The sequence below is a fragment of the Ciconia boyciana genome, chromosome 1 (genome assembly GCF_034638445.1).
Source record: "Ciconia boyciana chromosome 1, ASM3463844v1, whole genome shotgun sequence".
Classification (NCBI taxonomy): Eukaryota; Metazoa; Chordata; class Aves; order Ciconiiformes; family Ciconiidae; genus Ciconia; species Ciconia boyciana.
Window position 1 is genome coordinate 4387433 of NC_132934.1, and position 237888 is coordinate 4625320.

At 42.8% G+C, this 237888-nt stretch overlaps 3 protein-coding genes and 2 long non-coding RNA genes across 12 annotated transcripts; 2 read left to right on the forward strand and 3 right to left on the reverse strand.

Moving 5' to 3' along the window:
• Positions 1-974: 974 nt before the first annotated feature.
• Positions 975-10348, reverse strand: LOC140649740 (uncharacterized). The gene is made up of 4 exons (XR_012041741.1): positions 9960-10348; positions 8520-8631; positions 7149-7367; positions 975-1114 (listed from the first exon to the last, which is right to left on the reverse strand). It is a non-coding gene; the product is annotated as an uncharacterized lncRNA (long non-coding RNA).
• Positions 9268-143141, forward strand: LOC140649723 (uncharacterized). Of its 7 annotated transcripts, none has more exons than XR_012041733.1 (11): positions 9285-9586; positions 47910-48166; positions 73918-73967; positions 108355-108536; positions 108735-109258; positions 109543-109696; positions 113415-118707; positions 131772-131862; positions 132829-132927; positions 133561-133808; positions 134178-134542. XR_012041733.1 is itself a non-coding variant. In XM_072857362.1 (6 exons), the coding sequence occupies exons 3-6, from the start codon at positions 73926-73928 to the stop codon at positions 140755-140757; spliced, it is 324 nt and encodes a 107-aa protein (XP_072713463.1). In that variant the 5' UTR covers positions 9274-9586; positions 47910-48166; positions 73918-73925; the 3' UTR covers positions 140758-142154. The 7 variants fall into 7 exon arrangements, 4 of the variants coding, with proteins under 4 accessions (XP_072713447.1, XP_072713433.1, XP_072713453.1 ...); XR_012041739.1 differs by having other exon boundaries at positions 9291-9586; positions 118585-118707; XR_012041726.1 differs by lacking the exons at positions 47910-48166; positions 108355-108536; positions 108735-109258; ... (3 more) ...; positions 132829-132927; positions 133561-133808 and adding exons at positions 137609-137717; positions 139975-140064; positions 140669-142154 and having other exon boundaries at positions 9268-9586; positions 134178-134261.
• On the reverse strand, positions 25784-36264 carry LOC140653337 (uncharacterized). The gene is made up of 3 exons (XR_012043095.1): positions 36176-36264; positions 34737-34927; positions 25784-27603 (listed from the first exon to the last, which is right to left on the reverse strand). It is a non-coding gene; the product is annotated as an uncharacterized lncRNA (long non-coding RNA).
• A 5334-nt stretch (positions 143142-148475) lies between the features above and the next one.
• LOC140649714 (endonuclease domain-containing 1 protein-like) lies at positions 148476-187624 on the forward strand. Of its 2 annotated transcripts, none has more exons than XM_072857320.1 (4): positions 148476-148573; positions 180429-180516; positions 183729-184049; positions 186123-187624. In XM_072857320.1, exons 3-4 carry the CDS (start codon positions 183765-183767, stop codon positions 186666-186668), a joined length of 831 nt encoding a protein of 276 aa, XP_072713421.1. In that variant the 5' UTR covers positions 148476-148573; positions 180429-180516; positions 183729-183764; the 3' UTR covers positions 186669-187624. The 2 variants fall into 2 exon arrangements, with proteins under 2 accessions (XP_072713421.1, XP_072713411.1); XM_072857310.1 differs by lacking the exon at positions 148476-148573 and adding an exon at positions 174046-174211.
• A 9714-nt stretch (positions 187625-197338) lies between these two features.
• Positions 197339-214670, reverse strand: LOC140653371 (interleukin-2 receptor subunit alpha-like). Its single transcript, XM_072865452.1, has 6 exons — positions 214468-214670; positions 201816-202001; positions 201471-201593; positions 200926-201162; positions 198391-198438; positions 197339-197472 (listed from the first exon to the last, which is right to left on the reverse strand). The coding sequence occupies exons 1-6, from the start codon at positions 214526-214528 to the stop codon at positions 197429-197431; spliced, it is 699 nt and encodes a 232-aa protein (XP_072721553.1). The 5' UTR covers positions 214529-214670; the 3' UTR covers positions 197339-197428.
• Between the last annotated feature and the right edge of the window lie 23218 nt (positions 214671-237888).

Here is a 237888-nt window from a genome sequence, read left to right on the forward strand (position 1 = left end):
TCCATCTTTGAACCCAACAACTGTGTCGTGGAATAAGGGAGAGGGAGTATATGTCACATACTTTGAAATAAGCAAGGTTTTTAGCACTGTTTCACATGACATTGCCATAAGCTGACCGGGAACTATGATCTCTGTGAAATCATCTTAAGACATACTTGACGGAAAAAAAAGTGTACTCACACAAAAATTACTAATTCCTTTCCTTGGGATTTAGAGGGTTTTCCAAATGGGCTCCCGCAGGGTTCATTCCTGGACCCGATTCTAATATTTTGATTAGTTATTTGGATGATGAAATAAAGAATATATAATTACTTTGGAGAATGTGTTCCAAAATGTTGCTGGGAAATTAGAGTAATAGTATAAAATCAACCAGATTTGGTTCAGTGAAGTCAGAAGCAACAAAATATGTCAATGCAAAGCGGCAAATCACTGGTCAAGCAGCCATTCAAATGAAAAGAGCTGTGAACAAGACACTGAACAGTACACAGCTGTTGCAGAAAAAGGCAAATCTTATTCTGGGATGTATGAACAAAGGTGTAATATGTGAAACATCAGAAGCAATTATTCCAGTCTAATGAGGACTCAGTTGGAATACCAGGTGTGGGTTTGGATGCCGTGCTAGGAGAAAGTAGAAGAATGATGGAGACAAATTGTAGAGGGGCTAGAGGAAAGCAACAAGGATTACAAATGGTTCAAAAACTTGGAGGATTTTCTTTGCTTTTTCCAGAAGGGAAAAAAAAACACACCTGAGAAGATGAAAACTATCTTCTAAGACATAAGAGACTTGCAAAAAGGATATTGACAATTGTTCTGGGTACAACAGAACTAAATTGGCTTGATTTCCTGCAAAGATCATTGTTACTGGATATCTGGGAAAGAGAAAAACCCACAAATCAAACCTAAAAGCTTTCTAATTCAAAGCAAATTTATTTGAATTAAAATTAAAATTTCTAAATTAAGTCCTAAGTCTTCCTCTCTGGAAGTCGATTAGCCTCTCTCAGGGATGGCTGGATTCTGCTCAGGGCAGAGGGGGATTCACAGTCTCTCTCCAGCTCTCCTTTTCCATGACTGTCTTCTCTAGGTGTGCCAACGCTTCCATCTTCCCCATGCCCGCCTAGAATACAAAATATTGATGCAAATCTTGTGTTTGCGCTTTAGCATAGCTTCAAACACACTGTTGGTGTTAATTAATTAAACAACAGGAGGAAGCCAGTGGCGCCAAATGAAGCATGGAGCTTTCCCTGACCAATAACAAAATCAATCCTTCCTCCTGTGTGTTGCATAGCTTCACCAATTTTCTTTTCTAATGTACTAATGAAGAGCCTCCTTTTCTGCAGATCTCCAACAGACAGCATGTGGTTGGCAGGGGGATGGATGCGGTGCTGCGGTCCTCACTTCCAAGGGCTAGGAAAATTAGTGAGTGTGCTGGAGTGCAAAGCAGTTGTGCAAAAACACACATTGCATGACAGGGAAACAGAGCGTTTCTTACTTTTCCCTAGCAAGGAACTCCTAATTTGCAAATAAAGGAATAATACATGGATAAAGTTTGCCAGAACTGTTGTTCAGGAAGGGCAGGTGATGAGGACAAAGAAGGAGGGAGTTCACAGGCTGTCTGGAAGGAATATACCTGCTCTGAACTCTAGGAAGATTATGAAACAATCTGCTGGATGTCTCTGGGTAGAGATAAAGGAAGAGAGAAAAACAAAACCAGAAGCAGTCTCAAGGTACAGTCTATTGTACATCAACTAATGAAAAAAGGAGATTGAGGAAGGGTTTTTTTGAAAAATAAAGGAGTCATGTAACGAACCTGGTGGACTTGAAGGAAAATGATACACCAAGGTCAAGGACATTGTGAATTTTAAAGTCGGAAGGATGAGAAAAATAAGGAGAGGATGAAGGAATTTAAGACTTTGACTGTTGTTCACCATAGCCCTTAGGGCCTTTGGGAATTTGCTGGTGCTCTTAAAGGTATTACCTCCTCCCTTCTTAGATTAGCACCAAGTTCTGAATGATCAGACAGCATGGACAGGTTTCTATGGGCATCTTTCTTCTTGTAAAACACTTTGTTTATTCTGTACAAGTAACGTGACCATAGACTGAGGTTCTTAATGTAGATAGAATCACAGAATGGTTTGGGTTGGAAGGGACCTTTAAAGGTCATCTAGTCCAACCTCCCTGCAATGAGCAGGGACATCTTCAACGCGATCAGGTTGCTCAGAGCCCCGGCCAACCTGACCTTGAGTGTTTCCAGGGATGGGGCATCTACAACCTCCCTGAGCAACCTGTTCCAATGTTTCACCACCCTCATGGTAAAAAATTTCTCCCTTATATATAGTCTGAATCTACCCTCCTTTAAGACCATTAAGTTTTAGTTTGAGTTTAAGACCATTACCCCTTGTCCTGTCGCTACAGGCCCTATTAAAAAGTCTGTCCCCATCTTTCTCATAAGCCCCTGCAGCAGATCTGCAGCACGGTTTTGGGGAGGGAACGATGTGTGCCCTTACTTTTGGAAAAGGAGCAACGGAGCGCTGGTCAGCCCTAAACGTTCTTGACAGGCAGCATGGAGAGTCACTAGTACCTATGAATCTGTTGCTATATTTTACCTTGAATATTTACCAAAAGTGTGATACTAAAGGTTTTCAACTTTAAAATCACTTTATGGACCTTGTATGATGCTCATAGCATCCCCACTCAGCAAATAAATCTTTCCTGTTCTCAAAAGGATGAAACAGAGGCAAAGAGCTCAATAATTTATATTTGGCAAATTTTGATAAGCCTTAGGGGTGAGACCCCTTTGTTCACGGAGAAATGAGGTGTAAAATCAATGTTTGTACGGTCTCTGCACCTCTCCGCTTGGTTGCCTGTGGGACGCTGGGGTGGCTGTAGCTAGCGCACTTCACATGTTGCAGAAAAGGTGCATGAGGAAATGATCAGAGAGGGTAGGATGTGGTTAAAGCCTCGGTTTGCAAACTGGAGCTAATGTGAGGGAAGCATATTATGTCTCACATCCATTAAGACCTCCAGCAATCACCTCCCACTAACACCGAGGAGCAGCAGAGAAGGAATTGTGACTTCCTGAGTCCCAGTAGCTCCTGGAGCTCTTCCTGTTAATATTCAATTATGTGCTGCCCTGGACTTAGAGCACTGAACTACGTCTCACTCTAGCCCCGAGGCTCAGCTGCAACAAACGCAGCTGCAGAAGGCTGAGCCACAGAGAGAAACAACCCCCAAAACAGGGTTATCACACCTCCAGCCGCCTGTGCGGAACCAGCACGTAGGAGGAACCGTGCTATCCACCCCCTACCTTTTCCATCTCCCCTCTCCAGGCTGCATGGCTTTGGGGAAGAGGCTATAGGTAGGAGCTGGTTATACTGTGAGCTGTGGGCAGGATCATCAGACTCTTTCCCCCACCTGTTTTTTTTATCCTGGATGTGCTGGTTGACCATATAATGCTCTGCATGCACTTCCTCTCCATCTCATAACATGCAGCTTCTGCTATGGCTTGTCCTTCTCCTCGCTCTCCAACCCTGAGTGCTCCCATCCCTGTTGACCTATCTGCCTTCTGATAAACCCCTTCCACTTCCAGATCATGGTATTAACTTGACATTTCCAAAAGGTCACCGTGTTTGTTCTGCCTCAGAGTTATATTGCTCACTCTTTTGTCTTTTTGCTTCGTAAGCCCTTCAAGGCAGAGGTTATCTCCTAGGGTATGACTATATAGTGTCCAGGAAAAAGAGGCCCCTGATCTCATTTGGTGTCTAGCAGCTGTAACAGAGATAATAGCGTGCTCCTTGATAGAGAGGCTGGCTCCAATTTTATAGATTAATCATCAGAGGTTAATGAATCTTAGGTTATATGTAAAAGTCTTCCTTCCAGAAGAGGTCCATACGCAGCGTCTCATGGTAGAACAACTAATGCCTTAATTTCAAAGAGTACCAGATCACTCCTGTATTTCCAGGAGTCCATTCGGATCGTGTGGTACTGCTGGAGCATATGCCATTTGTGACTGCTGCAAGAACAAATATGGGACACAAGGGAGGTGGCACACAATACATATTTTGTGCATCCAGTTTATGCATATGAATGCATGGCTTTTTTTAGCTTGCAGTTTGTCATGCTGAACCTGTTTGTTGCATCAAACTAATTGCAATTGAGATGAGAGCGTACGTTATGTGTAGCGTTAGGATAACTATCCTGCAGTGGCTGGTCCAAGCAAGGTGCAGCTGGTAGAGAAAGGACATACAAGATAAGCCTTTGCTCTCAGGTGAGAATAGGTCTGACCCTGTGCTCCAGTCCTGACCTGACCATCATCCCTGTGTTTGCCTCCCAGCACACGCTGAGGCAGAGATGCAGGGCTAGAGCTCTCCCATGCCATAATCTCAGTTAGGCAGTCGGGAGGGCTCCAGCCTAGGTAGGAACTCAGCACGTTTCCTTTCCATCTGTGAGAAGACACCCCAGGCTTGGCTCTTCTCAAGCATAAGCCAACTCTGAGCCTCAGCTACAGTGAGGCTACACCAGAAAGGTAGATCAGGAGAGTGGGTTTGTAGGGCTCAGCAGGCTCAAGCCTGTAGTTGACACTGCTCTTCACTTAGTTATGAAGGCATCTCAGTGGCAACACATCTACTGATCACGTTTAGAAGAGGAGCGGATGGGGGATCTTTGCCTGTAGCTTTAGTGCCAAGACCAACAGAGCACTAGACTGACAAGCCGTGCTAGCTCTAAGAACAGCCCGACTTAGCTCCTCTACCATGGTTTGCTTTGGGAGTGACACAAAAGCTAGATCGTTCCCCAAAACTACAGAGAGGCATTCCCAGATATTAACTTTTCCCTTTCCTATAATGATATTCCTTCAACTCCCCTACTGTTTTGCTTTGAAAACAACTTGATCCCTGAACTACTCTGGTTCCTCTGCTTTTCCATGATATCCCTTGCCTGCCAGTGAAAGCTATACTAGGCAGGATACGGCAGCGCTGTGGCTCAGCGCGGCTACATATAAATTAATTGGCTGGTACGTATAGGTTGAGTGGCCGGAAGGTGGCTGCCAGCCCTGATGCGTTATGGCTAAGTTCTGCTTCAATTTCTGATCCAGGTCTCTCCCTCCTGCCTGAGTGCTGATTTTCATGCAACTTGCAGGAATATAACTGTCTTTGAAATATCTGCTTTCTCCCAAGTTCATCTGAAACTCATTAATGGGTTCAGAAGCTTTGGAGAGAGGGGGATGGACACATACGTGAACAGAAAAGCAGCACAGCAGAACCTTTATTTCCTTAGGGAGGCAGCCTAAAGAAATATAAGCATTTATTCTCATCTGTTGCTGGGCTTACGACCCACACAAATAACAGGGAAAAGCGAGCAAGCAGCCGACTGCAGAATGGGAACAGGGAAAATGACTCAGCAAGCTTGGCACCGATCTGGAGAAAACGCAGGTACATTATAACCTTGCTCGAGCATCAATCTCGTCTGTGACAGGACGTAGAAACAGCAGTAGGTATTTGCATCCGACAGAAACATTCCTTCTGATAAATGATTTAGCTCTGCTGTTGCAAATAGTTATATACAGGAGCAGAGCAGGTGAGAGGCTCCCTTTCTATTTGCCAGCAAGAGAGAGAAAAAGTTCAATGAAAACCCCTCATTGCTTTTTAAATATCCTTTTTTTTTCTATTATCAGTTGACAAATAGCTGCTGAATTATAGTTCCATGCTTTGTTCGTGTCATTTTTCCTAAGAACAGTATTTCCTGCTACATCACCTTAGAAACTTGATCAACAAACACTCTGCTCTACATGTAAACAAAGCTTTATTTTACCCTATTTTTGACAGCAGCCAGTGTTTTAGAAACCAGAACATTTCAGGTTCTCTGGGCTATTTGCCTCAATTTCACAATTTGGTTTTGTTTTTGAGGGCCTGTCAGCATTGTTTATACCTAGATCTGTTTGAGTAGTAATGTTTTCATATGAGTGGCAAAGAAAATATATTACTGCAAATTGCGTTCTGGAATCAGGCTTTCTTCTCTTTTGTTGAGAGTCTAAATGAAACTGCACTTTCTAACACATGGGAACTAAAGAGTGAAATGAATTAGAAACAGAAGTGAAACGAGAAGATTCAGTTTCAGTGGCAAAAATGAACAAAAAAAGAAGCAAAGACAACATTGATAAGTAAGCAGGACCGTCTCCAAAGCTCAAGCTCTAATAAACCCCAAGAGTGTTATCTCTAATGGAGGAATTGAAGAGCTCTGCTGAGCCCTTTAACTATTTCCTTGTGGAATAGCATCAGATCTTGTCCTGACCCCATGCCAAGGGTCTTTTTTTTATTGTGGAAAAATAGGACTGGAGCCCTATAAAGTTTTCTTACTTGCTTTCACAAGATGAGCATTTCCCAGGTAGCTGCTGTGAAAACACAAATTAATCCAACAGCAAAAGGGGGATTTTATTTGACAGTTTTAAAAACCTGCACAGGAACCCCAGCTATTGAGCCTCCTGTGATCTGCCACAACACAAAGACAGGGTCCATCAGTTAGGGATTAATTTTGAGGCAGCTATTAAAGCCTATCACATGATGAAGGATTTTCCTATATGTGCACTTCAATGGGATGCTTTAAATCCTGTGCGTGCGCGTGTATATGCACATGTATGTGCACGTCGGTGTTTATTCAAACCTTTTTCATTCACAGGCAGACATAGCCTTAGGCTTCTTCAGGCCTTTCCAAGGAACATAAACTTGGGAGGGGAAAGAGAGAGAGAAGAGTCATCTTTAAACCTCACATTTTTGAAAGTAAGTTTTTGAAGGAAACAGGCTCAGGTGGAAGGAGCCAAGATCGTAAAGATTTTATAACTAACAATATTTTTAAGAGGAGGCAGAATCCCTGCTCTTTCTTAGTGCAAGACCTCATTGCAAGAATTTAAAGCTAATTCAGGAAAAAACGCCCTTTTTACAGAAATGCATTGTTTTGCTTTTCTGCTCGGCTATAACCTAAAGCCTCCTGGCTTGACAAAATGAAATAAAGCTGTGTGATGATGTGCTGTCACTGCTGCTGCCGCCACTCCGCCTCCTGCAAATCTCCCAACATCGTGCACCGATCTCCCCGTCAGAGCCCAGTAAGGGAGTGATGCCTTCTCCTTCCAGCCTAAATACTGCACCAAACAAACTTACCCTTCGGCTTTGTAAAACACGGCTCGGGTTTGCAGCAAGCAGCTCTGCCTGAGGTGCCGTTTCCAAGGGTTGGTGTGGCTAGGTAACTCTCTTCCCATGACACAGCAGAACAGCAGCAGCAGCAGCAGCACCAGCAGGGTAAAACAGATCGGTTCTGGCAGTACTCCTAGAAGAATACTTTCTATCCCAGCTCCAGCCTCTTTCTCCTTTAAGGATGATCTGAAGAAGGGAATATGGAATAAAAAGAGACTTGGTGAGGTAGGGAAATAAGCCCCAGGGAGATGGAAAGTGAGGCACGCTGGAGCTAGAATCCACGGCAGTGGGACAATCTGGATAAAATGGCAGAAAGGAACCCAGAGGTAGAAACCCCCCCAAAATTGGATGAGAAAGGACAGATAAGGAAAGATGAAGTGTAGGGTGGATAGAGGGAAGACTCTGAGAAGGAGGAAGGAAAGGAGGATGAACTGTTCCTCAATCAGTTAACTCTTTTCAGCTAAAAGCGTTAACAAATTCTACGAATCTCCTGCTTACATACTGAAAAATAGGAATAGAAGTATCTGAAACATTGATCTGTTACATATACAGCTCATTGCACGGGCACTCGGAAATGAGTGGGGTAGAGCACAGGTACTTCAACTCCAAAAGCATTAACGGGAGAGCGAAGGGAGATTATCTGCTGTCATTGCCAGGATTGGGCCTGCGCTCTCTCGCCGTCTGACCGGGCGGCTCCGGTCCCCTCCCATGGCTGACAGTACGTGTGACGGGCATCAGCGTCAACCCCGCAGATGGGAAAAAGGTCGCTTATATGGCTCCCTTCAAGAAAACTTGGTGGGACACTGAAGAAATTAAATTCCAAACTTAAAATTTATTGCATCTGTGGGTCGTGCTTTAATCTGCCGGGGGGCTGCGATTTCCAGTGGCAGCCGTAAGGAAGAAACGAACGTGGCACGCTTTTCCTCCTTCAGTTTTTAACAGCAAATCCATCCCCCCCGCTACAAGCTAGCCCCTTGGATCTTGTACTTGACCGCCAATAACGACGTGATGCCACCGGTTCGGGCGCAGAACTTGGGGAGCTCCCGTGGGAAGCGTGCACCACCTTCCACGGAGAAAACCCCGAAAGCCCCCCGCCCATCGCCAGCCTGGCAGAGGTTTGGCGGTGGGACCACAGAGCAGGTGGGCTTTAGCTCCCTTATCCCAAATCCTGGGGGCTGGAGGAGAGCTGGGAAAAACCAAAACCACTTCAGCACCGCAGGCAGAACAGCAGCCTGAGGAACGCTGCGCTGCCCGCCCGGCCTGCCCGCACCTCCGGCCGCAGGCAGGCGGCTGAGACCGGGGACCGAGGTCTTCTCAAACGACGGAAAACGTCTTCACCTTTCCTTTGCTCTTCTGTAAGGGCTGGCTGCTTGTATACGCGGCTTGCATTATTGCAGTGGCAAGGGTACATGCCTAGAAACGGTTCCTTCCAGCATCTCGGTATTACAACCTGCCGTAGAAAACCGACGGTGTGACAGGTTAGACCGGTAAATCGTTTCCCTACCGACTGGCAGAGTTAAACACCACGTTCGCGACCACCGCATCAACCCCGCACAGCCACACCGACGGCATCGCTCACATCTCCAGCCTCCTTAGTCTGACACAAACAAGGGGTTTTTTTCTTTTTTTTTTTTTTTTTTCTTTTTTTTTTTGCTGTCGCTTCCAGCACCGGAGACCCACCGTGGCCGCAGACGAGGACCGGATCGCGCACCCTCCAGGACCGGGGTGCATCCCCGCTCTGCAAGGCGCCTGGCCGGTCGGGGAGCGCAGCGAGCGGTTATTTCCCTCAGCGATCGGCAGCACAGGCGGTGCAAAGAGGGGAAGGGGAAAAAAAAAAACCAACAAACCCAACCCAACCTTAATTAATAATAATAATAATAGAACAGGCAAGCGCAGCAACTTGCTTTGACTAGCAAAACCGAGGGCGCTAGGTGTGAAGAGGGCAGCCCCCCGGGGGAGGGCAGCGGGGCTGCGGAGGGCGGCAGCGGGGCTGGCAGCCCCCCGGGTCGGCCGGGGGTACCGGCGGGTCCGGCGGCGGCGGCGGCGGCGGCGGCGGCGTCACGTGAAAGTCCCCTTTAAGTTTCCATAGAGAGGCCTCCGGGTGTCACATGATGGACATGATATAATGAAACAACATTGTGGGGAGGGAAGCATTAGGGGAGCCCGGGGCGGCTGGGAGGCGGCGGGGCAGCGGTGCCCCCCGCCCCGCCCCGGCCCGCCCTGCCCGACGCTCCGCTCCGCGCCGCGCCGCTCCGCGCCGCCCGCCGCGCCTGCACCTGTCTCAGCGCCGGGGAGCGCGGCGGGAGCGCGGCAGATGTGGCAGCCCCGCTGCTGGGGCTGCGTGTGGCACCCTCCCCCGGGGAGGGGAGGAGGAGAGCCGGCGGGAGCAGCGGCCGCTCTCGGAGGTAAGTTACCGGCGGGACTGGGGCGGGGGGCTGCCCGCCCGCCCGGGGGCGCGGGGTGCGGGCGGGGCGGGCGTGCGCGGCGGTCGCGCCATGTTTGCGCGGTGGCGGTGTGAGGGGGTGTGCGCGGTGGGGGGGGCCGGGGGCGCCGCGTGTCCCCGCGGAGCGGCGGGCGTGTGCGCGCCCTCCCGCCCTCCATGTCCGCATTCCAGCTCATGTTGCGCAGATAAAATTCAAACTTGAGGTAAACACAAGCGGCGGGGGGGTGCTGGGGGGGCGGGGAGGGAGGGCGGGAGGAGGCTCGCTCCATCCCGGCTCCCACCGCTCCCCCTTCCCCGCTGCTCCCCCACACCCCACCCGCGGAGCCCCCACGCACCTGGCTGCCAGCGATGAGCCCCCGGCCGGCCGCTTCGCAGGGGCTGCCGGCGCCGCTCTCCGTTCCCCCCCGGGAGAGAGAAGCGGGCGTGCCCCCCCCTCCCCACACCGCGCACCCCCTCGTAGGAGACGGCAAGTGTGTGTGTGTGTGGGGACGGTGCGCGGCAGGTGCGCGGGCCGCTGTCGCGACATGGGTGGGGGGGTGCCTCTCGCGACGTGGGGGAAGGAGCCAAGTGACAGCCGAGCTGCGGCGGGGGGGGGGAAGGACGGGACTGCGCCGTGTTGTTTTCCTCACTGCGTGGGTATCCCGAATCGAGCAAAAATAACAACAATCCCCCCCAAAATACCTCCCCCGCCCCAGCGCCCCGACGCCGGCCGGGGGGGCCGGTCCGCATTTCCAAGTGCGTATGGAGAAAACAAGATGCGGCCGCGGGGAGGGGGACGGGGGGGCGGGAGGGCCGGGCCGCGCCGCCGCTCGCCAGCCCGGGTCCGTGACACAGGCGGTGCCGCCGGCAGCGGGTATATTTAGCACTTCCCCACACCCCCAGCCCTCCGCATGCTCCGCGCCCGGTGCGAGCGAGCGCTCGCTAGTTGATCGAAGCGGGCCGGCCGGCGAGTGGCCGAAGGCACGGCCTGCCGCCCCACAGGTGGGTGCGTGAGGAGAGAGGGGCCCGGGGCGAAGCGTTCGCCTTGAGGGGAGCGTTGGAGCGGTCCCCCATTCCCGGGGAAGGGCGGCGGGGAGGCTCCTGAGAGGGAGCGGTGAGGCGAGGCGCTGCCAGGGCCGGGGACCGAGGGGCACGCGGTGGAGAAGCGGGGTCCGGGTCGGGCAGAGCGGCCGTGCGGGGAGAGGAGACGGCTGCCGCGGGCAGAGGCGCTTCCTGCGTGGCGCAACTCGGGGCTGTTGCGGGAGGGCGGGTGGCCCGCGGCCTGCGGAGCTCCGGGCGGAGTGGCGGGGTGGGGGGGCGGCTGTGGAGGCATCGCTGTTACGGGCTGAGGGCGCGGGGCCCTCGGGCCGCGGCGGGAGGCGGGTGTGAGGGCGCGGCGCGCTGCCGGCTGTGAGGGGGGTCTTCGGGCCGGCGGCCTCGCTGAGGGCGGGAAGCGCGCGCGACCCCTCGACGCGCGGCAGCGGCCCCCGCCTGGCGCCTCCTCAGCACTGCACCAAGGCGGTGGGACCGGCGGCCACGCCCACCGCGCCCGGCGGCCAATCGCCGCGCCGCTGGCGGCCGCCCCCTCCTCCTCACCCCCCCCCCCCATCCCTCCGCCCGCCCTTGGCAGGGCGCGAGCGCGGCCCGCTCCCGCCCACCCGCCTGTTTGTTATGGTCGGGGCCACGTGCCGCCGGCTCAGGCGGTCACGCGGCCCGGCCTCGCGCCGCCCCCGGCCGTCGCCCGCCGCTGCCGGGGGAGCCGCGGGGCGAGGGCGCCCGCGGGGGGCTCGTCCCGTCCCGTCGGCGGGGGTGTGACAGGGACGGGGCCCGGCTGCCGTTCCCGGGGGGTCCTGAAGCCCTCCTGCCCGAGGGCAGGTGGCCGGGACCCTCCTGCCGCTGGCCGCGGGGCCGTGCCCGCCGTGCCGCTGAAGGGAGCGGCCGTTCGGGCCCTGCCCCATTAAACCTCCTGAAGGGCCTGTCCCTGGCTAGCGAGTGTGTCCATGGCCGAGCCGTGACAGCCTATCTGCGGCCGGGTCTAGCCTCTGGAGAGGGAGATTTTTCTCTCTGGAAGAGAGCTGTTTATGCCCAGTGGTTTTTTATTTTATTTTAAATTTTTTTTCCCTCTCCCCTCCCTCCGTGCTGTCCTGCATAAGCTACAGCCGTAGCTACGTATCTGCCTAGCCTGGCGTTGTTAAGGCATGCCGCTTTATGTAGGTAACACAGGGGAATGCTGCGAGGATTGTGTTTAGCTATTGGTCTCCTGAGCCTGAAGCCTCGAGCCTATTTATAGGTAGATTGGGCAGTCTTTAGCGTGAAGGACTTGTGCCATGTCCGAATCTGTGGCAAAGCGAGGTATCTTAAATGATGGCATTTTGTTTTTGACAGTTCTTCCTTTCTGGAAATAGGATTTTATGGAAAGCTCTGGAGGAATGGTTGTTAATAGGCTATATGGAGAAGTCGGTTTGGAGTTGAGGAATGTAATGCCATTTTAATGTAACTTCTCAGATAGCAGAACAAACAGTAAGAGGATACTCAGTTCTAGATCAGTGGCTTTCAGCTTGCAGGCAGTGGACCCCGGCCGTCTGCAAACAACTTACGCGGGGTCAGTAGGAAGCAACAGAGGAAAGGATGTCTGTTTTCTGTAGGCTTATGTTCATTATACAGTTTTCTGCACCACTAAAGATTCCGGGGCTGACTGCTATTCTAGATCACTAAAACACTTTGGTTTAGGGTAAGTGGAGGAGGGGTGTGCTTTGTCGTGTATGTTCCTCTTGTACTGTTTAAAGATTTAAAATTCAATATATTTTTAAGAATTACATAACCATTAATAACATCGTGACTCTCAAATAGCCTTAAAGAGTTAAATAACAGCAGATGAACGAGAATAGGTCAGGAAGAGGAGAGATGGTTTTATAACTAACAGTGAGGACTGTGCACAGATATTTAAAACTGTTTCGGAGTTGCACTAGAAAGGAGTCTTCTGTTAGTAGTAGGAGGATTTTAATGCCCTATAAATACAGAACATGAGAAGGAGGACGGAAAGATAAGGTTCGCAGTTTTATGCTGTTCTAGTCCAGTAAATGGACCAGGAACGGTTTATGATGCTTTACGTGCTTTTGCTTCTCTTCCATCGTACCTTTATCGGTACATTTTTTTGTATCTGAAATGTTGACAGTTCCCAGATATTGACTGGTGTTGATGAGGAGGGAATCTGGCCTTAAAATAACAAGAAGGGTAATGGCTCTGAAACGAGTGAGGACCAGTGGAACGGTGAAAGGGCTGGGGTGGTAATCGGCCATACTTGGCATATGCTGTGGAAAGCTGATGTTTTTGTGTTGGTTACAGGGGTCATTTGAAATGGTGTTACCGACAGAAATATGTTTATTCAACCCGGGTAGTATTTACTTGCTTTATATGGGCATATCTGCATATCTCTATATTTTTCCGGGGGGAAAAAAAAGATCTACTTTAAAGTAGGAAATTAATAGGGAGCAGTTGGTTTGTTAGAGATTTGAGAATACTGGAAGGTGTGCAGTAACAGAGTGTGCCAGCTTCTCTGATTTTTGAGTGTACGTGGAATTGCTGGTGGAATTGATGCACCAGGAAATTGCTTTCTCTATTTTTGTTGTTGAGACGCAGTTAATGTAAAATGAGCCCTTTGGATCCCATATCCCATTTCTCTTTAATATAACTAAGATCATTTATCTTCTCAGATGGCTAGAGGAAAAAATACTTCATTTTGTAACTTAGTTCACCTTCTCTTCAGTTGCTGTCAGTTCGTGACAAGGCACAGTGTGTGCTGTACACTGTGTTCTACAGAGCTGTTTTGGTGACGAATACAATGTATATGAAAAAAGGGCTACAAAAAATAGGTATTTTGCCAGTTCTCTCCACTTTTTATATAAACAATACTGATTTATCTCTTAAAAGGGTACTCAAAGTTTCATTTTAGGATCTAATGCCTTGCCAAATTTCAGTGGCAAAAGGTAACTATTTTACTGTCCGTAAGTACTTAAGCATCTGAAAAGGAAATATCTAAATTGGTGTTCGTATTGGTTTTGCGATAGGAAGTAGTGAAACCTTTTTTTTCTGTTTTAATAAAAAGGGAAATTGTGAACTTATTTTAAAAATGTTTGTTTATGCTACTAGTAGGCTATTATATGGTTAAAGTTAAGAGGATGTCTTTAATCCAGGCTAGATTTTTTTTTCAATTGCTGTAATCACGTGTTTACTATATTTATTTTATATTTAAAAATGAAAACATGGGAGTCGTTTTTTGTCCTCTCGTTTTTGTGTAGTATGACTAGCTGTAGTCGATCATGCCATATTTGCATGGTGTTTTTCCATAAACATCTTCCTGGAATTATTGGTAGTACCAGAATATGAGCTTGAAAATACTGTAACATAAAGGGTAAGAGTACCTGCAAACATGAACACTGAAATACAAAGTAAAAAAAAAAAAAAAAATCTTTCCCCAGCAGTTCTTTCAAGTCAGTTTGATAATTTTGGATCCTGTCTCGTGGCTTTCTAAATTACTAGAGATGGAATTAATGGGGCTGCAACTGTTTGTCATGAATTTAAGCATAGGTATTTTACTTTTGCCTTTGGATTTTATGAAAATACAGTATAAAATCCACCATCCTTTTTCAGTCCTTCAGGATGCTGCACTTCAGTCAGCAGATACGGCATTGTTGTCTAACAGCGAGGCTGGAAATCAGAGTTGTTTTTCTGGGTTTTACCCTTACCAAGGTCGGAGGTTTCATCCTTCCGTAGATTCCTGATCTGGGCACTTAATGCTTGCAGAGGGTCCTAATTCATGAGTTTTCATGAACTGTCTTGAGCTCTAGAAAGAACGCGTTACATGTCCCCTGTATTGTGCTTTTTCACAGACGTAAGTTTGGATATCTCTGAAAGACTGACATCTATATAGCAAAAACATTAATTATGCTAGTAAAGCAGTCAAGCTGAAAATGTTTTACAAGTTTCTTATGTAAAGTGATGTATTTGGCAGGACAATAAAAAAATGCTAATTGTAATAATATGCTTGTTTTAAACAGTTTTAATCAATATGGACGTTGAAGTTTTGCTATTGACAATGGCTTGTTTTATGAACGCTGTAGTCTAAACGTGGAAAGTTTTATGGACAAGGGGAGATAGTACTACTCTGGAATTGGGTTTCACAGTAAGCTGAATTTCAGTGCACTGTTACTTGAGTACTATTTTTTCATAATTGTTATGAAGCATTAATGAGGCACTGCTGATGGTGAAGGTTTGTTTTTTTTAATTCTTGCTAGGCTAGAAATTTGTTCCTGAAGTATAAACAAAAGAAATTAAGAAACAAATGGTTTAAAGGGCATTTATAACAGCATTTGTAAGCCATGATTTTACAAACACTCCTCTGAATATGTTTTATTTAAGGAGTAGGTCCTATGGAAGAATGTAAATTGTGCGATTACGTAGCAAGTAGGCAGAGTTGGTAAATACCAAGATACTAAGGCAGTTATAATATGTTTTCTGTCCTGTATTTCAAATTGTTAATCTCTTGCAACCAAACCCATGATGTGCTTACATGTAAAGAGTGCTGCACCGTAGTCTAATCTTAACAGAAGAGTTGCAAAGTCAGCATGCTAGTTAATATTGAGGGTTTTTTTTTTCCCCCCGTTCGTGTCATCTCACAAACTGTCAGAAGCAGCAGTTAGTTGCCCAGGTGGGAAGCTGGGGTGAACAGAATGGGGAGAGGGAAGCCTGGTAAGCATCACACTCTACTATTACAAAATTTAGATATTTCTGACCCCATTCTTTGCATACAGGAACATGCTGATTTGCCTGTATGCTACACCAAAATGTAGCAGTCTCAGTGCAGCTACTGTAGTGCTGAGCCTGAAGTAGTCCTTATTTTTTTATAGTGCTTATTAGCTTGCATTGAATGTTGTCCTCAGAACTTCTCCCAATACAGGCGGAGTGAGTTTGGATCTCCCTGGAAAACATACCGGCAAATTTTTTTTCATCTCTGTTGTTATCAGGTGTGATTTTGATAGCGTATACATTTTCAGAAAAGAAAGATGACTTTTCTATTTATTTAGTAACACTGTGTATGGAATACCCAGAAAATGTGGTAATTTGAATAATACCTATGTTATGTTCAGGTTACTGAATTTTAGCATAACTGTAGTAGCTACTTTAGGAGCTTCTACAAAAATAGACTTGTAAAAAGAAGGCAGATGCTGCCTTTATAAATTCCAGCGTGCAGAGGAAATAAGGTAGAACCGAACTGATATTCACATTTTAGCCTACTCAGGAAAAAAAACAAGCATTGTCTCGGTTTTATCTTGGTTACTATTTAAATCGGCAAACTAAGATGTTTTCCAGTGGCCACATACAGGATGCTTGGTGACAGTTCATCCAGAAGATGTGTTTGAAGTTGAACATACCTTTGTGTTTGATTATTGAGACTTGGGAGATTTCTTGCTACCCAGCTAGTGTCAGCAGCTGTGAAGGCTCCTGGGAGGGAGGAGCTGCATCTAGCCGCGGTGTTTACTTTTAGCAGGAGGAGAAATGGGAGGTTTCTGGCTATTGTCTGGATGTGTTTTGTAAACTGAAAGCACTGTTAAGGCTTTTAACAAGGTGTAGTTGCTGTATCATTGTGAGTTCTGCAGTTCGGCATTTTTAGTGTCGTCGTGCCCCCCCCCCCCCCCCCCCCCCGCTTTTTTTTTAACATTACTTCAGATGTTAATCTGTTAACATTTGCTGTGAATTGCTGTATCATCTCTAGTTCTTGGAAGATCTTTATATCCTCATTTCTGTGACTTCGTGGCAGTGCCCCAGGGTCCTGGAGCAATCAGGATTACGTTTATCCCATTGCTAAAGAACAGGAATCCAAATCTGTGAGAAGCAATAGATATATTTTCTTGCTGAGATGTATGTATAGAAAAGACATATGTAAGAAAAGCCTGAACGGAGAAGCCGTGTTAAAAATCCTGCAGTATTAAATACTGCTTGTGTTCCGAGGCAGATGTCGGTGATGTTTTGATGGCATGAAATGTTACGCTCATTTCTCAAAGGCTTTTAAGCGCGGCTCCGGGATGTGCGAGTGTCATTGCCCTCTGCCGGAGGACGTCAGCAGGACAGCGCTGCGTGGTGGGCCCGAACTGCCAGCGCCACCAGAAACTGCTGCGTGGGCTCTGGGACGGGGTTCCCCTCCTCACTTCTCACTTCAGCTTCCTTGTCAGCTCAAGTTCAAAGATACAGTCTTTTTCTAGAGCTGTAGCAGTGGTCCCTATTCAGACCAGATAGTCCGATTCCTCCTGTTTCCTTCTTAGCTGTGTCCATGGGCATCTGTTCAGTGAAGCCTGTAGTTGTTCGTACAAACAGAAAGCCGAACTGTGGATCCAGCATTACAGGCCCGCTACTTCTCCAAAGATTGTTGTCCTGGAGCTGCAGCTAATTCTGGTAGCTTCGACAGAGAATTGCACACCCTTCCCATAAAAAAGGAAATAAAACAGCTTTAATCTTTGGATTGTTAGCCCTGTCAGTTTTTGGTAATCCAGAGATAACCGTAAAACAATACTGACCTAGAAATCAGTATTTTGAATGTAAAAGACACTTAAATTTGAATAGTGTTCACACAATATGGAACAGGAATGAGGTCGGACCGACTTAATATATGTGGTTTCACTAACACCAAATGTATGTGCTGTTTTGATAAGCCTGTAGCATAGTACAGCTATTTGGGTGTTTTGGGGTTTGGTTTTGTTTTTGTTTCTTGTTTTTTTTGTGGCTTAGGAAAATGCTTTCTTTTTGGTTTTCAAGAAACTTCAGTTTTCGTATATTACTGGTGTTGAGGTTAAAGGGAGTTAACAAGGGCAGGGTTCAGCTGTACTACTGCAGTGGGAGTTCAGTGGGAACCTCTGTTCTCCTTGTTAATGGAATTGGTGACATTCGTGAGGAAGTCCTTGCTGAATATTGGAGAGAAAAAAGTCAGAGATGCTGACTGGGGAGAAGTAACCATGAGTTGTGAATTGAAATGTTATTTACTGAATAAAGCTGAATTACACAGAAGCAGTATTACTTCAGTAATGAATGAGTGACACCTATAACCAGCGATAATTTGTGCTGGAGACCAAAATTCCATAATATAGCAGGGAAAAAATGCTGGTAGAGATGTTTGATGGGTTAACCCAGGCCCCTAGCATTGTGATGAGAGAGAAGCATCTTTTAGAGCACTCTTTCAATTACAGAAGCATGGAAAATAGATTCTCAAGGGGCGGCCTGGATGGCAGGATCTAGTCCTCCACTACTGCAAGCAAACGTGCAGTGCGATTCCTGCAACAGTTTTCAGGCTCCAAATTGAAATCCTCATTGCTCTTCTCAAAAGGCTGTTCCACTGTCTGATTTCACTCATTTTTAGAAATGTAGTTTTCAGTTCTAGCACAAATGTAGCTCACAGCCAGCTTACATTCATTTGTTGTACAAACAGCGTCCTTTAGTGTAAACGCCTCTTTTTTTTCTCCCTTGTGTTTTGCACATGCTGCATCTGCAGATAGCAGTTACGTTCATTTATAGCCCTTACTTTGTTCTAAACCAGCAGTTCTTAACTTTTTCATGCCCTTCCCCCTTTTCAGGATGTATTGCATGCCCCTGTAGTTTAAAGACCACTGGTTTAAAAAGCAAGCCCTTCTAGTCTTTTCCTGTAAAGCAAACTTCATGTTCCTGTGGGTGAAGTTACTTTTGAGAAGATTTATGTAATATTATTCTCCTAGCTGCTGGATCAGGTAAATATTATAAATACAGTTTGTCATGTCTAATGTTATCCTGGTCATAGTCTGTGGAGGATATGACTGGTTGTATTTATCCCTTCTGTTGATGTTTTCCTTTGAAATTACAAAATGCTCCTATTATCATGAACAGGTTTAATTCTGTTCCAGATGCTATGGGCTGATAAAGTAGTAATGCATCTTCTGGCAGTTTCTTACAAGATCAGTTACCATGAAAAAACTGTATTTACCCGAAGTATATGAGGTCTGCTTTGATGAACAGGTTTGTGATGTGCATGCAATTCCTAATAGACAAAGACTGTAATTTATTTTTTTCTTATTCTGCTACTTTAGAAAAATCTTCCTGGCTAGATTAAAACTGGAAGTAAGCTCCGAGATGTTCAGATGCAGTCTCTTTGGTAGCTATGTCAACATTAATTATTGTATACCTCTAATGTTACCGTACAAACTGGCATCTATTCTGGCCTGCAAAGTTTATCCTGGGTAAACTATGCTTGGCTTATTTAATTTTGATATTTGATCTGTAAATCTTTGCAAAGACCTTAACCAATGTTGTTAACTGTTCATTGTTCTTCTTAGTAATGTGGGCAGAAATGCATACAGCTTTTGAAAGAGGTTGCAGTGATTCTTCCTCACTTCAGGATTTTTCCATTTGTCCGATTTTTGAAATGTTCCTTTATGGTTGTGCCTGCTATCGGTGTCCGTAGTAGGTGTTGTCTTCAGTCGGCTGCTGCCTTGCAGGAAACAAAAATAGGGGTAAGTCCATCCTCTTCCTGCAGGTGGCATACATGATTCCTCTGTTTTCTTCTGTTGTTTTTCTACCTTTCCTGCAGCAGAAGGAGACTTTGCTTATTTGCTTTATGCCAGGTTATCTTTGTAGTTTGGTGGTTCTGGAAATTTAAGGAAAGACTCTGTAAGAGAGTAGAAATTTAAGCAAGGAAGGGCAGCAATAGGTATGTCCTCTTCATCCACTCTGTCGTTGCTGTGGGTGGTGGGCCTTACATGGTGTCCTGTTCTGTTAGTATTACAACGTTTAGCTGCGATCGGATGTGAGGATTGGCTTTCAGTCATAATGCGTGTTTTCTGTTCTTCCTGCCCCTCACTGCCACCAGGTATTCAAAGCATGAAGAGGAATGCAAAATCCATTTCATGCTCTTAGTAGTATTTAAGGAAATCCTCCTGCGGATTGCTGCTGTATGGTTCATAACTTAAAGATTTCTTGAGTGAGGAATGGGATAGTCGTATCTGTTTTTTTTCTGTAGACCAGGGCCTGTAAGTAAATGACTTCACATCCTGTGGTTGTAAGGTATGTTTCCCTGGCATCTCTACTGTGTGCACTAGGTGGATGGAGCTTCTCAGGATACTTGCTTTTAAGACTGTCTTTGTAGCAGCATCTCTTGCAGATTTGACTTCAGAATCTAATTTTCCCTGCTAGCATTATCTTAGTTTAAAATGGATGAAAATCATAAAGATGTGGGTTTTTTTTCAGCTAATCGGTACACGGCTGACCCATCTACTTTGACACTCAGTGCCTCTCAAGGGTTCTGTTAAATAATATTTATATTAATAGTACCATCTACTGCTCAATCCCTCCTGTGGCTTATAAGAGCATATTTAAGTATTACGTTATGTTAACCAGTTTCACTGATAGCTCAGGATTCAAGCTGTTTGTATTTGCAGTTCTGCTGCTAAGTTCTTCATCTCCTGTGAGTGTTGTAAATAACAGAGGTTGGGACTGCAGAGAAGGAGTCTTCTAACAGCCTGGGCAGCAGGGGCTGGGATTCCCCAGCACTGCAGGGGAAGGGGCTAGCTCGAACTGTCTTGAGATACATCCATAGTCAGCTTGCCTTACTGGGGTGTTTGATATGTGTGGATCAGCATCACCAGCAAAGAGGGCACAGCAGAGGAGGCAGCGAGTGAAGTACTGTCTGTGGGTGGCAGTTCCTGAAAGAGGGCTGAAAGCATAGAAGCGCAGAAACCCAGACTAGATAAGATTAAAAATCAGAGACTGTGAAGAAGAGACAGATGACCGACACAGGGAGACCAGAATAGGTGAGGTTCTCTTTTAGCAAAGCTTAATATAAAAAGTTAAACAAAAATGTTTACTCTGTACACAAAAACTCAAATTTGAACAATTCATAGAACTTTTCTATATTTCATCTGGTTATTAGTAATTCATGTTCCTAGTACATATTATTATGCACTTCTGCTAACTTAAGAGGCCTAACAATTGAATTTCATAAGCTGTTTATTATATTACCTACTTCTTGGGTGGGGAAGATAGCAGTGTATCCGCATAGGAAGGTGTGCCATCCCATACTCGGCTACATGACAAGATAGCACTATCTGAGGCTCTCACTTTTGCTAGCCCATCTTCCTACATTTTGAACTCCTGCTTGGATCTTCCATAATCCTAATGACTGGCCATGCTTCCTGTTCATTTGCTTACTGCCCTTTCTTACAAGCGTTTGACCCAATTGTGTAAATACAGAAGGGGTTATGCCTTTTCTTGAAAGAACCATTGAATTGATGGAGGAATTAACCTCGGAGATGTCAAATGCCTGAAGCTCTGGTGCAGAAGTTAGTTCAGGAATAAAGCAGGAATCTGAAATTTAGATTTCATGGTAAGATATGTCATTGTGCCACCACTAGATTAATGTGTTGGCCCAGGATAGTGCTGGCTTTTGAAGAGCTTATCTTCAAATGTTTAAAAATCTGTGCTTGTGTTTTACCATAAACTGATGTGGTCCAGCAGTCGTCTGTCTCACATGCTGGAAATATTTTGTTTTTCTTTTTACATGACTCATTACCATGCATTTGTAACTATGGTTATTTTCTCTTAAAGGATTCATTCAGCCCTTTAATTATCATGACTTGGGGCATTCAGGTTTGACTTATTAGCAATGTAGGAACTCCTTCATGACTGCTAGCTTCTAAATAAATCTTCTAGGTTGTGTGCCCATAAAATTAGCAGTTGTCTTATTACTTCTGCATTAGTCTAAATCAGGACTTCAATGAGGTTACGTTGCCCTACTGCATGTATGAATCTTAAAACTTGTTTTAGGTGTCGAAGTGTTGCTTGTAACATGTTTGGGGCTTAGCTACTAGAGGTGCTCTGACTTGCTCAGTAGCAGTGCTGTGTACTTAGACTGATGAAATAATGAGTGAACTACCATAGCAGATGTTATTACTGCTAATTTGGACTCCACATAGCTTGAAAAGATCCTGAAGAATCATTGCCCATGCATGCTTGTTCTCACTAAGGTATTCCATTAATAGGTAGCGATCGTTTCCCTTTCTTCTTGCATTAAGTATGTTTTTCTATTTTCTGTAAGACATTTCTTTACAATCAGAAAGTTAGAATATCTGTTTTTGTTTAGGAGAAGATGAAACTGATGCTTTCTAAAGGATCGCGTTGCAGTTTTTGTGCATTGTTTTATTGCTGAAGGGGTCATTTTAGGTAGCAGAACTTTCAGTTGGGTCAGTTTTGTTCATTATTTCTTCAGTATTTGATAATGCTTTTTTCTTACCTTGGTTTTCTGGTCTAAGATACTTACTGCTGATGCTGTTTGTGATACTACTGCAGAATTACTGGTAACTTCTAGTAAGAACATTGAATTGGAAATGGCTTCCCAGGTTTCTCAGGCTTGTCACTTGGTATAGGAAACCTGATGTTGTATGATTACTGTATAATTTGTACTTTAAAGTAATCAAACTCTATCTTAAGGACAGGGGTTTTTTTTACTTCCATTATTAGAGGTAGAAGAAAGATTCTAGCTATCAGAGCGTCCAGGGTCTTGAAAGTCTTTGAATTGCCAGCCTAACATTTTGAAGGGCCATTTCATACCTGCTTTTTAAATTATAATTGCAGGTTTTGCCTTATGCAGCTCTCTTTGCTCATGTTTATTCCTCGAATGCTTTTATGACGAGGAATTATATCCCTTCCTACCCCTTCAGTCACGTAAGCAAAGAAAACTTCTAGTCTGTGTTCACAGTATTGATTTTTTCCATTCTTCTGATCATCCTAAACTGTGTCTGCTCTGCATACTTGGCTCAGATCTGAGCTGGATTTGCACCTTAGTTTGCCTGCTGCCCACACTGTTAAAACAGCATGGGACATGATGTCCCTTAGCATCTCTTAATATCCTCCAGAACGTCTGAAGTCTGTGGTGAGTTAGCTTGCTGTGCTGGGCTTTGATGTGTAGTGCAGTTGGAATTGTTCATCAAAGCAGAAACATGGTTTAAGAAATTATTCTTCATCATCTTGCCGTTGTTAGCTGCTGCTCTGCAGCTGAGACTGCATGAAATGAGTGCTTGAATCGTCCTCCATTTCCTGCCTTAGAAACTTCATGGTCCTGCCTTTCATTTTGGAACTGGTGCTGTTGTGTCATTTCCCAGCTGAGACCAGTGTGGAGGCTGCAGGTGCTGCTTCTCTTCGCTTCATTCAGCTGATTCCTGCAGTTGATCAGTTTGGCATAGACCACTGATGGAGCAGAGAATAACAAAGCAGGAGCTCGTTCAGGCAGGCATCCATCGTTGCTGGGAGGCAGCAGGAACAAGCAACAACTTTCTCTCCATTTATACCGGTGCTCCTCTTTTGCTCTTTTCTACTCATGGTCTGGAGTGAATCCTTTGGCTGCCATCACTGGTCTTGGCTGAGAAATCGTAGTTCTTCGTCTAAGACCACTGCTAGTGATCAGACTATGGCCTTTTTTCTTTTTTTCCCTTTTTTTTTTTTTTTCTTTTTTGGACTTCTGGTGTAGTGGACCAGGTCCATGCATTCTGGCAAGCACTGAACTCTCAGTCAAAAGGTAGAGGTTACCATCTGTTGCCATTTCTGCTGCCTAAAAGTGCCTCTCTTTTCATGCTCGAGTCTGAATCCATCTTTCTTAAACAGAGTACACACAATAATTAGATGAAGTTTCCAGGCAGCCGTAAACTGGGGTCACAATTGCTTTATTTCACAGATACGTCACTCTGATGACCCATGGTCACTTTGTAATGGGGTAGACTTTTTCCTCCTTCGTAGTTTCCAAATCTGGCGGGAATATGTATTATACCCAGGTACATGACTATGTATCCTCTGCTGTTGAAATTCATCCCACTTCTATTATTCAAGTCTGCGAGGTTATCCAGTTTGTCAACACAAGCCAGGATTACTAATGAAAAAACCCACCAAAACTAATCCCCAGATATAACTGATAAATTTATAATTCTAAGCATTTACACCTATCCATCAACAAAGACCATGAATAGTTGCATGTGGACGTCTTTAGAAAAGAGTAGTACAGTCCATGTATTGAAAAAAAGTTGCTTTTTTGTGTGTTCGCTTTTATCAAGATCAAAAACATGTCCCAGAATATATTGGTGGATTTAGAAAAAGCAGATGGTGAGGTCCAGTTCTTCCTGAAAGCATTTCAGCTCACTCTGAGCTAGTGAACTCGGTGAAGTAAAGCGGAGAACATGCAGATTTGAGCGTAGAGAAAGGCAGGAATTTCTTTCAATCAGTGGTATAAGAGCTGATGTAAGAGTGGTTAGATTTTTGTGTTGGGTAGAAATTGCGAGGGCTTCAGATCCAAATGTGTGGATAAGTACATTAAAGAAGAAACAATAAAAGGAATGGAGAAAGGACTGAGCTGCAAAGAAAAACACACTTTAAAAGATGAGAAGATAAACAGAACCTACAAGCCACGTTAAGACATGTCAAACAACAACAAAATATCAAAAGGTTCTTCAGTCATTCAAATAAAAAAACAGAAGGGAGAGGCAGAGCTGTCATTGCAGGTGATACATTGACATGAACATTGGTTCAGCCCTTTCTAAGGATGTGGGGAAAAGGCAGGATGATTAATGGACCTGACAGTTCAGAAACTGAGGCAGATGTAAAAGAGAATGATGCTGAAGCACTGAAGTCCAGGTGAACTGATAAGGTCCAAAAAAGACTTGGACAGATATATAATCTTAGTATGGCTTCAGTAGACTTCTGAAATCTTTGAAGAGAGTGAGACATTGAGTACATGATAAAATAAAATACAATTAGCTTATAAAAAGTAAGTTACGCTAGAGTAACTTGACACCTTCTCTGGTAAGACCTGCTTTTTCAGAAGTCAGTGTTTCCCCTGTCTTTGGTAAGGTGCCTGATAGGAATCTACATAGAAAAATTTCAGGAATCTACATAGAAAAATTTAGTTTAAGCTGTACAAGAAAAATATGTTTTATAGGACGAGTTGTAATGGCGGTGACCAGATGGACAATAAATAATGACATTTTGGAAATTGAAGGAAAGAGGGGCGGGGCAGTTGTTAGTACAAGGTTTTTTGATGATGGGCTTAGATGTGAGGGGTGACTAATCATCTGCCTGTTAGGGCTTTACACAATAGACTTAAGATTCAAAATAAAAAAAACCAAACCCACAAAACATTGAAGAGTTATGATACTACAGAGATTTAATGGTGTTTCACTGCTTGGAATGGCACAAGTGTTGCATCGATGCGTATTTTAAACCTGTAAAAACCCTGTTCCTTTCATGTAGAGTTTGGTTTTCGTCATTGGGAAGCATTGAGTTAATAGTTAACATGTGAACGTTAAAAGAAAGTGGTAGCAAGAAATACTGCTCTCTTTCATTTTGTAGTTGTGTGGTATTTATAAGAAGCTGTGAGGTCATTGGCTTCCGGTACGAGCCACTTCCTGAAAACCTTGTTTTACATGGTAAATCTAAAAATGTATTTCTTAGAAAAACTCAGCTGTGCTTTGTTTTCTCTTCTCTTGCTTCTGACTGTCCACTTTACTTTTGTTTCTACTCCAGAGCTTATATACCACTGCAGAATAGTGATACCTTCTGATGGAGGGTAATGCTGCACAGGGCACAAGCTGTATTGGGGAAGGTACCGCAGAGAAACACAGTTCACAAAACCCAGTGCAGTCAGTGGTAGCGTGGAAACAACTTACACACAGTCTGACATGTAGAACGTATTGACAGTCTCAAGCTTTAGTAAACCGTGAGTCATACATGGACAAATGATCTGATTATGTTTAAAATAATGAGGTAAAACCAGCATCAGAAAAAGTATATTGTGTTCTTATTTTCCTGTTGAGTTCCAAATATGTAAAAGACAATTAGTTTCTTGCAAAGCTTGTTAAAATTAATTTTTTTGGTTTTTTGAATGCAAAGTTCTTGTGCTGCCAGTGGCTTCTAAACTTGTAGGCTTTAGAAGTAGCCATCAAATTTTGTAAGACATCAAGGATTTGACAGAAAAAAGAAACAAGCGTATATGTGTGTGTGAAAAAGGAAACAAGCAACCATACTTTATTACTTGTTTGATCAACATAAAACATATTTTTGGATTGTATAACATTATTATTTATAATGTAAAAGAGATTATTTCAACCAAAATGTGTTCTTTAAAATGAGGAAATATATTCATACTGGAGCAGCATAAATTAATTAAACTGTGGAAGGTCAGTGTGTGTGTGTGGGAACCAGGGAAGATGAAGAGCACATCTGAAGGAAAAATTAGAATTCCAAGGTAGTTTAAAAGTTATGGCTGTTTATTTATTTATTTATTTTTAACCATGTTGGATAAATGGAAATAACTAAAAAATGTATGTATTTTTAAAATCACAGTGCAATCCTAAAATGTGTGGATTACATTTTGGGGTTGATTTTTCTGGGTTTTTTTGGTGTTTTTTTTTAATTTGTATTAATTGGCTGAAATACTAGTTAAGGCTGACATCTAGACTAGCGGAGTAAAGGCTGACTAGAACAGCTTTGTAAAGGCGTGCTTTGATTTATAAGTTATCTGAGTTTTGCAATATACGAAGACACAGAGCTTCTGCTGTGAAAATGGGTGTTTGAATATCGTGTCAATTTGAAGGTTGAAGATAAACATGAATATTGGGGGTTAATAATATACTCCTTTGTTTCAAATCAGGTTATTTTCGTTTGATGACCATGGAAGATATATTGAAACTTGCTAGACTTCACAGAAATAATAACAATGAGAGATTCTTAAAAATACAAATCGTTCTTAAATTTACAGTTTTAAAATAATGTGGTTTTAGCCAGCCAGCATGCTGTTTTATAATAGTTATAAACTCATTCTCTCTATCTTCAGAAAGACATGCTGCTTGTCAGCCTATAGTTGGCAACATTCCTATAAATTTCCATGGTAATTTTATTGGTAATTAGCATTTGTCAATAGCTTGTCTGTCGTAACCCTTGCATGTCTCAAACCTTTTCTGCCCCTACAGGAATCAGTTTGCAGATTTCTAAAACTACAGTTCAGACCTTGGCTTTGTGGCTTTTATCACCTCTGTATGAGGAATACAGGTTTTAAACTTAATTGAGATGCCTTTGTTTGCTGTTCTGTTGATACTTCCCCCCCATTTTTCTTGTCCTTGTTTCAAACTTGTGGCAACATCCTCATCAGTGTGTTCTTACTTCTGGTGTTTATTATTTAAAATATTGTCTCTTCTTACGAATTGGAAAATAAAAAGTATGTACTAAAGTTACTGGGAACTATGGGAGTGTGCTTTTGTTGGGGATCAGGCTCTAACTTTACAATAGCAGGTTCAGTTCATGTGTCTTAATATGAGGCATTAATGTACTTGTCCCAGTATCATAATGCAATTGCTGTGTTGCCATGGCTGTCACCATGTGATTTGGTTTTAACTATGTGTGCTTTGATCTGTTAGTTCTGAGACACTAGTAACTGATACAAGTTACCACTTTAAAGCACTGACAGCTTTGGGACTTTAGGGGGGGAAGAAACCCTAAACTTGATAGCCCTTTTTGCTATAATGCTTCACTTGCTGATGTTCATAGTGCACGTCTGAGGATCTTGAGATACTGGGTTGAATTGAACACTGTGCTTCTGGTATCTGAGCCTCTTGTTTGGCGGTAACTAGGTAGCTTGTCATGGCACTGCGTTATAATCACAGCGCTCTGTGTATTTCCTTTTTATCACAGGTCTTTAGGAGAATACAGTAGCTTTCATTGCCTTCAGTGTGGTAGTAAGAATTGTAGATATGAAGACAGTACTTATGCTGAAAAGTCATACTGATTGTCAGAGTTGAGGTCCAGGTGGACTTTCCTTTTGGCTCAGTCTGGTAGAGCTCTTGATGGTTTTTGCATTCCCCTGTAGCTTGGTATTGTTGTTCACCTGAGATAATCTGGAATATCTCATTGAATCAGTTTTCACCAGTTCTCGGTGCGTGGTCTAGTCACCTGCCAGGTGAAAAAAAAATCGGGTAAAGTTCTTCTGAGGGAGCATGCAGATGAAATGCAATAATCTGTGATAGAAAAGGATTCAGATTAAGTGACCTAAAAGCCTTTGGGCTACAGAGTTGTAGTACAGCTACTTTGTAGAAATGGATTTGGCGTTGAAGTTCATGAATCTTAGGTAATTATCACATTGAAAGAACACTGCGTGTTTATTTGTATTTAAAATATCTTGTCTTTGGGTGGAACTTTGGCACATAAACTTAGCTGAAAATTGTGTTGGAGTCTGTTTGTTAGTTTTCTATGTTGCTTAAAAACCTAAACCTTGAAGTACTCTGCAAAAATCCATTTAGTCTCTGTATGCTCTTCTGAAATGTTAAATTGCTTTATTGGTTTTACATTTGATTTGCAATAGTTACAAGCTATCTTTACATCCTTATTATATTCCCAACTGCATAGCTAGTGTTGAGCTTGTGGAGATTTTATTTACATGAGTGAGGGTGAGCAGTATATGGCTTGACAGCTGCAATTTCCATAAATAAAAGTAAAATGAAGTAAATAAGGAGTTAAACAAAGAACAGGAGCTCTTAACAGCATATCACTGCAGTTTCAGATACTTAGCACTAGGAGGACACATAGACCATGATATTAAGGAACAAGTTGTTTACCTTTTCGTATTAACTGGTTTGGTACTAGAAAATTATGTGTTAAAAGGTTGCCATATAATTGGTAATTAAGATATTTTGTTTTACTTAAAATTAAAAAAGAGAGTGGTGTAATGGACTAAAAATTAGTATGATAACATTTGGAAATCTCACGGTGATTACTTTGTCAGTGAATCAGAAGAACGCTTATTCTCAAGGGCGTACGCCAGCCAGTAATAGATGACATTTAGGTAGAAGTAATCCCTTTTTTTATCATTTATTTTACAGTTTGGTATTGCAGGAATTCCTTACACCTTTTTCTGAAATGTTTATGGTGGCTTCTGCTGGTGAGGACACTATGTGAGATGGGTTACTGACTGGGATTTGGTACGGCATTTGCTGTCATCTTGATTCATGTTTAATCTGTTTGATCTCTTACAGTGTTTGCAAATAGCTTTTCTTTTAGTTGTCTATATGTGTTTATTTAGGTTCTGATATACAGTGTCTGTATCGGGTTGAGTAATATGGAAATTAGTCTAATTGATTTAAATAGTTTGTAGACTGCCCATGTTGCTGAGGCAAGCTGTTACCTAATAAAGATTTCAGAATCTGACTCTTTCTGTATAGAATCATTATTGATATCACACATGCAGACAAAGATGATAACTGAAGCATATGCTTTAAATAAAATGACATGAGAAAATGAAAAATGGTTTCAAATTTAAAGTTAGTGAAGGATGCACGAAAATAACACCAGATGGAGAGAAAGAGAAACTAAGACACGGATTATTATTAAGTGTGATGTGTTACTGTTGTGTAGAATAGAATCTTACAGGCTTCCAGTGTGTAAAATTCATTGCAACTTCTGTAAGAGTTGCTGTGTCGTGTAAAAGTGAAAATGTATCGTCTGACTCTTTCAGAGTAATGATCCCTGAGGCTACCAAAAAGAGCACTACCCAGTTTTAAGTGATTTTTGAAAATTTAGTGATTGTCTTGCCCTGGTAGATCTGGGGAAGACTGAGTGGTATCTTAACAAAAAATACTATTTGTGAAATTAATACGGTTTTACATCTCTAGATTGATAAACTTACTTCACTGCGAGACATTTTCCACAATATTGAAGCTTGTTTCTGTAGTTTCATTTTGTTAGACTCAACAACAAACAACCAAATCCCCCTTTGATACAACTTGCGGTCTGGAATTGTTGCATGGATGCTTTATTCAGATTTCTGTGTTTTAACACACTTGTTCACCTTCCCTTCATTATCTGTGTCTAACACAGTTTAATTTTTCACACATTTGCTGGTACTCACTGTGTTGCTTTCATCCTTACAGCAAAACCTGTTGTTTAATTTTATTGCGGACTATAGTTCCTGTCCATCCATTTGTATTCTCGCAGTTCAGTTGACTGTATTATTATTTGTCATGGGAATCAGTCTTTGCTTTATAACAAAAACTTGGTGTTCTGCATGAAGCCCTTAGTGTTGAAAAATGAGGATCCAGCCCGGTTCCAGATGCTGTCAATCAATTATCTGTGCTGACTCTGTGGACAAGACTGGGCATTCTGCAGATCTCGGGCCTTAGCCCCCTGGATCATTTAATTCTTCACGATTTGAGTTGAATTACAAGTTTGTCAAGGCAACCTTTTTTTCTGAACCGTTGCTGCTAGGGACTCTGCAGAGATTTTTCTGTATGTTGCAGAACTTTCTAGAAGTCTGGAGTAGGACCTGACTCAGCAAAGTACTTAAAGTTATTTTTTTGCTACGTAAGTGTTAATTTGCGATTTTTTTAAAAGACCTACTAATCATTCATCCTAAAAATAGGGTGGAATAATCTAAACAATGATTGAAGTATGAGCAGAAACACTGTATAATACTACTTGTTATGTCATTAGAGGTCTGCACTGTTTTTGTAAATGATCTAGTTACAATTTGGAAAGTTTTGAGTGTAGAAGGTAAAGATGGGACCCCCTGTTATTACCAGAGAAAAGACTATGGTCCTTTTTACTTCAATAGGGAGAATCAGGGTGAGACTGCAACGCTTAATGTTACCTGTGGCATGTTCAAAAGGAGGGTTGTTTTTTGTTGGTTTTTTCTTCTTTTTTCCCCAAAGTTGGATGAAATGCTGTGTACTGAAGAGTTGCGCTGGATTAACGGAATGAGAGAAGCTGCTTTCAGAATGAATAAATTCTGAAGTATAGCTCTTGTCCATACTAGAGAATGGCTGGTGGTACTATCAGAGTATTAACGCAGAGAGTAATTATGGTATCACAGAATATTTGCGGTGTTCTCAACAGGCAGTACTGCGTTGGTAGTGTAGTAAGTTTTTGATTATTCAGACTGTTTAAATTATAAAATTGCTTGCTACTTTATACTGAATTATACAAATTAATTTGATTAGGTTTTTGTTTTACAATGTAGAAATTTTTAACCTTTGGCTAAAAGTGAGTCTTCTGGAAGTCATTCAAGGCGTCACATTAAAATAATGATTTAGATTTTGAGAGAGTTACCAAAACAGATCAATACTGAGATCTTGTTTTGTGAGTAAAATCAAATTAAATAATGTCTCATAAATTCAGCTGTGAGACTCACAGATTGACAGCTGGTACAGACTTGGAAGAACGATCAGGGCAGGGGAAGATGGAGGAAGGCAGGAGGTTAAAGCAGGCGACCATCTGATGGGCAGACACTTTAAAAGGAAGCAGTACAGATGGCAGTACTACTGTGAGTATTAGTATTTGTAGCGCAGCACATTAGGATACTGTATGCATTTACCACCAGGAGTGTAGTCATATGTGAAATCCTGATTTTTGCAGCGTTTAGACTCCATTACAACAGATTTGCTAGACTTGCATTTTGCAGCCTATGAGGTGTTACAAAGAGCAAATCAAGTATGAAGCAGCCCTCTTCCTTCAGCTTCGGAGCTGTATAATATGAGCTGGAGAAAAGCATTCTTGGTTGAAATGAGGCATAGGCTGAGGGAGTCTAGATGTGCTGAAACAGAGGGTCGTTGTATATCAGCTTTTCTCAGCTGGTTGCCGAAACTGAAATGCTTCTCCGAAGTAGATGCAGGTTTATTTCCAGAATATACTGAGGATGAAACATTCATTCTTCTATAATCAGAAGACCAAAAAAAAAAAAAAGGCAGGCTTTCTTTGTCTCCACAAATATAAGGGTTTTTATGGTATAATTTCAGTGAGTAATCAGTTAGGTTTGGTACTCATTTGCCTTGGTGTAGAACTACAGAACTCTGTCAGCACTGGTGGAAAACACTGTCTTTGCAGCAGTATGTTGCCGAAGTTAGCATCTTTTATGTGGTAAAGGCAAACAGAATCAGATCATGGTATTGTGGAGCGGTGCAGGATTTGATATAGCTTTTCTTATTGCCAATTTCTGCTAGTATAACCCTAAAAATAAGAAACCAGTTCTGTGTAATTCTAACAAAATTTCTAAGAAGTAGTCTTCATTTATTTTTCAAAGATTCTAAGGATAAAGCAGAAATCCTGGAATTTTTTTTACAATCATAACAAACACTTCATTAAAGGGATATTTCAGCTTTTTTCCAGAAGTAAATCTATCTTCATATTGCTGTACTCACTAGTTGATAATTTTTTTTTCCTTGTACTTGACAGTAAAACCTTTTTTGTCTTTTTTTTCCCCTTTAGTCTTTTTAACTAAAAAAAGGTTTTTGTTGCTAAATGGATTTTCTGATTTTAAGTGCCACAAGTGGCATTGGGATAATGGATGAGTTTGGGAATGACAATTAACTGTATGTTGTGTCATTGTCAACGTTAGAACATACTCTTTTGCTTTGACAAAAAAGGTTTGTTAGAACAGGAAAGCAATTTCAACACGGACCAATGTCTGTCATGTCTACAAAGTCATGTAAATAGTTCTGAGAGCTGGAGCAAAGAAATTAATGTTCTGCTCTAGGACACAAGCTTTACCTGAATCAATCTGCTGTTCAATTTTGATAGAGAACCAGGGTACAGGAGTTGCACAGAGCGCCTTGGGTTGCAGAGGAGTGTTTTTATACTTGGTTTTCATATGTCACAGGAAATGTTAGATGCTGTAGTCCAGTGTAGTTGGTTTTTTGAAGATGAAAGGTAATTGAACCAACATGGGATTAAAGAAGGCTTTCCGATCTGTTCATGTGACCCATTTTAACAGCTTTTAACCAAACAGTGGAAAAGTACATGAGTGTGTCTGTAGACACTTAGCAGTCATTATCTCCAGAAGCCATTTCCAGGGCCTTCATTTGTTTCTGTTAATTTGCATTAGCTGGTATCAGTCTCTTGAATTTGGTAACAGTCTTGACGTATTCCTCAATTTTAAATTGAAACAGAGTGGCAGAAAAGAGAGGGAGAACGAAGGAAAGGCCAGAGTATTCATCCCTGTATATTGTAAATAGAATAGAATGCTTGTGTAGAAATAAATAGAGTAAATGCATGTGTAGAAATGGCGGCTAGAGTCTGTTCAGTGCATGAAGGCTGATCAAGTGTTTTTTCCAACAGAAACAGTGCAAATTGATGCACAGCGAGAGTTTTCAAACTCCATTTATTATCAGTTATCTCAGAGCCGTGGGCCACTCAGGGTGAAGTTTGCACGGCTTACTTCTAACCACAGTACTGATAAGTCTTAATGGAATTATGTCTCCGTATTTCAAAAGATGCGTTGAAATTTCTTGGAAGAGGAAGGTGACTGACATAAGTGTGCCCGAATAGGAAAGCAAAGTTGTTATTCCTGGTATTGTTCCGGGTATTTTTCTCTTCTGCAGAATACTTGAGAAGCAGTTGAATCACTAAGAGGAATGGCAAGCTAGGAAGTTTTGAAGAGAGTGCAATGATCAGACTTGATAGCGCATACTTAAGAAGTCAAACCCCTTGCTGACACCAGATCAAAGTTAGTGAAGTGCATGTTAAAACAGCACAGGATCTTTTCTGTATCTTCATGTTTCAAATGTTCAGTGATACATAACTTTCATATCTGTTCAGTTAAGAAAACTTTGGAGTTGATTTGCATTTGGGGTTTTTTTGAGTAGAAAGCACTACTTTGACTGGTTGGTTTTTGTTTTTTTGTGTTTTTTGGTTTTGTGTCTTTTTTTTAAGCAAATGCTGAATAAAGTCTTTGGAAACTGATCATGAGTAGTGAAATATTTACAAGAGTAGTATTAGATGTTTTAATCTTGCACATTGTGTTACATGGGTAACAATATAGTCTAATTATAAGAAGAAAATACAAAAACGTAAAAAAAGATCTGAGGAGGTAGAATTTTGAACTAGATTGATCTAGAGTATAATTCCTTATTTGTAAAGATGGGCCATATAATTTCAGAATGCTTTAGGCTGACCTGCCCCCCACCTGTATACTGTAGTGTGAGAGGTCACAGATAGCTTGGTTTTGAACCCCTGACATCCCGTTATGCTGTCTGTACAGTTTCGCTGGTCGTATGTCACTGAGCTGTCAAGGATGTAAAGATTAAGTGAGGCAAACTGCTGTATATTGTGCATAAAAGAAATTGTACTTTTCTACCTGCATTTCATTACTTCTTTCTTCTGTATAAGGTTCTTGCCTATCTGTTCTTTCCTGATTAGGTATAAAAGACTCAGCAGTTTAAGGAAATAAAATCAGATGTGATGGTTCGTTTATCTCGTGGAATGATGAAATACCATCTTTTCAAGAGAGAGAGGTTGTGGTCAGGCTAGGAGGGCAGAATGTCTTTGTCCTCGGCATCATTTCCTTGGCTGACAACCATGGGGTCAGCATGTCTTTAATAGTCTGGGCTTGTGTATATCATTTTTGATACCAGAAGTACAAATCAAATCTTCCTTTTGCCAAGGTTTTCATGTTTTGGACAAGAGCATGCCTTGAAACTGCCTAGGAGAAGCCTACGGTTGCCAATGAGATTGATCCCTCCAGACTCCAGGAACAGCAGTGTAGGTGGATGACTGCATCTGAGCAGGTCACTATAGACTCTTTACTGTCAGTGAAGGGCTGCCTTAAGAAGTTGAGGATGTGATTCCTCATTTTCTCATGCAGAGACTGGATTTAGTGGAAGGAACCATACTGAAAGCTCCACTATTTTAACTAGATCTCCTTTACCTACAGTGGGTACCTAGACAGCTGGTTTAGATGTGGACACCTACGTTACAGAAGTCAAGTGCGGAAAATCCCAATCCCAATATTATGTGATTCGGTTACTGTGCTTGTAAGAAATAAGGGTTTACACAGGTGTGCTGTGGTGTTTTTCTGCAGAAATCTCTAGAATCCAGGGTCTTTTGTCTTCCAAAATGAAATCAATATAAGCCAAAATAGGCTTTTGCTGGCAGAATGGAGAATTATTAATATTGCACTTCTCCTTTTTTTTACATGTGCATTGATCTAGGATCTTTCTTGGTTTGTATGAATTGAGCAGTTACAGCGGAATGTAGTGGGCTAGAGTAAAATCAGTCTGTACTGTTAAACTCTAAATACGTAATAGCACTGTGCTATCTACCTTGGTCACTCTGCCATTAAAATCTCAAAGATAATCTTGAGGAGTTTTATTCTGTTCTTGTCATCAGACTCTGCAATGCAATTGATGGCTAGTCGTAAAAGACTCGTATGGATTGATGAAAGAGATGCTGAATTACAGGGCTGTGTTCTGATGTTCCCAAATGACTTCGCCATCTCTGAAAATGCCGCCTGCTGTTGAAATAATGGGAAGAAAGTTACAACTGAGTCATACTGGCAAAATTAGTGCACGTCTAAAGCTTCCTATAAAATCTATAAGTGCACTGTTGCAATGATTAAGTGGGATCTTTCCCACTTAGTGCTTGCACCTAGGTGTAAATGTTAGAATAGAATAGACTATTTCAGTTGGAAGGGACCTAAAAAGATCATCTAGTCCAACTGCCTGACCACTTCAGGGCTGACCAAAAGTTAAAGCATGTTGTTAAGGGCATTGTCCTAATGCCTCTTAAACACTGCCAGGCATGGGGCATCTACCACCTCTCTAGGAAGCCTCTTCTCGTGTTTGACCACCCTCTCAGTAAAGAAGTGCTTCCTAATGTCCAGTCTAAACCTCCCGACAGAGCTTTGAACCATTCCTACACATCCTGTCACTGGATCCCAGGGAGAAAAGATCAGCACCTCCCTCCTCAGGAAGCTGTAGAGAGCAATGAGGTCACCCCTCAGCCTCCTTTTCTCCAAACTAGACAAGCCCGAAGTCCTCAGCTGCTCCTCATAGGACATTCCTTTGAGTCCTTTCACCAGCTTTTGTTGCCCTCCTCTGGATGCTTCCAAGGACCTTAACATCTTTCCTAAATGGTGGGACCAGAACTGCATGCCAGTACTCAAGGTGAGGCCGCACCAATACAGCAGGATAGTCCCCTCTCTTGACCGGCTGGTTGTGCTGTGTTTGATGCACCCCAGGATGCAGTTTGCCCTCTTGGCTGCCAGGGCACACTGCTGACTTATATTGAGCCTGCTGTCACCCAGCACCCCCAGATCCCTTTCTACAGGGCTGCTCTCCAGACGCTCCTCTCCCAGTTTATACCTTGCCTGGTGTTACTCCATGTCGCGGATGGAGTGAGAGTGCACTTCACTTGTTAGAAGTAAAAAATATAGTTTATTGATACAGAATAGGGAGTTAACAAAGTTCAGTGCGACAGTGTTTTAACAAGATTCGATGGTGAGGTACACTTGATTATTTACTGCATAGAGGACAGGGTCAGACAGAACTGTCAGGGAGACCCTCCCATTGAGTCATGAGGTTCGGAAGGATCCCCTTGCTTTCTAAACTCCTTCTCAGAGAGGAGTCTAGGTGCGGCTAGATCCAGTCCTAGTCCCAGACTTGGTCAACGGTTTATGTCTAAAGGATTATATGTGTGCGCAATCAATCCTTTATATCACTTAGCTAAGATTTCAAAGTTTAGCGTACTATTAGTCACTTACCGAGGATCTGTTGCGGCAAGGAATCTCCCAACCTCGAGGAGTAACCTTGAGAGGCGTCCCGGCTCAAGGGGAGATCCTGGCGTGCAGCCCGCTGCCGTGCAGGAGAGCTCAAAGGGCTTTTGGGCTGCTCACTATTTATGGGGATAAGATAATTGACCCATAGTCATATTTGCATGCCGACCACAGGTTTTAGTTTCTTCGGTGGGTGCATTGCACAATAGCCCTAGGCTATTGTGTTGTTATCTGTCTCCTGAATCTACTTTGAGCTGATGCAGCCATCGTGACCAGATGCATCCATTACAATCACCACTGGTGGTTATCACCTAAGCAGGGTTACAGGAGATAAAGGTCGGGGGTGGGGGAAGCACACTGTCACACTCCATCCGAGGTGCAGAATACAGCATTTGGTCTTCTAAGTTTAATGCCATTAATCATAGCACAGTGCTCCAGTCTGTCTAGGTCCCTTTGCAAGGCCTCTTGTCCCTCAAGAGGGTCAACAGCACCTCCCAGTTTGACATGGTCAGCACACTTGCTAATGGTGCATTCAACTCCTGCATCCGGATTGTTGATAAACATACTGAACTGAACAGAACTGGCCCTAGAAATGAACCCTGAGGAACACCACTGGTGACCGGTCGCCAGCCAGATGTAGCCCCATTCACTACAACCCTTTGAGTTCTGCCCTTCAGCCAGCTCTTCACCCAACGCACAGTGAACCCATTCATTCCACAGTTGGACAGCTTGGCCAGAAGGAAGCTGTGAGGGACAGCATCAAAAGCCTTACTAAAATCCAGAAAAACTACATCCACTGCCTTCCCTTCGTCCACTGGGCGGGTGACCTTATCATAGAAAGATATCAAATTAGTTAAACAGGACTTTCCCTTGGTGAACCCGTGTTGACCATGCCTGATGATGGCATTGTTCTTTAAATGCCTTTCAGTGGTACCCAGTACGATCTTCTCCGTAATTTTTCCAGGAACTGAGGTTAGATTAACAGGTCTGTAGTTTTCTGGGTCTTCCCTCACACCCTTCTTGTAAATTAGAATAACATTGGCTAGCTTCGAGTCAGCAGGGACCTCCCCAGAGTCCCAAGATCTTTGGTAGATGATCAAGAGGTGTTGATGCAGCTATACAGTGCAAGGTGTGATTCCTCGTATCTTTTCACAGCAGAATTGATGTAGTTCTGCTGATTGGATGGTGGGGCTTGTGCAAAGGGTCTGCTTCAGTTGTTACCAAGAAGCGAGTGCCACTTTGCTGCATGGTCCATCTCTGACACATGCTGATATTTCTCCTTGGTTGTTGGTGTTGGTTCTTCTAGAATTGTTCTCTGCATAAGTAGATGTCTCTTGCTGATAGTTTAATTACTGTGGATTATTTTAGGTATCATATTGATGACATAGGTGAGCAGAAGGAAACGGAATGAGGTTGTCATGACTACTGTGTGGGGGGGGTTGTTTTGTTTTATTTTTTTTTTAATCTTTTTACTTCCATTTAAAAATATTTTTCTCTAAATTTTTAGAGATAAAAAAAGTGCTTTGCCGATTGTAAATTACCAGTCATACTTCAGACTCCCCCAGTTCTAGCAGAGACAGTTTTTGAAGACATGTTTTCTGCAAATCACAAAGGGTGAAAAGAAAGAGCATTCTTTTGGCAACTTATATAAAGGAAAATTGGGTTAGTTTAATACTTATAATAGTTGGGTACAATTTATTTCGGTGCTTACACAAGGGCATGATTTGTGTCAAATCAGGTGGTTTTGCATAGAATTTCTCTACAAATTTTAAAAATGCTGATAGTTTTTGCTTTAACTAGTAAATTTCTGTGAGCTTGCAGCTAGTACTAGCAATGATTTAATTGTTTTATTTAAATGAGTGTAATTCCTTATTTTTCCACGAGTAGATCTTGCAATACTCGTGCCTTAGTTGTGGTTAGATATGAGTTTCTCTTGTGGAACTGATTCAGGCCTGTAATTATTGTGTAGCAAAGAGAGGACTGAAGTAATTTTAAGGTATTTTCAGTCATTCAGGGGGCAGATTAATTTCTTTATGACTAATTGAGTAAACATACTACTCTAATGCATAAGAGTGGGTGTCTTTTGTTTTCTGGGTACATTCATTCTTGACCTTTGCATTACTTGGACCATAAACACGGTAGTGCAGGGACGGATGTGGTTCAGAATTCCTATACCATCAGTACGTTGTCAGCATTGATCAAACAGGAATTGTTTTACAGTGAACAACTTGGGTCTGGCTTTTAAAACAGAAGAGGAATTTTCTGTTTTTTTAAATATGTCCATTTGCAAAGATTTCTTACTTCTATTTATATATATATATATGTTCAGGGATAAACTATGTTATTAGTACCTCCATAGTTCCCTACTGGATTTAAGTTGATGTATGTCTCTGGCCTCTTTTTTATATGCTTACTGAGCAGTGACAGCAGTGTCCGCAGCACTCTGCTTTGATTCCCAAGCTAGTTTTAGCTTGTGTTGATCATATAACCAAATCAGCCCAAGCTGAAAATGGTTTAATTGGTCCTGTTTCTCAGCCTAACAAATTAGCCCTTGCTGAATTGCCTGTTACACAAGTAGACTGCCACTTGTCCCTTAGCTAGCTCAAGCTTGTTCTTAAACTGTCTGGCAATCAGTGTTGGAACTGAACAGTAGAAAAATTATTCCTCTGTTGTCCTTTGGTTGCTGGTGTCCTTAATATTTTCTGTACATTTACTGGAGGTTGATAATTCCAGGTATCCATTTTCTAAAAGTGTGAAATGTCTTTTCTTGTTCTGGATTGTTAAAAACAATGCTGAAAGAATTTTTCTATGTGAAACCTAGTTAATATTATTGAACAATATAAACAATAGGAGGAGTTTTGTGTAGCATTGGATTTTGGTGCTGTTCTAGTTTACCTCCAGTGTAAGCTACATGCACTTCATTCTGCTGAGGAGCTTGTGTCTGAAGTCCCACAACTGAGCCACTTAAAAGAGCAAACCTACAACAGAGGATGTGAATTTGTAGAAAGTGTAATAGGACTTTAAAGACTCCTGATGGTTAAGATGTTTCTGTGTGGTGTCTTCATTTACAGTACGTGCTTACAGTTGGTTTTCAAGGTATATAATGCCAAACAGCAGTTAGGTGTGATAAGTGATGATCTTGTATCTCCCAGCACTTCTTTCGCATCCTGTATATTGATGACTGTTCTCCCCACTACCTGACCACACTTCTCCAATCCATATTCTGTCTCTGCATGTTGGATTTAAAAGTGCAGTTTGCCAGCGGTGTTGATTAATTCCACTTTGCTGAAAGGTACTGGTGACACAGAAAGCAGGAGGAAAGAATTTAAAAGAATCCTGATTCCCTGCACTATACCTGCTTGCTCCATTTCTACTTCTTGGACAGATGTTGCTGCATAAGTTAACTATCTTGTGGCTAAACGAGCATAATAGTTATTTGAAAATGAAAACAGAATTTTGGCAGAAGTTGGCAGCACTAGAAGAATGCTCCTACTTGTCCTGAGTGGATTGATTTTTTTTTTTCCAGGGGGTGTGTGTATATGACAGAGGCTGAAAAAGAGAGAGAATAAGTAAGTGTGTGCGCTGGCAGCAGGCCACACTCTTCAGGCCATGCACTGTATCATCTCTTCCTCTTCCTTCTTTCATTGCCTTGCAAAATGTATAGGCTTAGATATATAAAACAATACATTTATTTCAAACTTGTGTTAAATGAGCTCATCTTAGTCACTCAGCAGTTATGAAATGCTGCCAAGTGCTACATGTTTTGTAAATTTATAGTTTGTTGGTTTTTTGGGTTTTTTTTGCAAAGGATGAAATACTATACAGTTACTGAGGCAGAGAGAAAGCATCTTCCTTCACCCATAACATACTGAAGCATGAAGAAAGATGCTGAAAGCCAAGATTCCTAATTTGATCCTCCTGCTTAGTGCTTCTGAACGTGAAGATTCCTTGTCACTGAGGCTGTAGCAGGCAAAATTATCATTCACCGTGTTCACAGCTGAGAGTTTTGACGAGGTCGGGAACCAGCTCTAGTTCATGGCTCCTTCTTCCTTACCGCCAGCTGGGTAGCAGGAACAAGTGAGGCTTCTGCTTCTTCCCTTCTAACGAGGTACGAATTCCAGATCAAATGTTAGAGCTCCTTGTTTCTACATGAAGAAATCGGTTTCAACCCCTGGACGTGTTCCAAGCAGGGATATCATAAAATTTGACTCTGTTGCTTCCAACTGCTAAAGCATGCTGATCTGACACAACTAGGGAGAGAACTAAAATACGTATACATTTCAAAGATAGAAGGCAGAAGGAACTGTTAGATAATTTAGTCTGACTTTTAGGGTATTGCAGGTCACTATGTGTAAATGTTACTCGCTGTTTTGAGCTTAGTAGCTCATGTTCGAAAAATTAACAGGCATTTGTTGAAAATGTTTTTCAGGAAGGCATGCTGTCTTATTTTGAAGTTACTTAGAAACGAAGTTTTCAACATCTCTTTTGGTAATTTGGTCTATTGGTTAAACAGTCTGTGCTTTCTTTGTTTTTGTTGTGTTTTACTGCATTTCTAACTTGAATATGTCTAGTTTCTAGTTTTCTGTAGTCTCAGGGGAATTTTAAGCTGGCATAAACTGGCAGAGCTGCTGAAAGAAGCAATCAGCTTCCCCCAGTCACTTGTTCCTGCTTCAATACCAGCTGGTGTGGCCAGAGCACTGGCCCCTGGTCCTGGCCTGATCTTTCTACAACTGTGTAGTGAACCCACTGCAGAAACAGCAACAAACAGCAGCAAAATCAGATTTGCCCAGGGTCAGTACCAAGATCCAGTTCATAGCACAGCTGCGTGAAGGATGCTGTTACAAACGAGGAGGTGGAACAAGGACAGGAATGAACAGTCAGGGATGAGAAACAGGTGAAGGTGGCTGTCCCAACAGCACATGGTGAAACCATGGAGTTACTTTCAGCTGTTAGTTCTTGGCCATTTTCTGCTGGAAATAGTCATGTTCTAACGGTGGCTTGTGTTCTGCAGCCAGCAGTGTGTCTCTGCGTCTGTGGGTTGGTCCTCATGATGTTAACATCATGACTTCATAACCAGGTGTACATCAGAACACTGGAACAAAAAATGCAGTTATTTGATATGTCAAAAGCTGTTCAGAAGCAAATATTGTCAAGGTATTAACATTTATTTTATTGACAAATTTTTAGTATCTGTGTTGTAGTAATTGGCAACTAATACTCAAGGGAAAAAGTCTTTGAACTGTTTTACTAGAGGGCTTACATGTCTCAGTGTTAGCAGGTTGAAAGTGGAAATTCCCAGTATGTGAGGACTGTGTTTAGTAAACATTTTTTAAGAAATAAACTCAGTCTTAAAGATACGAATTGGTATTTATTAGATAATGGGATGTCTTAAGACCTAGCTGTTGAACAATGTCTAATACTAAACCAGGTGAACTTCACGGTAAATAAAATGTTGTTTTCTCTCTACTTAATGTTTGTGTCTCTCTTATGAGGGCATTTGGTAGGCAATCTCTGTGCCAGCTCTCATGTTTTGAATATTCTGGCATGCTTTTTAGTAAGAGGGGAGTATCATCAACCTTTACAAATCTGAGGAGGGGGGAGATGTACATTATGCTAGTTGTCTAGTCTTCCTCTGCAGTCTGAGGGAAGGGTGCTGTTTTCTGAGATACAGAAGGAAAGGGATGGAGCTCTGAAGAGCGAGATCCCAGAGACAAGTCAAGCCCAGCAATACAAGATTATCCAGTCTGGGCAAGGGAATGGCTCCAGACCTACGCTATCACCACAAAACACTCTGACGTTTGTCCCTGTGCATGCATGTGTAGCTATGAACTAGAAAGTCAGAATATGTACCAGTCTTCTAGGGCATCACATACTGATGTTGTTCTCTATATAAGGAAAAAAAAATCTTCCAGATACTGCTGAAAGTGTTGACTGATTTTTAGTGTTGTCAAAATACATTTTTTTTTTTCCTTTTCCCTGCTTGCATTTAAGTTTACCAGTGACTCTTACTACTGTGAAAGTTGTTATATAAAACTGTGCTATATTTTCTTCCCAAAAGATCCCAGTATTGTTTAGGCAACAGTGCTGCTGAACGGATGAAGCGTATAGTCACTATTTCTTACTATTCAGCATGCTTCATGTCTCTTTTGGCAGCACAGTGCAAAACCTATGTTTACTTAAGACTAGGAATTATTCCCTCTTCTTTTGAGATGGATTTGGTTTTGGATACTCTGATGGTGTATTATTTCATCAAGAGTTCATCTTCACAGGTTCTAGCTGGTACAGATCTCATTTTACACATGGGAACTCATAAACATAGTTTAGAGGCCTGTTTTGCAAGAGGACTCCGTTCTTTATCCTTCCATTTTTGCTTAGGAGCTCCTAACAGCCTAATTCATCAGAGCTATTGTCACCACTTAGGCGGAGAGTGAAGAAACCACTTCACTTGAGATCTGACCGATTGCCAGTGTATATTCAACTCATAAACTTCTTTAAAGTGACCATCTGAGTTTGGGCTATCTTAAATGAAGCTCGTCAAAGCTGCCCAGCTGCAATTGTCCTAAGGATGTTCTACTGCTGCACCTCTTCTTCGGTGGTTTTTGTTTCTACTTGATTGAGCCTCCCAGCTTTGTTACCTGTCTTCTTGTTTCCTGTGATACGGTTGCTAGTTGGCATGTGTTCTTGAGCAGTCATGTCCCAGGCAAAGTGTGTTATGTCCTCATCATTCTTTTTACATCTATTTTGTATAATTTTTCTTTGCTGAATCTGTGAAAAACTTTATTGGCTGAAAATTTTCTGGCCACCTGTGATTTTATAGGGGAAATTCACAAATTTCTCATTTAAAACTCTCACTTTAGGTTTTTATTGAAGACAGAAAAGGATATCTTTTCCGTTCTTTTTCATCTTTGTTTCAGTGTTCATTGTGCAGATATGTATTAGCCTGGTAAAGCTGTAAAACAGCAAAGCTGTGATGATCTTCACTGGAGGTGGAATAGTTTAAAGAAGGCTTTGCAGTCTGATTTACATGTCTGTACTTCAAAATAATTTAAGAGGAAGACACCTTTTTATTTACCAAACACTTGCAAGTAAACTTTGAAGTCCTACCACAGTAAGGAGCAAATAATTTTATTCACAACATAGGGTCTTTTCTTTCTTCAGAAGTCTGTGTGGAAAAGATGGGATTCTTGCCAGCCATAAACGTTTTCAGGAGATTGCTGCTATTTTTCCCTTATTATATTTCAAATAGTAAAACATAAAAAATTAGTGACAAGCTTTCTCAAAAAAGGATTCCAGGTTTGACACATCTTGCTAAAATACCATTTAACTTGTTTTCAGATGGAAAATAAAGGATGTAAGAAGGGATGATCAGTAAACAGTGCTGAAATAGACTTTTTTTGTTAAGAAAGAATCTCAAATGACGAATTGTTTCTGGAACCTTACTCAACTGCCTTTAGAGTCAGTGGGAGGCTTTAAGTTTATTTTCACAAGAGGGCAGTGAGGCTCGCTCTCACTACAGTGCCTTTCTGCTATTGAATGTTTTTAAAATACATATATTGTAGTTCATGTATACAAAACATAAAATTAAAAGGAAGTCTTGTACTTGGTGAAAGCTGTCTGTGTGCCTCCTTCAGATGCTAAAAGTACAGGTATCAAGAAAACAGCAGCTTTCTAGTTCACTAAGGAGTTTGGTTGTGGCTGTGTATCAGTTTCATGCATAGCAAATTTTGAAGACTTTTTTTTAAGAGAAAAGAAATTGTAACTAGAGAAACTACAATTTTAAAAGTAATGGTCTTGAAGTTCTTCCAAACCTGTTAATTCAGCTATGGGGGAAACCAAGAACAGAACAAAGGACTTTGCACTAAGAAGCATGGTTGTAGCTTGAACATACCTTACTGACATAAACTAAAGAGGCATTTCCACAGAGGAAAAAGGAATTTGAGAACTCTGATCTTGTTAATTAAGGTTTTGGCAATCTGACTTTCCTTTGTCCTTTTTGAAAACCCCCATGTAGGATACATCATGAATGGCATTTGAATTACTTGCATCTTTGCTGCTACAATGGGAGGAAGGTTCCCTGTGGTGCTGTCCTGGTTGCTGTATTCTCCATCAGGTGCAAGTCGCTGGTAGGAGGGAAATGGTTCCCTGAGAGCATCTGAGCATGCTTCTGAGGGGCAGCTTTTCTGACGATGGGGTAGAGACTGGTCAAAGGAGCCTGCGTCAGGAATGGAGACTGGGGAGGAGAAAACTAAGAGCTCAAACACAGAAACTAAGACTTTCCTTCAGGGGTGCATAGGTATTATGCAAAATTAGGTTATTAATGGATTGAGAACCTGAAACCTGAAAAAAAAAAAATGAAACCACAGTGGACTAGTGGAGTTACTTAGAAGTCTTTTATTCATCTTGCTTTTAGTGTTACTGTTCAAGAGTTTGTGTTTTATGTATTTTTCTAGTAACACCGAGCTCTGGAGTTTACAGTGCTTTTAGTGCTTTGATGATGCTCGTTTTAAAGAAGAGTGCAGGCAGCTCCTCCAAGCACTGGGTGACTCAGGGTCTCATAACAGTTGTGTTAGAAACAATGTGAATCTGAATGCAGCCCTGGGCTCAGGGCTTAAGCTGGAAGTGAGCAAAGACATATGTCCTCTCAAGACTGAGACAGAAGATTTTATTTTGTTTATATGTTGAAGAGACCGTAGCACAGAAACATCCCCTCAAGTCTAGAAAAGAGCTACAGAGAGTGTGACATCTCTTTCTTCAAAGGGATGGCCAGAAACTCAGCTGGTGGAGCTCCTTGTTGATCCAGGTGTCTTCGTAGCACCTGAGAGGGACAAACGTTATAGAACCTAAAAGAAATCGAAGTTGGGCACTGGCTTAATCTCATGGCTCTGATGCATGACTTTTAGCTAGAGGGAGCAGCAAGACAGTCCAGGAGCCCAAGAACCAAGTTAGATCACTAGATAGGCAGCGACTGAACTGGGATTAAGAAGCTTGAGCAGGAGGAACATGGCAAATACAAGCCACTGCACAGGTGGGGTTGCTCAAAGAAACAGAATATCTGAAGAGTATGTGTTAAAATGCATATGTTTAACATAAATGCATCTTACAAAGGTTTCCAAAACACATAGAAAAAAGCTAGCAAGGCCTCTTACAGCCTTTGAAATTATTTACTTTTTATGGGATGATGAGGATAGGAAAAAGATGCGGTAGCTCCATCACCTGCTACAAGTGAAAACTCCAGAAGTCAGCTTATTGAGAGATGTCTTCAGAAGAGTGTAGGATTTAAATCAAGGTAGAAGCAGCCTTGCAACACAATTTGGAAATAATCTCAGGAAATAAACTTTGAAATAATCTCAGGATGATACTGCTCTGAGAACAACGCAAATGAAAATGGGAGGCATTAGCGCCTGTTGAGAACTGGATGCTCTGTTTTTGGAAACATCTCAACGGGTTAAAAGAACTAACACTGGGGAATTGGTCATGTACCAGATTTGGTCTGGAACAATGACAGATTAAGATTCTGAGTTGATGCTGTAGATAAAGTTCTTCTGTCTGCCCTATGAGAAGCAACAAAATAAGATGATGAGTACAGAGTGAGATGTGCTTGAGAGTATTGTCAAGATACCTGAGGCAGGGAAGGAAAAGCTACCTTTGCTCAAAAGAAACATAGCCATTTGTGATAAAAGGGTCATCTTGAGGCTTTGGAGACTCAGTCTGCCAGAGACATTCGAGTGAACTGGGAAAGAAAGGGCTTTCTTCTGCATTAACAGGACATGCAGGAGATTGTATCTGTAATTGTGCAGAGGAGGAACAGAGAAAATGCTCTCAATATTCCACAGTATTTTGGCATGCCACTTCTGCAGGGAGAATCCCTACAAGATGCAAACCAAACCAAACCTGATGGACTGAAAGGGAGGCAGGTTGTGTCTCCTGGAGAATTGAGGTAGATGGCAAGTGTACCCTGGGCTGGTGGGACTGGGGAGTTGAGAAAACTCTTGTTCGTCCTAAGTTGCATCCAGAAATGATTAAACAGGTCTCACTTCTGGAACTGCTGGGGAACAAGGGAAAGAAAATGCCTGTTCTTATCAGCTCATCTTTTAGAAAACTTGCTCATAAAGGGGCAAGTTATGTTACTGAAAAGGATGCGCCAGAGGAAGCAAGGAGAAACTACAGAACCCACCAGGAAGGAGGCAACCTGTGTAGGACTAACATGCACCTGACAACAAACATGCTTTGTCCTTGGGATTGGATGAGGGGGGCAAGAAGGGAGAGAAGGAAAATTGTTTCTTATTCTCATTTTCAATCAAGAAAGTGATTCAAGAAGGCAAGAAAGAGGGAAGGCGGCGATACAATTTGATGATTATTCAGTAAGTTTGAAAGATGAGTTTTAAGTAGTTCTGAGGTTTGCTGTGACTTCGGAAGTGCCTATCAGGAGCAGAGTGCTAGAAGGGAAGACTGGGAGGGGCAGAGGAGGGAGGACTGTGAAATGGATAGGGATAGACACAAAGCCTTTTTTTCTCTTTTTTTTGTCCCCTTGGGACCAAAGCAGGCTATGTGGTGTTTTCTGCAAGTCAGAAATGTACTGACTTGCCAAGCTGGGAGCAAGCCTGAAGGAGAGGACCTGCCCTGGAAGGACAAAGTGGGCACTGGGAGGATTGTTCATAAACCCTTTCATTTCTGTTACCTCACTTTAATTTTTTTTTTTCTGTGAAATAAATACATAATTACTTTAGTTCTAGTAAAACTTAGCTCTAGAATTAACAAGCATATTCTTAACGGATTTAGGTGTCTTGTTATGAAAAGGTGCAGGCAAATCCACCTCCGTGGTGCTGTCTTACTTGGGGTTCTGCCAGGCAATTTGTTAATACTGGAAATCAAAGTACATACATCTTGAGTTGAGGTCTTGAGAAATGATTGTTAGCTTGGACATATTAGTAGATTCTCCCTGTCTTTCATGAGACAGCCTCTGGGTGCAGGAGTGACCATTTGCATGATTGGTAGTTTTAGTGCAAATTATTTTTCTAAGGCTTACTGTTAACTTATTTTTTGTTAACAAAGAAAAAGATTTTTTGAAAAATTGAAATTCATAACTTTGACTAGTGACAAAAAACGTAATTAGGTTTTGGTTTGGTTTTGTGGGGATTTTTTTTGGTTTGGGGTTTTTCTTTGGGTTTTTTTTAAGAGCAAATGGTCAGTTGTTGAAATACTGAGAAATCAGAGTGGGAAAGGAAAATTTTCTGTACTTTTAGACAAGCTAGAGAATTGGATGGTGTGCTAGACTTTTAATTGTGTTTTAAGCAAACAAAACTTCCCTAGTTTTAAAGGCTAAATGAAGTTTGAAGCAATTTGCTGTATGATACAAAATACAGTGATTCAGCATTCGTGATGAGAGCTATTTATAGTTACTCTATTTTTATTCAAAGAAAAACAATAGCACTGAATTTCAGGCAGTGTGACCAGACACTTGGGAAGATCTCTACTGAAGCTGAGGAAAATCTCATATTGCTTGATCTTAAGAGCTGAACTTGTGAGCTCCTTCAGCATCAACATTTTAGTGCTGCCCTCCCGAAGGGGAAATTCAGTGCTGTGCTGGAAAGCTACATGAGCAGTGTTTCTCTGAAGCGTAGTTTGTATCCACTGTTAAAGGGCTGTCAGCATTCATTGTATTTTATTTTTGAAGAACTAAGCGATATAATTCATCTCTGTTAATTTTAATCCTCTCTTTCAGGTTTTCACGACCGTTCTGTTACTCTGTTGCTGCAGCCAACACGGATCCAAATGCCGTGGCTACAAAGGCTTTTTACTTTCTCATGCTGGATCCCTCAAATCCAAGAGCTACTTGGCAGTTTCCAAGGCAACCACCTGTGGAATAATTAAAAAGGATGAAGTGTTAGTGTGCCAGATATAAAGAAATCTTGCCTGGAGAGAGCACTTCATTTTCATCTGTCTTGAAGAATCAAACGTGTTTCTGCCAGCAAAGTTAAGGTAGTACAGTTAAAAAGTACTGATTTATTTTCTGGAGGTACTGAAAGTTTGAATAGGAGCAGCAATTGTAATATGACTGTATACTATTCACTTAAGAAAATGACCATGGATCCTTCTAGGTTAATTTTTTGGGTATATTTAAACAGAAAATCCCGGAGAAAGATAATGATGATGGAAGGGCAATGTGGGTGAACAGTATTCCATATCAGTAAAACAGTTGCATGAACTGTTTTGCGCTTTATGCCATCTTTCCTCACAGATGATTTTAAGCTGGTAAGGACTAAAATGGAGCATACATTAGTGGGAGCATAAATATAGGAAGTGCAGCCTTCATGCCAAGTACACTGAGATTTCTTTGGCATTCAGTGAAGTGATAGATATAAAAGGAATGTAGGAGTGGGCTCATTGCAAAATGACAGAATCAAGGATCGATCTTTATCCTATAGCTTTAAGGGTATGCAGTGATTAAGTTGATGTTGAACTAAACTGATAATCAGGTTTAGCTTCTTTGGTGAAGCAGCACCTAAAATGGTTTTGAAGATTGCATTCCCAGATTCAGAGCTGAAATTGCATAGTGGAGAAACCTAAAGGTAAGCAAAAGAACTCTGTTAAAATAACAAAGAATAACAAAAATAGCGAATTTGGTTCTGAAAGTTTGAAACATTGCTACAAGAGTTTATGGTAAAGCTGTTAGGCTCTAGATAGCTGGAAAAGTTCTTCTCGATGTATAATATGTTACTGGATGTATCTGCTTATTATATCTTCCTTCTCTGCCAGTCATTCAAATATATTTGAATAGAAAAATATTATTCATTTCTGACAATGAAGTTAAATGGAGAAAGCCACATTCACGTTCTTCTCATAGTCCAAATAACTGTTCAGTTAAGTCTGGTTACCTAGCTTGATGCTTTTGTATAGTTAATTTTAGGCCTGATGCTTTTGTGTAGTTTATTTTAAGCAAAAAAATTATTTCTGAATTTTGAAGTAGAAATATTTGGGATGCCATCTGGGCTTTACATAATAAATTTTTACTGCCAAAATGTTTGTGGGATTCTGTTGGGATGTGGATGGGATTTCACATTCCATCCCTTCCACAGCACAAGAGAATCATCGTTTTTAGATACGGTGGGTCCAAGAAGAAATAAGAATTGTGTGATGGCAGCTTTGTGATTGGAAGGAATACGAACAGAACCTATCCAGTAACGACTGTTACCTTTTACAGCCGTTACAGAATTTCAGAAGCTAAAACTTGTAGGTACCAACTGAGTACAATTGCAATTTTCAACCCTAATACTTGATTTCCAGTTCATTGGTTTATTGTCATCACAGCTTAACTGCCAGATTGCTTTTCTTTTTGAAGTAATTCCTTAGGCTGTTCAGTTCTTTCAGTATAAAGCTGAGGAAAAGGTTTTTTGGAGACAAATACTGTTTTCACATGTGGAAGGAGTATGCTGGCGAAGTATCTGCGCCAAGCCCAGTGAAGATGATACAAAATTGAGACACAGTGCAAGTAAGGGTGGTCGGAGTGTGTGTGTGTATCCAAATCTTCTGCTTTCCGAGAAGCATAAGGAACTCTCAAAGATGGAAGTGGATAGTTGTGAAAGAGCGTATATGTGTATTGGTGTAAGACTAATAGCTAGGTAGCAATTGTGAAGTAGCGCGGGATTCCCAAGAGTGTACACAGAGGAGAAGTTTCGTCTTGGACAGCCCTACAAAACATACTAAACACATGCAGTTACCTCAGTTTTTCCATTTTACCTCCAATACTGTGGGTGACATTCTTCTCATGAAACTTAGATTTGCAGGCACTGCAGAAGCAGGTGGTGAAAGTCGGGTAGGATGAACACCTCCTTGAAGGTACCTGTTCCAGACCCCCTTGAAGGGGGTGACTTGCCTCTAAAAAGGAACCTCTTGCTTTCCGTTGAGGGTTCAGCCTGGACCACTAATTTAGCCTAGGTGTCTAACATTTCAGAAACTTTAGTTGTGTAATTAGATGTATTTATATGTTGAACTCATGTATGCTTTTTTCTCCATATTTCATTCCCAATCCACAGCTTCCCATGCTGAGTGGAGTTGCACTTGATTACTGGTACAACCCACTTACTCATCCTCCTTCTCCTAACTTGGACTTTTGACCCTGGCAGTTTTTCCAGACTTCATATACAAGCCTGTGGTTCAGTATCAAGGATACTAGAGAGCCACATGGAGTTTGTTAACATAGTTTCTAATAGAGATAAAAAACATGCCTGCTAAATTTAGGCAGCTGGACTGTGTGAAAGAAAAGACAGCGGCTAGGCAGAATTGATTTCTAATGTTCTGTATATAGCTTCTGTTTAAATAATCTTTATGCCTGAGATGTTTTACAGGACTGAAGGGTAGTAGAAACTTAGGAGCAGTGATTTGTTCAATAACTAATTTCTTAAAGTGATTCAGTACATGGTAACATAGAAGTTGTTTTTGCAGCCTTGGCTATTAAGAATTAGAACTCTGTGTGCCCATAAAAAGTAAGATTTTCTTTGTACTCCTCTTTCTGTAACAGAAGATTTAAGTTATGCTCCATGTTGGAGTAATTTCATGTCCTTTTGAAAGGAAAAAAAAGGGAAATAGTGATACGGTAATTCTCTCAAAGATTATTTTGATACAGTGGTTCCATTTTCCCCCTATTTCTATACCATCAGAACAACTGTATCAAAAGAGTCAATTACAGTATGGTAGTCTAAAAGTGTCATTACAGTATACATTAATTTTGTTAAGTAAATAGGAGTGTTTCCTAGAATAGATAACATTTTCCTCTTGTTGCTTGGAAATCCAGGTAATTTTTCAGGTTGGGATTTTTCAAAGGGACTTTTTCCACCAAGCAAGAGGAGTCTAGAGAAAAAATATAGGGGAAATGTAGGTAAAAGAATTATAAGCAGCAAGTCACCTTCCAGGTAGTGGAAGAGGGAACTCGAATAACAAATGGACCCTTTTGCCTAGGCTTTATTTTGGAGACCTGATCCCTGCATCGCTGGAGGTTTCAGGGTATATCAGGCTTGGCAGACACGTTGAGCGTCTCGGTAAGATGTAGAAAAGATTTTCACCTTCTCAGAGAACAAGAATAATAATATCTGGGAATAATAATAATAACCTCTGGGAATATCAATCACCAGGACGCTATGTAATGTCGTGTATCTGAAGGTTTTTAGGACCATCTCTTTGTCCTCTGGCTCCTTGGAGATCAGAAGAGAGTTAAAATCAGCTGGCCAAAAGTGATGATGATGAATGTTTTCCACGTGCATCAATACAGGATGCTATTTTTGCCTATCAGTACCACTATAAGAATGTGAAACTCCAGTAAGATATGTTGTGTTCTGCTGTATTGTGCATAGCCTTCTGAGTGACTAGCCACTGCTCTAAGAGCAGTTACAGTAACAACAATCACAACACCCTTTCAGAATGAGAGAACTATTTTGATGTACTTAGGTGGATGAATGGTTTATGGGAATCAAATCAGCATTGCAGTTTTAATGGTTTTGCAAATAGCATTATCTACTAGATGATAGACCTTATGCTTAATCATGAGATCCCTTTCTCCCCGCCAGCTATTAGTGCTGTGCGTTTTTGAAACGCTTTTTCAGCGTAGTTCAGAGGACTTTCCCTGACAAATTATGCAAACAGTCCAGAATAGAATAGAAAGGTCAGTTCACTTTGTCGTCATTCTAGGACCAGTTTAGCTCTCTTCAGAATCAATTAAATAACTAATAAAATATTTTTATAGCAGTAGAGTTGTTTGCATTAATATATATTTCCAACTCCCCCTTTGTGATTTGAATTCCTCATGTTAGGTTATTTATCTTTTCCTCTTGCTGCTACTGAAAAAATAAAAGAAAGACTTTAGAATTACAGAATCATAATTGGTAGGGAGGTGGAATATGGCTTTAAATTGCTATCCACAGTGAACATTTGGGCATTTGTAACAGGCAAGGAAGAGGTGCTAACGCTTGACAGTTCTTTGGGCCATTATACCTGTGCTAGACAAAATTACTTCTGGAGAGGTAATGAATGTGAGACTAGAAGAACGACTGTTCTCGTACACCCATCTAGAGCAGTATTTTGTCTCCAGCAATAGCCAAAGGTGGGTAACTGAGGAGCACAAGAACAGAATGAGAATATAGGATCCTCCTTCTGCATGCTCTTCGATCTCCAGACATCTGTAGTACAGGGATTTACTGAGTTGGATGTCTTTTTTTTTTTTTTTTACAATGTTTACTGGACTCGTCTTCGGAATTTGTTAAATCTCCCTTTCAAGCCACAAGAAGTATTACAAAGTGTATTACTCTCTGGTTCCACAGCTTAACTAACATGGTAGCCTGTTGAGTGAAGAATCGTATTCTTTTGTTAAGTTTTGAACCTGAACTCCATTTAAAATCCACTTCTTGCACTGGAAGAGATGTAAATAATTCATCCCTATCTACTAGCTCCATGACAATCATAATTTTCTAGACCTCAGCCTGCTCCAAGTGTTAATAGTCAATTCAGAGCCTGTTGACCTATACATGAAGTTAGGACCACGTTCCCACCCCCAGTTATCCTACTGCACACTAAAGTTCATTGAGATAACTTTATGAATTTCACTACTGAATTTCATTGGTGTATTTTGTTGTCCAGTCAGTAATTGGCGCGCAGGCTTTTTTCAGTTTTTCCTACTCATTTACTGCCTTTGCTACTGTGAATAACTTAGTATCATCAACAGATGTTGTCATCTCACTGTTGAGCCCTTTTCATGTCATTTATGAATTCCTTGAAGAGTGCTGGGAACAGATCCCAGCACAGATCTCCGTGGAAAGAAGAGCTGAAATTGCACCAAGTCCTGCCAAAAGCAAAAGTGGGTATGCCCGCTTTTGCACGTGGCACAGTTGAATTTGTAGTAATATCACTGTGGTGTTTTGGTACACTTGTCAATATGGAATCATTGTAAAAAATTTTGTAGGAATGGATAATTTTGTATGTAAGATACAGTGTCATTCTTCATCAGCTGCATATTTGTAATTTCACCTTTGAAAAAGATATGGCGGGGAAGGGATTCACATTTTTGGATGATTGAGGATGATTGCCTTAATATTTAAAAGGGCCAGACCTCCTTTGTTCACAGCATAGCATTTTTCGTTTTCTGAGTTTTTATTCTTGAAAGCAACTTGGTTTGAACTTGCTGGTTTATCACTCTATGCATTACCAGTATATAGAAAATAATGTTGAATAAGGGAAATTAAGCAATTGAATGAATCTTCACAATCATAAATATACAGTGGTTTTAGATGATTAAGTGTAGGAAACTACCTTAGCAATAGAACTGTTACTTGTTCTTGTTTTCTAATGTTAACATAGCAAAGATCTAATGCAGTAATAAGAAAACTGAGTCAGATCAAAAGAACCTGTAGCATAAAATAATTTTTCTGCTGGTAGCCTGTAGCTGCAGCTTAGGGAGGTGTGCAAGAACAGGGAACGTAGTTCTGCTTCCCATGGCATAGTCATACATCCTTCCAGCAACCTGCAGTTAGGGAGCCCTGAGCTGTATCACAGCTCCATGTTTGCTTCCGTGAATTTGTCTAATGTGAACCCATTTTGTGGTCCTTCATGTCCTAGAGCTATGAATTACATAGGTTATGTATTCACCTTGTGAAAATGGCAGCTTCTTGTGTCAAAGTGTTTGTGTGATACCGCTGTCTCTTGCTTGTGTAGTGCTTCCTTATACCCCTAACCGATCTATCTTCAGTCCTTTCTTTTGCAGGCTAAGGAATCTTGCTCGATTTCGTCTCTCCTTGTGTGCAAGCTGCTCCCTAAGTCTCATCTTTGCTGTTCTGTACACTGGTGTGTTTCCCCCTTTCTAAGATGAGGGGACCAAAACAGCGTGCCAAGTTCAGGATACAAACGTACTGCAGACGAATGCAGTGTCGCAGTGTTACACTGCTGCTTTCTGTTATGGTCTCTGTTCCCTTCCTAATTACTCCTGAAGTTCTGTTTGCTTTTGCACTGCTCCTGTTATCAAACCCTGTGAAAACTGTATTTTCATAAAGCTATCTACAGTGACTTCAAGGTCTTTCCTAATCCGGAAAAACTAATTTAGAACCTGTCATTTTGTATGTGTAGTTAGCTATTTTTTTTCCAAATGCAGGGCCTTGCATTAATCTACTTGAATTTCATCTTTGGTTTTCTCTCCCAGTCACACTGTATAATAACTAGTTGGAAGAAAGGACTGAGGATAACTGCTTTGATTCACGTAATGTTTTATCTTTAATAGAGCTGTGATCTCACATTGTATCCTTTTAAGAAAAATTAATTGTTAAGTTAAATGAGAGAGGTCTAACTACAGATCTGAATAGGAGTCCACTTTGTGTGTGTGTGTATGAACGGATATGTTCTTAGCATGTTAATCAACTCTTAATTAATAAGACCTTCCTCCTTACTGCACTACAGCTGAGGTTTTTCTTTAATAGCTTTTAGAGAAGTTGGTAGTTTTCGGGGTCTCCCAGTATCCAAGTAATCAGAGCTCCTTCAGAGCCCTCATGTGTTTGACCTGCATATTGCAGTCCATCAGTTGGCATTTTTAGTATTTTGTTTTCCTTAAAAATCTGGCTGAGTACACGTGCTCCTGGCTATTTTAATACTGGTAGGCTTTGTCAGTTACCAGTGCTCAACTGATGGGAGAGGATTCTCTTTCCTTGTCTGCTCTGCAGGCAAACTCCAGTGCTGGGAGTTCCCTCAGCTGTTACGTACTGAGCGGTGAATTCATTTGGGTTTTCATATGGCAAAGAAGTAATTCTGAGGTTTTTCCCCCTCCCCAGGGCTTTGTCTTGTTGAGCATACCTTTTACCTTTTTATCACTTCTTGGCCCAGCAGACTTTCTGATAAGCTTCATCCTTCTGGTGTGTTTCATAAAATTTTCTCCTAGCACATCAGTTCTCAATATTACTTTTTTAGCTTGAAATACAATGAATTAGCATTTAGTTTGCTAAAGCTTTTATCTTTTCCTGGCATCCTAGTATGACTTCACTTTTTGAAGGGCATGCTTTTGCATGCTTTCTTAATGGTGTTTTGTTTTGTTTTTAAGTTAAACTTACTCTGTTCTTCGGTATGCAATGTGGGGTCTTTAGCAAGCTGTCGGCCCCTAAAAACATTCACGTTTTTGCCTGTTGTTTTTAGCTTTCTTTAAAGAAGCTTCCTTTTTTCTTAATCACAGAATACTTGAGGTTAGAAGGGACCTAACAAAGGTCATCTGGTCCAACTCTCTGCTCAAGCAGGGTTTATTTTAGTTGGATAACTAAATAGAGAAAACTAATGCTTCAAATACTGAACTTGAGTGCATTGTAATCAGTAGTGCAGTTACTCTTCAGCAGTGAAGATCCTGTACACAGTAAAGGACTGGGTCAAGTCTTGCTTCTCTTGTGGGTTTTCAGAGTTGTTGAAGAAACGGTAATTAATGATGTCTTAAAAATGCAGTGTTTATATCATATTGACAATACTGAGAATTTATCTGCCTCTCTGAGATCCTACAATTCGGCCACCTTAATCTCAAGAGGTGATGTTTGTCACTGATAACTGTCAGCTTACTTTCATGGGGCCATGATTATGTCATCTTCCCCTTCAGGCTGGAACTGGGAAGCCTGTCTGTCCTGCTGAACTTGTTTTTGTATCTTTTCTTTCTTACTGTGCTTTTGTTGGAGGGAAGAGGGTTTGAACTCCATGAACTTACACGCACTTTGAAATACTGAAGTCAGTCAGATGACGTCATGGGGTTCCTACTGGAAAATTTCTCTGTATGGGGTTGTGGCTCTAATTCTGCTGGAATATTCTACGCTATCCAGAATGGCACCAGACTAAAGTTAAATGGTGAATGCTGCTCCCAGCCAGTGAAGTTGAAAGAGGAGTTTGATTCATCCTACTGTAAGCCTCTCCATGTGGTCATAAGAGTTGCTGGTGTCTCTTTGGGTGAAATGAAGGTGTAGTTTAGTGGGTGACCTAAAATGGTAAAATGAGAGTGGAATTTAAAATTAAATTTAAAGGTAATGTAAAGGTAACGCTGATTGTGAGGAACAGCTTGGTGTGACTTGAGTGGTTGGTAGTTTTGCCTATTTTTCCTCACTCATAAAAGTACATAAGTGAAAAGTCTGCAACCTAGAGGTGTAATCAGGTATTGCTAGAAATGCAAGCAATATATATTCCATTTCAGTATTGACACTGTAAGGTCTCTGGGAGGTCTGGAGAAAGTAGTAATAATGATACTTCTGAGTTTGAATTGTGTGGCTGAGGTGTTAGATGGCAGTATTGCCCACAGCTGTCAGATCCATTGATGACCAGCCAGTGCCCTGTGTAAACTCTGATTTTTGCAGTGCTTAACTATAGCCCTCTACAAACCAGACATTTTCTTTCAAGTTGTGGAGAGACAAGTATTGGCAGTATAAGATAGCCATGACAGGATGGGATCAGTGGGCCTAGTTGTTCTTTGGAAGTGCCCATCTCCATGGCGGTTGTAGAAAGAGCTTAAATGAATGAGGAAACCCCTGACATTTTCAGCAGAAGAAATAGGGTGAGGTGAATCTATCCTTAAAGGTCAGATTTAATTCGTGTGTTACCACTTTCTGATTGTTCCATATGGTCAGTGGCAATATATCAATTGAGCTGTTTTTGAGTTTTTAAGATGAGTTTGTGTCAGTCTGGAGTTATTCATACGCTACTAAAAAGAGGGGGGAAAAAAAAAAACCAAACCCTTTTGAGTGTATCTTTTAGCATATTAGTTGTTAGTGATTGTTCATCCAAATGACTGATCTGACTCGCTGGAAATTTTGTGGTGCTTTACCTTCAACATTATGAGGATGCATGCTCAGGTTTGTGTGGGTGAATGGACAATACTGCGTAAGTGTGCAAATACAGACTTGTAAGCAGCCTTTGGGCTGAGGGTAATGAACTTTTTCTGTTCCTTTTTGTTCTGTCTGTAGCTTCCTCAGTTTTGGGCTCTGCAAGAATGCAGACTGGTCTAAAAACTATGTAGATTACATAATGTAGTGCTGGGTTTTATTTCAGCTGAACGGTAGCTGATCTCAGTTTCTAGAAGGTTTGAAATGCTCTTCTGCCCTATGCCAAGGCTAGGGCTGAAAGCAGGTGGTTGCTTCAACAGGGATGTTCACTGAACTCTTGTTATTATGTTAATTTGGGGAAAGCTAGTATTTTCTGGAGGACTGTAGGATGCTGAGAGCACGCTAAGTGTAGATTGAATACAAATGCTCAGGAATGGTGTCAGGACAGAGAAGATGAGGGGTGTTTTCAGTTAATGCCTGCCAAGAATTAAGAAAAATTAATGCAAAATTTTTGTGGTTTGGGAGAATACTCACTCGGAGTTGTCTGTTCCACAGATGAGGGCTGTACAGAGTACTTGAGTTAACTGTTTTGAAACGAGGGTTAACATACAATTTGCAGGGGGATGTTTCAACTTTTTTGGGATATAGTAACTTGGTAGTTCAGTTGTTGAGCACTTCTCAAGATTCTCAAGGAAATGACCCCATAGTCCTTGCTCAGGCAGAAATCTTACTGAAATTAATGGTAAGGATTTGTTGTTGTTACTGAGGCCTGGAAAAAAAAAGAGGTTTACTCTGCACTGTCTTAAGTATGAGGCAGGACTACTCAGCAATCAGTGAATAATCAGGTTTGTGTTTATTCAGAGAGTTTATTTCCTTCAGATTGTCTATTTTCACCTTCTGTAGGGTCCTAAGGTTTTTTTCAGGAATGATTTTTCTAGTATTTTCTATTTTAGATACTTGATGCAGAATTTCAAATTCTGCTGATGTGTTGGCAGTGATACAATATGTGTCTTGTTTACAGTAATTCCTTTTCAGATTTGTAATGCAAATACCATCTCTGCAGATCTTCAGAGCTCTGGTTCCTCTGGAGTTGAGGGTTTCATCTCACCTAACCTGCATTGTGAAAGGTGGTATCCATCTAATCCAACTGGATTAAGGTTAATCTCATCAGGATATCTGATTTTCAGAGAGCTAAAGTGAGATGAGATTTATCCAGAGTCTCTTAATTGCTGGAATAATTTCAAATGGCAAGAAGTAAAATCATCTTCTTTTTATCATCGACGTTCTAAACAGAGAACTTCGGCTTCCTTCATAGTTGTTATTTCTTGGTGTTCTGCCATAAAAAGCAGTCTAAAGATAATTGTGCAAAGGGAATTTTGTGCTCCATGTGAAGGGGTATTTGTGTTGGTAGAAGACAATTAGCATCCTAAAGTCTTAGGTGTAACTCACTTGAAAAAAGCTTGCTTTGATATATAAGCAATTTTTTAGAATGGTACTGCTTCTCTCCCTTGAAGCTCTTCCAGCTTAAAAAAATACATACTGCCATATGCTACTGTAATACCAGCACACAAACTGTATTAAAATATAAATGAACAGAACTGCAGTTTGAAGTTTTAATTTTGCAGAGGGATCCATTTTGGAGCCCTTTTTAACTCTACAAAAGACCTAAGTTTAGTTGTACTGCATGCCTATGCAAAACATTTTGGAGGCTTTGGGTCTGAAATCGGGATGAAGAGGCTGAGAAGGAGAGAAATTTCTGCAATTCCAGTGCCTGGGAAAGTATTTGATAAGTAGACAATGAAACTGCTGTTGCAGAAGATGCTTCATTGAGGTTTAAAGGCTACCTGTGTGCCGTGCACTCCACTGTGGGTATCATCTTGGACTTCATGGCAGAATCAGCCTTTCTTTGGTCATTTACCCTTTTTGTTAGGTTGTAGATTGCTGTTAGGTTGTTGGTGCTCAATGTGGAAACAAGCTGTGCCTGTGCTAGTAAATGAAGCAGGGTTTAGTGGGTTTGAAGTGTCCTGTGGTGATCCACACTATTAATCTTTAGCATGCTCATTGACACTGCTTGGCCAACTAATGTTTTCCTAAGCAACACAGAGTTTGAGGACAGCAGGAGGCCGGGTCTGTTCCTGGTGGGGATGTGGGTAACACCCTGTGCTTCAGGCAAAGACAGCTCAGCTGTGTGGATGCAGGTTACGCAGTGACACTTGTCCTCAGTGCCAGAAACGGGGCCTTCTCCAATTTTTTTGTCCTAATATAGGGGTAGGCACAGGTGACTTGGTGCTCAGTGTTTCACCTATAGCAAATAGAGTCATAAGGCAAACATTTGTAAGCAGCTCAAGAAGTTTGGATACTGAATTGGTCATCCAGCTTATCTGGTAGCTTTCAGAATTGTAGACGTAGGTTCAGAGTAATCTTCTGCTGTTTACTTACAATAACTTTAAGACACAAATATTTAAGTGTTACATAGGATTTGGACTTTTTAATGTGTGTGTGTTAATCTTTTAAAATCTACTTGTGTATTTGAACAAACTTGGTGGAGTATCTAAACAAGTTCTTTAGTTGTGAACAGATAGTTAAGATGCCTCCTTTTTGTTTTACATAGACATTTGCTAAGCAAAAATGTTAGGTCTCCCAGCTACTTCTCTCCTGAAAGTTGTTTTGGGCCAGAGTTGTAATGAAGTTGAAGCAATACATTGACAGAGCTGTATGTTGCTATCATTCGTGAGGAAGTGCTCCTGCTGATTTTATTCTGTCTGCTGATCTGATAGTGGTTGATGCAGTGATCTCAGAAGGAAATGTCTTAGTTTAATTCATGTGTTTCATTAAAGCCATAGATATTTATTTTAGTAATAACATCAGGTACTTGTAATCTTGAAAAGGCTGGAAAACTGTGATGCAAAACAGAGGGGGTTTTGTGTGGTTTTTTTTTTTCCTTTTTTTCCCCTTTCCCTCAGTAAAGATGACCTGACAGGAATGCGTGGAAACTGTCGGCAACATTCCTGACCAAGTATTCAGGCACAATTAGACCACTAGTATTTCAATAATTGATAATTAATGAGACTTCATAAATAACACTTGAGTTCTTCTTACATGCCTTCTGGGTTTTTTTGGAGCGGGGAGGAATGTCAGCCAAATTGCAGGCATTTCTGTGCTACCTTGGAGACTAGAAAATGTTTCATTATTGGCATCTGAGATTCTTACGTAACCTGGTAATTCTGGGAACAAGAATTTTAAGAAAAATGCTGAGCAGTTCGAGCCTTCTCATAAAATTACAAGATTCAGAAACACTGTGCTAAATACTTCTGTGATAATTTCCCCAAAAATACTAGTATGCCAGGCTCCTAGAATACATTTATTTTGCTAGGACTGCATCCTTAAGGAGTTAAACTCCAGTCCCATGGAGTAAATGACATACTGGCAATTATTACATAAAACCAATGTACTTGGTTTTGCAGACGATTAAAACGGAATAAAATGGAGCAGAACTGGTACATATTTAGGATGTGGTTTCTATGTTGTTGTATACGCAGCCCCCAGCACAGGCCTGTGTGAATGAGTTTGCCCTAATCTCTTACTGCTGTCAAGAAGATTTTTGTTTTCTCCAAGTTCAAGGTCTGTAGTTCTAACGGGATAAGCCAGGAAGGGACTTTCCCTGCTTTTATCTCATGTGAAACAGTGTGGCTTATCTTACCCGCTCTGTTTGTTCAAAACTCTTTACTATATTCCATAGAGAGGGCTTGATTAATTTTTTTCAGCATAAAATGAAAATGGTGACCAGTTACTGTTGCCTAATTTGTGAATTTCGTGATTCTTAAGTTGGTTAGAAATTGCCGTATTCTGATACCTTGTTCAGAGTACAGATAGTCTGACACAGGAATCCGCAGGTTCAGGATGACTCAGAATTAAAAATGAGTCAGTTATGCCTTATTCGGTTTAATTTTATTTTTTAAAATACAGAATTACAAGCAAGTAAAACGGGTAGCTTATGGTGCCTTGTCCAGTACTGTGTAAATACACTTGCTATATAAGGTAGGGAAGAGTGACAGTTTCAGAGGGATATGATTTAATATCCCTGTAGCAAGAGCAGCAGAGTGAGTAAAACAGAGGAACAACCTGCACTCCTGAGCAGAGTATCACAGCAAGCAGAGTCTCTTTTTTGTGGAAGAGATTTTGAAGATTTAAGACCTGGCATGAAATAATAAATATTTAAGATTGAATACCTGAAAGACATGACTTTCTCGTTAGTTTCTGAAGAACAACTTGTGAGTTTTCAATAAATACTATTAGACATGCAGTTTACAGTGCAGTTTCTAGAGTAAGATTTTTCAGTATAGATCAAGGGTCAAATATAAGCCAGTGGTTGCTTTTCGTTTGATTTTCTTGTTTCTTGGCTTCAGAGTTCAGAATCTATATCCTTTATTTTCTTTTTTGTGTCAAGAAACAATCTTCCTTTCCTACAGTATTTATTCTAGTGTTACTCATTTGTCAGGACACATTTGTGATGTTGATCAGTTTGTTCTTTTTGTTCCCTTTTCCTCTCGGTATGCTCCATGCAAAGTGTTACTGATGGGCTCTGTGCACACTGGCACAACCAGCCATGGAGGTAGAGTATGTGCTTCTAAAAGTCTTATCTCTTACTGAATTACTGAACTGTGTGTACTGTCCACTTTCATTCCTCCAAGTACTATCTCAACTTTAGTCAAAAATTCAGATTCTGGAGTGACAGAAGGGATGGCAATAAAAAGTGTTTGGATGACAGGAGGGCTGGAAAGACAGAGCTGTGTCCTGAAAGCGGCAAGCATGTCTTTATTCACTTCTGTTAATTGCTTTTTTGGCTAAACTAATGTCCTCTTCTTACATAAATTCTCATCATATTTTAATGATATGCAATTTAAGTTACCATCTATTTCTCCCGTAAATTAAGGTCTTGTATTTTCTTTCTTTTCTGTCTTTAGCTTCCATGTTACTTTTTGAAGTAATGAGGTGGAAAAAAAAAGTAAATAGGGTATTTTCCATGCTTGTATTTTTGCAGATAAGTTTACTGAGGGGAAAACCATCTTTAAAATGCTTCTTTCAAGTCAAAAGAGCACAGTTCATCTTTAGGCAGCATACAGCAGTAAGCATTACATAGCTGTAACAATAAAATTAAACATTAAAATTAACTTCAATACTAGTTTTAGGATTTCATAGCTAGCTTTTAATAGATTTTTAGATTAATGACTGTATACCAAGCCTGTGATCTAGTCTGGCTTTGTATGTAAGAAGATGAGAACTTTTCCACAGAAGTGCATCTTAGAGTGCTGTTAGAAAGCTCTCTAGTCCTAACATACCAAGTAGCGGTAAATATTTAACAATCCTATTGCTAAAAAGTGACAAGTTATTTCAAATGTGAGCTTGTTTGGCTGCCAGCTGTAGTATCTTGCTGTGCCTTTCTCTCCAAGGATTGCAGGGTTGTTTGTTATTCGTCATATTTACAAAGTACCTATAAAAACAAGGTCATATACTCATCTTCTCCTTAAAGGAGACATTTGACCTAGCATCATGAAGTCTGTATCCCAGCCAGACCGACTGTTTTCTGAGGTCTTCCTTTGATTGCTTGCCAGTACTTCAGCATCTTTGCACTGTGGATATCAAAACTGGACAACAAGTTCTAGCTTAGAATTTAGCTTGATTTGTTTCATAAGCACTGAAAGATGATGTAATCAGCCAAGCCCTTAATATGGCTTTGCCCTGCACTGGCAGTCCATACCAGGGTGATTCAGTACAATTGCTTCAGAGCCCTTTTCTGGGTAGAAAGTGTCCAAGTCGCAGAGGAGTAGCCTGTGTTCCTTCTTCAAACATGGGTGACACTGATTTGTTAGGATTAAAATCAGTTGTCTTCACCAGGTTACTATGGAGTCTTACTGTTTCCTCTGCCAATACCTTGGTTATCTATGAACTTACTCTCAAGTATTTTTATTATTATCTAGATTGTTTATAAAATTACCAGGGCCCTGTCCCTTTTCTGTTGTTCCTTCATGTCACCCATGCCATAGTAGGAAAGCCTGCTATCCACTTGGTTTGCGTAAGAAAGTTACCAGCTCTGGAAAAGATGAGGGGACTTTGGTATCCCAGGTGATTATTCTTACGGACAGAATGAGTCATTTTCGTGTGGACTTCTAACATGTGGGTGAGTGAATCATCAGGTGTTGAACAGATTAATCTTTTCAATGGTACATGCACAACATAATGTTTTCGCACTGAGACAATTCGTACCTGTCTAAAGAAAATATTATGGAGGCTGAAATACAGTGACATCGTGTGCCTTTGAACATGTTACCTTGGGAGAAGATCCATGAAAGAGCCCAGTGTTGCTTTTCATATTTCTTGGTATGTGTGTGGGGTAGTGGCCTTTAAACTATTGTTAAGAGTAGAAGTTTGGGGGATGAGGGGAGGGAATATAAAAAGTTGACCAATAGTTGCATAAGAAATTGAGTATGAGTTTGACTTTCTTGTGTACTCGTGTTATAAAACAGTTGTAGGTAGGTTATGTCAGTCTGTTCTCCCATGTAACAAGTGATGGGACAAGAGGAAATGGCCTCACGTTGCGCCAGGGGAAGTTTAGATTGGACCTTAGGAAGAATGCCTTCACTGAAAGGGTTGTCAAGCACTGGAACAGGCTGCCCAGGGAAGTGGTGGAGTCACCATCCCTGGAGGTATTTAAAAGACATGTAGATGTGGTGCTTAGGGACATGGTGTAGTGGTGGACTTGGCAGTGCTAGGTTAGTGGTTGGACTGGATGGTCTTAAAGGTCTTTTTCCACCTAAATGATTCTGTGGTTCTGTGTAAATTTGCAGACCACATGATGACGATCTAACATGTGTCAAGAGCACATGAACCGATAAAACATGACTGCATGCATTTGCTTCTGTCGGATGAAGGGCTGTGCCCGATGCCCATTTAGGTAGTAAAAGCAGACTAAATTTCATAGATTGTCTCAATGGTTTTTTTCTTTTTTCAGTCCACAGCCAAGTTCCACCATCCAAAATTATGCTTAGTGTTGGGTTTGACTGAGATCTGAAATTATAGAGCAAAACCATCTTGCTGTTGCAACTGATTTGGGATAGGAAATGAAGTACAAAATTTAGGTATGGGTAGGTAGGGTTGAGGGCTTCAGTCAAAACTTGCCACAGGTTTACGTGAAAAAGTGGTGATCCTTTCCTAGAACTTCATTTAACATTTAATTTTGTAGTAGTACTGTGAGCTCAGGTAATTTCCTTTACTGGTTTCATCATAAAGCATTTCTCAATAGGTGTCTTTTAAAGGCTTTTGAAGAGTTAAAAATTATTATAGAGAGGTGTACATGGACAAAACAATTTTCTGAGCAGCGCAACTTTTTATCTTACTCAGGGCTACAGGCTGGAAATATATATCTATATTTCAGTCACCAAAGTAAATTTGAAGGGAGATGAATTCATTCATTGCAAATGAAAGTGCAGATGCTTTTAGAATCTGACCAGATATCGGTAAGTAAAAGCATCTTCTTCATCCTCACAGACTTCCGAATATGGATTTCATAGAGTGGAAGGGTTGAACACTAAAAGTGTAATAATAATAAAAAAAACCAACACTACCCCCACTCTTCACACCCACCCCTTCCCAGCTGTCTAGCTCAGAAAATTTCACACCATGGTTGCAAGGCCAGAATGATTATGAATTAGGGTTAGCACAAAATCTAGTTATTTGAAAATTTTATAGCATTTTCCTGTAATATAGAAGCTAGAATTTCTCAAAAAAACAAATCTGAAAAATACACGAGGGCAGGGATGTCGTGCTTTCAAAACCCAATTCATTGCAACAGAAAATGGGATTTCTTAACCTTGTCTTTCAAGCAAAGTGAATCATGCCTTGCCCCCTTGCACTTTGCCATTTCAATTGTCTTCTATTATGCACTCCTTCATGCTAAGATCTGCGTCCTTTTCTGATATTCCATAGGTTGCAGTACATTAAAACTGTTCCATATAATCAACATTTTTGACTACTGGATAATTTTTGACCTTTATTCTGAGAGTCCTTGGGCAAGGCCCCAGGTGGTCGTGACCAAATTCACAGGAGATGCAGAATATGGTAAGCTTTTGTAAAATCTTACACTGTGCAGGGGCTCTCTGAGGGAATATCTTTATTGTGGTGGAAGTAATGTGCCTAGTTTTCACTCTGATTTCAGCTTCGACAGAGATCACTCTAATTTAGTTACCCCAAGGCAATCACATACTGCTTTTTAGGATTGCAGAGTAGCCACTAATGGAAATTTCTTGAGAGTGGGCGTGTAGGCATGAAGGAAAGTGTGCATTAAAAAAAAAGATGAGCCTCTGGCTTATAACGTACTTCATATGTACTGTTTCCTTGATCTAGGTGGTACAGGTGAGAGCTGCACAGCAGTTCTCTAAATAACAGTCACTTCAGCCTTGAAGTCTGTATTTGGTAAGCTTTTGTTGGGCTCAGTAGTGGGCAGCTAGTTCTTACAAATGAGTTTTCATCTGTATACTCAGTGATTTACAACTCTGCGTATGGATCAGTGTCTTTGCGTTAAGGATGGCAGAAGATAGGTGGCTTTCAAATATCCTTACAGATGTGTAGTATTTGCTTACAGGTTTTACAGTAATCTGTGATAAAGATAACAGTCCAATTCCAGGTCCCTAGTGCTTTGGCTGGTGTCGGCCTTTACTTAGATTTGCAACTTTCTTTTCATATGGAACGTTTAATAATACATTTTTTTAAAGATTCTTGTTCTTTATGGCAATATTAAGAGGTATTGTATCAAAGACCAAATTCTTTAATTGCTGTGAAGGAGTATTTATAGAAATAAGCTATATATCAGTCGCAGCCTCCCTGCTTGCTGCCCTGTTTTAAAGGAGGTGTGAGAGCTGTGAATGCATCCTTCAGGATTTCAGTAAGGCATTGATACTTCACTTTTCTGTGCCAGAACACCTCAGTGTATATTAAGGTTTAGTAACATCCCCTAAAGACGAGTTCTATTTCCCCAAGAAATGCCAAATTGGAAATGAAGACCGGTGTACAGGCAGAAGAAATCATGATGATTGCCATCATAGATCTAACAATCTACCTTAATTTTCCCAGGGTAACTGTAGTGAGGTGGCTTAATGGCTTTTCTTCTTCCCACTCCTTTTGGTGCAACATGCGCATGCAGGATCATGGGACAGGAGAACCGCTGTGTTCTGTACAGCACTTCCACTCAGGGCTCTTTTATCCTGCTCTAATTATGCTCAGTGTGGCAGCTACTACTGTTAAGAACATACGGCACTCGTGGTATAAAAAAAATTACTAAAATTCAGCTTTTAATTTATTTGTCCTCTCATTTGGAGAGAACACTAATGTGATTTCATATAATAAAACCAACCATGTGAGAATCCACAGAGGTGATTTTCTAAATTTAAGATTTCCTTTGAATTTTTTATCACAAATAGATTGGATTACTATAGGCTGTGTCAGTGTGAGTCACTTGTAAGTGCCTGTTAATCCAATAAACCTGAGTGGTTTCTTACGGAAATACTATTTTTTGATTTCTATTTATATGATGGTCCTGGCCTTGTTGAATCCCCACTGACTTCACTGGAAATACCTCTTTGGAAAAAACTGGTATAATTTCATGTGGTAATGGACATTACAGCAAATCAGTAAAATAAAAAAAAAAAGGCTTAAGTAATTAGTAAATATTTTAAAAGTTATTTGTGTCAACTTTATGATGTATTTTGTAGCGTTACCGGCTGAGAATAAAAATAATTGTCCGAGGGTTTTGTTTTGGTGTGGGATGGGTTTTTTTGGTTGGTGTTTTTTTTTTTTTTTAGTTTGTATGGAAGGAGGAACAGCATTATTATGTTTTCACACTGTCCTACAAGTTTTAAAGGTTTTTTGCTTCTGTCATTGCCACTGCCCTATTTTGTGGTGGTGGTTGCATCACTCTGCCTTAATTTCCCACCCATAACATACTCAGCTCTACTGAAAACTAAAAATCATAGATAAAAAAAGTAGCTGTTTTATTCAGCCTTTTTTTGTTTTACTTGTGCAGCAACTGGTATTCAGTGGAAGCAGAAGGCAAAAACTTTGCGATGGTTTGGAATTTTTGCCTGAAATAAGAAGAAGAATTTGGAGAACAAATGTTTTTCCAGCCTGAGATACAGTGTACTTCTGTACCAGAGCAGAGGCAGGGTCTAATCAGTCTTAAAAGATGGGTGGTAAACCTGGTCCTGTTTCGAACTAGGAAGTGGAGAATATAAAGATTTATATTACACAAAGGGAGTTTCTAGTGCTGAGAGGAGAAAAAAATACATTTACTGGAAATAGTTTGACAAAATTCAGTGTTTGTAACACATGCAACATTGCTGCTACTGTAAGGCACCACAATTTTCATAATCTTAAATTTACATGCATGTACCAAATTTCCCAATATCTTCCTCCTCGCTGTCTCCACTGTTGAATTTCGTTGTGCGTGGTATGAGGGATAGGATGCTCTAAACCTCTGAATTTTTGATGCGTTAAACCAGACTTCTGTAGATGTTGACTGCCTACTTGGTGACACATACTTGCAATGATTATTGAGCCTGTGCAGTAAATGCTGCCTAGGGAATTGGATCCGTAGTGGAGGAGATGAGAAATTGTAATCCTTACTGTGTGATAGGTTCTGCTGGTAAATGTTCCATGGCATTTTGCGGAGGCAGTTCGAGACACTGTGAGGTTGAGTTTTTAGATCTGTTAGTGGTGGTAGTTTTTTGGTAGCAGCTCCAGATCCTAATGACTCGGGATTTCAGATAATTTTACCCACTAAGCATATGATCTGTCGAGCAGATACGCAAAGGAGTAAGAGGATACATGGAGACCTGAGAGTTAACGAAGCATCTAGAATAAAAGCACAAGAGAAAAGGAAAAACAAAGCAGAGAGCTGTGCCTCATGTTCATCTGTAAAATAAGTCATTTGAAAAGTAGATATAAGGACACACAACTCAAAATTAATATAAAAGCATATCAGGTAGGGTTAATATAAAATCTAATGTACAAAAAGATGGATAACTAGCATTAATAGGTAACATGAAAAGACCTTGCAAATACATTGGAAGTTAGAGGAGGTCAAGGGAGAAATGCAGGCCTCCTTACCAGAGCGATGATAATAAATAAGAGATACCACACTGAATAAACTGCTGAGCATAATTGTATTTAATCATGGGTCTTTTGAAGGAACCAAAACCCCCTTGGACTCACTGGGGGAATAATTTTGGTAATTAACAGCTCTCATCTGAAAATGGAGTGTATTGTGATTTTTCCCATCTGAAAGCAGTACGGACTCTGGCGTTTTACTTGAAAACAGTACGCATGGGCAGGCTAACTGAGAGGGTCAGAGGTAAAATTTACTCAAAACATTGATAGTTTAAAAAGTAAGAATTTACAAGTGTTTAAATAAGCATATTTGTGTTTTTTGCAGTGGGTTGAAACAATTTAGGTAAGGCCAAATTGCTGCATCTGAGACAAATGGGCTGTGTAGTAAAAAGATCAATGTACAGGCAAATATGGGATGAAAGGTCGTGGTCTGAAACAAACCTGCTGTTTCCTCGATAAATCTGATTTCTAAAACCAGCTTTTATTTCATATAAAAGTTAATTTTAAGGATTTTTTTTTTTCTAGTGGAAGCACAGAGAAAACTGTTTCAAAAAGAATGGTTCTAAACTAAGAAGGGAAGGGCACGGATGGCTCCAGGTATTGGGACATTGTAATTCATCTTGTTAAACTGGTGGCACAGTTTAACCGTGCCTGGCACAGTTTTAGCCTGTGCCGACCAGCACTCTTCCCGACAGTGCTTGGGCATGGTCCAGGGATTAGCATGGTGCAGGGACTGTTCCTGATGGACAGCTGGGATACAGCTACCCTGTTCTGGGGCTAGGAAAGCTTGCCTAACCGTACCAGCCGTGCTGCTGTGGCTAATCCATGGGCCAGAGGACAGTATCTAACCCGGTTTATGCATTAGGTAGCTGTTGCTGTAAAGTCAAGAGCTGCTGAGATTTCTGATCCCAGATGGGTTACTCCAGCTTGGTGTACAGGGCTTTCTTTTGGAAATGAGAGACAATCAAAGTTCTGCTCTTAAGACTGGGTTTTCTTATTTGTTTGTGGCCAGCAATGCAGTAACATATTGCCAAGAACTGGGTTTGAAAGTTCTGTTCCCTTCCAAACACATACACTAACCATAATGCCAGAAATCGGGATTTTTTTTGTTCGTTTGGGGTTTTTCTGTTTTTGTGTGTGTATGGTTTATGACTCTTTTTGCACTCCCACAGAGGTATTCAGCTGCAAGAAAGGACTCTCACCCTGAATACTTAGGCACCTGAATAAGGCAGGCTGGATTCACTGTGTAGGTTTGCTGGCTTATATTCATTCTTCAACAGAAGCAGGAGCAGTATTTGTCCTGTTTGTTGTCCTAGGAATCAATCTGTATGGAGTCCTTCCTGGAATTGAAAAAAGGAATTCAGTCATATTCAACAGTAAGAGGCATGCATGTTGATTGGCGTGGCTGTCAGTCACTTGGTGTTTCTGTCTCGCACACGTGGATAAGCTTTCCTATGGGCAGGCTGCCTGCAGGCAGGGATGGCGTTAACCTTTTCAGCTTCTAGTAAAATGAGGTGAGCAGGACGCTCAAGCAGACTTCTATGAGAGCGAAACAGACAGTATTTGGGGAGGCAATAAACATTTCATTGATGGAGTATTTGGAAACGTTAATTATATTGAGGGTAGAGGTAGATCCTCAATTTCATTTTTCTGGGTGAGTTCAGCGGAAGGAAGAAGCTCGTGGTAGGTCAGGGAATAGCCCGTGTGTCAAGAGAGGAAGCCACACAGCAAATGTTTGCATGTACAGGGCTCCAATATGTATGTGTTGAGGGCTGTTTACCAGCTACGAGCGAGGGCTGACCTGTTCAGACAGAGGAGGCTGTGCTTTTTTGTGTATATGGACTGTAGTCTGAGATTTCTCACTCTGCTCCCTTGGAAGAATGTGGTGCTGTCAGATCAGCAGTTACCTTTTAGCCGCACTATCTATTCCTAAAATGAAAGGTTCAGTTTGTAGGTCATTTTAACAACAACAACAATAACAAAATTATAATCCTTTCCAAAGACTTCATGCAAACCTGATGTTCCTGTAAGTGCTACATACTCAAATAGAACGACATATTTTCTTCTGAGACTAAGAGATCCAATTTCTTATGCCGTTTTATGGGAGAGATTTGTTACTGGCTGTTCATCAAACAGTGAGAACACTGCAGAGAAGGGGGGGGGGGTGTTAAAAAAAAAAAGTAGTAGCAGAAGATGTTGTAGTAGTTAAGTACTTCTTACCTTGTAGAAGAATTGTTTCCAGGACAACAAGGTTGATGATGGAGTTATAAAGTGAGTATGTGTTTCCTTTCCTCTTTCTTTATTTGTTATTAATCAGGAAAGTAAGAAGACCTCTCTTTGTACTTGAGTCATTTGCAGAGAGTTGTGTTACATCAGTTATTTTTAGTCTACACTAGGTTGTCCATGTGGCTCTCTTTAGCTATTTCGAAGAGAATCCAGTATGCAAGAAATCATATTTGTGTTGGTTTTTGTTAGGATCACATGGTATCTAAACAAATTACTATCTCTGGACTATTAACAGCTATGTTTGGTTTGTTTGTTTGTTTTAAAAGAAAACAATAGGTTTGTGCTTTAAATTTCAAGCTCATCTCACTGGTGGGATGTGAGTTTCTTGAACTGTTTGCACAGAATTTTTCCTCTGTTAGTATAATACATATTTTTTGTATATACTAATGATATACTGTCATGCAAATGAATTTGGAATAATTAAAGGAAATAATTTTCCCCTAGAGTATATTCAGCTGTAGGACTCCATTGTGAGATCTATTTTCAAGTGGAGTTTGGAATTTGGAATAAGAAGCCACTGAATTAAATGTAGTTGCCAATTTTAAAGGGGCATAGCTAGCATAAAATCACACCCATGTCCAAAATATGTTGATCTATTTAAAATCTGGAAGAGTATGATGAAATCTGTACTTGTGTGGTTTTCCTTTGTATATTTGATTGTACTCTGAGTTTAATTTTTTCTGGATTGTTTTTTCCTTCACAACAACATTTTGAGAACAGAAATGTCATTTTTTTTAAAACCACAAATATTAGCTGTGCATTTTAGAGGCAAGCATAACAAAAATAGTGGCCAGGTCATTAGTGAAAAACATGCTTCATAAAGCTCTATTGTTGTTTTGCTAAATTAAATAGCTTGATGTTTAACTGTGTCCCTTTTAAAGGAGTTAAATTATTTCATACCCCCTAATGATACATGTATTAATTTCATATTGATATTTTAGAACTTCAGTTGATGAAGATTCAGAAGACGTTTCTTCTCATGCATAGTTGTCTGATGAATTAATGAGATACTCTGTTTCCTTCTGAATGCATTGGTGTTTTTCTGATGCTAAAGGTTGGATACCATGTGCTAAGATCAATGTGTGGTCACTGTTGTGAGCCATTAGTAGTTCTATTCTTTGGATCTGTTTTTCCATCCAATTCTACAACATGTGTATGAAGACCATACTTTCTTTACTGATTTAGGAAAAAACAGTGTGACGTAGCATGAAAACTGATGTGCTCAGGTGACTATGATGATTGCTGCACCTCTTCCATATCTCATGGCTCTTTAACTTGTTGGGAAGTGAAGTGAAGCAGGATGGCAAATCCATGTTGGCATTTACTTTTTGCTTTGTTATCCCCTCCTGGCTGCAAACCATAGCCAGAGTCAGGATTCTTTGACTGGTGTCCTCCTCTTTCCATCTCTCTCTCTCTTTTTTTTTGCCCTTTTTTTTTCCCCCCCTTGCAAATTACCATTTTCAGCGGAACAAGAGCAGTGCTAACCTTGAGTGATGAGAGGTCTCTGTACTTCATTTTCCAGTACGTCCCCTGTTATTTAGTTATTCCATTATCTGGAGCATACCAGTTCTTTATGGAGGATTGAGTAGTTCTTCCAGGTCACTGCTTGGCATAGTAAGGGAATGAGGAATTTTTTTGCTGCTTCTGCTAAAGGTTTACTAATTATGTGGCTAAATAGAGAATGTAGCATTAGAGCATTCTTTTTAAGGACAATACTCTCATAACTCTACTTAGATTTTTTTTTTTGTTTGGTTGTTTTTTTTGGTTGCTTGCTTCTTTGTTTTAATCTTGCAAAATGCTTAGGGCCAGCAGATACAACATGAGACCAAGGGAAAGTCAGCACCTTTCTGAAGTAGGTGCTGGAGGCCAACAAGGAACAGTCATAGAGTCTAACAAGACACTACATAGCTATCTTAGAGCAATTAAATTCTTTATATTTCTTCACTTTCTGTATGGCTAAGAGGAATTTCTTTGGTAAATTTTGCAGTAGGATTTGAAGTTTATAGAACCACAGAATCATTTAGGTTAAGGAAGACCTTTAAGATCATCGAGTCCAACCGTTAACCTAGCACTGCCAAGTCCACCACTAAACCATGTCCCTAAGCACCTCATCCAAATGTCTTTTAAATGCTTCCAGGGATGGCGAGTCCACCACTTCCCTGGGCAGCCTGTTCCAATGCTTGACAACCCTTTCAGTGAAGTAAAATTTCCTAATATCCAGTCTAAACCTCCCCTGGTGCAACTTGAGGCCATTTCCTCTTGTCCTATCGTTTGTTACTTGGGAGAAGAGACCGACCCCCACCTCTTGACAACCTCCTTTCAGGCAGTTGTAGAGAGCGATAAGGTGTCCCCTCAGCCTCCTTTTCTCCAGACTAAACAACCCCAGGTCCCTCAGCCGCTCCTCATCAGCCTTGTGCTCCAGACCCTTCCCCAGCTTCGTTGCCCTTCTCTGGACACGCTCCAGCCCCTCAATGTCTCTCTTGGAGTGAGGGGCCCAACACTGAACAGTATTCCAGGTGCAGCCTCACCAGTGCCGAGTACAGGGGGACAATCACTTCCCTAGTCCTGCTGGCCACGCTATTTCTCATACAAGCCAGGATGCCATTGGCCTTCTTGGCCACCTGGGCACACTGCTGGCTCATATTCAGCCGGCTGTCAACCAACACCCCCAGGTCCTTTTCCACCAGGCAGCTTTCCAGCCACTCTTCCCTAAGGCTGTAGCGTTGCATGGGGTTGCTGTGACCCGAGTGCAGGACCCGGCACTGAGCCTTCTTGAACCTCATACAGCTGGCCTCGGCCTGATCTTGGCCCATTGATCCAGCCTGTCCAGATCCCTCTGCAGAGCCTTCCTGTCCTCCAGCAGATCAACACTCCTGCCCAAATTGGTTTCGTCTGCAAGCTTACTGAGGGTGCACTCAATCCCCTCATCCAGGTCATTGATAAAGACATTAAACAGAACTGGTCCCAGTACTGAGCCCTGGGAAACACCACTTGTGACCGGCCACCAACCAGATTTAGCTCCGTTCACCACCACTCTTTGGGCCCGGCCATCCAGCCAGTTTTTTACCCAGCAAAGTGTATGCCCGTCCAAGCTATGAGCACCAGTTTCTCCAGGAGAATGCTGTGGGAAACGCTGTCGAAGGCTTTACTAAAGTCTAGGTAGACAACATCCACAGCCTTTCCCTCATCCACTAAGTGGGTCACCTTGTCATAGAAGGAGAATTTATTTCTAGTTCTTCAGTGTTATGCTCAAATCACGAGGCAGTCTCCACAATTCATCTTGATAGAGCAGTTTCATGTAACAGAAATATTCTGGCAGTCAAATCAGAGAAACAGAAAGGAACGATGGAAATATTTTCCAGTGCTGACTAAAAGCAAACACTAAGCTTCAAGCATTAATTAAAAATATAATGAGAAACTTCAGTTCAAGCAAATACTTTTTTTAACAGAATTTGTCTTTTCTTTGTTGTATTGCAGAAGAAGAAATGGTGACTGAGTTGTACAAGCAAACCAGGACAATTCAAAATGTAAGTCAAAGAATGCTAATTTTCCTCTTTTATAAGACTATAGGACAATTGATCTATAAGATATCCGTTTAATTAAGCAGGCAATTATTTTTCCCTCATTTCTGTGACCGTGAGTGTAGGATAGAACAGCTTTACAAACTGCCTGAGTTACCTGGTTTCAAGGCATGTGGCTCAGGATGAGTTGCATTGGGTAGATTACTTCTCTCCCTTTCTCATCACTGTATCAAGGCATAAAGTAGTTCAAGACTGTGTAATGTAATTGCATTATTACTGTTGTTGTAGCGGTGATGGTCCAAGGTTGTGGAGAGGATTGGTTTGTAGGGAAAGGCTTTATCTCTACTTAGACTGTTTGTGATAACATTTGAAGAATCAGACCAACTTACAGAAATGCAAGAAGGGCTGGAAGGGGTTTTTGGGCTCCAGAGCTTGTTAGTATTCTCCATAATATCAGCTGGTGTAAGAAAAGTTTTAACCTTACCTTAAGGCTGCTGTATTTTTGGCTGAGTATTTTTGAATATATTAAAACCATTTACTTGAGAGTACTGTATGTGTTTCTGGTTTAGTGCAGGAGTTTTTTCCATTTTGGTCAAGAAAGCAGGATGTTTTTCAGTGGTATTTTAGATAGCAGGCCTTACAGCTCATCTTTCTGATTCACTTGTAGTAGACTGACAATTTTTAAAGATAGATGCTTTTAGCTGTCTTGAACAAAGCATGTACTATGTGTTAATAACATCTACATTGCAATTGTAATAACAAAACCTAAGGTTATTCTGAATTTAGTTTCACACCAGCTAACAAGTGGACTCATTAAAAGGTTGCATGATGGTTTCTATGTATTGTTGACTCAACTTTAAAATATCTACAAGTCTGCAAAATGTTTCTCAGCTTACTAAGGGATGAGTATGTTTTTAACGCATAGGTTTTGAAATTATTGATGACTCCAGTTTATCAGCCAGCCTTTGTGTGGTGCTTTATGTATAATTTTTCTATTACTTATATGAATGTCATTTTAATTTATACCTGTGTCTCTTTTTTGTCTGAAAAGTTTAAGTAATTCTACAGACTTGCTTTTTATAGACACTTTCTATTAAAAAAAAAAAAAAAAAGAAAAAGTGGTAGAACATTTGTCAGGCATATGCAATTCCTTCAGCATCATGTTTTCCACACTGATTTAATAGCTATTGAGTCTCCTCAAATATTCTTGTTTCCAAGACCTGTTTTATGGTAATAAATCTTCTTGGCTGTAAAATTCTTGAAATGATTCAGTAGGATGATTGTTTCCTTAGCACATTCCCTGAGAGATCATAGTTAGAAATGGAAAACTCCTTAACCAGGTCAACTTTTTCCCTGCAATACATGTAGTCAGTGCTGGAAGTGATAATTAATGAAACCGCCAACATTTGTTGTAGTGAACTGCTATTGTCCAGTGCTCCCTACTATCCTGATTTCTCTTTTGGTAATTTACAGTAAGTTTTCTATTAGAGTGTCACGCTAAAGTTCTTGAGAGATGCCTAGCCAGGTAAAGAATAAAAGCTGTGGCATGGTGTGATACAACTCTTCATTTGAAAAAAAAAAAAAAAAAAATCTGTCTCGAAATTCGTATTGAAAATGTTAATGAAATGACCAAAGACTTCCTTAATTTCCCTGTCCATTTGCACATGAGGCTAGGGGATGGTGTAGTGTGTGCAGTAAGCTTTTTGGCATAAATTATGGTACAATAAGAAAAGATTCATCCAGGATAGTTGTTGACGCCTTCCTTCTATACATTGAGTGCCATTCGTAGTTTTTGGGTTCTCATGATGTATGTAAACTGTAGCAACAGTGAGCTACCTCAGTATGTGGTCTGTTGTGTTGCCAGCTTGTACTCCTTTGGGTTTCTCATCAGAGTACCTTTCAGAAACTGCAGGACTGCATGCAGGACAAATCCAAAGTAAATGGTGCAGTCCTTGAGGTAGATTGTAATTTAATAAATTAACAGGCATGCAGGGATGATTAAGTTGTGATACCTGATCTGTCGATCTCTGGAGGGTGGCCACACATTATGTAATCCGTGTGGCTTTGTGACAACTGGAAAAGGCTGTTAAAATTGGGCATTACTGGGAGCAGGTAAGAAAGGAATTCTGCCAAGAGCCCGAAAGGAGTTTTGTGTATTAGGTTTCCAAGGCAATCCTTTAGGTAGTTCATTTGGAACATCATGTGTGCAAAGAAAAGGCGGATGTGTTTTTGCCAAAATTCTCTGCACAACTGGAGCTCCAGGTGAAAACACCAGGTTATACCGGGAGAGACGGAATCCCTTCATCTTAAAATTTGCCACTTTCTGAAATACTGTTGTTTTCTTTCTTTGTTTTCCTAGTTGGACATCAGATATTGGAATTGTCCTTTAGGTTGTTCTACGCTGAGGGAAGCAGTAAGTTCTGGAGTTAGTTCTCCATGGGCATTTCCTTAAAATACTCAGGCTTTGGGATCTGAGATCCTTGATCCTCTTTATTAGGAAAAGGAATAAGGCTTTGCAGTTCCCCTAGGATTTATAGCAGATTTGTGTGTTAAATCTGCTCTTACCTTTGTTTTGGAAAGGGGAACCTTGTATTCTTACTGGCCTCACCTGCCAGACAGATACTTCCATTTAAACTGTGCATTTTAATCAGGTGCTTTTACCGCAAGGCATAAACCTTACGGTTTTCAACGTTGTACTTCAAAATGATCCCAATTAGCTTTTGTTATATTCATGGATACTGCTAGTCATGATAGAGAATAATGTCTGCACTTAGAAGGTGGGCTCAAAGATTACTTCTACTCGGTAGGATCTTGACAGGAGTATGTTGTGTCATGTCAGCGTATTCATTCCAGTTAATGTCTTACAGCAGAAACGGTAATATTGGGGACCATTTTATATGTGTGTGTGTGCATGCACACAGACTTTTTAGGGTTGGTAGAAGTCTTTGCTGCAATAGTCCTGTTTGAATTGTTGGTTGGTTGTGTGAAGATGGAGGGTGGTCTAATAAATGGACCAGATGATAAGAAGGTTTTTATTGGCAGTTGAAGATCTGCGAACTCATGTATCTTCCACATAGTTGCTTTGTCAGTTGTGTTTGTCACTTGTACCTGTGAAGTGAGGGCACCATATCTACTTCAGATTTCAGACACAATAATATATATTAATACTTTGACTCTTCAGCAGTAAAAAGCCTAATATCTGACCTCATGAGACAGCTTGCTCTTTGCACATGTGTGAGCAGACAGGTGTCATGGGAGCATATTGCCATTCAGTCTGATAGCTTAGGGAGGTGAGTGGTGAGGAAGGTTTGAAGAGAAAAGTACAGCCAGCAATGGTAAAGAAAGTCATTTGCCTCTTCAGGTATCTGTTTTCTTCTGAGAAGGTCCACTAGCATGTATGGCATAAAAGGAGACAAACCACAAAGAGGTCAGTGTTATTGGATGTGTGTGAAGTAGCCATTAACACAGGCAGTGAGTATTCAAAAAGAAACTCTCCATTTGACAGTGCTGTCTTGTAGATGACTTAGAAACATAAAAACACAACTTATTTTTAAAAGAGCACTTTTAATTTTTGTCAGATATGAAAGTACCTGTAAGTTTAATGTGTGCTTTGCAAAGAGAGGAGTGTGCTACGACTAGTTATCAGATTTCCATTTTATGATTTGTATCTGTGGTATGATGGCTTCATATACAAAGTTCTGGCAGCACCATTAACACTAATAAATTTTTACGTGCGCTTTGTAGGAGCATTCTTCTTGTGCCACATGAATAGGAGCTGTGTGCTGTAGTGATCTGTGTTGCTCACTGCACTTCACTAGGCTAAGGGATGGGCTATCAACCAGTTCTGGATTCACTGTCTGCAGCCATATTCTGGGATACAGGAGGCCCCAGGGAGCAGGACTCTTGTATCCTCTTTTTCCCATAGTAATAGAGCTGCTAAAACAACTTTTCTGCAACTGTAAAAAAAACAGGTGATGTATCAGCCTGGAATATATGCATCTGTATTCGCAAGAGCTGGCTTATACATTCCCAAGCTAAGTGGTAAATGGCATGTGTTCCTGCCTTCCTCACCGGTGCGCGCTCAGTTAATTGGAGTCTGTCTGATACTCCAAAACTGCAGTTTTCTGAAGACTTCTAATGTTTGTAATTGGAAGACACCTAGCAGCAAAATCTTCTCCTCATTTTTTCTTCTTTTAGTTTCTTGCTCAAAAAGCAAGATAAAAGCACTTGCTTTCAGATCTTTTTAGATATCTAAGATCCAGAGTTTACCTAGAAATTCACCTTTCACCGATTTGCAAGCTGAAAATGTGAATTCAGAGATCAGTTAGGTATCCAGCTTGCAGTGGTGCTTACTCTGATGGCTTCCTCAATTCTTTCAGGCAAATACATCTGCACGCAGACACGCACAGAGTTATGGAGGAATGCAGGATCTTAAATACACTGTTTCTACCTGAATAAGCTGCAGCCATGTTTGTCTCTTGGTGCTGTAAAGAGTGAGCATCAGGCAGAGGGTGGGGTACTGGTCTTTTTAAACCTCTTTCTGTGGAAATGCTGGGTGATAAAACATTATCTTGATTATATAAATATTTGTGCGTTGATAATACTTTTTCTTAACATGAAACTCTGAGACTAACAAATCATTATTAGACTTTATTTAGATTTTATTTTCCTCTAACCGAGGCTAGTTTCTATAGCTCAGGGGTGGGAGCCTATATCCTAAAAGCTATATATGACTCACAACTGTTTCATACAGCCTCCTGTCACATCACTGTTTCACATTACTTATTCACATTAATACAGAACAGTACTGACATGTTTATTAATGCATGGACATGGCTTGCTAAATATGTTTGACAGCCTTGGCCCTTAGCTAGAAAAAAAAATGCTCTGATGTTGCTGTGAAGTGTTACACCACAACCCATTTTCACTTGCAAAGACACCGAGTGTTTGTGAGTAGCCTTAGTCATCGAGTCCCACCTGTGTATAAGCCAGCATGGGACGGACAGAGGTAAATCACCGTTCCTAACGTTTACTCTGAGGGATGGAGGCAGTACAACCTGTTTACTTCCAGCTCACAAATCACTGATTCAGCCTTCTTGAGCTTGCAGTTTTATATATTACATTTATATCACACAGTTTCATTTGCTTTGGGCTTTGAGTCTTGCATGAAGGTAGTGGGGGAAAAATGTAACTTCATATGAAAAGAAAAAAAAATAAAAAGGATTTTCTTTAAAATACCAAATCATTACAGATACGTAAAAGTGATGAAGATGCCTGAAATGCACTCCATTCTAGTCTTTCAGCACCTCTTCTGTGAGACTGAAGTCTGTTTCATCTTCTGCAGAAGAAATGCTTCTTCCCTTTTTACCCTTCATCCCGGCTGCTGTGTTGTCATGAGACATGCTCTTTCTTTGATAAACATCCTTCTTCGCTCATCAGCTTGGAGGACTAGACTAACTGCTCTGGCTGGAAAATGACAACCAGGTCTGTCAGCCTTCCAGGAGGAGAGCTGTTGTCCTTTTTAGTAGGGCGATTGCTACGTGGATGATCAATGTGGATGGCCCTCTGGGTTTCTGCCACTGATATTCCACTGTCTGCAGTGTCTTATAATCCTTCTGGATGGGGCAAGATCTGGGTGAGACTGAGCTTGTCTGAGGCAAATGGTTTTCTCCATATGGAACCAGCTTCCCAGTGACAGGACAAGGTAGAACAGAGGATGCAGAGAGGAAGTTCACATCTTGGCAGATATATCTGTCACAAATAATCAGGGAGATTTCCAATCTGTTTTATGAGTTTAGATGTATATGAGTACCTTCAGTGTAACCTAAGAGTTTAAATACCCGAGATGGCTTTGAAAATAAAGTACTTAATGTTGCCTTGCGTACAAACAACTATCCAATTTAAAGCTTGCTTTAAGAAATTCTGGAGATTGTTACTCGAACTTTGGTGATGGGAGAGATGAGCTTTAGGGAGAGCACTTCATGGTGTAAAGGTACCGTGACAGCTATACAGCAGAGCAGGGACCAGAGCCCAAGGACATTTTCAGAAGCTCTCTGGCCAACAAAAGCACCACAAGCCATATCATACACTTTTCAGTGTGATAGGCTCTGCCCAATCTATCTAGTGTCATTGGAAAGCCAGATATATTAGTCTGAGCAAAGCACAGTGCAGATGGCATATGTACTACTTCTAATATCCAATCTAGCTCATTTACAGCTAGCTGCTGTCTCTGGATGCTACTGTATTAAGCTATGTAAGTTCAAGAGGCCTGCCACCCACTGCTCTACTTGTAAGTGCAAAGCTGTCTGCATATAAGCTACAGAATGCATGTGTAAGAAAAGTAAATTTGTTATTAAAGAGATGCTCTTAAAAACTGTCTTCATCCTTAGAGTTCACTCCAAAAGTGTGACATTATGTGGTGGATTTGTCAGCATTTTGGATATTTGTTTCCTCTCTGCCTGCAGTGAAGTGTATATACAGCTGAACAGATAATACATAAAATACACTATACGTCATATTAATTCAGGAAATCAGAACATCTTATATATATACATTTAGTAGCATCTTAGCACTTTTAATTTTCCTACAGTTTCCAAGCAGTGTTTTCGTTCCTCATAAGATAAAGAGTGCTAGTTCAAACCTGTGTTCAGTATGTCCATACGAAAAAGAATTTGCCTTTAGATTAAAATTTAGGACTTTTTTTTTTTTCCTCTTTTCTTGGTTCTGAAATACTAAATCTCTTTTTATATTGTATGTGTATAGAGGAGGATATAATGGGTGAGACAATATCACATCAGAAAAAAAATCTATGGAGATGGAGCTCAGAATTAACACTTAAAACTATGTGGAAAACCTTGTTGTAGTGCAAAGTAAGATTTAAGTTTTTAAAGTAAAAGGGTATTAGGACACAGACGTGGAGTCTGGAGATGTGTATTCTGTTTGTACTTCTCATCTCTTGTGTAAGCTTGGACAAGTTGCTTTGCATTTTCCTGCTTCATTTCTCCTGTCAGAGAGGTGTATGTTTTACTTGCTATCTGTAAAGCACTTTAAAACCTTGAATTAATATTATTATAGACTTCCATAAGCTTACTTAAAATCCTTTTCCTCCTCACTCATGCCTCTCCAAAGACAAGAATAAATAGGATAGTTTTTTTTCCAAGTGGTATTGATTGACTGATATTCTGTGGCTGATAAGGTGGGATTTAACTAATCCTTTCTGTTGTCCAAACATCCACTGAACAGCTTCAAATCGAGAGTACTGTTGGGTACATTGCATCTCTAATTCTGTTAGGGGCATGGTCTGGCAGTAGGTATGTCCTTGTTCATTTTACTTAGCAGGCTGGGGTTTCAAAACCTCCTGGCATAACAGACCTTCGTTATTAATGCTTTACATTAATATTAATGCTTTACATTAATATTGGCTAATCTTATGCATCCATCAACTAGAGCTCGGAGCATCATGGATGGGTGGCTTCCCTATAGCCTGATGATGGTGGAAACACAGTTTGTATCACCAGAAAACACGCTGTCAGGCTATTAAGGTATTCCGCGTCATCATCGGGTCCTGTGGCACAGCACAATAGCAGCACAATAGCAGCATTCCTGAACACCTAATCGCCTTCTGGCCCTCAGACGTGAAGGGCTGATGTATCCACACCAAACTGTTGTTACCCAGCAGGAATGGACGGTTTGCCCGGGTGTGGTGCGGCACAGCAAGTTTGAATCTCTGTGCAGAGAGAAGTTCTTGCACTGAGATGCTGCTACTGTTACGAATGCAAGGACTGAATTCAAGCAGGCATGAAACTATGTGGATGCAGTGGTTAACTGGGAAAATGCATCGATCTTGCACAGCCAAGTGTTGCAAAAATAGTTTAGTTCAATGGAGTTAAATCGCCATGCTTAGAGGAAACAAATATTCAATGAAACATCCTTGCTTAGAAGCAGCCTGACACACTGATGTGCAGCTTTGCATTCTCCGTTAATGTTACCAGTGTCCTGGCAAGAATCCCACATACAGAGCTGAGGAAGTAGATAGTATAAAAGCAGAACTCTTTGGGCTTTTTGTTCTGCCTTGATCCGTCAGCCTTGCTGCATCTGTACTGTGACAGAGCATCTGTATTCCACGTCTAGAAACACAGAGAGAGTGTACTCCTGAAGGATGGCTACTGAGCATTGCTGTGTTTCGGTTCAGGGGTGTTAAAAGCCCTGCAGTATGTATACAAGCTAGCTGTAATTTATTTTAATTAAATACAAGAGCTGCGTACATACTGCAGAAGGGATAAGACAGGGATTCCCCACCTCTAATTTGTTGTCTTGCTGTTTGGATTTCTTTGCTATTGTCTTCCCTCTCACAGATTTGTGTAGAGATGTCTCATCGTCTCCCTCCTGTGCTGTTAGCAATGGCATCTGTCTTTTGAAATACAAAAAATTCTCTTAAACTTTTTCTGTTGTTGAGAAGCCATTCTTGCTCTATGATAGCGGAGGCATCCCTGTCCTTCCTGACACACACACCTATACAGGATTTATTTTAATTAGAGAACTACAGGAAGCAGAATCCCCATCCTGTGGGAGCCTTTTCATATCTGGCTTTTATTTTTTGAATTAGGGAGCTTGGAGTACCCACCCTAGGGCTGGCAGGCAGCCTGGCAGGAAGCTGGACAGACTGGTCTGCTGGCCAATCTTGTTGCCTTTTATAGAGCATTTTGATGAAATCAGCACATTTTCGTGCAATCAGTGTTTTGCAGTGTAAAAATTGTTACGTTTGGGAGTCTTCTGAGCGGCTCTAGTTTTAGACTGCAACTTGTGACTTCTGGGAAATTGTTGACTAGTTTTAGTAATGGCTATAGATGATTTTGTGAGAAGAGCGGTGGTGTTTTTATGGAAGAAAATCCTCTCGGAAGGATGTTCTTCAGCCAGTGTGAAGGATTGCCTGATGCGTGTCATTGTTCAGGTAGGTGAGTTAGTTGGCAGGGACCTTATGTTCCCCATCCACAAGTCTCGCATAACAGCAACTGTTTCTGATCAAATTGCTGCCAAATGTTTTCTGTTTTCTTAGAGATTTCCCCCCAGGTAAGCACTGGGGGAAATCCAAACCATGTAGGACCTGGATCTCCCACCTCTTTTGGTAGGGCAAAGTGCTGAGGTAATAGCAGTCAGTGGCAAAGTACAACCTGGGAGAAGTGACAGGAGCCTGGAAGGTCTGGAAGACAGTGTGTAATTGCACTTCATATACACCTACACTGTTCCTGGTGCTCAGTCGGGACATAACTGTGCTGCTGTTTCACAGGTGTCTTGCAAGTAGAGCGCGTGTTTTTGAAGCAGACTGCATTGTCTCATTAAATCATGCTAGTGCTAAACTGGGCTTGACTCTTCAGGCAGTCCAGTTCGACCTCCTGCTCAAAGTAAGACTGACTTGGAAGTTAGGTCAAGCTGCTAAGGGCCTTTACTCATTGAAAATCTCCAAGAACAGAGATTGATAACCTTTCTGTTCCCGTCTTCCAGTGTTTTCATAGTTAAGATTTCTTTTTTCCTTAGGTTTAATCAGAATCTGCCTTATTGCAGCTCCTGGCTGTTGCTGCTTGCTGTTTGTCCGTGTGCTCGTGAGAGGAGTCTGGCTGTATTTTTTCAGTAGCCCCTGTAGGTAACCAGAGGGCTGATGAAGGGGTTTGGCTAATAACTGCTGTTCTGTGTGAGTTTGCAAGCTGGATCCAGGAATCTTCTTTGGATCACTCTTCTCTCTTAGGCCATGGAAGTGCTAGAAGGAAGCTGAACTTGCATTCTCAAGATACAGTACTGCTATTGAACTATGTTGACATTTTCTGGACTTCTTCAGCATCTGATGTAAAACCCCTCAAATCCACTGGCACAACGGAACCAGGTGTCTAGCACTTTAGACAGATCAGACTTGTTTTGAACATATTTTTTTCTTAGTCCTTTTCAGTAAATGAATCTGCCTCCTTGGAAGATTCTTTGCATTATGAAGCATTTTGAGGTTGTGAGTTTACAATGAATCACTAATTAGCAGTTCAGTGAAAATAATTTCAGGTAAAATTATACTTTGTTTACTTAAGTAGTTGCTGCTTTCAGAGGAAACATGAATGCAGCTTTGCTTCTCAGAAGCAGCTCATGTTATAGTGGCCTTTGAGTACATCCTTAGAACGGATCTGGTGTTTACACAGACATTACAAATCATCTGTATCATTTTGAATGAGTCAGTCTTAAATGGAATTCCATCCACTAGGGAAGTATATATTTGAAAATGCAGAAGTTTTTATATGGTTTTTGTTGGCTGTTGGAGCTCCAGTATTTGCACAGATGCTGTGTGAAAGCTGCGTGTGTAAATCCCATCAGAGGGCAACCTAGACTATAACCAAGACCACCAGTAAAAGGAATAAAGAGGGGAATTTTCCCTTCATGTAATTAATTTGAACAGGTTTGGTGGTTCTTGTGTACACATAGTGCAAATTCACAGAAGCCCATCCAGATAAGTAAGTAGTTCCTCAGAAATCAAAGGAGGCATAATCTTACAAAACTTGCGTGATAGAGAAGTTTGGCCGTTGTATCCAGAAGCTAAACTGGCTAAGCAAACATCTGATGTTGACTTCTTTGACTGCTTGTCTTCAGACTTTGTGTGTGTACCTTTTTCTGGTAGAATGAAACATACCTTTCCTTATAACGTATCTAGCTTCTTCCTCAAAAAAGCATGTATGCCATGTGCTCCTGTCTTAGCAAAAGGTAACTATTTTAACTCACTTTGTGCTTACTGTTTTCTCCCTGTTTTCTGCTCCAGTGCTGAAGATGCATAGGGAACTAGGGGTCTGGTAACATGGCTGTTGCTTAAATAAAACTACAGTGAGATTCAAGAGTTTACAGCCTACAGGCAACTCTGCAAACTGTTTTTTCCATACCTAAGAAGCATGAGTCAGATTTTGCAAAGTGAGTCAAATCTATCCTCAGATTCATTTGAAGACACTGTAATGGATCTATAATTTGAAACACTATTATGCATAGAAATGGCTTATTAAACTAATTTGGTTTGCAGTATTCCCTCTGAGTGGGAAGGGGGACAGGGCGGACAGAAGTGATGGGGAAGCGTGGACGAACAGCAGTTCAGGTGTACCTCAGTCCCCAGAAACAGCAGGTAGTCCTCCTGCAGCGTGCAAGGTATAGAAAGATTATCTTCAATTCACTGCTCTTGTGGGGGTTTGCCAGGGCCTGAGAGATGGTTAACGTAAGTATGCTTATCTCTGGTGATGCTGCTAAACTGTGGTCTTCAGCCTGACAGCACCACTTAAATGAGGAAGAGGATTGTCTCTGAGCTTTTCAAAACACTGTGACAGAGGCCTACTCAGCTCATCCTTTCAGATGCATGTTGGGGATCTAGACGTAATCCCTGTCCCACAAGAAGGGCAGTGTCCTCCTAATACCCCTGGAAATAAATCCCTTTACTTTGCATTCCTTCCCTTTAGCTTCACCTGGCCAGTGTTCCTACGCATAAAGCTGTCCACCAAGGTCAAATGTGCTGGAGCTGCAACCCTTTACCAGGATGTGACTCTTGCATGTTTTGCTGGCTGTGTCATGCAGAAACACTCCCTTTCCTCTGGAGGAATTACATGACAATTAAACTTCGAGGCACAGTCACCTTCCAAGTCTCAGTTTCTTCTCCTCTGTTCCCATGTTTAACCCTCCCTCTGAGAAATCTCTCTTTTGATTGTGAATTTTGACCAGGAAACAAATTTGATGGCTCCATTCTCAAGCGTCAGGCTTTGACTGGCTGCAGTCAACATCCTAATATTGTGCTCAGAACAGTGACTAATACCTCCTGTCTGGCGTATGTCTTGAATGAACTAGTAGACAGGCATGCATCTATTTTTTCCTATCCCTCTGTGTAATCAACCTAGAAAGAATTTTTTACATTTGCTTTTCTTCCGCAATTTTTGGTGGGGACCCTGAGGAAATGAATGATGGAATTCAAATGCAGCAGTTCAAAGAACATCTTTGCCATTACTTATTTGTGGTACAAAGACGGGTTGGCAGCATCAGATATATGGTTCCCTGACTGATATGCACCATCCCTTTGTAGGTCTCTGGCTGCTTTTAATTCTTCCCATAACTCAAAACAACTCTGAGTTGTCTTGACTCTGAATGAAGAATGTCGTGGTTTTTAGAAATGTATTGGTTTTAGATCATTCAGATCTTTATTATCTTTTCTAAAAGGTTTTGATTTATAAGATGATGATTGTAGAAGACTGGGATTCAGGAGTCCAGCAGCAATCATGTCACTTCTTTTTTTTTTTTTCCCCTAGTTTAATTTCTGCCAAAGTTTTGTGAAACATACAGTGTTTGAAAGGTGCTGAACAAAAACAAAAAACCCCACCCAAACAAAACACCAAACATTTTTAATAAGCCACAAGTATTAGTGTATTTGTGCAGAATGAGATGCTTGGTTACCTTGTGTGTCAACACTGTTGTTTATCACATGTTCTACCAGGATCCTCAGGGATGACCTGAAGCACAGCTCAGTGCATCTCCAGCCAGTGTTCCTGGCTGCTGCTGGTAACACACGACATTGCACAGAGATCGGTCGTGCTCCTTATCTGCGGCCATGTTGTTCAGGGACACAGCATCTTTGCATACAACTTCTGTTCTTCAGAAGTGCTTCTCTGATTTTACTCCTTAAGGTTTTACTCTGTACTCTTTTTACTCCTTCTTTGTCTAGTTCCTCACTTGAATTCCATCTATGTGAGTATGTGACTCCATTACCCTTCTCCATCTCCAGTCTGCCAGTAACTTCTGAGACTGAGAGCAACAGGTTTGAGATTTTTTCATGCTAAGATCTCTTTTTGGGAAACTCTGCATTCCAGCTGGAGAAAGTAGCTTTTGCCTAAGGGAATTCAGAAGTCTGCTTCACTGTCACGCTGACCTGCAAAGCTGTTTCTCTCTCTGATGTTCATGTAAATTTTTATTCCCAAGGAATTTAACAGGATTCACCATCGGCAGTTGCCTCTTTTTGACAGCTGCTCAAGAACATAGTTTAAAGTTAGCCTGCAATTTTTTGGCACCTGTAGCTGAGTAAGATAAACCCAATCCTGATAGCAGCTAACTCACCAGTAATCTAGTTGCTTGTATGGATGCAAAGTCTCCCAGGTGTTTTGTATACATGAATGCTATATCCTTATTCACTGCATACATATGGTTAAGGATGCTTGAGTTACTCCAATGAAGACAGGTTTATAAATCAGGACTCACTTTTGTTCAGGATTTCTCAAACAGAACCACTTCCTGGACAGTATGATAAACAGTTGCTTTTTTTTTTTAATTTTAAGATTATTTTTATCTTGTTTTGAATCTTTCTTGGGGTTGTTGCCACACGTGCTGGAGACAGATCTGACAGTTTTGAAGTAGAGGAAAATACCTGAGGATCTGGTATTTAAAGACTATCAAAAAACACTTTATGGACCACCAGTAGTATTTTCAACTACATACATTATTGCTCAACTATTTACATGAAGCGTGCCCCATGTTCTCTTCAGACTGCACCAGACAACACAGAGAATTCTGCGATAATTGGCTTTTTAACATGTTACTACTTGTTTATTAGGTGCCAGTGTAATAATTGGATCTGTGTGTCATTTTTAAACATACCAATAAAGTTACATTCTGTTGAAACACTTGATAGTATCACAAGAACCCATGTATAAAATTCACCCAGTTGATTCATAGTTTGCTGCTACAGTGTGTGAAATACAGATGAGGTTTCTGAAAATGAATTGCTATTATGGTTCTACTGTCTGCACACATAATGTGTGCATTTTACCAAGTGTTTGTCAAAAGGGAGTAGAGTCCTTCAGTATTTAAAAGAGGGCATCATATTAAAAGTGAGCTTGTACCACAAAGTCATTCTCCTCTTTTCCATTTTTAGGTCAGATGATTCAGGTTTTCCTTAGTATTTTTAACCTTTTGCCATCTGAGTGAGCTGCTCAAGGGACAGCAGTGCTTTGAGGCCATCACTGAAAAAAAATGCCGCCTTTGCTAGGATAGTTCTGTTTCACTATCTTCCATAATGTTTGCTCTTAGTTTCTTACCCCTTTGTTACTTTTCTATTTTTCCTTAGCACTCAGGTAGCATCCTAATAAACATTCCTCTCTAGTTTTTCTTTCACCTCTCACACTTTCCCCTCTTTGTATAAAAGTCCATGCATGAGAGACCAAAAAAAAAAAAAAAAAAGGGCCTGTAGCTCATCTAATCTACCGGCTTTTCATGGAGATGTAGACTTAATTGCTGGCAACAGAGCAAAAAACAGAGCATTACCGTTTCTCATTTGAACAAAAATTTCCGTAGCTTGCTGCATGTTACATCCTTGTATTTAGTTCCCCAAATAATAAAGTGAGTGTACGCTTTCATTAACTTCCCTCATGAAATGCGAAAGAGTTTCCAATGCACTTGTGGACTGTCCTGCTTTTTAAGTATTTACAGTAGATTTTTAAAACATTCATAGGAGTGTGTAAGTGCACAAGTGTGTAGATCAGCAATGGGTAGGTGGATTGTTTGGAGACAGAGTGATTAGAGGAGAGGTGGCAGAAATGTGTTTGAAAATACCCTACAAATAGATCTTGTCCAGTACAGAAATTCTGCATTGAACAGACCTGAAACAATTGCTGTGTTTGAAAAGCAGAGGCTGAATTGATTGAAAAATGGCTTTATGTCTTTACAGAGACTAAATATTTTACTCTGTTTTGAACAGAGTAAATCTGTCAAAGGCAACAAAGTTATGAGATCTACCTCGATGTAAATGAAAGCTGAATTTGGCCCTTCTCGTTCTGTGCTTTTTAGTCATGTGATAATCTTTCCATAAATCATGCACTTGAAAGGTTTTCTTGCTTCCTGCTTTTACCAATCAGATCATATAAAATGCAGATGAACCGAGCTTCTGGTTTATTAAGCATAAGCAGAACACCCCCTCTAAATCCCGTTTTGTCACACCAGCCCTCTTTCCCCCATTTGAAAACAAGATAGCAAGAATGACAAACTTTGACTAATATAGTGGAGTTTTTTTGGTCTCCTCCCTTTCTTATTCTGACCTGTACTTTGCTTTCGTTATAAAGTGAACGTAGAAATTACCCTGTGGGAGTGGTGAAACTGCAGCAGAGAAACAAAAACTATTTGGGTTCATCCGAAAGCTATTCATTTGCTTGCTCTTCTTTTATTAACGGCTCGAAGCATGCAGTTTGTCTTGTTCTGACTACGTATCTTTCAGCAAGAATGGAGGTAATTCTTTGTGTTTCTCTTTCCTTTTAATAGTGCTTTAATTTTATGGTTTATATTTTTATCATAATCTGTTATTTTAACTACTTTAAATGTGTATACAGCTGCCTGATGGGCATGTTTCTATCGATCTCGGCGAGCTCCTTTTCCAGTAACTTTATTTTTTTGAGTAGAGGAATGGAGCTTTAGATTCGGATCCAGGGTACACAGGTGAAAATCACAACTCTCTCCACAGGAGGCTGCAAAGCTGCTTCCAGCAGACATCAGCATATTTGCAGCCAAAATTTAGTCTATAGTGGGTTATTGTTTTAATCATCCACATACACCAAGATGAACATCTCTTTGTACTGTTGGTATCGCCAGCACTTTTTGTGTTGGGGAAAGTACATTACTGTAAACTGATGAGCAAGTTCTTGTTGCTATTTTCTCTGGCGGGATAAGATATTTTTAGTAAGTCATTTCAGAAGTGTAGGACTTCCTGATACTTTTATTGTTAATTCGCTGCAAACTGAAAATGCAGGATTGGCAGCATTTAATTCTGATCTCACAACGCATGAAAAGTGTTACTGGTCCCTGGCTGCAAGTGCAGGTTGTTACAGTTACGAGACGAGTGGTATGTAAACGGCAAAAGAAAAGTTTTGTTTGGCTGGTGGCTGAAGCAGCAGTGTTAAGAATGCCTCTTAAATATCACAAAGTAATTTTATGCTCCTTAACGCCTTTGCAAGGTTTTTGCATGGGGGGAGGAAGGAAGGACAAACGGAAATCCTTTAGATTTTGCTAATATTACCTTAGATAGCCACTTCTGGAACTCATCCAGAAATCTCTTATTAGGTATATTTCTGTATTCCTCACGTGAAATATTCCCAGAGCGTTAATCCTAGCAAGTCTTTGGTGGTCTTGCTTGCACAGCACCTACAAACAGGCTGCGTGTGTCTGCAAGGGGCAAGAGGAAGCGGTGGCTTTATGGGAAAGGGCAAAGTAACGAGTTTTGAAGAGATACCAGGAAAGGAGGACCCTCTGGTTACGTGTCCTGGTTTTGAAAAATATTACTAGAAGCTTAATAATATGTGTAAGTAATGGCTTCTAATGTTTGCATTAGTTTTTATCATTGAAATATAGGTCAGTTTGCCTCTGAAAAATGCAGCTTTTTCTGAATTGCTCAGTGAAAGCTGTTTATCAGTCCTGAGTACTTTCAAGAACAGCAGTCAACTGTATTAAGCAGGGAAAATTTAAATCAGAACCTTTAAGTTAAAATTACAGTTCTCTGCCTGTGATCTTGGGCATGTCATTGCATTCTTCTGTGCTGCAGTTTCCCATCTGGAAAATCAGGATTAATAATACCTACTTCTCTCTACTTTCTTCACACTACATGAATGAAATTTAATTCATTTATTACTGCTGTTGTATTAAACATATTCTGTAAGAACTGAGAATTGCTACAGCTAGGTACTCTTCCAAGTGACTGTAAGGATTTGATAAACAATACACGATTAGTTACAAGTAATGGTTAAACTGTATTCCTATTGCGTCCAATACTCCAGTTGCTTCTGTTGAGTTGCAAGCCAATTAGAGCCTAAAACTAGGTTGGTTGGAGAACAGGAAGAGTTTACATGCAGGATAGTCATTAGCATCAGCTAAGTAAGATTTGTTTAATTAAAATTGTGCAGTAATACATTGCTGTTTATTCTTGCATTTCTGCTGTTATATTAATTCAGAAAATTCAGTTAAATGAGCAACCGGTTGTCCAATGTCAGTAGGACTCTGACACCTTCGGTGACCAACCCAAGATGAAAAATCTCACAAATGGGTTTGCTGTCGTGGCACTTGCGTTCAATGATTAACTGCATGTTTGGGTTTTGTGTTTGTTTTTTTTTAGTGAGTATTTCTCTGGACTTAACAAATAACTCGGCTATTTAAAGGCTGGATTTCAGCCTCTTCTCAAAAGTTGTAAATGTGCTAACGTACATTTACTAGATGTAAGAAGCTGACTAAGTTGAGATTCAATGTACTGTAGGTAAACGAGGTCATATTGTCTCTTTTTACCCTATTTCAGTTGGTTTTGTAAGTGATAAGTCTGTAAATTGTTTTTCAAATACTTGTATTTTCGCCTTCAATTTCCAAGTGATTAAGGGAGGAAAGATTGGCCTCGTGTATGCTGAAAAAGTGGACATGAGAAGAGCAGGCAGAGTTTTCTACTCCAGTCTTTCTCCCTGGCTTGCTAGGTCATGCCTGGTACATACTTTGTGTGCCTGTTGTCAGTAGAATGAGGTTAGTATTTGGAATTGTTCACAGAATCAGAAATTCTTTAGTGATTCTAAACCCCTATGAAAACACGAGATGGAAACTTCTGTAAAAATTTGTGCCAGTGTTTTAGACTAGCTTTTATATCTGAACTAAAGTTTTGCAATAATGAGTTGCACATACATGCAACTAAAGAACCTACCTCTTTTTTGTCCTTTCTTTCAACTCTCTCTTTAACCACAGCACACATCAAAGTATTACCAAAAGACTGAGCGTAGGAATTTATATTTGGAGAGCATTATCCATAGATGACTTCATGTTTCTTCCAGTCTTCCCTATTTTCAGGTTCTGAAACTCTTTTGTAACTTTTTCCATTCACAGCCCTGCTTTGAATCGAAGCCATTTTGAAAAAGAAAATTATTTCTAATTCTTTAATGAAAACTTCCAAAATTTACCTCCAGCTTTAACAAAACTCAACTGCTGCAGCCCTTTTTTTGCTAAACTGCAGAACACAGCAAATGAAAATAAATAGAAGCTGGCATGTTTCTTCTTGTGCAGTTTTATTGGTGTGCGTGTTTGTTCATTTGTCTGTTAACTTGTAGAATTCCATGATCTTACAAAGTGGTTTGCGGTTTGGTTTGAATTGGTGAGACTTTCCTATTTTTCACATTTTAACCATTACTGACATTTTAATGCAATAGAAACAATGCGGCAGAAGAGCCACATTTTTTTTGAAAATAGCCATTAGATGTTATGGTGCTCTGTGTCACTGCTTTTAGAAGATTTTAAGACTTTCTTGATGGATTTTTGAGCATATTTTAATGAAGCATTTCAGAGGCACATTCATTTGTATTTGCATGCCCACTTGTTAAAAGCTTGCTAACAAATGGGGTGCCAGACATATCCCAAAATGTGTATTTTAATCACAACTCTGATAGAGGTGGCTACAGCACTTACTGCTTGTTATGTATAATATCTGGGTTGCTGCTTTCAAGAGTTTACTCTTCTCCTGCAGTTGCACGGTTACACATTGTGTCTTTGTCTTTTTCATGCTTTGTATTAAAATTGAGGAGAGTTTGGCTGGTATCCTAAGCGTGGGATTGAGCAGCAACACATTGAACTTGGTTTGATCAGACCTTTGTGACTGCTGGAACATCGATTTGAGCATGGTGGCATATCGACAGCTGTATTTTCTTTTGAAAAGCAGCACTGCATGCTGTAACAACAGTACCACTCTGAAGCAAGAGGTCACATTGATCTACAGGGGAGTTCACCGGTACTGAGATTTTTACTGAGGTCAGTAATGAACTGAAACAACCTTTCCAGCATTTGCTTTTCCTATTAACGGTGCCAGCGGAGGAGCTGGGAACGGCCTCCTGGAGTTTTCAGGGAAACTCATTGTTCACGTAAACCCTGAGAAGGAATTTCCCTTCCTTCTTGGCCTACTAGGTATGCAGTGAACCATTCAGTTTGCTTTAGCTACATACCATTTGCATTTTATTTTTGTTTTGTTTACTGACTTTCCACCAGTGTATGTACTTCTTTAGAGTATTGATACGTTCTTGTATATTCCACCTTTGTCAACAGCTTGGGTTTTGCTGCTCTGAGCAGTCTGATGTTATGCAAGTTATTGGTGTTTGGAACAGGGCTAGTCATGGAAAAAAATGAAACTGGTGGAAATTTTACCTGTATTGTGTCTTCAGGAGAATGGGCATTGACCGCTTTGATTGTTTTAGGGCTGCTGCTGTTTGTCTGGCATACGTGCGGTTATGTACTTTGTACTTGCGTAGTAGCACTGTGTGCTAGGACCTGCAGTCCTTGGAACACGTTGCTCTCGTGAGGATGAAAGTGGCTTCTTTCTTCTCTATCGGCATCTGCCTTTTCTTTTTATTTTTTCTCCCCACTTCAATTTCTTGCTTGCTGGAAGAATTACTTTTTCCTGAGATGATCTTAGCCTCGAACACCACTGTTGCCATGAGGATCTGAAGCTGATATGGCAAGAATAACCCCAGCCCCCAGGATGCCAACAGGAGTTTACGGTTGTTTAAGCTGAAGCAGTCTGGTGGGTCGTCAGGTCTGTGACGTCTGTAAGCAGACTATTCAGGTGGTGACTTTACTGTGGCCAAATACCAGAACAGCGATACCGACTCTGGACTAAACAACCCTGATGTTGGAGGCTTTGTAAAGTGCTGTGCAAAGACACATAAACTGCTCTGCACAGGTCCTTGAGGCTGAAGTGCTGTGTTAGAGGAACATGACCATGTTGCTTTGGGACCCAGCCTGGATCTGCGCCTTTCTGCAGTGCTGTGGCCAAGCTAATAAAACCACCCAAAGATGCCAGGAGCTGGCTTTGCAAAGAATAGTATTGTTATTGATAGTTTTTCATTAACTAGGTTACCCTAGCTTCCTGTTATCAGAGGTGTTTGAGAGTTGACTGTGTTATATTGTATAGAGTTCCTTACTCTTGCTTCATGGTCCAGAAGTTTGACTGGCTTTTCTTTTGAGATAGCATTAAGCCATGTATTCAGTATTGCTTGTGATCCAAACATTGCCAGATTGTTCTGAGAGACAAGCCTTTAGTATAATTGCAGCCAAAATCTAAGTCACCGTGTTACTACTTCAAAGCTAGGTGAGATTGAACAATTGGTTAATGTTGACTGAGCAAAATTTCCTTTTTCTGTACAGAATTTGCATCCAACAGCAATGTGATGATAGGCCTGGATGACCACATTTAGTAAAACAGTCTCCTACCAAGAGTTCTTGCTGTTAGGTAAATCAAAACATGTTATTCAGAGGGTGACTCATGGAAAACTAAGTAAAAGTTTTATAATCGGATCCTTTGCAAATGCTAAATAGCACATCACAATAAAATCGTTAGTCTCCTTATATAAATAGTTTATATGCTGCTAATCCTTTTTTTTAATGATGAAAAGAGCATTCACTGGGTTTTTAGTACAGGAAATTTGTATAAACTTTTAGTTACCTATGCATTTCTGACTTCCGTGGTTTGGGTGAATTCAGATCTACTGCCTGATTTTAAACCTGAAGATCCTACCTGAACTCAGCTGGAAGTTTCTCATGCAGAATACTTCTCAAATCCTCTGTAACAGCTGCAGAATAATCTGGATTACACTGACTCTGCAAGGGAAAGAGATGACACAAAATGCATTTTGCTGTCACTCCTTCCAGAGTGAATTTCTGTCCTTCCTTGCAGAGTGCAGTACCTTTGTCCCCAAAATTATGGTGTAATGCTAATTGATCTTCTCCTCTTTCATTTGCACACCTTCTAAGTCCTGAATCTTTATTCTTGAATACTTGCGCATTGAAACCTGGGAGAGACCTTCTATAACCTTAAGTTTGACTTGCCATGGAGAACAGCTGACACAAACCAAAGAACTGGTGGAGATTCTGGTGGAGATAGCCATCCTGCTCACAGTACGGGGAATAAAATCCCTGGACTCAGTTGGAAAAGTTTAACCAAACAGTTTAAGATCTTGTCTCCTCTCATGTAGAGTTAAGGGTGCGAAAGAGTTTCTAGTTTTCAAAGGGTTGGCAGCTTTAGGAGACATAAAGCAGATTCATTGAATTAACTTGTTAAAGTTAACTTGTACGTCTAAGTGTACACATAAGTGTGTGGGCTGGAGGAGGCTGAAGTGGAGGCTAAATTGAAGTTGGGTGAAAACAGAATTGGGGCTGACCAAAAGTCTGCACTATAACTCTGGGGAATATAATGACTTATTAAGAGCAGTGCGGTTGGGAGGAAGTACATAGTCAAATTTTCCCTCATACTTAAACACTCAAATGTGGATAGTAAATAAAGAACATACTGCCTTTTTTGGGTGACCTTTCTTTAGTAGTACTTGTCTGGTTGCTCCATATCCTTACTCTTTTCAGAGAGGAATTCACGGGGAAATAAATACGGTATCACTGAGTCTGCCAGAGTGAATTTGCTTATATACATGTGAGCATAAATGGCATTATGAAATGGAACAAGTGGGGCATAGGGAATTTCCAGATCCCAAGATGAAAATAATTTCAGAGAAGTATAGACAAGTTTGAAGCATTACCAGTATAAATGAAAGTTGTTAGGTCCTTTTTTGCTGCCACCCAATTCTGTACCTTTTGGCAGAAGACTTTTTTTTTTTGAGACCCAAAAAGCATGAACAAGCCTGCATGGATTTTATAACGTGATACTTGCATCATGGGATCATAGAATAATTTAGGTTGGAAGGGACCCCAGGAGGTCTGTAGTCCAACCTCCTGCTCAGAGTAGGATCAGCTGTGTCTGGCATTTACCTGGTAACATTGCTGGAAATAAAATTTTAACAGTAGTTGTGATTATGTAGTCATTGTAGTGAAAAAATGCCTGGCAGAATAAAGGCCACCAGTCAATGCTATGAAAATTGTTCAGTCACACTTGTCATTAAAAGTAATAAATACTTTCCAAAAGCAGATGTGTGTTTTTGGGTAATGGAGGCAAAGAGGATAAAGGGAAGATCAGACACACTGATAATGACCTTCTTTTAACTGATCATCCCTTTATTGATTTTCATCACTTACCAAATATGCCTTAAACTAACTTGTAAGTTATTTCAATATTACGACCCCTTGCTGAGACTCCGGTTACAGCTCAAGAGTCAGTTCTCTGAAGTCCAAGGAGCCTGATGGTATGAGACTGCTGCAGTTTGGATGACCAGTTTAAGCTTGGTGTGTGTTCTGCCTATGTGTTTTCAACATCAGTAGGTATCACTAATCAACCTTGTTGGAAAAATTTATACTTCCACGTATTTTTAATTGCCTTTTTTCTTTTTTTTAACCTTTTAATATGATGGTGCTGCAGAGTACCCTGTCTAGGCAAGGCTGCATGTTTTGCTGTGGGCTGGTGGTTGTAGGACAAGCTTGCTTTCTGTCACTGCCCTCTTCCGGACAGACTGTAGCTCATCTGGTCACATCTGTATTTCTCTGTTCGCTTCATCACCTTTCTCTTTTCTGGTTGCTTAGGCTTTATCTTCACAGTCCCCTTAATGAGGCCTAAGTCCACACTGCCACTGAAGGTGGTTGCCCCATCTTTATCCTTAACCCAGGCTTGGACCTTGCGCTGGGGGCCGGATTCGTGCAGTTGGATGGAGCAAACCAAGTGCTAGCATTGGCACAGGAGCATGAACGACAGGAGGACATGTGAGTTCCCCCCTTTCAGCAGGGATGTGTTTTATACTGGACTCAGCTGGACCGCACTGGAGTTGCTGGGAGCATAGGAGATCTATTGGTAGGTCCTTATGTAGCAAAGCATTTTAGGCGTGTCAGTAATCCACATGAAATTAAGATGTTGTCCTTTGGGGCCTTAATTTTTAGTAACATTTATTTTTTAAATTCCTCTATGAACTGAAAGAATAAAATAACTATCCAAATTTTATATGCCTTTTAAAAAAAATGATTTCCTGACTCCATGTTTAGACATAGTGGACTGACTTAAAAAAGCAGACATAGTGGACTGACTTAAAAAAGCCTGAGTATCCGCAGTGAAGACTGAGGACCATTATTGCTGAATTCAAATGATACTGGAAATGAAAATAATGTAACACGAATTTTGGACTAGAGAAGGAAGCAGGAGACTGAATTTTTTGTGTAACTAATGGAGCTAAGGAGGACAGGAGAGAGTAATTCCTGAGTATCAGATGAGGCCAGTGGAGGGACATAGGTACAGTTACTGAAGGAAAGAAATATATGTCAAGTCTTAGAAATATCCAGCAAATTTGGAAGAAGAGGAATTCAGATAAGCCCCTTGAAAAGCAGGAAGTTGTGCTTGTTAAAATTGGTCCTTGCTGTGAGTTGCAGTTCTCAGCACTACTTGGCGCTACGGCTCGGCCGAGCAGTGTCTTGGCACAGGCTGGGCTTGACCAGGAAATGGTTTTCTCTGCAGCTCAGTGCTGAGGGGAAGCAGCTTCGCTTCTCTTTGAAGGCACGCCTGGAGAAGGTGATAGGAAAAATGATTCTGCTTGAGCAAGTTCATAAAAATTGGTCTGGGTGACAATAAATGTTTTTCAGCTTTGCCCTCAGCAGCCTCTTCCTTTGAAGTTATTGTAGCTTCATTATATGATGTTCGCGTTACTGGGAGAAGTATCTCAAACACAGGCAACTTCTGTTACAGAAAACTCTCAGGAGGTGAGATAGGAAGTTTTATACAAAAACGAGGACCCTGCTGCCAAAACCAGCTTTACAAGATAGAATCTCATTTATCCCGATGGGTTTAGTCCGTGTTTTCCTGTGCAATCTCAGTCACTTTCCAATTTTAATAAAATCTTTGTCCCTCCTAATTCAGGCTCAACCTGCAGAGGAATTTTGCTTCTCGTTCCATCCATCCCATTGCTGGAGTGGGAAGAAAGAGGGTATCTAAAACTCGATTATGACTTCGTTGTGGGGTCAAATAGAGGTAAAAGGATGCAGCTGGGAGAATGTAAGGTTTTAATTTCACACTGATTGTAGTGGTAGCTAGTAAAAATGGGCTACAAATCAAGGCTTCATTAAAATACATTCTCAGGTGTTGGTGTTGGTTTAAGTACGTAATACATAGTAAAACTGATTGAGGGATGAAAGTGCAGAAGAGACTTAAACTTTCAGTGTCTGAGACTTTCATAGCTGGCAGAAATACACAGGGTTTTGATAGTGGCTTTTTTCTTGGGTGGGAGGGGATCCTTTCTTTTTTTTTTTTTTCCTTTTAATTGTATCTCTTTGCCAGATCTAGTTCAGGGAAATGTGTCTTGTCATGGAGTTTCATCTGCAGGACAGTGGGTTTTACATTTACTTAATCTTTCAGCATGCAGTACTTCTGATCTTTCGTGGACAGCTGATCACAACAGCTGATACCCTTGTTTCTTGGCACATAGGTACAGCAAGAATGGGGCTGGCTAAAGGGAGTGTTGTTGAAGTGATGTAGAAACAGGTACGCGCCCCATAGTTAGAGCTGCTTATATTTCTAACCATGCAGCTGTAACAGGTAGCTGCCGAAATAGTGACGGATAATAGCAATGCAGTGTTGTTAACGAGGTGTTCTGCAATTAAAAGGCAAATATCCTTTCAGTCCTCCACTTCTGCCCTGTGAAACGGCCGTTGCCATTACGCAGAGGAGTGTTGGGGCACAGACAGTTTATAGGAATCATCTGTGACCTCAAATGTTCAAACTGGGTGTAGTGGCATTGAGTGGATCAGGTGGAAAGCCAGTGCTCTGGCGATGTGGAGCCTGCTGTTATCTTTGAGAGTAATTTTGTTATTTCAGCACAGCACTTTATTTTCTCAGTACATGAGCCTCCTTTTCTTGCAAAGTAAATCTAAGGGCTTCAGTATCAATGTGACTGAGGAAAAAACAGCACAGGGCTGTAAAAGATGGGCTCAGCTGAGCCCTGTGTTACTTTTAAATACAAGAGTAGCATGAAAGATCACTCTCAGATACAAGAGGTGCTGAGAGTCCACCAAGTCCATACGGCTGTTGGAGATCGGAATAAAACACGGCTCTCAAGCAGCTTTGACTCTAAAAAAGGAGATTTGACAGAGATATCACAGAACTGAATGAAGACTTCGCTTTCTCCTGTGTTTGTGCAGAGGGAGATTGGATATGGCTGTAGCTATCAGCCATGGGAAATGCTGAATTAGAATTGCAGGTAGGTAGGTGGATAAACAGGGACAAAAGCTGTAATTACTGACTGCTGTTTGGAAAGCACCCTTGTGCTCTCCAGGCCTCCTGGTGCAGCGGTGTGATGCCAACCAACTGCAGAGGAGCCACAGTTGGGTGCCAGCGATTCATACCCATTTTGCAGAGTAGCTTTGAGATCTGCAGATGATATAACTGCTAAGTGTTGTTATGAATGATTCAGAGCTTCTGGCTCCTATTTCCATACATGGATCATCAGCCTGTCTTTCTCTGCCATTTTAAAATAATTGTCTGAATGACCTGAATATCTTCGAAGTAGCTTGAATTTGTGTTCAGGTGCTGGCTTTAGAAATGAAATCTTTCATCTGATACACTTAACATTAATTTTGCTTCTTTAATGGTATTCTCTTTACCCAAATTTACATGATTCAGCTTGCAGTCTGTTGGATATGCTCTTCTCTTCCAGTGATAAATTTGCCTAAGCATCTCCCAGTATGTGTTGAGAAACACGTAGGTAGCTGTTTGTGTGCCATCCGCTTCCACAGGCAGATAAACAATGAGGGGTTTGTTTGATTGTCGCTCGAACAATACTTGAGAAAAGCTCTGTCCCGCCTGGCTGTCAGTTCTGTTGTTGTACTTTGCTCTTGGTGACATCACTGGTGGCAGCTAAATGAAGTTTATTAATTGTTAGATGCTCTTTGACCAAGGATGTTGACTTTTCGTGGCAGCCAATCGTATACCGCCAGTTTTGCAGAAGAAGCTGCTAATCTACCGTAATATAGTAATTTAGCTACAAGTATTGGTGAGAGTGGAGTGGGTCTGTTTATGTAGATCGGAGATAAATAATTAAAAGAGAACTAAACGCTGTATGAATTACTTCTACATTTCCAAGGTCTGATTCTGCATCAGCAGCATAGAGGTCTGAAATTAAAAACCCTCTGCTGTGTTAAAAGTTATTGTGATGCCTCTGAGGTTAGTCTTAACATGCTGTATTAGAAGATCGCCTCTATTCGCAGGCGGAGGTCCAGCTCAGACGGATTGCAGCTGGGCACAGCCAGGCCCGTACCACAGCCCCAGGACACATGCTCAAGTATTAAGAGTTCACGTTAATTTCGCAGAAGTGGTCCTTTCTGGTCTCTCCAGTTTCTTCAGAAAGCTGTTTATATACATGTGGTTGTTTGCTGAGGAGGAGATCAGCAAGGGCACTGAGGTTAAGGAAACGCTTGCTGCTAACTCTTCTTACGCTGAGAGCAAGGCTGACCGGCCAGGGAGTTTCCAGATAAGATACATCAAATGAAGCAGTGCTGCAGAGGCCAGAGCAACGTCACGAGTTTCAGCTCTACTCATTAATAGCCACATCCTTGTAATTGTCCTTGGGATCCATCCTCTTTGCAGTCAGGTTTTCCATACAAGGAGAGCTTAGCCCTTGATGCTGTGCTCTAGAGAAACTGCTTCAGCAGCGCCCGTTTCGTCGTCTTGGAAGAAGATCTTCTTCCATGTCCGTGTCTTCTCTAGCAATGTAAATCTGAGGCAGTAAACGTGATGTGTGTGGCACTGAGGTGGAGACTTACTGGTTATACTGCCCACTTACATAAGTGGGAAGTGCAATCCAGAGCTGGGAGTGCTCTTTGAACATCTTGCCCTTAACCATAAGGTTATTCTTCCTTCCTCATAAACATCCTTTTATTGAAGTAGAAGGATATTGCATGATAAAATCCACCTTCTGCTCTTTCTGTTGCTCGGTTTGCTTTCAAATTATTTAAGAGTGAAAATGGATCAATTACTTTGCCTTTGCACATTGGCCCAAATTCTTTGTCCACCTCTTGTGTACTAGGCCAACGCTGCAAAATTTTGTTTGTGAATTTGAACAAGAGAATTCTTGAACAAGAGAATTCTTGAACAAAAACTTTAAGAGGCAACACTCCTACTTGTGTTTTTCCACTTAAATAAGTAGATAAAATCCGCACAACAAGTCACTATCAAAAAAGCTCCCATTTTACGTGTCGCTTTTTGCAGTAGCTTAAAGCAGCGTTTGAGAATTGATACCACCGTTATTCATCTGACAGGGCTGTGAAGTTCCCAGCTTCCCTTCTGTGAGGGAAAACATCCCAAGTAACTGGACTAAGTCAGATGAATCATGTCATGGCAAGTGACGCTTTCGTTGCACTGACTATAAAGGGGTTCCCCGTGACTAACTCAGATTTGAACGTCAACTCTGCAGGTATGTAAATAGAAGCGAGATAAATCCCACTTGTCAAGTCTCCTTCTCTCTTCCAGTTGGGATACAGTGTATTGAGGGTTTCATTGGCTTAGGAGAAAAATCTGGAACAGAGCTCCAAGGATTTTAATTTATAGATATCTGCCATTTTTTTCCCCACCAAGTTTTGCAGTGGAGTTTGTAATCACACTGAGAAACAAATCCGTCTGTCAGAGTACTTGTGGTTCTCATTTAAAAGCAGTCAAAGTACGTGGTAGGTACATATTTGGAAGAGGTTCAGCATCATCCAGTGGAAACCTGCATTTTGAGACAGCCTACAGCCATTCCTTTCCATAGCTCCGAAAACGGAGCTCAAACTGTAGTAATTGCCATAGTCCCCTCAAACTGCCGGCATCTCTGCGTTGGCATGTCCTTGTAGGAGTAGGAGCTGCATCCAAAGTGCAGGCCCAAGGGGACTGAAAAGATTCAAGTGAGGTTATTGCGTCATTATGTTTGAAATTAGTTTATCTTCAGTTGTTTGTACATTGAAAATAGAGGCCTCCCTGGAATATTTCTGCAGGATACTACTGCTGTGTGTTGATGTCTACAGACTCTTTGTTGGCAGAGTGTAGACATCAACACAGAAATATACTCTGGTGCGTTTGGAGGAATATTTGCCCAGCAGGTTGATACTATGTAAACATGAATATGTAAGTACACAAGTAGTGCCAGACTGATAGACCAGGAATGAGCAGAATTCCCAAAGAGCAATCTAGGATGGACGCTGCTACGGCAAGCTTTCCTGTACTGCCTCAGGAGTGTGTTTTGGTCCTTCAGTGACGCTGATGATGGTGAGGGCAGTTCAGTGTGTCTCTGCCGTTTAGTTTGGGGCATCTTTACAGAGCTAAATCCTACATAAGGGAAGGAAAACAAATGTTTTTTGCCACAGTGCTGGGGCCGAGCTGTTCTTTCTTGGAAGGGGGAAGATGGTATTTCTTCTTCCATCCGAACAAGAAGCATTCTTTGCCATTGCCCTTGGGGTCTATCAACAAAATTTCTTTCCTCCTCCAGTTTAAATTGACAGTTATTTTTCCATTGACATGAGTGCCAGGTCCAAGGACTGAGTCAGGTGTTGAAGCGCTCATAGTAAATTGTTAATCCTCATCTATTGAAATTGCACACACAGGGAATGTGGGGTGCGATGCCATGACAAGTACCGTCTCTGAATGCCTGCGATCATTACATTGGTGTTGAACCGACTTGTTCTTTTTTGAGGAAATGTTAGTTGGGGCGGATACGTGCTTGTACTGATGTACTGTTAAAGTGGGTTGAGTTAAATTAACGAACTGGCAGCAAGAACAAGCAAGAATCCTAAAGGAAGCAGTGCTGCCAAACACTGGCACACCTGCCAAGGCCAGTACACTGGGGCACAGCTAGGTACACTGCGAAACGTGTCCAGCACAAGGGGTGACTTGCCCGTGAAGGTGACTCAGTGGGTTGTGGGCTGCTGCGTGTTTGCTTATGTGCCATGGAGCGCTTGGGTCTGTGGGATGCGAAGTGCTTGACCTTTTTGGAAAAGCTAGATCTTGCAATGGCAAAACATGATGCTGGGGGTTGGTTAAATCTTCCCCTGCAGTTTGGTTGTGCCCTGAATGCTCTCCCTCCCATCAGTTCATGGCAGTGATGCGTTGGAGAGGTTGCAAATGGTTTTTGTGTCTGTTGAGCTTTCGGGGATCTGCAGAGAGCAGAGCATTGCTCATCTTGCGGTTAAAGGCAGCATTTTGCCTCCAAAGGTTCAGCTCTCACCCTCCTTTCCCATTTTCCTCTTGCCTCTGCTCCCTCTCCAACAGAAGCTCTCTCAAGACATGAAGTGATAGTTACCAAGGCCATCTGGAGCTCAGGACTCCCTGCAGTCATGCTCTCAGGTCGCTGAGTTATGTGCCTTCCCGCATGGGCACACTTTTACATGCTGTTGTCGTCATATCTTGGTTCTTTGGCTTTTGAGATACCATTTTACCTGTACTCTTCCATCCCAGGCGAGGCTAGCAGGATAGACATGGTGTGATGGAGAGCAAAGACTTTGTTGTGATTTCACTGAGAAGCCAAGAGTTTCAAACGTGCCATCTAGTGGTGTGAACTAAGGGCTCAAAATAAAGGAAATACCCCCCCCCCCCCCCCCCCCCCAATCCATCCTCCTCCCAATACTAATTTCTGAAATGCTCCCTTGTTCTGGGCAGAAAATGAATACTTAAGGCCCCTGCTACCCTATCACTTTTCTGAGTGCTGGGGAACTGAGCTCTTCAAGGATTTGTTAATCAGAAGGAGGAACAGGGAAGTTTTTAGTCTATAAGGTATATGCTAACTCAAGAGGTCTGTGCCTTCATACCAAGGAAGCAGAATTTATGCTGGTATTGCCTCCCCTGTGAGGAACTGAATACACTTTGCAAACAAAATAAATCTAAAATTAAAACACCTTTGTTTCAGGGAGAAGGAGGTAACAATAATGCGCTTGTCTGTAGCTGTACAGTAATTCATCAGCAGAGCCCTGTCATGAGATGCCCTGCATTTGTAGAAGAGTACTAGGACGTATTCCACCCCAGCTAGTAACGTGAAGCACTTCCAGCTTCCTCTCTGCTAAAGGCGGCTGCACCAAAAATTGCAAAAGGATCCAAAATCTTTCTAAAAACCTACATTCATCACCAAGATAAGAATAGGCCTTACAATGAGGAGCGTTAAAAGGCATGAGGTTTATACCACAATTTGGCATGTGTATGCAGTGAATTACAGTCTGAATTAAACCGGTCTTGGGTGTTTGTCTTTACTGCTCTCTTCAGTTCAAGCTCTGGTGCAGAATTAAGAGTTGCTCAGGTTGATGTTTATGTGTGCTTGCTGTTCCTAGGATTTTTACCTAGAGGTCATCGTGCCCTTTTCTCTTATTACCAAGAAACTTGCTTGCTGTTTGGATTGGATTATGTGATCCATCTGTTGTAGCTACCAGCATAAGTCAGGAGAGCAATTCTGTAGTGCCTCACATGTCCCTCAAGTCATCCTTTTTGTGCCAGGGTCAGAATTCAGCCATTCCTATCAGCTCCTACAGCTCCAGACTTTCTTTGTGCATGCTGTTTGTGTGCAAGCCTGGGAGACGAAATCTAAAAAACCTTGAAATTGCCAACACTGGAATTACAAACTTAAAATAATACGGAAGATGCCTGTAGAAGGAGTAAGAAGAGTTAAACATCTAAGAATTGCCAGCAAGCTAAGTGGGAAGGAAAAAAAAAGTGCCAGTATTAAATGCTAGAAGTGTAGCTGTCCTAACTTGAGGTTTGCTTATACGGCTTAGGTAAAATGCATAAAGAGGATTAAGAAAAGAAATCAAAACCTAGACCTCCGAATGCCCAGATAAGTCCTTTTCTCTGTAGGGTAAGGGTCAAGCTGCTCTTGCATATTCTCTCACTCTGAATCTTTTATGTCTTTGTGAGCAGCGGCATGATTCAGAAAGAGGGGTGAGAGGTCACCACTCAGCTCATAAATGTGTGGTATCAAAATTACAGCACACTGCTAGGTTGTGGGGATGGGAGGAGAAAGCAGAATGTCTCCCACTTCCCAGGTAAGAGACTTAGCAATAGGAAGATGCGGAAGGATGAGTAGCATCTTTGACCATACTTTCCAAAGAAAATTTTGGTGGTGTGCTTTGTGCTGAACCTCAGTGCTGTGGGGTGAGGCTGAAGTACCTACAAGGTCAGTCCTATAACATTTTAATCTTAAGCAAGAGGAGGTTTAGTTTGCAGCTGGTTTAGTCCTTGAACTGCCTCTGCGTGGTAGCACAAAATGGGACATGGCTGAGGGGAAAAAGCCCTGACATTATCGATGAAGTGCTGTGGAAAGTGCCCATGCTAATCAGGTGGAGACTGATTTATTTATTTGGATGTGGACACCTAAATGAAGTGGCTATTTTTGTCTCACTGACTGTGTGTGTGTACTAACTGCGCCCACTCAGGGAGCCATGCTGTCCTCCCAGCCCACGTAAGACACGGATGCTTTGAGCCCAGGCAGGCTCCCTGCACCAATACTGCATGGCGCTTAGACCAGGTCTCTTCTGTGCAGCATGAAGACCACCATAAGACATTATTCACAATCTTTCTTTTTTGTTTAGTGGGGTGGGGTGTTTGGTTTTGTTTTTGTTTGTTTTGGTTTTGTTTTGTTTTTCATTTTAAAGTGCCTGAAGGAAGGTCAGCCTGATGCTACAGTATACCAATTTGGTAGTTTTATTCCCAGACTAGCAAGACCTTGAGTTTTAAGACCTGGTCACATATCCAGTTTTTGGTCCTAAAGCCTGAGTTCGTGTTTGGCATGGCTTGGCAGTATCTGGTAGTCCTGGGAATCGTACATGTTGCTGGAGCAGTGTCAGAGGCCTGTGTGAGGCTGTGGGAACCAAACCTGGTACAGACTTAGCTGTGCTGCATCCTTGCAAGGGTTTCTGGAGTGAGCCATCACTGCAAGCACACCTGGGTGTGCTCCCATCTAACAGAGGCCATGGGAATAAGCTTAACACGGACGTACTGCAGACCACAGTTCAGAAAGCTATGTTATTAGACAGAGTGAATGTACCTGCCAGTGGAGTGATTTGTTCAGAAGAACAAAAATACCAACAACGTACTTGTAAAAAAACTGACATTGAGAAAGTTTACATCATGCATTTGAAAATGGTTGTCTTCTGAATGTGTGTTTTTGGGTTTTGTTTTTTGTTTTTTGTTTTTTTTTTTTAACCAAAGTTAAATCAGACTTGGGCAAGTGATGAAGATGAGCCATTCCAGCTACTACATGTTTTTTATTTTAAGGAGCGTGATGTTTATATACCAAAAAGCGGATGCTTTTTACCTGTCATCTTTCCTTTGGCTGAGTAGGTTTTGATTTTATGGCAGGAAATATTTGACTGTTTGTAGTAGTGGGATGCAGCATTTGACTTTATGACTGCAATGCAGGTCTTTTATTAGTAAAAACTTAATGTGTAACAGGATAATTCCGTTGCACCTACTACTATACTGGCTTGATTTCGTACAAAATAAGTTTCTACTTCCTTGAAGGCCTTATATAAGCCTTAACTGGGAACGAATCCAGCATGTTCGATCACAATAAAGGAACTGCTTCAGAACGAGCTCGTCTTTAGAAATAGTCGTAAACAGGTTTATATATAGGACATGCTATTATACACAAAACTTGCTGAAGAAACGTTTCCCAAGAACTGGTGGTTTTAATATATGCCATGGGGACCCTGCTCAAACCAATTCATGAGCAAACCTGTTGTAATTCCACGCAAGGTTTACAACACAAGAACATCTCTCAAATCCTTATCTGCTGAAAGGGCTGGGTGTTGAATGGCTCTTTACTGTAAGAAAAGCATTTGATAAAAAGGCTCGGAAACTTCGGCTGGCATCCTACGTATGCAAATGCAGGTGCCATACACATTATATTTGGATTTCAGGGTTTTTCAGATCCATTTCAAGTCGATCAGTAGCAGCCTTATGTGGTTTGATCCCTCGCTTTCATCACCCATGCCCAATTATTATACATGAGATCCATCAGCCCCCTCTCACCGATAGTGCCTGCAGCTGAGCATCAGCACGTTCGGGAACAATAAAAGGCTGTCATTTGGGAGTTTCTTTTCCTTCCTAATCGGGCAGGATCCAAAATTATTCCTTCACGGAGCTCACCGATCAGGCTTGTGTCTTGAACAGGTACGCTTACATCTGAGCAGCGTGAGGATTGGGTTTAGGCAGGTTTGTTGCTGGTTTACATTCAGCTTCGTTGGTTGTGTGCTCTCGTAGAGTTTCAGATAGGTACAGGACAAAACATGGAAAGACTCCTGCCTTTGTGATTGATTTTTAAGGACAATTTGCCGTTTTGTTCCTTGCTTCTTTCCTAATGAGCTGAATTGTTAAAATATGTTAATGTAAGGAGACACACGAGAAAGGGTGAAGCAATATACTGACACGTTGAATAATTAGATCATCTCCTGCACAGGAAAAAAAGTCAAGTATGAAACAGGAACAAGAAGTGCCTCCCTCCCCCACTGTAGAGGCACCAGGTCTGGCTCTTTCTGCATGCAGAAGCAGGTTAGACAATTAGATCTTTAGTATTAATTAATTTTTGTGAAGTTCCTGAAGATTCAAAGCGTCATGTATACTAACTGTCTTCTGTTCGTCTGCTATTTTTTGGGAGAAGTTGGGAGTCTCGTTTCGGAGGGCTGAATTCGTGAGCTGTGCAATTTGTGATGAAACAAAAAAATGACTGTTGCTGGACTGAATTGTAGATAATGTAGTGGTTAATCACATTTTCTCAGGAAAATCCTTGTGAATTTTGTCCTGAATAGCAGTTAGATAAAGGGAATTTCATAAAGAGACACAGGATGGTGTGGCTGCCTTTCTGATAGCATTTGGCATTTTCGCAAAGCAGTGCTTCATATTTCTTAAAAGATTTATTTATTTGAAATAATAACTGCTTAACAATCAATAAGATCCCAGCCCTGTGTGAACCTATGCTCACGGGGAGGGCTGTGACAGTACTTGGTCTTTACTTACATGAATAAGTACTCTCGTGTGTTAAGTTTACTTGTTTGATAAACATAACACTTTGCTTTTGTTCTCTTACTTAATCACTTCCTTCGAAGAGTTAACTTCCTAAGCAGCCACAGATTAGTTCTCTCAGTTGTTTTAATTATTTTTCTTGTCACGCACAGTGAAGGTCTAGTGTTTGTGAAATGTCTTCTTTTTTTTTTTTTGTCCCCCCTTCCATGGCAGTTTCAGTGATGCTGGCATTGAAAACCCAGCCGAAATGCTCTCTGCCTGCGGTCCTGGTTTTTTTTGTTTTGTTTTTTTTTAACCAAGTTCCACCTTTTTGAGTATTAGTGCTACAGAATATAACACTTTTCCTTCAGGGCGATTGGAGTGCTCCAGAATTTTGTATTCCTGTAAGGGGTACATGAGAGACTGTAGCAGTAGGCTTCCACGTGCTTGCTGCTGAGTAATTTCCTTTTGTATTGCTGACAGGTGACTCAAAGCAGGAGCTAGCAGATGGCTGCATCGTTAGCTGGTGGCCACAGCCTTACGAGATGAGTTTTGGAATTTCCATCAAAGTCGGGATTAGGCTCAGGATATGCCGATGGCACAGAGCACCCCGGGGGAGTGTGGAAGAAGAGGAAATCATTCATAGCGACTCATCTTGTGGTTGGGTGAGTCAGGGGTCTGCTGTTGGTGGTCAGAAAGGCACGTGGCTGACTACACCGTCTTTGTGTGCTCTGCAGGATGCAGACTGTCTCTGAAAATTAATTCTGCCCTTCTGATTTTTGTCCAGTGAGTTATTTCCAGAAAGGAGTTACTGTATTTTCTGGAACGAGTATTGTGAAATTCTTTTTTTTTTTTTTTTACAGTGGGCAAGTTTTCAGCTGGTGATTTATCAACAAAATATTTCACAGGATCATTGTTAAAAGCTCTTCTTAAAAAAAAATATATCCTGTGCGATAGGGAAAGTAAAAGCATCTCGGTTTCCAAATGATGAAGGAATAACTGAAAGAGCTAGTTCTTGGAATAGTAGCTCCATTGGCACTCCTTGGTGATTTCCTGTGCATTTGCTGCAAGAATCACTCTGATGTGAGTAGGTGGTACTAAAGGGTTATTACGAAACCAGTTTTCAACCAGACGTTTTGAGTCATGGATCGGGAAGAGGGATAGCAGCTTCAGAGCTTTCTCTTTGTTCGAGCAGTGCGCCTGAAATGCACACGCAGGATATTCTGTGCTTGCATGGAACAAGGCAGACCAGGGATAGGTCTGGTATTACGTGAAGTGCCCTTCTTCATGCCACTCCATCTCAGGGATGGGAAACGAGAATGTGGGCTGAGAGCCGGCAGCAGCGTGCAAGGTGCACAAGGAGCAGTTTCCTGATTGTCTTTCAATTGTAAGTATTTTCTCGTGGTTTTTCCCAGACGTGAGAGACAAAATGGAGTTGCGTCAGGACGGATGTCTGCGCCAAAACAAGGTGGCGGTTTGGAGCGGTTTGGTTCTGTTCTGGAAGCAAATGGGCTGCCACGGGCAGGAGACGGTTGGCTTCTCCATCAGAAAAAAAAGGGGGTGTTTAAGGGAATTGGTCTGGCTCCTAAACCGAAGGAATTGTTGACCTACTGACTCAGTTATGAAGCATTAGGGAAGCAGTCTTATTGTGGTTTCTTTTGTTGGTGGCAGATTCAGAAGACGTCTGTGAGCGTATGGGTATGACTAGCAAAGGAGAGACAGTTCTAGTACCTGCTGACTGTGGGATTTATTTTGTGCCAGGAAGGAGCTGACTACTGAATAACACCTAAACTTTATTTCTGATGCTTCTCCTGATAATGCACTGGTAAGTTTATGTACTTCTCATTTTCAGTGCTAAGATGGTATCTTGCTAAATGTAATTGAAAGAAAGCTCTTCAACAGCTTTTTGAATGTGGCAAGGTGTATTCGGTTTTTACTGGAGCAGGTTTTACAGAAAATACTAGCTGGCCTGCCACAGTTTAGGAGTCTGTAAGTAAGGGGGGAAACTTTGTCGATCAGGTCGACTAAAACAATTTGAAATTGCTGTTCCCTCCCACCTTTAACCTACAAACCTTGGCTAACGTTGCTACTAAGCAAAGAGGATGGGCCAGCCCTCCTGCTTTGGGATCCTGTCATCCTGGAGTCATCGCTACGCTGCAATTTTCCTGTTACACTTCACTGAATGAACAAGGCTTTGGTCTTCTTGAATTTTACATGAAAATCAGATGTCCATCCCTGGAATTAAATCTAATGATACTTTTCCTGAAATATGCCTAGAATAGAAACGATGTTATTTTTAAGCGGCTCTGCAAATCTCAAGAAAAAAGATATCAATTAGTGGTTTCTCAAAAAACCCAAATCGTTAACATACTGTTGGCTAGAAGAAATCATGTTGGCTGACGGAGCTAGGTCTGGAAGTCGTGCTCCCTGAATCTGCTGTCAACTCTGCCACTGGTTTTGGGAGGGATTTTTTGGAGGGGGGCTTCTTGGGCAAGTCATTATTTATTCTTAGTTGTGGATAAAATGAAGATAGTGTTATTTAACTTTCCTTCAGTGCTTTACCAGCATTATCACTATGTTTTCCTTTTAGAGAGGATGCTGATAATGTGACACTGTAGCTCTTGGATTTCCAGAACATTGTTTTGAACGCATAGGTTATTAAAAGATGGGGAAAGCAGAACAGTGATTATTTAATTTATCGTACTCTGTGACAAGTCCCCTCCAGACAGCAGCTGTAGGAATTGCTGGTGCTGTATCCTAACCGTCCACCACAAAGGGAGGAATTCACTGCTGCTGTTATTCCCAGGGTGGGTGACACCGGGATGCCTTGTGTTCCCAAACCCACTTGGGTTGGGAGTTTCAGTGTTGTACTTGTGGATATTTTATCCCTCTTTTCCGAAACAGCAACCAAGAGGGCAGTTGTACACCACATGTCCCTATGGAACTGCAAATAAACCCAGCAGTTAAGGGGAAGAAAAAAGAGGGGGGCAGGTCTAGCACTGCACTGGATTTCCTTTCCTTAAGTGCTTCCTTTGGATCCTGGGAGAAGAGCTCAAGCGCAGGGTGACTTTCTAGCGAGCAGTTGTACCCAAAGGCGTGGGAGGCAGGGTCAGGGAAGAGTCACTCGGTTGTTATGTGGGTGTGAAAAGCCTATGAAAAAGAAAGGCCAGAGGAAAATATTTTACTTGAATTAAACAAATAAAGGATAATGTTATATGAATTGGATATTTGAAGTTAGATTTTTGCCAAGTGTTTTTGTGAATTAACTGCATATCTTCTGAAAATCATTTATTTAGCTGTAAGCTTATCAAAATGCTCTCAGGAGGGACTATTTAAAAAAAAAAAAGAGCAACAAAAAAACAAAAAACACATTGTTTTCTTATCATTTCAGATAAAAAGAAAGGAAGTTGCGCATTTTTATAGCCCCTAAATTGTTAACTGTTAAACCTGTATTGAAGCGGTGGATCAAATTTCGTTAGGCTTACACTGGAGCAGTTTCATGTACTAAGAAATTACAGGTAGGCCCTGTTTGAGGAGAAGGAGTCTTAGATCTTCAGTTCATTGTCGTGTATCCACCTGTGGGACAGCGGAATTGCTGCTCTTGAAAATACCCTGTTTTGGCAAGCAGGCTGTTACCATTGATGCAGTGCACAGGGATGGATCACACACAAAATAATTGAAAAAATCATATTTTGAAACCTGATTTTTTTTTTTACGTGTACGTTTGTAGATTCTGCATTTCCTTGCAGTTTTTAAAATGTTACCTAATATGATGGAGAGAATCTAAAATATGTGATGTAGAGATTACATTTTGCCGTATTTTTTGTGATTATCTTGACAAAAAAGGCAGCACATGGAGGCAGGTTTAACAGCACTTTCTCTCTGAAACAGAATAGTGCTTGTTATGTTAGTTAGTGAAAGACTTGATTTTGTAAAAAAGCAAACAAAAAAAACCCCCAAAAGAATGCCCCTTTGTCATATATGGTAGCTTTTTAAACACAAGCCATAAATTGCATATAAGGAAAACACTAACACAACTGAAATTAGGTACACAGGTGTGTAGGATGATGTCTTCTACTAAACCAACACAATGCTTGATGTTTTAGGCTTGTGCAGTGTCTTGACAGTGTTCATTTGTGCTGATTTCTGAGGGATTCCCATGTGAAAGTTCACAGGCAAGGTATAGAGAATTTGTTGGCTTTTTCTTGTTTGTTTTGTAAATTTTTTGAGTTAAGTTCTTTATGGCCTGTAGCTATCCAAATGCAGAGTTTACAGCTGAAGTTTGCATACAAAATGGTCTTAAAATTGGGCCTGGAAAAGAGGAGTGCTTCTTCTTCCATTGCTCTACTAGAACGGTAATACCAACATGTAAAAAAAAAAAAATTTTCATTGAGCCAAATAAAAATGCATGTGTGCCAGCAATGTGAGGCATGAATAGAAGCCACGTTTATCTGTGCATTTTCCGGGTAGAGTTGTGTGCAATGATCTCTGGTGTCTAATTCCCTTGCTTGCTTCCCATATGTCTGCTGGCAAACTGGGCCACCTCTAGGCAGTGCTGCTATGCCACGCTGTGACTTCAGGGGTTCACTGGTGCAGTAAAAGGAAGCTAGCATACATTTTTAACTTCTAATCAAAGTTTGGGCACCTGAATTGTAACTTTAAGGACCTAAGTGGCTACTGAAATTCCTCATATGACCTGTTATTACAGGCTCCTGTGAGAGTGTATATGCAGTTTTATTGCCAAAGCATGAGGTTGGCAGAAATGAGTCATAACTGTGAGGATCTCAGCTTTGCTCTTTGATTTACTTTTATGCACCAGAAATAAAAATATTTCCAAGAATACAGGTAGGTATATGCTGTTCTCCTGTTAGGGCAGAGCTCTCACTGGCTCTTAAGTGTATTTACATAGCTCATAGGATGTATTTTTCAAGCTTTAGTATAAAAGGAGCTGCATATACGTTTTATCTAATCTTCACTGCAGTAAGCATGAGCAATTCCTGGAGAAGAGACCAGAATATAGGGCTTTACCTCTTCTCCTGGGAGTCTCTTTCTCATGGAGTCATACTTGCCCTCCAGTGCTTTCTCTTTATAGCTTTGTGAATTTTGAATTCCTCTCTGCACTGGCCCAGCTCCAGCAGGAGGGCAGAAAGCAGCCTCAGCCCAAGCTTTGCCTGAAGTCTGCTGGTTCGAGGACTTTGTAGGAGCTGGGATCTGCAGGGGGAAAAGTGTCCAGCTTCCCCGGTGAGCTCTTACCATCGGGTTACTATTTAAAGGTGACGATAATATCTCCGTGGACATGTTTTTTGGATTACAGTGATTGTCACCCATTGTCTTGCTGTTGATATTGGTTTAGTGTGATCAGAGTGTACCTAATGAATTGAACTGCTCTGCACATTTCACATGCAGTTTCAAGGTTAGCTTCTTCCACGGTCATCGCTGATGACCACGTGGCCTTGGGGTGAGCCAGCTCAATTTGCTGATGTGATTGAAAACTAGATTTTTTTTTTTTTTCTTCTCCCTTTCTTTTCTTTTGGAAAAATTAGAACTGACCCAACTCATTGCATAGCTGCATGACTGCTGGTGCTGATGGGGAAGTAGCAGGAACTCATGGCCAGAAGCAAAGGAGGAGCTGGGACTGTCCCTTCCAGTGACACCTGCATGAAGTTCAGTTCAGCCTGTGCAGGAAACCGCACCTCCCCTGTCTCTTAATCACAGTGGAGCTCAAGCAAGAGCTAAGTTAACCTTGTTCTCCAAAGCAATCTATTAATTTCTAGTCTTCCTGTTTTCCTTTGGCGTCTGATTTTAGGTGTGTGTATTTCACTTAGGCATTTGTGTACATTGAATAGTCAATGTACTCCTTTTGTACTTCCATTTTCTGTTCAGAGCCCAAGTACTTGAGAGTAGGGTTAATAACATTGTACAGTGGCAAAGAGGAGTCCAACCGTTATTAAAATTTCTAGTCATTGGTGTAAATAAATGGTATAGAAAGAATATTTATAGAGCCTGATAGGCTCATGGCATTTATCGATTTGGTATTTTTTCGAACAGCATCACCTATTGCTTCTGTTTCCGCAATTCTGCTTTGGAGTTTTTTTGCTGCTTCTGCATTTTTCTCTTAATCTTCCTGAAGAATTGAACTTCCTTAAACTTCTTATTGTTATAACTTATTTTTCTCATACACATGCTTTAAACATAAAAGGTGTGCTCATGCCATATGTCCTTTTACACTTTCTTCTTTCTGCATGTACGCTTATCTAATAACTTGAAAACAGCAAACAAAGCACATGATCTGAGAAACAATCTGGTATTTTACCCTAAGGGAGGATTTTCTTAGCACACAAATCAAGAGTAAATAGTTAAAAATGCCGTATAGTATAGATCCAACCACACTAATGCTTACTTGCATGTATAAGTGAAGTTATTTGCATGCATAAGTGTTGACAAAGTTGAACTCTGTATTATCAAATCCGCTGTCAAAAGTTGACCCCGGGCATTTTGCAAGAAGGATGATGATTGTCTCTTTAATTACTTAAATTCTGTTTTGCCTATTTAGGAGAGCTACCCACAACTCTGTAATTAACTGCACGCCTGCCATGCAGATCAGGCTCTTTACTGGCAATGTAATGCACAACTTTGAACGAGTGGCATGGCATAGCTACAACATCCAGCTACAAGGACCTCCTTTTAATTGAACACTTTGATTATCACACAATAATCAGATGATTGAGTTGCTACGAAAGTTTGCCAGCCCTCTGCTAAGCACTTCTACGGAATTACAGAATCATAGATGTTAGAGATGGAAAGTGCATTAGATCATCCAGACCGTATTCTTGCCAGTACACGTTTTCTTGCTACGTTTTTTTTTTTTCTGCGGTTTATGGCTAGAGATACTCTAAGAACTTGGCCTTCCACTTCGATCTTCTGGAGTCTTTTCCACAAAGTTTGATGGCAAGATTTTTCTTTGCCCGATATTTGGCCTAAATTTTTCCATTTCTTTCTTTCACCATATTATTGCAAGTCTACGTTCTCATCTTTCAGTAATTCTTCTCTCTGTGGTGTTAACAGCCTGTAAATATGAGTGGAATAGTATTGTGTGCTCTTGAATATTAGATATATCACTTACCTTAAGTGCTGCACGTTCAATTCTTCAGGAGTTGGGAAAATTATACTGACTGAAGATAGGTTTTAAACTGTACTGCTAATAGTATAATTTCTCAGATGCATATTTTATTCCAGTATAAGAGTGGTCTGTTCTGGTGTTGCTTGAGAAATTGTTGAAGATTACCTGAAAAGGCCAATTTTACTTGGGAATGAAAATGTTTTTTATATGGGGGAGTTATGCCAGTATAATTTAAGTCATTTTTAACTCTGTTGTGGCATTTAAACTGCAGGGAAGCGATGTGTGCAGGCAAGTCTGCAGAGGGCATTACAGGGAAAATGAAACAATTACAGTTTTCCATTAGTGACAGAAGTAGTGGAAGTTGTAATGTAGTTATTTTGAGTCTCTTCCCCCCAGCTTTCTGATCTTTTTCTCAAAGTTTCTTCATAACTATTGTTTCTTTTTATAGTTTCACTTGCTTTGGTGAAATTTGGGGGTTGCTTGCTTGTTATTTCTTCTTCAGGGCTTGGTCTTTGCTACCAGAAGCCTTGGGTGCCCAAGTAGGGTTGTCTCCAAAGTTTTCCCTTGTCTTGACCACAAAGAGCTAGATCAGTATTCCCCCAAAACAAATACTCCGTGGCCATAAAGAGGACAAATGGGCATTGTTTTTGCTGTCACTCCATGAGAGACAGGCCAGTTGGTGTGAGCTGGCACGTGGCCATGCTGGCCTGAGCCAGTCCCTTCGGAGCTGCCTATGGTCATGATCCAGTGCCTTTACCCCAGACCTCCTCTGGTGTCTGAAGCGTGACTACTGTTTTTCCTTTCAGAGCGCCCCAAAGGATGAGAGGGTTGTGTTGCAAGCCTCCAAATAAAGGTTTTTTGTAGGGTGGGAGTGAGGGTGTGTGTTGTGTGCCCGTCGGAGGCACAGCATGCCTGGAAGCTGGCAAATGCAGGCCATTGCTAGCACTGTGCAGTCCTCATCCCCACCATCCATCCGCATTGTGTGGGAAGAAAGCGTTTGATTCATTCAGAAGGGATCCCAGGAGTGGGTTAGCACTGGCGTGGTGCAGAGCTTGACCTCATGGACCTTGGGAGCTTGGGACAGTAAGCTGTCTTCCTTCAAGCCACTGGGAAGCTCGATGCAGGGTAGGGATGTTGATGAGAGAGGCGAGGATGGGCATTTCATAGGAGGTAAAATTACTATTAGTGAGTGGATTGAAGGTGTTTGAGGATCAGGTTGTGTAACTGAATGGGGAGATGAATGAAAAACATGTAAATGGGTGGGTTACTGATTGAGTAAGAGAAAATGTGAGTGGGCGGGTAATTAGACTGGCAAGTGAGAGAGGAGGTAGGAGTGGGTGACTAGATGGGTAGGTATGTAGCAAAAAAGTTGGAATAGTGTTATGGGCCAACTCCGTGATGATACCCAAAAGACTGGTAACAACCACTCCCCTCGAGACGTGCAGAGAGGACCGACGGCCAGTGCTGTTACAGGGACTGTAGGTGTGCAGGTGAGCAGGCAGATCCTCGAGACTTCTGTTGCTTTCCAGTTGTCCATGTCCAGCTCAGTTGGATGGCACATCATTTACTCTGCCTCAGCTTCACTGTGTCTGTACATGCAGTAAACAATAACCTTCACCTTGGTCAGACAGTTGCATTTTGCTAGTGTCCCTGCAGAAATATGTAAGACCATAATTATTATTTGCTGGGTTTTTTGGCTCTAACAAAGTCCCAGAGAAAGCAGGTGAAGCACAATGGAGACTTTTAGTCTGTCTGGAGCCATTGCAGCTTGTAGTGGGTATTCCCAAGAGCTGAAATGACCCAAAAGCTTCAGGTGGAAAGAGTTACCTGACAAAAAAAAAGGTGCAAAGATGATGGATATGCTGGAATTACAAATGCACAACACATCAGCATAAAAGCATCTCCCAAACTTGAAGATCCTTTCATTTTAGTAATTTTAAGTCATTATCAAACCTTGACTGACTGGGCTTTTATCAGGATCTTTTACTATAACGGCTGTTAAGGCTGGACATAGTTCACTGTGACTAATACGCAACTGTTTTTAATTTACTATGGCAGAGTTACAACCCTAGCTGTGACCTCTCTCTAATCAGGTACAGTTGGGCTATTGTTTAAGGTAATGGTTCTACTATCCCGTTAAGTTATATTAAGTTGTGCACGGTACATATTCAGTATTTATTGTAATAGAGCAAGTCCTTTTGAAGCCCAAGTGGAGGTTAATGACTACTGCAGGAAGTTACAGGCTTTATCTCACCTGCCAAAAAGGTGTGTATTTACTAAGGAATAGCTAATAAGCGGTGTTGTACTGAAAAATCCTACTAGAGACCAGGCCCTGCAGGTTTTTGCATCCAGTAGCTAGTTAAGGTCAAGAGTTTTGCTTCGGTGGACCTACTTTTTGATGAAAACTACATTGCTTTGTCTGCATGTGGTTAACAGCAGGATGAAGACCTGGTACAGAGCAGCCTGCTGTGAGGAGCATGTTAACCCCACGCTCGCCGTTGCATTGTACATCAGTGGTTTTAGCGCAGGTTGCGTCAGTTGGGATGGTTGCACCCGCATCGTGCTCTGGAAGCACTTCTGGGAAGGTGATGCCAGCCCAGTCTTACAGCATGTTTAATAACTCCTACCAGCTCTGTGGTGTTTGCTGCATTTTTTCATTGCCAGGCAGAAGTTTGTAAAACTGGATTACACGGGTGCCTGTAAAATCTATCAGGGTATTGGTAACTTTTAAAAGTATCCCCAACCAATGAGTGAAATCTTTCGCATCTTGAATGTTGTCACCTGTTGCAAACAAAAATTCCTATAAGGCTTTGAACTGTAGCCGAGCCAGCTCAGACAGTAGTTGGTGTTTATTCTTTTTTGTCTGAGACAAACCCAGAAATCATTTGTTGGACTTAGGCAGATGTTTCTTACCATTAAAAGAGACCAATTCTCTTTCTGATGTTCAAATGCTGTAGTAACTGTGTGAAGTAAGGTGCAGAGGAATGTGTGGGTATGTTTAATACAAGCCTGTTGGGTTGTAGATCTGTCAAAGCCCCAAATTTGCATTTATTACATAAGCAGAAATCCTGGTAGTGTTCACACATGCTTTGTCTGTGCTTTAGGAACTGCAGGAATTGAATTGCTGTGTCAAAACCACTGCTCTTAGTTGCCATCTCTGGGATTGCATGGGCACTGTTATATTATTTACAATTGCAATCCTAACTAGATGTTTGTTTGCTGTTACACTTGATATTAAAACTTAACACAACAATCATAAGTGCAGCATGTGACCTCGATGGAAGTGCGAACAGTCGTAAGATTCTGAAAATACACAGGAATGAAAACCTTGAAGTTTCCCTTCTGTTTAATTAATTGTTTGTTTTTGTCGGTGACAAGGTTACACAGCATTTGTAATAAGCATGCTTTGTCTTTTGCCATTTTTTTCCATATGGGTGTGTGCTTCCTTTTCATTACGTTGTTTTTCTTTGCCCTTTTTTTTTTTTAACACAGCCACTCCATTTTAAGAATAAGAAATGAGCTGCTTGCTGAGCAGAAAAAAAAGTTTCATAAACATTGAAATTCTGATCCTTCTAATCCTTTATTACCTGTAGGGGCAGGTGCAGGAAGCTACTACAGGAGAAGAGGTTTACTAACTTTCTCAAGGCTTGGGATTACATAATGGAGCAGTATATTGTAGACGCTACGGAGAAAGTTCAGAACAACATGGTTGAAAGGTGCGTTGCTCAGAAATACATCCCTTTGGCTTGGTTTATTTCACTTAAGCTCTGCCCCATAGAGTTCTGAGCCCTTCAGCTGGCATTTTAAACACAAAATTGGAATAGGCTATCTGAAGTCTATGCATATTATCTTATTTGTTTCCTGCTGTTGTAAAATAGATTTTATTTCTGGAGATACTATCTTCTAATACTTGGTTACCCGGACATTTTCTGTTTGTTTGTTGCTCAAGAGAAAGTGAAGGGAACCACTTGCTTGATCTCAGTAAAAAGAAAGCGATTAATGCTGTTAGCTGTATTGACTGTGTAATGCTGAGATAGTGTCTGTAGGAAAACAACCAGACAGCTTAAAGAAGAAGTAAGATTTTTTTTATTTATTTATTTTTTTTTAGCATGCTGAAACAGTTTAGAATGCTGAAATGGGGGTAGGGCAAGGAGGGTGGTAAAAAATACATCACCCATCCCTTGTGATTCTGTGGTTTTGTCTGAATCTTTTTTTTTTTCTCCCTACGATCAGCCATGCGTTTCAATTGTGATCACTGCCCTAAGACTGTAGCTGTGTGTAAGATGTCTCATTTACCTAATATTAAAAATATGTGTGTGTAATAACATTTTTGTAATGATTCCCATCTGGAAGATATGTCACACACCTTTGTATTAAGATTCACGGCACCCTTTTTACATATTACTGTGTTTTGTGGATGGAGACTCCTATGCTTAGACTTAGTGTACAGTTCTGGTCTGAAAAAATAGTTCAAAGCAGATTATTATCTATTGCCAGAAATAAGTTTTCACTATTCATCTGTCTTGCTCTGTGTAGTAGAACCAATCTATTTGTGAGAGAATAATTTGTCTGCTTAAAAAAGTTACAGTTCATTTACTAGAAGAAACGCTAACCAACACATAGTAAGGGATCTGAAGGCCACCTTCCTCTGATCATTCAGGAGAAGCCTGGAAGCTTTAAGGTTTTGGTCTAAAATTGTATGTGCCGACCAAATCATAGCCATATCATAGGGTGTGAATTTCTGTCAAAAATTGTCTCAAAATGGTACGTCCATTAGAAGGTATGTACAAGTAATTGTCATACTGCCATTTACATTAGGAAAGCTATATTCTTTCTTGAATAAAGTTATTAAAATTGTATCAAAGAATGGGATAACTACAGTATGAAATAACCAGAGATTAACTTTTTCATTTTCAAAATTTGTAACAGAGGTATTGGTGCTTAAGCAGTATTACCAAAAAGGAAGAAAAAGAGCAGCTTTATGTTCTAGCATGACTTTGGAAAAGGGACAGTGAGTTGCTGGCTTTACAGTATGTAGGAAAGCGAGCTTCTGAGCTACTTGTGTACTTCAGATATATTTGCTTATACTGGTTATATTTGCTGATATGCACTGAGTAATAAATTTCCGTTTTAAGTGTATAACCATCCTTTAAAAGACCAGATCTTCAAAGTGCCAGGCAGCAGACCTATGTGCTTAATTACAGCTGGTGGTGACACCTTCTGGATGCTGAGCACTTGGAAAATTTCACCTGTCGTTTGGGTAATTGATTGAAAGTTGAGTTTTTCCCAGTGCCTGGCATGATCCACAGTCAGCGGTGTAGTAGTAGGAGAAAACAGTCCAAATCTGCTGTCTCCCAGGCTTGTTCTCTGAACTGTTATAAAATGTTTTCTTTTCAAATTGCTGTTAAAACACAATCGTACAAATTTGACCACTCTCTGCAAATTTGACCTGTATTTATATCTGCATTTTTGGAAGAAGCCCATAAAATTATTTCCGTATTGTTTTCAGTAACTCTCCAGTTTATTATTCTGAGAAAATTTGATGCATCTGCAGCGTGCACGATCTGGCTTTCTGATATGCAGATGCACAGCCTTGCATATCTAGTCAAATCAGTGTAGCAACTGCTTTTACAAACTACGTGACAATGTACAGCCTCCTATCTGAGAACCAGATCAGACTAAAATTGGGACTCAGTCCAAAAAATAAAATACTGCAATCAATCTACTTACTGTGTCAGCATTCAGATTCGTTTCTGTTATGTACACTGCAGGGAAAGGAAGTGGAAAATACACGCTAGCATCCAGAAACAGATTCCTGAGTCATGGAGGATGGCTGAGATGGACATTGTTAATAGGAGTTGCTTAAAGGTTCCCATTTTTGCAGGCACGGTATGGGCTAATAGATGTTAAAGTTGGTGTTCTAAGCCTGTGTGACACTAAGGAAGTCACAACATGACACTACAGATGCCATGTGACATCCCTGTTTACATTCAGCCCAGCTGTAAGTGTATATGAAATAGCAGTGATAGAATGATCTGCTCATGTCACAACATCCTCAGTCCGTGGTCCTCAGCCTTTAGAGCTGCCCCTTGGTACCAGCAGGGATTTGCAGAGTTCAGTCCCTTGGAAAACCATACTTTAAATGCTGATGTGTTCAAATGGGGTTGGCCTCTTGCTTAAGACCGTGTGTTTCCTTCCCTTCCGCCTGCCCTGCTGCTATTCTCAGCTGCTGGCTGGCACCTCTCATCTGTCCAGCGGGCATCTACTCCTCGGGCACGTGGCTGGTGGGCAGGTGGGCTTCCTGCTGCTGCACCCACCTGCTTCATGGCTCACCCATCCATTCCTGCATGCTTGCCACTTAACCCTCTCATTTCCAGTTCCCTAGACTTATCCTTCTGTGATAAAATTTGCTTGATCTCAGGAAAATCGTTCACCTATGCTACTGGGAGAGGAGGACCCGTGCGCCCATGTGATGCTTCTCGGATCACTGTAGGCAGTACTCAAGTGCGTAGCATGTACTGCATAGCAGCAGGGTCACTTTAGGGTTATTACAGTAAATCTTTTAAAAGTAATCACACTTCAGAAGTGATTTAAGCACTCAGGTTTCTGGGTGAACGCCAATTGCCAAGGTTTAATCTGCACCCTAAAGCTCTGCTGGTAAATCTGATCTGACAATTCTGCCTGCATATGGGTAGAGACACCAGTATCAAAATACCTTTCCTGATAAAGGGCAATGGGACCTTTAATGTCCACAACAAAACCAAAAACATTTTAAAGGGTTTTAAAAATTATTATTACGCTGTGGATGTGCAGTAGAATACATGGGTGGGATTTGGCTCTGATACAAAGACTAGACAGCATAATATATGTACACATACATGTCTGCAGGTGCACAAGGATAGGATTTAGTTGCCTGCACATGGGTGTCTGTTGCCTTGAGACACCTTAGGTTATCTGGGACATACCCATAGGGCTGGCAGGTACGAGTTTTATGGGAGTTTTATGTGGGCCAGGCAGGACACTGTACATACCTAAAATGACAGGAGGCAAAGGTGCTGTGTTAGGGCAACTAAATCTTTGCGTAAGTGTCCAAGCTCCTGTTTTAATTGCTGGAGATGCAATTTATCACTGAAGTCTAGAGAGTGATTCTGTGCACCCAGCAGCAGATATTTATATTTGGTGGGCTGAAATGCTATCCAGATGCTACTGGATCTGTAGTGATGAGACCACTGTTTGTTTTCCTGTGACACATAAGGTGAAGAAATGTGAATAATAAATAGCTTGAAATACAAACCAGTTCACATTCTTGCAGTGAACATTTCGGAATTTGTAATAGTAAATTGGGATGCAAAGAAACTTAATATTTTTATGCAGCTAGAACCCTGTGTGGAAGAAAATCATTGGATCCAAAGCCAGTAACTTTTCATGAGTGTGATTATAGCTTATTGCTTACACTTCCTTATATGTTTTAGTGTCATGAGCACATTTATTTACCCATTAAGCATTTTTTTTGTAAATCAGAATTGTTGGTTATGTTTTGCCATGGTTAACTCATAAGTAGTGAGTTATTCTTTTAGGGAAGTAGGGAACAACAATATGTATTTTGAGCCAAAATACTACAGCACCTAAGAAAACTGGGTTTCTCTTCTTAATTGCTGGTTTCTTTCTGTCTTTTATTGTATCTTGGTTTAAAAAAAAAATAATCCATAAGCCCATTGTGGTGCTTTTGATTGGGCTTCAACAGAGATAAAAACAGTATAGTGTCCCTTTGTGAAAGGATTTTTTAATTATTGTTAGTAGTACTTGCTAGCTTCATTTCTGAAGGGAAACGGAGGTGACCTCATCCTGAAAGTCGTCAGTCTCATGCTAGTGTCATTCACCGCCTGGAAAAGAGGTTGGTTTTTTGTTTCTTGTTGCTTTTTTTAATGAGGAGCTATCAGCAGGCCTGATGAGCCCTGTAGCTTTGGAAATGCTGTCCAAACTCTGTTTCAGTAGTGTGCTTGTTTCTGAAATGTTAAGCTACAGAGCTGAGTTATAGGAGCAGGGGACTGGCAGAGTCTGAGACCTGTGGTCTGTCTGCTCCGATAACGTCTCTAACAGCAGCCAGTACCAAAGACTCTGGGGGGAGGTGATGGAGTCCTTATAGAGGACAATTACCAAAGATTCAAAGGCTTATTCCTTTCATACAAACTAATCTAATAATCTTGGATGTTTTCATTATCTAGCCAAAGACTTGATTTCTTAACCCTTTGCAGGTCCTGGCTTTGTGAGACTCTATTGGCTCTATTCTTGTGAGGTCCACACTTCATCTGTGCTTTGCATTTAGACAAATACAAAGAGAGTATTCCCTCACCCTTTGGTCTGCAAACCGTGCAGGGCAGTGGTGGCTTTATGTGTGTTTGTGCAGGTGCCAACGTATTGGGACCAATCAGTATTCAGTTGTGACCATAATGTAAATGCCTAAATATTTATAATCGTTTTAGTTCATTGAACATCTCCGTATGTCAGGAGAAGGATGAATAGGAGTACTTTTTTTGTCTCTTTGCTATTCTGTATTTCTTAAGCTGTTACCTTGTTTAGTCTTATATGAACCTTCTCTAAAATACCCTGAACTTTTCAATTCCGTTTCAGTTCATCCAGTGCCATCTGCCACTGTGTCTGCTATGTATTTCAGTCCTGACAAAAATCGTCGTTTCTCATTGGTACCTCCGCACTCTTTCATAAGGATGATGTGACAAGCTAAGCTGGCAAGTTGTTCCCACCTTTGTTGCCAATTATATAGCAACGTAAAGAGGCAAATTCTGACAACCTGTGTCCTTAGAGGTGTTTGAATACCTAAGTCCCAGGGAAATCATTAGCAGTGAGGCTTTTGAACATCCCTGAGGCTCTGGGCTGGGGTCTCTGCTCAACTTTTGCTCAAGCAGTCTCTCACTGACTTTAATCACTCTACTTTTTTGTCTGTCTCAGATGTGTATTTAAAGCTGCTGATTCTTCCTCAGTATCAAAACCATTGACTTGGAGATAGACAGAGAGCAGAGTGCCAGCAGTTCCCTCTACAATGGAATAAACATTCAGCGGTTTTGTTTTCTAGCCCTGGCTTGGAGAAATCTGCAAGGTCAATGAGCTTGGTATGTCTAATGGGTCTCCTCACCACTTTTCCAAATGCGTTGGGAACTGTGGTCTGGAACTCCCAGTTTATCTCATTCCTTTGCTTTCTGCTGCTCATTAAAAGACAGAATTGAAATCTCAGTGATGTGAGATGTTAGGGCTGTCTGAAATGGTTTTCATCCTGCAGCTTCCCAGATTTTGTTTAAGCAAAAGAAGTGGAAGTTCTCCTTAAGTAAGCCACATTTTTCAGTAAGAACACCGAACTCAGGTCACCTTACAGCAACTTTATTCAATCCTTCCTTTGCTGTCTGTAACATAGGGATTACAAGTGCACCTTAAAGCATTGTTCTGAAAACTATCGTAGTTTGTTGGCATTTCTGCAATCTTACCAAAACAGACGCTAAATACAAATATTTTCAAACTTGTTCATCTCCCAGGGTTGAGTTTGGTATCTTGTTCTGCTTTGTTTTTTTCTTCTGTTTTTAAAAATGTGGGACATTTTTAAAATGTTCTCATCTTTGCTGTGTATGTTCTCCATATCTGAGTTACGGTACAAGATACTCTGTGTGCTAGTGGTGGATACAAAAAGACATTTATAGGATTTAATTTCTGAAATCGTGGGTACCATGTTGGGTAGGAAGGTACGTCTGTTTCAGCAGTGAGTACCGGCTTCTTCATCCAGAACAGGCACTCGGGAGACTGAATCTTGTCTCTCATTCTCACAAACTACTGTAGAAATTGTGGCCTTTCAAAAGTATTCCTTGAATCATCAGACTATATGTTGTATAGTTTGACTGCTGGATTTCAAAATGGGATAAAAAAACCTGTTACCTACCTACATCAAAGGCACTCCAGAAACACAGCTACCCGATTCTGTTCAGAAGAGGTACAGAGTGATTTCTTAACACGAGCCTGCCCCGAGGCAAACGTAAAACAAAGCTGTATTCCCAAGTTCAGGGTAAATATCTTGTTTCCCTACGGAGGACCATTTTTCAAGCGCAGGAGAAACAGCAAGCGTGGCTGTTGCAGCAGCAGATGCAAAGCCCTGCCGTGGGAGAGGAGGGTTTGTTCTTGTCTTTCACATCTTTACAGCTTCCCGCACTGCACCACCCTGCTTTTCGGCCGTGGGCACGGAGAGCATTTGGCATGAAGACAAGAGACATACCAAGGACTGCCAGGCAGCAGCAAATGTAGTGCAGCTCCTTCTCTTGTGCCAGACAAGCTTTTGATGGCGGACTTCGGAGGCATACATTTCACGTGGGCACAACTAGCTCTTGATTTAAAAAATAAAACAACTTGAAACTACCCTGGGGCAAAAATAAATGACTGCAAGAATACCAGAGGATTGAGCAACATGCTTAGGACATGTTGTTTCCTTTAAGGATTCTGACTATAAATGACGTCACTTAGATAGTTTGGATGTTTGTGAGCACTACAGGGCTTGGAAAGGGAAAGCAAATCGGAAAAACACTGGGCAGCTGAACAATTTGTTTTGTTTTATGACTCCCTGGTAGTTTAATGAGGGAGCTATTACTCATGCACTGTCACTGCACATCTAGAAAATTCCTCTGGGTTTAAAAACTGGCAGGAAAAAGTAGTTTCCTAAAAACCACTGAATTAATGAGATAAAGCCCATTGCTCAGGAGTCCCTAACAGGAAGGGTCAGAGCCGGAGTTGTGCAGGACTCATGGTGTGTTGGAAATTTTCTCTGCAGGTTGTTTCACAGAGCAGATAGTGCTGGCGGGGATTCAGAGAAGTGATGCAGAAGACATGCTCAGCATTTCTTTTTTAGGATGCAGTACTATGGATTTAGGGAGGAAAAAGATTGGTTTGATGGAGGCATTGTAGCCAGTCCTTCCCCTCCATTCCCTTGCATCCAAAAATATCTGGGACTGGGGTACTGGACCCCTCCTAAAGAGATAAGATTTAAAGAAAGGTTTTCTTACTTGTGGACAATGGGACAAGGCCATATATTAGTAATATTGACATTTGAAGTGAGGGAGGTATACTTAAGGAGAAGAAAAAGAAGTACTTGTTGTATGGGCTTAATTATACAGCTTTAAATAAATTTTTCAGTTTCATAATCTGTATTCCCATGTCTTTTAGACTTACGACTTCCTGCTTTGTGTCTGCATTATTTTATAGCTCTGTACAGTGCAGCTTGGATATTTACTTCAGCTATTTTAGGTATTTTAACCTATCCTGTCACATCCCTACAGGATACACAGTATCTTCATCTTAACTGGAAACCTAATATAACTTTTATGGCCCTTGATAGCAGTATGAGTGCTGTTTCAGTTTGATTTTTTAGAGAGTACAGTAAACAAAGGACTGCTACAGTCTGGAAATGCAAGTGAATATATTCCTCACCAACCCCCTGACACAATTACTCCCTCGTAGCATAAGCTACTGTAATTTCTTTTGCAAAAAAATGCAGATAAAGAAGGGGCTGTTAGGAGGGAAATCCATAAGGAATGTGTAAAGTGTGATGTAATGATTAGTAATAGAATTAGCAAGCCCCTGTAACAGTTCAGCTACAGTTTGTCTTAAATTACAGTACCTCAAACATAATTGTAGTCATTCCTTCTCTTATTTTAGTGCTATACTGTAGTCTGAATTAATTTTGTCTTCTCTCTGGGTTACTATCCTTGCAAGCACTTCTAAAATTATTTTAATTATTCCTTTTTTTTTTTCCCCATACACAAACTTGAATCCAGAATATTACCGATTTTCCATGGAAATACAGAAGTAGAACAGGAAAGGTTGTGTATTTGAAGCTTCAGATCAAAGAGGTGCTTAGCTGTGTTCCCTTGTACATGCAACGTACACTCTCTTTTAAAATATCCAGTACTGAGCTGGTTTTGAATTTTTTTTTTAAAGCATATAAATGCCCAGTTTATGTCTCTGTGCTGGATTTTTGCCCTTGGGTGTGGAACTTGTTGCCTGGGCCAGAATTAGGAAATGCTTCCTACATCTCCTGTGAAAAAGTGTTGGATCACAGAGTAGAGCTCAGTTTTCAGCAGAATGGGAATGGGACAGAATGAGACTGGAAGGGCTGGGGGAACGCTTCTGGTATTATGAAGATGGCAGGGGTGTGGACGTGATGTAATTCTCATTATTTTGGAATCAAAATAACTAGCATACAGGGAGACACTTCAGAGGGACCTTGTTTGTGATGCATTAGACCACAAGAACGTTAATAGACTACTATTAAGCCCTCATTAACAGGAAAGTTCTTTGGGCATCAGTCTTTCTGAGGGTATGTGTACAGGGCAGCGAGCACAGGGAAGCTCAGGTTAGCTCTGAAAGAGCCTGTTCAGGTACCAGGAGCAGCGTGACCGTTGCAGAGAGGTGTTCGGTCTCACGTGTTGGATCTGTGCTGCTTCAGTTTTCCAGGGCAGCATGAGGCTGAAGGCTGAGAAGACATAAAAAGGGGCTGTCCTGCTTTCTGGGTGGGTGCTTCAGTGTCCAGGCTCCTGTGAAGGGAGTGAGCACCAGTGCTCCTATACAGTCTTGTTCTGGAAAGAGTGCTGGTGTTGGCATGGATTTTGGTGGGGTTTGGGCTCTTTCAGAGGACTTACATGGTGTTTAACTGCTTTTTGCCTAAATGGATTGCAGCTGAGTCTAGGTGAGAACAGGTTCCCTCACTCCAAGCAGGACACCTTTGATGGTGAACAGCAGGTAATACCAGGCTCTAATCTGTAGATGTGTCTGATTGCTTAGGCATGTGTCGATGCCTCAGCAGCTAGTGAGTAGAGAGTTTTATCACTCCGGACTCCAGGCACCTAAATTCTGACAAAATCGAGGCAGAACAAAGACGGGCCACGTGGCTGACACCTGCAGCCTCCCAGTCTCATGGCAAGGGGCACTCGTCGGGCATCCATCTGCAGAGACAGCAGTGTCTTGCTGCTCAGTGCTGCGTCACCCATTGAGCAGAAAGACTGGGTTCCCCAAAGCTCCAGTTGTGTGTGTTTTGCACCGATACAAGAAAAAATTTGTTTGCTTATTACTGATAGAAACCTAACTTAATTTTCCTGTTAATGAGGGCATAATAGTAACCTATTAACATTCTTGTGGTTCAACTGCTTTCCCTTCTTGGTTAGGTATGTGTCCGTCGCTTTTTTCTCTCCGTGCTGAAAGGAAGCTGCTAAAAGAGTCAGCGTTGCTGAGAGGCAGATCGTATCTAACAGGGTGCTTCTCCCATCTTCACACTGGTGCATGTGCAGTTCTGCACGTGCTGCCTGACACCACCATCCCACACCCGTTCAGAGCTCCTCTCCTGGCTCCTGCTTTACCCTTGGACTTTGGTGTGCAGATGTATGTATGTACTGCATTTGAATGACTATCGGGTTTTACATTTAAAGACTCTTCTTTTTTTCTTAAACCTTATTTTGTCGGGACCTTTGCAGCTGGCATTACATAGCACATACTTACTTACCCAGTCATCACTTTGACCATTTTATCCTTTTAGCCTTCACAGTTGCTACAGTAGACAATTGTGGGGATAACCTTGAGTGAATTTCCTTGGCCAGTATTAAAACCATAAAGAAATCCAAAGTAGTCCCATGAAAAAGGAATCTCTTGATGAAACTATTTGCAAGGGACTGAAAGGGGGAGTACAGAATGAAAACCCAGTCCAACTGCAAGGAAATGGCTGTGGGGACACCATCACGGGCTGGCAGCTGCCGCGTTCCTGCATGTGTTGTCTCAGACCTGTTTTAACCACGAAGCAGTTGATGCAGAATGGTCAGCCCTGCTGAGCAGGGAACAGACCTTGCTGGCAGATGCTTACTGCTATTTATGTTGTGCATTATCTCAGTAAGTTTTGCATCTGTCCTTGTTACAATTTTGATTTCTGCCTGCAGGTTCCCCTTTTCTCATTGTGTCTAATAAATTAAATTGAATTTGCAAAATATTACAAAGTGACATTAGGATGTGCCTGTTAACAGAGTAGAATAAATTAATTACATGCCATGAACTAACTGTACTCATTTACTAATTTATGAATTAATTTAATCATGTCTGTTACAAATAGGAGAACTCAAATGCTGGCAGAATAAAGAGCTAACTCTCTTCTTCACTAAATCATTAAGGTTTCTTTGGTTTTCGTTTTCCTTAGTCTAGCAATGGCCACATTTTTTACAAGTAGGAAGTTACACCAGTCATTTGCAATTTGGGGTTCTCTGAGATTCTGTCCTACACCACTTCCAGGCTGACATCTGCCTCTTGAATTTATTTGAAGCTTTGAGGTTTCTAGTTGCTTTTTCTTAGCCAAATACTAGCACTAGTTCTTCATCCTTACCTTTTCTCACTGGTCAGACATTCAACACCATCAACCGTGTTGTCCAGCTCGAGATTCCATCCTGACTGGATGTCTATAATCCTGGGTTTTTTGGTGATTTTTCTTAATTGTATTCTTAATGGGTACAGTGACATTCTCTCTGTGTACATTCTGCATCTTCTCTCTTCCAGATTGCCTCTACAAACATATATTTGACTACTGGCTCTATGCAGTCAAGTTCCAGATCTGCACCTCTGTGCATCATTTCTCTCCTGAGATGTTTCCCTGACTTGTGCACATGTGAATTGATAGCAATCAGCTGCAGCTCAGTACAGTTTCAACAGAAAGGAGCTTTCTCCCATGCCAACCCTCTGTGAATGCCACAAAAATACCTTTTTATTTAAGCGTCTATTTTAAAGCTATACCTTCTGTGATGCCTAGAGTACATAGGCCATCAGGCTGTTAATCTGCCTTTATAGCAGGTTTTATTGTCTCATTATTCCTTATGCTTCCTCTTTTTTTATGTCTCTTCACTCTTCCTTGCCTCAGGCAGTAAACTAGAAACCGAACTCCTTTTATTCTCTTTTATATGAAGCTCCTAGATCGGTGTGTGTTGGTGCATGACAGGGACTCTGCCCTGCCATGGTAGCTTTACAGTGCCTCCTTTGGAAATGTCGTGGTTTAACCCCAGTTGGCAAGTAAGCACCACACAGCTGCTCGCTGCCCCCCTGCCCACCTCAGTGGGATGGGGAGAGAATCGGGGGGGAAAAAGTAAAACCCATGGGTTGAGATAAAGACAGGTTAATAGGACAGCAGAGGAAGAGAAAATAATGATAATGGTGATAAAAGAATATACAAAACAAGTGATGCACAATGCAGTTGCTCACCACCCGCTGATCAATGCCCAGCCCGTCCCCGAGCAGCCATTGCTGCCCCGCAGCCAGCTCCCCCCAGTTTCTATACTGAGCATGACGCCATATGGTATGGAATAGCCCTTGGGCCAGTTTGGGTCAGCTGTCCTGGCTGTGCCCCCTCCCAGCTTCTTGTGTGCCCGGCAGAGCCTGGGAAGCTGAAAAGTCCTTGACCAGTGTAAGCACTGCTTAGCAACAACTAAATCATCAGTGTGTTATCAACATTATTCTCATACTAAACCCAAACCACAGCACTATATCAGCTACTAGGAAGAAAATTAACTCTATCCCAGACGAAACCAGGACAGGGAATCACTGGGAAGGTAAATATCTACATAGGTTCAAAATCTACACAACTGAGTTTCTCAGGTCCCAAAGAAAATCAGACTAGAAACAGAACTTCAGCCTTCCTTGTTTTAATGCTCAAATTATGACATGCTGACGTCATTTATAGCTTCAAAAGATGGAGCAAATTATGGAGAGGAGAATAATAAGATCACAAGTAAGTTTCAGCAAAATGGATATATGTATGTTATGCTTTTCTGATAGATAGGGACATATTTTTTTTAATGCAACTTAAGTTGTTCAATAGCTGTAGTAGATTAAAGCAAAAACTACTCTGCAAAACAAAATTATTTTCAAAATCCAACAGCCACTTTTTCCCATCTCTTGCTTGGCTGTGTTTAATGTGTGGAGCATTATGTTGTGGTCCTCTAATTAGTTCTATAATTTTTGTGGCGTATGCCAGCATCGGTGTTTATTACTGAAGCACAATGTCTGTTTTTATCCTGATGATGTATTTTGTCCTGTAACAGTAGTCAAATACATGAACTGAGTAGTAAAAGGGATTCAGGAGTAAAGATCAGTAAATATTCAAAGCTGTGCATGGTAAGGCGGATATAATCAATGCCAGCGCTGCCAGATGCTCGCTGGTTGATCCAGATGACAGAGAAGAATCCTTGTTCAGCATGCAGTGAAGGTCCCTCTCACCTCCTCAGTCTTCCAGTCTCTAACACAACTTACAGGCCATTGATCAGTCCCTAAAATCTTCAGGTAAATCTGTCATCCCTCTCTCTTCAAAGCCAGAAGAAACAAGCTCTTTAGGTGACCTAGCCTGGCCGAACTGAGAAGATGCAGAAATGGAGGGCAATATGTAACCGGCGGGTGGTTGTATTTCTTCTGCCGGTCGAGGAGATGGGCAGTTCTTGGAGGGTCTCTGCACAGCTCGTGGCTCTGGGACGCTAACCCTGGCAGCACCCCAGGGGAGCTGCTGCGGTGGTCTCCCTTGCAGCCGGGGCAAGTGTCAGCCGGCTGTGTTCCTCTTAACGCTCTTTCATGCTGTAATAAAACAGAACGATCCAAAATGGAACCAAACTGGTAACAATATACCGTAGCTGTGTGACCTTTTTCTGCTTTTATAAAGGGAAGCTAAAGTGGAAATGCAAACATGCATTTAAATAAACCATTTTATAAATTCTAGATGCTGATCTCATGAGAGCGCCTTGCATATGCCAAAGGAAGAACATGTTGTTTGAGGGAAGACCTATTTATAAATATGTACAAGCTGAAAGGTAAATAATTTGTTTCCAGTAAATTGATAGAGTACGCTCTCTGAATTGGTTATGTTTCCTGCTGTGAAGTATGTAGTGTAAATATATCTGGCATATATTGTGTTTGTCGCTGTGCAGCACCAATATGTAGGAAGTGGATTTCTTCTAAAAATTTGATTTCTGATTCTTTGCTTCTTCAGCATAACAAAGAAGGTTTCAAAGGTGGTTTGTTTTGCTCTGCAAATATTTCTGGCTTGGGTTTTGGGTTTTTTTGCAGTGTCATACATGATGGGAGGAGTAAAGGATATTTGTCTTCATCTAAAAGATTCTCTGCAGTCTGTTTGTCAGGCATGGGAATTCAGTTGGGATTAAAAACAATCACACTTGGAGCGGTCTGATTGAATTTCCCATCCCTCTTAATTGCGTTCTTTTTTTCCGTGTGATTATTTTAATTTCACTTCCTCTTCAGTAATCGTAGAGTCTTTCAAAGTAGTCAGAATTTGAGTTTCTTTATACCAGAAAAAAAATACAGAAAAATAAATGTTTTCATGTGTGTTTGTGGTTATTTTTAAAAAGATACGTAAGAGCAATTCTTTCCAGGTCACGTTTCATCCTTTAACAGACAAACTAGCATGATCACTTATGTAGCAATGTAAATGAATCCAGTGCTGAAGATAAGCAGAGGGGCAAAAAAGTTACACTTGGTTTTAAGATCTCACTTTGTAGAGACATAAGTGGATGCGATACAATGCATGGCACAAGAATATAAACAGTAGGTGTAGTTTTTGAGTGCTTCATGACAGGGGCATTTCTGTTCAGCACTGGGATTAGCACTTCTATTGAAACTTACATAACAGCTACATTGCCAGGGTGGTTTCTAAAAATGATGCTCATCGCTCTTCAGATTCCAAAAGCTTTAAGTCAGAGGAAATATTTTAAACTGAAGAATTTTTTTTTTTTCCCTGATGATCTTCGGTTTTCTCCCAGATCCCAATGAGATACTTCTGCATATGCAAGACAGCAGTGGGGATGGAAAAAAAAGGTTTTATAATGTAAAGTCATGGACAAGAAGCAGTGAGTTTTGCTGTGAGTAACTTTGTTAACATTTCCTTTGTTAACATACCTTAGAAAACGACAGGGAATTATGTTGTTAATTATGGTTGTCCTGTATGATTTCTGAAGTATAACATCTGCTGCTTTTATCCAGCAAATAGTGATGCCCTTGCGGGGGGGAAAAAAATATATTCCTGCCTCTGTTGCCCCAAAGATTGCTGTTTGACAGAAGTGCAGTCAGCTGCTATGGTGATGGGCACAAGATGGGAACCTGGACAGAAATAGTGGCAAGGCTGAAGCCAGACTATTCCTGCTTCCTTACCGTTTCAGTAGCCCTTTCTGAATTTGGTGATGACTGATTTCAAGGGGTTAACGGGTTATTTCACTGTTTTCTGCCTCAAATTCTGGCAAATAACGCAACATAATACTCGGGCAAAAAGAAGAGTGAGATACTCAAATTGATAATGTTTGTACAGGACTGCTTATAATTCCCTGCAGTGCAGCTTGTGCCCGTTGTGCTTGAATTTGGATGCACAGAAATCTCCCTCCTCCCATACGAATTGAAGTCAGTTTTTGGTAATGCATAATTCATATACTAAAGCCTTTGTCACAAAAACATCTTGCTGTTTTTCCCCCAGCTTGATAAGCCTGCTTTTGTATTTTTAGGATTTCTGTTTCCTAATAATCCCTAAAATCAGCCTGAAGAGGTTTCAAAACAGAATTCAGAGTAAATCTGAGACAACTTCTACGTCAAGGATATTGCTCTACGCAGTAGGTGATTCTCTGGCACCTGCTATTTACAGATCGTTCCTCCAATTCTTCCACAAAGAATTATTTCACTGGGGCATGGGGGCACACCATTGCCGTGGAGTCAGCGTGTAGGTGAACTGGAGCTCAAGGCAGTCTATCAGGAGGTTTGTAGACCAATTTAGATATATCTTACAAGGAGCGTCTACACACATACATCTGTATGAAACAGAGACAGCAATTTCTTTTGATGAATTTTGAAGCTCCAATCAAAAATTATTCCTTCCACAGGGAACATGATACCTGTATTCTAGTGTTGGGGGTTAATGGTAAACCTTGACTGCCTGTTTTGACTGTAAATACATTCACATAAGTTCAGATTTTGAGGAGCAGTAACTTGTCTAAAAGCCTGTATAAGAGGCTGGAGGAAGAGAAGAATGATTATGAAGTTGCAATTTAATTTATCTCTTTGAAGAACAACACAGAGATGAGACTAATTGAAACAGCTTCTGCTATTTTTCTTTTTTTTTTCCCAGATTCTGAGGACAAACCTGTCAATAATGAATTGCTTCAAAAATACACGGAGAAAATTGTACATGGCGGAGGCTGTTTTTTCTGAGGTACGGCACATCTGTGTCCCTCCTTGGTATCAGCTGGTACTGTAAATACCTTGCAGCATCAGCTATTGGACCTTTCCTGTCAGAAGCTTCTGAAATGAAAAAGATAAATGTATTGTGCATACATAACAGATACAGATGTTACACTAGTGGGAAATACCGGTCTTTATTCAAGGGCTGTTTGCTTGTTCCAGAGGAATGTGCCACAGATTGCTTACTTGGTAGCTCTTTTCAGTGCAGCTAACCAAAGCGCAGGAAGGAAAGTGAGATATGTGAAGTACTGTCATCAGTATAGGGAATTTTGACAGTAATGGTTTGTCATGTCATTAATTTCCTCCCCCAAATGACCCAAATGCTTTTTCTTCTTAGCTGTTTATGTGAAGCCAGCGCAGACTGTCTGGTTATATTAAATTCCAGCTGTGGAGGCTTTGATTGTTTCTTGCACATTGCCAACTTTAAGATAACAAAATTGTTCGGCAAGAAAAATTTAAATTGAAGAATTTAGGCAGCAAGCCAATGAGGAAAGCTGGACGTTGTATAAAAAAACCTAGTAAAACTTGAGTAAGAATCTCAAAGTTTGGTGTATTGATTTTCTTGTGAAGCTTCAAGAACTGTGTTTCATTGCAGGCTGAAACTCATCTCAACTCCTCATGACCAGCTGAGCAAGGGAGATGGGATTTGATGCTATCCAAGGTGTAAATCCACAGTTCATGTCTTTTGCTAGTGCCAGCTTAATAAGTTTCTGCCTACCCCTAGCCATTCATTTCCAGCTCAGCAGCAATGCAGTGCCATCTTTTTCCTGACCGTGTGGAAAACCAGATGACTGAAAATATCTCAGTCGAGAAAAGAAACACTTTTTTTTTTCTTTGAATTAGAATCGTTGGAGTGAACTTGTTTATAGCATGGCCTGCGGGCAGCTGTATGGGTACAACTGAAGGTGACATGAACTGCAGCATCGGAGGCAGCAGTGAGCACTGGAGGGTGTCCCAATGTTAAGTGATCTTGCTGTCAACAAAAATCTGCTCTGGGACCATATTCTGGATGAAGGGGTTTCACTAGCCACAGTATTATTTATTGAATTGCTGCTTTTCATTTTATTTTATTAAGAAAGATTAACATCATCTTGCTTGGGCAGGTTTTTTTCTTGAGGAGATAAACCATCTCTGTGAGAAGTCAGTCAGCTTTGTGGACAGCCACGAATGTCAATAAAGTCTTGGCAAACACAGTAGGTATTTATTCAGCCTTGCAAATTAAAAACATTTTTCCTGCTTGTTTAGTGAAGGGAACAAAAAAAGACAAATTACATAGCGGATGAGCTCTCTTGATAGTTGGAATTCATTAAGCTGGTGGTGAAAACGCTGGGGGATTGATGGTGCAGAAAAATAAAAGATGAAGCAGCTTTTCCCCAATAGCTGTAGTTTAAGTTCAAGGTGAAAATGACCGAAAAAAAAATCCCTTGAAGACATCTGTAACTTACTTCACAGTCTCAATTTCTGTCTTGGTAGGCGGTTCTTCCTCACTGCAGTTAGTATTAATTGGTTTTTTAGCTGACAGACCATTTCTCAATGGTTCCTCGATCTTCATCATGCCATAGGGTATCTGCAGCAGCTCATAAATGAGATACATGGCCAAGCGTTAAGTAGGAAGTTTGCACAATCACTTCCTATGCTATAGCTGTTCTGTGAACAGAGGCTTTCTGCAGAGTTGTCAATCTGTCATCTTTCCTTGGCTCCACATTTTATTAAAAAAAAAAAAAAGAATTTAAAAAGTTACAATAAGTTGAGCAGTTTGTCAGACATAACGTACTTGCAGGCTATTGTCTGCAAATTACAGGCTGACTCGGTCTTTCAGCCTGTCATAGATGGATCGTAAAGCTGTCATAAGTAAAGCTCTAACAAAACCCATTTATGCAGCTCCTGTTATGGCAGAGCATGGAAAGGAAGCAAGAAGACTTGGTTTTTTACGAATTTCCTGTACAGGATCGTAAGTCCAGTTGGAAGTCTTTCCAGGTTGCTCCCAGTAGATGTTCTCTCTGATTATCCTTGGATTCATGTGATAAAGTGCCCACAATTGTCATTTGCAATCAAAGATGGGATCACAGTTCACATGTTAGTCGGAGTGCTTACCGCAGGAATTCATCACTGGAAGAGAAGGGGTTACCTGATAGGTGTTTGAATGCAGCTGAACCACCTGTAAGCTAAACCACTAGAATTACTCAACAGCAAAATAAAGCCATCGTAAACTCTAATCTTGCAGTGGTTTAATTGCAGCCAAAACTTTACTTGTGTAAGTAATCCCATTGATGTAAAATAAAATCACGTGAATTCTGAAGTATTTAAGATCAGGGCTCAAGTCACTGAGTGACATGTCATGCCCATAATTTTCTCTGGAAGATGACAGCACAGTGTTAGTTTGTAACTACAGAAACAAAAATGTAATCAGAAACTCCTCCATGTAAAATTTGTATCTAAGTCTATGAATTCTGGGTTTGCTCTTCCTATTTCCCAAGCTCTTGCTTTTCTCCTAAGCAGATACATAAAAGTAAAGACATTATCTCCTCTGTTCCTCTTCTTCCTTTCTCTCAGCTTTTCTCATCATTAAATCTAGGAAGGACAGAACAGTCCAAGACCTGAAAATGTTTTAAAACTTGGAGGACCTAATTAAAAGGAGGCATCTTGGAGAAGTACAATAGCTCTCTATCTGCAGTTCATTTGTTTTTCTAATTTAGAAATGACAGTTTACAGCCCTAATGCGAGAGTGTTTCTCATTATCTGTGCTCTAGAAACATGCAGAGTTATTACAAGTTTTGAAAGATGCTTTCTTCAAAAGTGCAAATGATATTAAATGGAAGAATTTGCTCTCTGGATAGTCAGATGGAGATGCTGTGGTCTGCACCCATTCTAGGGCTAGTGGTAAAGACAGAGCTACGCAGCTGGGCTTCAGCTTCAAATCCCATCTACATCACGAACACAACTGTACGGGAAAAGAAGCTATAGCACGATTTAGCCTTGCCTTGTCCAGGGAAAGTAATGGCTGTGAAGTGTCATTGCTTTCCTTGTTTCACAGATCGATCTCAGGTTTCTTGGACCTTCTCATTAAGATTTTCTTGGAGAGGAGTGTGTTGGCTATGCTGTTGACAGATACCCTCATGGGAACTGTCCACACTAATTTGAGATTTCTCTCCTTTATCTTCAGTCATCTAGAAGTTAGGTTTCTAGTCTAAGCTAGTTGTTTTTGTTGTCATTGTGGTAAATGAAGAGAGCGCTGCATCTCTGGAGGTGATGAAACCTTAGAAACAGATGTAATTAGATAGTTTTTTTTTTTTTTACATGGTTTCCTGCCTCCTGAAGAGAAGGGGTTTGAGAATATTTGGCTGTCCTCAGGAGACCATAGACGGGTTCATCTTGGATGATGGTTGTAATCAACTAAAATCGGCTTTCACAGGATTTTCAGAGCCAGGTACAGTGCACACCAGGTATATTAAACTGCAGGAGGGAAAAAGTAAGATGCTTCACCCTTCCTGAATACACTACAGGAAGGCAAAGTTTGAGGCTTTTGCATGGTTTGAGGAAGCGATGCGGTCCTGCCCACACTTCAAAGCTGCTTTATTTTAACCGTGCTAAAGCATTAGCGTTTCTTGTGCCCGCATGGCAGAGTCCCAGACAGCTGTGCGCTCGGGGCAGAGCCCTGGGAGATGGGCATGAGCACAGCTCGGTCCTGCTGCTCCCGGCCAAGCTGCTTCCTGACTGCTCTGCTTCATACAGATGCTTTCTGGACAGAAAAGCTGCAAAATAAATCCAACGCTGATGTGGCCTGGCATAGTTATAGCTCTTCCAGTAACTGAAGCAGCTGCCCACTTTCAGTGGCCCAGCCTACTCTGTTTGGTTGTTTTCCTTAAAACAATGTTGTTTTACACCTGGATTGTGCCTGTCCTCTGCCCTGCCATCAAAACACACTGTGCCTTTTGTGCCACTGCTGCTGCTTTGGGTAATTTGTTCCTTGCTGAGAGGCTGTGATGTACCCATCGAGTACTTCCCAGAACATGTCACCATGAGCATGGCTGAGCCTTATAGTCTGTGCAAACACTCAAACTTGCTTGACATTATTCTGCAGATGTGATTCGGATATATTTGTTCTGCCAGCTGAGATCAAAAGTTGCAGACAGGTTATAAAAAAATACATCTGTTTGAAGGGTATAAATTGTCTAGAACACACTTCAGTAGCAGACTTCCAGGAAAAAACCCTGTGTCAGACTTCTTAGAAGTAGTGCTGGGCCCAGGTGGTAAGTGCCAGATCTGAACAGTCCGTAATTAATGCAATCCTTAACGTTAGGTTTTGGCACACACCTTTTCTCTAATGTTGCAAATACCACCTCTGAGAGCTAGCAGACAGGTGGGCTGGTTTTCAGACTGTCTGTGTGACCTTTGGAATGAATATTCAACATTTAGGCATTAATATGTAGCTTCTGTCACACGCTGGTGCTGCTGCTGCTGCTAAAAATAAGGTATGTTAACATCTTGCAGGAGACCTTTCACACGTTGTTTTGCTGTCACTAGAGGGAGTTTGCAGTAGTGCTTCCCTTACTGATTTGTTCGGTGGTAGTCCTGCTGTGGGCAGACCTCAGCAGCCACAATGTGTTAACAGAAGACAGTAACAAAAGTAGGATGAAGGTCCTTCTTTCCTGGTTAAACCCTTGTACACGTTGTCCAAGCTTGACTAACAAAGTTCTTCAGAGTGACGCTGCTGTAAGCAATTCTGTTTCTGTTGGTAGCACTATGATAGAAAACAGAAATGAACATTTGGTGACTCAAACCAAAATCAAGGGTAAGAATAAGAAAAAAGCATCAACTATTTAATAGGAAAAATAAAGATGATAAACCAACATGGATAGGTATTCTTCTGTGGCATTTCCAATTTACTGTTACAGGAATATCATCCCAGCTAGAAACAAGCTCCTTCAGGAAGCTGGTTTCATATGGTGGTTTAGATTTAACTATTCATTGTCTAGCACCATTTGAAATCAGTGTTCTTGGAGGAAGAATGCCTGCCTTCATCAGTGAAATGGATCCTTGGAAACCCTGGTGGAAGAGAAGGTCAGGATCTTCTTTGCATGCTTCTGCTGTTACAGTTAGCTCCACCACCAAATGAAGTCCCTCAGTAGGCTGGGACTGCAGAGTATGTGGCCCAGATGACCCTTGGGAAAGCAATGCAATGTGCAATTTCAAAGGCAGAAACTCTGCTGTAATGCTGCTGGGCAACAGCATGTTTATAGTATTTGTAGGTGGTGAACCAGAACTTTGGAAACAGAGAAGGGCTTACAAGACATAAACAATGCAAAAAAAATGTAATACAGAATTGCAACACAGTATTGGAGACGTTGATGTTAATGCACCAACTAGTAAATCTACGACAAACAACTAGTTTGTGCAATATGGTGAGGAATAAGGAAAGGAACTTCATTTGCTCCACCTTCTTTTCAACTCGAAGCCTGTTTCAGCCTTACGTAGATAACGTTTTTGGTGGTTCTATACTGCCCTTATAAATACCTTGTACATGTATCACACAAGGCACACAGCAGAATTTAAAGCAGATAATTTTAAATTTAAGCACTGGGAGTTGTACATGATGTTTGCATCCTGCTGTGTTTGCTTTTTCATTGTGGCATGTTTGGCAGATCTGAATATGCTTATTTATTTTGTGTGACTTAACTTTCCAGTGTTCAGGTTGCAAGCTGATAGCCTGATACACTAGTTGTAGTTAATGGAAATGGCCAGCACCAGCGTCTGTGAAAACTGGACCACACATGGTATGTCACATTGGCCAAGGCTTCTGAAATTTGGAGAACTTAAAGTGTTTTAAGATTGGTTTTACCATATTAAAAGATGCATGTAGCTAATGGTTGATTTTGACATTTTTCACCTTCTAAATCATTGTCTTCTCACAGGAATTTTAATAATATGTATAACATTTTTAGTGAATAATGCCACAAGGTAATTAATTAGCACTTATATCAAGTATTTGGGGATCCTCCAATGTAAAATACTGTCCAGCACTTAACTCTTCATCCTTGCAGATCTCAGTAACCCCTTTAGAGGATGACTGATTTCTTTTGGTGTTCAGAGTCAATAATATTTTCTAGCACCATTTGAAATCGGTTATAGTGATTGGGGAATTGCTCCTTGTGAATTTTATACAAGAGGCTCCAAAGAGAATCTTTAATGGTATTATCTAGGACTGAAAAAAGGAAAGTGTGTTATTTTAGTGAATGGAATTGTTGAATCCAGAAATTCTACACGCTTAAACTATAGTGTTGTTAGGTGCTTTCTTATAGCTGGCGATTTTTCCTAGGAGAAAATACAATCTCTAGTAGATAGAGTATGTAAAATATGTAACATGACTTCTTGCTTTAGGTCATCTGTGTAAAGACGATACTCAGAATGGTTTGGAAAGCCATTACAGTACTGAGAGTGGAGATGAAGGGAGATGGTTTTCCCAATGAGAATAATCAGTATGGACTTAAAAGAAGAAAAAAATACCCTGATGGCTTAATGATCTGGCCATGAGGTGTGAGGAAATAAAAAGTCAGCAGCAGGAAGCCTTCCAGTCTCCAATTACTGTACTCCGGACATGCTGAAAGCAAGATCTTGTGAAAGATTTCATTGCCAGCCTGAGAGCTTTCCGCATTCTCCTCTCTTACACTGTTAACAGTGTAAGCCACAAAAAACCTGAGTCATCTTCCCAAGGATGTTACAATATCTAAGAAGTTTTCTCTGAAAATTCAGCTCTTCAGAGAAACACAACTGGCCAGAGATGGAGGGTTGAAGTGTGGGTTGTGTCCCCAGTTGCAGCAGGATCTCATTACCCATGAAGACAATTTCTGAAAATCATCCTTCAACCAGCTTGTCATACTACATCCAGCTTTTTGGGAGCTAATAACACAGACCAACCTACAGCAGGGCATCCCTGTAGCAGGGGATATTTTCCTAGATGTACTGGTGAAAACAGCAATATACTGCCTTTCCCCACTATTCTGTATGGGGAAACTAAAGAATAGCTACAGACTGTAAACAACTGGAGCAGCTTTTGAGTATTCGGAGACATTTCTAAAGTTGTTGCTGGTTGTTGGCAGCAAATTTGTCCTTCTCTTCCCCCCTTCTCTGTCTTTTCATTGGTATATGCTCCCATTAACTTTTATTTCTGTTTAACTAAGAAGGGATCAGATAATCACAAACCAAAAGAGACTTTATGTGAAAAGTACATGGTCTCTTACTGGTCTCCCACTTCCATCCATTTGTGAAATCCACCCTCGTGATTTGTCTGTCTGTCTTAAACTCTCAGAAGTGGGTAGTACTGTGTTCAGTACAAAAGATTCTAGGTTAGTCCTTAATATAAAAATGATTAAAATATTGAAAATGTAGAATGGCTAACAGCATACTTTTTTTGCAATATGATGCAGAGAGCTGACACCTCCCCACATACGTATTTTAGGGGGGTTGGTTGACAGATGTTCTTCTTGAGGTTAAAAGCTATACAGAATGAAGTATTGCACTCTGGAAATGTGCCTTAAAACACACTGATTACTTGTAAGTACATCCACTGCTTAAGTAGCTCCCATACAGGCCGTTGCTGAAATGATTTCTTGTGCAAAGTCCTTGAATGAGCAGATTGATGTATCTGGAGTTTAGCTGCTTGTACTGTGCTTGTCAAGGTAGGATCTAAATGTCTAGACTGCTTTACAGTAAAAGGAAACTTGTTAGCACAAAAAGTAATCTTAAGGTAAGAATCAATTACAAAGTAATACAAAGTGATCACGGAAAAAGAGCTGAAGGAAATTATTAAAGTTTTAATTATTACTATTGTAGGAGGTTTTTAAGCTGTGGTAATTTTCTCTGTTTGCGCCATACAGTGAGAAAAAACTGAGCTGCCAAGTGCTTGGATCTCGTGAAAGGCTTTTCAGATGTGAGTACTGTTGCTAGTGTGCTCGTGTGCTTACAGGATTGTGTCCTGTTCCTTGTTGGATCTTTCCTGCAGCAACAGGGAAAGAAAGGATGGAAGAACAAAAGAAGGTGGGAAAGAAGGAAGAAAAATGCTTCGTTAAAACAGAAACATTGCATTGTAAAATATACATATGCATGAGGAAGAGAGAAGCACGTGTAATGGGTTTCTTTGGGTTTTGATCCTATTTGCTCTCAGCTCTTGGCCTTTTTTAAAAAGTGAAGCTACTAGCAGACAGTCTTCCCTGTCACATAGCCAGATTCAGATGCAAAACAGTGCTTACGAAAATTGCACCAGTCTCAAAATGCTGATCAGGTACCGCAGTATATAACTTAACCTATTTGTTTGCAAGTCTGCTCCATCCTTCTGTTTGATACCCTGCAGCAATTGCAAAATGTAATGTGCAAGGAGGTGGCTTCATGGTCAGCAAAGTTTGTCTAGTTGTCGGTCTTCTGGGATGATGTTAAAATGCAATAAACACTTGGACTAAGCCAAAAACAGCGCTGGAAGTCAACTGCTGCTCTTTCCCCAAACTCTTACTTCTGGACTAACATAAAAGGTGCTTGATGGTGGGCTGAGAGGGAGAGAAGGATGATATATATTGGGAAATTTTTAATACAAAAATATTTCTGAAATGTCTTGCAGTGTACCCTTTTTCTATTAATGAGGCATTAAACCAATTCATTTTACTACACCGATCCTAAATTTCAATTGTCAGATTAATTTGTCTGAAACCTTTGTGATCTTGCATCATAATCTCGAAATGTCTGGCTTCTACATAAGGGAGTTCTGTGAAATCCATTGTATATTGGGAATCTGGGGGGCAAATACCATGATCACATTGAATAGGAGCTTGGGATGATGATGGAGAACTGCTTTGTTTTCATGGCAAATAAATTGAGGGTCAGAACTATAATTTGCAGCAGCTTAATCCTTATGTTAATTGATGAAACATGCAGGCATAAAATGCTTATAAAAGAGTGGAACAGGAAATAAGACAGAATTGTGATATTCTACAAGATGCTTCCTGATTTCTTCAAGCCAGTTGGAGACTTGGTAGCCAAAAATAACTTGTGAGGGAGCTGTCATGTCCTTAGCATGCATTTCCAGTGCCGTAATGGACCGCCGAGGTGCAAGTAGAATAAATCTGAGTAGCGTGGCTTTTAGTGCAGGCTGGCTGAGTCCAGCTGGGACCTTTGCTAAGTATGAAACAGCAGAGGCTTATGTTGGCAGAGCTTTGCTATGCTGTAAAACAGACTATTAAAGCTCACAGCAATTTAAAGATGCCAGGAGAATGAATTGTTACTTGTTTGGGTAATCCTAGCAAAAATAGTGTTATAATTTCTAGATACCTTCTCTGGTAAATCAGATCCAATGAAGACGGCGAAGCAAACTTTAGTGAAGCAACTTTAGTTAAGCTGCCTACATACACGAGAGGTTTTCACTTCACACATGCCGTTCAAGACAGCTGTACTCTTTGCAGAGAGCTGTCCTGTTTTCTGACAACGGTTCATCAAACCGGTGGCTGCTGTTCTCCAGCAGTGCCCGTCAGATGCTGCAGGTGCATCTCCCCTTGAAACGTCCAGAGCTTTTGGGTTCCAGGCATAAAAGATGGACCAGCTCCGTGCTCCCACCTCTGCCGTTGAGCAGGCAAGAGAATGTTCTATATGTTCATACCAGTCAACATAATGGTTACCTTTGCTCAGAAGCTATTCCCATTCAGCTTCTTGAAATTAGAGGCAACAAATCTTTTCCCTATGTCTTTCTCACCCTTCTCCTCTTGGTTTCCTACAACAGTCTACGGCAAGATGTGTGGCTGCCTGCTCTGCTACCCAGATTGCTGGGTGTTCAAGTCGTCTTAAGCGCAGCTTCTATCTGTGCTGCCTTCTCAGCATCATGGTCTGTCTCTTCTCAAGGTTTTGTCTCTGGAGAACCTGCTATGGAAGCAGGTGACTTGGCTTCAGTCCTTGGGGGTCCATAAAACCAGTTTCTCCTTGCATCAAGTAACAGTTTTTTAATGGCCACTTGCCGTAGAAAGGTGAGCCTTGGAATCGCAAGGTTTTGAGTTCAGTATTCTCTCCCAGGTAACAAGCGATAGGACGAGAGGAAATGGCCTGAAGTTGTGCCAGGGGAGGTTTAGACTGGATATTAGGAAATTTTACTTCACTGAAAGGGTTGTCAAGTATTGGAACAGGCTGCCCAGGGAAGTGGTTGAATCCCTGGAGGGGATAAATCCCTGGAGGGTTAAATCCCTGGAGGTATTTAAAAGACGTTTGGATGAGGTGCTTAGGGACATGGTGTAGTGGTGGGCTTGGCAGTGCTAGGTTTACGGTTAGACTCCATGATCTTAAAGGTCTTTTCCAACCTATACGATTCTGTGATTCTGTGATTTTGGTGCTAGCAGTATTCACATGATTGCTGCAGAGGAGAGATTTTCTTGGGCTCTGCTTTCTAAAGCAATTAACGTGTCAAACCCTGCACATCTCTGGCTGGATGCCAGCCTGTAAAGCCTGACACTTGCACTCCTTTGGAGCAGCCCAGCCTGGGATGAAGTGGTTGGGAAGGGGTGGCCAAGCACGGTCTGGAGGAGCCAGCTATGGTACAGATTTCCGAGCAATGCATGGCAGCGCAGAGCATGGACATCACCAGGGAATGTAAGGCATTTCTTTTGACTCCTCATTTCTTCAGATATCATTGCTTTTTCTACTACCATAACATTATTGCATGTGGGGGTGTTAACGTAAAACCCTGTAGGATTTAGTTACAATTAATGATTTTACTTGGAAGATACTCAAATGCCACCGTGCAGGATAAAACCGTAGAACAGATTGGCAGTTGTAAAAGCCATAAGCACAGGTGAGTTAGCCAATCTTTTAATAGCCTTGGGAGGACCACAAAGTGATTTTCTCAACTAGGTTTTGCCATTATTTAATCTTTAGTCTTGCCTGTCCTTATTGTGGAACAAATTGGGAGAAAAATGGCTTGATAGCCTCCCAAATCATTTTTCATTACTAGAAATAGCTTGGGCTGATGGGATTGCCTGATGAACGGTGCCAAAATCCGTACAGATCAGAACCTACTCAAAATCACATCTGGGAAAACTTAAATTTCTCAGGAAATTCATGGAAATTATCACAGATTCCCAGGCTTTCAAATAAGCTGTCATGTAAAGACTCTCCATGATGTTTCCAGTGTGAGAACTGAAATCACAACTGAAGCGTTCATGAAGGAAAGAGAAATTACCTTCAGTGCAAGTAAATTTGCAGATTTCACTGTGCAAATCAAAATTCCAATTGGAGAACTTTTGAGTGAAACAACAGTGTAAAAAACCAGTTTTTAGTTGAGATTAGCCTGGAAATTTTAAGACACTCATGAATAATTTATAAACCAGCCTTCCCACGAATGAGCGGCCGTACCAGAGCTTGGCTACGTTTGTCACTGTATTGAGATGTTTTCTGGCAATTGTGGAATTTTTATGGTGTTCTTGTTCATAATGGAGTTGTTGCTTAGCTTTTAATTTCCCAAATGTAAGCAGATCTGAGGAAGCAGATCGTTAAAACCATTTGGAGAGGGTGAGTGAAAAAGCGAAGTACTTGTGTGCTGTGTTCTGAGCAAAACTTATAAATCACCAGTGTTGGAATTAGGCTGCCAGCCCAGAAATGGCATCAGGAGGAACAGTCAAAAGATTAATTTTTAAAACCATGGCAAATCAGAAGGAGCAGAGGGAAGAACCCAAGAGGTTTGAGAACCTGTCCTGTGCTCTATTTTCAATTTTAATACTCTGTTTTAACACAAACAATTGCAAAGTCCGAATCAAATCTGCTTTTCAGTGTGCCATTTAGCTCCGCAGTCTCTGAAGTCGTGGGACCAGTTGACTTCATCGTCTGATGCTCCTGCATTAGCAATGGCTGGGAATGCTTAAATTCACACAAAGGTTTTTGGAATAGGAGTCACTCTTTTAAAAAAAAAAAAAAAAAAAGGCCAGTTTTCATTTGGTATTGAATCCGCAAAGCTGTTTTCTAAACTAAGTTTGGGTTTGCAGTGTCCTTTGAGCCTTCAAAAGTGACTTCAATAACCCGTCGCTGTCTCCTGGGAGGAAAGCCGGGGGATCCCTTAGGGTGCAGGGGTGGGTAGGGAGGGTGGAGGTGCCTACCCCTGGAAAATGCTAGGACAAGGGGATAGCTGGGGGCTCGTACCCCCAGCGAGGGTGCTCCTTGGCTTCCCTTTCTCCTCCCGAGCTAGCCCACCAGATGTGAGATGCCGCCTTTGGCCCGGGAAGCAGCAGGAGCTGCGTGGTTTGCTTCAACGGGAGAGGCCGTGGGTGGAGAGAAGCTGGCAGGGATCCCAGAAGCCGTTGCGAAGAGGCTGCTCGCGGGGGAGAGCGAACTCACCACCCACTTCGGATGAAATCATGGAACGGGCAAATTCGAGTAAAGGCTGGTGAGGTGAAGGTGTTAGGTCTAAAAAAGGGGGACGAGAGAGGAAGGATGCTGGACCAGCGAGGAGGGCAGTTCCTGTGCTGGTGGGTTCAAGGAGGATCTGTTTTTCAGAGGTTTCTGTTTTTCACACTGTGCTTGTAACAGATACGAAGCCAGTATAAAGGGAGGAATTTGTCACAGGAAGGTTTGCTTTAGCTCGGTAGAAAAGTAGAACTTTGATACATGACCCAATTGATGGAAATTTATTAATATGGGTCTGAATGGAGGAATGATTGCTCCCAGACAAGCTCCTGATTTCTCAGTCTATCCTCTAACCAAGCTGGGACCAAGGAATATACATTTCTGGAGCAAGGAGAGAGAGAGGAGAAAAAAAAAATATCTCCTCTGGAGCTGGCTTGTTTGAAACAGTGTTTTTAAGGGCTGCTGGCAAAGAGAGGTTGCATTGCCACTTTTCTTATCCAAAAAGTGTGTTACCTTGCTGTTACCAGCTGGATGGGCACATTCTTTACACCAGAGGCGTACGGGTCCTTAGCCTGCAAACCAACAAGGAAAAATTCCACCGTGGCTTCTTGTTGCACTCTGCTCTGAGACTAAACATCACCCAGTGTGAACTCTTAGGATTTTTTCCCCCCTACTATTACCTAATTTATTATAAAATACACCACTCATGAGAGCAGCTGTTTAATCCCAATGAGAAGACCTCCAGTGTCAGCATTTTCCACCTGGATTTCTTTCCAAGCCTTCTCACTGCAGTTCATCCCGCATCATTTCTGGAGAGCTCGGGCAGGCGGAGAGCCAGCTGAAGGAGTGGATGTGGTCCCTGGAGTGCATCAGCGTGAGGTTTTGTCCAGTGCACCCGCTGAAGACAGCCTGAATCTTATGGTGGGTTTTGTTAGGCCCTTTTTGCTCTTGGAAACACAGTTAAGGACATCACCGTCATGGTCTGGCTTTGAGGAACGGGCTTCTCGGCGCTCCTCTGTCTGCTCCAGCAAGCAAAACACGATGTGCAAAACTCCTTCCTCTCCGTCAACTCTAGCGGGTGCAAAGTTGTAATCATTTGAGGAGAGATACAGCCAAAAAAAAAAAAAAATAGAAAAAACATTTCCCTAGCTCATTATCTTTTCCCAGAAAACCAGATGGATGAATCATTATAACAGCAGCTATGACAAGGGACCAGACAACAGACTGAGCCCGAAGCCCAGCCCAGTCGAGGCAAGATGAAAAACTGTCCAAGGATTTACCAGTCCTCCCTCCCACATGTGTTTAAAGGAGCAAGGCTCCATAAATAGGGCATGCTGCTCTCGTGTGGATTTTAACCTTCCTCTTACATCCTAGCATAGCAGCAAGGCCAGCTGTTGTGGAGACCGCAATATAATAAATCCAACAGTACAGCAGCAGTGAGGTCCACACAACGTGATGATGTGGTTGGTGATGATCACCAAAATCTGAAGCTCCTTACACCAGAGCTAACAGCCTCACTGCTTCGTTTGTGAATACGTGCCAGGCTTTCCTCTGCTAGGAGAGAGTTGTTTGCAAGATACATAGACGGGCTCTTAATATAGTAGAGCAGTACTATGCATAAAACACTTCAAAATAACATCAGAAGTGACAAGGCTGAAAAAGCATTTAAAAGTTAGGAGACGCCTATCTTCAGGCTGCCCACATAACCTCTGTGGGTGCATGCGCTATGGTACAGTCCTTAATTACATGATTGGAAGTTATTTTTTTCCACAGGACACTGCCCAGCTTCATGCACGCGATGGTGGTACTCATTTGGTGAACAGCCATATAGTGGGGTTTTTTTTCCCTTCTTCGTGCTCATCTCTGCAGCATCCAAGAGCTTTGGCTGAAGCAATCGCTGTGATGACACCTTTGTTTTAGGTGAGGCTCTATTGTCGTTTCTGCTTTACAAACAAGGAACCGGAGCACAGAGAAATGAAGGTCAAATAATCTATTAATTTTGGGTGCCCAATTTGAAGTAGCCAGTGCAAGATATTCAGGACTCTGTTCAAAGCGCAGATTCCTCTCATGCCTGCCTTTGTTTTCTTCCAACCCCCTGCTTTGTTTATTGCCCTCTTCCAACTTCTGCCTGTTGGGCACTCATAATTAGATTTTTGAATTCAAATGCTGCTCTTAGGTTTCAAGTGTTTTGATCGCTGGCTGAAAAGCTATAGCTGCACTCCGCTCTGCGCAATAAAGCGTTCCCTTTTTCTGCAAGGTAAACAAGGAGTCAGGGAAGGTCACTGCAGGTAAAAATCCACAGGTCTGGGAGGAAATAACAGGACATCATTAAAGCCAAAGTACACGTGAGTGATGTGGAGATCTCTTCACCTCTCCTACCCTCCGTGACTTCCATGGACCCCATCACAGAGTGAGGACAGCACAAAGGAGCTGCATCTCTAATAGAAAAAGCTGCTTTTTACCTCCACAATGGACTCAGTACTCGGGGCTTGGGTCCATCAGTGCTTCAGCAGAGGTGGCTGTGGAAGAGTTGTGTATGAAGAAGAGACCAGACCCACGGGAGGGACGAGAAGGCAGAGGGAAGCAGGGGTGAGCAGTGCTGCTAGCTGTACCGAGCATGTATTTATTGTGTTGGGAATAGCTTGTACTTGTGGGACTTGGTTAAATGCCAGGAAACCCTGAGGGTCAGGCTACAATGCTCCTTGTGAGATGTTACCAAGCCCTTGGAGTCTTTGGGGACCAGCAGTGCTGAACACTATGTGCTCCCAGCTGCCCCAAGCACAGCTGTACCCATCCACACAAGGACACAACATGTCCTGGGCTCCCTCCAAGCAGGAGCTCCCAGCACATCCACCTTTTATTTCTGCCTGCAGAGTCCTCTCTCCAGGCAGGCTTTGGGTGGCCACGTCCCATGTCCCACATCTGGAAATAACTTCTAGCCTCAGGACCTCACGTTTGGCTTTGGCAGAAGAAAGCAATGGGACAGTGATGTCCCAGGCTGGCACCGGGGACGATGTGTTTGGCTGCGTTAGCCAGTGGTTTGTGAACATGCAAAGGGTATATCCCAAGTGAAGGACAGGAGCAGAGGAGGTGAGCACAGCACCAGTGAGCTGAGACCTTGGAAGGCCCCTGGGGTGTGGGTTTGAGTAGGAGGGAGCTGAGAAGGACTTGGGGGCAGGAGGGATGGTGAGTCACCACGGAGCAACGCCTGGATGGCTCCGAAGGGAACCTTGCACACATCTGTCTGGGCTTTTCCTCCTGCCACAGGATTCCTGAGCTCCTCCTTGCTGCTTCCTTCACCTCTGGAGCTCTGTGTCACTGTTGCTGTTGGAAACATCATTTCATAAGCAGAAACGCAGGAGAGCTCTGGTCTGCAGAGGCAACACGAAAGCAGCTTGAGGACACTCGGAGAAAAAACAGTTATTTTTAATCAAACTCGTATCGAAATGTTGGGTCAAAGGGACATCTCAAATCCAGCCTCCCACTCAGAGCAGGACCGTAGCCAGTCTGTCAGCAGTGACTTGGTCTAGCCAAGTCCTAAAATCCCCAAGGATGGAGGGTGCACCAGCTCTCTGTCTCAGGGCAGCACTACCTTGCAGTGAGAGCCTTTCCGACATCCAACCTGAGCCTCCCAAGCCCCAGTTTGCAGCTGATGCCTTTTGTTACAATCTGGCACAACAGAGGGAAGTTTGGCTGTGTCTCTGTAACCACTTTTCGCATATTTGTAGTCAGCTCATCCGTCAGCCTCCTTGGGACTGCTCAGGGCTTTCTCCTCACTGTTTGCACCCCTCGGTTGTAGCAAAAGCACAGAAACCCACCGCAGCAGCTCCCTCCTTTCAAACCCTGCTCTGCTCTCCCAAAACCAGGGCAGCAGCCAGATTATTGCCGCTCTCCTCCAGCTGGTGTGGGCATGTCTGTGGGGGCTGAGTCACCCCACCACGAGCACCTCCCATGGGACTCAGCCCCGTCTCTCATGCTGGTGGCTTTCTGCGCACATGGAGGGGCCCGGGCAGCAGCTTCCACTGCTCTCCACACCAGGCACCTCCAGACCACTGAACTGGGGTGAGAAAAAGCAGGCAGCCGTAGCCCAGGTGCCCTGGTAGACTCAGGCCCATCCAGGAGAGAGCATCTAGACCATCATGTCCTGCCCTCACAGCTGGGCTTGGGAGGGTGGCACCAGGGCTGGGCAAGGAGCTGGAAACACCACTCGTGTTGTTCCTCTTTGTAGAAATCATCCTACGTCCCAGTTGAGTCACGCGCAGTTTTACAGGGGTACATCTGATCCGGGCACTCTCCAGCCCTGGTTCAACCCACTGGCGGATTTGTGGCCAAGCAGTGACAGACCACAAGTAAGTTCCCACCGATGTCCCAGTGGTGACACCGCATGTAGCATAAAACCCCCAGTATCACTGTGACCTTTCTTTTTTTGACCACGTTTGGTGCAACCTTAGTAAGATCTATGAAACGTCAGGATGAAAAATGAGTATGAAGCTGTAAATCGGTAGCAACAACTTCGCAGTCATCGCCATCGACACCAGGGGAGAAGAGCTGTCTGGAAGGAGAGGTAACAGGGAGTTCATTGGCAGTTCTTTGTCTGACCCCTTCCTCTACGCTTCATGCTAGCGATGTAATTATTGCTTATTATTTTTTTCACTTTTAATTTCACAATGAATATGAACAGGGCGAGCCCAGATGCAAATAGGAACCGAGGCACTTTTGCAGGGACCCCAGGGGAGTCTCTCCAACCACCCCACCACCAGCACTGAGTCACCACCAGCCCCCCAGAGCCCCGTGCAGGGGCCGGGAGGGCACAGATGGGGGACAAGGCAGAGCTGCCTGTTGAAAAAAGGCCTCAGTTTCTTGATTTGTCAATGACAGAAAAATAGAAGTTAATGCTGCAACCTAGTGGAGAAAAACGAGCCATGCAGATTTACGGTAGAGCTAATTCAGGCTTGGGGGAAAGCAGAAGGTGATGTAATTTGTGCCTTGTAGCACAGGCTGGTGGAGGCCGGACCGCAGCAAGCTGAGGTGGTGCAGCTTTTTTTTACGGGATCCCAAATCTGAGAGTATGTTCTGTAACATAGTCAGGTTTCTAGAAGGTGCTTGGCTTAGCCCTAAATGATATTCTCACAAAAAGGCTGTAAAAATCCCTGTGGCCCACGTTAAACCTAGCACAGCACAAATGTGACTGCAAATGGGGTGCAAAAGAGTCTGCTGCTAGCAGTGTCCCCTTGGGATCAGATCTGTGCTCCCAGCTATTTCATACAGCCCCAGAAGGAACTGGAATCACAGCAGAGCCTGTTTGCTGGGTGAAATGGGGGAAAAAAATCATTGGCGTGGGTGAGATGAGTTGCCGGTGCCTGCAGCTATCTAAACCTGAGCTTTGCAGGACTGCAAGATTGACGTGGGGGCATAGTCTGGGACTATCTCTGAGGTTGGAGCACCCAGACCTGGGAAGCAGAAAATCCCCCAAATACATAAGAGTTTGGGTCAAGAATCATCCAAATGGGAGATCCAAGCACCACACAAGCTAAGGGCTAGTGTGAGTGAGTGCCAGCCGGAGTGGGGAGAGCGTATTGTGAGAGGCACAGGGATGCTGTGCCCAGGCTTTGGGGCCACACTGCAAAAAGGAGGCTGGAAAATGGGAAGGATTTCAAAGGAGCACCCTAAGAGTGAGGAAAAGATGGAAAAACATCCCTCAGAGGGGTAAACTTGAGCTCAGTGTGGTACCCAGGTGAGGAGGGTCGATCTCTGCCCACCACCACCGAGTCCCATGTCCAAGGCCCTCCAGGGACCCCAGTCCTGGGCTTAGCTCCTGTGGGTGGGTGGCCTGGAGAGTACTCGGTGACTAAACCCCTCTGCTGAGACCCTGCATGAGTTTGCATATCCAGGAAGGTTTGACACGGGGGATCAGAGCTCCCCAGCACTGCCCCGGGGCATGGCCATCCGCCTGGCCAGCATCACCCTCGTGCTGAGGGCATCTGCAGAACTGAGACGCCTCTGGGATTAAATAACAGCTGAGCTGGGGATTTACAGACCCACATTTTGGCTTTAGGTGCTGCAGTTGGCATCAAGCTGCCTAAATCCCCCCCCCGCCCCCCCCATCTCCACAGCTGCAGTGGTTTCACTGACTCTCAGACAGCAGCTCCTTTGGATCTAGCGGGGACTTGAGCCTGATGGTCAAAGCCACCCTGGCACCCAGGAGAACTTGTGCACGCAGTGACAGGTCTGTTAAAGCATGGCTACTGACTTTTATCCCTTCTGAACCCAGAGGAGACAAGGGAGAGAACAAAAATGGGGAGGGAGGATACTGAGTGTTAACCCATGGGTGAATACTTGCAGATGGGTTGAACCCACTGTTCTGTGTGCTCAGCCTGGATCAGGGAACCAGTGGCAGCCCTTAAACCTGGTACCCAGAGGCTGGCGGCACCTGGCCCTGAAGCCCTGCTCACCCACTTGTCCCTGCTCCACATTTTTGCTGTGCAAAACCTCCTCGACATTGCTGCTGTCCTCTGGCTTGCGTTTATCGTCGGTGGGGCACATTCAAGTCATTAAAAAATAGCCAAGCATTGCACGGAGGAGAAAGCAGGGAAGGAGGATGAAGGAGCATGGTCAGGAGTAGCAGCAGGAGAAAAAGGAGTAGGAGGAGAGACGTGGCACTGGGGGAGCAGAGAGGAACACGCCAGCTTGAGGCAGCTGCGAGGAGCCCGACAGCTGGAAGCCAAAAATAAACCTCAGCAGTGAATCAATTTACTCTGAGGAGTGGGTAGATTGGGGGAAGCAGCAACAAAGGGGAGAGGACAGGGCAGCCAATGAACTGAATATGCAGGAAAATCCACAGAGCAATGAATCACTTCCCTGAAAAGCACGTTTTCCCGAAACACGGCAGTGATGAAGCAGAAAATTAAGTGGAGACAGAAACAATCAGTTATGTGGCAAAGGGAAGTTGTCTTCTGTTGAATAAATATGCAGGAGTGGCCAACCAAAAGGCAGGGAGTCCATCTGAGCAAACAGATAAATCACTGGTGAGCAAGCCGTGATGGTGGGGCCTGGCTACAAGAGGCACCAGGAGCAATGATTCATGAATGTGTCCACCAAGCGAAGGTGCTGCAGGGCTTCTATGGGGACTTGGAGCATCAGGAGAGCTCCCCCCAGATCTGGGTGCCTGTCCCCGAGTGATGGGAGGACAAGGAGTTTCAGGCAAGGAAAAGTGGGCTGCAAATGTTGAGCTGCCCTGGGCAGAGTAGGTGATGCTGGGAGCTGCCATGTGATGGGTGGTGGGTCCCAGGGACCAGGATACAAAGCCCCCTAAGCTCCAAAAAATATTCTGGGGGGATGGGATGAGGCATGCTTGGAGCATCACAGAGCCAATAGACATTGGGATCATGGTTTGAATCATGGAACGACCTTGGAGGATGGCTAAAATGTAATAGAAAGTACATTCAAAGCTCCTTGAGGAGCAGTCTAGATGTTACAGCTGTGAATACATAATGTAAAGCAATGGGGAAAGCCTAGAATAAGTGCGGAGAGGAAGAGGTTTCTTGAGGAAAATGCTTCATGCACAGAAGCTTGGGGGTAAAAAAATCTATAGAGAGATATTGCAGAGATTGCATCTTGCAGAAAGCATGGAGGGGAGCTGTTTGTTATTAGGACATGGCTGCTTTTGGCCACCATAGGAGAGACCCTACCTAGAGAAGCCAAAAGAGCAATGACCCATGATTTGGAAAGTAGTTTTGGGTGTTTTACCAAAAAACGAAGGAATTGGGAAACGCTTCCTCCCAGTTGAGTGCTCCAGCCACTAGACTGGAGTCCAGCTCTGTCCCTGCTTCACCCTAACCCATCTCCTCATAGCTGCTCCACGATGCCGTTTTAAGAAAAGGACAATGGGCAAAAATGGTTGAAGGACTTTGTATGGGGGGTGGGTGCTCATATGTATATGTGAGGGGGTCATACTCCCATCAACCGTCCCCCCTGCAAAAATCCCCCTCTCAAAATCTACATTTCCTGGCTCACCATCCCCAAGGGACACGAGCATCCCATCACCATGCTGGGGGAGAGACTGCCCATGAGCAGGCACGGGCAGAGGCCATGGACAGAGAAATGAAGATTATTCATGTGGACACAGAATCCTTCATGTCAAGCTCTATACAACTCAATGGGTGTGGAACTGCTCCCACCCCATATCCTTGGGGCATTGAATGAGGGCTCCAAGCCCAAGGGCCACGTCTCCACAGGCCAAAGGGAAGAGCAGTCGTCTCTGCAGATGGAGGAGCTGTGCCGCAGCCTTCTCTTCTGCTGATGTGAGGCCATGTTGTCACTAGAGGGAAGCAGAACCATGTGCACGGAGCTGGTCTGGCACTGCTGGCATCACCAGAGCTGCTCTGGGCTGGCAGTGTGGGGACAGTGGGAGAAGCACTCGCCCAGAGCATCTTTGACAGCTGGAGAAATGAGACACCTTCCTCACCTTGGGCTGGGCAGAGGTCCTGCGAAGGGTGGTGGATGAAAGCCACGGGGAAAGGGAGCAGCTGAAGTGATGCTGGGCCACATCGACCAGTTATTACTCTTCAGGGGCATGTCTGGGTCCCGTGTCCCCTCTCTGCAATGCCTCTCATTGGTGGTGAGCTGGCATTGGCATTGGGGGCTGAAGTGGGGTTCAAGGACACCCCAATAGTGCAGGAGCATGGCCAACAGGGTTGGCCGGGGGCTTTGAGCACCATTGGCTCTGCAGAGGAGATGCACAATGCTCCTGGGGACAGCATGCTCATCAGGCAGAGCATCACTCTGCCACCACCCTGCCTGGAGCATAACCCTCCTGGGATGGGTTAACAGGAGGGACTGGGTGTGTGAGGACAATGGTAGGGGCCTGGGGAGGCATGAGGTGGCAGGAAGGGGACAGGGTCCCGAATTGCCTTTGGAGGGACAGCCGTGGTGTCCGTGCTCAGCATTGGCGGTACTGCTGGTCAACGGACCCCGGGGAACGTGCAGGACACGCTCATGGAAACCGCACCACTCACAGAGGAGGCTGGTCTCCAAACCAGCTGCTCTGGGGCCCTGGAGATTTTCTTCTCTATGAAGACGAGCAACCAAAAAAGTCATTTCCTGCTTCGGCCCTGGAGATGTGGATTCCCCTCCTCTCCCTGTGTACTGGGCTTGTCTCCACTTACACCCTGAGCTCTCCCATGGGGCTGACTTGGCCACAGCCCACCTTTAAGCCCATCCACATCTCTGGGGAAGGCTCCCCCCAAGTGTTCGTCAGCTGCACATCAGGATAATTTCCCGGCATGTTTGGAAATAAATGCATCCTGCAAATTTCTCCCGTTGTCTACTGCTTCTGAGAGGGTTTTGACACAAAGTCAACCTATCCACCAGCAGCTGCCAGGAGTTTAATTCAATAACAAATCTTGCCACCGGAGCTCTGCCCGTGTCAGTACAAGCCTCAATCATTGCAGTTCTCCCATAGCACGTCATGCAGCCAGGGAATGCCAGGGCTTGCTGCTTTGCCCAGCGCAAGACTATAGCTCTCTGCCAACCTGAGAGAATAGAGGTGAATTTGCTTTTTTCCTCAATCCCATCTCTCCTGCAGAGAAATTTCAGGGCATTTTGTAAGCTAGACCATGCCAGAGGAGCTCGGTCACAGGAAATTGCAATGATCCCTTTGTAGGAGACAGGGCAGAAGGATGCATGTGGTGCCTCTGGGTTTGTGGGGGAAGGCGGGATGTCAGCAGAAGACACAAGATGACAATCAATATGAGCTTGGATGATCAGAAATTATGTTTCTTGGGTAACGGAAGGAGCACACCTCCTCTGGTCCCAGCATGTCACACAGTAGCCATTGCCCAGGGCTGTGTAAATGGCTTACACATTTGGGGCATGGGGCAGGTGCAGCCATGGATGCATTTTGAGGGCATCTCTGTGGGGAGCCACCAGCAAGATTATTCCCATGCACCGTTCCCACGCTGTCAGGTTAAATACTTGACGGAAACCATGTAACGACAGAAACCTTAATTCTGTCATGATGTGAAGTAAATAATTGTGGTTTGGGGTTTTATAACTCCAGATCTTTCTCTTGCTGGTTAGTGTCAGAGCCACGCTGCTAGTGTTTGCTCATCTTGTTATTAGGTGCAAAGAACGAAGGGGAGCCATGCAGCGCTGGGGTTGAGGGCTTGGTGGTTATTTCTTGGGCTGAAGGTGGTGATGCCACAGGTGGAAAGAGCTGGGAGACAGCCCATGCACTTTTAGCCCAAGGTGATGAATTTGCATCAGGGAAACCCAAACTGGTCCTTTCTGGTGGCACTTTCAAACGTGTGGCCAAAGTAGAGATAGTTGGGAGAGCAGCTAAGCTAGGAGCATGGAGGGGAAGGAGCATCACCAGCAAAGGGGGTGTGATAGCAGTTTCATGGTACGTAAAACATCATTACAATGAGGAAATAGGTTTGTTTGTTTGCTATTAAAAGCTGTTTTGGAATCAGGCAACAAAATATTAGCTGTTGCTAGATCTTTAGCTCAACAGCTAAAAATTATTGCTAGCAGTAGTACACTGGGTGAAGAAGGCAGGGATATCTAGGCAAAATGACTGGCCTAGGAGGACAGAGAAGAGACAAAAAAATGACTACAAGAAAAAAATTGTGTTGTATTTTGTTTCTGAGAAGTGGAGGTCCCTGTAACTCTGGAAGGTATTACTGTCCACTGGAGCAGCAGCAGGCCAGATTACAGGCACAAAAAAGGATGCAATACTGCAATGGCTCCAATGGTGACTGTAAAGCAAAGAACAAGAAGTGCTAATGAATGCCTTGTTTTTAAAAGGAACTTTATTTTCTCCCCATTAGTGAGAACTTCCTGCAGCAAAAACAAGTGCAGCTGCTATTTTTTTCAGAAAGAGGCGACTGAACCCTTTTGCTCTTTGAGAGCGAGTAGGTAGAAAACTGGTTCTGTGGTACCGCACTGTACTGACAAACTCCTGTACAGAGGGGCACGTTGCAAGGGCTGCTTCATCTTGGCTGACAGACCCAGGTCACCAGCCAAACCAAACCCTTCAAGTCTCTTGGTCCCGATGCTGAGTAACCCATGGGGCCTGGGACAGCAGGCAGGACTGCTGTTAGAAAGACTCGTGCTGTTCTGGTTGCTACCAGAGAAGATTTTAAGAACACACATGTCGGTCAGAGAACACCCTTGCTTTCTACTCCAACGTAAGAGCTGTCTTGGTCCACCTCAATATGGGAAGGTTGGCTGCAGGTAATGGGAGGGACAAAGACCTGCTAAACAGGTAGCTCCATGACTCACTAAATTCAGGAAAGGTCATGTGGGTGATTTAACTCCCTATATACAGGTGTCTCGTGCCAATTTAGGTGCCTCTGGTCTCCATCTGCCAGTAGAGAAGGGCATGAGCTTCCATACAACCCGTGTTATATCTGCTGGGCTTGTGTGGACTTCTCAGATGTCCTGAGGCACTTCGGGTAACTCCAGACACCTGCATGTGGTCAGCTGTGCCCTTGTGTTTTGCCAGCTGAATCACATCCACTGACCAGATCTTCTCTGGCTGCTGTGGGAACTCAGACACTTGACTCACATGGAGACACGTACGTATGGACACGCAGTGGGTTTTAACCCCCAGCTGAGTCTCAACCTTAATGCCTTTATTCATGAGGAAAGGTGTTTTCTTTCAGACATCCAACCTTCTCATTGCTGCACCTCCATCTCCTTTGCTCCAGTACAGATGTTCTCCTTTCCCATTCTCTGTCCTCTTCTCCTGGAAGTCCATGTATCATGTGGATGATGGTGATGTTTGTAGAAGCCAAATCACAAAATAAAACCATCCTCCTGGTTCCCACAGTAGCTCAATAACTGTGATCCTTCCTCTGGCAGCACTCCCAAAGGGGAGTCCTCTCAGGTGGGGATGCTTCCCCATGAAGTTTCTCTTGGGGCAGGTGGAAGGAACCACAGGATCATTGATCTCTGGTGCTAGCATTATAACATGGCACTCAGACACCACATATGAAGTCCATGGATTTTGACTAGACGGGAAAGTCAGTTTTGAGACTCATCTTTGTGCACCAAGAAAAAAAACCCCAAAACCCAATCAAGCCCCAGCAAAGGAGATGTTTCTTTTGCCTGTGACACCATAAATGGTTAAATGCAACATGTTTGAGGCATGTTCTGCTGATCCCAAAAGGAAAGAACATCTTCAACCCCCAATCTGACATGAGATCTGACCCCATGCCTGGCCCTGACCTTATTTAAAACAGCCAAAATCTGCAAAACAGGAAGTTAGAGGGAGAATTACCTGCAAATATGCCAGACCATTGGTTATCCAGCACTAGCTCTCACAGTCCCTCTCACACTCAGCTGGTGGGCAGCATTTGATCCCATCAACAACAACCCTCCAGCTCTTGGAGATCCTTCTGCATTTATATTCTACAGCCAGAAGAATCATGAACCGACCCCACCTCATCTTCATGTGCTTTAATCCCACCCATGCTCACCCCATGCAGCTTTCTCCAGGCTCCGTGGAGCAGATGTTTCAAGAGCTGCATGGGAAGAGATCAGAACAAGGAAGATATGACCAATTTTTTTTCCAAGTACCTGGAAACCTGCAGGAGAGCAGAGGCTGCAGGCAGGAGGGGAAGGGGGGAAGATGAGCTGGAGAAGAAATAAACAAGCTTTAAACCAAGGCCTAGAAAGAGCAAAATGGTGCTTATGGTTCCTACCAAATCTTGAAGTGCCACACAGTGGAAAAGAATGCCATATAGTGCAATGACAACAGATGCCTCCTGTATCCCAGCTGGCTTCATATGTCCGTGTAGCTGGAGGCCTCAGGAAAGTTTAAAACAACTTGCAGTTGGTCTTAAAAGCCAGGTAGACCATCTCCCTCACTGTATACTGGCCCTGTCACTGGCCACCTACTCCTGCCAGGGTTATGGACCCTGGCTCAGGCCAGCAGAGTTGATACAGACAGCTTTTCAGTTGGCTTGAGTTTATCCTAGTGACAGAGCACAGCATTTGGGTGTTAACACGCCTTCTGCACCCACAAGCCCTGGGATTTGTTCTCTGTTTTTTTGTTGCCTCTGGAGCTGGTCTCCCATGGCATTACCCCAGGAATGATGAACCATCTGAAGATGGTTCATTGAAGGTTTGGACCAGATGACCTCCAGAGGTCCCTTCCAGCCTCAAGCATTCTGTGAGCTCACTAGCTCACAGTGTTCCCTAGCTGTCCCCTTCAGTTCCTGCATCGACTCATTTGGGTTTGCCACTCATCTGCTCAACTTGTTTGGTTGACTGTTTTCTTTTTTTTTAACAAGGTTTCTGGGCTTCCGTTAGCAGCATAACTAAATGTCCTGCCTTCACATGTTCAGCTCCACTGTTTTGTTTCGTTGCTGGGACCCCAACTTGCAGCAGCAGCTCTGAATTGAAGTGCAAGCATGCTTTAATCCAAGCAATGAAATGTAAATGAGGTTCGTTTTACAGACAGCTGTAAGAGCTGGCTGCAGGAATGCTTTTTTTTATCCTCTGCTCTTTGTCAGGATGACTGGGTCTTGTTCCTACCCTTGACTCCTGTTATTCAGGGCTGAGCAGGAGGATCTTGCAAGAGTGAGAAGATGTGAAAATTCAGCCAGGGCTGTGCTGATTGACCTAGTGCTAGATGCCTCCGCTTGGGCACCAAGTCTGCTCAGACATCATTTTTACATGGAAGAAAAAGCAAGGAAAATCAATGCAACAGGTCATTTACGGTTGGACTGGATGATCTTAAAGGTCTTTTCCAATCTAAATGATTCTATGATTCTACGATTTTTCAGGTGAAGAGCTGTAGTTAATGCTCCTTCATGCACAGTGCTCGTTTGTGCTGGTAACTGCAGTTAAGGTCCTTTGGATTTAAACACATAATGTATAGCCTGGCAGAAACCTACAGACACCCATTCCCATGGACGATCATGGACAACCAGACCCAGACCCTGCCCTGGCCCCAGCACCCCCAGGCATCCCTTGCTACCTCCAGAAAGCGCCGTGGGGACCAGAGGGATGCAGTGATGAGAAAGCCGCAGCCTGCAAGGGAAAATACTCAAAGGCAGGCATCCAACCAGCCATTCTTCTCTGCCAGGTCTTCATTAAAAGAAGCAAAGGGTATTTCTGGCCAGAGAGGTGTTTGGAGGGGAGATATCTCTTTGGGGTTTCTCATTGGACCTAGCTGGTGAGAGCTGCTGTAGGTGTTGGCTGCTCATAGGCTTGCCTGGCACGGGCACTGCTGCAGGAGAAAGCTGCTACCAGGGAAAAATTGAAAATAACATTCAGCATGCCGGGTGTGCTGCAGGGCTAATACATGCCTGACAGTTCATCTTCCATCTCCAGGAAATAAGGCTTTTTATCTGCTCCCCCAGATCTCCCCACAGTGCCCGCAGGGCTTCATCCTCCCCACACCCTGATAAAATTGAGCACTGCTTCTTTCTCCCTGTGATGGTATCCCCTCAAAGGGGCAGAATTGCACTAAGGTTCCTCCCAAGAGGGATTTGGGATTTGGAGCAGCCTGACAAAGCACCCTCCTGCCCTCACCCCACATCAAGCAGGGCTCTGCCTAGTAGGAGGTGGCCAGGCACGATGCCCGGGAGCTGCTCCCTCAGTGCCAGCGCTGGGCAGATCAGAACAGCTTACCGAGGCACCGTGCTGCTCCCATCCCCTGACTGCACTGGGGTGTCTGTTTAAAAGGGGAATTTGCTGTTCTTTCGCACTCAGGGGTACGCAATGGTCGTGTGACCTTCTCGGCTTCTGCTTTTCACTTTCTCATCGTAAGCATTCGTGCTGACGACTCCACATGCTCCCAGTCAGCAAGTTTCCCATGCATGACTAAAGCTCTTTCTAGCCCAGAAAACACAGGAGGGAAAACTTCCCTCCACTTCCCATCCGTGGCCGATATTTGCTCTTGGGAGTTGTGCTGGCCATTGAACAGCAACAATAGTTCAAGTATTCAGAGTCTGAATCCTTCTGAGGCGATGCTGCAGGGACAGCTTGTTTGACAAATATGACCTATCAAAAGTCAGCCTCTTCCTGCGTGCACAAGTGAGCCTGCCAAGCAAGTCCAACTATCACAGACCTTTGTCACAGCCTTGAGCGAGCCACTGCATGCATGTAGAATGTTAGTCATGTCTTTGTCTTCTGCATGGAAACATATCCCTCCTTTCACGGTGCAAAAGGCCTCTGAAAATTCCCTTGGGTGCTGAGTTGCAACACGGTGTCATGTCGGTCAGTGACTCCTGTCTCCATTACGGTGCTGTAATAACTGGAGGTGGTTGACTTTGCAGTCTATGTTGGCAATGCCTGGGGTAAGAGAGTTTTAGGACATTCAATTACAAACCCCTTCTCCTCCCTGGGCAGGCCCTGTTTGTGGGCTCCCACTGTGAAAAGGCACTTGGGGCTGCTGGTGGAGCTTTGAGGACAATTTCTAGGCACGTCTGCAGAAAATGAATGGCTCCAAGGCCATGCCCTGTCCTCGTCCACCCTGGGCAAGATGGTGGGCTGTGTGGAGAGGAGCTTCCTTTCCTCAAAAAGACGTGTATGGGCAGTGTCTCTCTCCTGGAAAGAAGCGAAAATAAGCCCTCCTTCCCCTTTATGCTTTCCAGGAATCAGAAAATAAATGAGTCCCTTTCTTCTGCCCCCCCAGCAGTGGGGGATCAGCAGCCTGAATCCCTGTGCCTGGGGCAGCTGGGAAAATCCTCCCAGCAGCAGCAGATCAGCCCCAGTCACACGAGTAATTCTGTGCCACCCCCTGTGAAGATGATTTACACCCTCTGCCCAGCAAGTGATTTGCAACCATATGCTTCCCCCACCCCTGAGTGAGAAACCACCTAACACAGCAGTTTCCCTTTCACACCCTCCAGCCCCTGCAGAGCTTTGTGGGTTCCCTCCCTTCTGCTCCTCCATGAGGTTTTGGTCTTCAAATCTCAGCATCTTCTGAACCTCACCTCCATCATGCATGTCCTCACTCCTGCCCCAGGGAGCTTTAATCACCATGGGGTGAGGATACCCAGGACTGGAGGTGTCCAACAAGTGCTGCTGTCCAGGAACTGCCACTTCTTGCAACTTCCCTGGGTTTGAATGCCAAATATTAGCAGGAATGCACAAGTCTGGTTACACTCAAATGCTGTACAGTGTGTCCTACAACATTACATTGCCCATTACCCAAGTGGAGTCATGGATAATTCAGGGAATATAGGGGTTGTGTGACATCTTGCCTGGACTCCCAAGCTGTGAGCTTGCCTTCATTTTAATCCATCCTTTCACCATTGCCATTGTGCAATACTTTCAAGTGTAGGGGGGAACTAGGTGTTGGCCCACACATACCTCCTGAGCCATCCCATCCTGTGCGTTGGAGGAAAGCTTTCTCTCCCAGTGGCTGGATCTTTGGGACCCTCCTTTCATTCGCAGCATCCACCCTTGTCTCCTCCTCCAAAAGCTCCTTCCTGAAGGTCTTCCCTGTGGTTTTTGCACCACCTGTGTTGCTGCTTTGCTTCCTCAAAACGTTGACAAAGTGCAACCACTTCCCGATCTTCTTTCTCAGTAGTTGTCACAAAAACACAGCTGTCCCTCTTCCCTGTTTGTGCCTTCCCTCAACTTTTGTCCTTTGCCTTTCTCATTGTCCCCTTTCATTTAAACAAATTTAAAGTGAAACAATCACCCAGGAAGGGGTTAGAAATTAATGCTGTGCAGTTAAAATTATCTTGATTTTCTGGGACTGGGAAAAGCTGGAGCCCAAATCTGCTTACGCTGCTTACACCATGAAGAGAGGCAGCCATGGTCTTGCTTGTCCCATAGAACTTCCACCTCTGAAAGAGTTAATGTTGAGACTCAAAGTAGAATAAAGTGTGAATAAATTCTGCAGGTCTGTCAAGGTAGCTGTTTCAGATTCATGAACTACTCATAAATTGGATGTCACCTGAAGTGCTGCTTTGTGCCCACAAGGTCTGTGTTGAAGGGGGTCATTTCTGGCAGGACAGACAACTGGATGGGAAAGGAATAACGTCTGGGGTGCTGACATGGGTCCAAGTCAAACCCCTAAACACAGCCCTGAAAGCCAGCTGGGAGACATGTAGTCAATGACCAAGGCTGGAGACCAAGGATGACCCACAGCGCCTGTGACCTTGTCTCTGCCCAGCGAGAAATGGGGCCCAGCGAGAAATGGCCCGTGTTGCATGTCCCATTCGGGGGAAAGCCAAAAATCACTTTGATTGCAGTAGAGATTTTGTTCAGAGAGAAGAGTCTTCATTTCCCTTCCATTTTACAGTACAAAGCTATGCCTGGTAGGAAGCAGGGGATCTAGTACTTTAAAAATTGCTGTTGACGCAAGGAAGAGGTGAGAGCAGACAGGACTGCAAGTACCAGGAGAATAAATACCATGCAGCTAATGATGTTTTTGAACTTCCTGAAACTGTAGATGATCTGTTCGATTAAGTCACGGCTATCTGCCTATCATGTAGCTGATGAATACATATCATGTAGAAGCAATTCTATATTCTCTGCTATATAGAGATATATGATATACGAATAAATATATTTATATTAATAGTATATCTAATATATGAGTAAACATACAGTGAGGTTAAAGATAGTGAAACTGAACCCAAGGCTGTAGGGGACTGGGGCAGGGATGGAGGAAGCGAGGACAGCGCTGTGAGGTCCAGGGGAGCCAGGAGGAGAAGAGAGGCAGAATAAGAAGGTTCAAAGGGAAGAAGAAAAGGCTGGATGGGGACCAGGGGGGATTTTACAGACAGATGAAGGTTTGTGTCTCATGTTGCTCCTGTGGCTCCCAGGCCTTCTGCAGAGCCTCAGATGAAGCCTCTCTTCCTGTGCTCCTCTCCAGTGCCGCTCTGGGCACGTCACTGGCGGGCGCTGAGCTGGGCTCAGGTGCAGATGACACAAGTGCCCAGATTCCCACATCCTAGGGCCTAAAGTCCCCCAGGTACCTCCTGCCTTGTGATGGTCAGGAAACTGCTAAGAGTTTGCCTCTCGGATTGTGGCTCCCTTTTCAGGGTGACTGTAAGTGTTGCCACTTCAACACAGAGCTGAATTAGGTGGTTTGACTGCTAGGCCAGCAAAGGCCAGCCCCCTTTTGTTGGATCCCATTTATTTTCTTCTCACCCTCTGCAACAAGAAGAACCCACTGGAGGCCTCTGGGATATAAGGATAATTTTGCCAGAAACTGTCTCCAGCTGAGACCTCTGCTACCTCCTGTTGTAAGTGCATCTTTTTTAGGTGTCCTAGTCAAATTTTCATGACACCTGAATTGGTGATTGAAAAGGAGGACTTTAACAGAAGGCACCTACCCGCAAATGGGAGTGTCTTACTCACCCACCATGGTCTACAGTCTTTCATGTTCAAAGAAAAGAGGTATGAAAGTGGCACCAGGGACTGGTGTCTCTGGCAGATCCAGACAGTTAAAAGATTGGGTAAAATGATAGAAGAAAGGAGCTCTGAGTCAGAACTGTCCATCTCTGCTGAGCATTCCCCAGAGGGCTCAGGGACAGCAAAAAAATGCCTTCATCACTGCTGTTGGGAGAGATGCGACCGAGCTGAAAGGCTGCAGGGAAGACTTGTCTTCATTTCCCTCAGCTAAAGACCAAAACTACAGAGACGTGATGGCAGCTGCAAAGACATTAAGCTGAAAGAAACTGGCAGGGATTAATCGTGCCCTTTTTAACATTTTGGAAGCATGTTGGTCAGAAGCATATCAGGTGTTGTTTAATCAGGCAGTTGTGGAGCCTTTCACACCTTCAGGGCACATTTTCACTAGTTACTAATTTTCAGGGTAGCTGAGCAAGATTCAGTTTTATGACTTAGTGGTGGAAGGAAAACATCTCCAAAAAATGGAGTCATTTGATCTCAGGCACACATTAAATCGACAGCAAACTCAAGCACAGTCATAAGATTAGAGATAGAGACATGTGGCTGACCTCAAAGGTCATTCCATGCATTTCCCAACCAAACCCGAGAAGTAATTATGTTTTTGGTTTACTTGAAGGACGTCCCATAACGGAGACCCCACGACGTTCCCAGAGAGCATGTTCCAGTACCCAGAAAGTTAGAGAAACCTTCCTGATGTCTAACCCAAACTGCACTGAGTCTTGCTTAGTTTAATCCATGGTTGCCTCATCCAGCATGGGCAAGGAGAGCAGAAACCATGTGTGTACCTGAAGGCTGCTGCCCAGCCCCCCAGAGTCTCCTTTTAAAAAGTAATATATTTTTTCAGTTGGTCACACAAGTTGTGTTTTTCAGAACAGAGATCTCTCACTCCTGGATTCCTCCTGGCTGACTCATTTTATTGACGTGAGGTGCCCAAAACTCGGTCTGCCACTCTAGCTGGGGCCTTACTGGTGTTGATGTTGGGGATGGCATTTGAATGTTTGAGGAAGCTCATGCCAAAATGTCGTATCATGATGCCATTGTGTACTGTGCCATGGTGGAATATAGGATTCACCACAATCACAGCCAGCATCACATCACCACTAGATACCAACAGCTTTAGGCACCATAACTTTCAGATTAGTACTGATATCTACAATACCAGTCTTGTGCTCTGCTCTCCCAACGACTGCCAAGGCTGGTCTGACCCCATGGTACCTCTGTCTCTATCTGATCCATGCCCCTTCTCAAATCTTCGTTGACTCTAATTGTGGGTGTGGGGTGGGGATAGCAGTGCAGGATGAAGTGGAACGATTACTTGATATATCTTGAAGGCTCTCCTACCATGCATATGAATTTCAAGGTGTTGGGTTTTTCCCCCCCCAGAATATTTCTCTAATTTGTTTTGATCACTTTTAATATTAGTCCCACTCCTCCATGTCCTTGGACTCCTTTCCTGCTTGGAGCAATCTGTGAATTTAAGAAAGATACAGTCTCCTCCATCAGCTGAGCTACCAATGAAGACATTGAACAGGACCTCGGACAGACTTTGTGGAAGCCTGTGGCTATGTTCTTCCACTCTGGTGTGGACCATTGAAGGCAGCTCCCTGGGACCACTCTCCAGCGCTTCCAACATATATCCCAATGCATTGCATCAGCCTCTGGTCTCTCAAATAATGCCATGGGAGACATGATCCAAAGTCTTTGTAAACAGAAGAGAGAGATACAAAATCATCTGCCTCTCCCTTACCCACAAGGTCTGTTACCAGGTCACAAGAGGAAATCAGACTGGTTTCAGGAAACCTGGTCTTGATAAATCCCTCTCTCCTGTTACTTTCCAGGTGCTTGTGGAAAGCTGGTCTCAGCAGTCATTCCAGAATGAAATAAAGTTCATCCTCCCACTCTATAGTTTCCAGGATCCATCTTTTCCTCCCAATCCTTCTTTCTTTAAAGATAAGCATGACTTCTCCCCTTTCTTAACCTGAGAGCATCTTCTCATCCTACTCAAATTCCCCAAGACAACTTCTAGTGGTTATTTTTAAGTATCCCAGAAGAGTCTCTGAGGCCCAGGCAAGTTGAAGGTATATCTGCTGCTTCTGAGTACTTTCAGCTTTGTAGGTGTCACCCGTCAATAACCTACCCTGTGCACTAAACAGCAGATCAGAGTTCCTGCTGGTCATATTATGATGGTCAGAGCACATAAGAAGGGATTTTCCATTGCCCCAGATCAGTTTTGTGTTATGTTTTGGCCTCTCTGATTTAGTCCCAGCATGCTCAATACAAGTAGGCTCATTTTTTTGAAGCTGACCTAGTTTCTACTTTCTGTATGCCACCTCCTGAGGTTGAGGTCAGTGAAGAGGTTGAGATTTACCGTACCTATAATGATGCTTCTTTCCTTCACTTTAGAGAACTTTGTACTTGAGATCTCATTATCATTTATTTTAAATCAAGAAACAAGTCAAGCACACAGGCACGCTTGTGTTCAGCTACAAGCATTTGCAAATCTGAATTTCAAAACTATTCCAAAACAGACACTTTTAAAGAACAAAAATAAGGTTAGTCATAAAATCATTCACTGAGGGAAAGAGCAGATTTTGGGGCCTAAAATAAAGAGTGAATTTGTCTGTTATTTCCCCTGTTGCCTGTCTCATGTAAATAATCTTTTCAATTATGAAACTGTGAAGCTGTCCTGAATTGCAGCTTGTAGCACAGGAAGGCTGACCACCTCCTCTTTGAAGTGCTGATGCACTGAATGTTAAATCAACCTTCCAGCAATTTATGTAACAAATGCATTTAGAATTTACAACAGGAAAAAAAAATCCAGCAGCAAGGTCAGCCAATGCAGTTAGGTAATGCAGGTAGGCATGCATTGCCCAGGCATGCGGTGGAGTCTACAATAAATAAGTTTTTGTGAGTAGATGAGACAGGCAGCTGCCAGGAATGGTGTACTCTGGATTGAACCTTTCTGGAGGCTGATGATGAACTAAATGTCCTTCCCAGGTCCATCTGCTGTGCTGTTTGGGACACTCACAAGCTCTCAAGTATTTTATGTCAGTCATATCGAGGTAGGGAGGCTGAGGCAGAGGATTTAGGAGTCTGCAGTGGTCCTTCAGCAAGTCGCTGTCAAAGCTGCGATCAGAGCTCAGGAAATCCTGGCTCCCGTTCCTGCAGCCAGCGGGGTGTTTTTCATAACAGCAGAGACAAGTCAAAGGAGGACCAGGTCTGACATTTCTCATAAAGAATTTCCCCTGTGTTTGCAAGTTAAGTGAACACCATCGTGTTTTGCCAGCGAAACCCAGTTGCAATTCAGCTTTTGCTGACTTGGGTAGCTCGGTTCAAAGATAAAGAGTTTTTCTGCTTTGGCATAAGGATCCAAGACGGCTGGCTTGCTTCACTTGTGTCTGTCCCCAGCCGAAACCAAGGTGCTGCGGTATCAGTAACTGCTGCGTACGTGGAAGTGTCACACCACTTCCTACGCACGATAGCTGAACACTATCTAGCACACACTGCACACAACCCCCTTTCCTGTATCAGAGCTGCGGATGCTGAGCAGGGCAGCTTTGCTTCTCCTAAAAAAAAAAAAAGACCGAAAAATGTCCCGGCTCTGCTTTCCCATTTGCAAAGTGGCGCAGAGAGGTGGTGGCTCCCGGGGAAAGCCCCTTCCCCAGCGAGGTTTCTCGGTGCCGTGCAGAGAGCGGTGCTGTGGGCAGGCTGCCCTGGATGGGATGAAGTGAAATGCACATATTAAAAATAGTTGTTTTTTGGAAAGTAAAACCTGGTTGCCTTGTGTTTGGTTGCTGATGTAGATTGCTGAGACAGCTCTGGGGCTAGGAAGGTGGGACTTTCAGGATATGTTTTGTTCAAACAACATAGTCAGGAAACAAAAAGTCCAGAGTTTTTAATACCTTGTGTCTGTGTGTGTTTTGCCCTTCAACATCACTGGGCAGAAGGTAGATAAAGAAATTCTCCATGCTGGCTTTTTTTTTTTTCCAGTTTGTCAATAATGTTATCTAACCTTATTGCAATTAATTGCAATAATGAAATTGAAAAATATTAATTGTAATGTTTGTAACTTGCACTGAAATTCATCTTCTACTAGAAAGTCAGTCCATGACACTGGTGGAGAAACCAATAAAGCTATGAGTTTTTACCTGCCATTAGTAAATGCTATTTACTTATCTTCAGGGACAGATTGTTCCTGCAGGCCAATTTGTTTGGATGACTGAGAATAAACAACATGCAGCCTTTTAAAGGCTACCTAGAGGAGCTGCCTGAATGGATGCTAAATGAAAATAATTTGGAGCATGAAGGAGTAGTTCGAGAGTAAATAATATCTTTTAGTCCGTTCCTCTATTTTCTCTTCTGAACATTTAAGTGATTTCCAAGAGCAAAAATAAAAGTTCAATATATAGCATGACATGCGGAGAAAGAATCTCGGATGAGCAGAAGACTTCATGTTATAAGCACTGACAAATAATACCCAAATAGCTGGAGGGCACCTGTGATCTTTAGGAGAGATCAGCTCTGTAATGGAATAATCTGGCTGAGCAGTTGCCCTAGGTTACAGTAAAGAGGGGTGTTACCTGTTTTAATCCTGCAGAAGAATTATGTTTTGAAAGGTTGATATTAAATAAATGCATGGTTTTTAATGGCAAGTTTGTGCCACTAACCCCAACGTGCTTTCCAAATAAAGCATCCATCAGTGTCCAGGGGGAATATCCAGGAGTAAGTGTGAGAGTGGTACAAAAAGAAAGAGTCACGTTCTCAGCGTTGTGTTTCCTGTACCACACCACCCAGGATACCGTGTTGGGGTTGATGGTAACAGCTCGGCATTTATCAGAAATTTTTCTTACCACCGAAAAAACTGAAAACTATCAGCCGATGCATTTTGTGCTGATTTCTGTGATTTAGGTCTGTGGCTGACTTAAAAACAAGAACCAGGACAGAGAAATGAAGCTCTAAAACTGGTATTTTCTACCTTCTTATTGCTCCAGCCTTACCTGCATTGACCTGTATTTTGGTCTTATTTTGAATAACTCTCCAGATCTTTTTCATAATGCCCATGGTTTTATAAAGATTTGTCTTTTGACATTTGAGGTTGGACTTGACTCCATGCTGATTCCTTCCCCTCCACCTCCTTTGGGTGCACCCTCTGTAACCATAGGAAGGGGTTTTTTTTGACAGAGACTTCTAGTTTTTGCACATACAGGAGTTAAAGGGAGAAAAAAAAAGAGAGGTAGGTGGCAAATTCCAGGTCAATCTCCTCATTCATTGCTTCCGTGGGGTCCACACGGAAGCATCCACACACTGAGCATGACAGACACAGATTTGGCTCCTGCTGAAGCTACACTTCACATCTTTTGAAGCCCAGGCAAGAACCAAAAGATCATCATGGAAAGACTGAGGTTGGAAGGAAGCTCTGGAGAGTCCAGACTTTTGCTTGCAGCAGATCTAACATCAATGCTAGATCAGGCTGCTCAAGGTTGACTCCATCCTGAGTTTTGTGGTGTCTCCAAGTGTTGACATTGGACAGTTTGAGCAAGCCCGCCACTTTGCATCCAGTACCTCCACCATGAGATTGGTGTGCTTCTGGTTTAGGGTTCCCCACTCCCAAATGCCACTGGTGGCATTGGCTCTTGCTTTGCCCAGGCGCGATAGTCTATACTCAGAACTGGTGAATCTGACTTTTTCTACCAAGGCAAACTAGAGATCCAGTGAGGGCAACGAGGTGTGGTCCAACCCCAAAGATTAAACGTGCAGAAACACCTAAAAAAACCTCCAAAGATTTATTACTAATGGGATCTGCCTCTTATCAGCCAGTCTGGATTTCACATGCATCTCCTATAAAACAGTTTTGCTGGGCTGGTTTCCTCGCTAGCGTCAGCAGATACTTCTACTTTTGCTTTTCAAGAGCGAAACAGCCTCTGATTAGACCCATATGGTGGACTGCAGGTCGACTGCTGTTGCAGCTTGCCTAGACACAAGGCTGCTGCTGCTCAATGCTTCTCTAACCTCATCAGCTACCTTCTCCGCCCCAGCAAATATCCCCCACTGAGAGATGGGTCCTGGCAGTCAGTCCTTGCTGTGAATTTTGTGTTCTAGGGAAGCATCTTCATCTTAGGAAAGGCATCAAAGAGCCAGCTGAGGTGAGGTCTGAGCTGGCTGCGTGCAGGTTTCTGCATTTCCCTGCTGGGTTCCTGTCTGCTTCTGTTTGAGGAAAATCTTTGTTCATCACCGAAGAATTTGCCCGTTGTTATGGCTCATTTTCTCACCCTGCTTGAGTTAGACCTGCAGACCCGTCAGCCCTTCATGTTCCCATTCCTCTCTCCCCTACTTGGAAAGATGGGTGCTGCCCGTATACAACACTTTCAAAACCATGTCAGTGCAGAAACCCACAAAACAAAGGAAATGCTGAGTTTAGCTTACCACAGCTCGTGACTCACCGTATCTTGTTGACATACTCCTGGAAATACCCATTTCAAATTTCCCCACTCTGTCAATTATGGACACAGGTATATTTTTATAGTAAACTTGTTCTCTGCACGCTTATAGTGAAAACGAGCATTGAATTCTGCATCCATAGCGTCAAAACTCAAGATTTTCTCACGCATCCTATTGGCAATGGCCATGCTCCATAAAGTGGTATCTCCAGCAGAAAACCAAGCCACAAAGGAAGTGTCACTGGTCCTCTGGGTTGTGCTCAGCCCTCTGAGATCATCTATTTGGGCTGAAAGGGGAGTGTTACAGGGTAAGGCTGCATCACAGGGGGAAGAGTCAGCCTAGAGCAGGCCTAAGCTGACTTTTGACTTGCTTCATTGCATCCATGAGCTACTTCTTGGTCTAGCAGGAGGTCTGACTCAGAGCGAGTCACCCGCACAAACAGTTTTTGACTTCATTCCTCAAGCACCCCAAATTTGCATCTAGCCCGTAGCTAGTTTAGCATGAGCTTATCTTCATGCTAGGTGATTTTCTGGTGCTAACAGCTATTTCAGGCTTGAGTAACATGCTGAGCACTACTCTATACCCAGCCAACCCTGCCAAGAAGTAAGAAAAAAATACTTCTGGTCCTCACCCTCTGTTGGCTTCTCCAACCACATCAAACGACTGGATCCAAGAACATTAAGACTGAATTGCATGAAGCGCATCCTTCCCTCCTATTCCTCGCTACACTAATTATTTTTCTGTTGTGCTCTCAAGAGACTATCCTGCCACACAGGAAAGGTGCTGCAAGTGCAGCAGGTCCTCCTAGAGAGTTACAAAACTCCCCTGAAATTCCTGCTGGATTGACGTGCCAAGGTCGAGAATGAATGAATAGAGGTTGTTTGCATCAGAGGTCTGTCCATAAGAAAAGGGCTTTGGAAAAGGATAGCTTTTGTATTTTTATGTTATGCTTTGGCTAAGTAATATGAAACAGATATCACATATTATAGAGATGGCAACATAAAGTGGGACTCACCTTGTATAATCTTAGAGGTGTAAATCAGAGCTTGTCACCCTGGGATCCCTTATAGTCATCAGAGAGAAATAAGCCCTTTTATAGTATAATTCACTTCAGCTGCCTGGTGTGAACTGTGCCCTGCAAATGTGTATTCATCTTTTATTGACTCTTAAAGTGAGTGCTGAGAACTAGCTCTTCAACAGGGTGAATCCTGCTTAGCCATCAACAGAGCCATCCCAGAAGCAAATCTGGGAGTCTGAGTCATTTTGACGGGGTGAGCTGGGAGGGGGTTGTTGCAATTGTTTGTCTGTGTTAGTCTGGCTTCAGGGGCCAGTTTCTTGTGAACACAGCTTAATTAGGAAATGTTCCTGGCCAGGATTTGAGTCCTGGCTACTTTCTTCACCCACACATCGTGATGCAGCAGTGGGCCTCTGTGTCTGAGCTCTGTCTCTCTATTCCCACTGGTCCTCAGCTTATATTCCAGATGCAAATTTTAAGTAGCAGGTAGTAGAGAGCAGATTTTGTTGATTTTAGATTTAGTCACAGTCTTTAATATATACATCCTTGAAATGCTCTTGGAAAACATTAACATCTAATGTCTCAGGCACTCAAAATGCAAAGGGTCTCACACTGACCTCCCACCATATGCACTCAACTTAAGTGGTTGGCTTGTGCTCCTTGTCCACTGTAAGAAAAACCATCACCCTGCAGTTGGGAAGAGCAGGCTGTTTGCTCATGCTCTCTTAAACACAGATCCTAACTTAAACTTAGTAAGTTTGTTGAATGAACTCCTAAGATCAACCTAAGTGGCATTTTAGCACTTAATATCCAGTGGTTTTCCTTCCCAAAAGCTAAGTATGTGTTATGTCTGAATCCTTTTATCACAAATAAATATGTTCAGGAATCAATGACCGTGAGCACTAAGCGAGATTTATGAATGAAGGGTCTGTTTACTTAGAAGTCTGGATTTTTAAGTAATGGCAAGAAAGTCACAAAAACACAAAATGACAAAACACATAGTTAAGATTATACTTAGCAGCAATAAGGTCTCTCCTGGCAGCTTCAGCATCTCCGAGGGCTTTCTCTTAAATCACAACTTCTGTCTTTTAACAGAAGATGATGCCTGTATATTGGCAGGATCTGCCACCCTCCTCTCTTCTGGCTAGAGGCAGTGAGCACTGAACGACTAGAGGTGACATCTTCAGAGGTGAGGATCAAGGTCCCCCACTGTGGACAGCTGGCCCTCCCTGCCATGCCACATCCATGGGCTTCAGGGGATGCCAAGTCTGGCAGAGATGACCCAAGGCACAACCCCTGAGCAAAGGAGCTGCTCTTCCTAATTAGCGATGACGCTTTTCCTCTGGCGTTTGGTCTGACATATTTCCGCTCACAATCAACAACCTAATTTCCATATAGAGTGAGCCAGCAGCCTAACTGGAAATCTTCATGTTGATGTAACTGCTAATTACCCTCAGCATAATTAATGTGCAGTAACACAGCCTGTGTTTATTGCAGAGAGGACCAACCTGGGACTCCCAAGTGGTTGAAGCGCAGTTCTCACGGTGGGGTGATTTTGCATGGCTAGCAGAGGAACTGGGTTGGTGCAGAGACCGTTGGATATCATCAGTCTCTCCTTGTCGGGGGAGATGAGCTGATGGGGTCTCATCTGGTTGGTGTCCGTCCCCCAGAGGAGTCTGAACCAGGAATCTAGAAACGTGCCCTCGTCTTGGCTCTCTGAGGTATGTGGTGTGTCTTTTGTGGCTTTGGGCTATAGAAAGACTTTAATGTACAACTCTCAGGACCAGGGAATTTGGCCATCTATTGCCTCGTTATAATTTTCCAGACAATATCTGAGTGTGGCAGGGCAGGGGAGGGCAGGGCAGTGGCGGGGGGGGGAGAGATGAGAGGTGCATCTACCATAGGGTCTTCGAAATGTTGGTTGGCAACATCAGCTGGAGGACTCTAATTCAACCTCCTGCTTGAAGCGGAAGCACTGTCAGCTGTAGACATGCTTTGCCGTGGTTTCATCCAGCTAAGCCTTGAGTCACCTCCACAATTCATCATTTGTCATTTCCCAACAACCTGTCGCTGCGCTGTACTACCTGCCTAGAGACATTTTTTATCCTGCTGTCCAACCTGCACCTCCCAAGCCACAGTCTGTGGCTGCTGCCCTTTCCTATAGTGGCTCTACCTGGCTCTACCACAAAGAGCTTGACTTCATTGTCTTCACCCTTCCGAGTAGCTGTAGGCAGCTATTGGGCTGCCCTTCAGCTTCCCCTTTGCCAGACTCAACAAGCCTGAGTCCCTCAACCTGTTTTCAGAAGGTGTGTGCTCCATGCCTCAGACCACCTTGGTAGCATATCTCAGAGCAGCTTCAAACCGGACCAGTCTCAACAGGATTTGGGAGTCCACATAGATGGTGAAATCCTGGCCCTAATATACAAAAGTCTTTCAAGAAGAGAAATCAAAGGAGGCTTAATAAACAGGTTGTATTAATAAGTAGAGATATTTCATCCTCTTAAAAATATATCTATGAAACCACAGCATGGATTAGTTTCCGTACAGACCAGCCTGTTCATGAAATCAAAGCACAGTTGTGAGTGTTGCTATAGCTTAGGAGGAAGTGTGCTTTTATCACTGTGCGGTGGAAGGAAGGAAATCCCACAAATTCAGGTTCCAGAGCTGCTTTAATGTCTTGGGCCTTACATTTTACCTGAGGAACACCAGCAGGGTGTGAGATACTTTCCAGTCCAACCTAATACCCTTTGATTTCCCTTGCTGTCAACGAGACCAGTGGTCAGCTGAAGCAATGCATCAGCTTGATGCTGCTGCTTTTCTCCAGATAAAATTTGGACCTTGCTGGAGGTTAGTGATCTGCTGCCTATAAAGGTGAGAAAAGCCTGGAGGAGGGGGAACAGGACATGCTCCACGCTTGCAGGGAAAGTGCATTTGCTCACTGAATCGCCTTGACAGGCTGAGCTGAAGGCTAGGGTTGACTATTTCGGGTACAGCAGTGAAGCTGCTGTGCTGCTAAGTTGAACAAGGGAGCCCTTTGAGGGAGAAACAAACTGGAGGGATGGAAGAAAGGGGTCTCACGAGCCCTAGAAAATGCAAAAGGACAGATCCCAGATCTGTCTAGACCTCCCCTTTGGTGCTAACCTTTCATGACCCAGGCCATGTGAGGAGGCATTGCTAGGAAGATCTAGTCAGGAGTGATCTGTGCTTACTGACCCGAATGTGCGTGGTCCCTCCTTTTTCTCACAAGCATACATCTCCTCCATTTCTGACTGCCCAGACCTGACCTCACTGGCAGGATTTCCCCATCGATTCAACACTTGCCTTTTTTAGTGCAGCACCATAAAATCAGCAAGAAGCCAGCCCTCCCCACCCTGAGTCATGGGGTTGAGTTTCTTGAACTTCAAGCAAACAAATTTTTTTCCGTGGGGAAACCCATCTGTCTGACATAACCTAGACTGCATCTGCAACCACTTCTAGTCCACAAAAGGTGTTAAGATGCAAAAGTTCTCTGCTGATTTTCATACCACAGTGCAAGAATCGAGCTTCTTCCTGGGTACGTGGGAAAGAGCTGCTTTGAAACCTGGAGACGTGACCCCAGTGATGGTGTGACTTGGCCTGCAATGCTTTTCCAGATACACCCCAAAAACAGAGTCACCAAGACAGGGGGCGGATTTGTTGCGCAAGGCTTTTAAGTATCTAAAAGTCAGACATCTGTGACTGAGCTGTCAGCTTTGACTGCCTTTATACTCAACAAAGAAAAAAACACTTAAATTTCAACTATTTTACAGTTTTACATTTGCTTAATTTGGGCTAACACGAGCTCATCTCTGGAGACACCTTTTTCTCTCCATTGACTCTAAAGGGCAGGTTTGGAAATCTCTTTTTCAAATGCCTGAGTTAGGATGAATTAATCCCATCTATAGAGATTTTGAGGATGGGCATCTCTTATTATTTCTTCCTTTGTAAGATTTTTTATATAAGATTATTTTAAGATTTCCATGTGTCATAGGTACAAACACAGCACTCTTATTTTCCTTCTACATCAATATTACATCACTGCTTTTGCCGTCCACATTTTACCTCTGCTCCCAGGAAAATATCCTGCTTTTTCCTTGCTGCCGTCTCTTCATCCATCAACACCCAACCCACAGAAGTACTGGCATGCATCTGTGACGAGCGGTTTCAGTTATTGCCTAATCCTCCCCAGCGGACTCTGTGCTGCTGCATGAGAATCAGAAAGTGAAATTAACGGACTGATTTTTGGTCTCCAAAGCTGAACGAAACAGAAAGAGTGAAAGTAACCACAAGCAACCTGGCAGCTCTCGGCTGGTGAGGATTTGTAGCAGGGTGATGCTTCATCGGTGACAAGGAGGAGACCCCACTGTCACCTAAGTGTTATCTGCTCTGCATACACAGGGACCGTGGCACTCAGTCTGGTGGAGTTAATATAACTAAAGTTACCCAAATCACGTGACAACTTTTTCAGCAGAACTGTACTATATTAAAAACACTGTTGATCCTTATGGGGAAAGGATGGATTGAAGATATTTGTCTCCAAAATGCAAGGATTGCCATAAGCCAGCATTTGGCATGTTGTGTAGAAGAATAGCTCAAGGTAAATAATTTAAAATGGGTAATATACACCCACTGTCCTTGGAGGGATTAGACAACCTAGTAAATCTTTTACATCCTTACTTTTTCCCCGCATTTTCTCCATAAATGTGATACTTTTTACATGGCCCTGGACAAGGGTTGTGTTGTTTGCATGGGAGATGGGCCATGTTCCTTAACGGAGAGCTGCACGGCAGAGCTGCTTTGAGACCACTTCTGGGATACTGGGGAGGGACAGAAGAAGCAGCTGCTGCCTCTTCTGGGCACCTCAAATCTTTGGTCTGATCTGGGTCAGTTTTTTAACCATCACTTGAAGCTCATGCTCAGTTGAACACCTGGCAAGGATGAACATACTTGGCCTAGCCGTAGGGTGAGACATGTGTGTCTCAGCATCCTGGTTGTTGCAAAAGAGTGCGCTGGCCTTTAGGTGTCTACACTCCCTCTCTGTCCTTGCTCACATCAGCAGAGTACCTCCCAAAACCAGAGGTGACACACAGGTCAATGAGGGTGGCATGTCCAGCATCCGGACATCTTCAGGTCCTACCTGTGGCCATGGGATACCAGGATCTTTGCTGTCCTCTAAGGAGAACAGTCCAGAACAGCATACATCTCCTCAGTTCACACATCCAAGCAACATTTCTCTTCCTTACATTTTGTTTTCTCACACCCATTTGGCTTCTGCTGCTGTGACTTACTCCTTCGTGAAGACCTGCGCTGCTCAATCTACTTAGCATCTCTTTGGCTATTCATTTGCTTCTTCCATGGGGACCAAAGACTCAAGAGAAGGCTTTGGTGACACCTGTTTTTCTGCAGTAGAAATAGTGCCCTCCTCTGATGCTACTGGTTCAAAATCCCCTTTTTCTTGCACTGAAGTCACAAGAGGTATTTGCATTTCCCTGCATTTGGACAGCTACCTCATAGCTTGCCCTGCTTTGAGCAGGAGGTTGGACTGCTGTCTTTAGCATCTGCTAGAAAGAAAACTGAGGTAGATATCATGAGAACATCCTTGTGGAGAAGCCAGATCTGGACTTCGATACACTTTCCCTAGAAAAGGGCTGAAAGTCCTGTTTCTTTTCAACCATTACATACAAAAATTATTGGAAGTTCTTCATCTACGAATCTCTGGGCTCCCAACTGGGAGGATCCAATAGGATTTTTCCATCTCTGACCTTTACAAGTTGAAGAAATGGAGATTTGTCTTACAGGACAGACCACATGGGAGCTGGCCTGCAGGAGAGCTCATTCAACATCACTCACATCACGTCTCCATCTAGAAAGTGCAGAGCTCTGGACAGCATGTAGGCACTGCCTACACTGACATGAAATGCAGAATAGTACCAGTTATTAAGCATTAGAGCACAATTTTTTATAAAAATCAGTGAAATGCAAAAGCATGACCTGATAGACCTCAGGAGTAGGACAAGAGGTTCATGGCTTCTTCAGGTTATTTCTGGTTATGACAACCAGCTCGTTGTTACAGTATTCCTGGACTGTTATCTATATTTTAGACACAGTACATTTTTTGGATACACCCAGGAAAGTTTGCCCAGATTAATTAAAACTGTGGACAAGTGGAAGAGTTTGGTTTCATTCCCACTGCTCATTCGTTCACAACTAAACTGGACTCATTTTCCTCCATTTCCAAAAGAAGAGTGCCCACATAAAGATTTCAGAGAGTTTCACTGGTCCACTGTAAGAGTTAACCCAGGTTAGCTTTTGTTGATGCCAGTTACATGGAAAAACTTTTTGCCATCCAAGGCTGGCTTGCTGCAAATTGCTCTGCGTGGGATTTCACCATCAGGCCTTTTGAAATCTTGAACTATGTTTCCATTGCATTTTTGATATCACAGCTGGGTATTGATTGTATTACCTAAGCTGGTATCTGCTTTGGCTGTTTTCTCTTTCACTGTGGATATTTTAAGTCCTTTTTGAAGAAAGAAGAAACTTGGAGTTGACTGCCTGTCCTCTTCCTTTCTGACTTTTGTAAGCAGCAGCACTCCAACCATGACCGGGTACTTTACTGTGTTAAAAACAGAGGACCAACAAGGATTGCCTGGACATCAAGCTCAGCATCTTGCTATTCTTCAGAAATGTCCATCAAATGCTGTCTTAAACTAGAGTCCCAGAATCCCATCGCTCCAATACCTCGAGACATGCTTCCAACAGCCAAGCTGTTGCACTGACAAAATGTAGCAGGATCAGACCCGGAGGGCAAGGACAGAGCTCAAGGAGAGAAATCCAGTGCAAAGAACTGGTTCCCATTGATGCTTTGACTGGGCTACAGGAGGGAGCATTTGCTAGATCAGAGAAACTGAATTCTTGGGGTTCAGAGATATACAGGGTAAGACACGCAGCATGTGGCCTGTGGACTAGGGGTCTGTACAGAAATGAAAAATTCAAGATAAAATAGTCATGCTCCCTGCAGCTTTTAATAAAAATTTGTACAAAATATTGCCAAGCTCCTTTAACTCTGCTCCAATTTGCAGCTCAGGACAAGGGACTCTTCTTAGAGTCCCTGACTTTTGTCATACCCATTTCTGGTGATCCTTGGTCATAATCATTAACAATCTGTAGTCCCATTTCCACCCCACTAATAAAGTAGAAAACCAGCACCTTTCCTCCAGCTGACCTTAGAGAGACCATAGGAGCCAACCCTTCTTGTTCCTTCTGCCCTCTGAGGTCGAGAGAGCGCAGCCTACCAAACCTTGATCTCTGTATCCATCCCCCCAAATCCCTTTTATCCACCCCTAAGGAGATAAACCCTGTCTCCAACAAGCATCCTTTCTGGGCAGATTGGTATTCTATTTGAACACGGGCTCAGCCGTGGCTGTAAAGCAGCAAGCAGAGACCGAGGTGTGCCCCCAGGATCGGTAGAATGGCATTAATAAGTGCTGTTACAAAGCCTTTACAGTCAGGCAAGGGAAAATATGTAGCCTGACCATAGTAATTTTATTCTGAGAGGCTAGAGAAGAGCAGACTATCAACATCTGTGTGTACTCAGAGACAGGCCGGTTGGTCTAATACCACCAGAGATGGTCTGCTGGGAACAGAAATATATGTAGGTGCTGCGGCAGCAGCTGCAGCACCCCATGGGGAATGAGGAAATGGAAAGGGAAATCACTAGACACAGTTATCTGCTTCTGACACATGATGCTGCAAGTCAGCAAACTTGGGAGAAATCCTGAGGAAATAGCAAACAGCAATTGTCACCCCATTTCTGGGCAGGCATGAACCAATCTCCCCTGAATAACAACAGAAATCCTCTCTTTTCTGTGAGTTTCCCTTTTTATGAAAAGGGGCAGATTTATGACTGGGTATATATTGCAGTGGGACTCTTGAGGGATCAGATGACTGTTTCTCCAGGGAGAAAAGTGAAGCAACAGTTCAGCCGCTTGTTCCGAGATTCTGCTTCAAGGTAAGCTCTTGCTCCTTTCTCACCATTGACTGCAATATTTAAAGTGTTTCCTTAGCTTCAGAATAAATACATCAGACAAAGGGTGGGCTGCAATTGCTGAGCTCTAACATCCCCCCTCCAAGGAGAAAATGAGAGTTTATGCATGCATCATATTTTGCAGCTCTTTAACATTTTATATTAGGGAGGGCAAGGACAGAAGAAATCACTTGGGAAAGAAACTCAAGCACAGAAAAGTAAAGATCTGGAGAATATGAGAGAGACACGTAGAGGCAGAAGACACTGGAAGAAGCTTGGAAATTGTCACCACATGAGCTAATCCCTGGTCTTTGAAAAAATAATAAAATCAGGTGGGCTCCAGGAAAAAATTCAATTTTGGTGATGCTCAGATCAAAACCTCAAAGAAGGAATGCTTATCCCAAAGGGAATAAACTACGCCACTATGAACTGGCACTCCCAGAAACTGATCCCCCAGGTCCCATTAGATCTGAAGCCCTCGGCAGCTCTGGCAATGTGTCACCCACCTGGAAAAGTCACCAAAACCTGGTGGGATGCTCTGAAGTGGTGGCAGTGTTCCTGCTGCTCACCTGCTGCCCCAGCCAAATGTTGAACCTGGCCAAGGATGCTTCAGGGAAATGATCAGCATGGGAAGCAGATGGACAAGGAGATGCCTGATGGTGAACTGAGATGTCTAATTGTAGGAAAACAGATTCTGTCTTGGTTTTTTAAATTATTCATCTTGACGATTGCAATTTCTTCTGCCTGTCTTGGACATCTCTTTGAGGATGAATTATTCCCTAGGTTCCAGCAACATCTTGGCTAGCTAAGAGCCAACACCAGGCATTGGGTTGTATCTGAATGTCCCTGCCTGCAGCACAGAAGTCTGACAAAGGTTGTAAAAGATGCACTGAAGATGCTGGGTGCAGACTCCCCTCCTGATCTGAGGGTGGCTAGTGCAGCCAGGCACTCCTTTACACCTGATCTGGCAACATCACTTATCTTATGAATTAGTGCCTGTCGATTACAGCATGCACCAAGCAGATGGGAGTTGAGTTTGTACCCTTTTTCCTGTGCAATGTTGGGAAAGGGTAGATTCAAGGTCTTATTTTGTCCCACTGACAGAGTTTGGCTCACAGCTGTAGGGAAGACTTGATCCAAGGTTATCAGAAATGCCATAAAACACCTTGCATAATTAAGTTTCAGTTGCCAAGTCACCTGGAAAATTCACATCAGACTATTGAATAAGGGAGAGGGGGAGCTTATTGAATACCGTAACTCCACGCATGACCTTGCAAAAGACCTCTGGAAAAACACAGGTCCTGGCTCCACCCCTGGACAAGCTTACTCTAAACCCTGTTTGAGAAACCTAACAACTCTGCCTTGCTGGAGCTCTTGTATAAACTGCCCTAAGGTCACAGCCAATTTCAGGCTGTAGCAGAGGCATTTGAATGTCCTCTACCACTTCGGGGCTGTGAGAAGAGTCCTGTGGATAAAAATATTTATGTGCCGCTCTTTCACACGGTAGGTTGGTTTCTATATCTCTGAAATTAAGTTAGTTAGATATATTTTAAGCTTGTGGAGGGAGTGGTGCAAAAGAAGGACTTCTCAGTAACTTTTCTGCCTGAGCTGGGGCAGATATTGTCATGTTCTGGAGAGTACTGTAATAAGTCACTTCTTGTGATTCACTCTTCTCAGTTTTCAGCTTACTGGTCACCATGTTCCTGATCCAGCGCTAGTAAGGAGATAACGGACCAGGTGTCTTGGGTCGGAGCAAGGGTATCTCTAGCTCAGTATCCTGAACCCAATGGAAATTAATACATGAGGCTCAGGGAAAAGAATAAGAAAAGGGCAAATGTGCAAGGTGACTTTCCAAGCCTTCAGCAGTCCTCAGCTCAGACATTTCCCCAGACAAACGTGGGGTTTGTGTTTTAGAGGCCTGAGCTTTCTCTCCCATGAATCCTTTTAGCTGCTTGTCCTGCCTGCCTTATTTAAAATGCTAATTCTTTTAAAACCACTCCGTCAAATGTCTAGCAATGAAAATGGAAATATTACTGTTATCCCAAAGCCTGCGGTGCACCTGAAAGAAGATAAAGCACCCTGCATCACTGCCTGCATCACAGGGAATTTTTCGGCAGTTTTCTCCAAAAAGAAAGATCTTGCTGATGCTGAAAATCATGTCAACACCTGAGAAAGACAAAATAGGACCTATTTCTGTTCAAGAAATAGGAATTCCTGCACCAGCGCCTTTTACTGTAAAAGGAACAACAATCAGCAAAGCTAAAGATGTGGATCGCAGGAATCCTGTGCAACTGTGGGAAGAGCTGCCCCTCAATATCTGCATTGCTACAGCAGCAGCCAGGGTGCCAATGATAGAGAGACATCATCCCTTGTGCTTGCTGCTACCATCTGCTTGGCCTCTTCTCTTTCTGTAAGTTCATTATTTGGGGTTGGACACCCCGAAAATGCAAGCTGAGCAGCAGGACACACATTTCCCAGTGTCAGCTGTCTGAGAGCCAGAACCTCAAGCTGGACCGCTTCAGGTTAAACATCTGACCTAACTTTAGGGGAGATTAATCCCCCTGCAAGCACAGAGGAGTTATGGAAGAGCTGCATGTCTGTGTGAACTTGGATGGGGCCAGAGACATGTAGGAAGTGCAGCATCACTGTTATTTCCCTTCCCGATCCCCTGCGAGACTAAAATCCAGCTCAGCATTGCAGGTGGCTGAGCAGAGTATGTGCCCAGCTGCAGGTCCTCTGCTTTGGGAAGGTCCTCAGAGCAAAGGGGAGTGAGATGGTATTCTGAAATAGGGGGTCCCAGCCCCTGCGTTGCTTCAGGCTTTTTTCTCCACTGCCAATGCAAAAGCTGAGCTCTTGGCCAACACAGGTAGGCTGGAAAAGGTGGCCTTGTCCCAACACCATGCCTCAGTTCCAAGAAGACTTTGCTGTGTGAGCTGATTAGACATGGGGCAGGTTTGGATCCCTCCTCAGACAGGCTAAATCCTCCCACTGCTGCCTCCTCTAGGCACCTAAAACCTATTTTAGATTTCACCCTTATTCCCCTGTCGATTTTTCCATATCCAGGAGGACAGAAGTTGTTCCCTCACTGGTCTCTCATAGTCCCCTCCTCTAACAACCATGTCCCACAAGCACAAAAATGACTCCAGGCCACGATAAGCTTTCTCCAAGTTGAGTGTCTCTCTGCATTTGCCCTCCAGGTGAGCAAGAGCCCTTCACTTGAAATCCTCCCCACGATGCTGCTGCTGCTGCTGCTGCAGGTCTCTGCAAGCTGCCTCTGGCTGGGACACAGCGAGGTGGTGACGTCTTTTGAAAGTTCATGCCCTCAGTTTTTCTTCCGGGAAACCCCCCCAAATGAAGCCCTGGAGCCGGAGAGCCCAGCCTGGGTCTGCCAGCGTTACAAGAACCAGTATTACTTTGCGACCCTGTACGACAGGAACAGGCGTATTCCTGTATACTCTGCTTACCTCTACCAGCCTGGACGTGGCACGAGACCTAAAACATGGCTGGTTGAGCCCCAGGTGAGTGTCCTCTCTTATGGCACATCACCCCCCAGTCATTAAAAGATGAACTGCAGCATTTAACCAAACACTTCTTTTTCCTCCCACCCCCACACACATGCAAATGGACCCACTGGATGGGATTCATCTCATCTAACTTCAAACACCTTCACCACATGATTCCTCTGATGGGTTTGAGACATCAGCAGGAGGATGAGATGAGTCATAGCCTAAAAGTGCCCATTTTTCCACGCTGACCTTACAGGAACATTGAGTCAAATTGTATTTACATTACATTACATTATTTTACATTACATTAAGTCAAATGACCCCCTCCCTGTCCCATGCTGTGGTGGGGGACCAGACGATGGGGAAAAGACATCCAACAGCAGATAAATTTGAGGGACCAGCTATGCTGGGCTCTGATCTCTACTTCACCTTGAGCTGTTCTGCATCCCTGACGTAGCTTATTTGCTCCCAGTTAAGAATCAATTTGGCTTTGTAAGTGGCATGAGAGAAGTGCGGAGAAACTCCATCCACCTGCAGTTGCCCCTTACCACCATTGCCTCAGGCTTGATTCAGAAGGATCCACCAGACACATAGATCTCTGCAAACTACAGAGGCCTCCTAAACATCCCTCTGACAAACTTCACACCTTCAGTAAAAAAGACCAAGCAAATTACAGAACAGAAGAAGAGGAAATTCAGGTCATTGCTAGGGACACAGTAGCAGTAGGGAATTTAGGTGAAAATGAGCCACAGAAGAAAGCCATATGCCCTGTTCCAGAGGAAGGCTAAATATGTTTCCCCAACTATGAAAAGAAAGGTGTTATAGTTATGAAAAAAAGCATTTGCCCTTGTTACTTATAGGAACTCAAGCAACTAATCTGGTGTTGCACCACTGCAGCCTCCATATTTAGAGGGGATAAAACCTTCTCTCTTTTCCTTCTGGACCACGGACCCAGGCCATCTGCGAAATCTGTGATTTTGCTAGCTTTCTTCAGAGGTCTTTTTGCAGTATTTAGGTCTCTTTGGGGATTATGAGCTCCTTTAAGAGGCTGATAATTTCTAATGTATTTTCAGTGATGCTGCAGAAGGAACACATCTGTGCTCCCTGGCACAGATCAGCTCTGAGGCACATTAGCACTGCAGTAGCAGATCCCACTTGCATTGAGGTATTTTTGCTTACTGAGCAAAAAGCTTCATCCTCACAAGGAACTATAGCCCTCCCAGGGAAACCTCACCTCTAGGGTTGGTTTCCCAACACATTCCTGTGTATGGGATTAGAGGAGGCAAACACTGGTGTTTCAGGAGTGTGATACATCTGCAGCAACCACTCATACCTCTTCCCGAGCGAGGGGCAAAGCAGGAGAAGAGCAGAAGGGTCTGAGTCCTCCTCATCTCCTCCTGGTAGTCCTGTGGGCTCCATGGCTCTTCTGCTCATCCTCTTCCCACCCTGTCCACCTTCAAGGACTCCCTAAGACACCCGGCCTTCAAAGAGGATATCTGTGTGCTTGTTTTCCCTAAGCTTGTAAAACGCTAGGGTGTTGACAGGTTGGATTAAAAAAAGGCATGAAAACCTTTCATAGAGACTGAAAGAGCTCTTGTGGAAATGGGGCTGAACAGAGCAAAGGCCAGGGCTGATGATAGTGTGATTAGATGCAGGTGATGAAGGTTGGATGTGATTAATGGGGGTGGGAGGAACTGGGGACAGCCCTGGGCAGATGTGGGATGTGGAGAAGGGAGGAAAGGGAACCAGATGTGGCAGGGGAGATGTCTCACCAAAGTCACCTTTCAAACCTGGGAGTGGAAAATGTTCAGTCTCATGTGTCCACCCACACTCCCACTTCAGGCTGAATTTCAAAGGTCACAAGTCAAATTGAGAGCAGTCAAATTCTGAGCTTTAATTTTTTTTTAATTTCTTGTGTTCATTGGGGAGGGTGAGCTTTATGATTTCTCTCTGATTCATGCATTTTCATACACTGAGATGACAAAAAATGGGTGCTCGGCACTCAGAGACTTCTGCTCCAGGGAAACCTGCTCCATTACTCTCATCCCCAATACTAACACCTTTTCCACTTCTTTACTTGCCAAGCTGATGGGTCCAACTTATCCCAAAACTATGGAAAGAGAGTGGACCCTCTTAAATTATTTCAACGTCAGCTTGGAGCAACTCAGCAAGAGCCAGGCTATTCTCCAAGACTACAAGAATCTGACAGGTTTGAACCGTGGCCATTTGAACCCCAGCGGCCATCACCCCGACTCCAGCAGCAGGACAGCTACCTTCACCCTCACCAACATAGTGCCCCAGGATGAGAAACTCAATGGCGGCGCCTGGAACAACTACGAGCAGCAAACGATGGTTAGGAGGACCCAGGGCTGTAACACCACCTATGTCATCGTGGGTGCCGTGCCTGGGAACAACTATATTGCCAAGGGGAGGGTTAATAAACCCAGCCACATCTGGTCGAGTGCCTGCTGTGAGGTGGACACCAACCACAGGAAGGCTTGGGCGGTCATTGCTGAGAACGACAAGAACGAGGTCCAGCTCCTCACTCTGGGGGAGCTGGAGGACATGTTGACGCAGCTCTACGGGAGGGACCAGGTTTCTCTGTTTGACAGCGACTGTCCCCGGGAATAAGCCTCACTTCACATCCCGGGTGTAAAAGGCTCGGGAGCCTTCACCACTACCGGCATCACCACATGTCCTGTGCAGCATCTGTCCTGCTTCTTTCTCTAGCGGTTTTCCAGCTCTGTCTCTCAGAGCACTTTCTCCTCTGATCAAAGGAAGAAAGAGGTCAGCAGAGCCTCCAGCTGGTTTGCTTTGCTGTCCACCCTTGGAGGGAGCTCTCAGGGAGGAGTCCTTGCCCTGGCCACTCTGGAGGGGCAGGTTGGATAACACAGAGCTTGTCACTGAGGCTAGGGGGGCTTTGCCTTTTTTTCCCTTTTTCTCCATGCCCAAATACAGATCGTAGTTCCTTCCTCTTCTCATTAGATATCACTGATAATGTGCTGCTGACTTGTCCCTCATCTCCTCAGGAAGGGTGTGGGTCTCAGATTGCCCAGAGAGGTTTTGGAGTCTCCATCTCTGGAGATACTCAAAACCTGACTGGACACAGTCCTGGACAACCTGCTCTAGCTGACCCTGCTTGAGCTAGGACTAAGACTGCCTGGACTAGAGGACCTCGAGAGGTCCCTCCCAACCTCAACAATTTGGTGATTCTGTGATTCATCCTGGAGCCAGGAAAGCAAAGACCCAAGGATTGCTGAGAATCTGTGAGGATTATCCTACAAATAGATTCTGCCCAACACAGCCAATGACCACAGCAAAGGATAAAGGGAGAGAGGAAGGTGGAAAGAAGGAAGACAACTATGCATAGGAGGAACATCCCAGCTCTCTTGAAGCATGTAGACAGGTAAAACAAGGAGAAGGAAGGAAATAACCTACATTAATCACTAGGCTCCCTATCCCTGAAGTTACTTGAAGACCATGCTTATGTAAATTTACTAGAAGGTTTTTGTTTGCTTGCTTTTGGACCATGCACCTTGAGAGCAGGAGCTGAGGTGTCAGGCCACCAGGCTCAGGGATCAGATATACAGCTGGCTTTGACCAGTCAAAGATAAATTTCTATGATACACTGGTTGGATAATTTCATTCTCTGCTCTGCTTCTGAACATTTTCTGCAGATTTACGGATAACTGATTTTGTGAAATATATTAAATGGCTGTAAAAGATCGATGTATGCCATATAATTTAGTTTCTGAGTAGTTTACAATAGAAATTATTTACTCCAGTGCTGGATCATAGGGTCACCTTACATGTAAACCAGAATTTGCTTCCCACTGAAATTTGCACTACTAGTAATGCCCTAGTACCTACAGCATCCTTGCAGGAGGTAGGCTGTCCAAATCCAATCTGAAGATGCCATAACACCTACAAAAGTGTCACCATCAGACTCCAGTTACTTTTCCTATGAATGTGCATGAACAAAGTGGATCACGGTGCAAACAGCTCATACAAACTGTCTCACTTACAGAGACACCAGCTTGAGCCTGAACTTCTCAGCTCAGGAGCTGTTCATCAGCCTACTGGGTCTCATCACTCACCCAGGACAAACCTCTTTGGAGGCTGCACAGAAACGTGGGGTGGGGTTCAGGTGCAGAGTCAGTCACCTACATGCAGCTGTCTCCATGTGAGCTGGGTGTCTGAGCTCTGATTGCAGCCAGCAGACATCCAGGCGTGGTTCAGCTTCATAAATAGAGGCATCCTGGGCCACTTGGGATGCCCTGATGTATATAAGACATCCAGTGTGGCTGGCTGATCTGCTGCAGGATCCTTGAGGACACCTGTGCCCATCTGGGCCAGCAGCCGGAGGCCAGGCAAGTTCCCCAAGGGCATCTCCGGTGGCTCCGGACACCTGAGTGCAGGCAACCAGATCCCACCGCAGACCACTGGGCAGTGCCTGGTAGCATCATGGACTTCTGCTCCTGTCGTCTCCAGCTGCCATGGTCAGAGCAGCAATAGCACTCGCTTGTTCCAGCTATGTTGCTCAGTGAGGTAGGAGAACGTTTTGCTTTTTAGGACAAGGTGGGAACATGACTCACACCCCGCTTTGCTGGATAACCCCTGCGGTCCCAGGTCCCCTGCCCTGACGGGTTTTTGCTCCTCGGTTCAAATGCTGACACAGACCACTGATGGGGTGAAACTATCAGTGCTATTTCAGGTTGAGGGACCTCTGCAGACACCTCTGGCGTTGCTCATGGGGCTTCCTATGACTCGCTCAACCACCTTCTCATGCCTGCTGGGGCTTGAAACCACTCTCATCCCCGCAGCTGCCTGTCCCATGCCCCACCACCCCTGCTTTCCAGGCTCGGCTGGAATCCCCCGCTCCCCGACCACCCCCGTGAGTCACCCCTCCACCAGCTCCCCTGGCTCTCCCCAGAACCTTTTCCCCTGGCAGTACCCAGAAATGCCCTCCCCTCCACAGAAAGCATGTGAAATACATGGGAAGCCAAAAAAAAAAAAAAGTGAATCAGCTTGGAGGCTGCCTTCCAGCAGATATCAGGGGTGCTTCACACAGCACCCCGGCTTGGAGCTGAGCAGAGGGCTGCCCCAGCCCCATGGTCCCCACCTCCAGAAGCATCCTCCCAGGCAGCTTTCATATGTGATTTACTCTGGTTTCTGCTGCTCCTGGCTATGAACAGGGAATAGGGATACATCCCTTTGGTGAGCCCATAGCCAGTCCATGCGTCGTGCGTGTGCCCCCAGCGGGGTGGGAAGCTCCTCTGTCCACTGGGAAGATACAGCTGCACTGAGATGGGAAGGTAATTTTGCAGTTTGCTCTGTGTCCGTCTGTCTTTGGGGAGAGCTCTGGGCACTAGTGGATCGCTGGGATTTTAGACACAAAGGAAAAGTGATTTTGCCCGGGAGCTGCGAGGGGATGCTGGGAGCTAAACCCCATTATCCCTGTTGCTCATTGCATCGCCAGCTGGGGTTGTTTGAACAGGAATGCAGCTCGCAGAGGGCCCTGCCACTGTCTAAGCTCACTTCACTGCAAAGGGCTGGATCGTGCAGTTTGCTTAGTCCTTTTCCAAAAACACTGATGGTTCAAACTCCTTGAACTGAACAACATGTTGTCACATCCAGTCCCAAAAAAGGAAATGGGGAGGTCAAGAGAGTGGCATCTTCTGGCCTCTGCTTGAGAAAGCAGCTGGGCAAAACTCCTTTGATGCGTCCAGATTTTGAGCAGCTATAACATTTCGCAAGAGTAAATACAATATGCTTATTTGTAAAGCTCTCCAGGAGCGTTTCTGACTGCCACATAGGGAAGGCAGTCTGGGAGCATTTTACTGGGGCTTTGCCATCTCCTGGGCAGAGGAGATGCCATTTCCATCTGCTGGGTCAGACACACTGAAGCTATTGGATTTGCCTATCATCTCTTTCATGTAGGCAGCAAATGTACAGCAAATGTGTGGTTCTGCATGAAACGTGCTGTTTGTGGCACTGCCAAGCTGATCTCCTAGCTGGTTGTCCAGGGGGAGTGCACATCGCTTAATCTCACCCTGCAGGGACAGGCTTTTTCCTGGGAAATGAGGCTCAAAGCCCTGAGGGTCCTTCCTGAGTCTCACAGGAGGTCCCACTGGGAATTTCCTGTCTTCAGTTAAATGTGGATCTACAGAAAGGAAAAAAAATGTCATTTCCATTAGCCTAACTGCTTTATCTTGCCAGGAGCTATTAGAAGAGAGAAATGTTCAGTTTATTGAAAAACAAACAACATCTCTATTTTCACATTATGCATTGTTGTTGCAAGGTCACCAAATAAGCTGGAAAGCCTGGAGACTTGAAAAACAATTCTCCCTCCTGATTGTTCATCCAAACATGTGAAATGGTATTGTTGGCCAGTTAAACGGAGGAACAATGAATCATGGATCTTTGCATCTCTACAGCATCTTCTGTCTGATCTTTAGTGCCTTTTCTTGATTTAAAGGGCTAAAATCATGGTAGGCAACTCCTAGAGCAAAACCCAGCGTGGGATAAACAGAAGGGCCCTGAATATATGAACTAAAGGTTTGAGACAGCAGAAAAGTCTGTTGAGAGCTTATAAAAGGGGAACGGCATCATCAAAACAACGGGGCCATTGAACATATGTGCATAGAGTTAGCAAATGAGTAGAAGGGGAAGAGGAAAACTTCAGCCAGACCAGATGTAAACTGGGCTTTGGAGAAAACCCTCAGCAGGAAGGAAAATGGAGATCTCAAATCAGGTGTGGAGGAATTAATAAAATTTTAAACTGGGGAAGAGAGTTAACACTGAGTTAACACGGCACATGCTGAAAGGCTTTATGCTGTGTCTGTACGATTTTACACAACTCTCAGGATATTTGCTGGGAATACTTCTTTTTCACATGCCATAATGATATCAGTGAGATTAATATTTTCAGATCCAAGATGCCAGGTCTCCTACTATGACCTAACGTTTGCTCTCTGTCCTGGTTGTGGTTGGAATAGAGTTAATTTTCTTCCTAGTAGCTGGTATAGTGCTGTGTTTTGGATTAAATATGAGAATAATGTTGATAACACACTGATGTTTTAGTTGTTGCTAAGTAGTGTTTACACTAGTCAAGGACTTTTCAGCTTCCCATGCTCTGCTGGGCGCAAAAGAAGCTGGGAGGGGGCACAGCCAGGACAGCTGACCCAAACTGGCCATAGGGCTATTCCATACCATATGGCGTCATGCTCAGTATAGAAACTGGGGGGAGTTGGCCAGGGGCAGCGATCACTGCTTGGGGACGGGCTGGGCATCGGTCAGCGGGTGGTGAGCAGTTGCATCACTTGGGGTTTTTTCTGGGTTTTGTTCCTCTCTCTCTCTCGTTGTTTTCCTTTTCATTACAATTTATTATTATTATTATATTTTTTTTTCCAATTATTAAACTGTTCTTATCTCAACCCACAAGTTTTCTTATTTTTGCTCTTCTGATTCTCTCCCCCATCCCACCAGGGGGTGGGGGGAGAGTGAAAGAGCGGCTGTGTGGTACTTGGTTGCTGACTGAAGCTAAACCACGACACTCTCTAAGTATCACGTTGGCTTCTGTAAAGTACTTAAAATGTAAATTTGCACTCTGTTTCTGACAAATTACACAACTGCATGTCTTTCACCAGTTATGTTACCTGAATCTAATCTCTTTCTGAGTAACCTGCTCACATTTTCTTAGTTCAGTAAATGAAGACCTGTTTTAACAAACTGCTACATGCATAAATGGTAAACAGTAATTTACTCCTGAGGCTTTGAGATCTTACTCTGAATGTTCGGAGCACCGGACTGGGACTGAGACTGGTTTACAAAGTCACCTCAGTGCCACCATTTCCAATCCATAAAACAAAGGTAGAATCATCTTCATTTTACTGTGCACTGTGATTTAAGGCTAAAAAGGAGAGTATAAAAACCTTCAGTTTTATTATTTTCCTCTTACACGGTCCTCAGTCAGAACTTTTCTGAGGACTGAGGGGGTTTGAGCAGCATGAAAACACTAAAAATTGGAGGAGAGAGAAACCTTTGGTTTTGAGCAGAGCGAGTTGGAAAACAGGGCTACTCGTGCACAGGAAATTTTGTCATTTCAAAATGTGGTTTCAGTCTGAATCAGAACAAAACCCCAAGAGTTTCCAAATTCCCCTTGAAATGGAAATTCTGAGAATTTTGGTCTGGAAACGCTGAAGCAGGGTGTTTCTGATACCCACCTCCCGCCCCAGACCTGCCGAGCGAAATCAACTTTCTCGTCAGCTTGCAGCAGTGCCGCCACCAGTTTCCCTGAGGAGGTGGGAGGTTTCCTGGGGACACCTACGGTGACATCTCCCCAGGAGCCTCTCTGAGGATCGCCGGGCTCTGAGCATTTATCTGGGAGCCCTCGTCCCTGCTGGACTTCTTGGGCGTTGCACAGCGGGGTCCTGGCAGTACCTCAGGTGGTTGAAAGGGCTGTGTTAGGAAGACAGGGGAAAGTGGAGGCTGTTGGCAGGGTAGAAGAACCAGTTTTGTTTCTTGCAAAGGGACCAAACCGTTTATGCAGCAGCACTTTGCCCTGCAGCCATGGACTGCACCCTCCTCCCACATGGACCTCCCCATGGTTGGGATGACACCTCTGGAATCTCTTGACAGAAAGGGTCATATCTGGTATGGGTATGAATGCCACAGCTTTAAAAATGAAATCTAGTTAGGGAATATCTTCCTCGAATTTCTTCTGCAGAAAGGCTGGAGGATAAAATAATTAGAGAATTAGAGACCTGGAAATGACTGGTGGAGCTGGTGTCCTGAAGTCTTTGCTCACATGCCTTTATACTCTCCAGGTGAGCATATATCTGCCCTGCCATGCTGTTATTCCTATAGAAAAAGTAAAAACAAATCTAGAAAATGTGTAGGGCTGTGACTGAGAGGCAGATTTGTGCTGTTTCACTGCCTCCTTGCACTCCTTCTCAATGTTGCCTTATATCTACTGTCTAAATTGTCTAAGCCTCGGGCCATTTTTGGCCACCGAACAGTACATGTGCATAAGATCCCCACTTATTACTGTTTTTTATTTGTCATTGCAACCAAAAAACACGCTTAAATTTAAATTTAAGAAATTATTTTGTCGTAGGGTGGCAGGAAATGTTTTTGTCAGGTTTCTTCAGTGATGCATTTACAGAGGTGAGTGACAGATTCTGCAAGTCTTCGTGACTTCTAGGGCTGGGATCCAGCTCACTTATTGGGATGTCTTATAGTAGGTGTTTACACGTGGGGGTAATTCTGCAGGCTGGGCACAAACAAATCATGCTGCTTGGCTTGCAGCTATCAGTGCAGAGGAGGACAGGCCTCCCACAGGTCCTGTGTTGTAGCTTCCAGCCCTATGTAGACATCTCCAACACCCCTCGGTGTCTCAGATCATGGCAGATACCTATCTTTAGGCAACCAGATCAATCTGTACATGTTTCCATGTGAGATGCTGTCTGAGCTCCCAGTAGAGTCAATGGAGTCAATGGCTGATGCGGTCCATGGGGTCTGGAAAACTATTCAACCTGGGTGGACACCTGCATTTGATAGCTGAGTATCTCTAGACTCCTCTTATGTCCACTGTGATGGGACCAGCTCACATGGAGACACCTATATGAAGGCACATATGATGACGCATTGCAATGTGCAGGCTGATTCTTACACTGCAGACTTCTGGAAAAACACATTTTCTCACACTTGGGTTCCTGGCCATGATATAGGAGTATGTGTATTTCCACCCCTTGGGGAGGGTTAGGGTTAAGGGAGCTCTGCCACCCTTAGATTGTAAAAATCTATTAATTGCTTCCATTATCTATTTTGGAGACATCGTTGCGAGACATCCTCTTGCTCAAATATTTTTAGTTTCCTCCTACATTTTAAAGGTTAGCTGTGACAGTACATGTGTGATGTGAGCTTTAGCACAGGTCTTTAGAATAAACCTTCCTGTGACATGTTCCTGAGTTTGTCATACCTTTTGTTAAAATGAGAAGGTAATGGAAAATAAATCATGTATTTTTCAAAGTTTAGATCAATAGCAAGAAGAACAAGCTGCCTTTCAAACATCCAGAACAATTTATTGTTATAGTTTATTAGTAGTTCCATGCTGAGAAAATCAAAGTCTACAAAATAAAAATGTCAACCACCACATCTCATGTAAAACAAGTGAGAGCAGCCGTGGAGAAAGCACAACAGTGACGGTGTCCCTTTGGCCACAGCTTCTTCCAGGTGTGGCGTTTTGCTCCCAGGCTGGGTCCTACTGATTTCTGCTTGCTCCCTATGTGTTGTATTGAAGGGTCAAGACTCAGACACAAGCACTTCCCCAGAAGGCCAACAAGCCCTACTGAGAGGTAAAGTACTGCTCAACTGAGAGTTATAGCTTCCTGATAAAGTACATATACAGCTCCTGTGCTGGAGGTGACCTGGGTTCAGACTCTCTATGTAGACATTAATAGCTAGGAAAATTAAAGCCCATAATAGTTACCCAGTCTGTAATGCACTATTGCTTACAGGTTCCTTACCAGCAGAGTGTCTCCCTTAATTTCCAAGGAACAAAGACAAAATGGGGAGAGAGAGCCCCTGAGCCAACCTAGCTAGCGAAAGGAGGAAAAAACACTGGAGCAGTAAGAGACATATGACTCTGCTCTTGTTATCTGCATAAAAATGTGCATGCGAGGAGCAGATGAAATACCAGCTTTCTCCAGTGAAATGCCCTGAGCAGGACAAGCCATGCCAGCCTAACTGCAGCACTTAAGAAAGGTATGTTAGCAATAAGTATCATGCATCAACCGAGTGAAGCAGAAGAGCTTAGTACCACTGCTTGCAGCCTTCAGAGCAGCTGACAGGTGTGAAAACCTATCATCTATTGCGTAAATACAGATTGTCGTTTGCTCCCATACAAAATAACAGCATGTAATAGACTGCTACATATCCATCTTTATAAAGATACGTAGTACAAATAAGTCCTATTCCAACAGGAATAAAAAAAGCCATGGAAAATATAAATATCAAGGCTATGGAGTGAGAATAACTCAACAGGAATACAAACCAGTAAATCAATGACAGATACACTCTATCGCAAAATAGAAAATTACACTAAGATAGCATGCCTCCTGAATTACAAGGAAGGGATTCATCCCATTTTGCTTTTGACATCTGCCATGTAAGCATCTATAGCTAATCTTGTCAATCTGGGCATCGTTTAGAGTCAATGCAGAGCCTTTAGACCATGAGTCATTTGACCTTTGTGTGTATATATATAAGTGTGTGTATATATGGCATAAATAAATAAATATGCACATACACATATATATATATGTAGGCAATAGGGTGAGATGAACTGCTCTCTAAAGGGACTTGTTCCTTCCCATTGTCTGTCTCAGACATAGATGCTTGCATTTTGTCAGATGAACCCCATCCTACCAGGCTGAACGTGGCTAAAAAGTGGCAGAAGACTATTCAAACTTCACAAATTCCCAATAATATAAGTACATGTCAAGTATCATGTATGCTTGAGTCTGTCCTCAAATGCCTTTGCGCTAGGTTCTTTGATGCTCTGCAGCTACAAAAGGAGATGTCAAATTAATCAACTGTCACAATCTGCAGCATCCTTCTCTGAGCTGGAGGAATAATGTAGTAACTGTTGTGGAAGGGGCTAGTCCAAAATAATTGGGAAGAGGAGGGCGATGACGAATGCATGTGTATGCTGAACCATGAGGGAGTCCAGTAAGATTTTCAACTTATATGCACAGAGTAAATAGGTTTAATTTCCTTTTCCAAGAGGAACAGTGTGAGGAGGAGAAAAGCGTGACTGGGTTTGACCCATCTGGATAGGGGAGGGATGGGGGACATCAGGTGTCCAGCATCTCTCTTTGTGGGGAAGGTGGTGTGTGGGCTGTAACGACAGTGCCATCATCTAACGTGCTTGGGCGAGTGGTCCATATGTATGCCTAGTCGCTTGGGAGAGGCTGCAGTTATATTAGCAATACATCTGCTATATGGGAGGAGGAGGAGAAGTGTTTCTGGAAACTGGGAAGCAGTTTCAGGCAGGGCTCTTTCCCCGTCTGTCAATGACAGGATGCACTCCCTCCACCCATACTCCGTAGGTGGAAAGTCACTCTGTCCCCATAAGAATTAAGCCATAATATTTTCTGCCTCCTTCACACGTTGGATTTGAGTCTCCAGGCTTCCTCCTCGTTTGCCACTGCTGGTCTTGGAGTCGCTGGTGCAATCCAGTTTCTTCTGTGGCAAGGCATTGATTTCATGAGTTCGGATCTGAATGCCGCAATTCCCTGAGAAGTCATTTCTACAGCAGGAAAAAGACTTTACTACAGCTGGGAAGAGGCAGGTTTTCTATGGCTTCTTCTATATTTACTATGAGAAACCACACAGTACTTTTTGCAGAAGATACCACTTAGGATCTCAGTTCCTATTTAATCTGGTATCGGCTATTTCATCACTTGTTCCACCACAGGGCCAGTGAAATGTAGATCATTCTTGCCAATTTTTCACCTATCGTATTCTCAGAAATCCCACAATGGCCCAGGCAATCTGCACCATGTTTGACCATCTTCACTAAAACATGTTTCAAAGCGTTGTCTACTCTTTGCTACTCATACTGCTTTATGCTATCGTGAACTGGCAGAAAAGCACTGCTGATGTGGTTTCACAAGGTCCTCCTCCTTTTTGAGAAAAATCCCCATTCAGCAGAGAATCAGAGCCCATTAGTAAGGAACATGAAGAGAAATGGGGATGAGGATTAGCAAAGAGAGAGGAGAAAAGGAGAACTCCCAAGTGTCAAACAGGGACATCTTGGATTAACTAGCCTGGGGAGCCTGTGAACAGGAACAGCCTTTGTGCATCTCAGTGTGGTAATAGAAACAGCGAGGAGGCCAGACTAAAATAAGTCTGAAGTACAAAGTTGTCATGACACGACTGAGAAATCAGGGAGATGGAGGAAGAAGAATTACGTGGTCGTGGTGGCAGATGCTCCACCAGACTTCCCACAGGTTAGCCAGAGAGAAAAAGACTGATTGCGTAATCTATCTGAAACCAACATATTTGCATAATTAACCTTAATTTCCCCACGGGATTAATCTTCCACCCATTATTTGAACTGCCATTCTCAGTTCCACAATGGCTGGGACAAAGAGTGCTTTTTGATTTCAAAAGCTTCGATTCCTCCTTTTCTTGTGCCAGTAGTTAATAGCTGAACCAGACAATCCAAAATCCAGGGTCATTCATTTAACACCAAAGAAGGTATTCAGAAATATAAGCAGTGCAATAGTGAGATGGTTGATAGCTCTTCCACTGCTAGGGATTTTTTCTTTAGATTTCACGTTTTCCTGGTTCCGTCCCACTTACCGTATTCTCTGCTTGGTGAGTCACACAAAGACAGCAGGAATGATAAGCAGAACAAAAAAGATAGCTGTTAAAACAGAAAATCATCACAGTTAGCACCTGGTTTTATCTGTAATTATTGTAATTACTCCAACTAGGAGAAACAGGCAAGACCTGGGACAGGGGCTTATCTTGCCCCGATGCCCAGAGTCAATAGTTCTTCCATACTGCCCCACTGCGTTGCTCCCTGGGGCAAACAGGACCCAGCCAGAGAGGACGTTGGCAACTAGAGAGCAACCACGGCCAAACAACCAGGGACTACTGGTGCTGCGGTCTCTGGCATAGCTTGCAATGCTCCTCCTTCCCTTCCTTTATCTCACTCCATTATTCCTCCTTATTATAATGTGTGCTACAGTTGTCAGCAGACTCCAGCTGGAATCAGAGCCCTTGTACAAAGTCTTGAGCATATGCACAGTAAAAGACAATTTCTATTTTAGCAGCTAATTGTTGAATGGAAGATGGGGAAGGGGAGAAGAAAATCTCTTCAGACTGATCTAAATGCATCAGTTTAGCTGTGAGAAAATATTTTATTTGCCCATCCTTTTTTTACTCCTTTGAAAATGTGAAAGAAACACATCATTTAAATATTTACATTTTTTCTGTTTTTTCCAGTCGAAGTTATTCTCTGAATTCACAGAAAGTCTCAGAGAAAGAATCTGAAAATTGCTTCATTTAAAAACTAGACTTTTGGTTGATCTATTTTCTTTTACATCCCTTATGAGTCTTTGAAAACCTGTCTATAAAAAGCTTAAGTGCTTTAACAGTCTGTTTTTACACTTTCTTTACTGACTTCTCACCCAATACGTGGACATAGATGTGTCTTGCAGTATATTTATTAGGTCTTATAACAGAGATGGATCTCTTCGGTAGAACAGCAAATTGAAAGGCAAAGTAACTGCTCTGGGGGATGGGGTGAAGTCTGAGTCCAATTAACAAAATGGCATACCTGTCACTGGCAGTGTCAGAGATGAGGAAAAGGATGGATGAGTCGAACCTACAAAGAGAGAGAAATTCTTGATTTTTGTATCGATTTGCTCTTCTGGCAATAAGCATCAAAGCAGTGATGAGGATGGAGTCAGGCTAGGTCTGACAGCACTCCCTCTCCACAGCAGGCTTAATAATTGCCATGTTTGTTTCTTGGCCATCAATAGATGTTTCCAGCCTGGCTATCAACATATGTGCTGATCTGATATCTGTTAATGGTGGGCATGAAGTGAACTGTTATCTTCCAGGCAATGGGATCCAGCTAAGGTCTTTATTTCATATGAGATTGGGAAGGGTGACTTTCAAGGTGCCAAGCTAGGATTTGGAACCATGGCTTCAAACAGGACCTCCTTTTCTCCCAGAAATGTAACCCAAAACTTCCCTGGTGCAAGAAATGAATTTAATTTCTCCCTTATCCTGAAAAGGAAGCTCTGAACTTGAGCCAGTATGAGATATGGGCAGGTTTTTGACAAGAGGTCCTGTAAGAGTGGTCCCTTGATAAATCTCTTTGTGCTGAATGCTGGGGCAAGAACTGAGAAAGGGGAGGATATTCCTTATCCAGCCCCATTAAAGACATCACATCATAACAGAAAGGCAACACTTTGGGGGAATAAATATTTGGTGCACTAATTACAAAGACTTGACCTTGCTCAGGTTTGAGTGTACTTTTGCAGGAATCTGGAATTATTGTTCTGTTGAATTAAAGGCCAAGATGGCCTATTTCATCATGCAGTCTCATGTTGTTCATAATACTAACTTTAAAATTACAAATATTTGTAATCTCTGACTATTCTATAGGTTGTATCATTTTCTAGGACTGGTATGTTGATGGGTTATTTCCATCATAGCAAGAAGTTCCTTCATCCTGATAATACCAAGTGAAATTATCAATCAAAAAAAAAAAAAACTGTCCTGAAGGAGGAGGAAAGACCAAACAACAAATTGTGACTGCTGTACCTGGAACACTCTGAACCGGGCACCACAGGGAAACAGATGGATCTATGAAGAAGGGGAGAAAGTCCTGGGTTAATGCTGAAATAGTGTGTCCAGTGAGTAAGGTGATCATTCTTACAGTCAGAGCAGCAACAAGAGGCAATGATGGTGAACTGTCATCTGAGAGGTCGCTCTGCAGGCAAAAGGGCCTGCCCAAACTATCCTGCTCTACCACATGGCCTGGTATGGGTTACAAGGGCTGGCATTCATCTCATCTACCCTTACATAGATGTGGCCTCTGAGATAGTCATCTGGGCTCTGCTATAGTCGCTGGGGAGAATAAGCCTTTAAAGGGTGCAATTCATCTCACGTTAAAATAGACTTGTGAAATAGGGCAGCTAACACAGCACCATCAACACCAGTTCCCCTCTGTCGGTTATAAAGGCAGTCCAGCTCAGATGTGGGCATCTATGCAGTAGACGTCTACAGTTCTGCAAGATGAATTTCCCCTTAAAGGCCCAATTACTGGTGAAACCAGTTTTTTCCACTCTCCGTTGGTAGGAAAAGGCCTCTTGTGTTGACCTTGCATTGGCTCCCATCTCTGTAAAATTCAGCCCACAGCACTCCCCTACCTCAGAGGAGGTTGGGAAAGTAATGAAAGGCTGAGGACTGTGGAGATGGTGGACATCTGGGCCCTTCCACCTACAATAGCTCTGCCTGCCACTCAGAGAGGGCCTAAGACCCTCAGTGCTATCACAGATGTGTGGGAAAGGGGTTCTGTTTTCTCTCTGCATATTGAACTCATTCATTGTAGAGTTAGGAGAGATGCCATCAAAAAAGGTAAGTAATGTGGGTGGGGTAGAGGCCATGAAGGTCTTTTTTTCAACATTAACCCATCTAAGGGCATAAAAGCAAATAACTGAGGATCTGCAGCCTCACTTGAGAGCCCTGCTGGCTCCCTGAGCAGTGAAACTCAAGCCGCCAGACCTCAGTGGTGCATGTCCTGCTGAATCTGGGTCCATAAGGACTACAGTGCAATACTGGGGGGCTTTTTGCCGTCTCTTTGTTCAAAACAGCATCCTGGCTTTTAAATAAAGAACCGAGCCACATCACTCATTTTTAGCTATGGACTAGCTAAACTCTGGGTCCTAAAACCCTAAGCAATCATGAGGGATGCTTAGATATACCTTTTGGAGTACCTTACTGTGAAGTGACAACAGATGACCTATAGCTGCCAGGAGGAAGGAGAAAAGAGAAAGGCTTATTCTACTATTTTCTTCCCAGTATATGACAGTGTGGCTCTATCTGCTGACAAATTCCCGTGATTTTGCGGTTAGTATGAAAGGACACCCAAGACAAAGTAGGATGCAGCTATGTCCTCCCCAGAGATGTCATCTCCATCAGTCAGAGATGACATCTCCATTAGTGTCAGAGCCCTCAGGTTGCTATCTACCCACTCCAAACCCCTAGGGTTGTTCCCTAGGATTGATGTGCTGAGCTGGGGGGTCTGGACCCCACATGAACAGGTCATGACACCGATGTGATGCCAAAGCAACCATCTTACCTGGCTCAATAGTCTGTGGTGGCCACTTGTCGGTGTAGCTGCTGTCATTGGTGCATTGCATGTCAAGGGGGGTCCAGATGATTTTGCCATTCACCTTCTTGCACCTGCGGGTGCCAGAGGTGGGGGGTCGCTTATCGTAACCGCTCTGGCATTTGAAATGTAATACTTGTCCCACGTAATACTGTTTGGTCGGGCTTAAGTGTGCATGTGGAATAGTCTTGGGAGGACCACAAAAATCTGTGGGATCACAAGGCAGCACACAGTTAAAGCAGATATATTTTACCTACTGCCTTTGTTCTTGAAAAATCATTATTTGTATTCTTACAAAATATAGACAAGCAGGATATACCAAGCCTTCCTAATTCTTTGTTAGGATATAAAATACTTGTTCACTTACACCATATCACTTGTTCAGCTAAGATATTATAGCAATTGTTTCTTTCTTTCTGTCTGTCAAAATAATTAAAAATTACTCATCATTCTTACACTGCTTCCATGGAAATCAGTGGGAGAAGTGTCACAGTAATGAATGAGCTCTTACTTACCTTTCTGGTCAAACTCTGAAAAGTTTTCTTGCTTCTGGGGTGCAGGGCTCTGTGTTTTTCTTTCTGGCTTCTGTGGAAAATCTAACTCCATCATGGGAGCCGTTGACAACAAAATTTTCTCATCTGTGGGACAAGTTATATTTGCTGAATTACAGCAGGACAAATAGCAGAGCAAAGCCAGAGCAGCCAAACTTATAGAGGCAGCATAGAATTATTGCAAGTTCTAATTTGCAAAGCTAAGCGCAAAAGATCACTTGTTAGAGCAATGCCCAGATGTGTCTTATACTGACTAACTCATTGGAAAAACACCTCTACGAGTGTAGAAAAAAGACAATAATCACCTACCAATGCATTCAAATTCCTTGTAGACCCAAGAAGCAACCTGCTGTTTTCTCTGACACTGAATTCCCATGTACTGGCCACTTCTTCTTGTGTAGCCACTGTCACATTCATAATACAGTCTGGTCTCCAGTGGATACATTTCAGCAGTAACATCAGCAAATTCGGTCTTTGGAAGAGCTGGGCATCCTTCTGCAAACAGAAAGCCTGAGAATCAATACAGCCTGTGCATCTACCTTATTCACCTAGGACTTCCCACATCTTTCTGCCTTGTCAATACCAGATCGTGCCCAGACCTCAGTGAAGTAAGTCTAATTCTGCTCCCAGCCACAGGGCTAAGACCACAGCTGAGGGATGAAAGTGGGTGTCACGAAGGGAACATGAGGGTAGCAAAGCTTTGTTTCTTTGATTGTCTCTAAGCCAAGGAGAGGCTCTGAGTGTCTGGCAAAACTATTAGTTATTTTAAGTGAACATTTTTTATTTTAATTTTAGAACAATCCCACCTTCCAAAGCCGCCTTCACATTGGAGTTAGTTGTTGCCATTGATTTTATAAGTATAGTTTTGTTCAGGATGCAGAAAAATCCCTTGGGAGTGTCTCCACCAAGTGATGTGATGCCTGTATTTGTCTCACTTTTTTATTTAGGAGGGGCTGATTCGACTCCCTTGTGTTTCTTCTAGAGAAGCAAGGATGCTGAAGCAAGGATGTTCTGCAGCAGCTGGGAGTGGTGGTGGGAGGCACCAGGCCTGTCTGCCTGCTCCTGCCCCAGCTGCCTGAAGCAGGCGGTTGAGCCCTTTCTTTCTGCACCCAGCCGATGGGCAACATGAAACGCTACCAACATTTTCTTAATGAAGCTGTACACGGTTGTATCATAGAGCTGCTGCCTGCACTAGCGAGGCATAATAAGCAAAACTAAGTCATTAAAAGTTGCAATCATCTATAAGCAAACATTGGAAAGGGAAGTAGACTCTCAGTTCTGTCTGAGCACACCAAAGAGCAACTTACTGTGAAATAAGTTTGCAAACCTAAATATAACTTGTCCCAAAACAAGGACGTGAAGTGCTGTGTCATCAGCAAATCACATCTAAATATACTTCTCAATCAGTTGGAATGAATTAAGCGAGATCATTTCAGTGCATTTGAAAAGCCCACTGAAGCTAAGCTGGAGACCCAGAAGTTGATAAAGGCACTACTTAATGATTATTTAAGGCCTAAAGGCTGAGAAATTCAAACAGAAAACAGCCTTGTTTGCATCAGGGCTGGCATTTGGGATGTTTGGGTGCATGATCTGTGGTCCTTTATGCTTATGCATAATAGTAACAGTGATTATGAGTAAAAGATCTTAGTCATCATGTCCACATTTTCTGCAGCCATAATCATAGAATCGTAGAATCATAGAATGCTTTGGGTTGGAAGGGACCTTAAAGATCATCTAGTTCCAACCCCCGCTGCCATGGGCAGGGACACCTTCCACTAGACCAGGTTGCTCAGAGCCCCATCCAACCTGGCCTTGAACACTTCCAGGGATGGGGCATCCACAACTTCGCTGGGCAACCTGTTCCAGTGCCTTGCCACCCTCATAGTGAAGAATTTCTTCCTTATACCTAATCTAAATCTAGCCTCTTTCAGTTTAAAGCCATGACCCCTTGTCCTATCACTACATGCCCTTGTAAAAAGTCCCTCTCCAGCTTTCTTGTAGGGCCCCTTCAGGTACTGGAAGGCTGCAATAAGGTCTCCCCGGAGCCTTCTCTTCTCCAGGCTGAACAACCCCAACTCTTTCAGCCTGTCCTCGTAGGAGAGGCGTTCCATCCCTCTGATCATCTTCGTGGCCCTCCTCTGGACCCTCTCCAACAGGTCCATGTCCTTCTTATGTTGGGGGCCCCAGAGCTGAACGCAGTACTGCAGGTGGGGTCTCACAAGTGTGGAGTAGAGGGGCAGAATCACCTCCCTCGACCTGCTGGTCATGCCTCTTTTCATGCAGCCCAAGATACGGTTGGCTTTCTGGACTGCAAGTGCACATTGCTGGGTCATGTTGAGCAACCATGCTCCCAAGTCCTTCTCCTCAAGGCTGCTCTCAGTCCATTCTCCACCCAGCCTGTATTTGTGCTTGGGATTGCCCCAACCCATGTGCAGGGTCTTGCACTTGGCTGTTTTGAACTTCATGAGGTTTGCATGGGCCCACCACTCAAGCCTGTCAAGGTCCCTCTGGATGGCATCCCTTCCCTCCAGTGTGCCGACCGCACCACACAGCTTGGTGTCGTCGGCAGACTTGCTGAGAGTGCACTCAATCCCATTGTCCCTGTTGACAACAAAGCTGTTAAACAGCGCTGGTCCCGCTACCGACCCCTGAGGAACGCCACTCATCACTGGTCTCCACTTGGACATCAAGCTGTTGACCACAACTCTTTGAGTGCAACCATCCAGCCAATTCCTTATCCACCAAGCGGTCCATCCGTCAAATCCATGTCTCTCCAATTTAGAGACAAGGATGTCATGCAGGACAGTGTCATGTGCTTTGCACAATTAATGCAGCCTTAGCAACCAGCAAGAATGACTGTGAAAGGACCTTGAATCCCTGATAGTTGTTCATCATTTGGCGTCTGCCCTTGAATCCCAAAGTGCCTTCTCCTTGAAACAAAGCCATGCCTTGCCGACAGCAATCCAATCAGCAACTCCCAGACCCAGTCCTGCAATGCCCTTTTCTTTCCGAGCCACCCATCATTTTCTCACTTTGATATTTTCTGCCCTTTTTACTTTTTCATTATCTTGCCACTTAGTAAAAGTCACAAAGTTTGAGGAAGGCAACAATGAAAAGTATTGTGAGTGGCTTAACAGCTAAGCGGCGTAAGGCATATTTTAATCCCCTTGTATCTTTCTGTTATCAAAGGATTCGCCTTGTAAACTACATCAGACTGTGGCTTTGAGAGAAGCGACTGTACCCGAAATAGTTAACCACATGGTTTACCACAGACTGTCAGGGTGATTAAAATTAAAGAGTTATCAGATTAGCAGCAAGTTGAGATCATGTACTCTCACTTTCCCTGAAAGCTAAAAGCATGTTTCCCTCAAGACTTCAAAAGCCTCTTTGAAGCAGACTGCAGATCGAATCTCAGCACGAGGCACTCAAACATACAACTCTTTAGTCTTTTCTTAAGAAAACCCACAGCATTTAGCCTACTCATCATAAAGGGCAACTGTTGTTTTAATCAATGATCAACTGAAGTTTGGGTTCTTCTGAACTTGCATCTTCTGAACTTGATAAGGATTGTGCAGAAATGGTGCACACAGGTGACAGCGAGCAATACCCATCAGGCTGGTGCTTATGGATCAACACATCCACATTGCAGCTGGATCTCATGCAACAGTCCTAGGATCCAGCCTTTTCATTTCATCCACATCACTCAAATCCTTGTCTTCTCACATCTAAACCACTGCAATATCTACTTCTTTGGCCTTTAGAACCATATTCCTGCCTGTGATCCAGAAAGCATTTGGAAAGATTAATTTCCTAAGTCTCATTGTGACCTTCTGTTTGCTTCCCTCTGTTGACTTCTAACTGCTTCACTTTCATGTCAAATATTTTGCTCCCATTTTCAAGAACCTTCTCCTTATCAACCATCATAACCTTTCAAAATATTGGCTTCTCTTCCCATGCTAGACCTCCTCACCAACATGTTTGATATCAAAGTCATCAGCTTTGGGGTTTATTGTTGTACCAGTCCTCACACTGGAAAGAGCCATGCATGAATATGGATATTTCAAGATACCCCTTGCCATTATGGTCCTGCCTGACCAACCTAGTGGCTTTCTACGATGGAGTTACCACATCAGTGGACAAGGGAAAAGCAATGGATGTCATCTATCTGGACTTCTGTAAAGCCTTTGACATGATCCCCCACAACATCCTCCTCTCTAAATTGGAGAGATACGGATTTGATGGGTGGACTGTTCAGTGGATAAAGAATTGGTTGGATGGTTGCATCCAGAGGGTAGCAGTCAACGGCTCAATGTCCAGATGGAGATCAGTGACAAGTGGTGTCCCTCAGGGGTCTGTATTGGGACCAGTGCTGTTCAATATTTTCATCAATGACAATGACAGTGAGATTGAGTGCACCCTCAGCAAGTCTGCAGATGACACCAAGCTGAGTGGTGCAGCTCACATGCCAGAAGGACGGGATGTCATCCAGAGGGACCTGGACAAGCTGGAGAAGTGGGCCTGTGTGAACCGCATGAGGTTCAGCAAGGCCAAGTGCAGGGTCCTGCACCTGGGTTGGGGCAATCCTCGGTTTCAATACAGGCTGGGGTATGATTGTGATAGAGAGCAGCCCTGCAGAAAAGGACTTGGGGGTACTGATGGACGAAAAGCTGGACATGAGCCAACAATGTGCGCTTGCAGCCCAGAAGGCCAACCATATCCTGGGCTGCATCACAAGAAGCATGGCCAGCAGGTCGAGGGAGGTGATTCTGCCCCTCTACTCTGCTCTGGTGAGACCCCACCTGCAGTGCTGTGTCCAGCTCTGGAGCCCGCAGCACCGGAAAGACATGGACCTGTTGGAGTGGGTCCAGAGGAGGCCACAAAAATGATCTGGTGCACCTCTGGAGCACCTGCTGGAGCACCTCTCCTACGAGGACAGGCTGAGAAGTTGCGGTTGTTCAGCCTGGAGAAGAGAAGGTTGCGGGGAGACCTTATAGCAGCAGACCTTAAGACCTTCCAGTACTTAAAGGGGGCCTATAGGAAAGATGGGGACAGACTTTTTAGCAAGGCCTGTTGTGACAGGACAAGGAGCAATGGTTTTAAACTAAGAGAGGGCAGATTTAGACTAGATTTAAGAAAGAAATTTTTTACAATGAGGGTGGTGAGGTACTGGCACAGGTTGCCCAGAGAGGCAGTGGAGGGCCCATCCCTGGAAACATTCAAGGTCAGGTTGGATGGGGCTCTGAGCAATCTGATCTGGTTAAAGATGTCCCTGCTCTTGCAGGGGGGTTGGACTAGATGACCTGTAAAGGTCCCTTCCAATCCAAAGCATTCTATGATTCTATGATTATTCCTCTTCACTGGCTTTAAGTACCTTATATATCTTCAGAGGTATTTTTCTTTAAGTGGTCTTTTACCTGTCTTTCAAGAACAGGTAGGCACTCAACATGCTGATCAGTATTATTTCTGTACTTTCTTGCCTTACATTGGGTTCCTAAACTTCCTCTGTTTGTCAGCTATTTGTACCATGTCTAACGAGTCCTAGCTATCAGCCAGGACTCCAGGCATTGTGGCAGTAGATGTGATAATAAGTTCATGATAATGACTACACACTCAGTGAAGTCGATCTGAGAATGGAAGCTACAGTTTGGCCATCAAACCCAGAAGAGCTCCCAGTGCTTTGACATTTCGCAGCATCACAGGCTCACACTAATTGCTGTATTCAAACTCCTATCAGGGAAGAATAAGTATTCCCCAAAGCTGCAGAGGCCATAGGTGGTGGCATATAGGTGTGCAAGGGTCTTTCATGGCAGTCTTTCATGGACTTCTCAGGATAGTGTGGGAAGACCGCGCAGAGAGTCAGCAGAGCTGGTGAGGTCTGGATCATATTGCCTATGCAGAATGACCTCTAGAATCATCCCTAGAACTTCATTCAGTCTTTGTGTCCAAGGAAACTGCATGGTTTGCCCCTAAAAAATCAACATCCCTGCTGTGTGGGTGATGAAAGAGCCAAGGGATGCAAAGAAGCCAGGGAACTAGGGAATGGCAGTGTAGATTTACTCCTTGACTAGATTTCTGACTTCTTACATTTTTAGGGGAGATTAACTTCGCTGTTTTTGCTGTCTTGCACCTGGTTGGGAATTAGTCTGTCAATTCGTTTGAGCTGGTGTGATAGGAAAATATAAATCTTATAAAAGGCCAGCACACCTAGGCGCAACCTGCCTTGTAGCCTCTGGTGGCCCAGTTTTGCACAGCCCAGCTTTCCTTTGAATTCTGCATCCCGCCACAGCTACTCCAGGGCTACACTCCTGCTAGTATTGGTTTAAAAGACTGACCTCACATCACCTTCAAATCTCCTCTTGGGGTTTTGTTTGCCTCCTCATTTTCCCTCCCTACATCCTCCAGTTCTCCATCCCCATGACAAGGTGCCATGTCCCCTATTTCCTTCTCTTTCGGTCCTGATGCCCTCTGTCCTTCCTTTCCTACATTCACAAGCTTCATCAGCCCCCACCTACCATTCTTACTTCCTAAACCCCAAAAGTGCCCTGTGACTCCATTTCTTTGGACTTAGAGGTACTAACATGATGCATTGAAATGGGCCAAACAGAAAGGTTTGTGTGATTACGCTCATGGGATTTAGCACTACTGTCCGTTGCAGAATTGCTAGAATCCATAGCTCTCCTAAGGCAGCTGGGAATCTGCATTTCTCCCCATATTGGTGGATCTTTGGTGCCTAGAGTATTTCTGGAGATTTTGGAACTGGTTTCAGATATTATCATATAGTGGATGGAGACATGCCCTTGGAATTAGAAGGAGACTAGTGAATTCAGATGATAGACACCTGTGAAACCTAAAAATTAAAAAGTAGTTATTGCATCCTCCGGTGTGCTCCCAAAAATTAAGTTTGATAAGTTTTCTGAGACCTGCAAGCCACTCCTTGTCATCTGAGCCACAAGGTAAGTGGGATTCCTCCTATTCCTGCTTAAGTAACGGTGCCTGATAAGGTGTCTTAGGGCATCTGGGACCTCCACATAAGCTGTCAGATATCACATAGGAGTTATTGGAGGCTAGTGCCAGGCAGAATACCCTGCCATGCCATCTTTTGTGAGTTCATTGCCATGTGCTAAATAAAGCTTAACTGCCTTTGGTTACCCTCAGCATCTAGCATCATTATTTAGGCTCAGTGGAAAGAAATCCACTAGCTAAATCACCATCAGTTCTTTCAGTGCTTGGGTTTCTCCCCTGAGGTTTCTCATTCAAATACGATACTGACCCAACACAAAACTGCTCATAGTAGACATTCTGGCAGTATTAGGATTTAGGAAGCTCTCCTGCCTATTTCTCTTCCATGTCTGAGTTGGCAGAGCAGTGTTAGACAAGGCATCAGAACAACACCTTTTGTCCAGAAGAAGTGAATGGGGAAAATTTATAATAGGTATTTTTACTATTAGATAAACACAGACAGTGAGTCATGCCATGACAGCCTAAACTCAGAATTTCCTCTGTCATGTGGCTGTGTGTCACCAGCGCTGACATTCTGATGTCAAGTTAAAACGTCAAGGTGTAAAAATAGGACAATTTTCCCCCAGATACAAAGGCAGTAAGATGGGATTGGTAGGAAACTGGCTGTTCTGAAGATCCGGGTAGAAGCTGTGGAAGAAACCAGGCACTTCACACACCTGCCCAGTTCAGAGATGAAGAGAACCTCTCCCCAGAGATACCAAGAAATCAAACCGTGCCAAAATGAAGACATTTCCCGAGATGTGCCTGAAAAGCTAATTCAGCCCTGGGGGTTCATATGCTGTCTGAAACTATGTGCTCTCTAAATAGAGCATGTCTCTTGAAGATGAAACTGATACGGGTGAAGAGAAGGAATTGATACCAGCAACTGGACTGAAATGGTAATGAACTTTTTCAAACTTCAAAACTTATTCCCAAGGGGTCCGTTAACAAGCTAGCTACATCTCTGCCTGCTTCTTTCCCCTCTGATTAATGTCATTTATTGTCTATGTGGATTTGTAAGCTGGCAATAGATCCCAGCTGTGGGGCTGGGGTGCAGACCTGAAGTTTATGGTAATTTGCCTGTGAGATTTTGATTAGCTATACTGTAGATTACACAGAGATTATTTTACAAAGTCATCTGTGTAGTAATGAGTCTGCAATTTAAGTGACAGAAATACAATGCAGATGAAATCACCAGGGACAAGATTTAATACAAACAGTGATGGAGGAGAGATCAGCCTTATGGGGCAGGAGATGGGTTTTAATATTCCTAGCAGTGGAGAAGAGGCATGGGAAGTTCTAAGGACTGGGAAGAGGCATGGAAAGTTCTAAGGACTGGGAAGTTCAATGCCTGCTGAGTTTGCTGTACTAGAAGATGTCTCTGTTGGAAAGACAGTGTAAAATAAACTGGAATATGAACCGGCAGGAGCTGTCCATTAACTCTTTGTAGGACCATAGGAAATTAGGTTTGGGAGAGATGCACTTCTCTTGTCTCTTGGCTTAATCATGCTAACCAGCTGTTTGCTATTGACCTAGGCAGTGGAATCTAATGCAAAAAAAATTTACATATGTAGCAAGGCTAGAGTTGGTTTGACAGTGGACTAAGCTTTCTCATACTAAACCTAATTTAGTCTCAGAAACCTGCCTTCTTAGCTCCTTCTGTAAGAAGTGGAGCTGGGCAGATCTCTCTAGAGGACAGCAGACACCTAACTTAAGTTCTCCAAAGCAATGCTTAAAGGCGCTTCTCTCTTTTTATCGGCTACAGTGGTGGAAGAACTGACAGAAGAACTGTCTTACATGCTGACATCGATAATTAGTGTAGTTTAGCTAATGCATTGATACCATTTTAAAGCTCACTTTGCTGTGAGTTCCCAGCAAAGCAGCCTGTAGATGTTGTTGTATATTCTCTGACCCAGATGTTTCTTGACTGAATCTGTCTCCCCTCTTCCTAAACACAACTATCCCTCTTCATCACCAACTCAGTCCTGTTTTAAGGCATGGACTGAGTGCCACCCATCCGACAAAAAGCAGACGTTTCAATTTGCTGTATAGTGACTAGAAAGACTTATAGGACATGACTCATTGCACCCTTATCTGCAATCTGGTAGATGAACTGTGCCATGAAACCACTACTTTCTCTGCACTGGCTATGAAGGGGGTCCACATGTCCAGCTCAATGGAGACGATGGTGCAGATGGCTGAAGTTAAGTGAGATGAATCTCAGGCCTGCCCCGGCAGGGAGGCTGGGCTGGAGATTCGGACTGCAAATGTAGAACTGGAAGAGGGAGCATTAGGAAAGAGGGAGAGTGTTTCCTAATGCAGGGAGAGGGAGGAAAACTAGCCCAAGCACAGTGCACTGCGTAGAAAATGTACAAAGTGGAGAATGGGGAACATTTGTTTTTCTTATACTGTTGTTACTGAGTGTTTATAACCTTCTTGGTTCTGTGGTAAAGCCACAGAGCTCAAACTCTTTAAAGGCAACAACTGCACATGGTATGGTAACAGAACACAGTGTCTGGTTTTGAGGATATCGTATGTGAAAGCCTTGTTTTGGTGTGTGACATTTGGGTTTTGAATAGGTTTGGCTACATTTTTGCTTAAATCTGTGACTTCAGTAGCACCCGCCTCTTCGGTATTTTCATCTAAAGGGAAAAACACATTACTGAGAAAGAAAATTGGCTTTTTAAACAGCAGCAGAAATTCAGATCCTTTTCTTTGGCTAGAACTTTCTCAGCCTTGCCTTTTGTTGGGTTGGAAGGGCAGTAGAGAATATCCTCCCTGAAAATAATTGAACTGGATGACAAGCATGTGTCCCAGTCTTGGGTAACAATGAAAAAATGTCTGCTGGGACTCTTCTGATTTCAAATGTGGCTTTAGGACTCATCTCATTTGACTTGTGGCCTTAGCATGGAAGTGGTCATTGAGCTTTTTGCTGGAGCTCTCAAGAGTGGGATGGAAATTATTTGTTAGTGTTGATGATTTTTCTGACCTTGTAATGCTTGAAACATTTTTCCAAATAAAGAGGGCTGTATATTCTTTATCTAGGGGCTTGCACTTTACAAATGGAGAACATAAAGAAAAAGCAGCAGATGACAGAGTGCTGCTACCATGGCAGGGCTGAGGAACAAGGAGTCAAGTGAAGAAAGTCAGGGAAGGACTTTGGAAATGTGAGTTTTGAAGAAGCATTGGAGGAGATGGAGCAAACACTCAGTAAGCCAGGTTGTTCCAGGGTCAGGAGATGGAAACCATGGGTAGAAAACATCCAAAAGCTGGGCTTTGAAGATACAATTAATGCAACAGGACAAACAGGGGAGACAAAGCTGAACATCGAGGAAGAAAGCAGAGAGACCAAAATTATCGCAAGACTCTGAAGGCAATAGTGAGCCAAAGGTAGTGGCTTTCTCGCAGTAGCTAAAGAGTGGATTTTTTTCTGTGATAAAACAGGACATAACTTCTCATCTCTGATGAGGTGGGGAGAAGATTTCTCCATCTGAAGGCAGAAGCAGATACTGCAGGATCTCTGTCCGTAACATCTGCTTTTCCTCAGCAGGATCACAATTTTTTAACAATTTTTTTTTAATTGTAGCTGTATGTTGGGCACTTTGCTGCTGGGGGCCACTGTAGCTGGAAGGTTTATAAAGGTATTTGCTCTCTGGTTGACCTTACAAGAAACGCTTGTACGTGTTTGACAACTTTAATTTATTCTGCATTGCATTTCAAATCCATGGGAGCGAGCACTAATATGCAAGTATAATGGGAAAGAAATTCCTCTCATTTAAATGACTGAGATCTGGTACCCATCTTGTGTGAACGAAATTCAGTTGAATGAAATTCTTTCTTCTGTGATTTTAATCCTTTCCAGGTTTAACATGCAAATCTATTCAGTGTATTCCTGTAAGATGAATAGCAAGATGGAAAGGTCGTAGGAGCACAGACCAGCTTTTATCTTGTATTTGACCCTCACTAGCATACTTCAAGCCTCATCCATGCCTGCAGCTTCTAGGCACTGCTGCTGTGCAGAGTAAATGAGATAAATGTGATGCTCTTCACAAGAAAACCAGCATTTCTCTTATCCTCTTTAGCACTAAGGTGCAGTTTAATTTTTACTAAATGAATTATCAACCCATGCCTTACTTTCCCCAGATATATATCAGAGGATGTTGCCTTCTCAAAGCACTTTGAGATCTATCAGTGAAACTGTTCTGTAAAACAAAGGGTTTTTATTTTCTTTTCCCCCTAGTGATATTTATTCTTGATAGTGCGTTTTGCCAGAAACCCTCTTGCAAACAACATCTATGGCAGGATCTATTTACAAAACTGAACTTGCAGTGCTGGGATGAGCTGAAAAGACTAATGCAAAATAATATGAAAAGCACTGTATGTGTTGAGACATAGTTGATTTTTCACCAGTTTGACCTAGCCTCTTTCCCTTTTCTTTGCTTATGTCTGTTCCCAGGTCTCCTTGTTGATCTCCCCTAAGGAATTAAAAACAATAGGTCTTACAGCCACAATACTTCAGGCATCTCTACAATAAAAAAACCCTAAATTGGTAAAAGGTGGTGTTTCTACCTTAGTGTATTCTTTGCAGGGAGAAATGAAAAAAAAATATCTAAATACTATGTTTAAACATTGGGAGAGACACTGAAAATAAATACAAGAAGCTGAGGAAAGAAGAGCTTAGTGGAACAGTGAGAAATGCAATGCTATGCATTTATTCAATCATCAGAGAATTAAATCACATCAAATTGCATAAAATGCAACTGCTCTAACACCCTTCAATTTCTTCCAAAAACCAGAAAGATTTCTGATAAACGAGACTTGCCAGCAAGAAATTTCACAACGTGTCCCAGGCACAGTAATACAGAAAGCATGATATAGGGGACCTGACTCATCCCAGAACCAATCCTATTTACATATCTCTGGCTGAACTTCTCTCAGTGACGCTCCTGCGTGCAGCACTTAAACGCTTGCCGTGGGCATTGGCACTTCATTTGGCAATGAAAATGCCCCATGAAGGAAAAGGTACAGCGTTTACTGGCAAAATACTTTAATGAGAATAAAATCACCTGGGGGTTAAATATTTGTGAAGGTACTTCCTGCATTAATGAGCTCGGTTATAAGCAATACAATTTTCCCTTGAGACGCCCTGCCCCTAGTAAAATTCGCAGCCCTGCTAGAGATGATCCATTAGCAGTTACATACCATTGTATCTGAGAACCTGCCTTAGGCTGTATCTGCTCACACCTCTCAACTTGGACATCATCAACAGATACAGAAGGAAATATCACGATTATGGAGCACTGCGAATGTAAGATATTTTTTTTCCCTCTGAACAAAGCAGTTTAAATTCAAATGCATTAATATATCACCAGACCATTTCTCAATGCACACACTTGTCACAATAAATAAGCCAAAGATAAGCAGTATCACAATTTATAAATGTGTAAAATTATGCTGAATGAATTAGCTGCCTCCGTTCACAGTTTATAGGCACTACTGGTTGGGAGGTGTGGCTGAAAGAATACTTGGTATCTATAGTACCCATAGCAAACTTGGATGGCACCTTTTAACTAATAGCCTTGCTATCAATTTTACCTACAGAGGTACTGTCATTTCAGTGTCTATTTTTATATTTCCTAAAGTTACATGCAAAATGGAAAAAACAAATTCAAAGAGCTACCTAAGGTGCACAAGGCTGCTTTGATCTGCCCACTGTGCCACTGGAGGATACATACATTACTCAGACAGACAAAAAATATCCCGTAGTGTTCTGGATTGTCTGCAGTTGATGGTTTGTGGGCACAAAACCCATTTCTCTCATTTCCTTAGAATAATAAATTCCTTAAGCTCTTAACATCTTTCCTTACCTGAAAGGAGTCAGGATGTTGCAAACATCCTCCAGCAGTCACCACAAAAAAGCAAATCATATTTTCCCTCCCCAAAGACAGAAATAGTCTTTTACCTGGCTTGTTCCCCTTGACGAATCCAAGCAAGAGCCACATCAAAAGGCACTTGAGCTCCATGGGACTTGTTCACATCTTTTCTCTGCAACACTGAGGATGGTGAAGTTTCTCAGAAGCGATGGGCTGGTACCGACCAAGCCAAGGAGCCGTCTACTGCCTGGTTAGAACGGTGGGGAGCATCATCCTGCATGCGCAGCAAGGACTTTGCTCTTTGGTCAGCAAATCGTCGTTTCACTGGCTGGCTCCGCAAGAGAGAATAAAAGCTGCTCTCTGTTCAGCTATTAGTAGCTTTTATCCAGGAAATCAAACTTAATGCTCAGTGTGGCGGAGCGTGCCGTCGTGTGTAGGAAGTGGTTTGACACATCAGAGCTACTGACTCCAGAGCTATTCCACTACAGCTGAGGTCAGTAGAATTGGGTAAGATTTTAATGGGTTTGTGCAGCCACTCAACCCCAAATCTGTGGCTGGACAGGCCTTTGAGAAGGACCGTTGTTGTAGAATAGTTGTCCAGTGTATGACAATGGAACTCAGACACCATCTGTGGGCACTACCTACAAAGAAAAGGTCTCATGGGGTATCGTTTTGGCTTTTTGGAGGTCTTCTGATGATGATAAAACCACACTCCATTCTTTTTTTGATATATGCATGCTTGCAGTTTCTCTGAGTGACAGCTGAGCTTCTGAAGGATGGACAGTTTGATCAAAAAAAAAAAATCTATGAGGATGAGGCTGGCAGGTTTGAAGAGGGTTTCTCTTGCTCCTAAATTGTCTGGGTTTGCTATGCTTCAGTGAAATTGGTTTTTCCAAATGTCAGTGGAAAACTGGAAATTATCAAGGAAGTATCTCACTTCATGTAGTTTTTCTACAGCCATTTCCACAGAAATTATTATCTGTTAGTATGTAGAGAATTACTTGGGATAGACTATGGAAGAGCAGATTTAAACTATTTGTGGTATTCTATCATGATTATTACCTGCCAGACATTTACTTCTCCTTTATAAATTCTTAATGATTGAAATCTTCCTAACAGGCATGCTAAGAAATAGATGTAATACATTTTTAAATGTTGCTACAGCTGAATCCATCAGTCATAGTCAAAGACACAGAGGATGCTGTGTTAGTATATCTGTTCCTCACTATCAGAGACTCTCCTGTCCTCACACCCCTAAGGGTGATGGTCCTGTGAAAGGCAGCTGAGATAAGGGAGCTTCTTTTGAGTGAGACCCAAAACAGACCTTTTTGGGGTGGTGAATGAAGATGCCATATCTATGGGAGGTTGCACAAATGTGCATCTTCTCCCCCAGCACGTGGAAAGGTGCAAACGAGACTTTCGGCAGTGCTCATGAGAGCAGCAGGCAGAAGAGATGCTACAGCCCCTGCTCTCTCCTGATAAATCTCCCTTTGCCCTTTTCATTAAAGCTTTTGAGCAGCTTCACTGATGAAGATGACAAGTCCTTTCTGTTGGCAACAAGGCTTTGGCCAGGACATTACTGCCCAAACCCAAATGCAACAAGGTACAGAGAACAAGTAAGACTTCTGGAGCAACTGCTGTGGGTAAAATGCTTTGCTCACCCCAGGGCTGCTCCATGCTCCACAGATACTTAATGCCTTTGCTTTCGTACCAAATCATCTTCCATATTTAATAGCATAATAGGAAACACTGATGCCAAAGCCCACTGAAGGACTTGGAGAGATTTGCTCTTGAAACATCTGTCTGAAAGTCATAGACCCCAATTCTTCACCTTTTTCCAAGATACCTGGAGATATGCAACTGCATATGCAAAACCTCAACCATCTGGGTTGGTAAGACATATTTGTTACACTGCACGGCAAGAAATCCCAGACTGTTTATCACAATTTGTCCTTCCCTTACTAAACATGTGGTCTGTTCTTTGGAGGTGCAGGGATTTACTCCCCAACATCTCCTTCTATGTCTTGCCTGGTCAAACTATTTAATTTCATAGCTATTTGCATGATGGAGACAGAGATGGGAGACCTTTTCTCCAGTCCTTCAGCTCAATCTGCCTCTCTCAGCTATTCAGAATTCTGCCAGTCAATTAATGGTTGCAAACTCTGAGCAGAGGGCAGCAGTTTGGACTGCAGACGCAGATTCTCAACAAGCTGAATTTTTCCTTTTGCTGAACAGAGGTCTTTTTTCGGCAGGTGAGCCGAGACGTGCTCCCTCTTTCCCGCAGCCATTTGCTTTCAAGCAGCAAATCTCAGTGTAGGTGGATAATAGCCACTAAGATTTTATTAGAAATGATGAGTTTTTATCCTAGTAAGAACATGCAATGTACAGTCAGTTGTTGCACTGGAAGGAACGGTGACCCCCGGTGGCTAATTGCTACAAGCACAGTTTGCATGAGAAAGACCCAAGTTTGCATTTAGGCCTTTTAAAGGTCAGAAAAAAATGGTTACCGCTTGTGAGAGCAATTAGTTAGGTCAGCTTTGTGAAATAGGTCAGCTTGCTGAACGATTCCAGGAAAAAACAGTGCTGCTTCTGCAAGCAACTGACCCAAAGCAGAGCAAGGCAGAGAAAGGGAGGGTGAGAACAGAGGGACCCAGCAAAGGGGGAAGTTATCTAGGCACAGGAAAAACATGGAGAAAAAACATAATTAGCATAATAATTTAAATTATTAACATTAGGTGTTAGCAACAGAGGTGTGTGGCAATAATGGAGGGGAGGCACTGTGAAAACTCAGTGGAAACATGGAAAGTGATAGAGGGAAATAGGAGCATCTTGAGCATCTAGGAAGGTGTAGGGGGAAAAGAAGGTGCTGGTGTCTCAGTTGCTTGTTGACTTTCTTCCATTGATCACCAGAGTTTTGCTGCTCAGAGAAGTCCTCTCTTTCAGCGGAAAGCTGGGAGGAAGAGAGACAGTCACATGGCCCAGGTCACCAGAGAGACAAGGTTATGAAGATTATTTTTATACAATACCACAAGACCAAGGAAGATGCAGAAATAGAGTTGCCAGAAAGTAAAACACAGACACAGCTCCAGCCTTCCTTGGGTCTAGGTTTCACAAGGGCCTTTCAAAATCCCACAAGTGCTTTTAAAACTCTTAGTGCACAAACTCCTTTGGTCTGGAGGTCTGAGTAGCAGAGGCTGTAAGCAGATTTTACAGTGTAACTGGTACAGTTTTATCTGATGGAAAAAAGCAGAGTCATTCAGAAGCTGGGGAGAAAACAGAAATTCATAGAGGTATGTATCAAGATCTCCCAAGAAACTTGGTCTTTTTATGTCACCGTTTCAAAGCAAAGTGGTATTAAATTTTCAGTTGGGCATTGCTCGCTTTATAAATCCAATGATGTTGCAAGCAAAACCAAGCCAGTTTAAGGAAAGGACAACACTATGATCTTATTGCAACCCTGCCCAGTTCAAAGCAGTGATAAATATCCACAGAAATCACTAAAATAAGCAATCTTTGTGTTTTCTTCCTTTAATTCAACTTTTCTGCTGTGAATCAGTCTTACATGAGCCCTCTATTCAAGGGAATAACACTTCATATGGGCCTTGCCTGGAGGAGTGGGGGGTGGCTCTAATAGCTAACTAAACTCTGTTAATCAGTATATTGCTTATACGCCCTTGAAATTATGGTAATGGTGTTGTAAACTCACATTATTTATTTTTTTACTTGGGAGGAAATGTATTGGGAATTTTACCTTAAGCATGGGATACAGTGCTACTCTGTACTGAACAGCTGAAGCTCAAATAGCTAGGTTTTGCACTTACATAGGCCACTCTTGGCTTTCTTTACAGATTACTTAGAGGACTATGTTTAATATTTTCAAGAAAAGTCATTAAAGATGCCATGCACAGTCATTAAAGTCAATGATGCCAGTCTTTTAAGATGCCAACGGCCCTTCCTGTCCTCCACAGCAGCATCCAGCTCTGCTGCAAAGCAGAGGTATGGGGAAGCCCTGGCTGTACCACATGAGAAATGATCATCAGAAATTTTTCACCCAAGCTAATTATTTACAATGGCCAAACTGTTTTTAACTGCTTTTTATTTCCCATAAAATTGAACAGAGCTGACATGAGGCACACAAATTTTGCATCTTAAATGGAGCATATTTGCAAGGTCAACAAGGATTTAGGTTCAAGTCAAGCGAGAGTTGTATGGTCAACATAGTTTTCAAAGTTCCCCCTTGAGTCAATGGAGAGAGTCAACAAGTGCATCTAGAGAGTGATTCACCTCCTCGTCTGGACATCTACATCTACCGGATGAATCACCCATCTGAACTTCTCTGCCTCCCTCCCATCTGCCAACAACCGTTAAACCAGCATAACTAGTTTAAACCAAACACAGGTCTTGTAGGCAGCTACAGCTGGATGAGACAAATCCACCCTGAAAATCTGTACTGAATTTGCAAAGATAATTTAAGTTGCTTATTTAGTGACTGAGAACAGTATTCCCTGTCAAACATCCTGGACATGGTTCATTATACTCTTATTAACTATGTTCTAACTAAATGTTCTACTAAATGTCTCCTAGTTCTGATATTGTGGGGTTTGGTGGCTAATGGTCTGCATTCACCATATCTGTCACCTCCAAGATATGGTTAACCTACCCACATCCTCCCCCTCTCCATGTTGAACAGTCCTAGATCTTTGCTGTCTCTCCTTGTAAGGCAACTGCTCCATCCCCATGATTATTTTAGTTGTCCTTCTCTGGACTTTCTCCAATTCCACTATGTCCTATTTGAGATACAGAGAGCACGCTGGCACCAGCTACCCCACATGTAGGCCCACCAAGGTTTTATATGGCAGCAAAATTATCTTCTCTGTCCTATTCCCAGTGACAACACCCAACATTGTGTTGGCTTTTTTGGCTGTTAGTGCTGTTCTCCAAATTCATCAGGTTAGTATGCAGCAACAGGCAAAAAAAACCCCTAGTATTTCCCTGGGGGAATCAAGCACATTATTATTACAATAAAAGAGTGTCTAATGAGAAGATCTGGAGGAGACTTAATTTTTAAACTTATTCTCCTCAGACTTGGTGTCTGGCTGAACTTCCAGCTTATGTGAAAAATTCTTGATATACTTAGTTTCCATGTAGTGAGTACTGCCACAACTTCATTAACACTGCGATGCCTAGACTGGGTTCTTTAATAATTCCCCATGCAAATACAGCTGCATAGTACAGATGATAACTTTCTTCTATAGATATTCTTATTTGCAATCATCATTCCTCTGGCCTGAGCAGAAAAAACTCAGGACCTTAAAATAAACTGATAAATGAAGTATATTATTGTGTGATCGTATTTGTTCCTTCCCTTCTCCTTTTTATTAGCATCAAGCTATAGTTAATCAAGTATACTTAATCCTGTAAAGTGCACAAGTCTTAAGACAGCCTCTGTAGTGAGCTCCTTATCCAAGACACCCTCTCTCTTTGCTTGACTTTAGTAAGAATTTTTACACTATCTGTCAAGTTAGGGAAATATAACATAGTTGAATTATAAGGTGAGTACAAAATTGATTGGAAAAATCCCTGAAAAGAAAGTGCCCTTAAAATGGTTCAAAACTGTGTCAAATGGAAGAGCATATTGAGTGGCACCGATTAACTGTCAGAAGAGAAGGATGTATTGAAAGGTGTTTCCCAGGTTATAATGTGGGTCTTGGGCTATTCAGTAGTTTCAACAGTTATCTGGATGATGGATATAGACAATCTTCACTGTATTTGCAGAAGATGCTAAGCCAGGAGAGACCATGCATATATTAGAGGGCAGGAAGGAAATTCAAAGAGAATTCAATACACTGGACAAAAAAATTAGGATGCAATTTAAAGAATAAGTGCAAGTATTATATGTAGGCAGAATAAAACAGCCTGTGAAATGGAGCAGTGGTACTGATTAGATAGCTGTTCTTCCGAAAACAAACTAGGGCTTACATGCAGAAGACCGATTGGCAATGTCACACATAAAAAATGTAAATCTAATTCTGAAATGTATAACACATGCAAAGCAATCCCTTGTTTTATGCCGTGACAATAAAGCCATGGATAGGATGCTATGCCCAGTTGTGGGCACTACACATTTTTAAAAACATGGACCAGCAGAAGACAGTTCAGAGGAAAGCAATGGGAATGACAAGGGGGTCTAGAAAACATTTCCTAAAAGGAAAGACTGAGTAACTTGAGACTGTCTGAGGAATGATTATGGAGAAGGGGACAAGGTAACAGCCTTCAGCAGTGAGAGGTGGAGCTGCTTGTGCCTACGCATGGACTAAATGACCCCTCAAGTTTTCTTCCAGCACTAGTCTAGGGTCTGGTAAGGATTGTGCTCTTCCTCCTCACTTTCTAGACTCACAGCCCAGCAAGCTGCAACCACTGCTCTAACCCCATAATTTATAGTCAGAGAAAGTCCTTCTGCATTGTCCTTAGCCCTTATTTGCCATCTAACCCATCTCCTGGCAGTCTCAGAATCTGACTGATTTTTGTACCAGTTATACCTTCTTTAGCCCAGAAAAGAGCTAGACCTTCAGTTTTAAAGGGGTCTGTGACTGTACTGGGGTCTAAGACTAAACGAACAAATGAACATTTTGCATAACATAATGGCATTGTTGCCATAAAAGTCAGACAGAAACTCTACATAATATCTGTCTTGGACATTGGATATGTAATATCTGCCTTTGTCTAACCAAGAAGGCATCTTTCTTTCCTATTCGATAACTAGACAACAACGGTGGGAGTCATAACACCTTTGAAGACTCACATGGGAGACAAACACCTGAGCTGGCTGCCTAGACTCCTTTTACCGTCAGTGAAGACAAGTAGACTCAACTAGGGCAAGGCTGTATCTTAAAAAAGATGTTTTAAATAGGTCAGATGGAACATGCCCTGTAAGCATTTGTTTTTCCCTGTTGAAAATAAAGAGGATCCAGATGGTAAACTCACACATAGATACCCTTTATTATAGGCATCTAAAATCAGAGGAGATGAACCTAACCTCCAGCAAGTTTTAAAGCACAGACTGTTACATTATACTATTCCCATCCCACCTTTGGTCCTTATATTACCAAGTGAACTTCCCACGGTTGAAGACCACTGTTAGAAATCTTTCTGCTGCATGTCATAAGGCATCTTTCTACATCTTCTTTAGTTTTATGAGCTGGGTAGATACTTCTGTTTAGGAAGGCACAGTTCAGTGCCTTCTTTTAGTTCAGTGAAGGCACGGTTAATCTCAGCTGTATGAATTTTGTTGAGTCAGCTCTGAATTTACCACCTCATAGGAAGCTGTTGTAGATGTTCCAAGAAATGGGCCTAAATACTATGCCACAGAAATAAATGTAAATGGTTGCATTTCACTTCTTAGATGACCTTAATCTAGTGCCTTTTCCCTGAGAGCAAAAAAAACTTCTGAACTGTACTAAGATTTCGAGGATACCTTACAGAAATGCAAAAAGAAGAACTTCTAAATGCAAATAGTACTGGTAGGAAATATTTAGAAAAGTTCTTCAGCTAGAGTAACTTGGAGGTTTCTGAATCTAACCACTAACCAAGAAGTGTTAGTGTATGAGTGAGCAAATTGGTGTGGTCCTCAGGAAGGAAGTACAGAGTGAGAAAATGAAAAGCTGAATGTAGAAAGGTCAGGATGAATTTTCATCAGCCAGGCTAAAGAAACAAAAAAAAGTTATCAGTTTTTCCTCCTTGAGCATAAATTATTGAGGGACTGGTGGTACTGAGGGAGCTGGCGGGAGTGCTCACCAAGCCACTTTCCATCCTTTATCAGCAGTCCTGGCCAACTGGGGAGGTCCCAGCTGACTGGAGGTTAGCAAATGTGATGCCCATCTACAAGAAGGGCCAGAAGGAGGATCTGGGGAACTACAGGCCTGTCAGTCTGACCTCAGTGCCGGGGATGGTTATGGAGCAGACCATCTTGAGTGCCATCACGCGGCACGTACAGGACAACCAGGTGATCAGGCCCAGTCAGCAAGGGTTTATGAAAGGCAGGTCCTGCTTGACTAACCTGATCTCCTTCTATGACAAGGTGACCCACTTAGTGGATGAGGGAAAGGCTGTGGATGTTGTCTACCTAGACTTTAGTAAAGCCTTTGACAGCATTTCTCACAGCATTCTCCTGGAGAAACTGGCTGCTCATGGCTTGGACGGGTGTACTCTTTGCTGGGTAAAAAACTGGCTGGATGGCCGGGCCCAAAGGGTTGTGGTGAATGGAGTTAAATCCAGTTGGTGGCCGGTCACAAGTGGTGTTCCCCAGGGCTCAGTATTGGGGCCAGTTCTGTTTAATGTCTTTATCAATGATCTGGACGAGGGGATCGAGTGCACCTTCAGCAAGTTTGCAGACGACACCAGGTTGATGTTGGAGTGTTGATCTGCTGGAGGGCAGGAAGGCTCTTCAGAGGGATCTGGACAGGCTGGATCAATGGGCTGAGGCCAATTGTATGGGGTTCAACAAGGCTAAGTGCAAGGTCCTGCACTTGGGTCAGAACAACCGCATGCAACGCTACAGCCTTGGGGAAGAGTGGCTGGAAAGCTGCCTGGTGGAAAAGGACCTGGGGCTTTGGTCAACAGCTGGCTGAATATGAGCCAGCAGCGTGCCCAGGTGGCCAAGAAGGCCAATAGCATCCTGGCTTGTATCAGGAATAGCGTGGCCAGCAGAACGAGGGAAGTGATCGTCCCCCTGTACTTGGTACTGGTGAGGCCACACCTCGAATCCTGTGTTCAGTTTTGGACCCCCCACTACAAGAAAGACATTGAGGTGCTGGAGTGTGTCCAAAGGAGGGCAACGAAGCTGGGGAAGGGTCTGGAGCACAAGGCTGATGGGGAGCGGCTGAGGGACCTGGGGTTGTTCAGCCTGGAGAAAAGGAAGCTGAGGGGAGACCTTATCGCTCTCTACAACTACCTGAAAGGAGGTTGTAGCGAGGTGGGGGTTGGTCTCTTCTCCCAAGTAACAAGCGATAGGACAAGAGGAAATGGCCTCAAGTTGTGCCAGGGGAGGTTTAGATTGGATATTAGGAAATTCTTCTTCACCAAAAGGGTTGTCCAGCATTGGAACAGGCTGCCCAGGGAAGTGGTGGAGTCACCATCCCTGGAGGTATTTAAAAGACATGTAGATGTGGTGCTTAGGGACATGGTGTAGTGGTGGACTTGGCAGTGTTAGGTTAATGGTTGGACTCGATGATCTTAAAGGTCTTTTCCAACCTAAACAGTTCTATGATTCTATGATTAAAGCTGACTCTTTTATTCACTGCAGTATAAGGGTTCATGCCTTGTTTTTTGCTCCTAATGAGGCTCAGGACTTTTTTACAACATCTTTTCAATGAGTCCTCAAGCCTCTTCTTACAGTATCAGGAGCAATCCTTCAAATTATTGCCAGAGTAACTCAGACTGAGCTTATGCTACAAAAGCCAGACCTCATGATTCAGGACATAATTTTAAAATCATAATTTCCTGCGGTTGCTCTAGGATTTTCTCTGTAGGGTGTTTTTTCTAATGCATATTCAGCTGTTCTCAAATACTCCAGTGACAGCAGCATTCAAGGGGTTGTAGATGAGGGCAATCTAAAATGGGGCAATCAAGCATTGCTCTGGCTAACAAGGGAGAACTGATGCTAGTCAGCAGAGCTGGACATCTGAAGAGAGAAACTTATGGGTGAAATATTAAATAAATAGCTAACTGGTGGGTGTCCTTTCCATCGGGTTAGATTTCAGTGACTCATTTTGTCACTGTTATCCTAGTACCATTTTCATGGACTGAGCACTATTTGTGCAGTGGAGAAGGGTGAGGTTGGAGTGGAGAACTTGGGATTAGCAAATGACCAAGAGATGATGGATGTTTGAGGTACAAAGCTCTGAGTAACCCAACAGACCTGTTGAGGATTTCAGAGTGCTCCATCTCTTTCTCTGGAGGGAAGCTTGACTGCCAGACAAGAAAACACTTTGGGATCAACAAGGTGGTTTTCACCTTTTCTCACTTAATGTTAGATGTTGGTGTAGATGCAGACTTTTGAGCTACTCACCCGTCTGCCGTCGCAGTCAACGGAGAGGAGTAGGTGCAGCTCAGATGACCTACTTTAGATGTCTGCATTTGGGTGAGATGAACTGTGCTGCAGAAGTTTCTGCTTCTCAATGAGCTGAACGCCCAAACACTGCAGATGTCACATTTTGTCTGAGGATACCCACCAAACCTTCCCACCTGGCTGTCAACTGTCTCAAACAAACTCCATCTGCTGTAATTAGCAGTGAAAATTGCCCTGTGTTGCCTCAGTGTCGATGAATGTCTCCCAGTGCTTAGGGATCTTGGCAAAAATAATCTCCCTACCATCAGATTTATCCCCATCACACAGATAAACCAGTATGTTTGTGACAAGTCCTGGATCCAGACCCTGTCACCAACCCCACCATCTCTCTGGCTCTTGCAGTGTTGTGCACAGGTTATAAATACTGGAGCACAGCAGGTTTTGGGGTTGAGCTCTGGGCTACCTCACTCTTGAAGGTGAATGCAATTAAAGGTGAAAGCAATGAACTGCAGCTGGCAAATCTGTAGTAAAGGTCCAAGATGTCCACACCAGTCCTAGCACTTGTGCTGTTCAGGGCCTCTGATGGTCAGTGCCGCTCTGGGGCTTGAGAGGAGAAGGAAGGAGAAAGGTGATCTAGACAAGATCAAGCTGAGTTTAAAACATCCTAATGAAGTGCAGGAGTTCTTTCCATAAAGCACTTCATATTCCATGCCCTGTAGCTGTTCCTCAAAAAAACCCAGCAGCTATTTATCAGGCTGTTCAACAGAAGTCCACTTACCCCGAGGAAGTTCTCCTCTGACCCTCATAAATTGACCTGTCCACACTTTATAGCCAGACCCTATTTCATCACCTGCATCCATCCTGTTGTGGCTTAACTCCAGTCGGCAACTAAGCCCCACACAGCCACTCGCTCACTCCCCCCACAGTGGGATGGGGAGAGAACTGAAAGAGTAGAAGTGAGAAAACTCATGGGTTGAGATAAAGACAGTTTAATAGGGAAAGCAAAAGCCGCGCACACAAGCAAAGCAAAACAAGGAATTCCTTCACTCCTTCCCATGGGCAGGCAGGTGTTCAGCCATCTCCAGGAAAGCAGGGCTCCATCATGCATAACAGTGACTTGGGAAGACAAACGCCATCACTCTAAATGTCCCCCCTTCTTCTTCCCCCAGCTTTATATGCTGCGCATGATGCCATATGGTGTGGAATATCCCTTTCGTCAACTGGGGTCAGCTGTCCCAGCCGTGTCCCCTCCCAACTTCTTGTGCACCCCCAGCCCACTTGCTGGTGGGGTGGTGTGAGAGGCAGAAAAGGCCTTGACTCTGTCTAAGCACTGCTCAGCAGCAACTAAAACATCCCTGTGTTATCAACACTGTTTCCAGCACAAATCCAAAACATGGCCCCATACTAGCTATTATGAAGAAAATTAACTCTATCCCAGCCAAAACCAGCACAACCAAGGAAACTGCCCAGTGGTTGACTTTGGAAGTTGCAGAGGACTCACTTGTGTGTGGCAAATGGCCTCAAACTTTCTCCCTGAGGCCAGGACAAAGCTCATTGTAACAAGAGACCATTTGGTGCTGAAAAAGGGTCCTTGCCCCAAGACACTGAGCTCGGACAGTGAGTGCAATCAGCTTTGAATCTGGTTGCATTTCCCAACTGCACAAGAAAACTTTGCTGGAGACCACTTTCATCCAGCAGAATCCCATCATGTGTGGGACGGTCTCGTGCTTCAAAAGGGTAAGGCGACACTTACCGCAGGCAAGAAATGGGATGGAAAAGCAACATGTAGGATCTTTTATATCTCTTCTGGACATACGTGCACTCTTTTCTCTGTTGATACCTCTGATTATCACAGTTCAGCCCTTCTGAAGTCCTGTCTATTTTGATCACTGTATGTTGATAAGCAGACAGCCCTATAGGAGAATAGGGTCCTATGAAGAAAGTATTAAACAATCTTATAATTACAGGCTCTGTCCTAAGGTGCATGCTCCAAGCTCCTAAATTTCTTTATTTCTAATTCCCAGAGATCAACATTTCCTCATCTGGAGAGTTTGACTTGCAACTGTAACTTGTAACTTTCTTTTAATATAGGAAATTATTCACAATATATATATTTTTTCAAAGTAGAAGAAAGAAGTCTCTGAAAGTGAGGATTTTGGGGGTGGTGGGGTTCACATAGCCTCAGGTTACACAGCAGCTGGTGTCACTTCTGTTGAAGCAGTGACGAGAGGACAAGATTTCCCAGGGCTGATTTACTTCATATCAGTCAGACTCTAACTACCCCTCGCTCAGATGCCCTCATGACCATCTTCATTGCATCTGTTACCTGCACGATACAAAGAGTATCACTAAAAATAAAAAAAAAGATCTCATTAGCCGTTTTCATGGTGAGCAAGTGGAAAACCCAAAATATTTGATGTGAGTAATAAAAGCCAGACACTGAGCCTCCTCAATTTGGAGTGTTTTGTCAGCTTAAAGTTAGAAGAGGAAAGTACTCCAGATGCCATGCGAGATATGTGCAGCTCAGATAATATAGAAAGAACAGATAAAGGATAATATGAAAATATAAAGTATAATAGAAGGATTGTATCTACCTGCTTGGCTGTTTAGTGTTCAAACCATATCCACCAAGATATCTGTATCATCTCTCTTAAGTGGAATTAAGAAGATTAAGAAATTAAAGATTTGCATGAAGACCTTAAAATTAATGGTTTTTTTCCCCAGTTCTTGGCCCAGACATTGTTATGTTTAGCTTGCTCCTTTTTTCACTTTATCAAGTTTTGCAGTGTGACAGAGTCCAGACTTGGAGCCTTTCTGCTGTGTCTTCAATGGGCACTGCCCTAGAGCTTTGCTAAATCAACCATACAGGAAGGGGAGAGAAGAAAACATGGTGAAACTGGACAAATAGCAAGGATATAGCTTGCTTCAGCTCGGCACAAAACCAGCACCCTCTTCTCACTGTGGCTTAGTGTGGCCAGCAGTGCCAGTCAGCGCTAACATATGGTATAATTTTTAGCAGGAGAAACTCAGAAGAAAAAATTCTCCTTTGGGTTTCAGGAGGGAGGAGGTAACTGCACCTGTTGTAATGCAATTGCGTTTGCACTCTGGTTGCTGTGGCATCCCAAATGGCCGTGCACAGCCAAACCTCAGCTTCCTCACGCTCCCCGAAAGTGACATTGTCAGAGCAGAGCTGCTGGTACTGATTCATCACCATGAGCATTGCCACGAGCTCCCCATGATGGGACAGCCTGGTTCAGCCCTTGGAATGCTCCATCCAAGCAACATCCAGCTCTAACATGGGGCTTGAAAATGAGAAATCATAACCAACAAATGTAACTGAGAAACCAGATGAGCTAAGAGGGAGAGCTTCATGAGAGGACCTGCTGCTGAAGGCAACAAGCATCAGAAGGATGAGACCAGAGGAGACAGCTAAGAGCACCTCATCCTAATTTTGGCTCCTCCACTAACTCCAAATGTGGCCTGGGGAAGTCACTTCCCTGCCTTCCCCCTGCCCAATACCTGTAAGCTGTTGATAACAATAAATTGTTGATAACAATCTTGATTATAACTGCAGAGATGCCTCTATGTTCTCCTGCCTAAAGTCATGCAGCCTTTGAGCAAAGACAGTACTTTAAAAGTCTTCATTCAGAGCATCACCTCCTAATTCTGAATAGCTAGGAAACAACTGAGCAGAAGCTTAGTCGAAAAGTTTTCTACCTTATATTTAAAAAGAGAGAAGAGCTTCATTTGTTTTTGTGTCAGGAAGCTCTCCACACCAACGGAGAAGAAAGTCCCTTTCTAAAATAACAAGAAATTCATTAGCACTTCTTGTACTTTTTTAAGGTCACCATTACAGATATTTTTGATAACACATCCTTTTACGTGCATGTGGTCTGCTCTGACGGTGGAGATAATGCTGTTTACAAGGCTGTTACCTGAAGAGCGGGTAATTTTTTTTTTCTGATGTCTTCCTTGTTTTTCAGGAACAGAAGGATGGATGATGTTCATACCTGGCCATTGCTCACTTATGGTTAAGGTCTTGGTTTTACATAAATTGGAAAGAGTATAAAAGGAAAACCAAGGGACACAGTGAACATTTTCATATTTTAAAAGATGAGAGCTTAGCATTCAGTTTTCTTCATTTGCCTTCCATGATGCCAAGGGACCAGATCATTAAGGACTTTAGGGTACTCTATCTCTGGCTACAGTGCTTTTTCTTAAGAAACGTAGGAATTGCTAGGCTGGGCTAGATTCCCCATCAATGTAGTTCAGTATCAGGCCCTTTTCCAATAATCAGGATAATATCTCCAGCAGAAGAGGCAAGAAATCCAACCTAGAAAAATGCAGAATAATCTGCCCTCATCCTTAACCTTGTCTTAATTTCCAGTCATTGGGTTGTTTTATAACATACAAAATAAAAGTTTTTCTCTCTTGCATAAGATGCCATACTTTGAATAAACACACAGCTCTTTGTTTCTTACTACAGCAGTATGTTGTAAATTGTAGAGTTATGAAAAACCACACAAAGTTCTTTATAAAATGAAAACTATGAACAAAAATAACCCCTGGCACATAAGGTGGAATACAGAAACTGTCCCAGTAAATTAAAAAAGTGCTGTTCCATGGACTGTCTTCTAAAGATGATTCACCACCTGGCCATAGCCCATGCTTGAAAAATTACTGGGCATCTTAGTTTTAGATAGCTAAAATTAGATGAGATTAATTATATCATAATTGTATAAGACACCTCACCAGATTTTATATGGCCATATATCCAATATACACACTCCTACTCTGGGGTGGGAAGTATCATTGCTGAACAGCTGGGAAATGCTGCCTGGGGCTTGCTGAAGGTCTGAATCCTAAAACAGAGTCATACCATTTAGACCAGACTGGTCCATTCCCCACGTCAAGGATGAGGATATTCCAATATGCCTGTCCCTGTTTGCATTGAGCACCTCTGTGGCAGAGACAGTCTTGAAGGGTCGATGCGTAAGTCCTCCAGGATTCTCCAAGTCCTCTAGGACTACTCCAAACCAGCAGTCCTTCAAAAATTCACCTCAATGCTATTTACTTGGACATACTTTAGGGCCAATGACACTGCACATTCCCCACACAGGAAGAAAGCCATAGAAAAAACAGACAAGAACATATCCCAGCACAAAAGGCTATATACATGGAAAAGAAGTTGAAATTCTGTTTTAAAGTTGGCAATCCCTTGCACAGTCTAGGTGAGTTTTTGTGATACTTTTCAGAAAAGCAACCTTTAATTTATGTGAAATCACCAGCTTGGGTAATACATCCCATAATTGGCAACTAGCACTTCCATGAGGAGTCCTGAATCCATCCTGAAGACCGTAGACATACTGGAGAGAGTCCAGCAAAGGGCCACAAAGATGATGAAGAGACTGGAGCATCTCACATATGAGGAAAGGCTGAGAGAGCTGGGGCTGTTCAGCTTGGAGAAGAGAAAGTTCAGGGGAGTGTTATCAATATTTATAAATACCTGAAGGGAGGGTGCAAAGACAACGGGGCCAGGCTCTGTTCAGTGGTGCCCAGTGACAGGACCAGAGGCAATGGGCACAAACTGGCACACAGGAGGTTCCCTCTGAACATGAGGAAACATGTTTTTACATGTGAGGGTGACTGAGCATGGCACAGGTTGCCCAGGGGGGTTGTGGAGTCTCCCTCCTTGGAGATACTCAAAAGCCATCTGGACACGGTCGTGGGCAACCGGATCTAGGTGGCCCTGCTTGAGCAGCTGGTTGGACAAGATGACCTCCAGAGGTCCCTTCCAACCTCAACCATTCTGTGATTCGGTGAAATCATAATGGTTGGGCTTGCCCTTGCCCAACACACAATCCAATGGGTGTTGGATTGTGTAAGATCAGTATTACTACGTGGGATGTAGGCTGAGGATCAGAAATGGGGGGGCTATTTAGGTGGCCTACACCTTTTAGATGCCTGGGTAAAATAATCTGACAGGATATTTTAGGACAACCATCTTAAATGTTCGAGCTCTCCATGTGGTCACTAGCAAGAATGCAGGGTGTTCCTAGAATGATTCAAAAGGTTCAAGGGAAATATCCAGCTCTCTCCATTGACCTGACAGGTCTTATCTGGATGTCTGACATGGTGCTCCTCTATGGAGAACAAGGCATCACCTGGAATCAGGCAATAGGAAATTCCCTGAGGTGAGGCTGAGCAAGTCGCTGATTCAGGCAATACAGCACGTGCCACTATCCACTTGCATTTTACAGTACTCATGCCATTTCTGAGCTAAACAGCAATGGAGGAGAACTCCTTTTGCACATTTCCCCAGTGATCAGAGCACTTGGTCAGTAATCCAGAGCAAGCTTGGATGCTAAGTCCTTTCCTTGGTCTCACTTCTCTGGAGAATTATAGCAAGTAACAAACCCATAGAAATAATCACAGACTCATAGAATAATTCAGATTGGAAAGGAGCGGTCCAACCTGCTACTTAACGTAAGGCTGGTTATGAGATCACAACTGGCTATATTCAGCTGGGCCTTGAAAACCTCCAAGGATAGAGACTGCACAAACCTGTTAATATCCATGAGCATCTTAGTGCCCATCAATGTGCTATTAACATCAAATAATCTTGCTTATGCTGAGAGTGTTGTGATAGCCATCTACAGGAGCTCAGAGTATTCTCTTTGAACCTTAAGTTCTTGGATTCAGCTGTTTTGGATTGAAAACGGTTGTTCACAAGAATTTGATATAAATCTGCAGCAAGCAGAAGGGTAACCTTACCTATCTGTAAATCATCAGTACAAATGCATTTCCAGAGCGATGTCATATCGCTCAGTAACAACCCACAGTTCTTAGAATTTAATCTCAAATCCAGAATTGTATTTCAGTTCAAAAAACGTACCTGTAAATTTGGAGGAAGCTTTCATTCAGATGTTTCAACTGATGTTGGAAATTGCTATCTGAGACTCCTCCTGTTTTTCAGTACTCAAGATATTTTCATTTGCAGATATTAGATGCCAGAATCCTTCAAGCGGTCTCAAGCTGTCTCACAACCATAGGAAATGCATTAGTGTCACTATTAAACCTGCAGTAGACTGAAGCAATATTTTAGGATGGAAAATCAAAGGGGCTAAATGATTCTAAAAGGGAATCAGCACTTTTGCATGGTAAAAAGTTCAGTGAATTTAACCAGTGGCCTTTCCTGGCATAAAATCTTCAAACGTGGAGACAAGTCTAATAGCAAAGGTTCTCCACTGTAGTACTTAACATCACTTGATCTTTAAAAAGGAGTGGAAGCTATTGAAATTTTTGAAAAAAAAAAATAGTTCAGCCTAGGTTTGGCTCTGATATAAGAGAAAACTAAAAGAAAGACAGTAACGCTAGAGAGAAACCTTTCACTGCAGGCACACACAGTAATGGCTGGGAAGGCAGGCAAGCCAGCTTGTAAAGCTGATTTTCTCCTTCTCTTCCAAATCCTCCCTCGCTGTTTGCCTTGGCTTCCAAAATCTTTCTCAAAGCTATTAGTTTTAAAGCTGTTGACCAATGCAATGTAGGTTTAACTCTTTTTTTTTCCTCCTCTCTTCATTTTCATAAAATCATAGAATCATAGAATATCTCAAGTTGGAAGGGACCCATAAGGACCATTGAGTCCCACTGCCAGCAAACACAAAACTCCTGGAGAAATCTCTCCAATTGTATTGATGCCACAGACAGCAGGATTTGAAGCATCTAAAAAACCTACATCCTTAGCACAAAGAGCCTCTTCATGGCTAACACAGGGGGATCTGAATATCTTCCTATCCAAACCCTTCCTCTAGCAGAGCAGCACAACCATTTTTTTTCTCTCAGTGACAGCAGACGTCCCATCTGTACCGAGTCTAGTCATGTGTAATATTTTCACTGTTACATTTTCAACATGTTTTCTCAGTTCTTCAAACAAGCTTGAGACAGTGACGGTAGGACAAAATGGTCATTTCCTCATTTATAGCATTTTTTTCCCCATCACTGGCCAAACAAAAACACTCCACTGTGCAATGTCAACAGCAACGGAGCTTTCTTTAGTTGTAATCAAAAATATTGAAATATGTGTGTCGGAAACTTCATCTGTGATGAAATATTTCTGTTCTGAGACATTTCTTACTCATTTTTGTTATGGAACTGTCGTGGTTTAACCCGGCAGGCAGCTAAACACCACACAGCCGTTCGCTCACTCCCCCACAGTGGGATGGGGGAGAGTACTGGAAAAAAGGTAAAACTCGGGGAGAGTACCGGAAAAAAGGTAAAACTCGTGGGTTGAGATAAAGACAATTTAATAGGACAGAAAATGAAGGGGAAATAATAATAATAATAATAATAATAATAATAATAATAATAGAATATACAAAACAAGTGATGCACAATGCAATTGCTCACCACCCACTGACTGATGCCCAGCCAGTTCCCAAGCAGTGATCGCTGCCCCCCAGGCAACTCCCCCCATTTTTTTTGTTCAGCATGACATCATATGGTACGGCATATCCCTTTGGCCAGTTTGGGTCAGCTGTCCTGGTTATGTCCCCTCCCAGCTTCTTGTGCACCTCCAGCTTCCTCACTGGCAGGGCAGTATGAGAAGCTGAAAAGTTCTTGACTTAGTGTAAGCACTGCTCAGCAACAACTAAAACATCAGCATGTTATCAACATTATTCTCATTCTAAATCCAAAATACAGCACTATACCAGTTACTAGGAAGAAAATTAACTCTATCCCAGCCGAAACCAGGACAGGAACTCAGCCAAAATAAGAAATTAGGTAAAAATCTGAGGTAAGTAAAAACTAGGTGAAAAAAAGCCACAATTTTCCAGGGGTTTGGGTCATTCTATATATGGCAAAAATACATCGTTTTCTTCATTGCTTTCATAGAGGCATTTTCAGCTGTTCCCTTAGCAGAAGAAAGAATATTTCAAATACCTTCCTAACTATTTTAAATTCTTTCAGGTTATTACACCTTCAAGTGTTTTTTTTTAAGCCAGTAAACCTAAGCCAATCTTCCCAAGCCAGGATAAATTTTCTTCTGGCCCTGTTCTCTTCATATTTTGTTTTGCCACATGGGCAATGCTGAACATCATTGGGAAGATGGCAGTGATAATCAAGCTGGAATTTTCTGGGGGGAAAAAAAAAAAAAAAAAGAAAAAAAAAGTCCAGAAAGGCTTGAAGGTGCTGCCAAGGCCACCATGAAAAATGTGGTGTGCAGCAGGGTCAGTTCTCCACGTGGGACCTCCACTGTTGGCTGGAAACCATCACCATCTGGTGGGATTTAACCACCTTTTTACCCGATTGACACTTCTCTGAGAAGCCCTGATGTTTTGCTTTTATGCCACTTTGTGGTCCCCACCATTTCCCACCTGCGTGGGTGGGAACCGCTCTGCTCTCCTCATTCCCAGTGGTTTTGGGGGGGTTTCCTGCGACCACGATTGCCACCCCAAAGACCTCCAGTTAGGTTGCGATGCACTGCCCTCTAATGCCATTTTGGCATATTAGCAACCCTCATCCTCAGCAAAGATCTGTAATACGTAGTACAAATGATCCAAATCCAGCAAAAAATGCTATCAAAGCTTAAGGGAAATTATATGAAATGAGGCATTTAAAGGCTGCTTTTTTTCTCCAGAATTGCTTCATTTTATACCTTCTTAGAGATAACCATCAGGGAGAAAAATGAGAACCCTCTGTTTACCTTTTCTATACCATTTTGGATGCTAGATGCTTTCAGGGTCCCCTTCAGCTGTCTCTTTTCAGTCAACACGTCTGATTTCTTTAAGGTTTTGCACTGCACTGCTGCTTCTTCGATGGGATGAGATGCCCAGGAGTGCAGATGGCTGCTCAAAGGTGCATGTGCATGTTGGATTTATGAGTATGTTTTCTCCTTTTTTTTTAATTTTAATGGTTCCTAGCAGCCTGTTTGCTTTCTTGCCTCCTTCAGAGCACTGAGTAGGCATTTCTAGAAAATTATCCACAATGAATGCAGCATCTCTTTCCTTAATGGAAGCAGCTGATTTAGAGCCTGCCGCTGTGTGTGTTTTGTTAGTGCTATTTTCTCTTGCGTGCACTGCTTTGCATTCATTAACACTGGGTCCCATCTGCCATCTCATCACCCAGCCAGCGTTATGCCATCCTTCTGCAACTTTTTGCTTTCAGCTTTTGGCTGATTACTCTGAATAATTTGGGATCCACAGCAAATTTTATCACCTTGGCTGTTCACCTTTTCCAGCTTGCTTGTCGGTATGATGAGGTGTCCCAACCAAGGCTGGTGGCACTTCTCACAGTGTGAAAATCAAGAGTTTATTCACAGCCTTTTGGTCTTGCCTGTAACCCCATCTCCATAATCCCCCTCCTCTCCTCTCCCAGGAGTTCAGGAGACCCAGCTGCATCAAATTCATCTCAAACTGCTGAGAAAATTGCTAAGTTGGGAGAAAGAACTGCAAGAAAAGGTATAGAACAGAGCCAGGTGAGATAAGACAGGCAGGTACAGAGGTAGGACTGCTGACACGGCGATCTTTAGTGGGATTCAAGAGGAAAAACACCAACATGGAAAGGTTTAAAATCCTAAAGGAAAAAAATAAAGATAGTTGGAAGATCAGACTTCTGCATCATCGAGGGTCTGTTGGAGGGCGCAGAGCTGGCCAGTACTACCCCACCTTTGCAGATATACCTGAAAAGAGATTTCGGCCACAGTTATTACCTACCTCCAAGATGTGTAGTGCTGGGCATGACCCCACAAACGTCTCCTCCTTTTCCAGTCTGCCTGGAACCTCTAGACTTGGCAGCTGGGTGAGATTCCTCTACCTGCCTGCAGCCTTCCTGAATTTAATAAGATGGATTTTGTTGGCTTCTTTGGTCCTATACAGGTGTATACAAGTATATTGTGGTTATTATTACAAACAGCGACAGATAAATTTTGATCTACGCCTAATGCATTTTCCAGACTTAACCAAGAGCCGCTTCTTTTCTTGTGAATTATCTGATTCATTGCTTTAATAGGTAGTTATTTATGGGCCTAATAATTTAGCCTTTGCCCTCCCTGTTGTGACTTGTTCCTAGGAGGAACTGAAATCTTCCATTATTATTGTGTTTTCTACCTTTGCAGACTCTAATCTCTTTTCAGTTTTTCCCAAAGGCTGTCATGCTGTGATATTGCTCTGTGACATTTCAATCCACAGTGATTTCTCTCAGTACCTTTTGATGCAATTAACTATTTGATTCCTTCCTTTAACATAGTATACCAGTCATTTCTCAATAGGATTCTGTCACTGTAAAATTAGTATTGAAGTGTCCTGCTGATTTTCTTTCTTCCACAAAGTTACAGAGATGTGAATCATATCAATCCCTTCCTTTAAAAATGCAGGCATTGCGAGGGCAAGAAACCAAATGAAGATACTTGGGAGATCCTCCATAAATAAAGTGAAGAAAATTTCTTCTTACATTTAAGAAGTTTTCACTGTTATGAAAATAGACACATCTGTAAACGCACTGCCTAGAAATATTGCCCTAGTAGAAAGCAGCATAACTAGGAGAGGAAGAGTCTAGTATAGTCCAGAACTTGAAATCAGATATTCTTTAAGAGGTAGCTTTACTTACTAGCACCATTTTTTTCAGCTAACCATGGGGAAATAAGCTGCATAGTAGCACAGTCAAAAGCAATGCTGGAGATAAGGACTTTCTGATTAATATAGAGATAGTGCTTGTAGTATTTTGGGGTTGAAGTGACAATGCTATCTGCTTTGGGGTTGGAGGTTGAGCTTTGCTTTGCAGACAGTGTTGCATGTTTATTTGCACCACTTTATCATGTGGTGCGAGTGGCCATAATTCTTAGAAATCTCAGCTTATCCGATTTGACATGCGTGGAAGGCGCTGGAGATATACCTGCTTATTATAAGCAAAAAAGAAAATCTGGTCTTGCCACTGTCAAAAAGAAGACTCTGAATAATTAGTGCAAGACTTTGGGGTGAGCTACCTGGAAAAGATGGGAAATGGGTGTGGTTGGGTAAAATCCAAGGTTGGACAGATACAGAATTTTAGGGATTGTTTTGGAAAACAAAAATTATTTCTGCAGCTACATGGTCAGAGAAATCAACCAATCTAGCTCATTTTAGGCCCAAATGACAGAATGCGATAAATACTAATAGCCAAAAACTTTGCAATAACACGCTTACCCGGTGACCTCAGTATTAGTGGGAGTGATGACACAGTGAAACGGTAACAAACATGCATGAATAATAGATGGGGATGTTTGAAATACACTTGATGTGAAATGACTATAAGTTTTCTTTATTCCTAACTTTTCCACTACAGCTGTATTGTCAAACTCAGAAGAGTCTGTCTCCATTTTTTCCCCCAAAATGAAGGTGTGCTTGGTAAGTAATTGGAAATGCTGAATGCCCAAGGAGACAAGCTGCCAGATTACTCATTCAATAAGCTACCATGTATTTCTTAAGGAGTTAGAAATACATTATAGAGAATTGTGATATAACATACAGGGAAAATACAGTGTTGGGAATAAATACAGTCCTGCCCTCTGACGACTGAATTCCTAAATCTGCTTCAAACTCCAGTATAGCTCCAACTAAATACGGGTCAGTGGCAGCTCATTATATTGCACGAACATATCTCTATGCTCGATTCTGTTTCCCAAGAACCTCACAATTCAGTTATAGCGATTATTTCTTCTCTCCTCAGTGGCGACACAGGCTCTTAAACCTGAAAAACCCTGATGGCTCTTAACAATCATTCAAATTCTCAGTACAGAACTAATGTGGGGCTTGGTATCGCTATTGCCACTGATTTGAAGTGGTTGTCTTTATGTGAGCTATATGGAGCATGCGATAGTATTTGCTGTTTGGCATTAAACCATCCTGCCAAAATAAAGTTTACTTTGTGTTTATTGTTGTTTGTCTCTATTTCCATGGTTTCATGCACCTTCTTTAAAAGGGTTATTGCAGGGATCATTACAGAGACCTGCTGAACATCACATCCAGACCACGGGATGAATGACTCCCATCTCATTCAGCTCAACTAGAAACTCCTCCAGAGTGGGTCTGTGATCCACCCCACCGCACAGGGCTGAAAATCTGGGGTTAATCTCGATCACGGGGGACCCAGCCCTCACCCACATCGCGGTCTCACCCCACGGCAGGACCCCCAAGGCACATCAGGGACTGGATTCCCAGGGTGAGGAAGGAAACAAAGCTCAGAGCACCGATTACACTGGATGTGCACCCTGAAAACCAAAAGGAATTCAGGTTCTTTGGGACCAAGGAAGCCGGGAGCCCAAACTTCATACCTGTGATGAAAAATCATGTGTGCAATTAGCTGTCATCTTTCTGCTCTTGCATATCCCACTTTGCTGTATCCTGCCCTGTCCTGCCTGCCGCAACAACATGCTGTGAAGCCTGAGGTGCAGGAAGCCTGAGGTGCAGGA

Coding starts and splice junctions, on each gene's coding strand:
- LOC140649723 (XM_072857332.1), top strand. CDS start 9,307: ATGAAACAACATTGTGGGGAGGGAAGCATTAGGGGAGCCCGGGGCGGC. Junction 9,587..73,917: donor AGCAGCGGCCGCTCTCGGAG/GTAAGTTACCGG, acceptor GTTGTATTGCAG/AAGAAGAAATGGTGACTGAG. Junction 134,262..137,608: donor CGGAGGCTGTTTTTTCTGAG/GTACGGCACATC, acceptor TGCCTCCTGAAG/AGAAGGGGTTTGAGAATATT.
- LOC140653371 (XM_072865452.1), bottom strand. CDS start 214,528: ATGGAGCTCAAGTGCCTTTTGATGTGGCTCTTGCTTGGATTCGTCAAG. Junction 202,002..214,467: donor CGTCAAGGGGAACAAGCCAG/GTAAAAGACTAT, acceptor TTCTGTTTGCAG/AAGGATGCCCAGCTCTTCCA. Junction 198,439..200,925: donor ACCACAGACTATTGAGCCAG/GTAAGATGGTTG, acceptor CTCTCTTTGTAG/GTTCGACTCATCCATCCTTT.
- LOC140649714 (XM_072857320.1), top strand. CDS start 183,765: ATGCTGCTGCTGCTGCTGCTGCAGGTCTCTGCAAGCTGCCTCTGGCTG. Junction 184,050..186,122: donor CATGGCTGGTTGAGCCCCAG/GTGAGTGTCCTC, acceptor TTACTTGCCAAG/CTGATGGGTCCAACTTATCC.